At 36.8% G+C, this 265,081-nt stretch overlaps 15 protein-coding genes and 1 long non-coding RNA gene across 43 annotated transcripts in view; 6 read left to right on the plus strand and 10 right to left on the minus strand.

Moving 5' to 3' along the window:
* Window positions 1-5,538: 5,538 nt before the first annotated feature.
* slc44a5b (solute carrier family 44 member 5b) lies at window positions 5,539-46,346 on the plus strand. 6 transcript variants are annotated; one of them, XM_048208761.1, is made up of 22 exons: window positions 5,539-5,803; window positions 28,244-28,317; window positions 29,568-29,652; window positions 29,960-30,044; window positions 30,163-30,291; window positions 30,979-31,039; window positions 31,969-32,092; window positions 33,176-33,199; window positions 36,467-36,550; window positions 36,637-36,749; window positions 37,570-37,701; window positions 37,861-37,960; window positions 38,083-38,175; window positions 38,404-38,491; window positions 38,663-38,925; window positions 39,039-39,133; window positions 41,055-41,158; window positions 41,407-41,480; window positions 41,915-41,985; window positions 42,191-42,279; window positions 42,374-42,458; window positions 42,781-43,736. In XM_048208761.1, the coding sequence occupies exons 1-22, from the start codon at window positions 5,673-5,675 to the stop codon at window positions 42,894-42,896; spliced, it is 2,220 nt and encodes a 739-aa protein (XP_048064718.1). In that variant the 5' UTR covers window positions 5,539-5,672; the 3' UTR covers window positions 42,897-43,736. The 6 variants fall into 6 exon arrangements, with proteins under 6 accessions (XP_048064718.1, XP_048064719.1, XP_048064717.1 ...); XM_048208760.1 differs by lacking the exon at window positions 42,781-43,736 and adding an exon at window positions 45,000-46,346 and having other exon boundaries at window positions 5,545-5,803; XM_048208764.1 differs by lacking the exons at window positions 5,539-5,803; window positions 33,176-33,199 and adding exons at window positions 22,065-22,300; window positions 22,705-22,753.
* Window positions 46,347-46,356: 10 nt separating this feature from the next.
* On the minus strand, window positions 46,357-52,570 carry LOC125279276 (LIM/homeobox protein Lhx8). 2 transcript variants are annotated; one of them, XM_048208769.1, is made up of 8 exons: window positions 51,970-52,566; window positions 51,032-51,172; window positions 50,800-50,921; window positions 50,484-50,704; window positions 49,442-49,542; window positions 49,211-49,306; window positions 48,887-49,052; window positions 46,357-46,574 (listed from the first exon to the last, which is right to left on the minus strand). In XM_048208769.1, the coding sequence occupies exons 1-8, from the start codon at window positions 52,132-52,134 to the stop codon at window positions 46,501-46,503; spliced, it is 1,086 nt and encodes a 361-aa protein (XP_048064726.1). In that variant the 5' UTR covers window positions 52,135-52,566; the 3' UTR covers window positions 46,357-46,500. The 2 variants fall into 2 exon arrangements, 1 of the variants encoding a protein (XP_048064726.1); XR_007187366.1 differs by having other exon boundaries at window positions 46,422-46,574; window positions 48,887-48,994; window positions 51,970-52,570.
* Window positions 52,571-54,376: 1,806 nt separating this feature from the next.
* On the plus strand, window positions 54,377-68,385 carry erich3 (glutamate-rich 3). Of its 4 annotated transcripts, none has more exons than XM_048208752.1 (14): window positions 54,377-54,715; window positions 55,537-55,630; window positions 55,878-56,003; window positions 56,312-56,383; window positions 56,503-56,631; window positions 57,798-57,965; window positions 59,415-59,612; window positions 59,720-59,897; window positions 60,123-60,309; window positions 61,166-61,377; window positions 62,134-62,319; window positions 62,406-62,789; window positions 64,032-64,163; window positions 64,382-68,385. In XM_048208752.1, the coding sequence occupies exons 1-14, from the start codon at window positions 54,696-54,698 to the stop codon at window positions 67,699-67,701; spliced, it is 5,406 nt and encodes a 1,801-aa protein (XP_048064709.1). In that variant the 5' UTR covers window positions 54,377-54,695; the 3' UTR covers window positions 67,702-68,385. The 4 variants fall into 4 exon arrangements, with proteins under 4 accessions (XP_048064709.1, XP_048064710.1, XP_048064711.1 ...); XM_048208753.1 differs by having other exon boundaries at window positions 62,134-62,310; XM_048208754.1 differs by lacking the exon at window positions 64,032-64,163 and having other exon boundaries at window positions 54,379-54,715.
* Window positions 68,386-69,077: 692 nt separating this feature from the next.
* Window positions 69,078-92,617, minus strand: tnni3k (TNNI3 interacting kinase). 3 transcript variants are annotated; one of them, XM_048208758.1, is made up of 29 exons: window positions 92,539-92,617; window positions 92,348-92,453; window positions 91,929-92,096; window positions 91,758-91,850; window positions 88,474-88,629; window positions 88,133-88,241; window positions 87,577-87,662; window positions 85,652-85,749; window positions 85,395-85,505; window positions 83,326-83,424; window positions 83,102-83,240; window positions 82,823-82,967; window positions 82,598-82,702; window positions 82,123-82,217; window positions 80,269-80,418; window positions 79,983-80,069; window positions 79,787-79,843; window positions 79,354-79,446; window positions 79,214-79,271; window positions 78,934-79,128; window positions 77,727-77,831; window positions 77,478-77,530; window positions 77,269-77,321; window positions 76,886-77,018; window positions 75,488-75,597; window positions 70,644-70,703; window positions 70,385-70,554; window positions 69,514-69,593; window positions 69,078-69,247 (listed from the first exon to the last, which is right to left on the minus strand). In XM_048208758.1, the coding sequence occupies exons 2-29, from the start codon at window positions 92,418-92,420 to the stop codon at window positions 69,171-69,173; spliced, it is 2,958 nt and encodes a 985-aa protein (XP_048064715.1). In that variant the 5' UTR covers window positions 92,421-92,453; window positions 92,539-92,617; the 3' UTR covers window positions 69,078-69,170. The 3 variants fall into 3 exon arrangements, with proteins under 3 accessions (XP_048064715.1, XP_048064713.1, XP_048064716.1); XM_048208756.1 differs by having other exon boundaries at window positions 92,348-92,615; XM_048208759.1 differs by lacking the exons at window positions 69,078-69,247; window positions 69,514-69,593; window positions 70,385-70,554; ... (20 more) ...; window positions 88,133-88,241; window positions 88,474-88,629 and adding an exon at window positions 89,189-91,022 and having other exon boundaries at window positions 92,348-92,601.
* A 114-nt stretch (window positions 92,618-92,731) lies between these two features.
* On the plus strand, window positions 92,732-96,075 carry lrriq3 (leucine rich repeats and IQ motif containing 3). The gene is made up of 8 exons (XM_048208768.1): window positions 92,732-92,867; window positions 93,004-93,307; window positions 93,383-93,706; window positions 93,789-93,919; window positions 94,077-94,203; window positions 94,749-94,823; window positions 94,899-95,019; window positions 95,422-96,075. The coding sequence occupies exons 2-8, from the start codon at window positions 93,041-93,043 to the stop codon at window positions 96,054-96,056; spliced, it is 1,680 nt and encodes a 559-aa protein (XP_048064725.1). The 5' UTR covers window positions 92,732-92,867; window positions 93,004-93,040; the 3' UTR covers window positions 96,057-96,075.
* Window positions 96,076-96,429: 354 nt separating this feature from the next.
* Window positions 96,430-106,135, minus strand: acot11b (acyl-CoA thioesterase 11b). The gene is made up of 16 exons (XM_048208766.1): window positions 105,967-106,135; window positions 104,320-104,519; window positions 103,617-103,686; window positions 103,475-103,535; window positions 102,688-102,789; window positions 102,413-102,548; window positions 101,962-102,118; window positions 101,744-101,863; window positions 100,846-100,984; window positions 100,570-100,625; window positions 100,339-100,405; window positions 100,167-100,250; window positions 99,903-100,036; window positions 97,794-97,925; window positions 97,578-97,704; window positions 96,430-97,351 (listed from the first exon to the last, which is right to left on the minus strand). The coding sequence occupies exons 2-16, from the start codon at window positions 104,507-104,509 to the stop codon at window positions 97,172-97,174; spliced, it is 1,755 nt and encodes a 584-aa protein (XP_048064723.1). The 5' UTR covers window positions 104,510-104,519; window positions 105,967-106,135; the 3' UTR covers window positions 96,430-97,171.
* A 685-nt stretch (window positions 106,136-106,820) lies between these two features.
* Window positions 106,821-119,687, plus strand: ssbp3b (single stranded DNA binding protein 3b). Of its 4 annotated transcripts, none has more exons than XM_048209449.1 (17): window positions 106,821-107,048; window positions 107,700-107,772; window positions 107,913-107,974; window positions 108,424-108,508; window positions 111,213-111,302; window positions 113,745-113,816; window positions 114,022-114,081; window positions 114,174-114,234; window positions 114,323-114,446; window positions 115,171-115,219; window positions 115,340-115,375; window positions 115,484-115,538; window positions 115,696-115,760; window positions 115,915-115,987; window positions 116,087-116,115; window positions 117,011-117,109; window positions 118,073-119,687. In XM_048209449.1, the coding sequence occupies exons 1-17, from the start codon at window positions 106,993-106,995 to the stop codon at window positions 118,100-118,102; spliced, it is 1,119 nt and encodes a 372-aa protein (XP_048065406.1). In that variant the 5' UTR covers window positions 106,821-106,992; the 3' UTR covers window positions 118,103-119,687. The 4 variants fall into 4 exon arrangements, with proteins under 4 accessions (XP_048065406.1, XP_048065408.1, XP_048065405.1 ...); XM_048209448.1 differs by having other exon boundaries at window positions 106,823-107,048; window positions 118,070-119,687; XM_048209451.1 differs by lacking the exon at window positions 113,745-113,816 and having other exon boundaries at window positions 106,822-107,048.
* Window positions 119,688-123,285: 3,598 nt separating this feature from the next.
* On the minus strand, window positions 123,286-126,040 carry dio1 (iodothyronine deiodinase 1). Its single transcript, XM_048208774.1, has 4 exons — window positions 125,431-126,040; window positions 124,557-124,700; window positions 124,198-124,397; window positions 123,286-123,850 (listed from the first exon to the last, which is right to left on the minus strand). The coding sequence occupies exons 1-4, from the start codon at window positions 125,783-125,785 to the stop codon at window positions 123,785-123,787; spliced, it is 765 nt and encodes a 254-aa protein (XP_048064731.1). The 5' UTR covers window positions 125,786-126,040; the 3' UTR covers window positions 123,286-123,784.
* Window positions 126,041-126,094: 54 nt separating this feature from the next.
* LOC125279277 (zinc finger protein GLIS1) lies at window positions 126,095-223,244 on the plus strand. 3 transcript variants are annotated; one of them, XM_048208770.1, is made up of 11 exons: window positions 126,095-126,885; window positions 127,073-127,370; window positions 165,495-165,684; window positions 168,434-169,649; window positions 189,321-189,482; window positions 193,806-193,916; window positions 195,280-195,448; window positions 204,866-205,022; window positions 218,406-218,566; window positions 220,538-220,696; window positions 222,350-223,244. In XM_048208770.1, exons 2-11 carry the CDS (start codon window positions 127,115-127,117, stop codon window positions 222,481-222,483), a joined length of 2,715 nt encoding a protein of 904 aa, XP_048064727.1. In that variant the 5' UTR covers window positions 126,095-126,885; window positions 127,073-127,114; the 3' UTR covers window positions 222,484-223,244. The 3 variants fall into 3 exon arrangements, with proteins under 3 accessions (XP_048064727.1, XP_048064729.1, XP_048064730.1); XM_048208772.1 differs by having other exon boundaries at window positions 193,806-193,904; XM_048208773.1 differs by having other exon boundaries at window positions 165,525-165,684.
* A 368-nt stretch (window positions 223,245-223,612) lies between these two features.
* rps8b (ribosomal protein S8b) lies at window positions 223,613-228,389 on the minus strand. Its single transcript, XM_048208775.1, has 6 exons — window positions 228,237-228,389; window positions 227,686-227,792; window positions 227,407-227,506; window positions 226,373-226,548; window positions 224,525-224,654; window positions 223,613-224,113 (listed from the first exon to the last, which is right to left on the minus strand). The coding sequence occupies exons 1-6, from the start codon at window positions 228,238-228,240 to the stop codon at window positions 224,004-224,006; spliced, it is 627 nt and encodes a 208-aa protein (XP_048064732.1). The 5' UTR covers window positions 228,241-228,389; the 3' UTR covers window positions 223,613-224,003.
* A 120-nt stretch (window positions 228,390-228,509) lies between these two features.
* LOC125279280 lies at window positions 228,510-232,993 on the plus strand. Of its 4 annotated transcripts, none has more exons than XR_007187369.1 (5): window positions 228,510-229,654; window positions 231,240-231,410; window positions 231,555-232,201; window positions 232,291-232,368; window positions 232,593-232,993. It is a non-coding gene; the product is annotated as an uncharacterized LOC125279280 (long non-coding RNA). The 4 variants fall into 4 exon arrangements; XR_007187368.1 differs by lacking the exon at window positions 228,510-229,654 and adding an exon at window positions 230,090-230,364; XR_007187370.1 differs by lacking the exon at window positions 228,510-229,654 and having other exon boundaries at window positions 230,768-231,410; window positions 231,555-231,630; window positions 231,709-232,201.
* Window positions 232,994-236,474: 3,481 nt separating this feature from the next.
* elovl8b (ELOVL fatty acid elongase 8b) lies at window positions 236,475-240,796 on the minus strand. Its single transcript, XM_048209755.1, has 8 exons — window positions 240,636-240,796; window positions 240,119-240,206; window positions 239,696-239,883; window positions 239,474-239,554; window positions 239,296-239,352; window positions 239,077-239,191; window positions 237,719-237,846; window positions 236,475-237,497 (listed from the first exon to the last, which is right to left on the minus strand). Exons 2-8 carry the CDS (start codon window positions 240,174-240,176, stop codon window positions 237,330-237,332), a joined length of 795 nt encoding a protein of 264 aa, XP_048065712.1. The 5' UTR covers window positions 240,177-240,206; window positions 240,636-240,796; the 3' UTR covers window positions 236,475-237,329.
* A 449-nt stretch (window positions 240,797-241,245) lies between these two features.
* Window positions 241,246-247,019, minus strand: mutyh (mutY DNA glycosylase). Its single transcript, XM_048209749.1, has 15 exons — window positions 246,605-247,019; window positions 246,366-246,493; window positions 245,175-245,214; window positions 245,003-245,076; window positions 244,883-244,924; window positions 244,720-244,791; window positions 244,497-244,610; window positions 244,189-244,286; window positions 243,222-243,366; window positions 243,041-243,131; window positions 242,762-242,944; window positions 242,511-242,656; window positions 242,216-242,365; window positions 241,709-241,750; window positions 241,246-241,602 (listed from the first exon to the last, which is right to left on the minus strand). Exons 1-15 carry the CDS (start codon window positions 246,711-246,713, stop codon window positions 241,483-241,485), a joined length of 1,554 nt encoding a protein of 517 aa, XP_048065706.1. The 5' UTR covers window positions 246,714-247,019; the 3' UTR covers window positions 241,246-241,482.
* Window positions 247,020-248,317: 1,298 nt separating this feature from the next.
* armh1 (armadillo like helical domain containing 1) lies at window positions 248,318-254,839 on the minus strand. Of its 5 annotated transcripts, none has more exons than XM_048209753.1 (12): window positions 254,770-254,839; window positions 254,007-254,229; window positions 253,789-253,857; window positions 252,139-252,305; window positions 251,635-251,831; window positions 250,728-250,812; window positions 250,522-250,638; window positions 250,102-250,168; window positions 249,863-249,992; window positions 249,676-249,753; window positions 248,599-248,680; window positions 248,318-248,452 (listed from the first exon to the last, which is right to left on the minus strand). In XM_048209753.1, the coding sequence occupies exons 2-12, from the start codon at window positions 254,210-254,212 to the stop codon at window positions 248,424-248,426; spliced, it is 1,227 nt and encodes a 408-aa protein (XP_048065710.1). In that variant the 5' UTR covers window positions 254,213-254,229; window positions 254,770-254,839; the 3' UTR covers window positions 248,318-248,423. The 5 variants fall into 5 exon arrangements, with proteins under 5 accessions (XP_048065710.1, XP_048065707.1, XP_048065709.1 ...); XM_048209750.1 differs by having other exon boundaries at window positions 250,102-250,174; XM_048209752.1 differs by having other exon boundaries at window positions 250,102-250,174; window positions 254,780-254,799.
* Window positions 254,840-255,023: 184 nt separating this feature from the next.
* Window positions 255,024-261,917, minus strand: guk1b (guanylate kinase 1b). Of its 2 annotated transcripts, XM_048211478.1 has the most exons (9): window positions 261,807-261,917; window positions 259,533-259,648; window positions 259,363-259,404; window positions 259,022-259,099; window positions 256,257-256,353; window positions 255,945-256,083; window positions 255,780-255,864; window positions 255,620-255,705; window positions 255,024-255,520 (listed from the first exon to the last, which is right to left on the minus strand). In XM_048211478.1, exons 2-9 carry the CDS (start codon window positions 259,642-259,644, stop codon window positions 255,488-255,490), a joined length of 672 nt encoding a protein of 223 aa, XP_048067435.1. In that variant the 5' UTR covers window positions 259,645-259,648; window positions 261,807-261,917; the 3' UTR covers window positions 255,024-255,487. The 2 variants fall into 2 exon arrangements, with proteins under 2 accessions (XP_048067435.1, XP_048067436.1); XM_048211479.1 differs by lacking the exon at window positions 259,022-259,099 and having other exon boundaries at window positions 255,025-255,520; window positions 261,807-261,916.
* A 1,104-nt stretch (window positions 261,918-263,021) lies between these two features.
* rnf220b (ring finger protein 220b) overlaps window positions 263,022-265,081 on the minus strand; it is a 46,532-nt gene continuing 44,472 nt past the window's right edge. For all 4 annotated transcript variants that reach the window (XM_048210801.1, XM_048210802.1, XM_048210800.1 and 1 more), the window contains 2 exons: window positions 264,534-264,608; window positions 263,022-264,399 (listed from right to left, as the gene is read on the minus strand). In XM_048210801.1, coding sequence (XP_048066758.1) covers window positions 264,328-264,399; window positions 264,534-264,608 — 147 coding nt within the window. In that variant the 3' untranslated portion in view covers window positions 263,022-264,327. The remainder of the gene's footprint in view (window positions 264,400-264,533; window positions 264,609-265,081) is intronic.

The raw sequence follows: 265,081 nt of genomic DNA on the forward strand, positions 1-265,081 counted from the left end.
TTTCACCCCAGTCTCCACTACATCGTATTAGTAGTTCAGTAGTTGTTTGTTGTTTACTGGATGTGGCAATATCTATGTTTTGTATTTGATTTACATTTATTTCTCTGAATTACATTTGTATTTGTAAAACAATGTTTGTTTTGCCAAAAAAGTCTAATCTTAAAACAGTGATTTAATAAATTTTTTAAAATAATGTTTGATCTGACTCATTTAAAATATATATATATTGAGAGAATTTAATTTTTTTTAGATTGTCAATTGTAAAGCATTTTATATTACTTGCAATGAATACATATTTCAGATTGAAGAAAATTAAATTTAGATCAAGTCTCTTAAAAACCTTTTTTTTTTAATTTAAGCCAATTTAAAATATTGATTTACACCAAATTCAGAAAAGAGTTTGCATGAAATGCAGAAAATTAGTTTGAACTGAATGGTTTCTGAACATTAGGTCAATGTAAAATCTTTATTGTGAATGGTTACTTCAATTTTATTAAGTTAATCCAATGTTTCACTTTTTACAGTGTACTCTAACGTTCAAATGAAACGTTAGAGTTAAATTTCTGGTAATTCTCAGTTTGAATTTATGTAGATGAATAAAGTCAATCTGGGCTGCGTTTCCCAAAAGCATTGTAAGCCTAAATTGATCATGACCATTGCCACAAAATGGAGCTATACGATCATCTTAAACTTACGATGCTTTTGGGAAACGTAGCCGTGATTAGTAATATGTGAAGTTGCAATGCTGTTTGTGGAGTTGTTTAATCCTCCTCTGTTGAGATCTGGAGAGATTTGAAGTCTTCTTTTATCTTCAGTTGATTTCATCTAAGGCTGTGGCTGAAGTCAGTTGTAGCACTTGTGTTTCTGTTTGTCTCTTTTTTCTGTTCTGTTCTCTTCTTTCCTTCAGTGATTCTGCTTGTTAACAGGCTTGTTACTGCTCTAACACTGGATAGTTTGGACAAAAAGAGTAGAGTTATTTCTAAATTAAATGAACAATTAGTGGTACAGTCTTTGTTAGCTGTGTCTTGAATGAATGGTTCATGCAGTTTTAAACAGCGGAGTATGAACAGAGCCCATAGTTTTTTATTAAATAAATAAATAAACACACGTATGTAGCTAACATAGCCTATATGGATGTGTGCATTTTCACCTCCTCGGTGATGACATTCACTGTCTATAATTCACCTTGACAACGATCCCTTACGGCATCAATGCACTTTAGCTATGTTCGTTATGTGTCAGGGGAATGTTCTTAAAACACTAATCAGAGTTATATACCTTGTGTTCTCTTCTTTTTAAAGAACGTCAAAAGATGTGCTTGAACCGTTCTCCTGATCCTTTCGAACAAGCATGAAAAATGACGAAAGCTTGCTTGAATCAGAGCTGTGGAGTGACTGTGCGCAGCTCGTTACAATACTGAGTTCTGATTGGGCAGTCGCTGTTATTTAGGCTATAGTTTGTTAATTATCATAGAGAGAATTTTAAAATTTCGTTTACATGATAAGATTTACATAACACTGTTAATCTGAAGGGGATGGCAAGAGGGGATGGTGGCTTTACAGAATGGGATGTTTTTTGTCATTTTTTTCAACAAGGGGGATGCTATCCCCGCATCCCCTTCCAAATCGAGCCCTGCTTATTAGACCAGTTACTGGAGTCTTAATAGGTTTGTGATTGTTAATAAGAATTAATCCTAATCACAGTAAGATAAAAAAAAAAAATTTGGATTCTGTTATGGATTTTATCAAACTTTTAATCATTAAGTAAATCTAAGAAATAAAAAGCAGACACCTTATTGGGTTTGTTTTCCAACATATTTCAAAAACATGAACTTTCAGGTTGCCTAAACCAGGGGTTTTCTATTCTGAGGGCTGCACTCCCCGCTAGAAATTTTATATTCCCAGAACATTCTCAGAATGTCCCCTAATTGACTAACAAAAGTGGCTGTTCAAACAAAAACAAATTTTTCTTAAGTATCTTACCAAAAAAAAAAAGCACTTTATAGTAACTCGTGAATTATTATTATGAAACCTTTTCTTTAAAATGCAAATCTCTTGCAGTAAATCATTAGCTGACAACAGCACAAGCATGAGCTAATGTAACGATTGTATCACTGCATCAGCAACTACACAGTTTCTGCAACCTTTAAATAAAGCAACATGCAGCCAGAACTTCAGTGTTTCTGGACTGAAGCACAGGCTCTACTCTTCAGCACAATGGTAACCTCACAAATCTCAGATAACAGAAACAGAACATTAAACACTTACAGATCTCTCTAGATCTCTGCATCTTCACTTATTACAAACCACTCTGACTTTATTATTTTTTTCATTCAAAACTTCTTAATGAGGTGTCAATGTTTTATTGAAAATAATAAAGTTTGAAGTCACCAGTATGGAGGTAGCTCTTGCTTTAGTTGGGCTCCTGACCCATGACATTTTAGTTTTTCTCCAATTGTTATAACTGTGTGTTTCTAAAGCACATTTATTAGAAAAAAAAATTGTGTGGATAAAATATTTGCTTAAATGAATTGTCTATTGTTGATTTCATCATACGGTGGCTTTTTTCTCTCAATATTGTATTCCTTTCATGTTACTGTAGCCCTAGAACGCTGCATAAAATCTTGTCCCGCTTTAAAATTTTGAAAAGTTTTTAAGTCATTATGCAAGACTGACAGGCACACACTCTATTCAACACACAGACATCAAGATTCAGCATATGAACCTCAACAATGGTGACAAAATTTTCAGATAAACAGATTAACTCTGAGCATCACAAAACAAGCTGCTAACGTCACAAAAAAGAGTTTTGTTTATAGTCGCCATTGTTGAGGTTCATACACTGATTCATGATGTCTGTGTGAGTCTAAAAAACACTGCTCAAAACTGAACTTAAGAATCTGAACATATGACTGTCACAAAAGAAACAATCAGAAGAAGAATGAGGCACCATTATAAACAAATTCAGATGATCAGAATTTATCTTGCTGTAACAAGCATGTTTTGTAAACACAGAGCAATCAGAGAAAACTTCTAACATTAAAATGTCAAGAATCAAGAGCCCATCTAAAGCAAACTTTATTATTTTATATAAAACATCAACATCTATCCTGTCACCTGTTAACATTTCCCAGAACGTTCGGAGATGATCACGATGTGGAGTTCTTTTAAAGCTGCAGTAGGTAACTTTTGTAAAAATTTATTTTTTACATATTTGTTAAACCTGTCATTATGTCCTGACAGTAGAATATGAGACAGATAATCTGTGAAAAAAATCAAGCTCCTCTGGCTCCTCCCAGTAGTCCTATTGCCATTTGCAGAAATACACCGCTCCCGGTAAGAAACAACCAATCAGAGCCAGGAGGAGTGTCTTAGCAGTGTAAATCAAGCTCGCGTGCGCGCTGATCACACCCCTCTCATGCACAGTGCGTACAGGCGTTCAAATTCAAGATTACCAGTGTGCCGCAGCTTTGCTTATGGCGGACAAACAATCCAAACTGCCAATTCCTCGAGTGACACCTGCTCATAAAATAAAGACGGGTAAACGGAAAAAGACAGATGACGATGATAAAAAAGCCAAAAAGAAAGAATTAGATAGAGCCCGAAATAAAACGAGGGTAAATATCGGAGCGGCTTTTCCGAGGTGGAGGGAGTTACGTGTCCTGAAAGGATTAAAAACCGATGCAGAGTTAGCCACATTTCTGCTTGACAAGTAAGTATCCCTGCTTGATTTGTTTCATTTTTTAAGAACTACACAACTAAGATCATTTCAAAACAGGCCTGCCCATCCCCTGCCTGATGCTCCCCGCCCGTTGACTCCTCGAAGTCGCTGTGGGTGTGAATTCCTCGTCGGAGCCCATTGACTCAGTGTCAAAACTCTAGCCGCATAACATAGAGATAAAATGTCACGCACTGTACAAACTAGCAACTATTGAAACCTACTAATTCACTGGCTTGTCATGTTGCTGAAATAATGTACTAGAAAACCTTATTTAGCATTACATATCGATAGAATAATTACTTGCATACTGTAACGTTAGTTACCGTTATATTATCTTACTAGCTATTTATTACTTATAGAAATAGTGCAACGTCATATAGTTACATTACGTGTATTGCAAAATACGAAATGTTTTGAGGACCAAGTTTGTAGTCAAAGTATGGGCAGGCCATAGTCAATGTAAATCACATTGTTGATGTTTCGTCCGTACCAGTGAATGTGCCATAACTGTTTATCCGCCATCATCGGTGGCCCTGCTTGCTTACTAGCCTGCGCGTTCACTGCAGGCTCCGTTGTGATGGGGGAGGAGCTGTGGAGGGAGGGCTGTAGCGCAGCATAGAGCAAGGGGGAGTGACCTGTGAGTTGTGCTTGTTCAAATTTTCAGGCTAAGTCAACGTTTTCTAAAAACTCCCTACTGCAGCTTTAAGGGTTGGGGGACGTTATTTGGTGGACCTTCAGGGAACATTCAGGACGTTCTGGGAATGTTTAGGGGACTATTACTATTCTGTTAACTTCCCAAATGTCCTCTTTGTAACGTTCTCGCACGACCATAAAAAACCCCAAAAAGAACGTCCCCCTAATGTCATTTCGGGAAAGTTATTAAATGACCAACAGAGGACCATGTAGGAACGTTCTGTTAATGTCCCAATTATCCTCTTTGTAACGTTCTTATGTGACCATAAAATAACCAAAATGGAACGTTCCCCTAAAGTCATATAAGGAACCTTGAACTGCAGCACTTTCATTACCAAAAGAGAACGTTTTAGGAACATCCCTAATGTTCTGTAAAGGTTCGGAATTTTCGTCACCTTTAGAGAACTTTTAGGGAACGCTGCACAGGGTGAGAAGAATGTTGGCTTCTATGTGGGACTGCATATTTTGTATGTTTTCTTTATTAAACGCTTGATTCAGATCAGGCATTAAAGGGTTAGTTCACCCAAAAATGAAAATTCTGTCATCATTTACTCACCCCATAAGGCATGTTCATCAATTTACATTGCCATCGATCACAACACATTACTGCCATCAGGTGGTGAAATGCAAACGTTGGCACTTGGCAGACTTAATAACATGCATTCCCACAGCTTGTGGTTGACATTCATATTTTTTTCAGTTTTATTTCATCTCATTTTTGAAAGATTTGATATGTTAAAATTATGTAATACAATCAAATCAAAGTTAGTCGTTTGTTTACATATATTTTGAATCTTAAATAGGCTAAATATAGTCTTTTAAGATGAAACAATGCAACCAACCCAAAAACATTTGAGACGTCTAACCTTTGTTAATATCTAGTTACATGGCCGCCAATCACAGTTCATACTGTACATAAATACTTACAGAACAATTTCTTATTGTGTCGAGCAGCACAAGAGAATGTCAAAACACTGGCACATTGTTTTCTGCTGATTTACTTCGTTCTCATGGATTCACTTAAGTGTTTTTCTGTGCCTGCACAATGTCTCCTATTTTCCCACCAGTATTATGATATGTCCCACCTCCTGAGGTTGGATTGGCTTTTGGCAGACGATGGCGCTCAGCGATTGGGCAATTGAGGCGTCACTCATACAATGGCCCGCCTCTGCGTGCGCAGTGTCCCACTGCTGATGGCGCTGTAAACACAGTGACGCGGCCGTTGCGTGGCCCATGCAAATCACAGATTAACGTTGTATATGTGGACGAGTGCTAGAGACGCTATTCACGTCCACAGCTTCATATGCAATCACATAAACAAAAGACACGCGAGGACTGCTCGTCGGAGGTGCAATGGCAAGGAAAAGTGCAATTCCTCCTTCATACTATGGTAAGAGAGCAGCAGTTTGTGCATCGCTTTAAATCAAGTTTTTGCAGTGAGACCAGTGACAAAGAGAACTGACCTAGCGGTGCTGGTGTCAACCCGACTCTTTATTTTAAGTGTTTGGTTATTTTCTCTCGCAGCTCATATTTTAAGAACCTCTATCCAAGGTCCACTGATATGTTTTCATCCTGATCTAGTTACTTTGTTGTTGCAAAACTGGATGATGTGCAGACAAAACACAGGTTCGGAATTCGGAAAGGATTTAATTGTTACGTCATAGAAGTTAACTGGAAAGCGTCCAATAAGAGCAAGAATTTGAATAATAGAAAACATATATGATGATTGCTGAGATTTTGTGTGTGTGTTTTTGTGCTGTGCAAGTCCCCATATTACGTACGGTAGCCTACTCTCATATCTTAGTACACAACCAGTCGATGTGGAGTAAAATAACGTTATATATGGGTCAAAACACAAACAAGCTGAGACTGTATTGCAAATAATGGGAGTTGAACACATAAATAAATGATTGGCACTTTTAAGAAATATGATCAAATTATCCTACGCTCATATGAAATGAAGATAAAGGTGACTATTTTAGCATCCACACCAACAGACCATAACGTTCTGTTTATTATAAGCGCATATGTCATCTGCCGCTTTAAAGTAGGTTGGATTCTAATTAGCTGTCAATGTTTTTATCTTAAAAAATCGTTCTGAAAGTGATTCCAACGATATTGTTCCGTGTCGTTATTGTTATAGGTGTGTTTGAACTTCCCTGTTCTCATAGAATTAGAACGATCATTAAAACTTTATTGTCCTTGGTGTGAACAACGCTTTATACATCTGTTTTATCCTACATGGAGTGGGTCGCCCCCTAATGACCGCCGCCATGTTGCCATCACATGACCAGTTGTTCTACTGCTTTAAATACTCGAGCTCTTTAAAGTCGGCTGGATTCTGATTGTCTTCATAAGCTAAAAAAACGTTCTGAAAGTGATTCTAATGATATTTTTCCTCAGGGTCATTAACGTTTTATGATCGTGCTGGAGTTGCTGTTTGTAGTTTGCACATAATGTTGCTAATATTTTTTTTAGTCTGAATCCAAGAGTGTGTTATACACACATATATGAATGTGTTTATTATGAGACTTTATTAACTATATTATGAGATTAATAAAACTTCTGAAGTGGCAGCAGTTGGTAAACAAATGTTATGCTCCATGATTGGTGTCATTTATGCAGTCCAAAACCACTGATATAAAAGCCAGCTAAATGTAAACCAGAACTCTTTGAGAATGTAGTCGGTCTGGAGTCTGATTTACTTCACATTCCTCCATTGTCATCAGAGACCTTTCACATTGTTCTAAAAACAATCGTTCAAAATCCCCCATGAGCTTGAGCAGAGCACTTATAGGCCCCCCTAGCCATTTAACACTACTGCACTAAATATTTTTCAGAGGCAATCTGTCTAATTATAACGCATAATCATGCCAAAGGGATGCATCTGGTACGCCTACACACCCACAGCCATTCAGCATAACCATCCAAATAGAGTTGTAATTATTATCATGTGATATACTGCATCTGAAACTCTATTTTTAAAGCCTAGAAGGCTCACCATGGCAGTGCTGTTGAAGTGTCAAAGAACGAAGTTTTCTTTGTCACGTAAATTGTGCAGGGAGCAGCTGTTTCTTTGACTCGCTTGGGCAGGGTCAAGCTCTTTGGCCTTTGCCTCATGTATTGTTAAGTTCCCACGAGTCACCTATCAATCACAACTATTGTCAGATAGAATTGGGAAATGGTCTGAGAGAAATCCAAATCAAGGAAAAAAGCCATCAGATATGATGTAGAGGCATATGGTTATTTCGAGGTAGCTTGTGTTTTTTGTTCTGTTTTTTTTTCCAAAATTGAAAGCAATTCTGGTATGAATGTTTTTGTTTTTTTGTTCTTGTGTGGTTGTTATCACGGCAGTGGGAATACTGTACTGAGATGATTTACAAAGGCAGTTCATTTGAAGCTGAACTGTGTGGTTTAAAATGTCTATGGCAGTGGAGCATTTGAATGGGGCGGAGCTTTGGCTGACCTTTGGTTGGGTCAGCTGTTCTGTTCTGTTCTGTTCTGTTTCCTTTAACTCTAAATACACAACTCAGTGCAAATGTACTTCCTGTGAAAACAGACATTTCTTATATTGTACAATGAATTAAAAAGATTAGGATCTATCTACAACAATGTGACAATATTATCTTAAAGGTGCCCTAGAATCAAAAATTGAATTTACCTTGGCATATTTGAATAACAAGAGTTCAGTACATGGAAAAGACATACATTGAGTTTCAAACTCCATTGCTTCCTCCTTCTTATGTAAATCTCATTTGTTTAAAAGACCTCAGAAAAACAGGCGAATCTCAAAATAACACAGACTGTTACGTAACAGTTGGGATCATTAATATGTACGCCCCCAATATTTGCATATGCCAGCTTATGTTCAAGGCATTAGACAAGGGCAGACAGTATTAACGTCTGGATCTGTGCACAGCTGAATCATCAGACTAGGTAAGCAAGCAAGGACAACAGCGAAAAATGGCAGATGGAGCAATAATAACTGACATGATCCATGATAACATGATATTTTTAGTGATATTTGTGAATTGTCTTTCTAAATGTTTCGTTAGCATGTTGCTAATGTACTGTTAAATGTGGTTAAAGTTACCATCATTTCTTACTGTATTCACGGAGACAAGAGCCGTCGCTATTTTCATTTTTAAACACTTGCAGTCTGTATAATGCATAAACACAACTTCATTCTTTATAAATCTCTCCAACAGTGTAGCATTAGCCCGTTAGCCACGGAGCACTATCAAACCAAATACTATACTCACATGATCCGACGCATGCATGCAGTATGAATGACGAACATCTTGTAAAGATCCATTTGAGGGTTATATTAGCTGTGTGAACTTTGTAAATGCACTGTATTATAGTCGAGAGCTCGGGGGCAGGGAGCGTGTGATTTAAAGGGGCCGCAGCCTGAATCGGTGCATATTTAATGATGCCCCAAAATAGGCAGTTAAAAAAATGAATTTAAAAAAATCTATCAGGTATTTTGAGCTGAAACTTCACAGACACATTCAGGGGACACCTTAGACTTATATTACATCTTGTAAAAACTGGCACCTTTAAAGGAATAGTTCCCATATGACTTTTTCGTCTCTGAAATACAGTTGTTTAGAAAAAATGTAGTATATGAAGCAGTACCCATTGACAAAACATTCACCATAAAGGTATCATAATAGTTGTCCATCCATATAACTTATGCATAATTTTCCAAGTCTTCTGAAGTCATACAATAGGTTTGTGTGAGGAACAGGCTGGTCATAATTCTCCTTCGCCATAACAGGATATAGTACTGTTGTTCAGATGCCCTTTTGCGGGAAAACCCTTTAATATTTTGCTGTCATCAGATAATTCTGGTTAAGAAAGATTGAGCCAATTTGTCTTTCAGGCTCTGAGCAAGAAGTAGAGAAGCCTCCCCTGGATGTGGAAGGATCTTATTAACAGTTCCTCAACAATTCCTCATCTTCCCTTAAGGACTGAAACCAAATTATATTCCTGCTTCAGAGGTTGCTACAAGAAGTACATTAAAGATGTCTGGAATTATGTAGCTAATAGAGAGGACAGTCGGTGCATTCATGTGGGACCAGATAGTCTCTTGTTATCTCTTAATAGTTTAACACAGAAGATTCTCTTTCATATCCACTGCCTGTGGTACAAAGCAGCTCTCAGTGGCGCATGCCATAGTCCACCATAGTTCAGAATGAGCTCTCTACTGTGTGCCTGGGACATTAACAATGACAGATTCTACTGAAGCGCCACGCTAAGGGATGAATGGCTCATAATGGGTGTCATCTCCCTTTGCAGTGCCTTTATAAATGACTAGGAAGTTGTATAGGTTCTGCTAATGGAGCCTGCATGAAAGACTTGGACCTATATGAAAGACTAGTTACAAAAAGCATATTTTGTGGGTCTTGATCCAAACTGATTTTGAATGCAACTTTCAAAAAAAAAAAACACACATTTTGTGTTAATAGGTATAACGTTTTGTCAATGCTTTGGCGGAAATCATTCATTAATGTCAGTCCGGTCTTTTTCTCAATGCAAGGCTTCAAAACACTAGAAATAATAAAGTGCAAAAAGTATAAAGACCACATTTATGATATATTTATGGTGATTTTGTGCCCTTTAATCCCCATTTATTGTTATTGCATGTAAAGAATGACCACCCAGATTGCAACTTTGTGTCGGCCACATGTGGCGGGAATGATGGCACTTGGGCGGACCGCTCCTGTTTGCCAGATCTGGGCCACAAGCAGTCCACAGCAATGCCACATGTCAGCCAAGAGCAAAGAAATAAACCAGAACTGGACCTTATCTGAACCTCATAAATATTTATATATTATTATATTTATATTTATATACTCATATCAAGCAGAATCACTAAAGGAAGAAAGAAAAAAAGAGATGAGCAGAAACATAAGTACAACTCACTTCAGCCACATCCTTAGTGGAAATCAACTGAAGATAAAAGATATTAAACCTCTGAATATCTGATCAAACAACTCCACAAACAGCATTACCAGCTTCACTTATTACTAACCAGACTGACTTTATTTCTGTCATTCATCTACAGAAGTTGTTATTGAGAATTAACAGAAGTTTAACACGCATGTTTGTTTCATTTGAGGTTAACATGATGGTGATTGGTGTTTCCATTAGTTGGGCTCTTAACTTTTTTTTTTATTATTAGATATATTTGTTTTTTCTGGCTGTTGTGTTAGTGTTACTGTCAAACACATTAGCAGTAGCAAAGAACACTTGTGTGATCAAGTGATGATAGTTAGAAGTTGATGATTTTATTATCATCATGAAATCGTCTGCGTCACCAACGTCGCTTGAACATAATAATTGAATATAAAAATTGTTACCGCAACATGAGATCAGAATGTATTGCAGAAATCAGTTAGATTGAAGATGAAAAAAAAAGAACACAAAAAGGCAAATACAGTGACAAACACAGATATCAATAATCAGCATATGAATCTCAACAACGGTGACAATAAACAAAAACATTCAGACAATCAGATCAGCTGCATAATTTATCCATGCTCTGATGCATTCTGGGAGTTTTCTACTATGGTACCCAGCATGCATGGCGGCTACATGACCCTTTTGATTGTCACCATAGTTGAGATTCATGTGCTGATTCTTGATGTCTTTGTGTGTCATCTCATATTACTTTTTTTTTCAATTTCTGCAGTACAGCTGAATCTCATGTCACAGAAACACAGGGTTTGTAATGTCAATGTAGTAATGGCGCAAAACAATTTTTACATTTAAACAACATCAGTGATTCAAGCCACATCACAATGATTATAAAATCATCAATAGCTAACGGCCAACACCAAATCTCATTGTTACTGCAAATGTGTTTGAAAAACACACGATCATCACAACAGCCAAAGAAGCCAACTATATATATATACATGTGAAAAAGTTAAGAGGCCAACTAATGGAAACATCAATCACCATCATGGTAACCTTAAATGAAACAAACATGAGAGTTAAAGGTGCTACAGAGGATCTTTTCGTCGACTGAGAAACCAAAGACTGTTACTGAGTTTTTGAAATGAGCGCATGCGTAAGAACAACCCCCCTCCTTCACAGCTCATTTCAAAGGAACGTCTCCCAAAACTCGTGCACGAATATTGGAACACGAGTGTTTACCACCGGCATTCGCTGTGTCGTGTTAGTGGATTCATTATGTCGGACTCACCGCAGGTAACTCATAATCTGCAGTTGTTACTCCTGTCTCCTGACAAAAACATTGCATGCGGCGCCTGTGGAGTGTGGAAAGTTACTGGAGCGTGCAGCCGCACTCGTCACTCACAAGGAACGTAATGGCAGTGATTGACAAGCCAGAGGGCCAATCGTTTACACGATGATCGCGTAAACGATTGGCTGATGTTTTTAAGGCCCTACCTCGTGCACAGATGATGTATATTAATATTATTCCTTTCAGTGCACCTAATAAATAGTCTTTTATCAGTTAGTAAAGACAGTTTCAAGTAATATTGCAAAAATGTATAAAACAAAACATCCTCTGTAGCACCTTTAAACTAGTGATCGACCGATATTGATTTTTTATAACCGATACCGATACCGATTATTTGCATGTTTATGTACCCGATAACCGATATGCAGAACCGGTATTTATTTACTGTTATACTTCTGTTTTTGACAATTATTACAACACAAATGAGCTGAACAAACCATTTTATTTAGAACAATCACTCCCTCCTTGCATACAAAAAAAAAAAATTGCATGCAGTGGCCATGCTTGAGGCTTCCTGATCAACAACCCATTCAGGTGCTGAGCAATATGAACGAACTTTTTTTTCCGAGACTATATAAAGTTAAACAGCACTTGCAAGTTGGCATTTTATGATCTAAATTTAATCTAACGTTAAATCATGAAATGCCAACTGACAAAGTGCTGTTTGACTATAACTTAATCAACCGCGATCACGCATGGATATAAAAAATAATTAATTTCCATAAAGCGGTAGGCTATATTTATGTGTATTAGCGAAATAATTGTTATGTAGTAAATGATAATATAATCTAGGGTGTTTAAACAAGATAATCTTGTCAAAAGTTTCATTCAGTGGCCGTGCTTAAGCCTCCTGATCATCCGTCAGTTGCTAAGCAATATGAACGAACTTTTTCTTCTAGACTAATGGTGAGCAAATACAACAGATAGAGAATTAAATTCAGCGCTTTTATTTTCAACATGCACTCATTCATGTCTGTTTTATTTAAATCATGTAAAGTTACGTCTTTATTGGGGCAGCACATGACGAATTACACTACGTGACTCAATGAGTTCGTCTCAATTGTTTAGAAACAAGCTGCATAAATTAACTATATCAGGAATTTATGTCTCAGTTCTCATTTGTGCATGTCTGTTATGTTAAATAAAGTTGATTAATTAAAGCAAACCAAGTAGAACATATACTTTACCTGTGCACTGAGTTGTTGTTGACTGATCTCCTCAGACGCCCGGGCTGCAATGGCGGAAATCTCAAAACGGCTGCAAGATGGCGCCGTAAATCGGCGAATCCGATATTACAAAACCGATACCCGATTATGGAAAAATGCTTAAATATCGGGAAAAATATCGGTAAACCGATACATCGGTCGATCACTACTTTAAACATCTGGTAATTCTCAATAAGAACTGTTGTAGATGAATGACGGAAATAAAGTCAGTCTGGTTAGTAATAATTGAAGCTGGTAATGCTGTTTGTGGAGTTGTTTGATCAGATCTTCAGAGGTTTAATGTATTTTATCTTCAGTTGATTTCCTCTAAGGCTGTGGCTGAAGTCAGTTGTAGTTCTTGTGTTTCTGCTTGTCTCTTTTTTCTGTTTCCTTCTTTCCTTCAGTGATTCTGCTTGTTAGCAGGCTTGTTAATGCTGAAATGACCCTATAAATGATATATAAATATTTTGTGGATCAGATAAGGTCCAGTTCTGGTTTAATTATCTCTTGGCTGACATGTGGCATTTCTGTGGCCTGCTTGTGGCCCAGATATGGCAAACAGGAACGGCCCGCCCAAGTGCCATCATTCCCGCCACATGTGGACCAGATCAACATTCCACATGTGCCAGATGTGGGCCGACACAAAGTTGCTATCTGGGATTGTAGATTTGTCCTATTGCTTGTGATTTTGTTTCTTTGTTCTTATTTTATCACTGACTGTTTACTTGTTTTCAGTAAGCTTGAAGCTTGAAGCTTAAGCTAGTATTAGGTTTTTTATGATACTGAAATTGGTGAGGAAATTTATGAAATTTCAATAGTATCAATCATTTTGATTTCATAACCTTATTTAAAGCAAAAATAACTACATCACAATATACATACATATATATATATATGTATATATATATATATATATATATATATATATATATATATATATATATATATATATATATATATATATATATATATATATATATATATATATATATACATATAGCTAATTAAAATGACTCGTATAGTGATATAAGAGTTCATATCGCCTCATGAGCTCATAGAAGGTCATATCACCCACCATTAGCACGATGCCTTTGGTTGTAAAGATCCGAATCACATTTCAGACAGTATCCAGGAGTCATATTCACACTCACACTGTCAATGTCTGTGCTGTCCGTCTGGTGCTCAAGGCTAAAGATGGTGTCCTTGAGAGATATGCAAGCAGTTTTACTCATTTGAACATGCACTGCATTACATTTACTTTGTGATAAGGACTGAGCAACAGAACAACATCCACATACATGTGACAGATTTTGATGTACTTTTGAGGCATTTTGCCTAATAAACAAACAGCCAATCTGACTTTCACCTTCTCTTCAGTAATTGTCATTTTACATAAAGGTGCCAGAATTACATCCAAGTAACTTAAGTTGAAATGTGACTAAGTGTTGGTATTATCACACAATAAATTATCAGAGTAGAAACAGCTGAACTGTTGTCTCTGTTGTCATTAAGTAACAGCTCTCATTTGAATAACCAGTTTGGTGATAAATTAAGAACAGCTCTTTGATTAGACAGTAATGAAGCAGCCACTTGAAAAGTAAAGCGTTTAAACCCCAATCCTCTTATTTGAGTATAGGCCAGTGATAACCAGCATATATCAGCAAAACACGACTCTAAAGGGAGGGGAGTTTCTTGCATCACCAATCTGCTCTGTCTGTCACTCTCTTCACTTCACCCGTCCATCTGTCCCTGACGGTTTGCGTGTCTGTGTCGCTGTCTGTCACTCAGTGTCTGTGATGACATCCAAGTAAAGCTTGAGTCAGAGAAAGTATTATTATGTATTTTATAGTGCATTTAATGTATTATGCATGATAATGTATTATTGATTTATTAGTACTAGTAGTATTTTTATTGTTGTGTGTATAGTACAATAACAATTAAAGGGTTAGTTCACCCAAAAATGAAAATTCTGTCATTATTACTCACCCTCATGTTACACCCGTAAGACCTTCGTTCATCTTCGGAACACAAATTAAGATATTTTTGATGAAATCCAATGGCTCAGTGAGGCCTGCATTGACAGCAAGATAATTAACACTTTAAAATGCCCAGAAAGCTACTAAAGACATATTTAAAACAGTTCATGTAGCCCGACGTGGTCATACTCAATTCTAGTCAGAATATGAGTCTGATACTGCTCCATTGGGCTTTGATTATGGGGGCGTATTTCAACCGATCCAGGAAAGACCTCAATTGGATAGACCTACAACCAATCAGAGCTACAGAGTAAGTGACGTATGTTGAGCGGCGCATAGTTGTCAACAGAACTCTTCTTAGCGACCATCGGGGCCAGCTGATAAATCAAACTTTTGCCGAATCCTGTAGGAAGGACGGCAAAGACATCTTTCCCCATCGACAAATGCCTTGATCGCGGTCCTCTGTTCCTCTTTTAAAATTAATGCGCTGTTGATATCTTCTATAACGGACGCGATGGCGTGGAAAATACATCGCGGAGCGCAAAGAAGAAACTGACAACACATCGACAGACGAGACAGAGCAGGTTACTTATGATATTAAACAAAGTCCCAGCTTTCAAACTGTGTAGTTATTAAAAAAAATTCAAACAATAAAAACCGTTTTGTGGCTCTTTAATGTGTTGTGACCATGATCGTGACAGATTGCTGTAGCGCCTCAGCTCAAGAGGCTCGTTAACCGATCATCTCTTCCTACTAGTCCATTTATAGCATCAAATAAACATGAATGAACATGAGAATGAATGTTGTTTCAAACGCGGAAAGACGTCAATATGCACAATTTTTCAAGTTTAACTCCACCGATGTTAATCTTCTAACTCCTGACTGCTTTGTTGGACAAAATGGCGGATGCGGCGTTCTGATTGGTTAGATCGCTTGTCAATCAAACTCCCCAAGCGCTCTTTGATGACGTGGGTGGTTACGTAACCGCAGATAGCCTGTCCATCATCGATTAAAGCCCGCCCTGGCAATTTGATTGGCTCGGCCTTCTGGGAGCCGAGCATAATTACTCCACAATGGATCGAGTCCAGACCGAACTTCCCGTCCAAAAAATGTTGTGGGCGGGGTTCGGGCTGGCACCCAGGCTAGTGACTACAGTGGTTCAACCTTAATGCTATGAAGCGACGAGAATACTTTTTGTGCGCCAAAAAAACAAAATAACGAGCTTCGAAACTTTATGAATCTTTTGTTTCGAATCAGTGGTTCGGAGCGTGTATCAAACTGCCAGTGTCACGTGATTTCAGTAAATCTTCGTTAAGTAAAGGCTTCGTTACGTCATAAGTGTTCCAAAACATTAAGAAATTTCAATGGTTCACATGACTTTGGCAGTTTGATACATGCTTTGTACCACTGATTTGAAACAAAAGATTCGTTAAGCATTGAAGCTTCATGAAGCAGTGTTTTGAAATCGCCCATCACTAGATATTGTTGAATAAAGTCTCTTTTTTTTTTTTTTTTTGTCTCACAAAAAATATTCTTGTTGCTTCATAACATTAAAGATGAACCACTGTAGTCACATGAACCGTTTTAAATACGTCTTTAGTTAGCTTTCTGGGCATTTGAAATTGTTAATTATCTTGCTGTCAATGCAGGCCTCACTGAGCCATCGGATTTTATCAAAAATATCTTAATTTGTTCCGAAGATGAACGAAGGTCTTTCGGGTGTGGAACGACATGAGGGTGAGTAATTAATGACAGTATTTTCATTTTTGGGTGAACTAAAGGCCCCGGTATACTTCAAACGAAATTGAAGAACGAAATGATGTGACGTCATTTCGAACAAAATCAGGCCAAAACAAAGTTCGTTTTGTGTTCTTTTTGGAAGTTTGAAATGGCTTGCCAAAGTGAACTTTCAGGAAAAGTTTGCTCCAGCTGCAAAACTCCTTCGTACTACCATTGGTCAGTGACGATAACGTAATAGGAGGTGTGCGCAGAGGCTCCGCCTTCTCTCGTGTGGAGCGCGTCTCTGAATCATTTCGTGTGTTTGAGTTTGTTGAGGTAAGAGCTCCGTGGGTGAAAACATGAACACATTGGATAGCCGCTTTATAGTACAAAATGAGGCACTAACACTGTTTTTCATGTTTGATGCTGTAAAGCTGCTTGATTTTAAGCAATCTTTTGAATAAAGTGCTATATGAAGACATGACATGACTGGAGTGCTAATTTGCAGAGCTCGTGCTAACATACCCATCTTGTTATGATCAGACGCTTTTCTTATGCTTTCTATAATAAATGCTTGCTGTTTTCTCATTTTTGTTGTTTATTTTGTTACTGAGAAGAAAATGCATGACACATATTTACATATTCATATAACCGTCGCTCTCAGCAGTGTGGGCGGTGTCAGATGTTCGTTTACAGTATATCACTGGTCACGCATTTCGAACTTCGTTTTACTCCTAAATGAAGAACGAAAAAGAACTTCGTTTGAAGTATATCAGGGCCTTAACCCTTTAAATAGAACATCAATGTAGTTAAAATGTATTACTGATTTGTTAGTGGTATTTTTTTTTATTTAAACAGCAATGCTGAAATTAAACAATTATATAATTTTACATATTTAATGAAATTTGCTTAAAACCCATATATCGATCAACTGCTCATATTTTTCCTCTAGCTTTGTTGTAACATTTGCACAAAATATTTATTTAATTATTTATCCATTTGTGTATTTAATTTATAGCAGTTAATTTAAAACTGACAATTTTCAACCAATTAATTTGAGGTCATGATTGAGATGCAGCATATGTCAGGGACTTGTTTCTGACTTAATGCCATGGGGTGGGAACTCCATGTTCTGCTAGGAAGAAGAAAAAGTAACCACACAGAGTTTCCATTCGACTAAACTCACACTGTCTGCACCTGCACGCCTTCCCAGGCTGTTCCTTATGGAGAAACACTGAAAGAGGCTTGTGTTATGCAGCAAGTCCTGCAAGACACTGCTCTCAGTGTGTGAACTCATGTGTGCATGGAAAAAAAGCTTAGTGGAAGTAGAGGATGAGAGGAAGAGGTATAGAGAGGGAGATGAGACTTCACTGAGCAGTTCAAGGAATTACTGTACCCCGCTATATATATGAAGCCAAAAACTATTTGGATTGTGCTCTCTAAAGAGTAACATTTGCTTTCTGTCCCAGTGCATTCTCATCTTCTCGTCTCAGCAATAAAGAAGTGGATGAGAGGGATAAACCGAATACAAATGTACTAGGTATACAAATGAAATTACACCATTTAAATATGTCAATCTTCATTTTTAAAAATACAAAATCAGGTTGGAAGGATGTTTGTGACTGAAGGAGTCGTCACTGTTGAAATTAGTGTCACTGTCTGTGCCTGTCTCGCTTGGTGGTAAATGTAATTTAGTTTACCTGGGAAGGACTGACACCAGCTGTTCCTTAGTCACAGTTCAGCTGATGCAATTATGCCATTCAAACTGACTAAACACTCAGTTTGTTAAATGTCGGACAGATTATAAATGAGACGGAGAAGTAGAGATAAGCTGTTGATCTGCTTTCTGAGGCTGCTGTGATATGAGATGTGTCTCAGGGGACGGCCTGTTAGCTGAGTCAAGTTTATTGCCACTCTTCTCGTTACAGTCAATTTGAGAATTTGTTCTTAAATTATTTGAGCTGACATTTTGTAGAAAGCTTTCATTTATTCTCTAAGTTCTGAGGATAATTACAAGACAGCTCTTTTTTCCTAAAATTAGCTGCATCCATCCGTTCTTGAGATATTTTTGTGTCTTGTATGTGAGGGGCATACATTTCAAGAGCGTTCATGAGCACCCTTCTGAAACCTAAAGTCAGATGGTACGCCCTACAAACAAGCTTGCGACAGGGCAAGCAATGCTGACATTGTTTTTCCCATAATACCTCAGGGGCATTTTCGTGATGTCCTGACCTGTTTGTCCACTGCTGCATGGCCACAGTGTCTTATCAGTTCTTCATTCCTCTCTCTCTCTCTCTCTCTCTCTCTCACTCTCTGTTCCTCTTTCTTCCTTCTCATTGTCTCTTTTTGTCTCTTTTGTCCATCACTCTCTCCTTTTCACAATCATGTTTACTTCTTTGAGTTCCTCACAGACTCATCATTCCTCTGGCTGTAAATGTAACTGTAGTAAGTAAAGGGTGGTCGCTAAGCATGATAAATTGGTATAAATTTGACAACCAGTAGAAATGTTGGATCATCATCTCTGTGATGTTGCAATGTAGCATCTTCATGCATGTTTATCCTTTGCATGCGTTTTTCAGATTTGTCATTTTAAACTATCAAGAAATTTAAACCATTCAAGTGCAGTGAATATGAAAGAGAACTCAATTTGGTACTCACACTGTTCTGAGCACAAAAAGCAATTTTTGCAATTTATTGTGCTTAAAGGTGATAAAGAGGATCTTTTCGTTGACTGAGAAACCAAAGACTGTTAGTGAGTTTTTGAAATGAGCGCATGCATAAGAACAACCCCCCTCCTTCACGGCTCATTTCGAGGGAACGCCTCCCAAAACTCGTGCACGAGTATTGGAACACGAGTGTTTACCACCGGCATTCGCTGTATCGTGTTAGTGGATTCATTATGTCGGACTCACCGCAGGTAACTCATAATCTGCAGATGTTACTCCTGTCTCCTGACAAAAACATTGCATGCGGCGCCTGTGGAGTGTGGAAAGTTACTGGAGCGCGCAGCCGCGCACGTCTCGCACAAGGAACGTCATGGCAGTGATTGACAAGCCAGAGGGCCAATCGTTTACGCGATCATCGATTGGCTGATGTTTTTAAGGCCCTACCTCGTGCACAGATGATGTATATTAATATTATTCCTTTCAGTGCACCTAATAAATAGTCTTTTATCTGTTAGTAAAGACAGTTTTAAATAATATTGCAAAAATGTATAAAACAAAACATCCTCTTTAGCACCTTTAAATAAAGGAAAAAAGTTGGGATAAAATCGGATGTGTGTCAGTATCATTTTTAAGCCTTGTCATTTTAGACATTTTTTTTTCCAAGCAGTAAAACATGAAAGAGAATTCAATTTGGTACTCGCGCAAGGTTCTGACAGATGGTTTTCTCTGTGCGCTCACAAAGGTGCTCGTCAAACAGTTTGTAAACACTCAGTTTAATTCATTTTCATGGTTTATTGCTCTTAAAAGGTCAATTACACACTGCAATTTGATTACTTTCATTTTGTGTGTTTTTTAACTTATCTTTTACTTAAACTGAAAAACTGAAAAAGCAGCCTTTTTCTTTTTTTCTATTGTATTTATTTGTTTTATTGCTTTGTAGTTTCATTATCTGTTCTTATTTTATTATGGACTGTTTACTTGCATTTAAATTTACTTTTTACTGTACATTTAGGTAGGCTAGTATTAGTTTTTGTAACAAACTAATTTCCTTCAAAAATTACTACATCATGATAATGTTGTCATGAAATAAAATTACTCCTATTGTGATTGTGATAAGAGTTTGGTCATATAGTCATATGGTCAATTTGGTCATATCACCTCATCCCTAAGTCAGTAGTTTAGAAGGAGTGGACATTCCTTAAATTCACATTGTTAACAGCCCAGGATGTAGTTCAGCCCTCATGATAATAGAGAGAAAGCGAAGTGGAGCTGACTACTGCTTATTGGAGCTCATCCAAAATCCTGTGTGTTGTACTTCTTTCTTCTTCTTTGCCAAGGTCAAGAGGCCCAGAATGTTTTTGCAAATGGTGGTTGTTGTATGAACGTGAAAGATCTTCTGTAGTTTCTAAGAGATGTGTTAACAGAGCTATTATTTTGCCATCTAAATGGCCACAAACTGAACCAATCAGAAGCTCCTCTGAAATGTTTGTTTAGTGGTAATGAGTGGGCATGAAAGCCCCACCCACTTGTGGGCAGAACAAATCTTGGTTGCCATAGTTGCCCATTCATGTCTATAAGGAAAATTAAGATAAATGTTCCATATTTTTAATGCTGAATAAGTCAATATGGCTATTTTTAGAAAGAAAAAAGTTTTGCTGTTGTTTTTTTGCACAGAAATTACATATCGAGTGTGAAAAACTTTATGCAATTTATTAATAAACCTTTTGGTGGTGTCAATGTTTTGGGAAATGTGAATATCACATGCTTTTGACTGGAACTCAGCAGGACTTATATTCTTAATAAATATGATGGAACTATTCATGAGGAGAAATATTCAATATTTGAATACTGAATTAGTCAAATTGGCTATTTTTAGAAAGAAATACAATTTTTTTTTTAGCACAAAAATACATATTGATAGCGTGAAAAGCTATGTAATTTATAGTGCATTTAACATTTCGTTATAAATCATTTTCCACACAATATATAGCATACTATCATAAACAGCCAATCTTTTGCACATTGATGGAATTAAAAAAAAGAAAGAAATACTAAGATATACATTTTTTTATCCAATTAACTGAATGAATAATTGTCAGAGTAATCAATTATAAAAATGATTGCAAGTATATGTCTTTCCCTCTACTCTTGGCCTACTGATGCCTTCATAAACATCCTAAAATTTTAACCAACCAAGCGGTTTAAACCAAGCTGGTTTTCTGGTCTTAGCTGGTTTCCCCAGCCTGGTCTTTTGGCTGGTTTTAGAGGGGTTTGGGGGACTTTTCAGATCAGCTGAAGACCAGTTTAAACCAGCTAAGGCTGTTTTTTTTTTTTGTTTTGTTTTTTTTGTTTTTTTGTCTTCCAGAATGGCATCACTGTCTGATCCCCAATTCGAGCCACCTAGGCATGCATCATCATATGTGACGCCTGACGTCTGTACACTCAGCTTACTGTCACTGATACTAGCAGACTTACATGTTTGTTATGTGCTGTCAAAACCTGCTTTAGACAGTCAGTCTATCCATTTAAATGTAAGGATTTTATCTATTAATTGTGTTAGTAGAACATCGGGATGTTAATTAAACTGAGATCAGAAGTAATGGCATGTTTGGCGATGTACAAACAGCACTTTCTGAGTCTGTGTGTGCGCAAAGCTTTGAGCAGGTGGCTGCCATGCTGTTGTCTCATTGTGTTTGGTGTGTCAGTGGATGCTACCAATCTGAGCCGCGAGACACCAGTGCTGTTTCCTTTGTGAGCGAGAGAGAGAGAGGATAAGGAATGAGTGAAGGAGTAGAGAGTGGATAGTGTGAGAGAGAGGCAGATGGAAGCGACGCAAACGCCCACCAGCCTGATTTCTCCTCCACCTCCTCTCGCAAACACGGCTTTGTGTGTAATGATTAACCGATCGCAGAAAGGCAAGAAGATATCGCCTCAGCCCTCATAGGAAGTGACACACACACAGTAACATTATATAAACATACAGTGTCTTTGCTCAGAGAACAGTGAACATGACTGGACCGAAAGGAGGATACTACAAAGCAGAATTGGGTAGGAACTTATTGCAAATACTTTGACAAAGGAAAATGCTTTGTCTCAAAATTATTTGATGTGTTTTTTTAAACTGTGGCAGGTACATGCTTTTGTTTGCCTGTGCTTTGTTATGGCTCGGGCGCACTCCTGAGGAATTGTGGGGCTGTTCAGGCTACTTGATCGAATGCTTTGTTTTCATGAACGGCGGTGATGATCATTGTTTTGCACTGTTTCAATGTAGGCTTGTTCTGATATCAGTTGATTTGTTTGCTCTTTGACCTGGTCATAGCATGCCTATACATGGTTCGAGATTCCTGATGAGAATAGCAAAAATATTAAATGCTTTTGAGGGCGCTTGAGGTTTTGCAATTTTTATGTTCACAATTTAAATGTGATTTTGACACTTTGTTCTTGTGTTACAGGGGAGCCACACAAATTTGACCCCACATTCAGAGGACCCGTTCACAATAGGTAGAGTAAATCGTACTTTCTTTTGATGCTTTTTGGATTTTCGATTTAAGGCCGCATATATCACTTCATATGTCACTTCATGTACACGTATCCTTATTATTATTATTATTTTTAGTAGTAGTAGTATTGTTATATTGGTATTTTATTTTATATATATAAAAAGTGTGTATATATATATATATATATATATATATATATATATATATATATATATATATATATATATATATATATATATATATGTATGTGTGTGTGTGTGTGTATATATATATATATGTGTGTGTGTGTATGTATATATATGTATATATATGTATATATATATATATATATATATATAATGTGTGTATGTGTGTGTATGTATATAATGTTTGTATTTATGTATACAGTCAAACCAAAATTTATTCTGACACCTTGAACATTTCATTCATTAATAGTTTATTCACTATAGTTTAAAAAAAATGTTAATAAAATATGACAAGATCTCAGAGATCTCACAAACTGTGTCAGAAAAAATTACTCTTATTATGTCAGATAACAGTTTAGCAAAACGTGGTCAGGTCAAAGTGTCTGAATAATTTTTGGTTCCAAATTTTTATCAGTTTTACAGGTAGTCCACTGTATGAAGAAGTTTTGGGTATAATATGTCAGTTTATTTTAGTTTGCTATCCTCACTTACATAAATTAACAATAGTGTTGTTATATATATATATAAAAATATAATTTCAATTTATATATTTATTTATTTAATTTCTTTCCAAAGGACAAAATAAGAACAACTACAACAACAGTTTTATACATAAAACAAATGCTTACATACCTAAATGGTGACTTCGTATTGACTTCCTATTGTTTTAAAATAGGCCAATTCTAACTACTGTAAGCGTACAACCCATCATCAAAAGTAACCTTAAAATACAACTTTTGGTATTTATAGAAGTGAATAAAGCCATTATTTAGTCTTTTATGAATCATTTTTACTTTTAAGACATCTACAAAGGAAGGTTATTTTCATATTTAGCTAACTTCTGGCAATATTTAGTAGCAATAATGCCCCCAAAACACACACACACACTCTCAATACGTTGTCCTTTTGTCTGTCCCTGATTTGCATGTGTCTGTTATTGATAAAAATATTGACTTCATTCATGGACCTGTCGCTCCGCTGGCCTGTTTTTCACTCTTATCCAGAGCTGCTGGTGGATCAATGGTTAGTTCAGCAGTGATAGCGGACAGCACAGCTTTCACTCCACCGATGCAGAGAAATCAATGACTGTTGCTCATATGTCTTGTGTTGTTGTGTCTCATTAGCATGTGTGCTAAATAAGATTCAGAAGACTGTGAGGTAATTCTGCTATTATTGGACAACAAGTCATGGGTTTCAGTTTATTTTTGTTGCTCTCAATACAAAGTGACCATCACAGTGTGCAGCTCAGCGTGTTTCTAATGGGGTTTTCCTGTTCTTAGTTCGTATTTGTAAGGCCTGGCTACTGCTAATTAGGGTTGACTGATGTAAAACGCTTAAGCTCTGTTGGGTTAGCACAGCATGTGGAGCTTTGCTACTGTACGTTTGCTGTGATCAGGTGTGGTACATTCAAATGTCACAACTGACCTGGTTGTTTATCCTATAGTGGCTCAGTAATAACATGATAAAATGTATTCTTTTTAGTTGTTTATGGTTTGATAACCATGAGACTTAATAGACTTATTTTTTGACTGTTTTTTTTTTTTTTTTTTCAAGCACAAAAGGAGAATTTGTGACCTTTTTATTTTACACAAATATTTCTATACAACAGCAGTTTATAGTGATCAGATCTGTCTAGCTACAAAAGCACCATAAAAGTCCATATGATCCTTGCACTATATTGAAAGTATGGGTGCAACAGATCACAAAACACACAGTTTGGTTTATATTATGGCTTTTTGAGTCACAGATAGGATGTTTTTTTTTTTTTTCAGCAAAAAAAAAAAAAAATGGACAGGGAAGGACAGATGTAACTTTGCTTTCCATTTATTACACAAAGAACAGCCTACTTCGATACCACAGCAAAAACTACTTTATTAAAGACAAGTGCACAGTCAGTAATACTAATAAAATAAGAACAAATACACAAATTACAAGCATAGATATATACAAAAGTTACAAATAAAGTATGGTCTAACTGTAGTATTCAGGTACAGAATTGTAATAAGTGTAAAATAACACTGCATAGTGTTCACTGTATAAACTAAATATAGATTGATCTTTGTTAAAATTGGGTTTTGTTGTTTGATTTACACTAATGACACAGACAGCAGCAGGTATTTATAGGTTGCTGTCACTTTAAGACCTAATGCATGGATCCAATATAATGATACACATCCGATTTCTTTCTCAACTGTTTACGTTCACTTAAGACGTAACCGACTGCGTGTACTAAAATACTTGCCGAGATGGGTATTTTGAGAATTTTGTGTCTATGACCCCCGATATGATTGTAAAGCACTTTGGGTGTACAGTAGTACATAAGAAAACCCCTATATAAATGCCTCATTCATATGTCTGTTAAAGCACAAGGAGAAGCGAAAGAAGAATCGATTCAGTGTTCGCACGCTGTCTGAAACGCAGCTCTGTGTGCTTTGTGTGCGCACAGAAAACAGAGCATGAGTACTAAATCGAGTTCTCTTCTTCTTGCGCTTGAATGTTTCAAGTGGCAAGACTTGATAAACTATTCCGTGAATCACATGCGTGCTGAACCGTGTGTCCTGGTTCGTATGGATCACGGATCAACTACGATCTGTTATACCCCTAATTCAAAGTTTTCTGAAGTTTTAAAGTGCCCCTATTATGCTATTTTAAAGTTCCACATTTTGCTTTGGAAGTCTCCTACAGAAAGCTGAAACTTCTACAGTGTCTGAAACGGTTCGATAATAATTCAGTTTTTCTAAAACCCTTCTTTCTGAGAGACTACTCTTATTGGTCAGATGGCAAAGGTCTATTGTGATTGTTCTTCTGCTTACAGTTCGTGTTGGAATCTAAACGACAATTTCCATATCTGAATTTTAGCTCTGGAGGCTTCCTCAGCACTTGCATACAGTGATATGAACAGGAACAATGGCGTCAGTTTTACCATATCAATTTGAGCCCGAGTCCTCATCCTTTGTAAATTTAAGTATTTTCTTTTGCAGCGCAGAAAACAGTCTGATTTATATTTTTAATTGGCCAGCTTTCCATCAGTCCATTAACAAAATCTCACCAAAAATGGCACCGAAGCTGTATTGCATTAAATGTCACTGACTCCCAGTAATGTGTCAGATCCACACCTTTGTGTGAAAGAGGCCCGACGGAACCGCCCACTCCCCGTCTGTGTTGAGCGGAATATAAATATAGCTCAGGAAACGCTTTTACAGGCGATACCGACGGAACTGTGGGTTTGTAGTTTACACATCAGACACATCACTCATTTCCACTGTCCTCCACATTAGCTGTCCACTCAAAGTGTACTGTGAGTTAGTGAGATTTGGTTTAGTGGAATCAGTACTAAAAGACTGAAGATGTATGTATTTTACTGGTAATCCATGCTTTTGAGTGTGTGGTATTAGGACACATTACCACAACATAAAGTTTTGTCTAAGTTCTACAGACTTCCTTGTAGCATATTGTTTATATTAGCTTCTAGATATCTCATTAGCTTAAAATTCACTAAATACACTTAAAGTAGGCATAAAACGGAAGTTGTGATAGTATTTTCTTCCCTATTGTGACATATAACCGAGTGAAATATCTTATTGAACAAGAAAAAATGTAGGGTGGGAATTGATTGAATAGTTGTGGTTTGCTATTGCTGTGATCTCATGTGAGTGACAGGTTGTCCCGCCCTCACGTGAAAAACGTCATCAGAATGTGCACGGATAAATCATTTGTAATAAACAGTTTTGGGGTAACGCATTACAAGTAACTTGAGTTACGTAATCAGATTACTTTTTTCAAGTAACTAGTAAAGCAACTGAGTTACTTTTTCAAATAAGTAACGCAAGTTACTTTGTTTTCCCATTCATTGGCTGACACCTCTCCAGTCCCCATGTTGAGAGAAATCAGGAGTGCAGAGGCGTTGTGTGCGCTGTGTGAACATGATGGTTATTCTAGACTAGTTCTAGACTAAATGTGAGCAAGCATATATTTATTTATTTACTTCTTCTCCTGCGTCCTGTTCTTCTGCACTCCAGAATGGCAGCATCTACTCTGAGGCCTATTCATGTCACTTTTGGTGTGAAAGGGCCTTTACATTTGCCTAAAATAGAACAAAAACAAACAAACAAACAGCCCAGCCGAGATGAGAAAAAGTAACGCAAAAGTAACGTAACGCATTACTTTCCATAAAAAGTAACTAAGTAACACAATTAGTTACTTTTTAGGGAGTAATACGATATTGTAATGCATTACTTTTAAAAGTTACTTTCCCCAACACTGGTATTAAATACTGCAATATTCAGTATATCTTCTGGGCATTCTTACCTTAGTATGTTTAGTGTACAATGATTTAGGATGCACTATCATTATTATTTTAGTATTATTTATATACTATTATAGTATTTATTAATAATTGATTATTTTTTTATTTCAGTTTTATATTTAATAATATATATATATATATATATATATATATATATATATATATATATATATATATATATATATATTATATATATATATATATATTATATATATAATTTTTTTTTATATGATATATTTAATAATATGTAAAAGCCTATGTCTTTTTTAATATTTTCTTTTCTTTCTTTTTTTGCTATTTCAATTTGGCTTCAATTTATTTTTATATTTTATTTTATATTATTGTAGTCATTTTAGTACTTCAACTTAAACTTTTTTTATTTCAGGTAGTTTCCAAGGCATCATTTCTAATTTTTATTTATTTTTATTTTCTTTTAAGTTGAAGTTTTTCATCTAATTATATTTTATTTCAGCTTTATGTTAGTTAACAATACAATTTTAATTAGTTTTAGTTAACATTAGCAGCCCTGTGCACTACTTCATTACTTGCATACTTTTTAGGATGGATAATATGCGGATGCAGCACATCTGTTAATCTCTTAGTTGCCCTGCTGTGACCTCAGCCTCATTTTCTCTGTCTGCAAATCTGCTATATAGACCAGTTCTTTTCAACTAGTTGGTTGGCACTCAAAAATGGGCCACAAGTCTGTTCTGTCGGGGTTACAGTCAGCATGGAAAAACAATGGCAAATACAGTATACGTGTACTGTGTATATAGTTGTATTTTTTAACACTGTTGTAGAGAAAATTTTTATTTTGTTCATAGATTGAGGGTTCACAATAGTTATACGTTTTATTTGACAACATTTAATTAATTAAGAGATTATAATTCATTAAAATATTTATTGAAATACTATTATGAATGTAAATATACTGTGATTTATTCACTCAGTGCTCTCATTCTCTCCCTTACATTCTGTCTTTCTCACATTCCCACTGCAGGGGCTGCACAGACGTGCTTTGCTGTGTGATCTTTGTCATCGTCATCCTCGGATACGTCGTTCTGGGAACAGTGGGTGAGTTACACTCATTAACGTGTGCTTCAGCAGAGAGGGTTGCGTAATGCGGCTCATGAATCCAGCGCTATTAAGCAGCCAAATAGAAGCGACGGGGGAGCGTCAGTCGTAAACAGCAGCCTAATGCGGTGTCATTATGTTCAGTTACACTGCCCTCACCGTATGTGGCTGTTTTTATAAGGACAGTCATTTAATCCATTCTCAAAAAAAGCAAGAGGACTCACACGAACCCATTCATTCACTGTGACATTTGATTGCTTACATCATTCATGGTTTAAATGTGGAGTCTGTGGTTAAAACTGTCAGAGGCTCTTTTCTGGAAGACTCACAGCTTGCTGACTGTTGGATCTGTCTGTTTTGGAAACATGCCGCCAGTGTTATATATATACAGTGGCGCCCAAATATTTTGCATTGAAAATCTGGGATCCAACATCTAATTTTAAAACAAAGTTTTTAAAATAGGATCATGTGACACTGAAGACTGGAGTAATGGCTGCTGAAACTTTAGCTTTGCCATCACAAGAATAAAAAGCATTTAAAAATATAAAAAAATAATAAAAACAGTTTTTTTAAATAGTAATTATATAAAGTTTTTTTTTTCTAATTTTTCAGTTAGGCTTATTCATTCAAATTATGATACATATTCTTTAGTCGTCTCAGACTTTTGGACTTTTGGAGTATAAGTCTTGCTGTTTCTCCCAGTGCATTTTCTTTCTCACACTGATCTCATTCCACTTCTCTCTGATGCCTTATTGGTTTAATCCTGACTAGGCTACATTAATGCGACTGTCTTTTCTGTTGCCCTTTGAAGTGCACTGACATCTCATGTGACCCTTTTAGACTTGAGGTGACATTCCATGACCTCTTAAGCTCAAATTCACTTTTCCATGCAGACTTAAGTGGAGACAATTAAATCATCAGGCAGAATCATTCTCCACAGAGCTGCAGTGTGTTCGATTCACTGTGCATTTGAATCGCATGTTAAATTACATAAAGAGCCTCTTGTGCTCTAAATTAAATAAGGGGTTTCACTTTATTTTTAGTTTGTTTTTCAGGCATCTTTTCTTGTTTGTCCTCTTTGCTTGTGCCTGTTCCTTCTCAACAGGAACAGTGGGTGTAGTTTCAGTGCTATAAAATACTGAGGTTGCTGGTACAAAAAATAAAAGACTGTTTTAAATGTGTTTTTTAATTATAGAAATTATTTGAGATGCATGATTTAGATGACATGGCTTGTGTTATATTTTTTTAAGCTTGGATGCATGGGGATCCCCGGAAAGTGGTCTACCCGACAGACAGCTATGGGCAGTTCTGTGGACAGCGGGACACTCCTAATGCGTGAGTATGAGTCCGGGAGGAGTGTTAAAGCCATTATATTTTAATTAAAAAAATTAATAAAAACATTTAATAGTAGTCTCACACTTTACATATTATATATATATTATATTATATTATATTATATTATATTATATTATATTATATTATATTATATTATATTATATTATATTATATTATATTATATTATATTATATTATATTATATTATATTATATTATATTATATTATATTATATTATATTATATTATATTATATTATATTAAATAATATTATACTGGATTGAGACACCTTCTGTTTCTCCCCCACAGAAATAAAGCCATATTATTTTACTTCAATATTTTACAATGTGCCAATCCTACAGTCCTCATTAACCTCCAGTGCCCTACAACTCAGGTAATACAGACACTCTTGCAAACTCTCTGTCATTCTTTCTAAGCTATATTGCTCTGTATTTTAGCACGGCTTGTTTTATTTGTAGCTGATGTTTCTCTTCCTCTCTTGTTCACCTCAGCTGTGTGTATCCAAGTGCCCAGATAGATTTGCCACATACATTGACATGCAATACAACTATAGACGCAATAAGACCTACTGGGAATACTACAAGCAATTCTGCAAGCCGGGATTCAACAATCCTGATAAGGTACCATGTGGATATCTTTAAGAGCCAGAACTTTGTTTAAATTCAGAGATGACAGAACAAAAATGCACACTGGCTTTTGATAAAAGTTTGAATATTCTTGAAAAAGACATGGAATTTTAATATGTATTTTTCCCCCAGGCCATTGAAATTAAATCTTATTCATTCAAAGTCAGACATTTATATAGTGAATATATAAGCTATATATTTATATATTTTTCATGTTACTCTCTACTCTAAAATATTTCTTTGTCTAAAAATTGCTAAAGTCTAAATGATTTATTAGCAAGTTGATAATTGATTGAATAATACTTATCCAGTAATCACAAATGACTGGAAAAATCATGGAAATTTATTAGTTAAAAAGAGGGTGAGAACGATGTTATTTCTGGAGGAATTTGTACGCCTATTATTGTCAGATACATTAGCACTTGTGATGACGATGGTTCATCTTAGCAAGCCGATACGTCAGATGTATCCTCCAGCAGGCGCCACATTTCTTTTGCGTGTTAGTGCGTAAATGCCAACGCAAACCATCAATGGTCTAATTCTGCTGAGTCACTGGATTTTCACACATGCACATTTAGCCAGGCTTGACAGACTGGAGAGATATTGTAGAGGGCAGAATGCTGTATAAGGATTGTTTTAGTAAAATATCTTCTTTTTTTCCTTTTCTATCCCATTTGGCAGCCGGTTTCTCAGGTGCTACGGGATGAAGATTGTCCCTCAATGATTGTGCCAAGCAGACCATGTGAGTTTTTATTTAAAAAAAAAAAAAAAATGGGGAAGAATGCATTTTAAAAACAATGCTTTCTGTCCTAAAATGTTTTGTCTTGATGCAAAATTTCAGTTCAGTAAATTTAAATGCACATCAGCACTAATTGTGTTTCAAAAGAATCTCAAAAGTTTGAGGAGTGAACTAGTGCCAGAACAAAGAAAACCCAACGTATATGTGTATAAGTGAGCTAAATTAATTCATGTTTTATGTATATATGTATGTGTGTGTATATGTATGTGTATGTATACGTATATATATGTATGTATGTATGTATATATATATATATATATATATATATATATATATATATATATATATATATATATATATATATATATATATATATATATATATATATATATATATATATATATATGTATGTATGTATGTATATGTATATATATGCATATACACATATATACACACACACACATATATATATATATATGTGTGTGTGTATACATAGACATTTAATATATATAAATGTAATCAACTTTTATGTTAGATGCGATTAATCGTTGACAGTTCTGATGTGAATATGAATAGAATCTTGTGCAGCAGGAGATCAAGAGTTTCAGTTTAGGGTACTGGACCTCTTTGAAGCCATCATGCATGCTTCAGTGTAAACATTGTGAGTAATATATGAGATAGAAAAAGAGACAATGTCTCTGGCAAGGCTGAGAAGGTCACTGTGTCCTCTCCATATCACCAGAGGAGACACAGAATGATACAAAACCCTGGGATAGCTGCTGCTTATCACCTCTCAGGAATTCAGGCCTTGAAGTCAGGGTGAAAAAACACAAGTTCAGACAGACACAAAGCATGTCCTTAAAACATCTTTTGAATACTGTATATAAATACTTAAAGGGTTTTAATTTTGCATTATTCTTAATGTCTTTCAGTTCTCCAGAGGTGCTTTCCTGATTTCATCACCAGAAACGGGATGTTAACTGTTGCCAACCAAACAAGCTTCAAAGATGGACATGGTAAAACCAGAAGTGTCATCGATCTGAGAGATGCGGCAAAGTAAGATTCACTTATTAGTAGTGCTTAGGATCACTCATTTAAGGCTATAGCCTTCTACCAGCCTATTTAATAGATATTGGACTGCTGCTGCACTGTCTGTCTGGCTACAAAATAGCTCTTATTCAGTGTAGGAAGACAAGTTAGGCATGTCAAAACAGCCATGCTGTGACATATGAGCTTAGTTTAGTTGCGACAGTGCTTCTCAAATATCAACATTAATTGCACACACCATTCTGTTATCAAATATTGTTATATAATGACTGCTAAACTGTATAATTTACCTACATTGTTATATTACATATAATTTAAAAACTGTGCTAGTTTCATGTCTCTCGTATCACTCCGTGGTCTCCTTCTCACATACTCAACATTTCATGTCTATTTACATATTTATTTGGTTAAGTAGCTGAGCTACAGGTGGAATAATATACAGCTAGCTGGTCATTAACACAAAATAAACCTTCACTTTACATCAGGGTCCTAATCAACCTGCCAGAGTTTATATGAGTCCGATTTGAGTGTACACTACTGTTCAAAAGTTTGGGGTCAGTGAGATTTTCTTCATATTTTTGAAAGATGCTTCTTATGTGCTAAAGTCTGCATTTATTTGGTCAAAAATAGGTATCTCGTTAAAAATATTAGTACAATTTAAAATAACGGTTTTCTATTTAAATATATTTTAAAATGTAATTTCCTGTGATGCAAAGCTGAATTTTCAGTACCATTACTGCAGTCTTCAGTGTCACATGATCCTTGAGAAATCATTCTAATATGCTGATTTGTTGACATTTATTATTATTATTAATGTTGAAAACAATTGTGCTGCTTAATATTTTGTACATACAATTATACATTTTTTTCCAGGATTTTTTCAGGATTCTATTTTAAATAAATGCTGTTTGAAAGAGTATTAATTTCTCTCTCAAAAAAAAAAAATAAATAAATAAAAAAAAGACTGACCCCAAACAAATGTAATATCTTGATATTAAAAACATCTGCTTTTGACTTGGTAGATACAGCAGGTAAACAAATAATACAGTTATTTCTAACCTTTGTTCCTAAATATACTGTCTTTCCATCCAGGCAAGAGAGGAAAGTTTTATCTGGGTATGACATTAGGCCTTACAAAGGTCAGAGAGAATCTGGCCTTTTAAGCCATGCAAGTCAAGCTGTGCATGTCTGCATGAGTTTGCTGCTGCCATAATAGCACTGATGTAAACGCCTGGTGTGAAATGTCCCATGGGGTACATTCTTATTTTGGCAGGCAGGTTTCTTGTAACTAATAGACCACAGGACGTGTTCTTACATCTTTAGCTGTTGCTTTGCATCTTGCTGCAAGGTAAAATTTGTTAAAAGATTTCTATGTAGCTGTTTTTGAATGCAAGAATGTGTCCTGTGTGAACAGGCTTTAACCAGTTATACTTTTGGATTGAGTTTCACTCACAAAAACGAGCACTTTTATGCTATAATCTGCTGATGCTTAACAGCTCTTTACCTGATTGCAGAAAGCCACGGTTTTTGCTTCCTGTGTGTCTTTTGTAACATGCTCAATGCTTCTTTTTTGTAGCAAAGTTACAGCCATGCAGCAAGGAACAGAAAGGTCTTCATTTCTTGTCATCTTTGAAACTTGACCTTGTCCTTCGCTTATCTTCAAACTAACCTCCCTCACCACATATTCTGCACCTGCAGCATCTCAAAGAATCTGTAGAACAGAAAAAAACACATCTCTCTGTTTTTTCCCCTCATCAGAACTGAGGTCACTGACAAAATCGCACTGCCTTTCAGATGGCTGTCTGCTGAAAGAGCTTTTAAGAATATACAGTAGTTGCAAATAGAAGGAAGGAAGGTCGTTTTGCACTGAAACTTGATCATGTTTTCGGCCATGCAATATTGAGCGTAGGAGTTTGAAATGTAGATGACACTGTTAATATTGAAACAGAGATCTCTTCATTCACCAACAGCTTCTTTGCTGTTGAAAAAGAAACACACTTTTCATTAGCATTACTTGGAGAACTTAAAGGTGCCGTAGAACGTGTTTTCAAAAGATGGAATATAAGTCTAAGGTGTCCCCTGAATGTGTCTGTGAAGTTTCAGCTCAAAATACCTCATAGATTTTTTTTTTATTCATTTTTTTAATCGCCTATTTTGTGGCATCATTATAAATGCACTGATTCAGGCTGCGACCCCTTTAAATTCTCATGCTCCCCGCCCCCGGGCTCACGACTGCCTTAAACAGCATAAACAAAGTTCACACAGCTAATATAACCCTCAAAATGGATCTTACAAAGTGTTTGTCATGCAGCATGTATAATCGCGTAAGTACAGTATTTATTTGGATGTTTACATTTGATTCTGAATGAGTTTGATGGTGCTCCGTAGCTAAAGCTAACATTACACACTGTTGGAGAGATTTATAAAGAATCAAGTTGTGTTTATGAATTATACAGACTGCAAGTGTTTAAAAATGAAAATAGCGACGGCTCTTGTCTCCGTGAATACAGTAAGAAACGATGGTAACTTTAACCACATTTAACAGTACATTAGCAACATGCTAACGAAACATTTAGAAAGACAATTTACAAATATCATTAAAAATATCATGATATCATGGATCATGTCAGTTATTATTGCTCCATCTGCCATTTTTCGCTATTGTCCTTGCTTGCTTACCTAGTCTGTTGATTCAGCTGTGCACAGATCCAGACGTTAATACTGTCTGCCCTTGTCTAATGCCTTGAACATGAGCTGGCATATGCAAATATTGGGGGCGTACATATTAATGATCCCGACTGTTACGTAACAGTCGGTGTTATGTTGAGATTCGCCTGTTCTTCGAAGGTCTTTTAAACAAATGAGATTTACATAAGGAGGAAGCAATGGTGTTTGAGACTCACTGTATGTCATTTCCATGTATTGAACTCTTATTCAACTATGCCAAGGTAAATTCAATTTTCCATTCTACGGCACCTTTAATATCTGTTATCCAGTGTTTGGAAGTAACTAACTAAACCTAACTATATTTTTTAGTATCATGACAATAGCAAGCAGCAAGCTACTTTTTCCAGCAAGTAGTGGTATAGCATGACAAAATGCTGTTTTTTTTTTTTTGTTGTTGTTTTTTTTCTCACTCAGGAGCCGAATGAACTTCCACACTCTCTCATATGAACCTTTCACATGATTCTTTGAGTCCATGTGCAGATGTCTGCAGCAATATACAGATATTCTAAGATTTTTTTTTACAACAATTATACAACATATTTAGCTAGCTAGCTAAGTTTAGACTACTGCATTTATAGTAGCTTCGCTGTAGTTTAACTAAACTACTTTAAATTTAGTAGCTTGTAGCTTGACAAGCTAATTAGCCTCCACAACATTGCTGCTATCCTTTTCAAAACTACTTCACTTCTGTACAAATCAATGAGCATCACATAACTGTATAAAATATTCATGTAACTAGCTTACAAGTAATAAAAATCAAATCCATTGAATACACTACCATTCGAAAGTTTGGGTTGAATTTTTTTTTTTTTTGGTGGTAATGATGAATTTTCAGCATCATTACTCTAGTCTTCAGTGTCACATGATCCTTCGGAAATCATTAGAATATGCTGATCTGGTGCTCAAGAAACATTTCTTTATATTATCAATGTTAAAAACAGATGTGCTGCTTAATATTTTTGTGGAAAATGTGATATTTTTTAGGATTCTTTGATGAATAGTAAGTTCACAAGAACAGTATTTATTTGAAATAGAAATGTAACATTATTAACGCATTTACACATTTGATCAATTTAATGCATCCTCGCTGAGGGGGGAAAAAAACAAAAACTTTTGAACGGTAGTGTATTTACAAACACTTCTATCACCATAGATTTACATAAAGTGTGATATATTAATTTTTATTTTGACCTGAACGAAAACGAGACTGTGATGGTTAGAAATAAAGAAAAAAAAAAAAAAATGGAGAAAATTACATGTGATCAATGACCTTTTAGACAGAACGGCTTATTGTACAGACTGTACTTCTGCCTCTCACAGCATCTTTTTCAGTTGTCAGATAAAATAAACAAAGTATTAACCCTTGTCCTCCACTGTGCATGAAAAAAATGCCTTTTTTCATGAATGGAGGGCAATAGAACAAAACTGATGTCTTCTTAAACCATTAACACTTGTGTGAAACATCTGGTAACACCTGTGTGAAACATCTAGCTGAACTGTAGTGTGTCTTTGCTTCTTAGTTTTATGAAAAATGGACAGTATGTGGCACGTTTATGAGAGAGAGACACAAACCTCCTCATACACTGCTCTGTACAGTCAATAAAGTTGAATGTGGAGTTTGTATTGTTTTTTGATGTTTTTTTTGCTCTTTTACAGTGGCATCACCAGCTTGTTGGATGCAAAGGAGATCGGCATCAAGATCTTTGAGGATTATGCCAGCTCTTGGTTTTGGATCCTAATGTACGTATTATGTTAGTGTCTGACCATTAAACTAAATACAACAGATTAATATGTTGTAGCTGATCTGTTTTTATGGGTGTTTTCAGTGGTCTGGTGATTAGCATGCTGGTCAGTCTGATCTTTATTCTGCTGCTGAGGTTCACCGCTGGGGTTCTCTTCTATATGGTCATCTTCGGGGTCATCGCAGCTGTTGGCTACGGTTGGTATTGACTACAGAACCTTACAGACCAAAACTCAATACTAAACTTTGTCATATACTAGACTTCAATATCTAACAGTAACCTTTTAAAAGAATAGTCACTCTCATGACTGTTGTTCTTCAGAAAATCACTCTTTTAAAACTTCAAAAAGTCCTTTTTTTGTCGTCTTTTGAGTCAAATCTTTTCAGTGAATTAATTTATCCAGCTCAAATCGTTCACCCGACTTTCTCATAAATTGTTTGTTTGGATTGCAAATAAACTCTTCTGATCTTGTAACTGAACATAAAGGGTTAGTTTACCCAAAATTGAAAAATCTGTCATCATTTACTTACCCTAATGTCGTTCCAAACCCATAAGACTTTTGTTTGTCTTCAGAAATCTGAGATATTTCTGTCCCTCCAAACTCTGATGCTTCGTAATGTTCATTAAGAGAGATTGTAAACCTAATTCATATGAATCAAGCAGATTTTTCCAAGTCTTCTGAAGAGACACGATCACTTTATATAATCAACAGATTTAATTAAAGGATTTATTCACATAAATAATATTGAGTAAATATACATAGTGCATTCATATATGGTAAAGGAAAGCTCATGCATCCTTCCTTGACGTGCAAGAACCACTGAGGTTATTATTGCACGTCATTGAAGCGTCAGAGTTTTGGGTGGACAGACTTTCAACAGACGGACAGAAATCTCTCAGATTTCATTAAAAATATCTTTATTTGTCTTCTAAAGTTAAGCAAAAGTGTTATGGGTTTATAAATATATAAGGCTGAGAAACTGATGACACCCACTGTGTCCTGACTGTCACTTACAGGAATATGGCATTGTTATTGGGAGTACAGTTCTCTCAAGGGGAAGCCGGACTCTGATATCACCATCTCAGACATTGGATTCCAGACTGACTTTCGAGTGTACCTGCAGCTGAGTCAGACCTGGTTCATATTCAGTGAGACTTCTTCAGTTATTCCAGTATATATGTATTTATAGTGCGGTTTAAATCAAATAATAAATCTCAAACCAAGCAATGCATCTGCACTGTCAGGTTGATGAAGGTTATGAAAAGTTCAGTTTGATGGAAGAATGACAGCTTGATATTTTTCCGCAGTGATCTCCTTGGCTGTCATTGAAGCTTTCATCATCTTAGTGCTGATATTCCTGCGGAACAGAGTTCGTATTGCCATCGCTCTTCTGAAGGAGGGCAGCAAGTTAGTTTCTTTCTCTTCCTTTCGTTTAATGACAGTGCATGTAAATGAATAGAATAGATAAACATCTGAAACAAAGCTGTGAAATGTTGTTTTGTTTGTTCACATCTCTTTCTTTCCTACAGGGCGATTGGCTGCATCATGTCAACACTGTTCTATCCCATCATCACCTTTCTGCTGCTGTCTCTGTGTATCGCATACTGGGCCGTTACAGCTGTGTATCCAAATCTGAGTTTAATTGAATGCTGGATTAAGATTAGTATTAAATATCTTATATGTATATAGATAGATAGATAGATAGATAGATAGATAGATAGATAGATAGATAGATAGATAGATAGATAGATAGATAGATAGATAGATAGATAGATAGATATAGATATATTAAATGACACCCTTCAGCTTTAACTTGTTTGTATTTTAGTCTCCTTAACCAAAACTTTCAGGTTCCTGGCATCATCTGGCGATGCAGTCTATAAAGTAATGTCAACACTACCTGACTGCAAGTATACCAATCTCACCTGTGACCCAGAGGTAAGCACTAACCCCACTGTAAACTGATCATCTGAGATACAAGAACAGTCTGCTTAATCGATGTACAGCTTTTCATTGTACTAAATTTGAGTATTGAGTCCATGTCTATTGATTCAGATATGGTAACCGTGTCATATTGGTGATTGTTTGTGTCTCTTTGATGTGTTTCAGACCTTCAGTCAATCAAACGTGACTAAACTGTGTCCAGGCTCCCAGTGCACGTTTGCTTTTTACGGTGGGGAGAGTTTGTACCACCGTTATATCTTTGTACTTCAGCTCTGCAATTTACTGGTCTTCCTATGGCTGGTGAATTTCACCATCGCTCTGGGCCAGTGCACCCTCGCTGGGGCTTTTGCCTCATATTACTGGGCCTTGAGGAAGCCAGAAGACATCCCACCTTGCCCCTTGGCTTCATCATTTGGCAGGGCTTTAAGGTATGTTGCTATCGATGCTTTTAGAAGCTTGTATGTGATTATGTCTGTGAGTGTGTAGGGCTGTTGAACTGAAATGAAATGTTCACTTTAATCACATTACAATGTTTTTCCAGGTATCACACAGGCTCTCTTGCATTTGGAGCTTTGATTCTTTCCATCGTGCAGTTCATCCGGATTATTCTGGAGTATCTCGACCACAAACTGAAAGGTATAAAATTGCATTCAAATTTTCATTTGTAACAGGTTTGGTGAAACTGTTCTTTTGAAATTAGTATTCTCTATCTATCTATCTATCTATCTATCTATCTATCTATCTATCTATCTATCTATCTATCTATCTATCTATCTATCTATCTATCTATCTATCTATCTATCTATCTATCTATCTATCTATCTATCTATCTATCTATCTATCTATCTATCTATCTATCTATCTATCTATCTATCTATCTATCTATCTATCTATCTATCTATCTATCTATCTATCTATCTATCTATCTATCTATCTATCTATCTATCTATCTATTTATCTATCTATCTGTCTATCTATCTATATATATATATATATATATATATATATATATATATATATATAATATATAATATATATTAGGGCTGTCAAAATAACGCGTTAATTTCGATTAATTAATCGGAGAAAAAAATAACGCAGATTAATCCATTCCGTATTGACCTTTGAACCTGGAGCCGTTCTAGCCACCATTTGACTGTAAAATGAAGGAGGGAGACGACTGCTGCGCTGACGGACAGAACGAGCAGAGCTCCTCCCTCGTGCACGCGAGCTCTCTCTGTCTTTAAAGTAAGCACCATCTGTGCACTCTCTACCGCACACATAATAATCTAAATCAACTGACACAATGCTAAAAGTTCATAAGACCGAATCCATGTGTCACGAGGCGCATTCGGAGAATGTTTTTCCTGAATAACCGCTGGGTGTGAATAGTGCTCAAAAGAACATCACCTCATCTTCTCTGACAGGCGCCCTGCACGTGCAGCTGACATAAACCACACTTTCAGTAAACAAAAAGAAAATCCTATCCAGTGGTGAAGTGTTTTCTGTGTTGACAAATCTTTTGCGATGTCCTAATAACAGTCGCGATTCGCACACAACGCGTCAACGTCCGCTAATGTCCAATTCGCGACCTAATGACTCATTTGAACAGATTCATGTTAATGAATCATGACAACAACTGATCTGTCCACACGGTCTATAATGAATCATTTACTCGAACAACTCTGAAATGAGAACATAAGTGTGCTTACCCCATTTAGCAAGAGTGGTTAGTAAAATTTGCCTTAATAATCCACAATATTTTCAGGTTATTTAAATGACAATGTGTCGTAAATTAGGCCTACCTATAAAATCAGTTAATTTAGACTGGAGTGAGGTGAAACCAGAACAAAGCAAGTTGTTGTTAAATAGGTGCATTCAATTGTATATGGTAGAAAATTATATTATTAGTGAATATAACTTCTAAATGCTACTTTTTAATACTTTTCAGGTTTAGCAAAAAAGCATCTTCTCTTACAAAGCTATAAAATCACTTTTTTTTTTTTTTTTTTTTTTTTTTTTTTGCAAAGAGGGCAAGAAAGAATTACAGTGAGAGTGACGGGTACTTTATTGTCAGTATCGGGCTTGCAGATCACGTGGGAAGGGCACTTTTTACTGTTTGTGTGGATGACCATGTCTGTCACCACCAAAGACCATTTTTGACCCAGGAAAAACCCTGCATTGATTAATTTGAATTGAAATATTTAATACTTTCACAGCAAAAGTTATGTATGCGATTAATTTAGATTAATTAATCACAGAGTATGTAATTAATTAGATTAACATTTTTAATCGATTGACAGCCCTAATAAAAATATATATATATATATATATATATATATATATATATATATATATATATATATATATATATATATATATATATATATATATATATATATATATATATATATATATATATATATATATATATATATATACAGCCTTGGTAAGCAGTAGAGATATTTCTTTCATAAACATAAAAAAAATGGCCCCAACAGTATCAGTATAGAATACATTGTGAATAATGATGCTGCTCTTCCTTCTGTCTTTGTCGCAGGTGCTCACAATGCATTTACACGCTTCCTGCTGTGCTGCCTCAAATGCTGTTTCTGGTGCCTTGAGCACTTCATCAAGTTCATGAACAGGAATGCTTACATTATGGTGAGTCACCCCACTTTTTCAAGGTACAGGCATTTCATAACTTTATTCTATATATATATATATATATATATATATATATATATATATATATATATATATATATATGTGTAACTATATGCCTTTTGAGTGCAGATACTTTTAAATAGTTTAATTTAAGTAAAAGTGAAAGACAATGTCAAACCCGAGTTGTGGAGACAGACCGACTGATAGGTCTGTCATTTATTGCTCCTTCTCCTTTTATTCTTCAGATTTCAATATATGGGAAGAATTTCTGTGCCTCAGCGCGAGACGCTTTCTTCCTGTTAATGAGGAACGTTATGAGGTGAGACTCTGCACAGCTGAGACATTCCTAATGTCATTGTCAAGGTGTGAATCTGCAAGGACTGTCTTTTACACACACCTGTGCAATACTTTGTTCCAGTTATTATATTATTTTTAGGATGTTATTGTTGATATGATTTATTTTTTTCTCGATACAGTATTATCGAAGAACTATCAGTCAAATTTCACTAAATGTTGCCTTCATACCTAATTTCAAAAATATTCAATTAATATAAGTCAGACATGGAATTTTTTATTTATTTATTTATTTTTTTTGTCACACACAACTTGTATTCGGATAAATATTATCAATTAAACTGTCAATTGTTTAAATATTCCATATAATTAAGTATCTAATTTATGTAACAGTTCTAAGATTAAATATGACTATATACAGCATCTGTTTATTATTCTGTTCTCTCGCTCTCTCTCTAGAGTTGCTGTTCTGGACAAGGTGACTGACTTCCTGCTGTTCTTGGGCAAACTGCTGATCTCAGGGAGTGTGGGTGAGTGACCATTTTATGTGTCATACAGACAGGGAAACATTAAGACTAACAGAGTCTGAGGACTTTAAACCAACGCACACAGACATTGCATAGACTTACTGCCTACATATGCACATAAATGAAACTATAAACACAAATTATTGATGATGTCACATTGTTTGCAGGCTCTTTTTGTTTGCTGATGTTGTGAATGTTTATTTTGCAGGTGTCCTTGCATTCTTTTTCTTCACCCGCCAAATACCAGTAATCCAGGAAGAGGTGCCATCATTAAATTACCATTGGGTCCCCCTACTGGTGAGTAAAAGCATTACAGCTTGCCTATGTTGTGAAGAATTTTTAATTTTGATTTCATCATGAATTTCATTTGTAATCTTTTCTTTCTATGCAGACTGTGATATTTGGATCCTATATGATTGCACACGGATTCTTTAACGTCTATGCCATGTGTGTAGATACATTGTTCCTCTGCTTCTGTAAGTACACCTTATTAAATCTGCAATATTCACACACTGGTATGTGTTTGGTAATAAATGCTTAAATACATACTTAAATACATACGCACTGGTCTTCCTTTACCTTTCCTCTTCTTTTCTGTGCATGATTTTTACTTTTCTCTATTTATAATCCTATTGTGATCTTTATGTATTCATTCTTTTCATATCTTCTTCTCAAACTGCAAGACTGCTCACTAACTCTTTCTTCTTTCTTTTATCTCTTTTTTTCCTTGCAACACTGTGTCTTTCCTCCTTCACTCTTCCATTCTTCCGTCGTCTGATTTGCCGGGACACCCTTCAGGTGAAGATCTTGAAAGGAACGATGGTAGTCCTTCCAAACCGTATTACATGCCTCCAGGCCTGCACAGGATACTTAACAAAAATGACCAAGCAGGCAAAAAGTATGCTGTGTCCTGAAACCGTTACCTCAGTGGGACGTGAAAAACAGTGGTAGTACTGTAGCACGCTGCATCTCTCCCGCTTCTGGGATATGGAATCAGGAGCCGATAGCATTTATAGAAGCGATCTCCTCTCTGCACTCTCTGCTGACACTGACTGGCTCTTGCTGTACTTTTTTCCTATACTTTTCCCTTGTGTTTCTTTTTGCTGATATTCTGTCCATCATTGCCTTACACGTTGTTTGTCTTCTGGAGCAAAGTAACTGATATAAAGTCTGATAATATTCTAGGTAACCAATTATGAAAGCGAGTTATTCTATATATTTATTCTCTAATGAGAAAAGATCTTGTATCTTGCTGTATCATTCTCTTTCTATACAGCCGTTTGTTTTCATGTCATTTCTGGTTTATAAGCTCATGCAGTACATAGTATGTGCATGTGGATGGATTGACTCTCAGTCCATGTGCCACATGATTTTAATATTAACTTTGTGATAATCTAATGGCAAATGCTATTGTATTGAAGGAATCATAATAGATACAGTGTATATTCTCTTATAACCATGTTTTGATAGAATCTATGAATTTCCAGGTGTTCTAATGGCAGTATTTAGTAAATGTGCCTAGTTTAAGAGGAAGAGTACTGCTCTCCTTTGGTTTTTTTGCAATCAATCTGAAAGTTTTTCAAGTTCAATTTATAAAAGAAACATAAAAGCCATTTTTGTAATTTTGTAATGTATAGACAGTTTTGATGCTGCATCTACTCTGTGAAGTACAGTACAAGTTGTCTTTTAATGGGGGAAAGTTTTGTAAAAAATAATGTTTTTTTCCAATTAGAATAAAGCTGAAATAAATATTATTATTGGTTTGAGTATTTATTTTTTTTGTTCATTCTCAGTTTAAAAAAAAAAAAAATATATATATATATATATATATATACAGTACAGTCCAAAAGTTTGGAACCACTAAGATTTTTAATGTTTTTAAAAGAAGTTTCGTCTGCTCACCAAGGCTACATTTATTTAATTAAAAATACAATAAAAAACAGTAATATTGTGAAATATTATTACAATTTAAAATAACTGTGTACTATTTAAATATATTTGACAAAGTAATTTATTCCTGTGATGCAAAGCTGAATTTTCAGCATCGTTACTCCAGTCTTCAGTGTCACATGATCCTTCAGAAATCATTCTAATATGCTGATTTGCTGCTCAATAAACATTTATGATTATTTTCAATGTTGAAAACAGTTGTGTACTTTTTTTTTCAGGATTCCTTGATGAATAGAAAGTTCCAAAGACCAGCATTTATCTGAAATACAAAGCTTCTGTAGCATTATACACTACCGTTCAAAAGTTTGGGGTCAGTAAGAATTTTTATTTTTATGAAAAGAAATGAAAGAAATGAATACTTTTATTCAGCAAGGATGCATTAAATCAATCAAAAGTGGCAGTAAAGACATTTATAATGTTACAAAAGATTAGATTTCAGATAAACGCTGTTCTTTTGAACTTTCTATTCATCAAATAATCCCGAAAAAAAATATTGTATACAAATATTTTGTACAATTGTACACATTAAATGTTTCTTGAGCAGCAGATCAGCATATTAGAATGATTTCTGAAAAATCATGTGACACTGAAGACTGGAGTAATGATGCTGAAAATTCAGCTTTGCCATCACAGGAATAAATTACTTTGTGAAATATATTCAAATAGAAAACAGTTATTTTAAATTGTAATAATATTTCACAATATTACTGTTTTTACTGTATTTTTAATTAAATAAATGTAGCCTTGGTGAGCAGACAAAACTTCTTTTAAAAACATTAAAAATCTTAGTGGTTCCAAACTTTTGGACTGTACTGTATATATATATATAATATAATTGTGTGTGTGATGTCCGGAGGGAATATTTGTTTTTAATGAGCCAACTTTGATTAAACCATCAAAATATGAGGAAAATATTTTGTAATTTTTTATGCCTTTTTCAGATATATATTATAACTTTCTCTAATTAAGTTTTCCTTCTATCAAAATACCCAGCATTGCCTCTGATTGCCTCCAAAATTACATTAACGTTTGGTTGGCATTAACGTTGCTTGTGCTTCTGTTCTCAGTGCTTGATCTGGAGAAGAACAACGGCTCGGCAACCCGGCCGTATTACATGGGCAGCAGCCTGCGAGCCATCCTCAACAAGAAGAACCACAAGAGGCCAAAGGAGAAAAAGAAAGGCAGAAAATAAAAGGAGCAAGCAACAAAAAGGCACTGACTTGAAAAAACAGACACTGCCGATTGTTATTCTGTTTACTGACCATCAGCGTCCTAAATGGACTGCTTTAAGCAGTATTTAGTCATGTCCGTAGGCAGCCTTTGTGTTATAAATCTTATTAGAAGCCCAAAAATATAAATACAAGAGTTTTCAAACTGATCAGCATCTTTTTGTTACGTTTTCAATATAATTATAACATAAGTTAAATATAATTGACAATAAGCAACTAAATCAGTTGCGATTATTTCCTGTTTATAGGGGTGTGGAAGTGTCTTACTTTCTATGCATTTTTATAGATTTAGTCATTTTTTTAACTGATTCTTGTCTTTTATATGATCATTGCCTTCTGTTAGCACCCATTTGGGGTGAAACTGCCACTTTTCTCATATTGAGAAAATGACCAGTAACACATTTAATTGCTCTTTCACTAGATGAATTTTCCTCAACTTTTATAAGTTGCTGTTTGTAATTGCAGTTCAGCTGAAGTGCCTTACTCCAGCACGCTGTTAACAGCTCTTTTAACCTCAACCACATGTTGATTTGAGCCCTTTTCTGCTGTGCAGAACTTTAAACTCTATTTATTCCTTCATTACTGCTATTATTCATCCATCCAAACTGCATTTCTCATCAGATCGATTGCTCTCTAGCAGTAGGTTACAACCCTCCTCCTCCAGAGTGATTTCATTGTGTCCGTTCACACTTCATTATAGCCAAGGAAGGACTTGAATTTATGTTAATAACACCTTGATGTAATTATGTGTGCAGAATGTTAGTAGTTATTTTAGGTTGACTAATTTCTCCTCATATTTTGATGTTTTTTTATTATTACAATGTACACATTTTTTTTCTCCTTATCATTTAAAAGGGATATTTCTTCAAATATTTGAATCAAAATGTATTTTTTACCAGTTTTATGTTAAGAACACTTGAATGTGAACACTAATACAGCGAGTGTATGTGCTGAAATGTTATTCAGCTTTCATAATTCATTTACATTATATTATTTTTGATTTTAACACTTGTCTTATCATCATATTAGTATGTAACTATTTAATTCTCTTCTTTTACAGTGTGGTAAACGTTTTTATTATTTTTAAGACCATATATTGTGCTAATTTGTAATGCATAATAACACTGTATGATGTAATTCAAGTGCATGCAAGGTTACATTTGGAAATAAAGTATTTCATATAGACACATGACAAGAAGTTATTTTTACTTAGACCGCATTGGTTAGGAACAAAACACATTAATAAATTAAAACATACAAATGAATACATTTAATACAAAGGTATTAGTGACATAAATATAATAATTGGCACAACATTTACAACTGAATTGTAAAATGTTTAGCTGCTGCTGACTGGTAGGTGTGTTGATTGGTGGGACAATAATGGCTGATAGAGTAGACATGGAGTGTGAACTGGAGATAAAAGAGAAACAAAGCCATTAACAAAAGTACAAACACACAGGAACAAATTTATGTCATCTTGACACTAGATACCTTTTCCCAGACATGTTCACAAGACCCTTAGGTCATGTCACGTCTCAAGTCTTTTCTTCCAAGTCAAGTCTCTTGTGTCTTTTGTGTCAAGTCTTTGAGGTCAAATTCAAGTTTCAAGTCAAGTCTCAAGTCTTTGAGGTCAAATTCAAGTTTCAAGTCAAGTCTCAAGTCTTCGAGGTCAAAGTCAAGTTTCAAGTCTTTGGGTCCAAGTCAAGTCTCAAGTCTCTGAGGTCCAAGTCAAGTCTCAAGATTTTGAGGTTCAAGTCTTTGAGATCCAAGTCAAGTCTCAAGTCTTTGGGGTCAAAGTCAAGACTCAAGTTTTAGAGGTCAATGTCGTCTCAAGTCTTTGAGATCAAAGTCAAGTTTCAACTCTTTGTGTCCAAGTCAAGTCTCAAGTCTTTGAGGTCCAAGTCAAGTCTCAAGTCTTTGAGGTCCAAGTCAAGTCTCAAGTCTTTGAGGTCCAAGTCAAGACTCAAGTCTTTGAGGTCCAAGTCAAGTCTCAAGTCTTTGAAGTCCAAGTCAAGTCTCAAGTCTTTGAGATCAAAGTCAAGACTCAACTCTTTGTGTCCAAGTCAAGTCTTTGAAGTCCAAGTCAAGTCTCAAGTCTTTGAGATCAAAGTCAAGACTAAACTCTTTGTGTCCAAGTCAAGTCTCAAGTCTTCCGAGGTCAAAGTCAAGACTCAAGTCTTTGAGGTCAAAGTTAAGTTTCAAGTCTTCGAGGTCAAGTCAAGTTTCAAGTCTTTGAGGTCCAAGTCAAGTCTCAAGTCTTTGGGGTCAAAGTCAAGACTCAAGTTTTAGAGGTCAATGTCGTCTCAAGTCTTTGAGATCAAAGTCAAGTTTCAACTCTTTGTGTCCAAGTCAAGTCTCAAGTCTTTGAGGTCCAAGTCAAGTCTCAAGTCTTTGAGGTCCAAGTCAAGTCTCAAGTCTTTGAGGTCCAAGTCAAGACTCAAGTCTTTGAGGTCCAAGTCAAGTCTCAAGTCTTTGAAGTCCAAGTCAAGTCTCAAGTCTTTGAGATCAAAGTCAAGACTCAACTCTTTGTGTCCAAGTCAAGTCTTTGAAGTCCAAGTCAAGTCTCAAGTCTTTGAGATCAAAGTCAAGACTAAACTCTTTGTGTCCAAGTCAAGTCTCAAGTCTTCCGAGGTCAAAGTCAAGACTCAAGTCTTTGAGGTCAAAGTTAAGTTTCAAGTCTTCGAGGTCAAGTCAAGTTTCAAGTCTTTGAGGTCCAAGTCAAGTCTCAAGTCTTTGGGGTCAAAGTCAAGACTCAAGTTTTAGAGGTCAATGTCGTCTCAAGTCTTTGAGATCAAAGTCAAGTTTCAACTCTTTGTGTCCAAGTCAAGTCTCAAGTCTTTGAGGTCCAAGTCAAGTTTCAAGTCTTTGAAGTCCAAGTCAAGTTTCAAGTCTTTGAGGTCCAAGTCAAGTTTCAAGTCTTTGAGGTCCAAGTCAAGTCTCAAGTCTTTGAGGTCCAAGTCAAGTTTCAAGTCTTTGAGGTCCAAGTCAAGTTTCAAGTCTTTGAGGTCCAAGTCAAGTCTCAACTCTTTGTGTCCAAGTCAAGTCTCAAGTCTTTGAGGTCCAAGTCAAGTCTCAAGTCTTTGAGATCAAAGTCAAGACTCAACTCTTTGTGTCCAAGTCAAGTCTCAAGTCTTTGAGATCAAAGTCAAGACTCAAGTCTTTGTTCTATTTTTTAACAATAGTTTGTTCAGCTAGTTATCGTAATTAACTGTGTATGAGGCAAAACCATCAGTTTTGAAATATTTGGATTAGTTGATTGCTTTTCAAATTAAATGACACAAAGATTATCACAAGGTAAGACTTAACTATATTGTTAATGTTTTCAAGCCATTCAATCTACAACAGTATCCCGGTTCATTTTGCCTCAATCATTGAATCAGTGAGTTGTTGACTCAAGAACAGCTGCAGTTGGATCAGTCCGATTTTTCGAATGAATTGTTCAATGCGATTTGAGAACTAATTCAACAGGTTAATGCGAAATCTGCTCATTCATCAATCTGACATCGCTATGTCTCGGACTGGGTATTGGGTGGCGATTTCTTCACTTCCATTCTATTTCCATGCTATTTCTATTTCCATTTGCAGTTTTCATTAATATTCATCAAAAACAGCAAATTCTTATAGTATTTCTGCTGTATCAGAACAGTTGTCCACACTAAAAACTGATAATGTACTATTTAAAGAGAATCTGGCTTATTGTACTACATTGCCTTAAATCTCACCATCGATGCAGATGTTGTGTAACGCTGTAAGCATGGATGTGTCTGTATAATGCAGTTCATTTAGGTTGGAAACCGGCCGTGGTGAAGACAGACCTCCTGTCGATATTCCTGAATGAGGGGGAGAGATGTGCTTCTTATGACGGGCACGACAGTTTTGAAACCACACCTGACCAGAAAGAAATTTGAAGAAATTACTTAGACAACATAAGCATTCTCTTCTGTTGCCATATACGGTAGCAAATAGTAAACAATTGAAACATTTTTAAGTTACAAATTTATAATAGCTCAATTTAGGTACTTTAGAAATTGCTAAAGAAATGTAACCTGAATGACGCGTCGGCTAAGCCCAGTCTGTTCAGCAAGCCTCTGAAGTGTCTGTGCATCTGGGTTATTGTCCTGAGCAAACTGAGCCTGCATGACCTGCAAGCCACAAACAAAGAAATAGTGCCAGCAGGATCAGAGTCAGTAAGGGAGTGCGAAACCTGTACATTTTAATACGTGTCTCAATTCATTATGTGGGACATGTTGAACAGCGAGAGTGGTGGTTTTGTTTACCTGTAGCTGGTCTGAAGTGAAACTGGTACGTGCTCTTTTTGATGGCTTTTGGTTTATCTCACAACCTGTAGGCAACGCACCATCAAGACAAATGGTTTTCCCTGGAATAATAAAAGGTAAGGCACAGGCGCAATTATTTTTTCTGATCGAGCATGCTACAAACTAGAAGACAAAACCAAAAGCCCATTTATCAACTGCTTTTTTTCCCTAAGATTTCTTGGGCTGTATTATTTTTTTACGCAAACTATGCAAATCATGTCTAATCCTGACATAGTAATAGTCTGATGAATCTAATTTTTTAAAAGGAACAGTTTTAGAGAATCTTTAGACAAAATCTTAAAAAAAAAAAAAAGGTTTGCATATTTTATGTGTTTTTTTTTTGTCAAGTGTCTTATTTGATATATCCAGCCTTTATGGCTCATATAGTATAATATAGGAGAATATGGAGCTCATACTGAAAAAAATGCCTAATTTTTATTCAGAGGCCCAAACTGAGCAAAAATATGGGATTTGGTGCAGTTGCTCATATTATATGACTAAATAATATGAAATTCTGATAACTTGTAATGTAAATAAATTGTATATTTATAACAGTATAGCAGACTACTTGCATAAAATGCATATAAATATCAGTTGCTACTCTGTATCTCCTAATATTTCTTAGCAAAATTATATTGTTTTATAATCAAAACTCAACAACTATTATGTGGGGGGCAAAGCATATAATGCAATGTAATACAATGATGACTCCTCAAAAGCCTGATGTACAACATCATATTTGATACATTTTAACAGGATTTGTCTAGCAAGTATATATAACATGTATTCTTATAGAAATGTAACCTGAATGACGCGTTTTTTAAATGCTAAAAAGTATAAACTATCAATCATACGACAGAAGGCATGTAGAAGATTGTGTACAACAGTTTTTTTCAGCAACGTTTTGTTCATGTTGGTCATTTAGAGGCCTTATAAGTTTATCAAATATGACAGTAGGCTTTAGGATTTTAAAGTATGTCACCTGTATGCATGCAGGACTCACCTTTTTCAGAAGCCCCTTTGAGTTTGTCCAGCATGCTGTCATAATGGACTCGACACAACAATTTTTGCCCAACCAAAGCAAACTCCTCGCCTGTGGACAGCTGCCTCTTACAGGAGAAGCACAAGAAGCATGCCAGGTGGTAAACATTTCCCTTCGCCCTGCGTACCCAATCTGTGGAGTGAACCATTTCCCCACAGCACGAGCACCATGTCCGATACCTCCTGTCAAACAACCATAATTATGTTTGGATTAGGTTAAATACATACTGAAACGTCTTGTATGCATATAGCCTACTGTACATCTTCAGAGTAAGTACCTGAAGTAATCTAGTTTGCAGAAGACCTCTCGCCCTCTAACATAGCAGGTTGTGTGTCCGCTCAGAGTGGTTTGGCAAACGCAGCATGAAAGGCATCGCACATGCCAGCACAAGTCATTTACCTGCATTCAACATACCATGGTGTAAGAAATTACATTACATTAGAATCATGCAGCATTTAAAATGGTCAACGCAATGAATAAACATTATTAAAGGAAATAATCCTTCTCACCTTCAGCAGATACCTGTCTAGGATGTCATCTCTACACCCTGTGCAAGCTACTTTGCCTTGGAAAGCATCAGATGCCATTTTTTGGGGTAAAGCAGATGGAGAAGCTGGATCTAATAGGCCACTCACAAGCTCTGATGAACTCTGCAGAAACAGACATTATATTTTCAAACATACAGCAAATGTTATTGGTTCAACACAATTGAAAATTATATTTAAACTTTGCACTTCTGTGATGCAGTTTAGCACATTGGGTAAGAGAAATACATCTTTAAAAGTATAGCCTATTAAATGTCTAAAACGTTTAATTAATTTGGCTGTAATAAAATGTATACAATTAAAATTTTAACGCCCATATCAAATGTAGCGCCTACATCTATGGTTTAATAGCATTTTCGATCAATATTTCAGTAAGGCAATTAATTTGGCTGTAATAAAATTGCATTAAAATTTACCCCATATCAAATGTAGCGCCTACATCTATGGTTTAATAGCATTATCGATCAATATTTCAGTAAGTTTAATTAATTTGGCTTTCGCTTGAGGAGGTAACCATAGCAACCGAAAAAAATCATAGCTTTCGCTTGAGGAGGTAACCATTGCAACCGAGCTCGTGCCTGTATTAAGACCGGCAAAGCTAGGTAGGTTATTGACATTATTTAACGGGTTATTATATATTTATTATATCACACGTATATCACAAAACCTTTAAAAAAAAAAGAACAAGTATTTTAAGTATTTAAGGCCGCCAAAAAAAACTAAAAAAACAAACAAACAACAACAAAAAACGGTTTGCGAGAGCCGAGAGACAAACCTCAATGGATCAAGCCCCAAAAAAATATATGACCCTCTACATCCCCTATATGACACTGACTGAAAAAGGTTCATGGTTTATCGGTGGCTTCAGGTTATGGTCAAGAAAAATATATATAAATATTTACCATACAAATGTCGCTTGTAACTTCTCTGCACTTGTTGGTAAAATCCTCACTGCGACCCGTAGACATGACTGGTGAATGCGCTCCGGATTTCCAAACCCTCACCGAAACAGCCTTTAAATGTACGCGCTCCATCCCATAAACATCATCCACTCTTCTCTTCACCATGACAACCGCAACAATTAGCCTACCAAAACTACATTTAGACTTTAAGAATTTCAGTCATTATTAAAACACGTCCGACTCTTGGAGAAGGCTAATGGTTATCTGTGCAGTAGATATTATGTACTTGAAATCAGCATTAGGGATTCGGAAACGGTTTACACACAATGCCTTAACCCCAAATGTATCAATTACGCATGCCAATCAAAACCTCTGAAGAATCAGAGGAAGAAGAGAATTGATTTATTTAATAACAGCAATTAAAACCACACATTTGGCACAAACGCGCAACCAGAGCGACCCAAAGGTGAAGAGGTCTCATTAAACTCTTGACACTTAATTGCCGCGATTTCAAAGCGGGTTCTTCTCTTTTTCTGGTATAATTTAGGGGAAATGGTGGAAATATTTCTTCCGAACTGCATTGAACACATCACTACGGGACAAAAAAAAAAAAAAAAAAAAAAAAAAAACAATTTATCATTATGACGTGTTTAAAGCGCTTTCTAATTATTTATTTGTAGGTATTCCAGAATTAAACAATAGGTGTTGGCCTAAAGCAATTTCCGTTTTAATTTTAATTGTAGGCCTGCCATTTAAGCTGCCATGTAATTTTAAAGTCTTTATGCATCAGATGACAGACAGTTATTCCGCAAAACAGGCTTTTTTTTTAATGTTTTTAAAAAAGTTTTAAAATAACATTAGAATGTTCTTAGTTTATGTTAACAGGTTTCTTAATGACTTAAAATACAATAATGTAAAATAATAATTATACTTAGTATTATATTATATTATATTATATTATATTATATTATATTATATTAAGCTACATTTTTTATATTATAATTCCTATTTATTATTATGATTATTGTACTAAATAATAATAAGGGCTAATAAGGATGATCTGTTCTTTAGTCAAATACTTGGTCTAGCTACTTTTAAGTTTATGGGGTCTCTTTTTATTAATTTTAACCAAATTTCAGCAATTGTGCTTAATGACTGATATCTATTTACTTAGGCATTTAAATAGAGGATGAAAACTGTAATAATAAAAAGGATTTAAAAATATATTTGTAACTAAAAATATATTTGTAAATATAATTGTAAACTAAATCAGTAAGTTTTACTTTTTTTGAGAGAAAGAGAGAGAGAGGCACTCAGCCTGTAATGTTTTGGGTGCTGGGTGTTTTCGGTGACAATTTTTTACATATTTAATTGTTTAAGTTTTATTATTTATATAATTTTAACAAAGTGTGCCAATAGAAATTCTCATCGGTGTGCTCCGATGAGGCCTTCAGCCTGCGTGTTTTGAGTCAAGGGGTGTTGTGATTTCTTCAGGACTGCAGTGTCTGTCTGTCCAATCAGAGAGTCGTGGAAAAATGCCCTAATCAGGGAGTGATTGCCTTCTCCACAATCACAGCATAAATGTCCAATCTAACACTGATTGCACTTGCTGCAGTGCCACCCACTACACACCCAAACGCTACGACAATCCCACAGATGCCATCCGACACACACACACACACACACAGATTCCATGTTTTATGGGGATTTTCCACAGACATAATGATTTTTATATTGTACAAACTGTATATTCTATCCCCTACCCCTAAACCTACCCATCCCAGACAACTGTCTGCCTTTTGCATCTCTGCCTTGTACATTTTTCAAAAAGCATAATTCTGAATGATTTATAAGCTGTTTTTCTCATGGAGACAAAAAAAGAAAGTCCCAACAAGTTCAAAAAATGACATTACTATCTCTGTGGGGACATTTGGTCCCCACCAGGGCCATCGCTAGTGGGGCGAAAGGTGGTGACGATTCTAGGGGCCCTCGGCCTTGGGGGGCCAGCGATTTTAACCCCCCCACACCCCCGAAACGCGATTTCAGCTGAGGGTGAGGGGGACCCCACCCCCAAAACCTCATATTTTAGACAAAATTTTTGTCAAAATGTTGGAAATTATGTCACTGCATTGAAATATTCTGAATCTCTCTCTCTCTCTCTTTTTGGTTGATTCCTTCAGAAACTTGGACAGACAATCTCCAGTGAAAACACTAGAGGGCATCAATGTACAGCCTTAAGGCTCATTGTAACCTGACCTACATTAAATATCCCCACGTTTAGGTCTAATAAAAAATGTACAAAACCATAACATCTAACAAAAGCAGTATGTTACATTTATAGCTACACAATACATGACATAATGATTTTTCACCATTCAACTTTTCCATTTCAATGTAATAAGCCCTGTATTTTTTTTTTTTAATTGACATTACAGATATATTTTCACGTCAATTTGACTTTAAGACGTATCAATATAAACGTATTTATGTATTAGAATATCGCATATAAACAAAGCACAAAAGAATGCGTAGAGTTATTGGCATCGTCACGTGATTCACCATGGCAACGCTGGCTGTCATCAGTTCCGCGCGAGGAAAGGTGTTGAGTATTCAGAGCCGGGCAGGCGGGATGCACACATAGTTTTAATGCCCTCTGGATTAAAGAAAGCTCTAATATTATCGCTTGATTGCTTGATTCTTATCAAAGATCACTACGCGCCGACAAAATGAGTCATCTGAACCCAGGGTGAGTAACTAAGCTAGACAAACTTGCAGTGTTGACTGAAATGTAAAATGCTCCATCTAGCTGTCCTGTCTTAGACTGCTATTTGCATTACCAAGCAGTATGCATAATAATGATGAATGATATTTTTTTGGCAAGACACTATATGACTAAACGCTCTTGTTACTGTGGAGATGAAACAACAGCAATAGATCAACCACTCCAGGCAATATTGTTCATGCATGACTTAAGTGAATGTTGTTTATTTGTTGAACACATCTAACTGTCATACTAAACATATGTCTGAAATGATAATTAAGACACAATTAATTAGATTGAATCTAATTAGATTTATTCCATATGTTTAGCCTGTCTTGCACAGACATCATGTTTTATTTCTGAACAATTTTAGAGAGGGATATGAATTCAGTGGGGGGCCATGGGTTAAGTGTGCTATCCATCCACACTCAATTCCAATAGAAACCAGACACCGGTAATGGTATCTACTTGGCCTGAGGATTGGTGTACAGGTTGTGTTGTCTTCTTTACAAACGCTCAGGGAAATCAAATCTGTATCGGAAAAAGCCAGGCAGACAAAAAGTCGAGCATTTCCAAGACTACACTTGACACAGTTGTAGAGTGTTCACCTCAAGCTGAAATCCTTGGCACTGCTGGCCTTGAGGATCACTGAATCATTCCATCAGCCTGGTCAGGCCCATCCTTGCATTACAACTCCATGATGCCTGGGATGTGCTATTATATAAATGTATTAATGTGCCAGGTTAGGCTGGTTTCTATCTAAGAGACTTTTTTATGCATTGTTGATGATGACTTTGTCTATGTAGTCTTCTTTCAGCTTACAATAGCTTAACTGACAAACATCTGACTGGATACTTCAACAATGTGAGAATACGAAGACATCTTCAGAAAGTTGGGCTGGTAAGATAGTCAAGCTAGAATATAATGATGTTATGTATATTCATTGGGATTAACTCTAGAGATTTGATAGTTACAATATTTACAAACTAACATCTCTCGTATGACTCAATCTCTGTTATATAAGTTATTTAAAGTAATTAGCATTCTCATAATGATCTCTTTACCTGTTAAAAGATGAAAGGAAAGCACTTTTATGTTATACAAGATCAGATGCTTCAGTCATTAAATGCAGGTGCATGTGCTTCAGATCACCCGGAGCGGACGGATTGTTCCCGATAAGGAGTACAGGCACAAGCTGATCCAGCGAGCGCATCAGAGACATGTGAGAGAGTGTCTGGCTCAGGCCATCTTTCACAAGGTGCTAGACATGGAGGTGAGAGCATTATGCAGTCCACAGGTGCATTATAAGAAGCTCTATTAGCCTAGACCGTTGTGTTGTGTCATAAAGTAAGGGTACTGCTGAAGTAAGATATCGCATTCACATAGAAGTCTACATACTGTATTTTTATCTCATTGTATAAAGGTTCATAAAACAAAAAACATTGGGATGTACGCTGTTCTAGACCTTTGTACTACTCACATAATTAAATGTATGAAGTAATATATAAAAATGGATACAAAATATGTAAATAGATCCTGTACTAAAGCAGAAAAAAATTCACCCTTCCACTGTTTATTCAGCGTCTTCATCAAACCGAGATCAAGAGAAAACTCGAAGAATTTGCACGGAGGGAACGAATCCACAAAATGAAGGTTTTTACCAATTTTTTCATTTTTACCAATTTTATCATTTTTAAACTCAAACTGGCCTTGGTGATGTGGTAATAAAGTACATTTTGTGATTCAACTTTTTGCGCTTTATATATATATAGGCTGAGCGCTCCAAAAGATATGAAGATGAACCAGTGCTAATGCTGTCACCTCGGCCACCCACGGGGCCAAAGATCTCACACGCACGGCATTCTGGGCCGGAGGGAGAGCATTCTGAGTCAACAGAATCTGTAAGTGGCCCATATCAGTTAATAATGGGTGAAATAGCTTTACAAACTAACCATTTCCTTTCAGTTTACATACCATACAATTAACAGGTAACACCCACAATAAAGTGCGCTTTAAATGACTCTTCTCCTAGTGATGTGCTGTTAATACATATTCTGATACTTCTGCAAAAAGATATTATGGATTTTATATCTGCTTTATGTTTATTCTAGATAGTTACCTACCTAGCTAGTCCTAATGGTCGCTGAATCGTAGATTCAGATCATTTGTTTGCTCATCAGGCTCTGACATGTTCAACAGAAGGTGAAATGAAGTGGTGTGGTTTGTTCCCATCATGGATGCTTGCCTGTTGATGTTTTAGGTGCCTGGAGAGTTACTGCTCCAGCAGATTGATGACACATGAGCTTAATTGTTTGCTCTGGTTTCTCTAGATACCTTTTTTCAAACCCATGTGTTAAGATCTAAGTTTAACTAGTTCAAGTTCTACTTAAATTTGAATATTTTTATAATTAAAGAGGCAATATTATGTCCTTTTACAAAGTCTTGATTTTGTTTCTGGGATCTATAGAATAGTTTTTCATGCTAGAATGTTCAAAAACACATTATATATCACATATTTTACATTATTGCAGCACCTCTTTTCCCAGTCTGTCAGTAACACTCTGTTTAGTTCCTATCTCTATGAAGCCCCTCCTTTCAAAATGTGAAGTGTGCTCTGATTGGTCGGCTGTGATTGGTTAACCACTTCGAGAGTGTTTTGGAAATGTCCCTTACCATAACCACGAGATTCAACACATTCAACTCAACCATGCCCCATTCCTTTTCTTTCTTTCTTTCTTTCTTTCTTTCTTTTTTTTAAAAGTCTTGGGCAGGAATTATTTATATGAGGAATATTGTGACGTGTACATTCCCGGAAGAAAACTCAAGACTACAATCAAGATTCAAGTTCAGAAACAGTGCCTACTGATATAGAGAATAACTCCCTTTGGAACTTTTTAGAACATTTTTCATGCCTAAACAGCAACATTACACACTAAAGAAAGCTGAAAATGGAAAAAGCATAATAGGTCCTCTTTGATATATATAATGCATAACAAGGGTTACATTAGTAGGACATGTCTATTCAGCATATTTAAAATTTGGTAAGTGGGTTGTCTTACTCCTATAGCCGAGTTCCTCAAGGCCCAACACGGCTCCAGGGAAAATGCAGAGGCCTGTTCGACTCAAGCCCCTGAACAGTAACAGTGCCACGGCCTCTCTGAAGAGAACCTCCCCTCGACACAGACCCCCGGAGCGGGACTCCTCTAACGACACCGATCAGCCCCTCAGTTATGCGGTGAGACCATCCTGAGGTCCTAGTACTAACATGCTTGCTTACAAAAGCCCTCATCATGCGATACTTACAAATACAGTGCAAATCACGTTCAGATAACTAATATTACTAATTTGCATACAGCTCCCCTAAAGTATCGAAGACCGACATTGTGAGTGTGTTCCTGTAGGAAAGAAAAATCACAAATTAGATGTATTTAATATCTCTATTGTTACTTCTAGAGAGAAATAAGAATAAACAGTGAGCAAAAGTTTTTATCTTTAGAGGAAAATAATCTCATGTATCTCGCCAAAAGATCTCAACAGTGTCTGAAATTGTTCTCAGATTTGCAGATACTAAAGTCTGTGAAATCAAAAGTCAGATATTATGAATATATATTATTTATTAATTATTAATTTTAAATATTTCTCATGAAATTATCCAAATGATCAAAGCTATGATATTAACATTAGTTTTAAAACATTAAATCAATACTCAATTAATACTTTAAATCATTAAATTAATACTTTTATTCAGAAAGCACACATTAAATTGATCAAAAGTGACAGTAAAGACATGTTTTATAATGTATAATTTATTTTTTTAAAAATCCACAAAACTATTAATCAGCACAACTGTATTTTCGACCAAATAAATGCAGCCTTGTTGAGGATAGGAGTCTTTAAAGGTGCTAAAGAGGATTTGTTTTATACATTTTTGCAATATTACTTGAAACTGTCTTTACTAACTGATAAAAGACCATTTATTAGGTGCACTGAAAGGAATAATATTAATATCATCTGTGCACGAGGTAGGGCCTTAAAAACATCAGCCAATCGTTTACGCGATGATTGGCCCTCTGGCTTGTCAATCACTGCCATGACGTTCCTTGTGAGAGATGTGCGCGCCTGCGCGCTCCAGTAACTTTCCACACTTCACAGGCGCCGCATGCAATGTTTTTGTCAGGAGACAGGAGTAACAACTGCAGATTATGAGTTACCTGCAGTGAGTCCGACATAATGAATCCACTAACACGACACAGCGAATGCCGGTGGTAAACAAACACTCGTGTTCCACTCGTGCACAAGTTTTGGGAGGCGTTCCCTCGGGGGAAAAAAAAAATAATAATAATAAATAAATAAATAAATATATATATATATATATATATATATATATATATATATATATATATATATACTAAAGTCTATGAAATCAAAATTTAATCTAATATTGAATATTAATATTAAATATCAATATTTCTCATACATTTCCAAGACCAAATTATCGAAGGAATCTATGATATTCACATTATTTTTTAAAACAATTTCACTTGAAATCAACACTTGTCTCATTTGTTTGTTCATTTCTCCTATGTAACTCCTAAAAAACTGTATAAGAACTCCACTAGGTCTCCAGGGCAATAAACAAGCAACCTCAGCAATAACATTTTTGTCTCTCTGGGTTGTTTTATAGCTGGACAGAGACGCCATGAGACATTTGACCATGACAGACTGCTCTAGCACTGTCTCGCCCTACCGTCTTCCTGTCATTAACAACTATGTGACCCCTGTGCCGCCCCTCACAAAGAAAAAAGAGAGAGGGCCGAGAGCAAACGGCACACTCAGGGGTCGAAAGTTAAGACCCACTACAGCACCAACAGCTGCTACAGAGGTTAGTATGTTGTAGATATTTACTGAGTATTCAGGGACATGAAGTTTTGACATAGCCATTAAAATAAATCTTCGCTCACATATATTCTGCTATTACTCTGTCTATAGCCGTCTTCTCTCCAGAGGACATCAGCCCAGAGTAAAGTGACAGTAAGCATGGTGTACTTTGGGAAGAGTGTTCACCTGTCCCATGATTTGATGGACCTCAGAGATGAGGTCAAGGTCTTCCAGCAGCACTGTGGAGGAGAGAACCTGTGTGTCTATAAAGGGAAGCTGAGCGAGGGAGGTAGGTCTCTGTACACCTGTGCTTTGTAATTCATATCTTAAGGACACCATGCATTGAGTTACACTACTGATCCAGGGGCTTTTGATAACGAGTGGCTCTTACCTGGCAGTGTTGCATATATTAGAATATATTATGCATTTATTATGTGATTCTCTTCTTTGATTTTAAGATCCATTCATCAAAAGCAAATCAAAATGAACTTTCTTTGATTACCCTTACTTGTAGAAGTGTTCCAGTTTGTGTCAAGACGTCACCAAGGATTTCCATTTAGTCTTACATTCTTCCTGAATGGCTTGCAAGTGGATAGGCTCAGCTCCTGCTGTGAGTTCAAACACAGGAAAGGCTCTCGGCTCGGGGGCAGACATGGACACTTTGGATTTTGTGGTGTGGAAGGAGCCTCTCCTTGCTACAAGTAATGATAATACATTTCTATAATGATATTTTTGTGTTTAATGTTAAAATGAAGAAAATACTTTCAATTTTTATACAGTTTTGAAGAGGAAGAAACAGCTAAAAGTATTTAACATATTTAACATAGTATTTACATATTTAGATTTTTATGAAGAATCCAACTTTAAACCTAAACCACATTTATATCACACACACACACACACACACACACACATATATATGTGTATATATATATATATATATATATATATATATATATATATATATATATATATATATATATATATTTACTCTACACCAATCAAAAGTTTGAGGTCAGTACGATTTTTTTTAAAGAAATTAATATATTTATTCAGCAAGGACGTGACAATAAAGACATTTATAATAATACAATTATAATTTACAATTTATTAAACATGTATCCACAAAAATATTAAGCAGCACAATCGTTTTCAACATGGATAATAAGAAATAATTCTTGAGCACCAAATAAGCATATCAGAATGATTTCTGAAGGGTCATGTGACACTGAAGACTGGAGTAATGAGTGATGCTGATCATTCAGATTTGTAATCACAGGAATAAATTAGATTTTAAAATATATTAAAATAGAAAAGTTATTTTAAACTGTAATGATATTTCACAATATTACTGTTTTTGCTGAGCTGCAGCCTTGTTGAGGATAAGAGTCTTCTTTAAAAAACATTTTAAAAATCTTACTGACCACAAACTTTTGAAAAGTAGCATCTTGTCGACCACCACACTCCTTATTTATCATTATTGGTTTTGGTCATTTAAAAACCCATATTGATCACTAATCAAGATGCATTATGGTTGTGTTTGATGTAATTCATCAGGTGTATTATTGCCATGGGCTTGGATAAAAAACCCACACCACCTCAAAAAAGAGTGAAAGAGGAGCTGCCCACCTCTAAATCCCCTGATGCTAAGGAGGCCACATATGTAGATGAAGATATAGACACACGTTCTAACGTAGAGCCTGACACACCTCAGGAAATGGAGACAGAGCCTGATGGAGAAACAACAGGGAAGAAAAAGACCAAAGATGGTACAAACTCCAAAAAAACACATTTAACAACAAATATATTTGTGAAAACAACTTGTAGTGATGTATGTACTGTTTGATATATCTTTCTGTCCTCAAGACTCAACTAATTTCTGCAATTCTCCAGCAGTGATCCTCAGATAGTCTTTGGACACTCAAACTATCCTCGTCACCATGCATAAAGACAATATAGCCACAGATTTGTTACATCACCAGTTGATTGGAACAGCATAATTATTGCCTTGGTGGAAATGGGAATTTTCAATGCTTTAGCTATTTTGTGAAGCTCAACAATCTTTTGCTGCACATCAGAACTATATTCTTTGATTTTACTCATTGTGATGGATGATTAAGGGAATTTGGCCTTTGCTTTAACTCATATTTATTCCTGTGAAACAGGAAGTCATGGCTGGATAATTTCATGTTCCTAGTCACCCTTCACAGATATTTTACTCTTACTTTTATTTTACCCTAGAATTTCTAGGGGTATCAATAATTGTGGCCAATGTGTATTAGAGAAAATATTTATTTCATAATGATGTTTTCCCCCCACTTTTTTTTTTACTTCAAAGAAAGGATAGATTTTTGTGAATTTTTTTTTATCATATTTACCCAGGGTGTCAATAATTCTGACCACGACTGTATGCTGTTAAAGTATATGTGTAATACATATGAAGTAATTTTGCATGAAGGTTTTTATTTTATATTGCATCTTTAAATGAATTGCTTAGACCATATTTTTGCTATATTTTCATATAGACTATGAGGAAGACTTTGAGGCAGATGATGAAGGGCCAGTTGAAGATGGTGATGAAGTAGAGGAAAAGCCATCTTCTGCTGCCAATGGTGGAGAAAAAGAACCTGAGACCAGGGATGAAAATGACATCAATGAAGACATAAATAAAGTGAAAAGCAACTCTGACAGTGATGACGCCAGTATGTCTAGTTAGTATTACTTTACGGTCACTTTTTCCAACAATATTTGTCAACATCTAACACGGACTCAGAGATTATTTGTCTTCTTCCTTCAGAGGTCAAAAGGTCATCATCTGTCTCATCTGGACGAACGTCCAGCTTGTCCAGCAGTGACAATGACAACAGTGAAAGAGAAATTGTGGAGGACACCAAAGAAGTCACCACTGCTAATGTTCCAGAGGAGAGCTTACATGCAGAGGAAGACCTCACCACAGCTGAGACCAAACCGGAGGAGACAGAGGTCACAGAGTCCAGCGACATTACATTACCTCAAGCTGCAGCGGAAGACTCTGGGACACAGGATAGTCCAGTGGATGGCATGGAGAAGAGCGACCTGGAAATGTCAGAAGACACAGACAAGAAAGAGGGAACTGAAGGTGAGCAATCTGGGGAGGATGCCAAACCTGAAGATAAGCCTCAAGAGAATGAGCCGGAGAGAGGTGAGTGTCTGCATGAAAACTAGTGCTGTGTGCCTGTCATCATCAGACATTTTGTGTTTATGCATGTTGGCTTTTTCAACATCGGAACTGGAGGGCCTGTTTTTTTTATTCACAAATAAACTGATTGCTGCAAGATATACAAAGTGTTTAGTTACTTCACACAGCATTTTTAATTAAAGCTGAAGTGTAATTTGTTGGATGTTAAAATACTTTGCACTATCCCAACTTAATAAGCAGAGTCATCTATTTTACATTTTTGTTTAGTGTTGCTAGTAGCACAGAAATTACACACTTGAGCTTTAACCAATTAGTAACTTTGGAAAACATGACATTGCCTAAAATAGTTTACTTACCATTACTTGAGGTGAGGATAGTTTAGATGATGGCATGTTTTATTGCAAGTACATGACCCCACTAATGACTTTAGTTCTGATTGTGTTAAAAGCAGAACATGTGTTACATACTTCTGTGTGATTGTCAAGGCCCCTGAGAGCCCAGTTTGTTTAACTCTAGGGTCTTGCAAACATTGCATTGATTGGTTTTGTGTTTGCTCTGTGGCATCAAATGTGTTTTTGATTGCATGTTATTTGTGTTGCCGTAAGCATACTGCTCAGTATAAACCTCTGTCTTGACTTTAACTATCCATCAAGAAGGTTTAGACTTTTTTCTTTTTTCTTCTTATATTTCAAAATTGGCCAAGTCACTGCAAAACAACCACGTCTATAAACAGTAGTATGCATTATGTGTTGGCTCTTGAGGATTTGCCAGTTTAATGACTGAGAATACAGAGCAGTGTTTTTTATTTGTGATTTTGTGTTAAGTTTCTGATTTCAACAAGTTTGAACCATTTAAAACGTGCATATAACCATTTTTGATGTGTTTTCTATTATACATGATTAAATACACTGTTTGGCCTAATTGGTACACTTTGAGATAATGTTGTGTAAAATCCATGTGTATTCCCATCAGAAATGGTTATGGATCCTTTTTTGGACACCTGTTCTGTGTGAAAGCATTTAAGTGATTTTCCCCTGCATGCTGTGTTCCCAATAAATGTGCTTGCTGTGCTTTTAATAATAAACCTTTGAGCAATTGTTTTTGTGTTTCATTGCTTCTGTGTTTCATTTCTAAATACATATAAAATTAAATTCATCCTACTGAGTATGTGACTGTTATTCATTTAGTTAATTTATTTTGCCATGGATGTCATATGTCTGTATCATTCCCTGTGACTATAAACAGCCAAGTCAATGCAAGAGAAGTTGGCTGAGGCCATTTTCAAGGAATCTCAATGTAGTTCAGAGCCAGAGTTTAGTGATACAAGCACAGAGGAAGATGAAGGGGCCTCTGTGAAGACCCAACAGGATGGCCAAGGTAAAAAAAGTTGATGCCTTCTTTAATTGGGCAGTCTACAGATCATATAAAGCAAATTACTTTTCTTTCATTTATTTATTTCCAAAATATCACTAGTAGAGATACATTTTTCACATAACAGAGTAGTTCCTGCAGTGCTCAGACAAAAACACAAAGTTTTGTGTTTGTAAGTATGTATAAATCTGAAATGGTTTAATTGTAAATGCTCACTTTTACAGGAACAGAAATGGAGAGTGCGGTGGGTTTCACTTCACCACAACCATCAAACACACAGGATGATGTTCCAGAGAAAAGTGAAGCCAAGACACAGAAGTCTGTATGTGAGGAAAGAGTACAGGAGGCTCATGTCCACACAGAAGAAGAAATAGGAGAGACTCAGGAGGCAACTTTAGACATAGAAGAAATGCAGAAGGAAGAACAAAGTGAGAGGACAAATGAAGTTGAACAACCAGATGAAAGAGAGGAAGTAAAAACTGAGACTGAGGACATGCAGGAGAAAGATAAGGATGGGGAAAATACAAATGTAGAGGTTAATACAGAGTCTAATGAGGAAGAGAAAGACTCATTAGTACAGGAACCAGAGACACATACTGAAATGCTGGACACTGGAAATACAGACACTGAGGTTCCAGAGATGGAGGAGATGGATTTGGTATCTCATACAGAGAATGATACAGAAACAGGTGCAGGTGACACTCAGAGGGAGCGAGACACTGATGACGCAGATCAGAACATAGAGAGGAGGAGCGATGGACAGCCAGACAGAGATGAAAGAGAAGACCTATCAGATGAGCCTGGGGATGATAGGTCAACTGGGGAAATGGTACAGAAGACAGATGGCAAGGTGGATGGTGAGGGCTCTGTTGGTAAGGAGGAAGTTGGTGAAAAATCTAGTGAAGAGAAAGATGAGACAAAGGTTGAGGATACAAGTGAAGATTTGGGAGTAGAGGAGGCAGAGAAACCTGGGAATGAAGAGATCCAAGTTGGCGAGAAAGAAAATGAGTTAGAGGGTAAAGAGGAAGATGGTGAAAAATCTATTGAAGCGAAAGATGAGACAAAGGTTGAGGATACAAGTGAAGACTTGGAAATAGAGGAGGCAGAGAAACCTGAGAATGAAGAAATCCAAGTTGGCGAGAAAGAAAATGAGTTTGAGATTGAGGAAGATGGTGAAAAATCTAGTGAAGAGAAATATGACACAAAGGTTGAGGATTCAAGTGAAGATTTGGGAGTAGTGGAGGCAGAGAAACCTGCAAATGAAGAGATCCAAGTTGGCGAGAAAGAATATGAGTTAGAGGGTGACCAAGAATCAAAGGCAGAAGATAAACAAAATAAGGACAGTACAGAAAAAGACAAGGATGGTGTGAATGACGACCATAAAGAAAGTGAAGATGGAGAACTATCTAGTGAGGCTGTAAATAGACTAAATGAGTCACAGGAAAGTCAAGATGTGAGGGCAGAGGGTAATGAAAAAGAGGATGATGGTGTGAATGATGAACAAAAAGAAACAGAAGATGGAGAACAGGTTAGAAACATACTTAGTGATGGAGCCGAGGAAGAAGGGCCTGAGAAACTGAACAGTGAGGTTGAGATTGAAGGAGAAATCAATAAAGGGAAAGATGAAAAGATGGAAGATAGGTCTCAGGAAGAGGAAGAAGAAGAGGACAAGATGGATGAGATGGCAGAGGGAACAGATGGAAATTATGTAGATAATGAGGCAAAAGACAAAAAGCATGAGAATAAGTTAGAAACAGGTGAAAAGTTGATAGAAGAGCCAGAGAAGGAGATGGCAGATATAAACGAGATTAGTGAGAATTCATTAGAGGCAGGAGATGGAAAAGAGAATACAGCCCAAAAATTAGAAGACATCTTTGAGGACCAAAATGAGGAATCAGTTTCACAGGAAGAACATAATGAAATGGGTTCCAGCAGGGCGCCCAAGGATGACACAGAGGCCAGTACCAAGGAAGAACTAGGTGAACCTGCCGAGGTGAATAATGACCTGCTAGATAGTAACATAGATGCTGAAAATGGAGAGGGACAAGACGTTGGTCGTGAGGAGGCTGAGAAGGTGGAAGATTATCTCCAAGAGGAAATGCAAGATAAATCAGAGGGTGAGACAGGTGATAGTGCTCAAGAAGTTATGGATGACAATGAAAAGCCAGAGACTGATAAAGATGTGAAAGAAGAAGAAAACGATAATGGCAAAGAGCATGAGATGGAAAACAAGTTGAATGCTGAAGTTATTCCCTCAGAAATAGAGTCTCAGTTGGGCAGTGAACATGAGGACCAGGGCAGTGACAACCAAAAAGCTGACAAAGAGGATGACAAAGAAGAGGCTGACAAAGAATCAGAAACCTCTGCAACAACATTCATAGAAAACATAACTCCTCAAATAACACAGATGATAGTCAATAAGGATACAGAAAGTGAGATTGTCTCAGCAGAAGCTAAAGTTACAGCAGAGGAACCAGAACTGAAGGGTACTGACGATGAACTGAGAAGTAGAGATGCTCCTGAAGGGATGGACAGTGATACAGCGCAACCTTTGGATCTTGTGAGTAACTGGATTAACATACACCAAGAGTCAAAGTATTTTCAGACGTTCATCGAACCCCTCGATGAAGAGGGTTTAATCTCGGAAGAAACCGAGGAGAGACTAAATGGTGAAGTGTTACATGCTACAGATACACCACCAAGTACTGATATTGGGGGCCTTGATGAAACACTCAAGAGTAGAGATGAAACTGCAACTCCCATAAGGAACAACCAGAATGAGTACACAGAGTCTGTAGTCGAAAGCTTGAAAACAGAGACTAAAGTTGAGGCTGTAGAAGCAGATGCTTACAGTAATCACTCTAAAGACAGCATACAATCTTCAACCAAAGATGAAAGAGTCCAGAAGGCTGGAGATACTAGAGGTTCTTTGGTCACTTCCTGGTCAAGAGAGAGTAATAATGAAGACACCAATCAAAAAGACACTGCTAGACAGGAAACTTTGACATCAGATGACGTCATAAACATGGGGACAACAGCAACATCTGAAGACATTCAAGACAGAGCCCCATCTGAAACTGAACAACAGAATGTACCTAGAAATGTCGACCTGAATGTAAAAGAGTCTGAACAATGTAATCAGCAAAATATGACTGATAAAACCAAACATTTAGCCCAAACAGAGGAAGCAAGTAACAAAGAGACCTTGGAGAGTTTGGAAGACAATTTGAAAACTGAGCATGAACCTCAGTCAGAGTATATCGAGCCACAGAGTCCGACAATCACAGTAATTACAGACCTCAAAATTGTCAATAAATCGGAAAATGGGAGCCAAGATGACACAGCAAGTGTAGACTTCCATTCCAGACAGTCAGATGGAAGCAGGAACGTGAATGGAAACAGGAGAACAAAAGTAATTGATGGCCAATTCAAACAGACTCTAAGCACAGAGACCTTAAGCACTTTCTCATTGGATGACTCAAGATTTTTTGGGCCCGCAGGTTATCCGAGATTAACGACTGCTCACACGGAGAACAGTTATTAGTACAATAGTAAATCCTTCACCTAACCCAGGGGTGTCCAGTCCTACTCCTGGAGGGCTACTGTCCTGCAGAATTTAGGTCTAACCCCAATTAAACACATTTGAACCAGTTAATCAAGGCCTTCAGGATTACTAGAAAATTCCAGACTAGTGTATTGGGGCAGGTTTGAGCAAAACTCTGCAGGGCATCTGCCCTCCGAGAGCAGGATTGGACACCCCTGCTTCAACCCATATTGATGGGTTTAAAATAATGGCACTTCCTTTTCCTTATCAGAGACCTATAGTGAATCCTGTGTGCTTGGTAGGGAAGCTATCAACATCCCACTGAAAATAGACACCGTAGAAAGCACACAGCACAAATAATTTAATTATTCATGATGTGGAGCCCTCCAGTTGGTTAGGCTGCTCTAGCAGTATACCGACACACTTCAGACATGCATACCTTAACTAAAAGAATTTAACTAAAACCCCAATGCCTGCACTTTCCTCCGTGTTCCTAATTAATATCTGGAACACTTTAATTTGCGGTTGCACAGTGTGATGTGAATGACATGAACACCTTGCTGATTTCTGGCACTAGTTTAATGGTGTTCTCATGATTTTACACTGGATTAATCATCCATCATCAGTTCACATACATTGCTATGATACCTTCTTTCTTCCTAGTTTTTTTCCTTGTTTATTATTGCTCGTAATCATGCAGACCATGAGAGTTAGAATCAAAACTTGAGATGTTTCAAACCCAGAATCAAGGCCAAATTGCTCTAATAGTGCCTGTGTTGTTAAGTGACATGAGTTGTGATCTGTTTAAATAACCTGTCAAGCTCCTGTTTCACTCATTGGCTTATTTGTCAGAAAAATGGTTATTTATTGCTTTTGAAATTAGAATAAAATGCTGAAATACACAAACGTGTGTCCTGATTTACCAGACATTACTTTAAACACATTACAAATTAAAACACTAAACACAATATAAAAAAAAAATTGTACAAAAGTTTTTGACTCTTTAAAATCCAAACTTTGAGATAATAGTATGTATACTGAATGTAACACCACATTATGCATTATTATTATACAAAAAAATGAAGAAAAAAAACACGAACGTTGTGTGTCCTTATACTATATGGATGTTCTTTTATGGTGTGGTCACATCGGAATTACCGTAATTACAAGTTGACAATTCCGAGATTCTACTCAGAGCTGTTCACGCACTCTGACTCGGAATTATCTGTTTCTATGACAACACTTATTGCCTAAATGACTCATTGTGAGGTTTTGATATTGATTAACATTTGTCGTGCCACTTTGGTTGTTTACATAGATAATGCCACAATGGTTGAGTGGTAAAAGTCAGAGCTGACAACGGCATGAATAGTGTATTTTCAAGTCAAAACTCATGATTATGGTAATTTAGACATGTCATGAATCCAAGTATTTGTTTGCGTGTGATGTTCTTCAGAGAGTTGCTGCTTCTAGTTGCTGTCCTCAAAACTTCCATTGCTGCTGCATGAATGGAAACGCATGGTGCTCATGGGATCTGACACATACCCTGCGGGAATAGCACAGAACACAGTGACTGACACACACTCAAATGCAACCACCCACTTGTTGCACCATATGCTAAAAAACAAGCACAGAGTGCTCTCATCTTTGTGAAAATGTAATTTTAACCTCAGAATGAATTTACATGGATTATATCAAAATGATTGTTGCCATATTCCATGTAAATTAAAATGAAAAACAAAGTTGCCCCCCATTAAGCTGTTACATAAACAGATGAATCACACATTTGATAACTTCCAGTTGGACACAAACCGTTTCTGTCGATGGGTGGGAACTGCATGTTCCTCCTCAGTTCATCCAGAGACAAACCCTGTGAAGACCTCCGCCCAGAGCTGTCAAAAAAAGAGAGGCTTGATTCAACAATGAGATTAGTATTGGTTTACACTAAAGACCACAGAACAATCACGATTCTTCTGCGATATGAAATTTTAATGAATCTAAATAGGATACACTTCTGTTTCTTTGTTGTTGTTGTCATATCAGCTCAATGAGGCCTTTCAGGGTTTGTCCTGCTCAGATGATCCTCTATTGAATTTGTTTTCTCTTTATTCATTTACAGTGTCACTTTAGCCTGATTTATTGCTCATACCACCAAACTGCTTACATTGCTAGATCTAGTTACATAAAACATCATATTGCAAAGATTGTGTCTAATTTAGGCTCCAAAGTCAGAGTCCCTTGTTGTAATTTTCTTTGTTCGTGGGTTTGTTGACAGTTGCCAGGTTCCCCCACAACACACACACATTCATCACCACCCATAAAGAATTAAGAGGTGACCACCAGCAAAGGTTCTCAGTGTGAATGTCATGCAAGTTTCATTGCAGTTGCTTTCTTTTGTTTTCATGCCTCAGTTTCCAAGCAACAGCACTTCTGACTGTACAGAAGTGTTGTGGTTGGACTGCATGACACTGACCAAACAAAAGTGCAAGGTGACCTGACTCCTCCATTAATGCATAGAAATGATGTAATGGCCTCTATTTGTTTTTTTTTCAGTAATGTCTCTATGTAGTTTGGCAGTAGGTTGGTGGGTGGGCTCTTCTTTTTGCAATATCATGGTGTCATTCTTGAATAGTGTGTATGTTTGTGGTTTAGATTTAGAGTGCCTGTGTGTTTGTATGTGTACTTCTGGGTCCAAAATGCATAGGCACGGGCATTGAGGGCGTATTCCAATTCGAAGCGTGAACGGAGGGCAGCCACGTGACTTCGTCCAGGACTGCCACGTGCTACAAGGCTGTCCATGGAGGATGAGGGTGAAAGAGAACCACTGCTGTTACTGGAGGCTGGAGACATAAGCTGGACACACATAGAAATGCATACGAATATGTATTGGACAAAGAGAATAGTGTTGTATAGTGGATGTATGTTATGTGTATGCAACCTACCTCCACGTTACACAGACATTCCTCTAGTTTGGCAACCACCTCAGAAAACTCAGGTCTTTCCTGTCACAGAGAGTCAAAAATAGAGGATTTTCATCAGAGAGGTTTGTTTAAAGTACAGAAACTGTATCTCTGGCTATTCAATCAGCTGCTCTGCTAAACAGCATATATAAACTGATGTTAAAAAGTTTGGGGTTAGTATTTTTTTCCCCTCTAAATTATGATTTAGAAAGGATTCATTAAATTGATCAAAAGTTACACTGAGAGTGAGGATTTTTGCATTGTTACAAAAATCTATTTCAAATATAATATAAATACTTTCTATTTATCAAAGAATAATAAGAAAAAGCTTATTAGTTTCTGCACAGATAAAGCAGTAAAACTGTTTTCAACATTGATGTTAATAAAACTTTTCTCAAGCAGCAAATCAGCATATTAGAAAGATTTCTGAAGGATCATGTGACACTAAAGACTGCAGTAATGAGGCTGAAAATCCAGTCATCACATGAATAAATTACATTTTAATAAAAAATATTTCACAATTTTACTGTATTTTACTGTGTGGAATGTTGGACATTTCATGCACACCACTATTGCAGCTTTAATTGCATAGTGGAGGTGGAGGGGCTGCAATGATGAACAACAAAATCTTATAAAATTTATACACTACACGTTGAGTGTATAGCATAGTGTGTAGTGCATCATACGGGGCGGAACTTGTGTATTTATAGCCCTCAGTTTGAGTTGTTCTTGGGGTCCATTTTAGTCTGTGTTTAGATGGTTCTAACTTCTAATTCACCTGCGTTCCTGTTCTCCTGTGAGTTTTTTTGTTTTCGTTTATTGTTAAATAAAGTGACAGCTGCATATAGATCCTGCCTCACTACTATCGTTGCTGCAACCAACTGTGTCAATTCAGGGGAACCACAAAAAAAAAAAAAAAAAAAAAAATTATATATATATATATATATATATATATATATATATATATATATATATATATATATATATATATATATATACAGTGCCGCTTGAAAGTTTGTGAACCACTTGCAGAATCTGAGAAAATTTGAATAATTTTAACACAATAAGAGAGATCATACAAAATGCATGTTATTTTTTATTTAGTACTGTCCTGAATAAGAAATTTTACATAAACAATGTTTACATAAAGTCCACAAAACAAAAAAAATAGCTGAATTTATAAATATGACCCCATTCAAAAGTTTATGAACCCTTGATTCTTTTTGAATTTGAAAATCAAGGAATATTGTACTTAATTTGTCTTCTGTTAAACATTTAAGTGTCTTCTGTTGCTCCCGAAGGGCAGTACTAAATGAAAAAAAAAAAAAAAAAAAATTTCAAAAGTTTTCACCCCTGACTCTTAATGCATCGTGTTTCCTTCTGGAGCATCAGTGAATGTTTGAACCTTTTTTAATAGTTGTGTTTGAGTCCCTCAGTCATCCTCAGTGTGAAATGATGGATCTGAGAATCATACAGTCACTGCTGGAAAGGGTTCAAATATGCAAAAGATGCTGGAAATCTGAAAAAAATTCGGGACCTGGAGGATTTTTCTGAAGAATATTGGGCAGTTTAACTGCTCAGGACAAACAAGGGACTCATGAACAACCATCACAAAACAAACAGTCATGGATCATCCAGGTAACCACACACAGTATTAAGAAGCATTTTTTATAAATTCAGCTATTTTCTTTGTCTTGTGGACCATATGTAAACATTTTTATGTAAAATATCTTACTCAGGACAGTACTACAGGTGCTGGTCATATAATTAGAATATCGTGAAAAAGTTCATATTTTTATTGTAAATTATTTTTAAAAATGAAACTTTCATATATTCTAGATTCCCTACATGTAAAGTAAAACATTTCAAAAGTTTTTTTTTTTTTTTTTTTATTTTGATTAGAGCGTATAGCTCATGAAAGTCCAAAATCCAGTATCTCAAAAAATGGATTTTCAAAACAGAAAAGTTCAAGTTCTTTAAAGTATGTTAATTTGTACACTCAATACTTGGTCGGCAGCACATATTACAGCAAATGACTTGCTCCTAGCACAAATGACAGCATCAGTGAAGTGTGGCATGGAAGTGATCAGCCTGTGGCACTGCTGAGGCACTATTGAGCCTTCAGATCATCTGTATATTGTTGGATCGACTGTTTCTCATCTTTCTCTTGAAAATATCCCATAGATTCAGGTCAGGCATGTTGACTGGCCAATAAAGCACAGTATTATCATGGTAAGCAAACCACTTGGAAGTGGTTTTTGCACTGTGGGCAGGTGCTAAAGTCCTGCTGGAAAAGGAAATCAGCATCTATATAAAGTTTGTCAGCAGATGGAAGCATAAAGTGCTCCAAAATCTCCTGGAAGATGGCTGCATTGACTTTGCACTTGATAAAACACAATGGACCAACACCAGCAGACGTCACGGCCCCCCAAATCATTACTGACTTCAGAAACGTCCCACTAGACTTCAAGCAGCTTGGATTCTGCGCCTCTCCAGTCTTCCTTCAGACTCTGGGACCATGATTTCAACATGAAATGCAAAATTTACTTTTATCTGAAAGAGGACTTTCGACCACTGTTCACTGTCCAGTTCTTTTTCTCCTTAGCCCAGGTAAGATGCTTCTGACGTTGTTTCTGTTTCAGAAGTGGCTTGGTAGTCCTTTTCCTGAAGATGTCTGAGTGTGGTGACTCTTGATGCGCTGACTCCGGCTTCATTTGACTCATAGTGAAGCTCTCCCAAGTGTTTGAATCCGCTTTACTTGACAGTATTCTCAAGCTTGTGGTCATCCCTGTTGCTTGTGCACCTTTGCCTACCCAATTTCTTCCTTCTAGTCAACTTTGCATTTAATATGCTTTGATACATCACTCGTAAACAGCCACCACATTCAGTAATGACCTTCTGTGACTTACTCTCTTTGTGGAGGGTGTCAATGATTCTCTCCTGGACCATTGCCAAGTCAGCAGTCTTCCCCATTAGTGTGGTTTCAAAGAACAAGAGATACCCGGAATTTATACTGTAGGAATGGTCAATTAATGAAACTCAAATGTAAATATTCTAATATTTTGAGATACTGGATTTTGGACTTTCATTAGCTGTACGCTCTAATCAACAAATTAAAAAAAAAAAAAAAAAAAAACTTTTGAAATGTTTTACTTTACATGTAGGGAATCTAGTATAAATGAAAGTTTCATTTTTTAAAATAATTTACAATAAAAAAAATGAACTTTTTCACGATATTCTAATTATATGACCAGCACCTGTAAATCAAAAATAACATGCATATCATATGATCCCTCTTATTTTGTCAAAATTATTCACATTTTCACAGATTCTACAAGGGGTTCACAAACTTTCAAGCAGCACTGTAATACTGTAGACACACACAAGCTCTTTCAAGCTCTTTAATCAACACTAAATGAATGCACCGTACAAGCTGTAAAAATCCCGGCTCTTTTAATGTGTTGCTCAGCAAAAGCTCTGTGCTCCACAGAGAATAGTGTCAAGCTGCACTTTGGACCAGGGCACATTCTTAACTAGCACGCTTGACACAGTTTCTGCAACGCACCTGAGGGACCAGCGCTGAGAACATTGCAAAGACGCTGTACATGAGAAAACACCTGGCACAGGTTTGTTGTAGAGAGACATGGTAGGCTAGCAACTGGATGCTTATCAACGGGAATAGAAATACAACTTGTCCTGAGCTAAATAGATAAGACATTCTGGGTATTCTGACTGATTATAAACAAACTCAGAGGCAGAGAGGTAGTTCATGAATGGATTTAATAGGGCCATAAAATGCAACAGAAAAGAATGTGTTAAAGGGTTAGTTCACCCAAAAATGAAAATTCTGTCATTTATTACTCACGCTCATGTCGTTCCACACCCATAAGACCTTCGTTAATCTTTGGAACACAACTTAAGATATTTTAGTTGAAATCCGATAGCTCCGTGAGGCCTCCATAGGGAGAAATGACACTCAAGATCCATAAAGGTACTAAAAACATATTTAAATCAGTTCATGTGAGTACAGTGGTTCAATATTAATATTATAAAGCGACGAGAATATTTTTGGAGTGCCAAAAAAAAAAAAGACTTATTTAGTGATGGCCGATTCCAAAACACTGCTTCAGGAAGCATCGTAGCACAATGAATCAGTGTGTCGAATCTGCTGTTCGGAGTGCCAAAGTCACGTGATTTCAGCCGTTGGCAGTTTGACACGCGATCTGAATCATGATTCTATACACTGATTCTTTTGTGCTCCGAATCTTCCTGAAGCAGTGTTTTGAAATCGGCCATCACTAAATAAGTCGTTATTTTGTTTTTTTTGGCGTACCAAAAATATTCTCGTCACTTTATAATATTAATATTGAACCACTGTACTCACATGAACTGATTTTTAGTACATTAATGGATCTTAAGAGAGGAAATGTCATTGCTCCTTATGGAGGCCTCACGGTGCCATCGGATTTGAACTAAAATATTTTAATTTGTGTTCCGAAGATTAACGAAGGTTTTACGGGTGTGGAACGGCATGGGGGTAAGTAATAAATGACAGAATTTTCATTTTTGGGTGAACTAACCCTTTAAATTTGAATAAATTGAATATTCCTAAATTAGGTTAAGCTCATTATTTCAGCTTTGATTCTTTTTTGAATAATTTTGTATATAATTTTGTGCTTCTCACCACTCTCACCTCTTTACCTAAGAAGCTACTAAATTTGATAAAATACCAAATCACAGCTCATTAAAGTTCATAGTGAATCTGCATATCTTTTGATATGCGACTTCTTTTCTGTGCATGTTTAAGCTAGATGTGGGTCCCTCACCTCTGGACAGACATTCCAGCCCCTCATCAAGAGTGTTGAGATGGGTTTGGGGATTGAGTATCCAATCGGAGGACGGACATGATGATATGCCATATCTGCAGCAGCTGCAGCTGTAAAGATGGGGGTGAGACATTTTTAATTAAAATGTAATCACAATTATATTAATATAATGCTAATAACATTTTGTTTCGTAATTTCACTAGATTTTGAAATCATGACAATTCAGGTGAAAACTCATTTGCAATCCCAAGTTAAAGAAAGTTAAACCTTGTATACCAGCTTTGGCTAATGTTCTCAACAAGGTTCTCTCAAAGTTATAAACAAACGTTCTTCCAGTAACATTAATAGAATGTTCGTTTAAAAGTTATCAGGTCTTTAATAATGTTCTCAAAACGTTAGCACAAAACATGGAGCATTGTTTTAGTTGGACGTTCGTCTAACATTTTTTAAATGTTGCTTTTTGTTTCAGAATGTTCAGAGAATTGTCAAAAGTAACAAACTCTGAAGAATGATAAAATTATTTGCATAACCAAGAAAAAACATTTTTAAATCATTTTAAAAAACGACGTTTTTAAAGGTCCCGTTTTTCGTGGTTTTTTGAAGCTTTGATTGTGTTTATAGTGTGCAATATAACATGTGTTCATGTTTCGCATGTAAAAAAACACAGTATTTTTCACATAATTTACTTATCTGTATACCGCTGTTTCCACTGTCATAAAAACGGGCTGATGAATTCCTTGTTCTATGAAGTCCCTCCTTCAGAAATACGTAACGAGTTCTGATTGTGCCAGCGGTTCCTGTGTTGTGATTCGACAGCAGCTTAGCGAACCTTGCCCGGAAAGGTCACGCCTCTTACCATAACGTGGAGATGCACGCGCTCAGTGTTATTGTAAACGTGTCTTTAATTTTACCCTATCAATCTGAGCCGGAATCAGACCCGGTGATTGGACTGCGGGATAAAAATAACAGTGTTTCGACGACATGGCGACAAACACACTCTACAAACGCAACTCTTGTGTATTCCTGTGGGCGGAGGTTAGTCAAAAAACTGTTTTAGTGACGTCATTAAAGAAGGAAGTAGAGGGATGTAGTCCAAACTGGCCGTTCGATGTAGGCGACTTCTGTTAAATAAAATATCTCGCTTGGCATTGAACTTTGAGCTTTAAAATTTTACAGATTTTATTTATACTCTAACAACAACATTACACACTAACTAAAGTTTGAAACATGGGATCACGAAGAACGGGACCTTTAAATGTTCATTCAGAAATAACGTTTTCATAACTCATTGGGAACGTTAGCAAAACGTTCTTAGAACATGTTAGCTGGAAAACTGGTCTTAAAGGGCATTGTGGGTCAATATTAGCTATTACAGTAGTGAATAGAGAGGTGCAGTGCCTGGTTTGAGATGTGCAAATGGAATCTCGCCCGTGAGCAGCTCCCATAAGCAGAGGGCATAGCTGAACATGTCTGCTTTCACCGTGTAGCGTGTACATTGGGTAAACACCTCTGGGGCCATCCATCGCAGGTTCTGCACAGCATCAGGGAGCAAAGTGACGAACACAAAACAAAATGCCTGCTAACCCCAAAGGACAGGCACACATACCTCCCCAAAGACACACTGACGTACTTAACGTGACGTACAAGAGAGCCAAAACCGCAGTGTAAGCACTAAGTAGTTAAAATTGCTTACAGAGGATTTGTAGGTGGCCATTAGTGCATTACCTTTTTGAGGTGTTAATTAATAAACAGAATTAACCAAGAACACAGAATGCCTGTACCCCGGGTTGTTTAGTCATATTGTCCTCATCCACAGACAAAAGGAAGCGAGACTCTGCAGAACAATACAGAAACATTTTCATTACATAAAAGTACATTTCATTCAAAAGTAGTTTTTTTTTTTTTTAAATCAACTGTTTTTATTGTAACTAAATAAACTGAGGTAAGACTTGGTTCAGGTGTCATGTTAACTGTGTGTGGCTTTCTTTACCTCCAAAATCAGCCACCACAGCATGTCCATCCTCATAGAGCAGAATATTATGACTGAAAAGATAAGAGTAGGTGAAGGGAGGTTTAAAACAAAGAGCTCAGAATACTGTTTCATCAGCGCTGCCAGTATTAACAGTCTAAAAATATACTGATTATCATGTAATTGGATGGTTTTAACAAATGGACCGAGAAATGCCAAGGTTATTGAACGAAGCATGTGATGATGATGATGATGATGATGGTGACTAACCTGTTGAGATCTCTGTGAATGATTGGTTGGGTTAGATTGTGCAGATACTCCATGCCCTTGGCCACATCAATGGCAATGATGAGCTTGGACTGCAGATCAATGATTCTAGATGTAAAGACATCATTAAGTGAACACCTCCTCCCCGCCACTGATCAATGCACACTCCCATCATTCCAACTCAAACAGATCAATGAGATGATGATCACCTTAAACTGCATATGGAGCACTAAGAAGAAATCAGACACTTATTGGCTTTGATGCAGGTCTTAATGTATAAACAGATCCTGGATTGCTTCAAATTTCTCTTCTGGACACATTTTATGGAAGCTTGTTTCCGCCACGAAATAAAACAATTTAAAATCCTAATAATTTTTTCTTGCAACTGTGAGTTTACAACTTTTTTTCTCAGAATTGCAAGATATAAACTCGGAATTGCGAGTTATAATGTCAGAATTGCAAGTTTATATCATGCAATTCTGATTTTTTTTTTTTTTTTTTTTTTTGCAATTCAGACTTTTTTCTCACAATTGCAAATTTATATCTCGCATTTCTGACTTCTTTTCTCAGAATTGTGACATAACTCGAGTTATAAAATCCAATTCTGAGGGTAAAAAAAGACTTCTCAGAATGCCCAATTCTGACTTTATAACTCGCAATTGCATGTTATAAAGTCCAAATTGCAAGATATAAACTTGAAATTACAGAAAAAGTTTATATCTCCCAATTCGGACTTTATAACTCGCAATTGCGAGTTTATATCTCACAATTCTGACTTTTTTTTGCAATTCTGACTTTTTTCTCACAATTGCGAATTTATATCTGGCATTTCTGACTTTTCTCAGAATTGTGAGATATAAAGTCCAATTCTGAGGGTAAAAAAAATTATGTCAGAATTGCAAGATATATATTGTAAAAAGACTTTTCTCAGAATCCCCAATTCTGACTTTGATTTGACTTTTAATTGTTTAATTCTGACTCAATTTTGACTATAACTCGCAATTGCGAGTTTATATCTCCCAATTCAGATTTTGCAACTCACAATTGCGAGTTTATATCTCCTAATTCGGACTTTATAACTCGCAATTGCAAGTTTTTATCTCGCAATTCTGACTTTATAACTCAAAATTGCGAGTTTATATCACGCAATTCTAAGAAAAATCTGAATTGCGAGAAAAAAAAGTCAGAATATACATATTCTTTAAATTACCTCTTCTGCTCGTGCAACAGCGAGAACAGTGATCCTCCAGACACATATTGCGTTACAATGGCAAACTGACTAGGGTCGTCTAGACACGCCCCCACAAACTGGATCACACAGGGGTGGTTGAGGCGACACAGGATGGAAACCTCCCGACAGAACATATCGGTGTCTGACTTTGAGCAGTACGTGTTTGCACGGTACCTGTGGAAAGTTACAAAGGTCGTGCAGTTTGCTTTGTATACGTGATGTGGACAATTAAAAAACCAAACATGTAAAATGCTCCTACCGTTTAATTGCAACTATCTTATTGCGGCACCTTCCTTTGTAGACCTTTCCAAAGGAGCCTATGGTTGCAGTGTTTTAGTCGATTAGAGTTCAATGGGGACTCGACATGGAGAGCTAATATTTATGATTAAATTGACATACCTGATCCAATAATCTCGTTAAACTCCAGTTCAGAGAGTTGAAGGTGGAAGTTTGATGGAAGACTTGCTCTCAGGAGAAGCACATCTGCCTTCTCTGAGGGGAAAAGAGGGTAAACGGGAGTTTGTTTTATATCCTCACATCAATCATTTTATGGAACTCTAATCATGTTTCATTTAGCTTATGTTGTTGACATATGCCGATGAGTAATGAAAGATGGGTTATGTTATTTGTAACATCTGTGGCAGATACAAACTAAAGGCTTAAACTGTAGCAATCACGCAGTGGGAGGATGTTTGGAGGCAATTTCTGACTCACTGACTCTCGGAAGATTTTGGTGACTGTGGGTAGCAGTATTTCAGGACATAAAAATAGTATCATAGCAACAGTGATTCTGTGCGTCAGCTCTAAGTGTGTGTATGTGTGTTTATTTTACCTTTAGTCATACTTTTGATCTTTCCCAAGGGAGAGGGGACAGAAACATAAGACCCATCTGCAACAGACACAACTAACAAAAATGAGCTTTTCTTTCTCATACTTTCCCTAAAATTCACAACAACAACAACAGAATTTTCCTTATAGCTAATTCACAATACAGATCTGTCAGGCCAAATGTGGAGAGTGTCTCATACCCCCTCCTGGTTGAGAATACTCATTACAGGGGGAATCGTCCTGAGGCCGTTTGTAGTGTTTTAGCAGAGTAACAATGGCATCGTGGCCTAAAAATAACATGCAGACAAGGATCACAACATGTATAAAGTAAAACGTATATTTGTCAGTTACATACATGAAAATGAAGGCTTTTTTTTTTCAGTTAATTTTAGCCTTAAGAATTAGAAAATGTGATAGATCAAAAGCATAAATTAAATTATGACAGAAAGATGGATGGATGGATGGGTAAGTATGTACCGAACTAACCTTTCTCATAGGCCCACATTAAGCATGTCTGTTCATCCTTTTCTCCACTGGAACGGCTGGGGTCACAAGCCACCAGATTCATATCTGCCCCATTGTCCAAAAGAAACTGGACCAATCGGATGTGTCCATGGAAACAGGCACTATGCAGACCTGTTGTTTCAAAGGTCAACCAGAATATCAACATAATTCACAACATTCAACCCGAATTCTGAAAAAGTTGGGCCGTTTTTTCAATTTGAATAAAATGAAAACTAAAAGACTTTCAAATCACATGAGCCAATATTTTATTCACAATAAAACATAGATAACATAACAAATGTTTAAACTGAGAAATTTTACACTTTTATCAACTAAATGAGCTCATTTCAAATTTGATGCCTGCTACAGGTCTCAAAAAAGTTAGCACGGGGGCAACAAATGGCTGAAAAAGCAAGAAACTTTGAAAAGATTCAGCTGGGAGAACATCTAGCAACTAATTAAGTTAATTGATATCAGGTCTGTGACATGATTAGCTATAAAAAGGATGTCTTAGAGAGGCAGAGTCTCTCCAATCTGTGAAAGAGTGTGTAAAAAGATTGTGGAATACTTGAAAACAATGTTCCTCATTGTCAAACTGCAGAGGCTTTGCAAATCTCATCATCTACAGTGCATAACATCATCAAAAGATTCAGAGAAACTGGAGAAATCTCTGTGCATAGGGGACAAAGCCGAAGACCTTTATTGGATGCCCGTGGTCTTTGGGCCCTCAGACGACACTGCCTCACTCATCAGCATGATTGTGTCAATGACATTACTAAATGGACCCAGGAATACTTCCAGAAACCACTGTCGGTAAACACAATCTGCCGTGCCATCTGCAGATGCCAACTAAAGCTCTATCATGCAAAAAGGAAACCATATCTGAACATGGTCCAGAAGCCCCGTCGTGTCCTGTGGGCCAAAGCTAATTTAAAATGGACTGTTTCAAAGTGGAAAAGTGTTCTATGGTCAGACGAGTTCAAATTTGACATTCTTGTTGGAAATCACGGACGCCGTGTCCTCCGGGCTAAAGAGGATGGAGACCATCCAGTGTGTTATCAGCTTTCAGTTCAAAAGCCAGCATCTCTGATGGTATGGGGGTGCATAAGTGCATACAGTATTGGCAGCTTGCATGTTTTGGAAGGCACTATGAATGCTGAAAGTATATAAAAGGTTTTAGAGCAACATATGCTTCCCTCTAGACAACGTCTATTTCAGGGAAGGCCTTGTTTATTTTAGCAAGACAATGCAAAACCACATACTGCAGCTATTACAACAGCATGGCTTTGTCGTAGAAGAGTCCGGGTGCTGAATTGGCCTGCCTGCAGTCCAGATCTTTCACCTATAGAGAACATTTGGCGCATCATTAAATGAAAAATACGCCAAGACAACCACAAACTCTTCAGCAGCTGGAAACCTACATCAGGCAAGAATGTGACCAAATTCCAACTCCAAAACACCAGAAACTCATAACCTTGATGCCCAGACGTCTACAAACTGTTTTGAAAAGAAGAGGAGATGCTACACCATGGTAATCATGCACCCGTCCCAACTATTTTGAGACCTGTAGCAGGCATCAAATTTGAAATGGGCTCATTTTGTGCATAAAATTGTAAAAATTTCCCTATTTAAACATTTGTTATGCTATCTATGTTCTATTATGAATAAAATATTGGCTCGTGTGATGTCAAAGTCTTTTAGTTTTCATTTTATTCAAATTTAAAAAACGTCCCAACATTTCCGGAATTCGGGTTGCATAACACCGGTCTACAAACATGAAGATGTCAAGACATAGATGATGAAAGCAGAAATATTTTCCAATTGCTCTCATCCTACCTGTGTGTCCATCTCGCCCCTGATGGTTGATGCTCATGGCATTCTGACTGAGTAGGTACTTGACCATTTCCAAGTTCTTTCCGTAGGTGCACGCACTACAGAGTACAATTAGGCCTTGATTTAGCATGTGACAATGGGATCAACATGGATCTAAACCTTATTACACGTGTAATAACAGCAAAATAAACAAATAGAGCAAATAAACAGCAACATCTCTTCTCTGATAATGTGTTTACTGGCACGAGGGCGGGACAACCTCACATGAGATCGACCAAAAGAAAACCACAACCATCCAATCAATTCCCCAAGGACAAAATCAAGCCCCGTCCTACATTTTTTCTTGTTCAAGAAGCCGTTTCCCTCAGATATACGTCACAAATAAGGAAGAAGGAATAATGCACTTCATGCAGACTTAAGTGGTAAATTAAAATGTTGAGGACATTGAACAAATTGAGGTGTTCGGGAGAAATGTTACCTGTGAAAAGCTGTTTCGCTGAAGATGTTCTCCTTAGACAGACTCTCAGTGCCAGACAACTGAATAATCTCTTTTACGGCTTCAAACTTTCCATTGTAGCAGGCTCTGACAGGGAATATAACACTCAAATCAGAATCACTATTACTGCTGTCTGAATCACAGATGAATTGTTGAGTTTAACTGCCACCTTGTGTTGTGTGTGATTCACTTCTCAGGTGAACTCACAGGTGGAGAGGTGTGTCCCCGTAGATGTTGACAGAGTGCGGGTGTACGTCAAAGCTGCCCTGCAGTAAGAAACGGACGACCTCTTGGTGTCCAAATCGAGCACAGAAATGAAGGGGAACGTGGTCCTCGTTGTCTTGAGCATTGGCTGTATAGAGTCAAGATGTAAAATTGATCAATTATGAAAACAAGTTCTAAAGAAGGCAAAAGTGTCATTATTCAGCTCAAGTTAGTTCAATGTTGATTCAATTCAGTTTTAGAGTGCAAGCAACAAGCTCTCACCATCAGTTTTGCTGCCGTCATCCATCAACAGTTTGACAATGCCCAGAAAGCCTTTAGCTGAGGCCAGGTGGAGCGGCCTGTCCCCTACCTCTCCACTAGCATTGACATCGGCCCCAAACTTTATAAGAAGCTTGCACACCTGTCCCACAAGTGAAAAAAAAAAAAGATCATGAGCAAGCAATCAAGTAGACCATGGACATTTATGGTACAAAGAACATCCTGACCTGCTCATGGCCAAAGTATGCTCCAATATGCAGAGGGGTGAAGAACACCGCATCTTGGACGTTGACGTACGCTCCATGTTGCAAGAGAATATCAACGGCCTTGAAAAAAGTAGAGAACCTTTTCACTTCATCTTTTCAATAAAAGGCTTTAGCAAAAAATAGATCAGTAACATACACAGTACAAATGATCACCATGAAATCAAAATTGACAATTCTTGTTTTTCATGGAATATTGCAGAATTTATTATAAATATCACATCATTACACTTTTTTTTTTTTTTTTTTTTTAAATCATGTGCCCTCCTAATCTTTAGCCCTCTGCTGCTGTTTGGTAATTTTTGACCAAAAAATTTTACGTTTTTTTTTTTTTTTTTTTTTCATTGGAACGGTGTGAAACTTGGTAAAGGTTTTGGCACTTGCTGTGTGAACACACACACACACACACACACACACACACACAAAATCATGTACATGACTCGAAAAGGTTAAATGGTCCTGATTGTGCATGTATTGTTCGCAATCAAAAATGACCGCATTGGAAATGAATGGGAAATGAATTTCATCTATTGGAAACGTTAGGTACTGCGCATAAACATTCTTACAGAAAGCTAATTTTTTGAGATATCAACCTCAAATTTGGAACACAGCTTGTTTAGATTTATGGCTTTGATTTTCTCACAGTTTTAGAGTAAAATGTGTTTTGGAAAATATAAATTTCATATAAAAATTGAAAATGGTATTTTTGTGAATTTTTTATAACAATAAATTTACATTTTATAACTATTTTCAAGTTCACTTTTTTCATTTCAGCAATATTCTGCCAAGTGTCGTCTTTAAAAAGAGACCAAACTTAAGTCTGTGCTCCAAAGCATTCAAGATTTATGACAGTTTAAATTGGAAATTTAGTTTCAGGCCCATGCTCAAAAAGTGAATAAATGGATTATAAATACTTCATAAATATAATTTAGTACCATAAAATCCCCTAAAAAACCCCAAAATGTTAATTAAAAAGCATTAGTGAACTAAAATATAGTACAAAGATTTCATCGAAATAAAAAAATTGGTAATATTTGACCAACACGTGAACAGTACCAGCGAGTTAATCAAAATAACTTCCCCTCCTCTCGGCTCTCGCACTTGACATCTCTTCTCCGATGACGTGTTTACTGACGCAAGGGCGGGACAACCTGTCACTCACATGAGATCACAGCAATAGCAAACCACAATGAACCAATCCATTCTGGATGGACAAAACCAAGTCCCACCCTACATGTTTTCTTGTTCAAGAAGCTGTTTCACTTGGATATACATCACAATAGGGAAGAAAGGACTATTGCACCCTCCGTTTCATACCAAGTTTAAACAGTTTGATCATCTGAGGCAGCTTTTTGGACATTTTAGTCTAAATGATAACTTTATTGTTCTCCCTTAAGTCTACTTAAAGAGACAGTCCACACAAAAATGAAAAATCTGTCATCATTTACTCCCCCTCATGATGTTCCAAACACATAAGACTTTGTTTATTATTCAAAAATACAAATTAAAATGTAAATAAAAGCATAAATTAATTCCGTTCATCATATAAACGATCATATCTCTTCACATGATTTGGATTAAACTGCTCCATTTTGGGTTGCCTTTATGACCTTTTTAGATCTTCTAAGTTTTGATTTGCCTGGGCTTTCAATAGAGAGACAGAAACCTCTTAGGTTTTATAAAAAATATATTATTTTGTGTCTCTCTGATTAACCAAAGTCTTATACAGTAGGTTTGGAACAACATGAGGGGGAGTAAATTCATTTTTGGGTCAACCATCCCTTTAATCTTAACAATAGGCATAATTTCATTTCATATGACCATCGCCCACAGTCTCTGACCTTAAGAATTAAACAAGCTGTTTCTGTTACTGTGCTTTTAATACTTTATTGCATGCATTATTCAGCATACTGAATGACTGTTGATGTGTAAACATGGGCGGTCAAATGAAGTCATCATAACATCAACATTTCTGAATGACCCTGTTTAAAACCCTATAATTAATATGATTTAATTTTAGGTCCAGCACGCACCTCAAGATGGGCGGCCACAGTAGCTATATGTAGGGCCGTGAGAGCTCCGTACCCCACCTGCTGGATATCTGCTCCACCATGAAGCAGTGCGGTGACCAGTTCAGCATTATCCTACATCACAGAAAGAAATACCAAGTTATCACATCTTAAATCTTTATTATAAACATTTTTACCATAATTAATTCCTAGCACACAGTATTTGGGATTATTTACAAGAGGAAAAACATCCCAGAATCCCAAATTAACCCTTGAATGACCTTGAATGCAGCCAGGTGCAGAGCAGTGAATCCATTCCGAGTGAGTCTAGATGGACGCAAACCTTTCAGCATGAGGGTCCTGATGTGAGCTTTATTCCCTGGTAGCAGAAAAAGAAAACAAATAAGAAAAGCAATGAAATGTATGACAAGTGAATATAACACATAAAGCAATTAAACAGTGGGAAATTAAGTAAAAAGTACAGGTGCTGGTCATATAATTAGAATATCATCAAAAAGTTGATTTATTTCACTAATTCCATTCAAAAAGTGAAACTTGTATATTATATTCATTCATTACACACAGACTGATATATTTCAAATGTTTATTTATTTTAATTTTGATGATTATAACTGACAACTATGGAAAATCCCAAATTCAGTATCTCAGAAAATTAGAATATTGTGAAAAGGTTCAATATTGAAGACACCTGGTGCCACACTCTAATCAGCTAATTAACTCAAAACACCTGCAAAGGCCTTTAATTGGTCTCTCAGTCTAGTTCTGTAGGCTACACAATCATGGGGAAGACTGCTGACTTGACCGTTGTCCAAAAGATGACCATTGACACCTTGCACAAGGAGGGCAAGACACAAAAGGTCATTGCAAAAGAGGCTGGCTGTTCAAAGAGCTCTGTGTCCAAGCACATTAATAGAGAGGAGAAGGGAAGGAAAAGATGTGGTAGAAAAAAGTGTACAAGCAATAGGGATAACCGCACTCTGGAGAAGATTGTGAAACAAAACCCATTCAAAATTGTGGGGGAGATTCACAAAGAGTGGACTGCAGCTGGAGTCAGTGCTTCAAGAACCACTACACAAAGACGTATGCAAGACATGGGTTTCAGCTGTCGCATTCCTTGTGTCAAGCCACTCTTGAACAACAGACAGCGTCAGAAGCGTCTAAAGACAAAAAGGACTGGACTGCTGCTTAGTGATCCAAAGTTATGTTCTCTGATGAAAGCAAATTTTGCATTTCCTTTGGAAATCAGGGTCCCAGAGTCTGGAGGAAGAGAGGAGAGACACACAATCCACATTGCTTGAGGTCCAGTGTAAAGTTTCCACAGTCAGTGATGGTTTGGGGTGCCATGTCATCTGCTGGTGTTGGTCCACTGTGTTTTCTGAGGTCCAAGGTCAACGCAGTCGTATACCAGGAAGTTTTAGAGCACTTCATGCTTCCTGCTGCTGACCAACTTTATGGAGATGCAGATTTCATTTTCCAACAGGACTTGGCACCTGCACACAGTGCCAAAGCTACCAGTACCTGGTTTAAGGACCATGGTATCCCTTATCTTAATTGGCCAGCAAACTCGCCTGACCTTAACCCCACAGAAAATCTATGGGGTATTGTGAAGAGGAAGATGCGATATGCCAGACCCAACAATGCAGAAGAGCTGAAGGCCACTATCAGAGCAACCTGGGCTCTCATAACACCTGAGCAGTGCCACAGACTGATCGATTCCATGCCACGCCGCATTGCTGCAGTAATTCAGGCAAAAGGAGCTCCAACTAAGTATTAAGTGCTGTACATGCTCATACTTTTCATTTTCATACTTTTCAGTTGGCCAAGATTTCTAAAAATCCTTTCTTTGTATTGGTAATATTCTAATTTTCTGAGATACTGAATTCGTGATTTTCCTTAGTTGTCAGTTATAATCATCAAAATTAAAAGAAATAAACATTTGAAATATATCAGTCTGTGTGTAATGAATGAATATAATATACAAGTTTCACTTTTTGAATGGAATTAGTGAAATAAATCAACTTTTTGATGATATTCTAATTATATGACCAGCACCTGTAAGTAAAATATCATTAGTCAACACTAATATGTTAATGAAAATGAAATGTCAGGTAGAATGAGTCATGTAAAATGTTTTCAATATCATTGCATAAGAGAAGATGTAACTTTTTAACTTGTTTTGCTCTACCTCCACATATGCAGCAGAGATGCAGCAGCGACAGTCCACCCTCAGTGCGATAATTCAGGTTTACTTTATTGAATGCTTCATCGGAGCTGTATACGTTTGTTAAAAACAGAGAAACCAGTAACTCTACATGTTCAAAACAAGCTTAAACAGTTCTCCACATTTACTCTCTCCTTGTGGTAGTGTTATTATAAAAGTTCTGTCATGACAACTCTCAGTGTTTGGCATGGTAATGGATATACAATGTTATTATGTCTGGCCTTGGCGGAATAGATCTGCTACGCTGCTACTGCCAATACATACATGACACGCTGCTGTATAATATAGCATACATGAATTACCCATAGCAGATCTATACAGGTGGAGCTGGGGAAGGTGGAGGGTTTCTGAAAGCATGCTACAACTGCTACAGCAAACGCTGACCAAGTATTTGAAAGTTGATTAGCAAGCTCATTTTCTACTACTGATACAGCAGGAACCAATCAGCTGTGCCCTATAGAGAACGATGTGATTGCAAGCAGATTCAGTTAACACAACTCTTAGATTTAATCAGTCTCACCTGAAAACATGCTTGAGTTCCTTGAACTCCTCCTCTTTAATTTTCAAATCCTCCTCCAGTCTCTCAATTATAACAGCGTATGACTCACTCACTTTCTTTTTCCACTCATCTAAAGCAAAACATTGAATCAAGACCACAACAGTACATGAACACAATAAACACCCACTGCATATTCCAATGTTCCATACAGAACAATAATTACTTACCATCAATGGAGATTGTAAATGTCAACAAGGATTTAAAGACTGAAAATGTTAGTCTTAATCTATTCATATTAACTTTGACATGAATAGCATGAACAGAACTAATCAAACAGTCAATTAAAGAAGCTTAATGTTTACCTGTACAGGTTTGAGTGGGTCTTGATTTATAATTCCCCATTGGACGGGTTGGTTTGGATTTTTTATATGCAGTTAGCAGGAGGGAAAGTCTCATGCAGTGGTAACACAATGCTTTGGCACAATAGAGGAGAGTCCGATAAGGGATCACAGCCCCTGCTAAAAATACATCAGCTTCAGTGTGGAATGTGTGACAACAATGACAGCTGACCTCTCTGAGGATCTGTACCTATTACAGGGTGAAGGCATGGTCGATTACTCGCTTCAGACAACAGCTGCATCAAGACTCATCTATATATCTTTCCATCTCTGAACTTAGATCTGATAAAACTACATGATGTTATGTTTTGTAAAGGAAATACACTACACATTTAAAAGTTTGTAAGATCAGTCAGTAAGAATTTTTATGATCTCAAACTTTTAATCAGCTTGTATGCATTAAATTGCTAAATAGTGACAGTAAAGATATTTATGTTTTCCATTTCAAATAAATAAAAAGATTTCTATCTCAAATAAATGCTATTCTTTTGAACTTTCTATTCATCAGAGAAGCCTGTATCAATGTTTCCAAACATATTAAGCAGCACAACTGTTTTCAACATTCATAAAAATGTTTCTTGAGCACTAAATTTAACAAATTGGAATGATTTCTGAAGGATCATGTGACAATAAAGCCTGGCTGCTATTCTCACAGGAATAAAAGACATTTTAAAATATATTCAAATAGAAAACATTTATTTAAATTGTAACAATATTTCACAATATTACTGTTTTTACTGTATTGACCCCAAACATTTGAATAGTAGTATACATTCCAGATGCATAGATTTCCATTCGAAATATGGCCTAACACACATTTAAAAAGAGCAGCTTTAATGATGATTAAAGACCTTTTTTTGAGATTTCGTACCTGATAAACTTTGGCCTTCATAATGGTGTTTGGTGAAAACACTTCAAGTAAGATGAAAATGTAAAACATAGTAGAAGCAATAACTCTGAACACACAATGTTAACATTGTTCATATTTAGAGAAAACAGTGTGAAAACTGACATTGAATCAATTAAAAATTCAATAAAACAAATCTGAAACCATACTGCAATTTGCCTTTTTGGCAGTTTATGTAATGAATTTAGTGATAATTCACGAACATACGCTCAGACAGAATTACTTAAATTTACCCTGAGAATGTCTTCATAAAGTTCTTTCCTAAATTTCAGCATTTCCTCCAGGTTCTTGTTCTGTAGAGTTTCCTGTAAAGATGTAAGTATGGTATTATTGGGAAGAGTGAATTTGGTTCCACTATCCAATGCCTTCACCATCCCCAGTGACATCACAAATGAATCCTTTAGATCAGGACAAACTGGGAAAATGCAGGCGTTCCACAAACTGCACATGGATGCGTCTCCTGAGAACCTGATCTTTTCGAGACACAAGCCCCAGAGCCCAACACAGTCCTTCAGATTAACCTTAAACAAACTCAGTGCTTTCATATCAGCAGGGCTGGATACATTTCTCTTTAGATCATCTTGTATACCAAAAACCACAGTCACAAAACCTGTTTTACCATCCAGATTTACAGATAAAGAGTGCACGAAAGTGTCACTCGGCACGGTTAGATCTGTGCCAATCCAGCATCCGCTGATGATAGATCTAGTACCGACTTTAACCTTAGCATCCAGTCTAGAGTATTCCACAACACTGCCTTGGGATATGGTCACAGTGGGATGCAGGATGCTATGCATCACGCAAGCTCTAGTTTTCTTCGATGGCTCCAAGTCGCACACGCTGAAAGCGGCAGAGAGTAGGCCGAGCTCTGCTCTGAGACAGGGGTCAGCGGTGAAGTGGAACAAGTATTCCTCTGTGGTGCCGACATGATAGAACTTGGAGTTGTTGAGCAGGATGACGTTAAGTGCAGTGCCTTTGAGACGACGGAAAATCTTTCTGCGAATCTCAATGAGACCTTTTTCCTTCTTTGTGACGTTGGCTGTGTTTTCTGTGTAATCCACAGTAGCTCTTTGTCCCAGGGCTTGAAGAAAGTCCCCATAAGCATCGATTTCACATGTCAGAGGCTCGATTTCACTTAACAAGGTCAGCAGTGTCATAGCGGTCCCATAATCAACATAATAAGTGCTGTCAGTGTAAACAAACTCCTCTCCTTCCCGCTCGCATACTGCTTTGCATTTGCGCATCTTTTCGATGTTTGGCTTATGCAAAAATTGAAAGCAATTTCTGTATTCCATGTCACAGATTCTGGACATCTCTGCTGGTTCTAGAACAAAAACTCCATGTGTGGTACCAACAGAAAGAGGGGAGGGATGTGCTAAGGCAGTAAAACCTGACTTATCAAACACAACGTTCTCTTGGTCAGGAACACTATAGAGCTCTATATCATCAGCACAGGTAACCAGAATTCCCGGCTTCATGCGTGAAGGGAAATCCACATACATTGCAAGTTTAAGCTCCAGCATCTGATACAAAGGTTTTCCCAGGGGCAAAGCTGTGAATATTTTACCCAGGGCACTGGCATTGGGCAAACGTTGGCTGAATCCTCCTGCATACGTAACAAAATTAATAAGATAAATAAGTGCATATCATATAATAATTCAAAGTGATTGTCCATTTATTTATTAAGTAAGTAGATGTGTATATATAAAGCAAGATAATGTACAGTCAGCCAGTCATTATCACAGAGTTAACCCCTTTTTAGGTTAATATACAAGACCCCTGTTTCATTTTGGGATTTATTTTGCCCTAACACCTACTGTACATTATCCTTTACAAACACAACCATTCAAAAGTTTGGGGTCAGTAAAATATTTTTAATTAATGCATTTATTCAGCAAGGATGTATTAAATTGATTAAAGTATGACAGTATAGACATTTATAATGTTACAGAAGTTTTCTATTTTAAATAAATTCTGTTCTTTCTGAACTTTATATTCAACAAAGAATCCTGAAAAAGGATTATTATTAGATAATAATAATAAGAAGAAATATGCCTTGAGTAATGATGCTGAAAATTCCATCACACAAATAAAATACATTTTAAAATATATTGATATAGAAAACAGTTATTTTAAATTGTATTAATATTTCACGATATTACAGTTTTTACTGTATTTTAGATCAAATAAATGCAGCTTTGGTGAGCATAAGAGACTTTCAAAAACATTAAAAAATCTTACTGATCTTAAACTTGTGAATGGAAGACCCATTAATGCTCATTAACAATCAACAAAACGCCAGAATGTGGGATGATAAATATTAAATAGATTAATATAGTACCTGCATGAATAAGGATGACTTTAAATCCAGACAGAGACTTTCCATATTTATCATGAAGACACTGCAGTGAATGTAATGTGGACCCGCCATTACCTGTATGGACAGATGAATAAACAATTCTTAAAAATGTGCATGAAATACATCAAAAACATGTTTTTATATATATCGCACCAATCTTGCATCCTGGAGGATCTGCAAACACATGATAACTGATGCCAAGAGGCAGTTCTTTCCTCTCCAGTTTCTCAGTGATCTGAATTTCATAAGCAGACCTCTGGTCCTCGTCCGCTGAAGTAATAACCACAAGATCCCAGAATTCATCAGTCTGAACTTCTTTGCCTGTGGACAGAAACCCTCATGAGCAGCAGACAAGTGTCAATATAGTCAGCAACACTAATACATCAAAAAATACTGAAAAAGGGATTGCAAAGAATACCATGTAATAGTATATGAATAAGGCAACCATTCAGTAGCCATATCTAATACCATGGTACATATCTTTACCATGGTACCATCACCGTACAATAAAATTCAAACAGCTTTAAATTCTATATAGAAAAAGTAATTTGAAGATATAATACAAACTTTACCTCTCAATTGGTTGAATTTTTCAATTTTCTCTTTGGTGGATTTTTGCAGATGCACGTTTACGAACTCTGCCATTATGAGACCAATCCAATACAATAAAATCTGAAACTTTAATAAACGACGAATATGAATCAACTGACGATCACTGATAACACATATATGGAAACATCTGCGAAAATATCGAGTTAATTGCCGTGTTCAAAAGTCAGAGAATCTCACTTAACTTGTGTTTACACGGGAACTTCCGGGTTCCAGTCATGTGACAAACGAACTCTGACGTCTATGTTTTTTTATTTTTTCTCGCTCTCTTCATCAAAATCATTTACATTAAACTGAATTAATTATTCAAAATATTCAGCTCTCCCCACTTAAAATTAATATTTGTAATGTAGTGTGAGTGGTTTACAAGAAAATGTTTGGAGAAGATTCTTGTATTTCCAACCATTGTTGTCATAGCAACTTTTATCTTACATTCATTCAGCCAACAAAAGAGTACAATTGAGAGCCAGGCACACAACCATGGTAAGAACAAACTCAACAGCAGATTGAGATTTAAACAGTTTCATTTCAGTTAAACATGCAAATATGTATTTGGAATAGTACTATCGTCATGCAGTGTTGACAATAGGCATAATCCAGGATGTTTTGTTTCCTTCAGAAAATGGAAAAGATATGAATTTCACAAAGATGTAAAAATGGATTCACTGAAAGCACACTGGGCCTATTTGTTAAACTGCTCCCAGTCCCTGATACTGGATCATGGCTACTGGACATCAGAGGGTGAGAAAGACCCAAAGGACATTGTGATGGTCAGATTGAGCAGTTTGCTTTTAAAAAGTCTGGATCAGATTGGATCTTGCAGAGCACTGAGGATTTGCATCTTGGCTGACAACTTTCTGACCAGGATCGAAGCTCTGATGGCATGCACTCACTTGGTGAAGTTAGATTTGAAAGGCAATCAGGTATTTACTTAATTTAACTGAACCCTGAATATTTGATTCACTTTATAAATCACTAATAATCATCTTTGTGCTCAGATCGTTCACCTCCCTGATGCTTCATATTGGAGTCATCTGAAAGAATTACAGCTTCTATATCTACACGACAACAACATGTCAGCCTGGAACAATATTAAAGGTCTGTCGGGCTGTTTAAACCTGACTGCTTTAACTGTCTATGACACCCCGCTCAGTTTAAAGAAGAACTACAGGCACTGTCTGGTCAATAACATATGGTCACTGAAAGCCTTGGACAACTTTGTTATATCTGACGAGGAAATCATCCAAAACTGGTCCCTTCCCTTTCAATTCAAAGCAATGAAGCAACACTTTTGTGTCAATTTGTACCCATCTACAAAGCCGGTTAGTGCTCATTATTGTCTTCTTAGTTTGCTGTGTTTACTGTTGTGTCCAAATCATATTTTGATGTTTTCTTTTTCTTCAGAATTCATTTGAGACAGAGATGAAAGCGGTATACAAGATAATCACTGAAATAAACAGGATCCAGGCCGTTTATTCTCCTACACTTATTATACAGCGCTGGATCCGAGGCCATTTAATCAGAAAAAGTCTTGGGTAAATATGTTATGTTGATATCTTGACATTTGCTATGCAACATTTTATGCTTCACTGTAAAGTACAGAGAAATTACTTAGGTAGAGATATTATTTGGCAAATTTGTTCAGTGGGTCGGTCTAGAAGTTGGTTTTTAAGAGGAATTCTGCATTGTCAGACTTTGTAGTACAAAGAAACGTATAGCATCTGGGACACCATTCATCAACCATTCATCAGAAAATGAGCAGGAACCATCTCAGTCTCAGAAAACCATGACGGAGGACACAGATGACAACCATGAGCTAGTATGTACTATATTTCACAAAAGATTTAATGTTATATTTAATTATATATTTGATTAAAAAACAGTAATATTGTGAAAGCTGAATTTTCTGCATCATTACTCCAGTCTTCAGTCACATGATCCTTCAGATATCATTCTAATATGCTGATTTGCTGCTCAAGAAATATTTCTTAATATTATCAATGCTGAAAACAGTTGTGCTGCTAAACATTTTTGTGGAAACCATGATACATTTTTTTCAATATTTTTTGATGGATTAATTTGAAACTGAAATCTTTTGTAATATTCTAAATGTCCTTAGAATTCCTTAAAAAAAAATCTTACTGACCCTAAACTTTTTAATGGTTTCATTAAAAGTGAGTTGAAAGTGTGCTTTGTAACCAGAAAAAAAATTCAAATTTCATTTGAGTTATATTAAAATGAACCAAAACTATGAAATAATTCTAAAATGTTGATAAAGTCATAAAAAGGTATAGGTCTATATGTAAGATTTAGTGGTACTTTAAATGCTTAGGTGCTGTATTAACATGTAGTTATGTTTCTCAGCCAAAGGAAAAGAATACAGAGATCAAAAGACTTCATGTAAACCTCAATACGCTGATGGAAACTATCTACCCAGAGGTAATGTGACAACATAAGTATTAACACTGAACACATAAACCATTTAGTAATCATGCATTGTTCACTTTTACACAGGTTTTTCAGGAAGCTACAAATGCTGAAACATTTGATGGTCAACAAGACATACAAGTACCGTACAACACCCCTGACTGCAGAAGTCTGAAATCTGAAGTCCAAATAAGCACATTTGACCAAGGTACAACAGAGTATTGGCTTTAATTAGCTCTCTTAAAGGGATAGTTCACCCAAAAAATGAAAATTCTATCATCATTTACTCACACAAATTGTTCCCAACCTGTATGAATTTCTTCTTCTGCCGAACACAAAAGAAAGTAAGTAAAAAAGCTTATATTTTGAAGAATGTCTGTAACCAAACAGTTGATGGGCCACACTGACTTCAATAGTATGAAAAAAAATACTATGGAAGTCAGTGGGGTCCATCAATTGTTTGTTTACTGACATTCTTCAAAATATCTTCTCTTGTGTTCAGCAGAATAAATAAATTCATACAGGTTTGGAACAACTTGAGGGTGAGTAAATGATGATGAAATTTTAATTTCTAATTTAGATTCACCATATGCCTCTTTTTTATCTTCAGATACTAATGTGACTGGTGATCTCTGTAATGAAGAAATTGAGGAAGGAACCTTTCATGTTTTGGGACTGAAGGCTTTGGTCCACCAGAGTGAGCCATTGATTGACATGTTGTGGTCCCGTAAAACTGCGGGACAGGACATCCGTGAAGCCATCAGCCATTTTCACACTCAGAGACCTGGTCTACAGCCTCACTCACCTGCCATTACTTCAGGGAAGCATCTGATTGGTCATTGCCATGACAACATCAGTCTCACCCCCTTTAAAGTCATTGAAAGAGCCCATCAAACATTTGACAAGGCCAGAATGCAGAGAAACCTCGCAGAGAAGGTAACTGAGCACCACATTGACCGTGAAGTAGCCAAAGGCCGCAGATACGACTTCATGGAGGCTCGAAGAACAGAAGTACGTCTGCGTGAGGAGCGTGAAAGAGCGGATATGGAGAAAACTCTCACACTACAGAGAGCCAAGGTGGAACAGGACATCCATCATGCACGTCAGAAACATACCCAGTTTCTGGAAGAGAAGAAAAGGAGGTTCCAGGAGCAAGAGATGGTTTGCAGTTTCAGCCAACAGCACAACTCTCTAGCGAGAGCTGTACTTAGATACAACACGTGGAAACGTGGTAACCAGCAATAGATGCATGAATGTTTTAGATTAAACTCAGTTTAACATGGAACATGACATTTGAATGTGTGTTTGTGTAGATTCAAAAGCAGACTTACTGTATAGAATAGTATAATATATTATAGTAGTACTCACCAGAAGATGTCTGCAAAGATTATATATATTATAGATATTGGGATCTGCTCCTTTTTTCAATATCCAAAACATTACATAACAGCGATCCAAAAATACTCTCCTAATACACAACCACCCCCATCCGTCAGGCACAAGTCAAGAGCAACTAGTATTAAAGCCACAGTCTAACTTTACATAACAAATAATTCCACATTAACTGAGTCTTCAATTACACTCATTAAAATAGCACTTAAGAAAGAAGAACGTCGAATAACATGTATCATTTTTGCTGTATTTCTCAACATTCACAGTATAACAGGAAGATCTTTAAGTCATCATTTAATGCCAAAGCCAGTTTTGCTTGAGAATAAACAAAGATGTACCACACTAAATTGCTACATATGTATTAGTATTTATGAAAAAAAGAAGTCCAACAAATCAGCAATGTGAAATTCAATGTATTGTTCTGGCCTGACATAAAAAGACAGAATCTAACATTTGTAAATGACTAGACTGAAAATCTATGCAAACTTGATTTTGCATGTCACAGGAAGTACCACATATCGACCTTGCCACCTATTTGAAGTTTATTTGTTTTATTCTGAGTACTAAAGTCATTGTGAACGACAATAGTGCACTATACTAGCTTAGTCCTCTGGTACAGGCATCTATAGAGATTTTTTTACAATTGCACATGACCCTGAATTCTAGCTTATAGTCTAGATTCTACAAGGTGAAATATCTAAAAAAAAAAAAAAAGATCTATTTTTTAAATAATATAAATACTCATCATGTCTACATCACAAAATAATTTCTAATATATTTACGATCTAACAATGCTAATGCCTTTTTCTGAATTCATGAGTTTTATGTACCTACCAATTCATGATCTTTTATACTGAACTCAAATGTAAACGTCTATGTCATCCCATTTCTACAGTGAAACCTTGACCCTAACCATTTTTTTTTTTTCAGAAATGAAATCAATTTCTGAATAGCACATAATGTCGACTTCAACTTCTTCCCGAGTTTTCTCGCGGGGTGGAGGTGGGCAGAGAAGCCAGGCTGTCTTTATTCCCCTCCAGGAAAGCGCTACATGAGGCAAAGGTGCGGTAGAAGCTGGAGGAAAGCCCAGCGATGTCAGTGGAGATATAGGGCAGCACGCCAGGAGTGGCCTGGTTGTAGTAAGAAATCTGAGAGAAATGCATACATAAGCATGTAAGCCAGACACACTTAACCTTTAGTACTTAATACACCTACGTGGCAGAACCAGGAACCACTCTAAACATGAGTTATAATGTACATGTATATTATTTCAGTTAAAGAGATTGTTATGTTTAAAGCTGTGTTAATTCTTGAACTTTGACTCATTCAGTCATTCATTCTAAGTGTCCATTAGGCTTTCTGTGTATTTATTACCTTAGTGAAAGAGCTTTCCTCTTCCCAGATACTGAACCCAGCACAGAGCACCTCTCCTCTGTTGTAGTCTTCAGTAGGAGGGTGCGCAGGCAGGGTAACAGAGCGCAAGGCAATCAAGTAAGGGTCTCTGAAAAGGACAAAGATATAATAACTTATATTATATTGTAATTGGAAAGACAAAAGACAAAATACAGTCTTTAGGATTTAGAGGTTTACCCAGAATCACAAGGGCGCCTCCTAGAGGCCAGGAGGATGAATTCCTGGACTTTGCCTCCTTTAGTCACAGAGGGGGTGACAACACGGTAGATGGTGTCGTCTTCATGTGAGTCGGTTATCACTTCACACTCTCTGTATTAGAGCATATGTATTATGTAAGTAATAGAGGCTGTGCTGTATCGTGACTTATTCACAATATACCACTAGCCTCAAGTACCTTATTGCTTTTATAAAACGGTTACCACACAATACAAATATTGAAGCTAAAAATATGTATAAATGCAACTTTCATGAAGTAAACTTCCTTCCGCTGGAAAAAAATAGTCCCTGACCGTGAACAGCAACAGAAGTTACATTATAACGCCATTAGATGGCAGCAAAGATTGTCTTTATGAGTGTGTCAGTCAGTAGCGAAGACTTTTACATTTAAAAGACTGAATTGTTGTGAACACAAAATAAGACACAACTGACAAATGTTTTGACTAGCGCTGTCAGTCACGGGAAAACCCCTGAACTGTTAAAAGGACAAGATAATACATCGGACATTTAAACAGATTTTTTATTATGAACATAGGACTGACCTGAAGGAAAATGCTAAATCTGAATGCCGGAAATAAACTCGCTCACTCGATCTCTTACTCACAATACTCTTCTACATAATGCAGTAAGCTTCAATGAACAATATCAATTGAGAACAAACAGTTTACATTGTTAAGAGTGGTTGCTAAGGGTGTTGTGTAGTGATACACAGAACCATTGGGATAATCAGGTGTGTTGTCATTAGTGCAGACTTGTTGAAGAATCTCTAATGTATCAAATGTAATGTATTTGGACTGTGTGGATTTGATCTGGGGATGGGGCTTTGTTAATGTTGGATGTGTTGGTTGTCTGTTTTTATTTTTTTTATTTTTTTTATTTTGTATATAGGTGATTATGTGATAGGCTGTTTAAATGCACTGTTAACCTGCTGTTACTTTGCTTGCCCAGGGACAACAGATGAAAATTAGCTTGTAGCTATCTCTGGTCTGTACAATATATGTATTGTGCAATGTCCCTGTTAAATAAATAAATAAATAAATAAAATAAGTGTTCATAGCCATGTTTTATTATGAATAAAACACAGCTATTGACCAATCAGAATGGACAGAACTGGAACTAACCATTTTATAAGTTCAGTTATAATACTAGTGTTCTATGTTAAGTAATTTGAAACTGGCTGATAATTTAGCCACTGAAGCAGACAAACTTTAAGATATCTCAGATTGCCCTTTGACATAAAATACAGTTCTTTTGCATAAAAACAAAAAGATGACTGTAAAAGTGACATTTGATTTAAATTTGTTGCAGCAAAAAGTGGACCAAACAGATCCAAGCTTACAATTAAGTTTATTTTTTATATTTTGTTTTATTTCTATTTTTAAAGGTTTAAAATGTCTGAAATTGCTTATTTTAAAGAGAACTCAGATGCAACTGAGATTAACTGAGATTATAATATAGCTAATTAATCATATTCGTGTGTTTGTTCAATTTCATATGTGTGTGTGTGTGTGTGTGTGTGTGTGTGTGTGTGTGTGTGTGTGTGTGTGTATAATACTGTATACATAGAGAGAAAAAGAGAGAGTTTATTTATAGTTTTTAATTGAAAGTATATTTTGGCCGCCCGCGTTCCGCAATGATCCAAGCACTGTGATGCGTGACATAATTTTCATCATCAGGAGGGTTTGCAAACATCCGCACACACTGTCTGTGCAGCCCAGTTTTTGTGTCCATGTGTGAGTGATTTGAACACTTGAACACAAAAGTCTACTAGATCTTTCCACGCTCACGCCCAAAAAAGTATACTCTGAAAGGCTTGTGTGCAAGTGGAGCGGAACATGAAAAATTAAGTATATACTTTATATATACTTTATATATTTCAATATTTTCTGTACCAGTCACCCTGGTCATATTGGTTGTTTGGGAAGATGAATAATAGAGAAATATGAGACGTAGTAATTGTAAATAATTCAAATGTTATATTAGTAAGCCATTCTCTTGAGATTCCTCACAGTCATGTTCATATAAGTTACATTGTTGTTCTCCAAATTGCAGAAAATGCATTTGACATACTGGTAGTGGTGATCCCATGCCTTCCTTCGCCTTAGATCAGACAGTAACAGAAACACCTGCTCAGCTGCCACGGCCACATGGGTCTCCACCTTAAAGCACAACGTCTGGTTCTCCTCCAGTGTGTATAAACTCACCTGGGCACAAAGTTTCAGCTCATAAATTTCTCTCAATCTTCTATAGCATTTTTGACTGCTCCAGCCACCCATGTAATCTCAAAAGGACCAAATGAAATCTTTAAAAATAGGATTTACAAAGTGTATCCACCTTGTTTTTCTCTGAGGTTAAGACCCAGTTGGTCCGGGCAACTAGCATCTTTAGTGCCGAAACGTTATTGTAACTGAGGTACATCTGCCAAGATATGGAATAGTCATATGATTCAGTAAAGTATTTTGATTATATTCATGACATTTATAGATCTTAGAACAGGTTAATATACCTGGTTACTTGGGTCCCAGGGAACCGAGAGAGGAACCTCACTTTGCTTGCAGGATATTATGTACTTCCTGTAAGAGGAGAGCATACTCATGTGATCTAGTGTCCCATGCAGGAATTTTTAAAGCTGTAAAGTAAACTTTGAATATGACATACAGCCAGAGCTTATAAATAGCACTTGATATCATAAGAATATGACCACCTGTTATAATAGAGACAATCTACAGGATCCTACCTGTCAAGGCGAATTTTCTTTCTGGCTATGGCTTCCTGAAAGCGCCTCTTACCATCCTAAAAAGACAGGATGAGGAGATTATGATTTCTAATCTAAAATATAAATCTAATCTAAATAAGATACAGTTTTAAAAACTCCATGTTTTTATGTCAAACAAGCACTTCAGTTCCAGCATTCATTCTGTTTCACCCTCTTGAACACATCCAACAATCTCCTCTGTCAAAACGTTTAACTCTTCCAACATGTGGGGGATTATAAGAATGTTACAGTGCTCACCACAGGCTCGGGCCGTATCCTTGGCAAAGTGCATGGCTTCCTGTCATTGTCCAAGACCTCAAAGGTCATGAAGGCGGTGTTGATGTGTCGCAGGGGCTCTCCACCCTGATAGGCCTCTGCACACACTCCCACCTCCATACTGGAATAGCACACACAACATAACAGTTGTACAAGTATAAATCAGGCTTCTTGATTCATGAATGTAAGTGATATTGAGCCATAGCTTTTATTGTATGATATTATAAAATATAATAAAATAAAATATAATATATATTATAATAATATAATACAATATAGTATAATATTAAAAACAGTATATATATATATGTACTGTTTTTAAATCCTTAGTCTGGTACTGAGACAATAAAATAAATATAATACTAAATGTATAATAAATTATATATATATATATATATATATATGGTAATGTGAAATATTACAATTTCAAATATCTTTTTTATTTGAATGTATTTTAAAATGTAATTTATACTTGTGATGGCAAAGCTGAATTTTCTGCATCATTACTCCAGTCTTCAGTGTCACATGATCCATCAGAAATCAGAAATAAATCTGATATGTTTATTTGGTGCTTAAGAAACAATTCTTATTATTATCAATGTATAGTTGCTGCTTAATATTTTTTTGTGGAGACTGTAATAGATTTTTCAGGATTCTTTTATAAATAGAAAGTTTAAAATAACAGCATTTGTTTAAAACAGGACTTTTTGTGACAATGAAAAAGACATTCGTCAATCAATTTAATGCATCCTTGCTGAATAAAAGTATTCATTTCTTTCCAAACAAAGCCTATTAATGTGAAACTTTTGAATGTTTGGGGTTAATATATATAGCCATAGCCATCCCAGTGGTTTACTAATTTTTCTACATATAGTGGTACCTTTTCTTGAAAGCGTTGTTTACGATTGCCTTCAACACCAGTCTGTCTCCAATGTGGGAGGGGCCACGAAAGTGGAACATGTCTATGCTCCGCAGAGTTGGGTGAGCATTACACAAACGGCTAGAGGAAAAAGCATACAGAGTATAATAGTACAAAACACCAATGATTTCTTTACCAATGTTTTTCTCTTTGACTGTAGTAGAATAGTGACTGTACACCTGGCAGAGATGGTGGCTACATTCTCCATCCAGGCCATGATTTGTCCACCAAAGGTGCTGACCTGGTGATTGGCATGAGGCGGGAGCACCAGCTCGACGCTTTCTACCCGAGTTCGCTCTGCAGGCACCGCATCCTGGTAATCAAGATCCTCGCTCACTGACAAACAAATAGAGCACCACTTATCAGAGCTAGTGCATCTTACAGTCTATTTATTCTACACACTTCAAACCACGTGACCTTTTGTAAGCGAACGGTGAAGGTTTACTGCACACATATATGCTTAAATGAATGTTGGCGGAATACTCATGAAGAGACACCAAACAAACCGAATGACACCTTTAATCAGAACACAACTTCTGATTCATGACTCATTTCCTGTGGCCTCTCTTCAAAGTCTTGGAAGTAAACAAACACACCTGGAGAAAGTGAGTGAGCAGTGTTTCTGCTCACCTGTCTGAGAGGAGCAGCTGCTGAGGAGATCGATAATAGTCTCTGCATGGATTAGTCTCATCCTCCTGCGCTCAGCTGCGAGGCTGTACTCCATCTGCTCTGCCTGCGTGTGTGGAATCGCCTGCTTGAGCTGTACCTGTGCAAACCCAAACATTGCACTGATGAATTACAACTCTAATAAGACAAGGACCAAATCAAAGATCTTCTTCATGGATCTGATTCAAAGGCGTGCCTAAAAAGTCTGCTCTGAATCGGTTTGACCTGACGTTTCTTACCTTTCCTGCTTCGGTACGACGGGCCACAAAGGTGGCGAAAGCGTGGCAGACCTTCCACTGTCTGTCACTAAAGAGATCTTCACAGCTCACCGAAATCCCAACCTGTGACAAAGACAGACATCATCAGTCATGCATTTAGTTTTATTCACTTAGCAGAAGCTTTTGTCCAAAGTGAATTACAAATCAGGAACATTGCAAGCAGTTTATCATAAGGGGCAACAATATTCGCAAGTTTCCAGTATAAACTGGATTAGCGCACAAGCTAGAGAAGAAGTGAAATGCAGTGTTTTGGTTGTTCAATAGTTCAAAATTCTACATGTTAATAATATCAATAGATGTTTGATGTCACATAATAAAAGCTTTAGGGGCCGTGCAATTACTTTTCAATTATTTTTCTATGTAAACACGTGCTAGACAGACATGTTTGACCGTTGCGCTCGCGTCTTGCATCTTTTGCAGCGTCTCGTGCATGGCATGGCATTCTAAAAACGCAGCGCTCAACTTAAAATCAGTTCAACTTTTAACAAACGTGTCTCGAGACCTTGCATTTTTCCACATTCCACTGCCTGCGTCTTGCGTTTTTCAAAGCAAAAACATTCTGTGTGAACTGGCTGACAGTCTAAACTGTGATAAACAGGAAAATAATGATTCAATGATGCAAACAGAATTAAATTCTACTGTAAAGCAGCTCTAAAAGACAATAGTGTCATTGTTTAGCTGAAATCAGTTCAGTGTTGCTTCAGTTTGGTTCAAAAGTGAATATTAAATAGTAGTTGATCCCACAAACCTCCATGCTGGATGTGAAGGCTCTGTTGACTTTGGCTGTAATGTTTACAACTTGTCCAACCCTGAAGAAACAGCAAAACATATAATTAAGCAAAAACTTGTTATTTCAATTTGAAGTAATTAGTTCCTGTAAATGTTTTTACCCTATGGTTGTTTCAAAGTGAATGTCATCCACGGAAGCTGTGATACAGGAGCAGCCAGCATGTCTCTCAGCTGGAAACAAGAGAGCAAATATTGATGCTTAATAAACACCCAAAGCAAGTATTTAAACAGGTTCATCTGAAAAGCAAACATGCAAATAGGTAATTCTAAAGGAAGAAAAAAGGGTTCTGCGCTGAATGAAGAGAAAACAAACAGGGCAGCACAGCTCATTTTGAGAAATATTAAGGGAAGCATGTAAAGCTGTTACCAACCACCATCTGTGCTTTTCACAGTGCTACAAAGGTTTAGCCACATTCTCAGAAGAAATGCTTTTGCCTTTTATCAGTTAAATATGATTAAAAATCATTCCAACTGCTATTAAACTTTCTCACCAGCGCGTTACCCTGTTTATTCACAGTAAGAGGATGGAAATCACAGTCTAAACTGTACAGACTCCTCCATCTGCGATGTCTAATGACACTTAGTACAAGCATATGGTGTGGGGGTGTTTACATGAATACTGGAGGTGACGGCAATGATTCAGAGTGAAATTAAAGCACCTTCAAAAATGTACTTGAAATAGTTTTACTGGATCATTGGCAGGGATTAGTTGTGGAAATAAAATAAAATAAAATAGTCATGGTTTCATTCAAACCGTGACAGCGACTCAGTTTGTCTCTATCATTAAGAACGCCTCTAACGAACCAGACAGGCAGGCGGTGGAGTCCATCCACTTGAGCAGCTGCCCAGCGCTGAGTTCTCCACAGTGGTTTGCATGGCAGGGAAGGACTATCTGGCTCATCTTTACTTCAGTTGGGTTCCTGTACATCTCCCCATTCTCCAGAATACACATGGGCTCTTCCAGCAGCATAGGATCCCTGGTCTCACTCGCCATGACTAGGGCTCTGTTGGAGCAATATATCTACATGTTAAGATGTTTGTTTGTGTCCATATTTGGTGGTGATCAAAATTATAGGCAAGAATATCACTGTTTTAAAGGATATCAGGAAGGTGGAATGTCAAAAGTAGCTTTAAGACCATATATTCTCTTATATAAAGTGGTCTTATATAAACATTTGAATATCAGGACAGGTAACTGTTGTCATTTTCACAGGATTCATGGTGAGGTGATAGCACATTAAGTCATTACACTAGCTCATGCTTCTTCTTTTTAAACCTTTCATGTTATTATGTGATTCCAAATGCATGTTACACAATTCAGTGACTGAATGTGGCCTGTCCATTTTGTTTGTTATTTTCGTGAACCACAGCACTGAGGAATTTTGAGTCAGTTCAAAAGGGATTAGTCATACCAATTTAGTAAAAAAAAACACTTGCAACAAGTTTATAATCAGAGAAAATTCCTTTTGGAATTACTGCAAACCCTATGAGAACAGATTATGCTGCATGAATAAAAAATTATATTGTAAATTATAGGAGATTTTTAAAAAACATCAAGAAAAATGATTCTATCACCCAGGCTGTGTGAACAACACACTGAATTCCAGTTTATTTTCAGGTGAAATAACCTGCACACCAGTTAGCCAAACACTATCTTAAAGGCTTTTTCCAACCTGTAATTCAATTTTTGTGTTCCATGAAACATTGGAAAAATAAACGTCTATACATATGTAAAATAAAATGAAACACAAATTATTTAAAATGATTGGGGAAACAGTTGTGAACGTAAAAATGGCTCGCGCCATGTGCAATCATATCATCAAAACAACATGAAGTAGAAGAACCGGAGCCAGATCAGAAACAGGACAAAGCCGTTTTTGTCTGTAAAAAAACTCCGTGCCATAGCGATTAATACGCTTAACTCGTTTCTGTTTGTAGCCTGTTCACAGTCAAATAGTTCATTTATTAAGAGACATCTAACTACAGAACGTTACAGATGATATTCAGGTGAAATTCACAACTGAAAGCATAAAAACCTAACCAGTCATATCAGTGTGCCGTTATTCAGTTCTCATACGGGAGCACTTGTCATGTGTCAGAAAAAGTGAGTCATGACCTCTAACAAAAACTGACTGGCATAACCTGTTGTTAACTGACATCATTTTGCTCATTCATAAATGGTTTTTCATATTTATTGAGGTTGAGACAAGTTATGGGAGACTACATAAAGTTTTTAATTGTTAGACTGTTAGGCATCTTAATCTAGCCTACATTTTCTAAAAACTTTTACAAAACATTAAGATACGTGCATTTATCTGCTGATTTTTATGCAAAGCGTTTTGTAAAGTTTGCACAGGTTATTCTGTGACATTTCAAATGCCAACTGCGTCTGAACTAAAACACCTCTTGAGCAATAGGCTGGTAATGAAAAAAAGAAATGAGCAAACTTACATGAATTGATGTTAAACCACTCTCATTTGTACGAAGGTGTCTGTGTGGTGTCTGAATCTTTGTAAGATATATGAAAATAAATAAAAAGTCATTCCTTTTCCCAGTCAAAGTGTTCACACTGCGCTCGACTGTTCCCATAAGCCCTATGAAGTTCCAGCGACCACTGTGACGCCCAGAAACTTTTTAAGGTAGACTGATTCATTACTCAAGATCAAATCTCTGACCTTATGGAATTAGGGTGAAACAATAGGCTAACAATATATATATATATATATATATATATATATATATATATATATATATATATATATATAATAAGCTTACAGGGTTTTAATAAATTAGTTAATTTAAGAATTTGTAAACAGACGCGAAGCCAATACACATTTTTTAGCCTATGTAATTACTTATAAAAGCATTTCTCAGTCTAAATTTATTGCAAAGACTGCAAATATGATTAGTCTCGCTAATGTAAAATAGGCTATATAAATATGCTAACTGAAGTTATGTTAGAAAATATGTTTAATAATGAATATTACAATACATTTTAAGGCTATTTAAAAAAAATATATATTTACGTTATCTATTTCAATTATTTCCAAGCCATACAAGTACTTATAAGTGAATGATTCAGCTTAATTTCATTGTTCGTATTGCGATTTCTCACAGTTTTACTATCATAGCATGCAACCCATTAACTCAACAGAGTAAACAAATACAGGGCTAATTAATGTGGAGCGCCTAATGCAACCCATCTTTAAAGAATCACAGGAAATTGGAGGAAGGAACTATTTGGTCACCGAGCATACGTCACTGCGGGGGCATCACGCAAGAGAAATAGCGCCCTGCCATTGGCCACTTGCCCTTGTCAATCAAACCACACAATTCCCCCCCGCCCCAGTGGTCAAGGTTGGTTGAGAAGGCGTCAGTGTGTTTAGTTTGTGCAGTCGAACCTGGAGCAGTGACAGATGAATTGTCGAAAATAGGGGAAAAGCGAACGCGGGCGACTCTCCCGTGCACAAAAAAATCATGTTTCCTAAAGGCAAAAGCTCCGTCGTGCCATCGGATGGTCAAGCTCGGGAAAAGTAAGGTCTTTTGAACATCGCCCGTCGTGCGTGTGTTATTGTGTTGGATGTAGCCTATTGTTAGGGCAGTATAGGCACGACTGCATATGGAGCGTATGCTGCTGCTATAGGCTTGTCGTGAGAGCGTTGAATCGAAAGTGCCCGGCCGTGCGCCATTCTGGGGTCCCCCTGTGGCACAGAGCTTTCGCCTCTGGTCATTGTGATGTGATCCAGAATAAAAACCGAGTCTTTTTAAATCACCTATTTGAAATAGTTTCTGCATGCGGGACGGGCGCTTCAGTGTTCCTCGTTTCATTTTGCCACAGACGCCAGTCTTGGAGGGGAGTGGGTCCCGTCTTTTGTTTAGTTTTTATGCATTTTACATGTTCCTTGAGGTGCAGCCTTGCTCAATGGTGGTTTATAAATAATAAAATTAACTTCAATAAATTAGTAATGTATATTGTGAATATTTCTTATTTTTTGTTAATATAATTATTATTTTTTTCAGTAATATATTCATTTTTTTTTTTTTTTTTACTATAAACACGGAAACCAGAGAGGAGTGTGAGACAATATTGCTTTCTTGGTTTTATCCTCACTGACCATATTATTATTTATTTGTTAATTGTTGCTTTAATAACTTAATATTGTATTCTCTCTTTTTTATTGCAGGCTAGCTTTGTATGTTTATGAGTATTTGTTACACATTGGTGCTCAGAAGTCTGCGCAGACTTTCCTGTCAGAAGTAAGAACCAGAATCACAGCAGAGGACCATACTTTAGATGCTTTTACCTCCACACATTTGCAAACATTACATTTGGAATATCTTGTACACTCTTAGACTGAACCTTTTAAAAGATGTAATTATTTTCGGATCCATTCTAGATCCGATGGGAAAAGAACATCACGCTGGGAGACCCTCCTGGGTTCCTGCATTCCTGGTGGTGGTGAGTATTTTGAGTGTAATATGTATCTATACAAAAAAAAAAGGAATATTTGACCCAAAAATAAAAAGGAAATTATTTACTCACCCTCATCTCATTCCAAACCATGACTTTCCTAATTCCAAGGGACACAATGAGAGAAATTCTGAAGACTAAAGCTTCAAAAAAGATGCAGAAGTATCATAAAAGTGCACCATGCAACTGTTTTATTTTGATTTTTTTTAACCATATGATTAGATTACCACAAATCTTTTGGTCTTTTTCTTACACAAAGCTAATGTATTGTATGGTTCATTGTTATTGCACAGAAAACAATCTTTAATTTTCCCTGTGGAAGCAAAAGTCATACAGGTTTGGAATGACATGAGGCTAAGTACCGTAAATAATGTGAAAAATTGAATGAACTGTTCCTTTAAGCTGACTTATATGGCTTTTTTTCCTCTTTACCCCAGTGTCTTTTGGGACCTCTACTGTGCAGCTCCTGAGAGGAGAGACACATGTGAACATTCAAGCGAGGCCAAGGCTTTCCATGACTATGTGAGTATACGAAAAGGCATGCAGATTCGAGGACAAAATTGCATTTCTTGTGCCTGTGACTTTGGAGGAGTCTTTGTGTTGTATAATAAGAAAATGTGTACAGTGTCATGTGTGAAGGATGTAGTAATCATCCCTACGATAGCAATGATGTCAGCAGGCTTTTCCATGGAATCATCACTGTTTCTAGACGAAGATGCTGTGTGCCTTGGACGATCAGCTTTGTCATGTACATGATGTTTGGCTGATTGGAAATCAAGGTCTGCGTGACCAAAGATTGAAGCCAGGAAAGGTCTTATTATTAATATTACAAAATTGCACTTTTTAAAAATGGATTTGTAGAAAATGGCCTTTACAACGGCATGAAGTTACTAAGAAATCTAATAAAAGCATTTTTAGGGAAGTTGCACTGAGACCGATCAGTCCTAGTTTTAGATGACATAAATGAGACCGTAATAAAAACCCTTTGTCATAGTTTAGTTACAATTAAAAAATGTAAAACTTGTATTGTGGCATCTCTAATTGTCATTTCTCTGTGTTCCCAACAGCTAATCTAGGAAAATCTATAAAAATAGTCTGACTCTTAGGCCAAAATCTCCAGTTTTAGCTTCTTATAATTTATATATATTTTGAAATTGCACTTTTTAAAATGGATTTGTAGACCAATGGCATGAAATCACTATCAAATCTAACTAAATCGTTTTAATGCAAGTTGCTCTGAGACTTATCAGTCCTAGTTTTGGATAACAAATGAGACTGTAATAATGGGGAAAAGTCTTTGGTATTGTTTAGTTACAGTTAATATGTAAAACTTGTATTGCGGCATTTCTAATTGTCATTTCTCCATGTTCCCAGCAGTTTGTGTGGGAATGATGCGACTCTTATGCGAAAACCTCCAGCTTTAGCCGTCTACCAATAATATATGGATGCTGTTGTCTAGCAGCAAGCTTTAGTGAGGGGCCACAGGTCAGAGTTCATATGCATAGAGTGTAAAAATCAAACCCTTGCTCTTCTGTCTAGACACCCTAATCTGAAAAGATGCTGCCGTACGGGACATATGAAACATGAGCCGTCATTCGAAAATTAGCTGCATGTTCAGCATAGTTGGATCTGCAGGAGTGTTACAGGGCATTATGTTTTGAAGTCATCGTGTGATTGGCGCTGTCTCCTGCCTTTTGTGCCCAGCTATGGTTGGGACCGTGGCGTCAGGTCTGTCCTCTCTTATTCTCCAGAGGGTGGGGGAGGAGGCTGCGCCCTCTTTAAACAGTGGCCATGTTGTCTTCATGCTGTGTCAAGGGAAACACTCCCCCTCGGGCTGCGGTGGGGATGGAGAGTGATTGATGGCTGTCATGGAGCCTGTCGGTAGGCAGATTGAAAGGGAGGGAAGAGACAGATGGAACGAGGAGCATGGAAGCGAACTTGGAGCGGAAGGGAGGGATGAGCTGTAGAAAACAGGACTGTGTTGCATTATTTTAGGGCATTTTAGTGATATAATGTTGTCAGGTTGCTGATGGAGGGCTTTAGTCAGGGTGGGACAACCAGGAATGTTTGTTTCCCTGGCTTAACTCATCCTTTGGTGATGAGAAATTTTGCTAATCCTAAAGCAGCATAAAATTCCCACCCATTTCACTTTTGTAATATGATTTTTCTGAGTGGAACAAAACATTCAGCTTGGGGGGGGAAAAGGAAAAAATTGATAATTTTTTTTCTTTCTTTCCCCCCCCCCATTGGGAATTGATTGGATCGTGAAAAGTAGGCATTCTATTCCAGAGTTTCCTTTCATTTTGTTGGATTGCTTACCTTCCGAAACAGGAAATGGCAGCCTTGGTGACATCAGCCAAAATAGAAAAGTCATTTCGGGGGCGGAGCAAGTGATTGTGAAGTCAAACATTAGTTTTCTTTGGAATAACATACACTGCAGTGTTATTTTAGTAATATTTGTATATTATTATAGTATGTATTAATATTTAGCATTAATGTTTATTGTTAGATTTTCAGTTTTTTATTGTAATTCTAGTAATTTTGTGCTTTTTTACTTAATAGGTTTAGGTAACTATAACCGCACTGATGCACTAATGAGCTGTGAATGATGTGTCCAGAAATATGTATTAGGAGTGTGATTTTTGATTTCATGTGGATTTTAAAAATAAAAAGTCTTCTTGGCCCTTGAGCTGTGGACTTTAATAATGGAAAGCGTAGCTGCTCCATTGTTACGGATCAGTCTCGGTCTGACTCTTCCCATTGGCCTGTTCTGATCTGTGTTGCTCCATTAGGGTCAGCTGCTCTTTTTTTCTTTCTATCTCCTTCCTGTGGTATTTCACAGCGCACTCTGAAAAGCCTTGCTCGGTTAACTCGGGCTGAAGTGTGACAGGCAGCAGACCACACTGCTTTTTCCACTGCCATTATATGCATGATCAAATCCCTGTTGTGCTCTAAAACTTAGTTCTTTCCTCTTGGTTTTGTGGATTTTACACCAGTCAGTTGTGGCTGTGCCGTTGGCTTTATTGCTTGCTGGTAGAACACAGATTTATGAGTGTTAGAATGCATTAAGCTTAAGATTTATTCTGTTTTTCCTAGGAAAAAATCAGTGCTTAAGATGTACAGGTGTTTTTTTTCTCATCTAATGTATCCTAATCTGTTTTTTTTTGTGTGTGTGTGTGTGTGTGTGTGTGTGTGTGTGTGTGTGTGTGTGTGTGTGTGTCCACAGAGTGCCGCAGCAGCCCCCAGTCCTGTTCTTGGAAACATGCCACCAGGAGATGGCATGCCAGGTGGACCCATGCCCCCTGGATTCTTCCAGGTTAGATCATCTCCTAAGCCACTGATTATAACCTTACATTGACTACCAGTCAAAGGTTTGGACACAGTGAATTAATTGTTTCTCATGATTTTAAAAAGTGTTGTATTTATGCCTATGTGCACACATATACACAATCCTGGGCAAAAAAATGGGCTAAAATGGCCAAACACTAAGCTTTTAATTGTCTTAACCACAAATTATTGGTCAGGAAATTAGAAAAATATAAGCAAATGCACTACTTAAAAAGCCATCGCCGTCTCAGAAATACATCAAAGACAGAATGAAGTTTTTGGCAGAATGTGAGAAGTTGAGTAGAGTGATGAATCGCAATGAAACACAAGTTGCATGGTGATGCTCCAGAGTGGTGCCTTTGAAAATCTGGTGAGAAATATAATAAAAAATGCATCTCTACCACAGTGAAGCATTTAGGAAGAGGTGTCATTGTGTGGGGAGCCTTTTTAGCTGCTGATATTGGTGAGCTACTTCACTGTGAAAAGTCATTTAATGCTTTGTAGTACAGGAGAATATTGGAGAATGGCTTGATTCCCACAATTGAAAAGAAGTTATCTAAAGAGGAATGATCATGATGTTATTTTTCAATTTTCAATTCTCCTGCCAAATTGCAAAGACAACCAAAAAGTAGCTTAAGAACAAGTCCATCAGGCTCATGATTGGGCCTTCTTCAGAGTCCAGATTTGAACCCTATAGTAAATATTTGTCTCACATTAATGAATATTGGTCTCACGTTAAACTCAAACGAACTGGGAGACATTTTTCAACTACTCATGAACTGTTTGAAGCCATTAATATTGAGTGGAAAAACACTGAATGTTCTTCCTGTAAAAAGCTGTCTGCAAGTTTACCCACATGGCTAAAAGTAAACAAAGGGAAAAGCTATTCTGTGCTTAAGTTACTTTATCTACAGTATTTGTGCCATTCTTGCTAATTTCCTAAGCAGTGATTTGATTATAATGGTTAAGACCATTAAAAGACCCTTTGTGTGTGTGTGTGTGTGTGTGTGTGTGTGTATATGTTTTTTTTTTTCTAAAATAATATAATATTACTATTATTTGACATAAAATTAAAAAATATAAATATATAAAATATACAATACATTATTTTATAATAATTTAGGGATGCAGCGAAATGACAATTCTGGGCCTAAACCGAAAATTCTAGATGCACTTGGCCGAAAACTGCAACCAAAAATGATTAATTAAAAATTATTTCTTATTTTAAATTGGCTTTTTTTGTATAATTGTATTAATATTAGACATTTTAATGACATTCAATAATTTTAATGATACTGAGTAAAAAAAAAACCAAGCCAATAAAATAAAATAACCACACCTTTATTGAAAGTAACTCTAAAATTGGTCAGAAAATATATTAAAATTAAATATCAATATATTGTACTTTGTTTAGTTCTAAGCAACAGAATCTGATTTTAAAAGTTTTTATTTTTATTTTTTAATTTTATTTACCAATTATCCAAATAATGTGTAGTCCTACAAAGCTATTATTATCAGAGCATGTGAGAAGAGCGTAGAGGGGAGCGGATCAGTGAACGAGAGGTTAGCGTCATTTTACCAGCGTTGCCCAGCATGGCTATACCACACCATGTTACAGCAGCACAGTAGGGCAAACAGAAACACGTATACCACTACATAGAAATTTTATGTCGGTGTATTATTTGAGCGGACTAAACATGTCTTTGCTTTTCCGATGAGCATGAGGGGTACATGAGTGGAGTATTGGCATGGGCCTTGAGCAACTGAGCGGATCGCACGTGCATAGAGCTGAATGTCAGTTAGCGGCATATATTTTCGGGCGCTTTTCTCTTTCAGCCAACAACCGAAAGTGCCATTTTCGGCCGATAATTTTTGGCGGTCAAAATTTCGGTGCATCCCGATAATAATTATAAAAATAGGACACTGAGGGAAAAGCAGCCAACAAGTTTCCAGTATTTTTGGGAACACCTTCAAAATATCCAAAGTTAGTAGTGAATACAAGTGCTTTAAATTGAGTAGCTTTGCACAAAAAAAAGAAAATGATGACACAGCTCTGACTAGTCACTGTTGAGTCCAGTGTTGGCTTTTCCTGGTATATTCTTCATAAATGTTAACTTGTGCTCTTACTTGTTCACCCGTTTCATTTGTTTGAACTTGTCTGTAATGCTTTGCTCTTTGTGTGAGTTTAGCTGTTCAGCCACCAGTCACTTGATGAGAATCCAGAACACAGGATTCTCAGTGTGTTCTGTGGTGTTCTCTTTCCAGCCCTTCAAATAGCCTAATGAATCTTTTTTTTTTTTTCCTTCTTTCTCTTCTGTCTGTCTCTCTCATTATCCCCGTTTCTCCAATGGCCTTTTTATCACTTGCTACATATCCCTTGCTTCGTCTCTCGCTCCTGCTCTCCTCTCGTGTGGTCTCTTCACTTTCTTAGGGCCCTCCCGGCTCCCAGGCCTCCCCTCACGCTCCTCCTCCCCCTAACAGCATGATGGGACCCCACGGCCAGGTAGCGGCTCCTGTCTATTCACGGACTCTTTCATTTGACCGGTTCTGCCCTCTGTGTTGTTTCTCTCTCGCTGTTTTGCTGTTAACTTGCTCTGCTGAGCTGTGGATATCCCATGTTCTCGCAGGCATCCTTTTTGTCGCAACTTCATTGGATTCAGATAATATGTCAGTGTTACAGTTTTCTGACAAGTTGATTTGTTTTTCAGCCTTTCATGTCACCTCGTTTTGGTGGGGGTCCAAGACCCCCCATCAGAATGGGCAACCAGGTGAGTTCATCAACATGTCAGTTATTGTAGCTTAAATTAAAGAGTTAAATTAAATAAATGTTAAAATTAAATTTGTATCTAAACTTTTCCAGCCCCCCGGTGGAGTTCCAACTGCCCAGCCAATGCTCCCAAACATGGATCCCAGACTACAGGGTGAGCCTTCATCGTTTATGACATCTGAGGTATTTGAAAGCGGCAAGACGGCATTAACTTATTTGACTTCTCCTTCCCCCACCTAAAGGGCCGATGCAGAGGATGAATGTTCCTAGAGGAATGGGTCCCATGGGCCCCGGCCCCCAGAGTTTTGGAGGAGGGATGAGACCACCACACAACTCAATGGGCCCTGGCATGCCAGGAGTGAATATGTAAGAGCGTTTGTGACAACATATTCTACCATTCAAAAATTTGGGCTCAGTAAGATTAAAAAAATTATATTAGCAAGGACACCTTAAAAGTGACAGTAAAGACATTTATAATATTACAAAAGATTTCTATTTCAAATAAATGTTGTTCTTTTAAACCTTCTATTCATCAAATAATCCCCAAAGAATCACATTTTCCACAAAAAATATTAAGCAGCACAACTGTTTTCAACATTGCTAATAATAAGAAATGTTTCTTGAGCTTCAAATCAGCACATTAAAATGATTTCTGAAGGATCATGTGACACTGAAGACTGGAGTAATGATGCTGAAAATTCAGCTTTGCCATCACAGGAATGAATTACTTTTTAAAATTTATTAAAAGAGATAGTTCACAGAAAAATTAAAGTTTTGTCATTACTTACCCTCGAGTTGTTCCAAACCTGTATGAGTTTTTCTTTTTTTGAACACAAAAGAAGATATTTTAAATAATGTTGGTAACCAAAACAGGTGATGGCATCCATTGACTTCCATAGTAGGAAAAAAAATACTATGGAAGTGCCATCAACTGTATGGTTACCAACTTTATTTAAAATATAATTTTTGGGTGAACTATCCCTTTAACATTAAAATCTTACCAATCCCAGACTTTTGAATGGTAGTATATCATGTAAATTATTGATTAAATTAAAACTGAATTCTAATACATTATTTTATTTTATTCCAGGGGCCCTGGAAATGGCAGACCACCATGGCCAAATCCAAATGCCAACAATGTGAGTCAGCTTTGTTTCTGTATTAGTCTAATTTTAAGTATTTTTTTTTCACAATTATTATATTTACTACTATAATGGAATGCTGCAAGCCTAAACATATGTCTGTCTGTTTTGTTTTAGATGCCATATTCATCACCATCTCCTGGTGCATATGGGGTACGGGAAGAGTTCCCCATCTACTGTACATTTTGTTATAATTACCATAATAATACATGAAGACTTTTGAAGTGTGAATCTAAAACTGTAATCATTTTGTTTCTCAAGGGTCCACAAGGAGGGGGGCCTCCAGGAACACCTGGAATTGTTCCTAGTCCAGCAGGTCTGTTTGCAGCTGAGAGCCTTTCATAACCTTCTTTATTGGATTTAGTTTATCTCTGATTTCCACAGATGTCAGATTTACCACAGGGTTTGCTTAAAGCAGAGTATCGATCACGCAGAGATCTCCATCCTATTAATGAAAGATTTCTCACCCTCAGACTCCAACAATTCCAGTGAAAACCTGTACACCATGATAAACTCAGGAGGTGGAGGGCGCAACAGTGTAAGAGACAGACCTGCTGACTCATTTCTCAGAGGCACACTGCTCAGTAATTGCTTAGTGTAGTACATTAATGCAGCAGAAGTGCCTTTGGCTCATCTTTACTGTCTGATGACAGAACATGTCTGTTTTTTTAATTTCCACTGGTTTTGTCCAGTTTCCCATAGGCCCAGGCTCTGAGGGGCCCCTAGGGGCCATGGCAGGAATGGACCCGATGCATATGAATGGAGGTAAAGCTACTATAAATACACATCAATATTTGGAAAAAAAAAAAAAAAAAAAAAGTTATCCATTTGCAAACAAATTTATGCTTGTTTCTGTCTTTGTAGGTTCAGGAGACCTGGATGGACTTCCAAAGGTGATTATAATCTTTCTAACTGTATTATTTTTCCATCATTGTATTTGGGTCACAATGAGATATATTTAAAATCTTGCTGTAAAAGACTGTTTAATAGAGTGCTGCAAGAATGGGTCCTAAAACCTGGAAACAAGCATTTTTGAACTTTCATCGCAGTTTCATCGTCTCAAAGTCAGTGGGATTTTTAAATAGGTTTTTGGTTAAATGCCTGAAATAAGCTCTGTAGTTAACACAAGCTTAGAATATTTTCAAGTTTTATTCTACAGCATATCAGTAATACCTCATTAGTTATTTATTCATTTATTTTAAGCTAATTAGGACTACATAGGTTATCGGGACATTTTACACTGATTTTACAGCTCATTGTGTTTATAATAGGGCTGTCAAGCGATTAAAAATGTTAAAATTACACGTGGCGATTAATTAATCTAATTAATTATCATTATTTTTTCCCGTACCTAATTAATTAACATGTTAAATCGACAGCCCTAGTTTATACACATGCTCTTGCAAACTATTCTAACTCAAACTAAAAGAGTTTTTGAAGGCCTGGTGGTGGTGGTGATGTTGAACTTTAAGTCCTGCTACTGTGGTATAGTTCGTTTGTAGCCTAACTTTAGGGTTTTCCTTCTGCCGATTGTATTTAGGCTTCAGAATACATAAATTGTGTTAATTTGTGCAGATTATCTTGATGAACAAACAGAATCTTGAACTTTGGTTGGTCAAAGAGCTTATTGTTTTTACAAGAATCAAAAGCCAAAGGAAAAGCCTGATTGGCTTTTTGTCAAGGGAACCAGGGTAATGCTGTCTTCCAGATTGGCCTACAAAAATGCATCATCCCTGCAGCACTTCACTGCTTATTTAACTTGCCAACTACTTTACATCTCTTCATCAGAATTCTCCTAACAATATGAGTGGTATGAGCAATCCACCCGGGACCCCTAGAGATGAAGATGTAGGAGGCAGCTACCTTCACTCCTTCCAGAATGAGAATGTAAGGTTCATTTAACTTTTACATTCCTTTACATTTATATACTATATTATGATTTGTAAAATACTAGCAATACATTTCCTCTTCTTATGTCATCAAATAAAAGTGGTATGCTGGCGCAATGCAATACAAATTTCAAATCAAAATATGAGTTAAGCTAGCAGGATTTTAGACCAATGAGATCACTGGGCGGGGCTTCCCAGGATGGCACAAAGGACAAATTGTTGCACAAAAACCAGTGTTGTTGTCGCTAGATTTAGCGACTTTTCAGACCCCTTTAGCCAGTAAAAATCGTGTTCTGGGGGGTAAAATCCCTGTTTTTGGTGGGGTTCTCCTGGTAAAGTTCACATTCCAGGAGCTAAATATCATGTTATTTGGGGTCGCTTCAACCCACAGACATGAAAAACAACCTGCGGCCACAGAGTTAAAGTAGCTATACTGAGTCACACCTATATCTGTGCTCTGTTTAGTGAGTGGCTGAAGAGAGCAGCACTGACTGATCTCATTGTTGTGACTTATGCGCTGCACAACTGCACAATTTTCATTCTGAGTTATCATTTTACATGTAAATATAGCTGAAATCACAGCATAGCCACTGTCTTTGGCCGAGGACATCGCAGTTATAAATCAGGAATTTTAGCAATGCAGTGGAAGTGACTGCTGATTAACGAATCACTACAATGATACTTTCCATTGTCTGACAGAAAATGTAAATGAAAACAGGATGTTAGGAGAGAAAACAGATGTGAAGTGCCGACATAAGGCTAGACATTTTGCGACTTTTAGAGCAGGCTTTAGCTACTTTCCATTTCCTTTGAAAATAGTTGGCAACACTGACAAAAACTCACTTTATCATTTTGCACCTAGTTAGGACACAGTGTGAAGTGTGTACATGGAGTGATTGTTTTTCTGTAATGTTTTGCTTCAGTTTTTGACCTTTTGGGGGTTATTTTGTATTTACAGCAGTACTCTCCTTCCATGACCATGAGCGTCTGATGCCAGTCTGTCTGCTCCGTTCTGGAAACTCACAGTTGGCCACCGATGACATAGACAGAGTACATGTACAGGAAATGGAATTGGGTGGGACTGCCCTGCATCCTCACAAGTGGTCTCATGCAATATCAAAATGATTTTTGTTGTTCCTCTTTTTTTTTTTTTTTTTTTTTTTTTTTTAAATGGCTAGCAAATCTTTACTCCTCTCTAAGATCAGAACATCTAAATGTGACTCAATGCTCCTGGATTTTTTTTTTTTTTTTTTTTTGTTCTCATTCCCCTCTGAGGCCATCTCTCATTAAGAAGCAAAGTATGGTTACTGCTGACATATTCGCTGGATGTGTATACGTTTTGTGCCGAAGAGGAATAATCTCAGTTCACTCTCTCTCGAAATCCGACATCCAACTTCAGCATGGTTTACACGTACGAAACTTCCTCCAACTTTTTTGACACTGAACTCTCATACGTGGCCTTGAATTCTGTGAATATTTTATTGCCTTTCGATGACCTGTTTTTTATTTTTCTCCAGTGAAACGCATCAAGTGGTGAGAAAATTCTGTCTTTTCTGAACGAGGAAAGACTCGAAGTTGTATTTTACTCGTACACTGTCATTTTTGTCTTCAAGCATTATAAGCAGCTGCTTTTATGGAATAACTGCATTGATGGGTCCCATCCTGAAGATAACTTTTGTTTTGTTTTCTGCACTGATTTCATGTTCTTATTTTTCTGAAATTTAACTGCTGTCTCAATCTTTGGTCAAAGACTGAATGATACGATGATCCTCTCAGATGCTGACCCTGACAAACATACTACCTATGAGACCTTCTCAGAGCTTCTCAGGCTGGGTGACTGGAATTCGCGCCTGGATGCGTCTCCCTGCAAAAATGTTCGGCCGTCATTGCGCTTGATTGTCATGATGAATTTGTGATGGTTAAAGATACCCATATTGTGTTTTTCTTTATTTTATTATTATTTTTTTTTTATATATATATGTAATTCCCTGCCATGTGCCTCTTGTTTTAGCTCTGAATGGGTTTCATCCCGAAAGGATGTGGCTTTTGTAAGCCAGACTCTAGTGTGTTTGGATTTGTTTTGTATTAGGTTTCATTTGAGCGACATCAGACAAAGTCATAATACAGTTAGAATGGTAACTTATTCTATTTATACAGGCATTTGGTCATTGTTTTACATTTTAGTAGTTGTATTGCACGGCTTTTGTTAGCTTGTGCATCATACTTTTAACTGTGGGCTGAATAGGCTTGTTTGTATATTGACTACTAAATTATTTGGCTCCTTTCTGGGGATTTTTGTCTTATGTTTTTCAGTCATTCATACTAATGCAAAACGGAAAGCGGCGTTTTTCCCCTACCTTCAGTTTCCAGCTAATCGCTTTTTAAGAGAAAAGGGAAAGCTCAATGTGAAATGATTTTATCTTTGGAAAATGATGTAAAGCTGTTGATGTTCCCCGACTTCTTTAGGGTAGCATCTCTTCGGAGGGCCAAGATCCAGCCATTTGATTTCCATGTAAATCATTCTCTTTGAATCAGTGAACCAGTTTCAATGTAAGATAAAGTTGTTCCCAAATTGTCTTAAGCCTCTGTTTTCACTCATTGTACAGTGTATGTAATGTTTTTAACAGGCAGGGCATGGCATAAGTACCCACTTCCGAAGCTCTTTACTCGCTTCTTCTGCAAAATGTCAAGCAGGATCATAGTGGACATGCACTACCTCTAAGAGTGACGTTTGTGTAAAAGAACAGACTCAGCAAGCCAATGATCATCCTTAAGAGTCTTCAGTTTTTCATTCTCAGCAACTCTCAAATGGCATTAGGAACTGTTCCCACAGAACATGTTTTTGTGCTGCTTTTCCCTTGTTTTTCAATGTAAACATGCACTAGATCAGTGGTTCTCAACCTTTTTGTCTCAAAGGTCCCCAACAATATTTGAAGGTCATACCCCCATGTAGGCTAATAAGTTTCCTCAGGTACACCTTCTGTAATGACAGTTTTATTTTCAAGACTATTTTTAATTTAAAGAAATTAGAAGTGTTCAAAGATTTACAAAAATAATTAAAATTAAAATAAAGTTTCAGAATTCCAGAAGTTTTAAGAGCTGAATGTTTTTCAGGGATCCCACTCTTTTTAACCAATAATGAATTAACAACTTTTCCAGTCATTCTTAATTGTTTAAAAACTCAAATTCTAACTGATAAAAATATTTTAGAGCTTGGCATATGCAGAAAAAAAATAATAATAGCAATGGTGTTTTAAGAATTTATTAATTTATGACTTTTCCAGGTCTAAATCTAATAATCAAGCATTTTTCAAATTAAGGTTTCCCAGACTGTAGGAGCTCTGGTTCTTCAAAGGGTGAATACAATTAAAAAATGTCTTGAGTTTTTATTTTATTTTATTTTTTTTAAGTTGTTTTAGCTTATTTTGCTGCTTGTTTTGTCTTTTTTTTTTAATTGTAAGTCATCTCGAGGCCTCCTTGTAAATTTGCTGAGGCCATTCTAGTGGGCCCTGGCACCCCTGATTGAGAACCCCTTCATTAGATGGATGTCTTTGACTGATCTTTTGTAGTGCCTCACGTTTATTTATTTTTTTCATTCCACTGCCCTGCATCTTGTTTTACACACACACACACATATATATATAATGTATGTATGTGTGTGTGTATATACAGGTGCTGGTCATATAATTAGAATATCGTGAAAAAGTTCATTTTTTTATTGTAAATTATTTTTAAAAATGAAACTTTCATATATTCTAGATTCCCTACATGTAAAGCAAAACATTTCAAACGTTTTTTTATTTTTTATTTGTTGATTAGAGCGTACAGCTAATGAAAGTCCAAAATCCAGTATCTCAAAATATTAGAATATTTCCTAAGATCAATCAAAAAATGGATTTTCAAAACAGTTCAAGTTCTTTAAAGTATGTTCATTTGTACACTCAATACTTGGTCGGCAGCACATATTACAGCAAATGACTTGCTCCTAGCACAAATGACAGCATCAGTGAAGTGTGGCATGGAAGTGATCAGCCTGTGGCACTGCTGAGGCACTATTGAGCCTTCAGATCATCTGTATATTGTTGGATCGACTGTTTCTCATCTTTCTCTTGAAAAAATCCCATAGATTCAGAGGTCAGGCATGTTGGCTGGCCAATAAAACACAGTAATATCATGGTCAGCAAACCACTTGGAAGTGGTTTTTGCACTGTGGGCAGGTGCTAAAGTCCTGTTGGAAAAGGAAATCAGCATCTCCATAAAGCTTGTCAGCAGATGGAAGCATAAAGTGCTCCAAAATCTCCTGGAAGATGGCTGCATTGACTTTGCACTTGATAAAACACAATGGACCAACACCAGCAGATGTCACGGCCCCCCAAATCATTACTAACTTCAGAAACTTCCCACTAGACTTCAAGCAGCTTGGATTCTGTGCCTCTCCAGTCTTCCTTCAGACTCTGGGACCATGATTTCAACATGAAATGCAAAATTTACTTTTATCTGAAAAGAGGACTTTTGACCACTGTTCACAGTCCAGTTCTTTTTCTCCTTAGCCAAAGTAAGATGCTTCTGACGTTGTTTCCGTTTCAGAAGTGGCTTGGTAGTCCTTTTCCTGAAGATGTCTGAGTGTGGTGACTCTTGATGCGCTGACTCCGGCTTCATTTGACTCATTGTGAAGCTCTCCCAAGTGTTTGAATCGGCTTTACTTGACAGTATTCTCAAGCTTGTGGTCATCCCTGTTGCTTGTGCACCTTTGCCTACCCAATTTCTTCCTTCTAGTCAACTTTGCATTTAATATGCTTTGATACATCACTCTGTAAACAGCCACCCCATTCAGTAATGACCTGTCGCTTACTCTCTTTGTGGAGGGTGTCAATGATTGTCTCCTGGACCATTGCCAAGTCAGCAGTCTTCCCTATTAGTGTGGTTTCAAAGAAAAGAGATACCCGGAATTTATACTGTAGGGATGGTCATTTAATGAAACTCAAATGTAAATATTCTAATATTTTGAGATACTGGAATTTGGACTTTCATTAGCTGTACGCTCTAATCAACAAATTAAAAAAAAAAAAAAACTTTTGAAATGTTTTACTTTACATGTAGGGAATCTAGTATAAATGAAAGTTTCATTTTTTAAAATAATTTACAATAAAAAAATGGACTTTTTCACGATATTCTAATTATATGACCAGCACCTGTATATATAAAAATCATACTGGAGTCAGTGAGGAACCACAACAGGATCCTGACTGCCAAATACATCATGTGACATGAGTCCAAAGTACAAGTGCAATCATAAGGTTCAGGTCATTGGGGCTAAAGAATGGTGTTTGTCATTCATGAATATCTAGTTCAATTGCTGAAGCCTGTATTACAGTTTATAGTCCATAGATTAGAATTAAAGTCACACTTCCAATAACTTAGGACACTAAAGAGACCTTTCTTCTGACTGAAAAAAAGGGGAAAGCTGCCCAGGGTCCCTGCTCTCCAGCATGAACATGCCATAGTCCTGCTGCAGAGACGCATGAGGACTGCAGATGTGAACAGAGCAATAAACTGCAGTGTCTGTAATGTAAGACGCCAAAGACAGTGCTACAGGCAGAGAGAAAAGACAGCTGATCTTACTTGCAGTGCCAAGCCATGTGTAACATGTCCCCTCAGATGTGTTTGCGAACTTGGTGTAAGAATGGAGTAACATCTCACGCAAGAACTGGCAAATCTGGTGCAGTCCATGAGGATGAGATGCACTGTACAACTTAAAGCAGCTGGTGGACATACCACCACATACTGACTGCTACTTGTAATCATAGTCAGTAGTAGATGGCATCAGATTTCATATTTACATGTACTGTAGAATAGCAGTGTCCAAATGTAGACTAGGATTATTATTACTAGCAGTCATTTGAATAGCAGGTCAATAATAGATTTATCTGCAATCAGTTTGATGAGATCTACTGGATGAAAAGTTACGATTAAGTGTATACCTTCAGCTACCTTTTTTGTGAAGCTGTTCTGTCTTTAATAGGTTCAGTGACTGCAGTGTGCAACATGTTCATACCTGCTTCAAAATGCAAACTATCCTTCCATGACTTGTTACAGTTCAAGATATGCTTTTCACTGAAGGACAAGCACACAACACTGATATGAAATGAAGCAGTCATGCATTATATAATGATATATGATATATATGACTTTTTATTTGAATAGTTGTTGAAAAGTCTGTGCTCCTTAATCATATTTAGAACAAGCGACTGAATCATCATTTTACAGTTCACACTGTTTTACCCTGTAAGCATCATTTACAGTCACAAGTTCAGAAAAACAATTAGAAAAGCACAGATGCCCTTTACAATCTCTGCTGACGGACATTTATATGGTCTTTGAATTACAATGCTGGTATGATATTCAAGTATTTGCAATAAAGCAGAAAAAAAATCAAATGTTTAACAAAATATTTTGGTATACAGACAGGTTATATATTCCATAAAAAAAAAATATATTAATGATACGGTCTCTTACATTTTACATCCCCCTGTGTTTGAAACATCAAGTTACAGAGACCAGCTGGTTTATTCTGTATCTGTCACAAGCAAACACAGGGACTCAGAAAATGAGTTGAGGTACTAGAATTTCAAATATATAAATGCAGTCACAGATATGAACTCTTTTCCCTCCTTTATTTAATTTTCTCCAGAACTTTTCGAACCTCTTCAGGGTTGTACCCCCAAGGTCCGATGCCACCCTGTTAGGAAGAATGAAAATGCGTGTGAAATACTGTGGACTTCCTGATGAATATATTTAGACACTGGCACTCAAAAATGCAACAAAAGCAAAATAGCAGACCAAAGCGACTATAAAACCCTTTGCCCCATGCCGTTCAACTCATTCCAAACCTTTCACCTCTATAAACTCGTGAAATCTCTTACTGCAAGAGGAAGAGTGTGTGTAAAAGTCTCTGGCCAAGGTTAAAATGTTCTAAAGGTTTCACTCACAACTCTCTACTGCTCTCACGAGAGCTGTTATGAAGTTTTGGAGGTATTTCCTGTACTGTGTGCAGTTTGAAGCTTCTCCGCATTGCAAAACGCTCACCTGATAGAGAACTTTCCCACTCTGAATGACATAGAGTCGCTCAGGCAGGGCTCCGTATTTGCTGGCAGTGACGTTGGTCATCTCGTCCACGACCACAGGGCAGAGAGGGTCTTCTTTGACCAGGGTTCGGGCCGCAGCCAGTCTCTCCTCCAAGTTTTTGTGCACACTGATATCGACATTGTTTACAAAGGCCCAACCATCTAAAAAAAAAAAAACAGAAGCATTTTGCTTATTGCATAACATTTATCTCTCAATCAATTCTCTGCATGTGAATGCCTCTACAGTGCATCCGGGCAGAGGTTACAACAAAACATATTGTTATTGTCACATCAAATTTATTGAAATATTATTGTCTTTACCAGTTGCATGAGCCTCAGCAAGGTAAACAACGAGGAAATCTGTCACATCACTAAAGTCCTTGACAAGCTGTTTAAACTCATCAAGTTTGTAGAGAAACGGGGGTCATGTGCAACTTCCAAAACTCAGAACCAGTGGACGGCTACCTGTGAAGAACCCAACAGAACAGACTGCATCAATAATAAGGCTCTATAATAACAATTCATAAATAAAAAATATTGGAACATAACCTTAGGACTAAGCAGTCAGATTAATTTTTAGATAATAATAATAATTATTATACATTAATTAATTACTATATTTGTGTAATAGATCCTTAGAAACGGTGCAGACAGTTTAATTATTCCAATTTATTTATTTTATTTTATTAGTTTATTTATCAGGGACAAAGCAGTATAACATTGCTACAATTTCAAGCAGCCGATGATCCACATACAGGCTAATTTGCAGCCCCAGTCCCTGGTTAGGCTTTTTTTTAACAACAGTTAAACAATAATCACAAAAAAAACAAACAAACAAAAAAATTATATATTATATATATATATATATATATATATATATATATATATATATATATATATATATATATCTCAATAATAAAAAAGCTGAGACTGTGCATGACCATCAGTGTTCACAAACCTGCTGTTGTTTTTTTTAACCACTTTTTAAAATTTCTTTGAAAAATGTTTAACTCTGTTTGCATTTTCAGTTCAGCTGGCAGGCTGACCTTGTGTACCTTGAACCTTGTACCTTGCAAATTTTGTTTTCCTTTTTGGTACTGTGCAATTTTTATTAGTTGCACCTCTTGTAGAAATAATATTTTTTATTAATAATAATAAAAATATATATATTTTTAAAAAAATGTATTTACTGTACCTTTAAGAAAACGATGAATGCTCGTTTTCTGTCCGTCCAGAGTGAATAAGGCTGTGTCTGGAGCTGCGTACCCCTCAAACGCTTCCAGGCCCAGCGAGCACCAGTTCACTGAGATCACGGTTTTAATGAACACCGGAGAAAAGAAGGATGGACCCCAGTCTTCATATTTGAATTTGGGATTTTGAGTCATCGTAGACTTCTCTCCCATTTTTAGATGGATTTTCTTCATCAGCCCCGGGGAAAAGATTGACAGGAGTTTCAACAGCGATATTTGCACGATCGCAAACAATATCATGGCCACAGCTGAAACATAAACAGAAACTTTTCTCAGCGCGTATCCCACTGTGGTCCCCATCGTGAGAACGACGTATTAGTCCACACGTCGTGGTGTCAACACGAAGTTACATAAACGACAACCACATCAAACTTTGCTAGCGTAGCAAAAGCGTACCACCCTCTAAAACAAAACGCCAGAATTCAGGATCGAATCCCACTAGACTAAAGGCTTCGCTCATGATTATTAATTAGGACAAGCTGGCGTTGCTTAGTAACCTTCCTCTAACTTATTATTCATTCATATTTTTCATAAGCCTTTCTCATATTCGTTGATTCGCCAGCCGACTAATTAATTACCTACGAACACTTCAGCAAAACAGTTGGTTCTACCGGACAAACGTCGCGTTACGTAATTAATATTCATGAGCCACCTTCGCCATAGTAGGATTCTTAACTTCACTTAGCTCTTGTTGATCACGTACATGTAAACAAAAACCTTCTATTGTAGTAGTAGGATCATATTGATCTATTTTCAATAAAAATAAAACACCATAAATACCACAGTTATACATTAATATATAAAAAGCTCCAATGTTAGTTTCTAAAAACGTCCATAAGATGTCACTGTTGACATGTTTGATTATTTTTGTCTTTTTGTCTTATCCTTTAAACAGAAAATCATAAAAATAAAAGCTATATATATTTTTTCGTCACTGCCACATCGTCCTCCCTGTAATTCGCCAATGAAATATTGATCTGCCTATTCTTGATCTTGTTTTGTCTATAACATAATCCTGTGTGGTGATGGATCTAATCTATGTCATAGCATCTTATAAATTATAAAGATTTGTTTTAGTTGTGTAAATGCAAATTATTATTCCCAGCTTGGTGGCTCGAGATCAATTTCACCATTCACATCGCATCCATCCAGTTTGTTTCTGATTGGTCCCTCCCCTTTCAGCGGTGTATATTCATTGGCCCTCCGAACTGTCAATCAAAGCATAGACGCATGTTTTGGTTTTCAGAATTGATGCTATAGAAAACTCATAAAATTGCAGCTGAAACTGGAGAGAGGATGCGGTCGGTAAGAACACATTTAACAGCCTGTTGGACGCAGAAGTTGACAGTCAACATTCAATCAAAATATCCTCTCTTTCTTGCTTTGGACGGTTTAAATAGGTATGTTTTACAATCTACTACAACATATAAAAACATTAAATTATTCATTGTGTTTTAGGCTACTGTGTCATAGCTAAAGGTTTATTGGCTATTTGTTTATCATGTTGCTTCAAAGTCATTTGAGAGCTATAAGAGTTTGTTCCTTCAATTCAAGCTCAAGTTCATGGTGTGATCCTTCATCCCACAGGTAAAAGAAACGATAAAGGACTATTATTGTACGTGGACTGACATGCACACTTGGAAGTCAGAGGTCCAGATGCAGAAACCTGCAGCGCTCTTTGGGATGGTCAGTCATCAAACAGATTTCACCGAGCTGACTTTCTCCATGTTCAGCAGTAAAACAGACATCTGCCCGAAACGCGTCTCTTCTGACGGCGGTATCCCGAATCCCGCCTCGATACAGATGCGCTGCGGGTCTGAAGATCTCAAACTCCACGCGCATCACACGTCCAAACTTCACTGTTTCACCATGTCACCTGGAGATGGTATGTGAGCGTATTTTATCGACTTTTACGCATAGGCTATTTTATTATTATTATTATTATTATTTTATTGGGATTGCAGTCTTAATCTACATGGATTAAAATCAAATCAGCCGTTGTTGAGCATAATTAAGAATGCAAATATAAAATAGCAATAAAGCAATGAAATAAATTTAGTTTATATCGACTTTAACGTCTAGGCTAATTGAACACAGATGTCAAATGTCAATCTGCACAACAAAGCCAAAAGCTTTTAGTTTTTGAAAACCTTTGACGGCTATATTTAAAAAAAAAAAAAAAAAAAAAAAAAAGCATTTATAATAGGCTTAAATATTTAATAAAAACATAAATAGATTACAGCCTACTAAATAGATTAGACATTAGGCTAATTATATGTTATATACAATTTGTATGGATGTATTCATTTAATTTTTTTTGCATAACAACCATATAGTAATTGAAAATCAGACACTTTTTTCTTTACATTACCTTGACGTTCTCTGTTTCAAACTGACATTGATATATGGTCATATATTAGAGTGCGTAATAATATGTGGGCGTAATTTACAATAGGCTATAGGCTAAGCGCAACCGTAAAACTGCATAGAACATCGTCTTGTAGACACATTTTGGGACAATTCCTCATAGCTAGAGATTATCGTGTCTTGAAGTGTGTTAAATGTATCGCGGATAGCAATGCGACCTTTAAAAAAAACTATTAAATAACAAAAAATATCATTTTCAGACTGTCGAAGCAATAATAAACTCACGCGCAATCTTTTTTTTTTCACGTGATAAAATACTCGATCGCGAAATAGCCTACATTAATTTATTATTACCTACTTAAAGAGAGAGTTCACCCACAAAGTAAAATCATGTCATAATTCTCATCCTCATATTGTTCCAAACGTAACTTTCCTACTTCTGTGGAACACAAACGCGTTAGGGATTTACAGTTTCAGTCACCATTCACTGTCATTGAATCTTTTTTACATAAAATAAAAGTGAATGGTGACTGAGACTGTCATTCTCCCTAACATCTCTTTCTGTGTTCTATGATGAAAGAAAGTCTTACAAGTTTACATATACCACATGAGGGTGAGGAAATGACAACAGAATTTACATTTTTGGGTGCATTACGTAAATACCATCATGCATGGTATTGCATTGGGAGATCAGTGTGTTCAAAACATACAGAAACCTTGTTCATTTAGTCCTAAAATCATCTTAATACTTGCTAGTTTTCTTTGTAGAAGGAACACACATTCTATTGATTATGCTCTTCAGAATATGCATGCATATGTGTGTTTTAGTGCAAATGTGTTTAGATTTGTGTGACACTCTTAATGCAAGCAATGTTGAGCCATGCATCCCTCAGAAACAGGGCTCTCTGGTATTGGACTAGGGTGGTCACCCTGTTTAGATGATGCTACAATGGCGTGGGATTGCGGGGGCTGACACAGTTAACCGCTTACTTCAGCTTATGATTATACAAATTTGACTTATATTAGTAATCATACCTTGTCACAAAAGAGACTCAGAGGGTTTGATTATGATGTTTGCCTGACAAATTCGAACCAAATGTTTCTTGAATGTGTCTCAGCATTTATGAGACTTGGTTCCACTGTTCTCCCCCATCCAAAGTGAATCATTTCAATGTCTATCAGATGCATTTGACAGATGGGAACACTGATGTTTTAGATGTGCCTATTTAAGCATCATACTTTATGGAATGGAATGAGACTTTTGTGAAATGTTTTGAAGTAAGCATGTATAGTGTGTTGCGTGATCTTGTTGACATGTTTCAGAGAACGTGTTTGAGATATTACTCGTTTCACGTGTGAAATGATTTTTTAAAAATGTTTGACGATTATTATTTTTTTTAAATTTAGAATTGATTATATGATTCTGCATTCATGTGTGACAGTCTGTTGTGAGCATAGGCTGTAACTTGACAAGATTTAATCCGTTAAAAATAATCTTTGATCAGGTTCTCATTTCATTTCAGCTGCAGTGGCAGAACATGCTTGATTGTACAGAAAATGAAGTGATGTGGCAGAAAATGTAAAAATATTTAACCCTACCTTATAAAGTCTTTTTTTATATATATATTTTTGAGAATGGTGGGGGGTTTTTTCTTTCTGAAGAAGCATTTTCTTTTCCCCTAATTATTCTTGCACAGTTTTTTTTTTTTTTTTTTAGAAGGAAAGTAGTGCTGTAGTTAATTTTCTGGGCATTTTTTTCCTGCAGGCCAGTCAGATTTATAATTACCCTATATATAATTCTCTTTACAGATTTATCAGGATTCTAATTTACAGTATACAAATATGCCATTTTTGCACCATATGTATTCACTTTCTAGTAAAAGTCGTAAACCTTACAAATTTGTAATCAAGCACATAACAAAAGTTGATTGCATGTTGATTTTTGCTGAAACCCGTATATGGTTTATAACTCATTTATGCTTCCAAGACACTTATTTTAATTATTTAACTCTTTTGTAGCAGCTTGCCATTTCTACAAAAATTTGTGTTGATATTCTATCAAGCAAGATAAAGTTACCTGCCTTTATTACAGAAGCATTCATGTTATACAATTAGTTATAGTTATTAAAAAGTTGTGGCCATGGAACCAGTGAGTTGGCAAGGTTTCACACATGTACATGATGAACATCCTAAGAACGCAGCGCTAGTCCGATGGGACAAAATCTCTCTAACATGGCTAATTAACTTGTTCTTTGGCTTTTTGTCTCCTGGATAACTCAGTTACTGATTTGCGGTGCATTGGTAAATATAATCGGATAATTTTTTCACATTTCTATTTTCTGAGCTGGAGTGCTCTTAGTCATCACAATGGTAACACTTTGGTTTGGGGAACACATATTCACTATTAACTACAACTTTTGCCTCAATAAACTCTTAATTTACTGCTTGTTAATAGTTAGTAAGGTAGTTGTTGTAGTGGTTGTTTAGGTGTGGGGTAGGATTTAGGGATGTAGAATATGGTCATGAGTAAGGCATTAATTACTATTATACTATGGGGCTGTTGAATGCTCGAATCTGATGGGTTGACCAACGTTTTAAAGGTGTGCAATTATTTTCAAGGAAATGCACACTAAAGTAGTTCTAGGCAGGTCTTGACCGCATTACAGTTCCATATTAATTCGCCAAATGATTTCAGTTATTTCAATAGGTCCTTACAGCCTACAACTGCCAAAGAACCCACAACGACACTGACCAAGCAAATAAATATAGTAAATAATAGGATGAAAATGACAAATTATTGTCATGGGTTTTGCCACAAAATACGTTTTGTGTCCTGAAAACGCATACTTTCTCGCACGCTCTCTCTCTCTCTTTCAAACGTACACACGTACAGTATCGTACAGACACGCATTCGCACAGAAACGGTTTGTTAGCGCTGCTCTGACGAATTAATTATTAAAATAGTTTAGCATCTTAAAATGACAGTAATTTTAACAGTAAAAGACTGTAAAAATGCTGCGGTGAAAAACTGTCAATTGGTTTACAGAAAGTTTCCGTACTATATACGGTGAAGAACTGTAATAGATCTAACGGTACATTTAATGTAATTTTACGGTAAAATACCGTTAAATTCACAGTTTTTGGAAGTGAAAAATAACAATTCATTGTAAAATTTACAGTGAAAAAACGTAAATTGACATTCCCACAATTCCCTGCGTGACACTTCACATTTGATATATTTTCGTTGAAATAACTCTGTTTCTTCTTAGTTTTTCTAATTTTTTTCTAATCAGTTATGTACATTAGGGTTTTATGTTACATCTAATGTTGTTAAATTAATGTTTATTGCATTTTTTAAATGTCATGCATGTTACCATGATGGTGTTTAGTGTGTGTGTGAATGACACTGTGTGCACCTTCTATATGTTAGTGTTGTCCTTCTCAGCTTGTGGAAAATCTGCTTGTGATGAACTTTGATTCATCATGTGACTCTTATCACCACTGTGTTTGGTGACTGTCAGTGTATTATAAAGGTATAAAACAGATATTAGTACTTCATTAGGTTGGTAAATTAACATTATATCAGTTAATGAAATACGTTATTTTACCGTAAATTTAACAGATTTTTTTTACGTTGCTACTGTATTTTTTACGGTAAAGTTCTGGCAACCACAGCTGCCGTTTTTTTACCGTAAATTTTACTGGGATTTTTTTTTACAGTGTACATGACATTTCACACCAGTGAGGTAATAACTGTGCAGTTCTTGAGGTAGATAAACTTATAGTTTTGCTATTATTAGAGACATTGCTGCCGTGAGAAACGCACAGACTTGGGTAAGCTATTTCACATATGCTTATTCTCTCTCTCTCTCTCTCTCTCTCTCTCTCTCTCTCTCTCTCTCTCTCTCTCTCTCTCTCTCAACTGTGTTAATAACTGTATCAACTGTATTATTCTGCTATCAAGGCTCAAGCCTCCATTACTAGTTCTGAAATGATGTTTTGGAATTAGCAACGGAGGCTTGGGATGAGATGCGTAAGAAATTAGTCCCACACACAAGAGTGTTTTAAGGACAAAAACCTGGCAAATGTCTTGAAATATAACATCGGAAGAGTGGCTTGAAGTGTGGTAACCATAGTATAAGCGGAATAATTGACTCCGGGCCGTTGAATTCTTAGAGAATAATGCACACCTGCTTCATGTCGTGGCTACATTACCACCTCGGGTGTGAATTATTTTTTAAGAATTCAACAGCCTGTCGTCAATTATTCCTTGCATAAACAGCCAATATGCAAGCTAATAAGCAACTAGTAAAAAGTGAGAATTGTTCCCCATACTAAAGTGTTACCATCGCAATGAGTCATAATAATCTTCAAACAAATCTTCAAGGTCATTTTTCAGCTTACTGTAAAAGATGATCATTATACTGTAAGTGTTGCTGTGATTGTCTATTCTTGTGTTTTTGAACACAAGGTAATACTTAGTATTCACAGACAAACTCCCACGTCGAAGTGTTGATTCAGCTCATGAAAAAATGAGTAATTGACTCTAAAGGGAGTCATTGCTATAGTGTTTCGGGTTTCTATGGTAATGGGTCTACTCCCACACACATATACAAACTCAGCACCGTTTGGTCACTCTAAAATGTGGCATTTGTACTCATAAGTTGAATTCCTTTAGCTTGATGAAGTTTCCTGTGCTTGCTAGGCTGATATTCTGTATGTCTCAGGATGTGTGGTGCTGCCATTATTAATTATTAGAAATGATTATAAACCCCCACATTGATCAGATTCAGATAATCAGTTCTCATTTAGGGGATTTATATACAACATCTAGCTTTATTGGATTCTGTAAACATGTGTTGTCCACAAGAATGCTTTGTTTTAGTTGCTGTGGCTGACTGCACTCGAGTTTAAAAAAATGTTGACGTCGGTGGTTGCATCACTGCTAAACTGCTGTGGACTTTTTGTACTGCACAATTACCTGCTCTCCCCTCAGCGTTTTCCATTCGTTTCTCTTGTCTTTTGGCTTTCTCTTTTACACTTACACACTTGATCTCTGTGCCGTTGTGCTCTCACTCCCGCACATCCTACTCGACTGCGACCCACGTCTTTTGGGGGAACTCCTATGACATCAGAATGAGGCATGGATAAATTGAATGTGTGGGGAAACTGTAATGTTTGCAGCTTGTTCCATTGATTCACAAAGTCCTCATGATCAATGTGCAGTGCTATTTCATCCTGGTCGGTGACATCACCGAGCAAACGTTTTTAACAAGTGAACATTTTTCAGCATCAGTCACCAAGAGTTTAAGAGCCAGCTAGCTGTAATGGAAGTCATTGAATCATTTCTCACAAACAGGTCTCTGGAGGACTTTCTCACGTGTTGATTCAGCTTAATTTGCCTGGGAGTTTACAAACGTATTTTTGAGAGAAAGATGCGGTCGATGAGGCATAATCTGAGGAAAGTTATGAAAAACATTTTAGAATCTAATCGAGTAGCGTTTGATGAAAGATGCTCTTGTGGTTTTAGAAGATTACAGCATCTGACACTCAATCATTATGGTTTGGGATCATTCCATTGTACTTTTTCAAATAATCTGTAAAACCTCAACGTACTTAATCAATCCTGAGGTAAAACATTCAGACGTCGGCGACCTTTATTACTGGTTGGGTTATGACTACAATTTAGGCTTTTTATGGCACCTGTGATGTCATACCTCATGTCCAGTTTTGTTTTATTTATGCTTGTGGGACGCGTAATGCTAAGCCAAGGAAACGGCCTGAATCATCCTTCATTTCAAGGGCACCCTCGCCCTGCCAATACAACCCTCAAACCAATAATTCTGTTAAAAAAATATTATCTGGTTTGAATAAGTGTCGAAATATCGCTGGAATACCAGAGGAAATGTGTTCTGGACCTGGGCTTAAACGGAGGAAAAACAAAATTGGCTCCGATGTGTCATCATAAAGTGTATTTTTAGCTTGGACCATGTCTTGAGAATCACTCATAAAAATGCACCCACACTCTCCAACCTTTTTTCCCTCTTGCTTTTTGATATAGGGGTCGAATTCCTGCCTCATGTGAAATGGATCTGATTGTTTTGCCTACTCGCTCTGTCTCCCTGACTCCGTACTGAGATGAAGGGGCTACTCGCTCTTGGTCTGTGCCAGGGGGACATGCCACAGCTAACCGCACATCTACATGGGCCGAATTACTCATGCATTTTTAGACGGCAGCAACTGCGTCTCCAGACTTCTCAGCGCGTGTGACCGAGCACGGGGGTGGTTTTTTGATTTACATTTCGACAGTGGCACTTGCTGTTCTTGGCCCCGTGCTTGTTTGCTTCATCAAAGAAAAATCCGCTCCGTGGCGGCGCTGATCGCAGTGCTTAAAGCGGACGTGCGGGCCCCTGCTTCCCGTAGCGGGACGCTGCAAGACGGCTAGGTGGCCGTGACCCTTTGGATCCACTGTTGATTTAGTGTTAAAGGTGATGGATGGCAATCGACACCCTGCTGGTTTTTGTACCAATACAGCTGTTTTTCTGCTCCGCCCAGTTCACTTGCCTGTTTAATAGAACATAAATATGGATACCGAACCCAGTGCCAAGTTCCCTGGTGGGTCTTTTATTAGAAGAAGTATTATTCTTTTATATCGAGAAATACCACAAAGATTACAGCAGATTCTCGGTACAAACTAACTCTCTAATTTACACAGAGGACGTAGTGAATGTAGACAGATTCATAAGACGTTTTCTGCCAGTCGTTAGACCTTCGTTTTTACAAGTCTGGGCGTCCAATCGAGCGCTGGCTTCGTCCGAATGGTCGAAAACAAACGCACAAACATTTATTCCTTCATTAGCAGAGAGCAGAAATCATTCCAGTAGGCACGGTTATATCCTCTCTGTTGTTTAGCAGTTTCACCGTGCCAGGAAGCTGCCATGGGGCAGTGCCCATTCAGTCTGTGATGTGATTGGTTGGAATGACCCTTGAGGACTATGAAATACATTATAAAGTCTAATAGTGCAGTTTATATACTTTATTGCTGGTTGTTAATAAAGCGCAGGGTTCTGGAAGAATTAGTTATTCTCTCGTCCTCTAGTGATCCAGAACCAACTGAGTGTAATATTACATTACGCTCAGGGATTTCTGAAGGCTAATAACCTGACGTGGGCCCTGAATGCAGATTGTTTAGAATGAAAACACTTCACTTTTACGAACAGATCTGGATTATGTGATGGGAGCCATTCATCTTTAGTATCGTTGATGGCTGTAAATTTGATATATTTGTGCCGTTTGTGTGTAATGATAGTTGAGAAGGGAATGTTAGTAAGATGAAAAACCTTTGTGTATTTATTATTTTTCAATGCCTTTTTGTCTAGTGAAGCCACTTGCAGAAATAACATTTCCCAACTGAGCATGTGTCAAGTAAACTTGACCTTTTTCAGTTCAAAGGCCAAAAAAAGGAACTGACAGACATTAATAAATATTCTGAAACCGACAGTTCGCTGTGAGCACAAAAAATACCACTAAAACATCATTTATGTCCTCATTTTCTTCAACAAAGCTAATATTTTTGTGAATACCAGACATAATAGACTTCATGGAGTTGACCTAATAATTTTGTCCTGCTACGTATCGTATTTTTGTCTGTCCATTGACAGTCCAATCAGATTCTTCTGACCTTGAGGGCTGAACTTTTTTTTCCAGGCATTTCAGAACAGTCTGCAGTCATGAATCGGTAAGCTTTGAGCATTCCTACTTCCTGTTTCCATCAAGCTGCTGTTGGATTACTCGGATGGGAGACATGCTCAGAGCAAGGTTAAAAGAACACCGAACATTATTAAACTTTTCTCTGTCAGACAATTTTGTCGTCTCATCTCCACACAGTGCTCTGGGGTGTTTACTCAGATTTAAAGCATAAATTGAAATCAGCAGTTTGGCAGGTTAATATTTGGAGAAAAAGATGCCGGCGAACGATAAGAGGACACAATTTCCCACGACACAGACCGTCCCATCTGTTTTTTTCCTGATCCTTCACTTCATTTTAATGTTATGGGAAAAATTTTATGCGAAAAACAAGAACTTTTGACCAATAATTGCTATACGTGCCTTGTAAAAAATTTAGGCCAGACTGTGTCTGCAGGGCACGAGTCGAGTGTCACAGCAATGGCAGACCTGCATAGTGCTTTCACACTGACAGTGTATGTGTTGCATCACTATACAGAAAATAAAGTGAATTTTATGTTACAAAATTGAGTATTTATTTTATTAATGGCCATAAAAGAAAGCTGTTATTTGGAATTATTATAAACTTTACTTGTCACCAAGTCAAATTTAGTTCTCATTCAGAACAGAGTTTATTTTGCGCTAGCACTATTTATTCATATTTGCTACAACAGAATGTAGCCCACGACAAATTAATTGCACAACGATTAATGTGCTGTGCCTTAAGGTGGCATCATTGTGTTCTGCGCATAGAGAGAAAATGCTTGAAGAAGAAGTTTAAAAATAAAAATAGAACATAACTACAGTGACTGGGTTCTGTCTGAATTTCTTTACGGCAGATGTTGGGAAGATTATGCAGTGTAATCTTGTTCCCGAGCAAATTACTCATATGTTCCAGTTCTTTTTAGTGAATCAAAAACATACAGCGCAACCAATATAGTCTGATTTGCAAACAAATTACACAAATGACTCAAATGACACAGACAGCTTACAGCTAACTGTGTAAATCAATGTAGTTGTTGACTGGTCATTCATATTATTATTTGTGGTTAAGGATACACAATGCATTTTGTCAGTAGTATTTTATATATAAAAATAATTAAATGAATGTTATCACATTTTTGTTTGTTTTTAGCTTTGATGTTTAGAATATTAATCAATTATTGGACTTGCATTAAAAAATCTGTGTAACATGTAAACAAACCTTTTGAAAGAACTGATTTAAATGAATTTATTTATTAGTGAAATTCTCTCCTCAGTTGGAAATGGAATTGCATGGTTAGAATTCATAATGGATCAATAAATTCTTTACGATTCCCATCTCTCCCTGTCACTGCATGCAGAACTTGCATCATCCTTTTTTTTTTTTTTTCCCTTTTCAGATAATGCTGATTAGTTCACTCCATTATTTTTTTGTGTTGCTTCATAGAAGCCTTTATTGCAAAAGATTGTGATTGATAGGTTTACAGTACATTTTTAATGTGAGTTCCACATAGTCTCAGCATTAAAACTATACTCTCAGTGCTGGAGCACCGTGCTGTTCACGTGGGCAGTGTGAGTGCAGTTAATATGAATGCCTATGAAATACTATAAATACGCAATTCAGACATGGGATGTGTGACAGGCTTTACAGTTTAACGTATAAAGAGAACCAAAATCCCTAATAAAGCATTTGAGATATGGTTGCAATAGCTCATGAGAAAGCAGAGCATGAGAGGAGAGAGACTAATGCGTCCCGGCCCTTTAACAGGATAAGAGGAATTTGAGGAATGAATGTTGACTTCAGCTTTTTACAATTTGCACTGAGTTTGCTGACTTATCACCTACCACAAATATTTCCCCCACTATTTCACCCTTTAAGCCCTGACCACAATCTCAGATGAGTTTTCCAGGGCCCGGCCTGTGCCAAACTTTCCATTGGAGTCACCCCTTTATGTGCATGTGTGTGTATGTGTATGAGAACATACTCATCATGCTGTAGCAAATGTACCATAAAAGTTAAGATACTTCTCTAGTGTTGACATAGCATTAATTCCACTGTCAAACGTTCCATTAATATGAGAAATAAGACATCCCATTATGGCAGACTGCTCAATTTTTCTTTCAACCAGTCGTGCACTTCTAGAAATCCTTTCATAGTGCATTTGGGTGCAAATCAGTTTGACTGTACATCACGTTAGACACTTAAAGTCGGCATGAAAGGGAAGTTGCGATAGCCTGTTCTTCACTATTGTGATGTATATCCCTGTGAAACGGCTTCTCGAACAAGAACAAATGTAGGACGGGACTTGATTGGGAATCGGGAGTTGATTGGATTTTTGTGATTTGCTATTGGTCGAACTCATGTGGGTTGTCCTGCCCTTGCACCAGTAAATATGTCATCAGAGAAGAGTCATTGCAAGTGGGAAGGGAAGTTCATTTTATTAAAGTAATTAATTCAAATTACCCCGTGGGGAAAATCAAGTTTTTAATGTTGTTTATTTGTCTATGTGGTGCTTTTAATATGCTTTAAGACAAACCATGTGCAAAGTCATCACCATTGCTGAGTATACTCCCTTTAAAACTGCAATTTACCAAAGACAGTCTCCAAAACGTGATTTGAAATTGCCATTGTTCTCTACATCACAAAAATTTTGTAACCGATCCCGTCAATGTGCGGGCGAGCTTTAGCATATCATTAAAGGTTGAATAAAATTAAATATTGAATTTATATTGGCATAGTTGAATAACAAGAGTTCAGTACATGGAAAAGACATACACTGAGTTTCAAACTCCATTGTTCCCTCCTTCTTATATAAATCTCATTTGTTTAAAAGACCTCCGAAGAACAGGTGAATCTCAACATAACACAGACTGTTACGTAACAGTCGGGATCATTAATATGTACGCCCCCAATATTTGCATATGCCAGCCCATGATCAAGCCATTATACAAGGGCAGCCAGTATTAACGTCTGGATCTGCACAGGTGAATCAACAGACTAGGTAAGAAAGCAAGGACAATAGCGAAAAATGGCAGATGGAGCAATAATAACTGACATGATCCATGATATCATGATATTTTTAGTGATATTTGTAAATTGTCTTTCTAAATGTTTCGTTAGCATGTTGCTAATGTACTGTTAAATGTGGTTAAAGTTACCATTGTTTCTTACTGTATTCACGGAGACAAGAGCCGTCGTTATTTTCATTTTTTTTAAACACTTGCAGTCTGTATAATGCATAAACACATCTTCATTCTTTATAAATCTCTCCAACAGTGTGTAATGTTAGCTTTAGCCACGGAGGACAGCCTCAAACTCATTCAGAATCAAATGTAATACATCCAAATAAATACTATACTTACATGATCCGATGTATGCAAGCAGCATGCATGACGAACATCTTGTAAAGATCCATTTTGAGGGTTATATTAGCTGTGTAAACTGTGTTTATGCTGTTCAAGGCAAGCGCTAGCTCCGGGGGAGGGGGAGCACGAGAATTAAAGGGGCCGCAACCTATAATGATGCCCCAAAATAGGCAGTTAAAAAAATGAATTAAAAAAAAACTATGGGGTATTTTCTATTGAGCTGAAACTTCACAGACACATTCAGGGGACACCTTAGACTTATATTACATCTTTTAAAAAGAAGTTCTAGGGCACCTTTAACTATGCTGCGAGTTCTCAAGAGAAGCCAGGTTATCCCAGTATATTTTTCAGTTGATATGAAAAATCAGGTACATTTATAGCGGGTGAATTATGTATATGATGTATATTATATTGTATGTTATGATGAACAAGTTGTTCAAAGCATTTCTAAGGATACTGATTTTCAGAAGGCTGACTGAGATGGCGAACGGGAACATGGTTTGTGTAACATTAGCAACACATTATTAGCTGTTTGATAACATAGTCAAGCAAAAGTCTAATCATATTAATTACCATTATGTGTCTGACATTGTAGAGGGCGATACATAAAATGCATTACCATTCTAATACATAGACTTGTAGTCGACCCTGAATAATTCACTCTTCCACTTCTACTTCTGAATCAGTTTCTGATTAGATTTGTTACCTGAATTCAAACTGAATGAATAAAATAAGCTTAAAATCTTTAAGTTGAGTTTACTCTAATGATTGACTAAACCAACACTAAAATATAAGTGAATTTAACTCAATGTATATGAGTACTCAGTACTCATACCTATTGGTTTTAAAACTTAAATGGTTTACGGCAATCGGTTTCCTCAAATGGTTTGAGTTACCATAACTTATCGGGTTTTACAGTGTACATGGCTGAATTAAACTAGTATTTCCACTTGCCATTGAGCAGCGTTTACTGCAGTAAAGTTGTCAGAATGGATCAGGTATTCTGAGCTTGTGTGATTGAGTGAAGGCGGGGCTTTCACAGGAAAAAATGTTTAAATATGACATTTTGGTGATCTAAGATGAGTTTTAAGGGATAAAATTATTGACTACAGAGGGACTTTAAGGATTACGAGGGCACATGAATAAAAAAATAAGGATGTGCACGGATAAATCATTTATAATACACACTGCATGTTTTATAAAAAAATAAGAATTGTCAGTTTTTATTTCATGGTGACTATAAAGATATCTAAGGTACGCTACTGTTGGCAGTCAGAGGTAGGAACGTAACCAGTACTCTTGGTGAGCTTCAGGTCACATTTGTAAGTGACGGAGCGAGGAATACTTGTTGAGCGCATCTGTCACACGTAACCTTCATGTCTCCTGCACGTGTGTTTCTTATTGAACTAACACATGTGAGGGAGGTTATACATTGTTGGATCTTATGGAAATGTAAGCGATGAGTGTGTGTGCTCAATATCTCTGTGGAGAAAGTGGAAACGAAAACAATCTCAGACTAATCAGAACCAGGTCACTCTGTTGTCCAGGCCATGCTTGACATTTATGGCCTTCCCTTGGCTCCACGTTCGCGCTTTATAGCAGGGCCGGTCCACGAAGCTATGCTTCACCATATAACTGATTTGCTAGTGTTCCTAAATCTACACATAAAGCAACGCCCGACTTCACAAGGTTCCTATTTAAAGAAAAAAGATGACACAGGCAACAGGAAACAGTTGTTATATATCACTTGCAGTTTCTGACAAGAATATTCAGAGGAGAAAAAGAGAGAAATTCTGGCTGGAGCCACGGTATGTGTTCCGAGACTCTCTCGCTCTCTCTCGTTTTGTCCGGTTTTTTTGCTGTTTACTTGATTCTTGCCCTAAAAAAGTAAAATGTTGACTAACACTGGAAAAAAAAGTGAATTAGGTGCTTGTGTTGTGAATGACCTAACAGCTTTGCTTTTTAAAAACTGAAATGAAGTAAGGCCGTATGAAAGCTCTGACAGCCAGGTGCTGTGGACTTGGCCAGCGATTTTAGTTCTCAGGCCAGCTGGAAAATGAGTCCCAGAATTTATCTGCACCCTTTTCCCTTGACAAATTATTTTATTGTTCTCGCACAGTTGGTTTGCATTTATTCTTTTGGCTAATGATAGGTTAAGGCAGAGTGATCTGCTTTCGCTGTGTTACACGGCGAACGCACCCCAACTGGGCCTGTTCCCGCTATGACAAAGCATATTTGCTCTCCACGCTGACAGAAAGATCGATTGGGAGTTTAATGCTCAGGAACTTGCGGCAGAAAGATTCATCAAAAGGGATTTTCTGATCTGCGACACAAAGAAATTGCATTACGATGCAAAAATCTTGCCTTGGGATACCTGAAAACCTAACATTCATGCCTAAAGGTCACATCTTTTGCAGGGCTTAATTGGATTACAGGGCCGTTCATGTTGTAAGAATGTTCCTGCCCGCTGCAGATGGAGAGATATCAGCATTATAACTGTCTGCTTACTGCACTCTACCTGACCCGAGCACAGTAGACGAGAGCTTGCCCGCTAATCTTTTACAAATGCTGCTAGTCTCCAAGACCAGGCTTTCTCAAAGATGACCGAGTCAAAACAGACCCTGTTTCTCAATGAGCCTCCATTGAAAATATGTCTGAATCAAACAGTGACTAACACATACCTTCTGTCTGCAGGGTTACTTTGCGAATGAGAGCGGGCCTTACCGGAGACGTTCGCGCTCATCTGGAGGCTCTGGTTTCCCTTTAGTATCGGCACACTTATTTTCAAGGATGTTACAGAGTGGAGACAGTGGACTGCCTAAAGGATTGTATTGTCATAACAAGTCTGCGAGCCTTTACAATGATTGACGTTTCAGCCAAGTTAATACATGACGTCAAGAGAATTAGCTGGAGAAAGTTAACATTCCCGTTCATCGTGGTTAATGGATGGGAATTTGAATTTTGTACCTCTGAATTCTTGTTGTGAGACATTTAACAGCATTTAAATTTTTGTGGCTTATTTTATAGTTTAAAAAAAAATATATAAATTTGAATTGTAAAAATGTGGCATTTAACAAAATTTTATGATATTTTATAGATTTGTATTTTTTGTTCTGAATTTTTTTGAGGTGAAATTAGCTGTAAATACTCAGATTATAGTTTTGCATAAAGAAGAAATAAAAACTTAAAATTCAAAATTATAAAATTCATAACAAAAGTTGAGACTAAGCATTTTAGCCAATCACAGAGCTAGTAAAATTCTCTGGCTCTGTGAAACAACCTCAAAAAAAAAAAAAAAAAAATGTAATTCAAAATTATAAAATATGCCACAAAAATTCAGTTTTGTAAGTGTCACATCTAAAATTCAGTTTTGTAAAATTAAATTATTTTGTCATTTTTGTAGCTCTATAAATGGCATGTTGAAGGATTTAAAAATATATACATTTTGTTACAATACTGAGCTACTTTTCTGCCACTAAAAAAATAAAATAAATAAAACACAAAAGGTAATTGCGACTTTTTATCTCAAATTCTGACTTTTTTTTCAGAATTCTGAGAAATAAACAAGAAATTGCGAGAAAAAAGTCAGAATTGTGAGTTTATATCTTGCATTTGTGACTTTTTTTATCACAGTTGTTAATATCATACAATTCTGATTTTATTTCTCAGAATTGGGAGATATAGGCTTATAATAGTAGTCTAACTCTTGACAAAAAAAAAAATCAGCTCACAATTCTAAAATTTTCTCTTGAAATTGCTATTTATATCTTGCAATTCTGGGAAAAAAGTCAGAATTGTTGAAAAGTTTATATCTCAAAATCCTGACTTTATTTCTCAGAATTACGACTTTATTTAGCAGAATTGTGAGTTTATATCTCACAGTTCTGACTTTTTAACTTGTTATTGCAAGTTCATATCTCACAATTCTGAGAAAAAAGTATTATGTGACGTAAACTCGCAATTTCGAAAGAAAAGTCAAAATTTTGAGATGAAAAGTCACGATTACCTTTTTTATTTTTTGGCAGAAACAAGCTTCCATAACCTTTGAATGAAGAAAGGTGCTTTTTTTAGAACCAGATGGTGTAGTTACAGCCTCTACCAGCAGGGGCTGACATACTAACCAACCAGATCTTGACTACTTGTATCCATATGGCTCTCGACATTTACTTCAGTATTTATGCCAGATCAGTCATTAAACGAGCAATCCTGTCTTTTTACAACATGTTTTGACAAACATCTTATCAGTGAAACATATGGGGAGAAATGACGTTAGACACGCAGCTTAATTTCGAAGGACTTTTGGTTCTCCCACGCCCTCCTCCTCTGTTTTGTGAATGCTTCTTCGATTGGAAGCACGGAGCTTTCTAAACATGTTTCTCATTCCAATTCACCAGATCGCTGCCAACCACACATCTTGAAAAAGACTTTGAGTTGTATTTTCATATGTTCTCTTTGTTTACATGGGGTTAGCCACATCTTCAGATCACTTTGTGCTTTAATTGACTCCATATAGTTTGGATATAGTGACAAATAGAAGGATTGTCTTTGAGGATTACTTGATGGCAGAGAAATGTAGGGAAGCCAGCAAAAAAAAAAAAAAAGACTTGCGTAATAGCTTTCGATATACATGTTTTCGATGTTGTATAATGCTTTCTCATCATTATCTCAGTGATTTGTTTTGCTTGCTTGTACTTTTTGATAAAACTTACATTACGCCAGAACGCTTAATGTTAAAAGCTGTTAAAATGATAAATGAGTGAGTCTTTGAGAGATGGATTTGAAATGTGTGAGTGCTTGCAGGGTACAAGCTGTTAAGTGTGCCAAGTTAATATTTTTAACTAGATGTTCCATTGTGAAATAAGTGCTTTCCTTCTTTTACTCTTGAAAAGTTAGTTTTAAAATCAAATTATGCACACAACCCTGACTGAACAAACAGCAGTCTACACAAAGTAAATACATTACATACTTTTAGACCAAATATAATCACCCCCAAGGCAAAATGTGGTCAGCTATAGGATGAACAACACTAGAAACTGTAAAATATCTAGGTTTGAAGTATGTCATCAAGGCTTATTAGACTTGCTGAAAGACTGGCGATGCCCAATTGACCACCAGCTGCACCTCACGTTTGTATGGCTTGTAGATGCCAGCTTTCTACAAGTCTCAAGAGTTCGGAAAGCAGGAATCAAGTCCAATAATTGGCTAGCAAATCATTAGGATATGTAGCCTACACTACTGCTGGCCAAAACTCACTCGTTTAAGAGCACAAAAAAAAGGGCTGTAGGAACCCACCATGGACCCATTTTTAACATGTTTGTGTTAGCGATGATGTAAAATGGCAAGAATTCATATTTCGCCTCAAATTTTGCTTCAGAAAAAACACTTGAGTTTTTTTTTTTTTCTCGCAAAGGAAACAAATATTTACATTTCAAAGCTCTTTCAGAGTGAAATGAAAAACAAACTCTTTATGGGTTTGGAGTGTTTTTTGGAAAAGTCTATGGATGAAATGAATATGATTTATAGTTCATAAACGCATAGCTAATGCCAGGTTGTGTGAAAATGCCGGTGTTAAGTCATGCTTACAGCCCCGAGAGGGAATAAAGATCCGCAAAACACTAGCTAACTGACTTTCAGCGATGTTTATGATATATTAGCAAAGCTCTGGATCAGGAATCGAACCATGAACTTGTTAGTTGAGCCATAACTCAAGGCGTTTTGTTGTAATGACGTTGTTTACCACATAGTAGTTAAGAAAAGATGGCTATCAAGCAAGCAGAGAAAACACCAGGGCCTGTGACCCGAAGATTAGGTTTGCTCTTAAACCACGCTGACGGTGGGCCAGTCTTCTCAGCTGGATATGACTCGCTGTCTGCATAAATACCCTTTTATTTACCACCTTCCCCTAAACCCTATCGCTGGACTAAGATTGAAAGAATTTCCATTAAAATCACCCCATGATGCCCTGCTTTTTTATGCATGCCGCCCCTGCTCTCCCTTTGCCTTTTTTAGGTTCTTGCAGCCCTCATTTCTCAAACCAGCAGCCGGCGTGTTATTCCTGACCAGGGGCTCCTGTGCTGACGGATGCCCTACTCTCTCTTCTCCTCTCTGGGGACGTCTGCATTGTGAGGGCCCCGTTTGATGTGTGATGATGTATATTGTCTGCTGATCTGTCCCCTCTCGGGTTACCAGGGGCCTGAGTGGGACAGCAGTTGTGGGGAAGCTATAAAAGGGGGTCAGTTTAGAATGATCCTGTGGTTTGTGAGGACGATACCCCACAAAACAAAAAGAGTCACATTGTTTTGCCCACTTCCGTTCAGGGATATGTGTGGTTTGAAACTCTATGCTGTTTGAGGGTGGTGGAAAATAGGCATCCTTGTGAATATTCTGAGAATATGAAATGTGTGTGTTGGGGCCCCCTGTGCTTATTTCTAAACTGCATGTCAGTTCTTATACATATTGAACAGTCAGTTGTTTAATTAAACAAGAATATTTCCATATTAATATGCCTGTGTCATGTAAACACCTTATTCCGAATATAGACTGTAAAGAATCTCGTTCAAAAGAAGGGGTTGGTAAGATTTTTTTGATGTTATTAAAAGAAGTCTCTTATGCTCCCCAAACATACGCTTTTTATTTTAAAATTTTTTTTTTTAAATTTAATTTATTCCAGTGGTGACAAAGCTTAATTTTCAGCAGTCATTAATCCAGTCTTCAGTGTCACATGATCCTTCAGAAATCATTCTAATATGCTGTATACTGAATATACGATAGCTTAGAATAAACCCCGACAGGTCTTGCATCAGCCTGAAGAGGTTTATTCTGTGATAACAACTGGCTGGATGTACATTATCTCGCTTATTACACAGCCACATAAGTAAATAATTAGACATGAAATATTGATACTAGCTCTTTAGACGCAAAGCCGTCGCGGAGAGAGCAGTTGCTAGCAAGCGGCAAGTTTAAACTAGACAGACTTTTAAGAGATACGGTAACATTACAGTCATACCACATATTACACGGAATTTCGCCACATAAATATATATGGGGATAAGAGATATTGATCTGAGATGAAACCGATTTAAAATCGTACGTTTACTTACCTGTTTGTAATCCATTACAGTGAACAAAACAATAGTCACAAAATGGCAGCAGCTGCGTTTGTGTGAAACGAGAGAACGAGTCTGTGGTACCTGATGACATAATTAAATAACTACACAAAAAATTGATTTGACTGCATTTTAATATTTTATTAGCTCACCAAATGCAAAACTTCCACGAGGAAAAAACATTCCTATAGCGCTACAGACTTAGCCTATCTGTTTTTAGCGGTTGTTATCGGGGAATAAAGGTGCGTTCACACCACTTCGTAATTCCTGTAGTTACGAGATTCTAGCTTGTAAAAAGCATTCACGTCCTCGTAGAGCTCGTGATTACAGCTTGTAAGCTGGGAGTTTTCTGAAAGCTCCCAGGTGTACCACGTGGCCCCTATACCACCTGACCGCTGTAGATTCATTTAGGCGTTGATAGTGGTGCCATAAAGGCAGGAACACACCAAGCCGACGCCGCCGAACTAGTGGCGATGAAAGCAGACTGCAGGGTTGGCTCACGTTGGCAGCGTCTGTGTCCAAAGTTGCCCTGGCGGTAGGTGTCCACTGGCGTGGAGTGCGTGGGGCAGAGCGAGCAATTTCAATTAATTCCTATGGAAGTCGAGCTTCACAATCCCACAATGCATCTCGCGAGTGTGAAGCTCGACTTCCATAGGAATTAATTGAAAACGCTCGCTCTGCTCTGCCCGCTCCGCACCAGTGGACTCCTACCGAGACACACCAAACCAACTCTCGACAGCCAAAAGACAAGTAGCATGTCCGTTCTGCGCCCGCGGAAGATGAAATGCCTTTCCGAACCAGCAGGTGGCCCGACGAGCTCTGACGCCGATTCAACATGTCGAATCGACCGAAAAAAGCAGACGAGGACCAACTTCAGCCGACGGTGCAAAACACACTGAGAACTTAGTCGGCCGACGAACAAAAACTGCCCAACGGCCGACCGTTGGCTTGGTGTGTTCCTGCCTTAAGGTGTGTTCGACATCGGCAAGAGTGGCCGCGTGCAGGCGGGGAGGAGCTGAAAATGGAAACGTGAAGTCGGACACTTTCTGCTTCTTGTAGTGATGTTTGCATACTTTATCACAGCTGAAGTGAAATAAATGCAATATTTGACAAATACACAGATGTTTCAGAGACATTTTCATTCAGTACTTTATCTACTGCTAACAGTGTCTGTTTTTACAAGAATAAAGTTCAACATAAGCATATATTATTTAAATACCAATGTAGTGGGGTCTACGTTTTTTATCGTTTTATTTTGATAAACATGACACAATATAGCATAGCGACTACATGAATAGAGCTTTAACTGTTATAAAAATACAGATTTGTGAGCATTAGTGGAACTGAAGGCGTGACAATAAACAGGAAACACATGTGATCGTTGTCATGCGGTGAATCCGGCCAATCGTGAAACAGCTGTGTTGTCATCAGACTAGTGATGGCCGATTTTGAAACACTGCTTCATGAAGCTCCGAAGCTTTATGAATCTTTTGTTTCGAATCAGTGATTCGAGCGTGTATCAAACTGCCAAAGTCACGTGATTTCAGTAAACGAGGCTTCGTTACGTCATAACTGTTTTGAAACGTTTCGAAACAGTTCGAAATTCCAATGGTTCACCAGTAGAGGGCGATGATAAAGTGAACCCATGAATCATGCAGATTCACTGAGAACAATTGATCAAGTGTCTATGGGCTTTACCCTAAGGTTTTACCAGATCTCTGATCAGTTTTATACATTTGTAGATGTTTTAATTAGACATTAGAATAATTAAAATGAATAAAGTTATGAATCTCTTATTGGCCTGTTTAGCTTGAGCCATGGAACAAAAAAAAAACAATCCCTGAAAATTGATAAAAGAACACATATTATACAGACACTCTACATTTAATCTTATTAGATGATTCGTTAATTGCATTTAATAGATTTTAATTTCAATAAAACATTTGCAATAGATTTTTAAAAGGTGTTTTTATGAATGTTTGGCCTGAGTTTTGTTGCATTTACACTGTTCTGACCACTAGGGGTCACCGTGGAGACAGGTGTCAGATTGTTTTGAAGCCTCGACACATTACTACACTTTGCTTCAACTGCTTCAGTGTTTCGCGAAGCCTCGATCTGCCCATCACTACATCAGACCTCGTGCAGCTCCTCTTGAGAAACTGCACTGGCTGACTCAGGCGGCTGATCTCTAATCGCTCTCACGGTACCAGTGTTGCCAAGTCTGCGGTTTTCCCGCGGAATTAGGCTACTTTTGCACTGTTGCCGCGGGTTGTTTTTCATGTCCACGGGTTGAATCAACCACAAATAATATGATAATTAGCCCTTGGAATGTGAATTTTACCAGGAGAGCCCCGCCAAAAACGTGCATTTTACCCCCTGGAACGCGATTTTTACCTTGGGAGACCCCTGAAATTCCATTGGGCTAGTTTTGGGCTAGTTTTGTGGAGCAATTGGGTGGGTTTTGTTGTGAAAACCTGGCAACCCTGCGCTGTACTTTGAAGCCATACGTCACATGGCGTCGGCGCTGTCTCAAGTCGGACAAAATATTTTACCGATATGGACTGCTTCAAATCGGTCTGTGCAGCGCTGCATCAAGTCGAACAAGCCTACTGAAATGCATAATTCCCAGTCCAAGGATGTGAACAGCTCAGAATATAACGTCACGTGTTATCATCTCAAGAGTAAATACGAAGTGGCGTGAACGCAGCATTATGCTGCCTTCATGTGCTATCGGAAATTTGATAATTCCCACCTCTGAAGTCATGATTACAAGCTCATTGCGTTCAAATTTCGAAATGGGAGGGTGTTCATGTGAATTTTTTACCTAGGAAACTCATATTTCCGATAATTCAGAGAGCACGTGAAGGCTGCATAACATACCGCTGGATGTTGCGATTGACCAATCAGAATCAAGTATTCCACAGAGCCGTGTAATAATCACTGATTATCTGTGACTGGATCCATAGGCGCCGATTTATGTTTCTGCCGGTGCCCCCCCCCCATTACATTCATTATATTACAGATAAATTCACGCTGAGCTTTCGCGTTCCTGTTCCCGAATAGTCTAGTGGTAGAATTTTGGTTAAAGATGCTCTAAGTGATGTCACGTGTTTTTAGGACAAAACATTTTTTGTCACATACACCAAACATCTCCTCACTATCCGCTAGCTGCCTGTCCCCTGAACACACTGTAAAAAAAACGCGGTCTCTGTAGTCGCCACAAGCTCCGAAAACGGCAATAAAAACAAACTGGTGCAGCCTGGACCACAAAACATAATAAACATGCTCCAGCCAATAACCGACAAGAATTATTTAAATGCGCGTTCATGACTGTTTCAGGAAGCACGGAGGGGAGAGGGAGGAGGAGGAGGAGGGAGGGTCTAGCTAGCCTCTGTTTTGTTTGACAACACTTCGAACGTCAACAGGAAGTTACTCCACCCAGGATTACTTAGAGCACCTTTAATAGAATCCGAGGTTCATAGTTCAAAGAAGTTAATTAATATTTGTATATCAAGAGCAGGGACATGTCTGTGTACATTTTGTTAGTGATTTCCCTGGAAAGAAGAGTCAAGCGATAGATTGACGCATATGTCAGAAGACTAACTTAAACAAGCCACAACGCATGATTTCAAAAAGAACACGTTTCAGCGCTAGTTCGCTTCTTATTTAACTCAAATCAACGTCAACTTGATGTTTTATTTGCATTATATCTGTGCAGCAATATGACAATTTCGACCCAAAAGCACATTCTTTTCACGAGTGTTGTCGCGAGTCATGCTCTCGCTGATATCTGGTGCAAGGAAAGTTTGAGTTGGAACGCGCACATGTATCTGATCGAGAGCAGAGCCATTTGTGCTCGCGCGCATCACTTGGATGCTCTCTCGACGTTTGCCATTAAAATATCGCCATAGAAACGGCCTTAAATAAACTATAAAAAGGGTGAAGATCGTGTCTGAAAGCTACAATTGATTTTCTATTGGTTAAAATCAATGGAGAATATCTTGTATTTTTCCGTGGGTGCTCGACCATTTCCGTGGGTGCTCCAGCCCCCGAACACCCACGGGATCGGCGCCTATGACTGGATCATTGAATGATTGGATCAACTGATTCATTGAAAATGTCCAACGTACAAGAGTGATTCATTCACCAATCAGACAGCGCTACTTCACCCATTAATGTACTGTATGGCTTCAGAAGGAGGTGTTTTAAGATGCCTTTGTGGCGCTTTTTCCTTTTTTAAGCTTGTAAGCTTCATTGTAAATTGCATAGAGAAGAGGATGGAAAATTGCCATGAAATTTTCTCCTTGTGTGATCCGTGAGAAAAATTTTCATTTCTTAGTGAATTATTCCTTTGACCAAAGTGTGGACCTTAACTGGAAAATTATGCTTTTGTAAACATGGTTATTGATTTTGAGCTCTCTATGATGCAATTAAGAATCAGCATGGACTCAATTTTGACAGTTCTATTTATTTGTGAAGTCGCCTTGGGTTGAATTGCTCTATTGTGTTCTTGAAAGCCGCAAAACAGTCTTAACCGTGGCTATGATGCTTGACTGAGAGAGAGCTTTGATAGCGACTAAGTTAGTTTACCATTGCGGAGTGCAGCCAGCTCAGTCATCTGCTGTGAATTTGCAGATAACATTTGTTTGAGGATATCAGCAGGGATTATGTTCTTGTTTCGGCTTGGACTGGTCATCTCCACACACTGTAATAGGAAAGCATGGGGCTTGAAGCGGGAAACATGAAACAAGATGAATAATCAAATAAAAATAAAATCTTTTCCTTTCTCTGCCCCTGTTGTCAAAGCAAATCATGACTCTTAAAAAAAGTCATGGAGCCAAGTCATTTCTTAATCACCAAGACTACTCGGTGTGTGAGTCTGGTAGTAAGATTTTATCCCGATCCCTGCCAGAGACTTCAAAGCCAAACCAATTACACCAAACGCTTTGAACATCTTATTCTGAAAGAAAGCTTCCATTATTTCTTTTTTTTTTTTCCTCTACTAAAACAACCATAACAAAAAATAGGAAATGAAATATGATTCTCTGTTGTGTTCCTCATGTAACCATCTGGTTTTTCTATCTAATAACAAAGGATCCCTTAGAGAATTGCAGGCTGGGCTATGCTGCATATATAATGATATAATCATTCTCAAACGTTCTATTTATTTATGACACATTTACAAACTTCTCTCATTATACTGTTGTCAAGGGGGTTATACAGTATATTAAAAGTTTGATCAGTCTCTTAAGCTCATCAAGGCTTTATTTAAGTGATTAAAAATACAGTAAAATCAGAAATATTGTGAAATTATTATTACAATTTAAAATATCTATTTTCTGTTTTTATATATTTTAAAATGTCATTAATTCCTGTGATGGCAATGCTAAATTTTCAGCATCATTACTCCAGTCTTTAGTGTCACATGATACATAATGTCATATGTATGCCTTAAACGCATACCTCGGGTCTTTAACGACCCGGGATGTCATTCACTGCAGAACCTGATTTCACCAATCGCAACATTTTCCTGGATCAACATCTTTGTTGTCAATCAGATTTGATGGACAAGTTTACTGTTTATGTCAAGTTTAGACATACAATCAGGGTTTGGTGCTTCTACATCAGTGTTATTAACTTATCATTTTTAGGGATAACTTATGGGTTGGGATATGGTTAGGATTATATTTTTGGACAGGAATGTTGTTCCAGGATCAACAAAATATGCTGACCCAGGAATGTCTAACTCTGCAAAATCAGGATGTGCTCATTCACTACCCTCCCCCTCATTCATTTTTTTAAAGTTAGACATTAACCTTTTATTCCTCAATCTAGTCATTATAAACAACATACAAGAAAAAATGTCTGTTTTCTAATAAATTTTTTTGTAAAAAGTGTATAGGGCCGCTAGCAATCCAAGGTATGTAATGGTGTAAGTATGTTTATTTCTGTGCAACAATAATTGAATCTATGATGACTCAATAAGTGCAATACACCTTTATTCCTCAAGGTGGCAATGTCTGATACACAATGATGATGTGATGTTTCACTTATAATTACTGAAAAGAATACACAAGAATTCTCAGCAAAACTTGAAATGACTAAGCAATTTGCTGCAGAGCAAGCGATGTACGCAATCTAATATTAGTCAGTTGATGGTAGATCTGGTGAGGAAGCTGTCAGCGGTGGTAAAATAAAACATCTGCTCAAATTGAACTCTTCCAAATTCCAAAAGCTAACAAAATATGCTTTATTTTATTCTTTTTTAATTGTTATTAAAATATCAAGAGAGTTTTATATTATTGCGGCAGATAGAGATCCATCCATGTTAGATACGGGTCGCTAAAGACCCGAATATGTAATAACGATTGGCGAATCATTCATGCATGTAAGAATTAAGAAACATTTCTTATTATTATCACTATAAAAAAAAAGGCTGTGCTGCTTAATATTTTTGTGGAAACAAAGATGATACAAGTTCAAAAGAACATAATTTATTTGAAATTTGAATCTTCTGTAACATTATAAATGTCTTTATTGTCACCTTTGATCAATTTAATGTGTCTTTGTCTAATAGAAGTATTACTTTCTTTGAATTTTTTTTTTTTTTTTTTTTGCTGAACCCAAACTTTTGAATGGTACATAATGATGTATATTTATAGTCTTCTTTAGCTTCAGACAAGTGTACTAGCATTTGGAAAGAGGATATGTGATGTGTGCTTGTGAGGTTCCTCTCATGTTTTGCGGTTGAATTTGGCCACTGTCATTTGAGTGGAACTTCCTGCCATCTGCATTCAATCGAATTCTCTCACAGTTTCAGGCTTGCTTGTAAATATTGGAAGCAGCCTAAAGTGAACGCCATACTCGGTAATGTGGGCCAATACAGTTGTGTACAGAGCGTGTTTTTGGCAGCAGGCAGCGACAGGATAGCCATCAACTCGGCATTGGTGGATTTGTGTGAAGAGCAGAGTGGATAATCTGCCTTTTATTTCTAGTCAACTAAAATTAACTAGGCTGAAAGTGTACAGTAAAAACTTCCTTCGTCATGTATTTATTGGAAATGGCATGCTGACCATTAGCTGTCATACCTTAGGAATGCTTCAAATTAAAACATTGGCCTTGACTCATTCAATACAGGAATTTGTGCTTAGAATGTTGGATACCGTACAAGACTGAATTTCACTTTTAATTACAAGAGCCAGTATTCATAATAAGGATTATGCGAGAACTGTATTATTAAGTCACAACCCTGACAGCCTGATTTAGTGTGAAAAGATATTTTGCAAATGGAATTAATTTCACATAATCTTTGCAAGGAACACAAGAGAATTAAAATATGACATCAGAGGGCAAACAGAGAAACCGAAGCATTTTGCTCCAGAAGAAAAGCTCTATTTCTGTTCAAACATATCCTGATTGTTTTGTCTCAACGCTTAGAATAACTACTAAGACATATAGAAACAAAATAGTTGCATGTGCACATATTTCTACATCAGTTGTACATATACACACGAACACACAAAACAGAAACGGCATAATGCAATCCGTACATTTTAACTGCGGCAGTATCACAGGGGCTCAGAGGTCCTGAAGTTCTTGTGTTTTTACAGAGCCCCAAAGAGCCGTCAAGATCCCATAAAAGCCAGAACAGCAGCCTGTGATGAGGAACCTTGAGTCTTAATGTTAAAGCTGTACGTTTTTACAGCACAAGACACAGGAATGTACCGCAGCCCCGTGCTACCGATGCATTTACATTGTAATCACTCCCAGTATTTCACACTCTATAGATTTCAGCGGGCCTGATATAAAATTGTTTCCAGTCACCTCATCCTGTATGTACACTGCAAAACGAGAGCTCTATTTATGAACCCGTTTCTTACTACTGTTCATTGTAAAACAGCTTTCTTGTTCTATTTTTACAGTGCCTTATTTTTTAAAGGGACATGACATGATTTAGTTTTAAATGGAAATATTGTGAAATAACATTACAATTTAAAATAACCACTTTCTATTTCAATATATTTTAAAATTAATTTATTCCTGTGATGCAAAGCTGAATGTTCACCATCATTACTCCAGTCTTTAGTTACATGATCCTTCAGAAATCATTCTAATATGCATATTTGGTGCTTAAAGGCACAATATGTAAGATTTTTGGATTAAAATATCCAAAAACCACTAGAACAATGTTTTATATTTTTTTTTGTTGACTTGTGTACTTACATTATTATAATAATAATACATGTATTTTGTAAAAGTTGCTTTCTCTACATTATCCCAAATGTTTCCAAGAATGTTTAAATTTAGAGAAATAAGCAATTTTAACCAGGACACAGACCGTATCCATGCGTCACCCATCAATGACATCATACCTGCGTTACCGTCGATTTCCGGTTTTATTTTGTAGAAACCATGGAAACACCAAAGACGCTTTAATATATTATATGTTTTATTTGACAAGTGAGCAACTGCTTGTATGGATTCATTCATTGACAGAAAACTAATCATGTTATATAGCTCAACACAGTAAGTCATATTGTTTAAATCTTGTTTTCTTGATTTACAGCGAGTACCATGTTTTACCATGCCTAATATCGTGCAACAAATGTCTCATAGCAGCTGCCGAGTGAATGCAGAGTAGCACTATAACAACTTTCAACACACAAATGTATCTAATATGATAAAACAGTGCTGCTTTACCCCATATACGTTTGACCGGAAGAAGCGGAAGTGGCGACTGCAGCATAATAAAAGTTCCACTTCTCTCGAGGCACGTGTTGCGCTCGTCTCTCATTAGCAATCGCTCCAGCGGCCTCGTTTCTACTCACACATCACTCAGCCCTGCTCTGCTTCATACTACAGTAACGTTAATAATCTCATCCATGAACATGATTTCTGCCCGAGTCCCGTCCTGATTCTTTTCCACTAGCTGTAGACGTGAAGACAACACCTCCCCATGATTCCGCGAAATCAAGGCGTTATCAAGCTACGCCTTTGTTTTGAACAAGCGACCTCTAGCGGTGAAAATTTACATAGTGTAAAATTTCTTTTTATCAGTGTTGAAAACAGTTGTGCTGCTTCAAAACAACATAATTTATTTGAAATAGAAATATTTTGTAACATTATACATGTCTTTATTTTAAGTATTTCACACTCTTGATTTAAGTGGGCCTGATGTAAAATCGTTTCCAGTAACTTTATCCTGTACTTATTTATGTTATGATTTACTTGTAAGACAATAGAATAGAAGACAGTGCAATGAAGCCAAGTCTCATTGGTCTCTAAAACTGTTTGACATGGCCATAGCTCTAAAAACAACCCCACATTTAAAAGTTAACCATCCTTGCTACTTCAGTGAAATGGCATTTTGATGATGACGAACATTTTTTGATGATGATCATGCTCACAATGGCTGAAGATAATGATTATTATGGCAGCATTGAAGATGACTGTTGATTTTCAGGATCATTGAACATTGATTTTGAAGGATGACCTGAATGCTTGTGGCTTTGGAAAGTTTTAAAAACCAGTTAGATGGCAGGAGTTGCATTGTACCTTATTTGAACTGATGAGAGAATACCCATTACGAACTGAAAAGCTGGAGCCATGAACCCCATCCCTGGCACAATGGGCTCTGCCAGGTTCTCCAGCACCACCCTGACCCAGCCTCACCCGCTGCTTACTGGAAATCGAAGCGATGGTGGTCCAGATCCACCCACGTCAGTCCACAGAGGACAGACTCGCAGGCTCCTCCAGTGACAGCCAGTCACCAGCAGGTGGTGACATGCCCAAGTGGAACCCAGTAATTACAATAAAGGTATGGAAGAACATCAACAATGATCATGATGTCTGGAAGCATGTCAAGAAGTTTGTCACTGGCCTGATCACAGACAGGACCGATCATCTTTTTTTTTGTGCTAGGTGTGTGTGTGGGTTTGTGTATGGCTGATACAGTTTTAAAATGGCCATGTAATGCTTTAATCACTGTGCGCCTTGATTTATATGGTTCTCTTGTCCAAGCGTGCGGTTTAGTCATTGGACCGTAGGAGTAGTGCAGGCAGTGTTTTGTGTTTGTTTGTGTTCAGTAGTCTGCGGTCAGTTCGGACTGTTTTAGGAGCCGAGGCGATTACGAAATCAGTGGGCAGCTGCGTCTGTCCCTCTCACGAGCAAACGATTCTTCATCTTTTGTTTGATGAACTCTTGTGTAAAGTTACAGCAGATCTTTAAGCACATTATTCATGTTAATATATCTTAATTTTGTCTGTGCAACTGAAAGTAAAACCTTTCATGTGGTTGCAAAAGAGAAAATCCTGCACAATGTGCTGTAAATAGTTTCTTAAAGGAACAGCTCACCCACAAATTAAAATTCTGTTATTATTTACTCAACATCCATATTGTTCCAAACCCATAAGCAATTTTTGTCCATGGAATCTACTGTGCAGTTCTTATGTATATGACAAATAATGACAAAAAATGACGAATACCTGTAAACTACAAATAACTGCTTTTAATGTATTTTTTCCACTTGGAACTTGATAGACATTGTCATTATAAATGTATGAAATTTCTCCTTTTGTTTATCACAAAAAAAAAGACATGAGACTGAGTAAATAATGACAGTATATTAATTACCTTAGGTTTTTAGATGACATTTTTCTTCTAAATGTGGACTAAGTACTTTTTGCCACTGTTTTTTTTTAAATAGTTTTACTCCAAAAAAATAAATAAAATAAATAAGGGTGGTTTCTTCATAAGACGGCCATTTTATTCTTTGCTTTTGCTATACCTTGTTTTCTTTTGAGATTAAATATTTATTGAAGAATGTATTTTTTGCTAAATATGACATTTTGGTCCTTACTAGTGAAACGCAAACCAGGATTTGTCTTCATACAGAAACTACCATAACAAACCAATTTCATCCTCATGAAAATCCTGGTCTGGTGGTACCAATAATCTAGCAAGAAAAACAGTCATTTCAGTCCCACATAATTTAATCAAGTTTTTTTTTTTTTTTTTTTCACTGCCATGCACCTGTTTAAGGGAACCTTTCTCCAGACTTTATTTTTCATTTTCTTGTGCCCTCAGGTTTTCAATCAAACCTTCATTACTAAGCAAACAAATAAGTTCCGGGTCTGTGTGGAGACACAAATATAGACATGAGTTATGAGATTTAAAGATGGAAAAGGCTCTTGTCGATAATATACAACATCTGCAGTCGTGTTGAGGAGCGCAAGAAAATTCAGTAAATCCCACTGCTCAGGTGTCTGTTGACCTTGTCCTCTAAAGAAAAGAAGAGAGGAGAGGACCATGAAAGGAAAACATAACAGTGAGAGAAGCTTTGAAATAAAATGTGAAAAGACACTAGATTTATATATATATAATGGTCCTTGCACATGCAAAACTCACTGGCACTATAATAGATTGTTGTAGGTGGCTGCCAGGGTGTTGCTATGCAGTTGTTAGGCTGTTCTGGGTAAGACTGCAGCAAATAATTGATTAAAGTGATTAACGAATTTTATTTGAATGACAGACTTCTCTCTGGTGATGTATGCAGGATTTCTCCAATCATTTGATCTGCTTAAAGGGGACCTATTATGCAAAATTCACTTTTACATGGTGTTTGAAGAAATGTGTGCCGGCAGAGTGTGGACACAACCACCTTATAATGATACAAATCCACCCACTTCTCTTTTTTTAATCCCCATAAATCATAAGCAGTGACTCAAAATAAGCCGTTTGCAGTTTCTATGCAATGTGATGTCACATTGCACAGGCCCCGCCCACGACTGCTGATGGACTCTGCCCTATTAGCATAGACCCCGCCCTGAGTGAGCTGTACACAGTCCGCCATGTTTATCTCCTTGTCAGAAGTAAAAAACATATTCTTATTAAAACTACTAAAGTTATTTAATCAAGAGCAGTGAGTGATTTTCTGTTTTTCTTTTGTTGTTTGGTTCATATTAACAGCATATAGCAGTAGGTACTGTATATATTACGCTGCTTTCACTTTAATACACAGATCTAATATACACATGCGATTTCTTTACTTGCTGTTACGTTCACAGACATAACAAACTGTGTTTAATGTGAGCTTTGTCAAATACACACAAGGTTATGTCAAAAGCATACAGTTTAAATGCAATAAAACATGAAACAGAACTTAGTTTATTACTCATGGGATGTGTCGCCTGATATCCCGCTTTCTGTGTGCGAAGTTTAGACTGATATGGCTTTAAAACGCATGCAAATAATAAACTTTCATGATGATAAATAACTGCAATGTCATGACCGCAATAGAGATTTTGACAGAGTATCAGAGGCACGAGCTGTAAAGACTCCGCCCTCTTCTGGAAAGTGGGGTGGGGAGCAGTAGCTCATTTGCATTTAAAGATACATGCACAAAATTAATCCATTATCTAATTAATTGTTAGTTGCAGTCCTAGTACGTTTCTAAGTGGATTCCTTGCCAAGTCTTTATGATATAATATGATGTAAGTCTGTAGGATTTGGGTTTTTTTTTTAGGTCCACCAGGTTAAACTGTAGAAAAATTGTCCTCTTTGAAAAATGATAGAGCTTCTCTTCTCAACAAGCCGCATGATATCAGGTATCACAGATGTCAATGTTTAATCCCTAACCCAAAGTATGATGCCCATCTTAGCTAGCCCCACTAATGAGTTAACAAGGCAGAAAAAAACAAACAAATATAGGAAAAAGAGTGCATCAGAGAGTTCTGATCATTATTAACTATTTAAGTGTAGATGCTATGATTTATGGCGCTAAAGTGGCCTGAGTAGAAATGTCACAGTGCATTTCCAGACGCATCTATCTTGTGGTTTGGCAGCTTGTTGTTCTGTAGACTCACATGTTTGACGTGCATTAGAGTTGATACACACATACGTGTGCCAGCACACACATGCATACGCGCACCCCTCTCTGAAGCCCCCGTCTTGTTCTGCAGTATTACTGCATCTTCACACATCTGCTTTCCATTGCTAGCATCTCTGAAGACTTGAAAACATTAAATGCTGGCACAAGCTCGGTCTCACTCCAGCACTTAATGCTGCACTTAGGTGACTTGAAAGGCAGGAGGCGAGAATTGTAGAAAATGAAGTGTCACCGAAATAAAAAATCGCCTGAGATTACCACCAATTACATTTAATAATGGCCGACCCATCTGCTGATCAGATGCAGGCAGTCCCCGTGGTCCAGTGGTGGGGTTATGGGGTGGGGGGTTGCATTGTGTCTTATACTACTGTATAGTAAAGCAGTGATTCGCAACTGGTTTTACTTTCATGATTCCAATATTATTTTGGACATCAAGTGGGGCTCAAACTAGTAAAAATAAAATTGTTTATCATACAAAATATCACCAAAAAAAATCAAACAATGTGTCTACATGCACAACATGTTATTCCCTGATAACTATGACATTCAAGAAAAACATGTTTACATGAGATTTTAAATTATCAGGTTTTTTTTCCCAGTTTCCCAGTTTAAACTACCATTCAAAAGTTTGAGGTCAGTGCAATTTTTTAATGTTTTTAAAAGAAGTGTCTTATGCTCACCATTTATTTGATCAGAAATACAATAAAAAAAGTAATTTTGAAATTTAATTATAAAAATATTATTACAATTTAAAATTACTGTTCTATTTTATTATGTTTTAAAATGTAATTTTATAAAAAGCTGAATTTTCAGCATCATTACTCCAGTCTTCAGTGTCACATGATCCTTCAGAAATCATTCTAATATGCTGATTTGCTGCTCAAGAAACATTTCTTATTTTATCGATGTTGAAATGGTTGGGATGCTAATGCTGGGATGCTTAATATTTGTAATATTTTTCATACTTAATATTTTGGAAACCATGATAATTTTTTGAGGATTCTTTGATGAATAGAAAGTTCAAAAGAACAGAATTTATTTGAAATTGAAATCTTTTGTAACATTATAAATACAAAATTCTGTTATGAAACTCTAGATGGTGTAGGCTAATAGGTCCTTTAACTCAACCTGCTTGTAATCACATCATTATCTATAGAACACTGATTTGTTCCTGCTATATCAGTAGCCAATGAGCTTGTGTGCTCAAACTTCAAATACATGAGATAGAACTAAAATATGCAAAATAATTAACACGACAAATTGACAGTTTCGTAAATTTTATTAAAAAAAAAAAAGAAGTGTGATTTGCCCGTCCAGTAAGTTATTAATTTCCAATTGATAGAGGAAGGTGCACCAAATAATGTAGAACTTAATTGGAAGCTGAGAGTTCCAAATCCATGTCTACAACAAAAGATATTTTGTTGATTTTTCTCCGACTTTTAAAAAGTTGACAAGTCTGGATAAGATTGATATTTAGCATGAGAGCATTTGCCATATAAAACTGTTTTGTTACTTGTTTAGAGTCCAAAAGCCTTGTTTTTTTATATGTGTGAAACAAGATTGACAATGGAAGTGTTTTTCTCTCCTCCGTTGGGTTCTGCTCTGTGATTGTGTTCTTGTGTTTTTGTGAATGAGGCCAGCACCTCAGTCTGGTCTTCATCAAGGAGCTCTGCTTTACCCTTAGGTGTTACTGGCACAGCACGGCAGTGATCTCACACCCAAGATTGTCATTCCTTAATAGCTTCTGAATGCTTGCAAACCCGCTCCCTCCTTTACCCTCTCTTACATTTGGTCAAGGATCAGAGGTCTTCTGAGAGCGCTGGAGAAACATCCTTCTCTGTGTTCTGTCTGTCCTCCAGGTATAGACGAGAGCCAATGTGTTGGAACCATCCTTTTCAGTTTGATTTTTTTCATGACAAGGAAAGAAGCTCTTTGAAGGTTTATATATATATATATATTATATATATATCAGGTCATTTTAATTTTAAGTACAATGAATAGCATTGACTTGACATAGCATTGTTGTGAAATGCTGTGTTTCATCTAAAACTGATTATATTATATTATATTATACAGTTACGTCAGGTCCTCAAATTTGATTGGCTGAGAGGTCTTTCCAGACATGCGATATCAGTATCACCACAAGGAACCGTTTCACAGTTTGTATCACTCTGTTTGCAGCATTTCTCACAGTGAGTGTCATGATGGCGGATGAGCAAACCCACCATAATTTTACAAATGCTACTGTTGTTGAGTTTTGGGGAGAGAATGTAGTTGTTTAAACTTAAAATATACAGTTTATTTATAAAGATAGCACCTATTTGAAAATTTGCATTTACCTTTTCGGAGATGAGAGCTTCTGGGTGTCAGCGGCCGTTCAACGCTCATGTACCCTGCCGAGAACAGCCTTACCTCGGCCAGTTCTTCTGGAATTTGCCACTTGATCTGATCCCTCTATAGTGGTTAAACATGAGATATAATTCGTTTTGGGTATATCTAACGGGCAAGCTTCTCATTAATCTATTATTTGTTCCAGAGCAAATAGTTTAGGCTGAGGGCAAAGTTTTATATTTTTATATAACTTTAATGCTGTATCAGAGCGCTGACTTGGTACTTTTTACTGAATTGCTAAAAGGTGCCCTAGAATTAAAAATTGAATTTATATTGGCATAGTTAAATAACAATAATTCAGTACATGGAAATGACATACAGTGAGTCTCAAACTCCATAGTTTCCTCTTATATAAATCTCATTTGTTTAAAAGACCTCCGAAGAACAGGCGAATCTCAACATAACACAGACTGTTACGTAACAGTTGGGATCATTAATATGTACGCCCCCAATATTTGCATATGCCAGCTCATGATCGAGGCATTACACAAGGGCAGCCAGTATTAACGTCTGGATCTGTGCACAGCTGAATCATCAGACTAGGTAAGCAAGCAAGGACAACAGCGAAAAATGGCAGATGGAGCAATAATAACTTACATGATCCATGATAACATGATATTTTTAGTGATATTTGTAAATTGTCTTTCTAAATGTTTCGTTAGCATGTTGCTAATGTACTGTTAAATGTGGTTAAAGTTACCATCGTTTCTTACTGTATTCACAGAGACAAGAGCCGTCGCTATTTTCATTATTAAAGACTTGCAGTCTGTATAATGCACAAACACAATGTCATTCTTTATAAATCTCTCCAACAGTGTGTAATGTTAGCTTTAGCCACGGAGCACCATCAAACTCATTCAGAATCAAATGTAAACATCCAAATAAATACAATACTCACATAATCCGATGCATGCATGCAGTATGCATGACGAACACTTTGTAAAGATCCATTTTGAGGGTTATATTAGCTGTGTAAACTTTGTTTATGCACTGTTTAATGACATCGCGAGCTCCGGGGGCGGGGAGCGTGAGCATTTAAAGGGGCCGCAGCATGAATCGGCGCATTTCTAATGATGCCCCAAAATAGGCAGTTAAAAAATTAATTTAAAAAAATCTATGGGGTATTTTGAGCTGAAACTTCACAGACACATTCAGGGGACACCTTAGACTTATATTACATCTTGTAAAAAAACGTTCGATGGCACCTTTAAAAACTTTGTCTATCATTATTTATTAAATAATATTCTTCAATAAATAATATTTTGTATAAATAATAGTAATATTTAATAGATTTGTTATTGATAAATGGTCAATGTGTTAGTGATGGTGATTTTGACTTCATGGCAGGTTACATTTACTTGTCTTTATGGGTGAGTCAGTAGCAAAGGCTTTTATATTGAAAGGGACTGAAACAAGGTTGTAAACAAGGACATTATTTTTACTTTCAACAACACCACGTAAGACAGAACCAAACTTAACAGGGTTGTCATGGGAAATGCCCATAACTGTTGAAAGTATACTATGACAAAGATATCGCTTTCCTCAGAGTATTATGAATATAAGATTGAGCTGAAGAATGAATGCTATCAGATGCAGGTAATCACACTTGCTCATTCGATCTCTCTCTCATGCTACTCTACATAATTATTTTGGCATATAGCTTATAGTACAGTAGTCAACATTTGAAGTGGATCAAAAAAGTTAATCAGAGTTGTCCTAAGACCTAAGTTGTCCTAAGAAGAAGGTTTTAGGTTTTTGCTTCGTTACTAGTTCTAAATTGACGTTTTAGAACAACGGAGGCTTTGGCTTATCTGTTAAAACTGTCAACTTGAGATTTGAATCCATGGCGGAAAGAAGTAGCTGCACACACAAGTGTTTTAAAAACACACCGTTGTTTCTTATTTATTTAAACACGTGTGCCGTCGAACTGTTCTATAAACATACGGCTTGGCCAGTGGCCTCAAGCCTATTGCTGAATCACAGCCATGCTAAAATAGAGCCATATCGCACTCCTACTCGTGTATTATATTATCTACGTTTACCTCGAACGTAATAGATTTTATTTTAATGGCACTTGAATAGAAAGTAGTTTTTTATTATTATTTTTGAGGAAGCAAATGTCAGAGCCTTGGCCTGCAGTGCTCATGTTGCAGATGTAGGTTTGAATCTGGCCTCCCCAATAATTTCCTTTCCACTGTCTCCATCAATGAAAAGTGGAATAAAACCCTAAAATAATACTTTAGAATACAAGAAAACATAAATTCAGTCACGTATCTGATCATACATGATGTTTTTACTGCAAGTAGGCTGTGGATTCCATTGCTCTCTGAGAATTAAAATCTCTCTCTTTCTTTTTTCCCCCCTCTCTTTTTCTCTTTGTCCCAGCTTTCACAACGGGAGCTTTCACAGACTTCCACCTTCTGACCAAAACCCAGAGCAATACCCAACAGTGAATTACCATTGCAAATTCAATATAAATCCAATCTAACATTCTGTCCAAGTTTCCAAATGTGGAGAAGCTTCTCTTATGCAGCCTTGCCATGACTAATTCTGTTAATGTAACAAAGCATCATATCTTTAAAGCTCTCCCATAGTTCTGTCCATATAGAGCAAGGCTTTTAGTGTGAACTTGGATCTGACTTGATGTAACTTGGCAGCACATTTTTGGAGTTGGACAATAATACATTAAAAGAAGCATATGGAGTGTGAAGTATTCTGATGCTGAGCCATTTGCCTCATCTTCTGCAGGTTGGATGTGCAATTTCTGTGTTGCACAAGAGTCTCGATTGGGGAGAATCATCTAAACTCCAATCATCACCTTCAGCAAAGGCATTTCATCTGCTATTCATGACCGTTGTTATGCATTTAATCAACAATGCCTCAAAAGTTCACCTGCTTTTTCAAAAAAAAACCCAAACATATTTGTGTCTTCAGTTCTTTGTGGTTGCTTAAATAGCTATTGTGGGGGGTTAAAGGGTCTCAGCTAAAGGGCTAACAGCAAAATTGTTTTCACAAGCTGCCTCTTGTGGCTAGAATTGCATCCCAGATATGATATTGAGCAATTTTGAAAATCTGTAAAACAGATTTGTGTTGAAAATTCCTGTGGCTTCTGGATATATTCTCTCTGCACCTCACATCAGCAATATAGTTTACCTCTACTTGACTTTGTGGCATTTGAAGGCTTTTTGTGAAACCGATTATCAGTGTCACATAGAGGAATCGAGTCTAAATTATGTTTAAAATATAGAATTTCTATTGAAAATGACGGAACAGCATAGTAGCTTACAAAGGGTTGCAAGAATAGGAGGACGTAATTAAAAGAACGTTAGTTTTTGTGTGAAACAAACTATCTCAACGTCATTGACAGACCTCTCAATCCTCTCCAGATGAAGCAAGAAAGCCCATGGCTTTAGCTCAGCGAGCATTGATGTTATACACAAACACAGTTTGACATTCCAACTGTGGGATTTTTAAGCCAAGAAAAAATGATCCAAGATTTAATAAACAACCATTATTATTCTTTGAATGGATGTGAAAAGTGTGTTTCTTCTGTTTATTGAGTTGAGTGGATCCAGCATGTGCTTTACTGGACCTGCGTGTCTTGTGACCTTCTGCTCCATCGTTTCTCTTTCTCTCATTCCTTCTCGCCTCTCAACACTCATTTCTTTGTTTGCCTCACTTTTTTTCCTTTGCTTTAAAGCAATTACTTGTCACCTTCTCATTTTGTGTACTTGGAAACAATATCTTACCGAACCTCCTTTGTCTTTGGTTTGGCTTTATCCTCATGTTTAGATGCTGGTTTTGATCAGTCTCCAATGGGTGATGCATTATTAATATCATCATTGTGAGCAAATGAAATTTCTGAAATTGAGTTAATAAAAAACTTGAAAGATGCGGTCACCCACACTGGAGTCAAAAAGCGTGTTGGCTTTCCTTCTGTGAATTTTCCAAACACTATGAAACCATATTTTATTTTGATTACATTTGCTATACGCTCAGTTTTTCCTTGTGCAATGACACTGACTGTATCTCACTTACCATATAAATAAATGAACATTACATTGATTTGAGTTGAAAATATTGGCCAATCAGAATCAATTATCCATGCAATGGATTTAAAAATTTGATAGATGGTTTAAAGAACTGTAATTGTTAATATACCTATTGTATTTCCCACCTGTTTCAGTGAATGGAGGATGTATCTCATTCTGTTCAGAGAAGGAGAGTGCTCCTGAATTGACAGCAGAAGAAGGAACCTTGCTGCGCTGTGGGCAGAACCTGCCAGTTCAGTCTGGAGCCCAGTACCACCACAGCAACCACTGTGAGCAGCCCGCACAGAACCTTCACCTGCAGGAGAGCCCCCACCGAGACGCCAGGTGAGACATCCCAGCACATTTGAGCACTTGGATTGGTCAACAAGAACAGTCGCTACAGTAAAACTTACTTTAATGACAAAACTTTGACTTAGAAATTTGTAAATAATCCACTACAGATCTGATTTCCATTACACTGGCTGTTTATTTGTTTAAACAGTGAAAGATCATAGTAATTTTTTGTATAACCTAATTAATATTCACGAGTGAAGCATTGCCAATTTTGTGACATCACATCCAGTGAATGTGAATGCACCACCTCCCACCTACACTACAATTTAAATGTTAAATTGATCAAAAGTGACAGTAAATAAAAAGATTTATATTTAAAAATAAATTCTGTTCTTTTGAGCTTTCCATTCATCAAAAACATCCAGAAAAAAATCACAGTTTTATTTCCACATAAAATATTATGCAGCACCAACATTTTTTACATTTATAATACTAGGAAGTTTTTCTTGAGCATGATTTATTAGAATGATTTCTGAAGGATTATGTGACACTGAAATTCAGACTGTTATTTCATTCTTTTAACAGTATTAAAGGGTTAGTTCACCCAAAAATGAAAATTATGTCATTAATTACTCACCCTCATGTTGTTCCACACCTGTAGGACCTTTGTTCATCTTCGGAACACAAATTAAGATATTTTTGATGAAATCTGATGGCTCAGTGAGCCCTCTGTTGCCAGCAAGATAATTAACACTTTCAGATTCCCAGAAAGGTAATAAAAACATACAGTATTTAGTACAGCTCATGTGAGTAGAGTAGTTCAACCTTAATATTATAAAGCGACGAGAATACTTTTTGTGCATGAAAAAAAATAAAATAACGACTTTTCAACAGTGGTGGGTGATTTCAAAACACTGCTACGAAGCTTTACAAATCTTTTGTTTCAAAGTCATGTGATTTCAGTAAACGAGGCTTTGTTATGTCATAAGTGTTTCGAAATTTCAGTGGTTCTCCACTGGGGGGCGTGACTTTGGCAGTCTGATACGCGATCCGAACCAATGATACGAAACAAAAGATTCACAAAGCTTCGAAGCAGTGTTTTGAAAACGGCCATCACAAGATATTGTTGAAAAGTCATTATTTTGTTTTTTTTTGGCACACAAAAAGTATTCTCTTTGCTTCATAACATTAAGGTTGAACCACTGTAGTCACATGGACTGTTTTAAATCTGTCTTTAGAAGCTTTCTGGGCATTGAAAGTGTTCATTATCTTGCTGGCAATGGAGGCCACACTGAGCCATTGGATTTTATCAAAAATATCTTAATTTGTGTTCTGAAGATGAACGAAGGTCTTACGGGTGTGGAACAACATGAGGGTGAGTAATTAATGACAATTATTTTTGGGTGAATTAACCCTTTAAAATAGTCTTACCAACCCTGAACTTTTGAGCAGTAGTGTATTAGCACTCTTTTTGTTTTAAATAAACTAAGCCAATACGCTGATCTAAAAAAAAAAAAAAAAGAAAAAGTATTTGCTTTCAACTTTTAAAGATAGTCTCTGCAATTTTACAGTGACATTATTTGGTATCGGCAAATCAAAAAATGTAGGTTGTTTTATTAAAGCTTAATGCAGTGTGGAACAAGTCAAACAAGCCCGTCAAACACTACAGTACTGATGACGCTTCTTGGCTGCGTTTGTTTTTTAAACGGCTAGGAAAAGAGACTGCCGTCGGTTTCTGTTGGCTTCTGTGTAGCCGCAGTACAGTTGAAACCCATCTTTTCAGTGAGGGATGCTTTCCAAAGTGCTTTCACTCAAACACGCCGTCCAACTCTCCCAATATTGTCGCTGAATGTCACTGCTCCAGCCAAACAGGAAGTGGTGAGCCTGAATGGACCGACTCATGACAAACTTGAGGCTTCAGTTCAGCCAGTGCGCTAGCATTAGCGGTTTCCCGAACCAAGTGAAAAGGGGACGTAGACAAAATCCTTCATAGGCTGCTGGGACAGAGGGCCCTTCTCACATCATTCCAGAGCTTTGCACACAAATCCATAATGAGCAAACTGACAGGAATTATTATGTGGAAGATCACAGCGACGCACTGGGAAATTTGACCCCCATTCAAGGGGGGCAAAGATTCCCACTATAATGGGGAGTATTGTAAACACAGAGCATTTAGAGGCCCACTATTATACCTCCAAAACCAGGTGACTTCTGTTTAGCCCACATGTAGGCTTCAGTTAACCCCTATTGTGTCATCAAAGCCTGTCATACGCTGAGCATGACAGCATGCCTGTATTCATCTCTGTCTTTTCTTATTTTTAAATACCCATTCATAACTATAGTTCAGGCCAAATTTCCTGCTTCATTTATTCATGGAATTGCTCGGGAGCATTTGTGGTGGATCTAACCGGTGTTTAAAGTACACCGCAGTGGAAACCCATCAAATGGCTGTTTCCTGTGACAGAGGGGAACATAAAAAGTAGCTTCTGATCAGCACAAACCAAACATTATAAGCTAATAAGAATCTGTGAGAGTTTGCAAAATGAATCTCCAATCGCACCGCTTCTGGTCAAACATTGTCAGTGTTAACAGAGATGTTTGAGAGTGCAGGCTTGCCAGGACCGGAGCACAGAGCTTGTCTGTTTCCGTGGTGTCTGACAGTGCAGAGTTGGCAGCACTTTGAGAAACCCTGGCCTTTATCTTTCAACAGGCCGGGCCGCTAATAGTGTGCATATTCTTCCTGCTCCGTTCTGCCTAAATGCTCCTCATATTCCTCTGGGTGTGTTTCATTCTCCCGCAGGTCTGCCGGCTTTCAGACGGATCTCAGCTCGTCGTCTCTGTCCGGTGGCGTCAATGGGTGTCATGCTTTGCCGTCGTACCCCATCAAACAGGAGGGCTACAAACTGGGATCGGCCCTGAGCAACTTTTCAGGAGGGATGGGAGCAGGTCGCAGGGAATTGGACCGTCCGAACAGCAGTGGTGGCGGCGATGACAGTAACTTAGCAACTGTTCTGTCGTTGTCAGCAATGGCGGTGACTGTGTATCCATTTAATAATGAAGATGGCTCCTCCCCACTGGCTTTGTCCCCGAGCTCGCGTCACTCAGCAAGGCCGAACGCGAGCGGACTGAAGAGACGCTGCCTCTTGGTGGCCTCCCAGTCAGCCTCAGAGGGAATCGATATTGCCGCCAACATCTGCTCCTCCCAGATGTCCTGTGTTAACGGCCTGCGCACCGATTCGTCGTCGCCTACCGCCGCCACGTTCTCCCACAAGCCTCTCCCCGCACCCAGCCCTCAGCTGCCGTCACCTTCCACCTCGTCCTGCCTCCTACCCCTGTCCTCCTCGTCGTCATCCTCCTCAGTGTCGTCAGTGGAGCATTGTGAGGACGTAGCCTCCATGCAGCCGGGGCCCGGCGTGGTTAACGGCAACGGGCTTGGACTTCTCATACAGCCCGGTGCTCTGCTGGACAGCTGTACGGCGACGCTGAAACAGGAACCGGTGGATGATTTCTCTCCAAGTGAGGAGGAGCTCTTTCAGCATCACTATCACCATCTGACGAGCCGTGGAAGCCACTGCATTGGGCATTCCCACCATCACCACCACCACCACCACCAAACAGGCCCCCCACGGCCACCCATGCCCCCTCCCTACCACCTTCACCAGTACATGGGCTCCGGCCCAGGAGCTCTACTGCATCTTCAGAGCCAGCAACAGTCTCCACCCTCAGGCCTGCTGGCACAGCCCAAACCCACAGGCCTGGTCGAACAGCAGGTGAGCGACAGGGAGGACGTATATAGCGATAAGCAGGTATGCCGCTGGATTGACTGCAGCGCGGCGTACGAGCAGCAGGAGGAACTGGTTAGGCATATCGAGAAGGTCCACATCGACCAGCGAAAGGGCGAGGACTTCACCTGCTTTTGGGCCGGATGTGTCCGTCGCTACAAACCCTTCAACGCCCGATACAAGTTGCTCATCCACATGAGAGTTCACTCTGGAGAGAAACCTAACAAATGCATGGTGAGTGTCCACAGTTTGCACAATTTTCAGCAGTTCCTCATAATGAAATTCATAGAGGTGATTATAACTGGCAGCTAAAATGGCCTTGAAAAGGCATAAGCAGTATTTTGGACTGAATTGTTTTAGTTGGAATCCTCGTTGACTTTAATTTGAGTGGAAAATTCGTGAAACCAAATGCCGGTATAATTATTTTTAATTAAGAAGGTCAGTTTTAAAATCAGTTTTTAAGTATGTATTATCAACAGAGGACAAATAATTCTTTCATTAAGCTTTATTAAATCAAATCTCTTTCTAAAGGCCCCACAAAAGTGTTTTCACAAATCCATTTTTATGTCAGTTTTATGCGAGAAATAGATTTGGAAGTTCTCTCCAAGCTTCATTTTTTGTAACAGCTTTCAATGGACCACCTATGCCTATTTTCCTCAGCATTTTTTTTTTTTCACAACCATATCACATGGCATGAGAAATTATGATTTCAACTGAAAGCGCAGCTAACTTTTCCACTGACGGGTTTGGGTATTTAATTGGACCTGTAGTCTAGCTGTATAAATAGTGTTGTGGTGAAACCCAAGACATCCAGGTAAAACTCTCAAATTCCACAAGTCAACACACTAATCAATGTCAAAGTGCCTTTTCTAACATTCTCAGCTCAAGTGGAAAAATGGCTCCAGCTCCACCAATGCGCAAGTCCAAATACACAATTAGTCCACAATTTGTGTAGCGTGAAACTCTGTTTGTTTTCTTAAGATCTCTCTCTCTTTCTCTCTCTCTCTGTCTTTTCTTTTTTTTTTATGATTGAGATCTTTAAAAAAAAACCCTACACATCTGTTTAACATAACCAAATAATGCATGCACTTGATCCCTTTAAATAGGAGGTTTAAACATTTAGCCATCCCACAAGTATTAAGCGAATTGGCTCTTTATCCAAACTAAACACTTGGAAAAATGTAGTAGTCTGTAAGAACGGAGCCGCAGAGGAGATGACCAGCGAAATTCCCCTCTATTGCTCAATCGGAGAATCTTGGATTTCTTGTCAGATATATTCTGTTTCATATACAAGACTCTGTCCAAAATGGCTTTTATTTTACAGATACTTTAAAGCCGGCCTCTAAATCCCAGGATACCTTTTTGTATCCAAATTTTCTGTTTAGCCGTGTCAATAGGAGACAGCTGTACACTAATATGTGGAGTATGTTACAAGGGTAACATTTATATTAGCTAGCATTAAGTAGTTCCGTTGAGGTTATTAATGACAAGTTTTGTTTATTCTCCAGAGGATGTTGGTTTACTCTGAGCTCACAGCAGCTGGACTGACAGATGTAATTAGATCATGTAAATTCCTTCTAAAACGTGTGACTACATTTTCGGCATTGCTGCGCACTCTGCGGCTTAAACTTGGTAGTTCTGGAAATCATTTTTGTGACTTGTTGAATTTGCTGTTGTATATGCATTATTGTTTTGTTGTTCATAATCTAATCTCACTTTTTCGGACTTGCTCATACTTGTACAATAGTGCTGTAGGGGTTCTGTTCTTACTCTCAAAACTCTGCCCGGAGTATGTGGCAAGACCAGCCTCGGTGTCACAGCCTGTTAGCACAAACAAACACCCGTTTTATTTAGATCGATACTAAGCAGATGCTAAGATAGGAACAAACCCATGCATTGTTTTAAAACGCAGAGTCAACTCTGTCAAAGTTTAGTCTCTATTTTAAGGCAGTCCAGTGCCCTGTGCTAGAATCCTGTGCAGATAGGAAAAAAGAAAAATTTAAGTAAAACGTAAACGTTTATTGAGTGATTCCCAACCCGCAGTACATATAACCTGGGACCTATGATGGTAATTAAGAGGATTTCAGGTACTTGGAAATATTTTGATTTTGTTTTGTTAAAACAGTGTTGGGAGTAATTAATTACTTTTCGCTTAGAGAAAGTAAAGTAAGGGATTACTTTTTCTATAATAATTTTTTTACAGATACTTCTGATGTAATTGCATTAAATCCTGTATAGATTATAGAACAATTCCATGTAAAACAATAGTGGATGTAACATCAAAATTTAACGTCTAATGTTAAAATGTATGTTTTTAATGTAACCTTCTCCCTTTAAATGTTTTGGTCGGTTCAAGAATAATTTATGCAATTTTAAATTATTTATTTAAAAGAATTAAAATAGCAGTTTCATGTCTATCCTTTTCTATATTGTTCAATTGGCCGAGGTTGATATGGGACTTAGAAAGTAATTAGCAATAAGTAATACAATACTTTTAAGAGGGAGTAATTAGTACAGTAGTACAGTAATTACACGGTAATTACACTGTAATTACACGGTTGAAGTTGTAATTAGTAGCTAGTAAGTATTTTTTTATTACTTACCCAACACTGCCTATAAAACAGAAATTGCAACTGTCGGGCTGTCAAATATGAATTACTGACCTATTTAAATTAATGTTTTAACATGTTAACATGTTATGTGTTTAAGTTTGTGAGGATGTAACTTGTAACCGAATTATTATACTAGGTGAGTCTATTTTGCACTCAAAATTCACTAAAAGTGAATTTAATGATATTTCTACTAATGCTAAATTATATAATGTAATTTTGCCGTTTTATGAGAAGCTTTTAAATTACAGACTTACACAAACAAAGTGGTTTTGAATGAAAACTCATCTTGATTCATTCAGTACCTTGTAAACATTGGAGAAATAAAAATGTATTTATTTATTTACACATATTGCCTAGTTGACCCTGCTCAGATTCTGATACATTCTCCTTTTTTCCTCCGCATCGATGCCTTCCTGTGACCTCCGCAGGAAGCAGCTTTTGTCTGAAACATGTTGCATTTGTGGCCCTCGTGCAATATACAAAGACATTTTGGTATTCTAACTATTTGTGCAGAGGAAACCGATGAGACATTTTGATTTAGAGGCAAATGCTTCAGAAAACCCAGCTAATCCCTTTATTATCTTTCCAACTGCAGATTCCTCAGAGAGCGCACGAGGCACGATTTCCCTGCATCCAAACACAACACTCCCTCATTCCTCTCTCTCTTTCTCTCTCTCTCTCTCCTTCTCCTTTTCTCCCTTGCTTTGTCTTCTCTCCCAGCTGTGCTGCATTTGATTTGTATCATGCAGCGCCTTGGCAGGAAAAAGTCATTATCACAAACATAGGACGGGGTTCTGACTCTCTGCTTTGTCACCGTCCATACCTGGACGCGGTTTTATGCCCCGGCACGTAAAAACGCAGCTACATCTGCAAGCACTGAGCACGGCAGACCTCTTAAAACCGCTCTGCGGAGTTTGAGAGGCTCATTTCGGTTCACCCTCTCCAATTAAAAAGCACCGCGGGCTGTTTTGTGGTAGTCGGACAGCAGAGGAGAAGGCATCTAAAAGGAAACAACATAATCTCACTGCAATATCCTGTTGTGTTTCATGCCTAATTCAAGTGTTGTTTTAGTTTATTGGTTTTTTGCCCTCCTTGTCTGCATTAATATTAAAAATTTATCCAGCGACTACTGCCCCGACACTGTCCCAGGGCTCTTATACGTCAGTGCTGTACCGGATTCAACTTTGTATTACAGATCACCTATCCCAGGTCATGAAATTCATGTAAATGTTCATCAAAGCATATCTGTTGATAATACTCATGTTGCTTATCCAGTTGATCATATTTGATGCGCAGATCCATGCTACATCGTTGGACATTGAGGATTGTTTCTTTATCGAATTTCCTCTTGAATGTATTGGATTAATCCTATTACGTTAACATCTTGGCTTTGGTTTAGCGTGCTTGCAGTCGACATGAGGTTTTCTTGCCATTTTCTGCAGTTTGTGCCTGCTGTGACAGTTTTAGTATATATGCTGTGCTCTGTTCTGTATTTTATGTGGTTAATGTTTGTTTACTACTGTACTAAACGGTCACTGAGTTCTCATAGTCATAATAACACAGTATTAATTCCTGTGACCTTTTAGATTTTACTACTTTGGCTTTTCCTGCGTCATCTATGCTGACATTCATTCAGACATACTGTATGTCTGATGCAAATATGTCAGTGTATTTTGGAACTGGATTGTTTGTTCAGTCATTTCTTTCTTTTTTTTGTCATCTGTTTTCTTCAAGTGGTCTTCTCATGTCTTTTCATGTAGAGTTTAAAATATTAAATCAAACAATTTTTTTTGTTTAATCAGGAGTTGGAAAACTGTTTGCCCTATTCAGAAAATATGTGTTTTTTAATTATATTTGTAATAATAATAATAAATTATTCATAATTATTTAAAAATATAATTCAATTATTACTTTACTCTTGTTGATAGTTTGCCCATTATTACGTCTGAGGTTGCCAACCCCTGTTTTAATGTTTTTCAGTTGTGAAATATTCAGGTCACATAGGTAGGGCTGCAGGTTTTTGCAATTAATTTTGTATTTGTAACTATGTTTCTGAGAAATACACACCCATTTGCTTGCATTTCTCATCTCTGTCGTTGTCACCATCACCAGACAGCTGGCTCACAAAAATCTGTTTTTATTTTTAAATGACATTTGGTAATGTTAACAGATATTAGGATTTACTTCCTAAACCACACCTTTTTGTTACCTCATCAAAGTAATTTCGGAGCCACCCTTTCGACGCATTGGTTTCAAAGTTTGACCATACAGGCCTTTGCTTGAAGGAAAATTGGCTCAAACAACCTGCTGGAAAAAAAAAAAAAACATAGATCATGGAATTTCCTTTTCCCCCCTCTTTGCTAGTGTGAAACCAGCAAACGTATATATAAAGATTTATTAGACTGATTTTTGGATGGGTGCTCAAAATTCTCCAGCAGCAGACAGCCCAGACCTTTGCCAAAATGGCGTGTTTTGGAGTAAATGGAGGCTTTTGTGAGCAATCAACACAGATGCTGGAGATGAAACGGCTCGCGCCATTAGCTAATTAAAACGCGCGGCCTGTGCATGAGCTGACTTTTTCCTCTGAATGCACGGCGAAACCCGAGCCGTCTGGATTCTGCCCCAGCAAAGGCAGCAAGTGGCGTTGATACTAATGTGGATGTACTAGAATGAGCTGCTGACATTTCTGTCCTGTCTATTTAACTTAGCAACTGCCAACTCTCTAAGCTCCATTATGCTAGCAGGTCGCGACAGTTACCTGCACTGGAGCAGCAGGACTCGAGGACTGTTTCCTATCCGTTTCCACTCCATTTGCCAAAGCTTTGCATTCTAGGCGAATTGGTTTGAAACAGTGGCTCAGGGAGGATATGCTGTTTGGGATATTTAATGGGAAGGTGGATTGAATGATTCCAGTACAATCATTGTTCATATGAGTTTTCAGAAATGTCATAAATTTCACTCGAATCCAAGTTTCCAGATGGTACGGCAGAAGAATGCACGTGGTCAGAATCGCTTTTGCAATTACGGCTCACAATTTGCAACCTTCAACTCGCTAATGTTTCATCACATGAAAGTTACGGTTGAATTGTATCTTTAATTTCAAGATCAACAAATCCGGCTCTTTTTTTTTTTTTTGCTTGCTGTCAGATCCAATCTGAGACTCGATTGTCTTTTTGTCATGCTAACAGCTAAGCAACAGAGACCATATGTGATACATATATTAGCATGATGAAACTGCTGGCATAAAATGTCTGAGATTTGTCAGGAGACTGATGTTTTGGCAATGGAATGAAAGGCCTGGGAATTGATGGATCGTGCTTGTTTTCCTTGTCAAATACGCCAGGCCAAGTTCTTGTCAAGCCGTAAAAGGTTTCCAGTCATTCTGTATAGTAATGCAATCCAGTCGCTACTCCTCTTCTCTCTCTTCCTGTCTTACATTCTGCCACTTAAGCATTCTTAATAGCTACTTAACCCGTAATCGTTGTCAAATATCTGGTAGCTCTTTTTTCCTGCTAAATTAACTTTTTTAAGCTGGCATTATGGGATGCATTCACCTCATGGCTGTAGGGCTTTAAATGTGCATAACCAGGTATCAAAGACTGAAATATCCATACATGTTTTGTGCTAATTACATTTGTCTGGAATGCTATATATTGAGTAAGTAATTTCCCGACATTTAATTATATACCTGAAATGTGAGACAGAGACTGGTGGCCACATTATTTTAGCATTGTGTCATATCTGTCCCGAATCCAAGTGCTTAATCAGTTTAACCCTGCAAGTGGGGCGTATCGTCTACTAATACACTGAGGGGACCAAATACAGCTAATGGCCAAAATTTCCTCAGGCTTTTTGAGCGCTAGACCCTGCTAGCCACAGTCCCTATGCTACATACATATGGCTTTCTACACAGGTGAATAGGCTTAATTTAGTCCCATCATCCTAACTATGGAGTAAAAGACTTGTCTTTCTTTAGTCATCTTATAATGGACTTTCCAGTAGAGTTGTGAAAGGTAATTTGAAACGATCTCTATTAAGTTAATATTTGGAGGTACTCCTTGTCAGAATTACTCCCGGGAATATCTCCATAAAATGGTGGATTGTTGACTGAACTTTAATTTACTATTCCCTGATTCTAGCTTTGTAAGATATGAGAACATTTATTGCCCTTTTTTGGTTTATTTACTGCACAAAGTTGTGGAAACACTCAAGTTTTTTTATTACTATTGTCCTATTTTCCCTATAGTACTTTTAACTTATATTAACGCCATATTGCTTTTATTATTCGATTTCAGTATTTTTATTAGCCCCATATAACCTCTGTCTGTATTTTCTGTAATTGTTTATTAGCATTGCAGCACAAACGTGCGTAAAATCAGTTGATTTAACATGATCCAGCCAGGTGACATTAAAAAAATCTGGTGGACAGTGTGCCAAGAAAATATCAAGCTGTTGTAAAGTGAAGTGTTGCTAGTTAAAGACAGATATTTGGCACTCAGTAGTAATGTTCCTGCACATTTGAGCTTATTTTATCTATTAACTTGTTCCCCGCCAGCGTTTTTTTTTTTTTTTTTTTTTTAAAGATTATTAACGTTCATGGCCCCCAGAATATTTTGTTGGATGAATGTCTGAACTTGCAATATATCAAAAGAAAGATATCAAAAACAAACATTTTTTTAAACAAGCGTTCTTTTTTATCTACACTTGAAGGTGGGTACGTTTTATTAAAAAAAAGCAACATTTGGATCAAAAAAGCTGAGAAAATATTGTTTTTGTTAAAGACTACATCCGGATCAGATGCAGAATGATGATCAACACATAAATGGAATAGATCGCATCCATCAACACCCCCAAAGCTTGCACAGTCCTATACCTCTTCCTGGGTTCAACATTTCATTTTGTAACATTATGCTGTTTAATGTTTGATGTTTGTTTATTTTACATGCGCATAAGCAATGCTTCTATCGCTTGTTTCGGCTTCTTCTTCATCTGTGTTTTGATACAAAGATCCTGTACTCTTCCAGAACCATAAATTTTTCTTTAACGTTGATATGCATTTACTGTTTCACATTTTACAAGCTGAGCTCAATCGACTGCATTTGTGGCATATAATGTTTTTTACAACAAATAATAATTTCAATGTATCCTTCATTTTATTTTACATTTTCTTTCTCTACAGAGAGGCACTTAATTTAAGTAAATGGGTCCAATTTTCAGATGATTTAAAAGGACAAATGTGACCCTGGACCACAAAACCAGCCATAAGGGTCCGTTTTTTTAAATTGAGATTTATGCATCATGAATAAATTACCTTTCCATTGATGTATGGATATTTGTTAGGATAGGACAATATTTGGCTGCGATATAACTATTTGAAAATCTGCAATCTGAGGATGCAAAAAAAAAAAAAAATCAAAATATTGAAAAAATCACCTTTAAAGTTGTCCAAATGAAGTCCTTAGCAATGCATATCCACTCAAAAAAATACATTTTATATATATATACGGTAGAAAATTTACAAAATATCTTCATGGTATGATCTTTACTTGATATTCTAATGATTTTTGGCATAAAAGAAAAATCGATCATTTTGACCCATACAATGTATTGTTGGCTATTGCTACAAATATACCCGTGCGACTTATGACTGGTTTTGTGGTTCAGGGTCACAAATGTGAAGCTTATAATTTAACATTATTTCTTTTAGTGCTTTTTTTGAGCTGTAAAATGGTTCTCATGATTTTTACAGTTGTTGTAGGCATAATGTTACCATGGTGAAACCAAAGTTGAAAATTGTATTTTTCCACACTAAAAATAATGTTAACAGTTAGTATTTTAACATTTTTGAAAAGGAGAGACTAATCTAAATTAATTTTGTGTTAATCAACGTTAAGTCACAGCCGATTGAGCTTAACTTTATTATACCTAGAATATTCCTTTAATAAAAAAGGCTATTTTTCTCTAACATTTTGGTCACAAGTAGGGTAATACATAGGTTTTATTAATTTTTCATGAAATGTAAGTGCTAAAAATGTTTTATAGTGCTTTTATTACATTACTTACACATTAGAAATGTGGTAATAAATTTGAATAATGGTGATTTAATGTCTCAGTGTGGGCCCTTTATGGCCTAAATGTACACGGGGCCAGTCATAAATGTGTTTAATTTAGAGTACCTTCCTCATTGTCACTATAGAGAGCATGTTGACATGGAGCTGATGCCAGGTGCCATCTGCCAAACACTCCTTAGAATAAATAACAGTAGTCAGGGCGCTATTTACATCGCACCCAGCCTTTCCGCAAACATTCGCCATAAACCCCATCATGTAAACAGAGCATGGACGGTTTTGAGTTTTGAGACTGAATATCCCAGTGTTCTTAGAATGGGTTGGTTGAGATACAGATGGGCCATGGGACTTAGCAGAACCGAGAGACATGTTAGGATCCCAAGTATCTCTCAAAACCAAACCAACCCAGTTAATAAACAGCCACATAACTGGAGGCTTTATGGTGCCCCTCTAGTCCGAAACCACGTCCCATCTGCGGTCTGAACAGAGCCCAAAACTAAGTGTGGGAGGCTTATGACAGCTTCTCTCTTACAAACTTATGGGCTGTGACAGCGTTCTGTCTCATTTGTCATCTGCTGTCACTCACATAGATGTAACCAGAGCAACATCTTCAGCAAAAGCCCTTTCCATAAAACCCCTCGCCACAGCGACAGTTATGGGTGTGGGTGTGCAGTAAGAATGTGGTGCGCTGGAAAGACGCTGTTTCGTTTCCACATTTCAAGCGGGGTGTTATATAGAGATCTGGCAGGACGTGGTGCGCTTTACTGCTGACTCACAGCTGGATTCAACAGTCCAATTAGAGCTCTTCCCATGAAACTATTCATACTCCGCCAGAAGAGCTGTCCATGCTTTCTCAAAGCGCTTGTCTGTTTATATTGTCAAGTTCCTATTCATTTCAACTTTTGGTATGGAGGTATGGCTCAGAAAACTTTTCAACAATTATTGATAATAACAGTAACTTCTACACTTCCTACAAACATGAACTTTAACCCTATTCTTTCAGCCAATATTACTTAAATTACACTTTGACATGTTAACATAGTTCTTCATTATAGCAAAGTGCATTCCCCAAATGTTTCTACTTCAATGACTCTTTATCTTTTTCACATTTTCCCAAGATCATTTATTTTCACCTTTTAATAATGTTAATACTTTTTCCTGCATGTGCCCAGGAAAGTGTGGAAGAATGTTTCCACTTCAGAGGTAATTGTCATATAAAGTTTAAAATAAGAAATAGTCACATTGTGAAGTATTTTGTTTGCTCTGAAGCAACATAATTAAATTTCACATCTACTCTGTCGTTCAAAAGTTTAAGGTCAGTATAATTTTTTGAAAGAAACTAAGCAAGGATTCTGCTCTTTTGAACTTTCTATTCAATAAAGAATCCTGAAATAATATCATGGTTTCATTTCATCGTTCCAAGCAGCACAACTGTTTTCAACATTGATAACAGTTTGAAATATTTCTGGAGCACCAAATCAGCATATTAGAATGATTTCTGAAGGATCATGTGACACTGAAGACTGTAGTAATGATGTTGAAAATACAGCTTTGCCATCACAGGAATAAATGACATTTTAAAATATATTAAAAAAGAAAAGTTATTATAAATTGTAATAATATTTCACAATCTTATTGTTTGTACTCTGTTTTTGATTAAATGAGGCTTTGGTGAGCACAAAAGACATAAAAAATTTTTTTTACAGACCCCAAACTTTTGATCAATAGTGTACAATTTGCCAGACGGTATTATCCAAAGCAACTTGCATAGCACTTTTTAAATCAGTTCATGCACTCTTTGGGAATCAATCTCATGACCTTGGTGTCGCTGTTCCAACAGAAATGTTTCCATATTAAAGCTCCCGCTCCATTTGTGCTTGTGAGTTTTCATCTAGATAACATGCGCTCTGTTATTGTGTGCGGCTCATTGATGTGGCTTCCCAAAGATCAGTAGCACAGACATACAACTCTTGTTTTGTTCATTTCGGTGTCAAACCGCCATAGACTTTTTTTCCAAACAATGATTTCATTCCCTTCACTAAAGGTCTCATGGTGCATTCTGACAAATTCTACATGACCTCAAAGCCCATGGCTCATCAATTCACCTCTTAAATTTGATTTAAAATGACAGGTTTGTGAAGCTATAAAAGATTCAGTTTCTTAACGGACTTGAATGTGACCATAAAGAAACGCTTCAAATCTCTGTATAATATCCAGCCATTGTTTCCACAGTAGTGAAAAATTAAGAAAATAGCACGTTCTATGGCTCTTTGAAGGCTCAATATTATCCTCTTCAAAGCTTAAATACAACCAGAACAAGTGACACGGATGAGCCAAATTCATATTTCAGCATAGAAAAGCCAAGACTTAGATTAGGTCATGCACAATTTAATGCAAAGATGGAAAATGGATATTAGCATTGAAAAAACACTGCTTTGTAATACCGTCAGCGTCTCACTTGCAAATACCAAGAGGGGAACGAGAGCCAGACCTGGACTCATATTACTGCTAAGGTAAACAAGTACGTGATGAGAAATTTCAAGTTAAATACTCCATAAATATGAAAACGTTTACTGTGGAATATCACAGGACACTGAGACCTTGTTATTTGGGTCTTTTTTCTCTCTCTCTCTCTCTCTCTCTCAATTGAGTAATTGATTTTCTGTGTTCTTAATTTCTTTTCTTTTTTACTTTTTTCACAAATTTCGAATAGTTTTTCTTTCTGTTGCTCTGTTAAATTTCCAATATTTAATAATGACTTGGTCTTCATAAGTATTACATATTATTTATTTTCAGTGCAAAACATTGTGCCTCATATTCCACTGTGATTCCACATGATTTAATGTGCAGTCATACTGTATGACGTATCGTTATTAATAATGTGTTCTGAAATATGACCTGATAAATTGCCCTTGCACTGCACTTTTGAACAGAAAATAACAAAACAAGAAAATACTGAAGGGGAAACGCAACATTCAGGCTCCCAAAAGACAACAATGCAAGCTCTCTCTATTGTAGTTAAATTTCATCACATTTATGGAGGGCGTAAATGTTCTGCTTCTCAATCCAACTGTGCTAGAAGTCACTTGACCTTTCTACATAGTCAACCAAACCTTAACAAATTTAACATGCCATCTTGACCTATTGTCCATTTGAATAGTTTTGTTTTGTTCATGAATCTGACAGAGCCTTTGACGCAGAGAGGTTTGACTTGGCAGGCGCAAGGCACTCTGGGATGTGTATTTGTTGTCATGTCGGAGATATAGAGAAGCTTAGAGAGTGGGCATGAGACACAGCCAGCTGTGTCAACTCTGAACATTATGCCAACAGGGTGGAGGGCGGAAAGAAAAGGCGAGAGAAAGACCGTCGGTCAGGAGAGTTTATAGTTTACATGTTCCTCACAATGTCATATAACGAGAGATGTTGTGAAATGTGGCCTTTTTTGGTATTTAGCCTAGAGTTTGGACGCCGTTTGAACTTTAAGAAGTATGGTATGACCCTGACAGCCAGCTTTTTCAAATAAAGAGCTCATATGTGAGAATTATGAGTTTGTGTGATGTCACTTAGAAAGTTCAGCAAGTGTAATCCCCATAAATCGAATGTAAAAGGGGAAACTCACACTCTAGCATATTAAAAGCTACGTGTTTTACTAGTTAAAGAGGAAGTTTCAGAGCGACTGAAGTCAAAGTATCTGTCATGTTACCCCATGTGTTGTGCCAGCGCCGCTGGGAACCGAACGCTAGCAGGTGTCAGTGAGTAGATGGGGACTGACGGTTAATGGACGCTGAGATCCTTCTGTGTGTCAAATGCTGGATTTGCCCCTTCACAGGCATGAACACACTGCACATATCATGTTGAGGAGTTTCATTGCATCTCACTGGTTCATGTTGCACGAAACGGGGAGATAATTGATGGCTCGGTTGTATTGTAAAGGCACCGGGGCGAGTGTAATACTCTCTAATTAGCTATTAGAGATATTTAGAACGGAGGGAGTGAGAGGCCGGTTACTGGAGTGACAGATTGTGCCTAGTGTCCATCAGCGCTTTGAGAGCTTTCACAGTGCGGCCAGAGAAACCGAGAATGCTTTTTTGTTTCTTTGGTGTTTGGTTTAACAAAGAAAACATGGATTAAATAAATTTGACACTAATTTAATGGTGCCAGGTCTTTAGGCCTGTAATATTTAGGGTAAAATGAGGGAAGGTGGTCCACTTAAGAACAGTGTGCATAGTGATGTCATTAGTATGTGCAGGATGCATCATCCAATATGTTATTAAGCAAAATATTGTTTTATATATATATATAAAATGTTTTGATGGTACAAATTAAAAATCAGTAATTGGGGTAAATGACCCTCTTTCTGTGACAGCAACTATTTTTGCTGAATATGTATTGAAATATATAAATATATAATATAATTAAATATAAAATGTGTGTCTGCATCTGTGTGCATATAAATTATATTTTTGCTAATGTACAAGACTAAATTAAAATTATTCTGTGTAAAATATTCTGATAGTTTAGTTAAATTTACATCAAATAACATAATCCAGTAGATAAGTCACTGTTCAAAAGTTTGGGGTCAGTAGGATTTTTTTATGTTTTTGAAATAAGATTCTTATGCTTATCCAAGCCGCATTTATTTGATCAAATACAGTAAAACAGTAATATTGTAAAATATTATTACTACTTTTTTCTATTTTAATATATTTAAAATATGATTTATTCCTGTGATGGCAAAGCTGCATTTTCAGCAACTATTAATCCAGTCTTCAGTGTCACATGATTCTTCAGAAATCATTCTAATATGTTACCTTTCTTATTATCATCACATTTGAAAATCACAGATGTGCTGCTTAATGAAGTATTGAAACCACAAGACTCTTAAAGGGGACCTATTATACCCTTTTCACAAGGTGTATTATAAGTCTCTGGTGTCCCCAGAATGTGTCTGTGAAGTTTCAGTTCAAAATACCACACAGATCATTTATTATAGCTTGTCAAATTTGCTCTTATTTGGGTGTGAGCAAAAACACAGTTTTGGTGTGTGTCCCTTTAAATGCAAATGAGTTGCTGTACCCGGCCCCCTTTGGAGGTTTAACAGCTCGTGCTTTGGTTGCTCAACAACAACAAAGCTGGAGAATCTCACACAGCCAAAATGTCAGAAATTGTCAATAACGGTGTTACTTTGTTCAAATCGGAGTCGGACACTGATGGAGAGAAGTTACAACTTTCAGAATGCAACTGGACATTTCTGAATAGTTAGTTGATAAATTTATGTAGTTGCTGTGGAGTTGATTCAACTCATCGACTAGCAAGTGCTGTCATGTTAATCTTTTGTGTGAATCCAGTGTTGAATTGACCCTCGTTTGTGAAGCAGTCCGGCATAAAACGACAGCATGGCAACAACACTCAACTACAACAACTCTTCCTTTTCTCTAAAGCAGCTCAACATGGCCTCACCCCATTTGTTGCATGTTCTCGGGGGCAGGGTTTATGTAAATGTTGGGGTTTGTGATGTCACCAACCCGGGGTAAAGCTCATTGTAGTCTAAGGATTTTAATTTGAGATAAGATGTAGTGACATCTATTGTGACAAGGAAAAGTAAAGGTAGGAGAGACGTCTTACCTTGTGTTTGGGATTCAGGTTCATTGTTTCAATAGAATCTGGCATTTTAAAAGAAAAAAAATCCATTCAATACAATGCCAACCACTATTTTAAAATCAGAATGTATTGGTATGTAGCCTGAAACATGGCTATGCATTTCAGAAGAGTGCTTACAGGTGTATTAAATTACTTTTACTACACTAATCTGTTTTCAGGATGTATCAATGAGCAAGCCACCCAGTCATAAATAAAAATGAATGCAGCAGGTGAGGGACGCCAGAGAAAGTTCGTGCTGGAGTTAAAGGTTAAAGGCTTTTAGGAAGGAAGAGAACGTGTAGAAGCAACACTTGACCTGGAAGAGGACCTTCACTCGTTTTTCCCTCTGTAAATCTGAATCTATTCCTAGGTCAAAAGAAGATAACAGCTAGTTTTGGTAGACACTATGTCTTCTGGCTGGTAACACTTTGACGGTGCGCCCCAGAACGATTCTGGGTTAAGTGCTCCCATAAAGACCCATATGTTTCCTGCATGTTCTCGTTCAGGATTCCCACATGTAGCATAAGTTGCTAATGTCTGACATCCATAGCGGCGAGGTCAGAATCCATAATACACCTTCAATTCAATTTCCTTCAAAAATGTTGCTCAGAGTGGGGTGGGGTGGGGGGGTGTAATGACTATGCGAGAGGCCCAATTTAGTCATCATAGGTTGCTTCCTGTGAAGGTCCCATCTACAATCTACATGGGTTTCAATCTGGTTTAACCAGTGTTGCATGAGAACAAAAAAGGCTGTTCGGAGCAATTTTGCTAGTCATTTACATGACTACTTCCTCCACCGGTTTATCAGCCAAGCCTTCGATCCCATCTGGACAACATTTGTCAGCTGAGGATTTGTGTATGCATCACATTAGGTATGAATCAAATGTTTTGAAATTGGAAAGTAATGGACGAAAGAGCAACAAAGAAAAATCAAAGATTCCTGAGAATAATCGAATGTGAATTCGCTTCAGCGCCGTTCCAAAAGAGAGTGAGAGAAAGAGAAATTAACCAGATCTTTGATTCATATTAGGCCTCCTATTAGCAACAGATGAAGTTGGCTGCTAAAACGAGTGGCGTTTGGATGTGGAAATGATATGTGTAAACTATGTAATGTGAATGTTTTAGCTAAGCTGTGTTTAATTTTGTACCCTGATGAAGTGCATGAGAAACCTGTCTCCCCTTAGCTGTCTCATTGAATCATATGGATATAATTTCATCCATTTACGTTTTTCTGCTCTTTGCTGTGGTTGCCAGGGGGCATTTGGAAACAGGCAGATTAAAGGCACATGTTCGCTTTCGCCTGTAGTTTTTAGCCACTTCGTCTGAGCTCCGCTGTTCTCCGTGCCGAAAGACGTGTCGGCGGTTTCTCTTTTACAGGTCACAGTTACTCCAGGCGCTCAGCGGTAAACCTCGTAACACCTCTCGCTCTCCAACAGGAACCAGAATCGATTTCGCACAAGTGCTGATCACAGAACATCACCGTAACCCGCAGACAGACCCTGTACTGCATATCTGAGAGCTCTGAGGCAATTTCAGTGTCACAATGAATTACAGAAAATGTGTCAGGCTGTTAGAAAAGAAGTCATGGTGCTCATTAAAATTTGCCTTTTAGCCCACTAATTACGAGTAATAATGTATTTAATGCTTGTTAGTTGCTAAAGGTTTTAATGTCTGAATAAACGCATGCCTGAGGGAAGGTGAGATTGGTAGTTACAGTATAATGGGGAAATATGTTTTATGTTTCAGAGCACCTCTGAATGTTAACGGGAACAGCAGTGGACCTTTGACTCCATGGGAAAGAATGCGGCCTGAATGTAATTCCCATAATAAGCACATTTTCTTTTCCTCTCAATCCAGGTCACTCCATCAGAGCTCCGTGTGACGTCATTAAGCGACACGACACTGCCTTATTTTTGCACAGAAAATGTGCCATAATGGCTGGCTTGTGTTCTGCAGGTATTTAAGGGTATTAATGAACTGCTTTTTCTTCCGAGTGCTTGTGTACACTACGGGCTTTTAGTTGCCCGATGCCTCGTTGGACGTTTTCTGCCGCAATCACGTTTCATTTCCCATATAGTCATCAGGTTGGGGTTGAACGACCTCCGCCAGCCTCTGCGGCCCGCAATCATCCGTGATTGGCTCTGCGCCCCTGACACAAATGTCAGCCCGAACTGTCACTCTGTGTGTGCACAGCGGGTCCTGAGGCCCACTTCGGAAAGATGGCGTCAGATGACTTACCACAATCCACTTTCGACGGTTATCACTCTGTTTACCCTCACACAGGCCTTCAGAGGGGAAAGCTAAACACGTTTATGCCAATTAATGTGATTAGCCTGCTAAACTGTTTTTGCAAAAAAAAATCAAAGAGTAGCTGAGACTTAGGAGCTGTCATGTTTGGTTATATAAAATGCAACGTATATTTAGTGCTTTTGGAGTCTCCCTTTTCTCTCTGATTTTTATGATAAACGTCTGTTTGTATCTCAGAAACTTCACATTCCTCGGTTTGCGTTTGGGGATGTTTTGATAGATGTTGACGTCAGTTGTAAAACTGGTTGCATTAGAATTATTTGGAAAATAATGTTCTGCACTTGGCAAATACAGGTGCATTTTTGTGCTATTATATAAAAGAGAATGTTATGTTCTTATAAAGTTGAAAAATAAAATCCCAGACACCAAAAAAAAAAAAAAAAAAAGTGGAGAGACAATGAGAGACATTAAGAGAGAAAAAGAAATTCCTCCCAGTCAAATGGATTAAACTCTGGCAGATTGCTGTGTTTGCATGGCATCCCAGAATGCTTTGCTGTGTTTGTAAGGTATCCCAGCATGCTCCGTACCTCGCTCCATTGGCAGCCGATCCTCACGCTAATGGCGGGCTTTACACGATTAGCAGGCTTCTCTCTACGGACCTATAAATTCAATTTAGCCTGAAATTTGTATTACGTTAAAGAAAGCAGTGAAAGAATGATTATTTCCCCTATACATAAATACACACATTTTGGGACATACATAATCGCAGTGTTTGTTTTGAAAACTCAAGTTTTCGAGACATATTTTAGGAGCCTGCACGGGGCATATATCTCTGGTGTGATATGTGAGTATGGCTTGCTTGGTTTTCGGCGACTCGAAGTCCTGTGTTGTGGGTATATTCAGATGTTTTCATGCTGTTGAGTAATGCAGGCACAAATTGATATTGTGGGGTCTGAATGTTTAAAAGCCCCAAGCGATTGTGTCTCAACCACTGCGCCGTTCCATTGTGTGCGCTGATTATTTGAATGTGTAAAAGTTTGTGGCCAGTTACAGTTTGAATTGATATTCCTCAGATATTCTGGTTAGAGTTTGTTCTAAACCCCAAACCCTAAATATTAAACCTCTGCAATTAATTCTGCTTGAACTAAAATAACTGAACTGAAGACTAAAGAAATGGCTGCTGAAAATTGGTGAGCATGTTTAAAGGTGCCCTAGATTCAAAAATTGAATTTACTTCGGCATAGTTGAATAACAAGAGTTCAGTACATGGAAAAGACATACAGTGAGTCTCAAACTCCATTGTTTCCTCCTTCTTATATAAATCTCATTTGTTTAAAAGACCTCCGAAGTACAGGCGAATCTCAACATAACACCGACTGTTACGTAACAGTCGGGGTGTACGCCACCAATATTTGCATATGCCAGCCCATGTTCCCAACATTATGAAAGGCATTAGACAAGGGCAGAATGTCTGGATGTGCACAGCTGAATCAACAGACTAGGTAAGAAAGCAAGGACAATAGCAAAAAATGGCAGATGGAGCAATAATAACTGACATGATTCATGATAACATGATATTTTTAGTGATATTTGTAAATTGTCTTTCTAAATGTTTCGTTAGCATGTTGTTAATGTACTGTTAAATGTGGTTAAAGTTACCATCGTTTCTTACTGTATAAATGCTATTTTCATTTTTAAACACTTGCAGTCTGTATAATGCATAAACACATCTTCATTCTTTATAAATCTCTCCAACAGTGTAGCATTAGCCGTTAGCCACGGAGCATAGCCTCAAACTCATTCAGAATCAATGTAAACATCAAAATAAACACAGTACTTACGTGATTAGACATGCTGCATGACGAACACTTTGTAAAGATCCATTTTGAGGGTTATATTAACCGTGTGAACTTTGTTTATGTTGTTTAAGGCAAGCGCAAGCTCTTGGGGTGTGGAGCACGAGATTTAAAGGGCCACACACCCTGAATCGGCTCATTTCTAATTATGCCCCAAAATAGGCAGTTAAAAAAATGAATTAAAAAAAATCTATGGGGTATTTTGAGCTGAAACTTCACAGACACATTCAGACACAAAAAAGTTCTAGGGCACCTTTAATGTTCAAAATCATTTCAAAATCTTATCGACCCCAACATTTTGAATGATAGAGAATGTTTTTTTCTTTTTTTTAAAGTCATAAATTTCCAACACAATCTCATTTCCACCACATCCTAAATTATTTCTTAGCTAACAATTATGTTTGTCCTAGATACACCAAATTAATTTCCATACTTTCTGCATAATTAGACAGAATTAGACCTTTGAAAAAAACCTTTTAGGGCAAAAAAGTCATAATTGATCAAATTGATAGAAATCATTTTCACACAATAAATATTTTATTTGTTTTATCATTTTAAGATTGAAAGTCTGAGCCTGGCCTCACCGCAAAATGTCTCTGATGCGGCAGTTTGTTTATGAAGAGCAAGTTTACCTTGGATGCACTAGATTTTATTATTTCCAGTATGTGTAAATGTGTGTGTGAAAGTGAATCTGTAATGTACCTGACTGGAGTTTTTGCTCATTTCCACATTCTTTTAATGTGCCATGTAAGAATTCTGCGCTCACAGATACACACACTGTATAATCCAGGTCACTCAATATATCCTGACCGTGGCAGTCTAAGGTTTCGCCCCGTATTAAATGGCCTGGACTCAATAGCAAGCCTTTTGCGAGTGATTGAAGGAGGCCAGAGCCCGAATGATGTTCTGAGGGCCCATTAGAAGAATGGAAGGCTCTTTCCTTCAGTGAAACTGGAGCTGCGATAGAAGCGGGGGCCTCAGTTAGAGGTCAGTGGAAAATAGAGAGCAAAGCTGCCATGTCAGGTTTCACTCTCTCTGACACCTCCATAAGCCGCCACTCTGTCCCATCCGAGGCTCCTTATTGGTGGGCTGTTGACGTTTTGGGGTGGAGCTAAGAGATAGGTTTGTATAGGATGTATGAGACAGCATGTGTCCAATGCCTCATTACACAGATGCCTTACAGACAGATTGCAGAGGACCATCCTGTGATGACTGTAGAAGTAGGTGTAATTGGAAGGGGCGTGGCTTAGTTGTCATCTGTGTGTGATCCGTAATTTTGAGGAATTCTAATTGGCTAGACCATGAAAATGAGCCTAACAAATCTGAATTTCTTATTCTGATTCAAATGTTTATCTGAATGCATTGTTCACACTCATGCACATATTAAAGACAAGGCCTTATAAACCATCGTCCTCTGAGAAAGATGGCATTTCTGAAAAGCACATGAAGTTTACTGTTGTTGTTGTTGTCTCTCTCTCTCAGTTTGAAGGGTGTAACAAAGCCTTCTCGCGGCTGGAGAATCTGAAGATTCACCTGCGGAGTCACACGGGAGAGAAGCCGTACCTGTGTCAGCACCCAGGTTGTCAGAAAGCATTCAGCAACTCCAGCGACAGGGCGAAGCATCAGCGCACACACCTGGACACTGTGAGTACACCTGACCCTACGCTGTATGAAGCTGAAACCAGAAAGACAAAACACAAAAAAACAAACACTGCTCTTTACTGACACCATTCTGAATATAGAAATTAGTAGTGTTGGGCAAATACAAACTAGTGATGCCACTGACTTTATTTAAATAAATTAATTAGTTACAAGAAGTGTAGTTTTTAGTGAATTGGTTCATCTTAAAAGGTCCTCACCCTGTAGCTTTGAAAAGTCCAGTTCATTCTAAACACTCCTCCCTCTTGTATGTAGTGTTGGAAGTCTGATTTATTCTAATGAATCAGTTGGGTATAAATGATTCTCTCTCTATAGCACTGAAGAGTTGACTCATATTAAATCGGTTCATCCTAAAAAGTCCTCACTTTTCATATGCAGAGTTGGAAAGTTATTCTAAGTTTATTCTAGTTATTAGATTAATTCTAAATGGTTCTTTTTCATATATAGCATTGGAAACTCTGATTGATTCTAGTAAATCGGTTCGTCCTAAACAGTCCTCACTTACATATGTAGAGTTGGAAAGTTAAATTTATTCTAGTGATTCGGTTCATCCTAAATAGTTCTCTCATGTATAGCATTGGACACTCTGATTCATTCTAGTGAATTGGTTCATTTGGACAAATTGATGTTAATGAACATATTCATAAAACAATTTGACTCTGTGCAATTTGAGTTTTTAGCTACATACTGTATTTTGTTAAATGCTGCTGTTCTTCACATTTTTTTATTATAGTTTTTGTTGTTGTTTAAAACCCTTCATTGTTTTTTGCCAGAGAAATACAGCATAATTGGACATTTATATTTATAGTATTTAAAAAGATATTGCTCTCTTACGTAGATGATGTGATAATCCCAATGTGTATAGCTGCTTTTGTTCGTAGCTTGTAGTATTGCTAACTATTTTTCAAAAGATTTTATTTTAATTTATTTAGCTTCTCCTAAACTAAATAAAAGGGAGATCCGTGGGTGAAGGACCTTTAAGTTCAGAGCAAAAGTCCCAACAACTTAAGTTCCCAACCAAATGGACCTTACAAACATACCCGTAAATGTGCTGTTTGCTGCCTTTCTTTGACCCAAATGTTAATTTTGCATGCACAAAACGTACATACGGTTATGTCTCTATGGGTTGATGAGGGGAAACACGTTATATCATACGCCGTTTAACACCATGCTCCGTTTGTGATAGCAACGACACATGGCAGAGAGAAGCACGTACGTCTCTCGCATCCCACTCCAACGATGTGAGGAAAAATAAAAGTCAGGGAAAGCTTGAGTTAGTAATTTCTCACTAACTGGCAGAACCCTGTGTTGTATCACATCGCAGTACAGCTCCTGCGCTGCACTACCGCCACACTGCCATGGCCGATTAGACCCTCGACCCCAGATCCCCAGTGCTGCACATTAACTTGCCTATGCGCCCTGTCACAGCCTTCCCACACGCCTCATATACAGTGAAAAAATCACTTTGACTGTAATGATATTTATTCTTGACGGCCTTTTTTCTTTTTTCCATTCCTAAGCTTTCTCGTTTTCTGTTTTTGGTGCATTTAGACGGCAGGGGGATTATATGGCATTGCACAGTGAAAACAAATAAATGCGCAGAGACGAGCTGCCCTGCGAGCGGCTTGTAAAAACAGTGTTATTTAGAGAACGAGGGAAGGTAGGAAAGGAGAGCTAATAAAGGAAGCCTATCCACTTTCACTTTAATGACTGCCTATTTTTTAGAAAAAAAAGAGCAGTGTAAAATGCATGAGAGAAAATCACCTCTGCATGTTTTGGACCGTGAGAGTGTGTTTCAGTAAAGTTTACCAGTGAGAATTATGTGTACACTGATATATATCTTAAAACATACTTTAAAACACTTAAAACTGGCTCAGTAGTGTGTTAACTGTAAACCAGTTAATGAGTGTTTGTACAGTACCTGTATTACCTGCACATTTACCGATCAATCTGTATTCTTCTTTCCTCTTCCTGTGTCCTCTCAGCTAAAAGGTAGGATACTGTCTTTCCTCTTGAACTTTCACTATTTATAAACTCTCAAAATAAACTTGTTATTGCACTTGTGTTTGTCCATTTACACTCAATTTGAAAGTGTAAATATTAAGGCTGAGTACAGAAAATATGCAGTGGGTTTCAAAGTCCACTCGTAAAAATGCTTTTTTTTTTTTTTTTTTTTTTTTTAATTTAATGAAAAACTTTTAAATAAAGAGCAATATATGTAACCTAGAAATAGTTCAGAATATTAAATATTTTTGTTCATTTTGCATAATAATATTTCTTTGTTTTCGTGTTTCCAAAAACCTTCAATTTATTTCCAAGTTTAAATACAAATTTTAAATGTGGATATTGAATCACAAATTTGTTTTATATTTAGAAATTTAATACAGAATTAGTATGGAAGCTTGTTTCCACCCTGAGAAAAAAAAAAAAAAAAAGGTAGTTCCGACTTTCACAATTGCTTTATATCTCACAATTGCTAGATATAAAGTCAGAATTGCATAATATATAGTCAGAATTGCAAGTTATAGTCGAATTGCAGGATATAAAGTCAGAATAGCATAAAAAATAATGTCAGAATTGCATATTATAAAGTCAGAATTGCATATTAGAAAGACAGAATTGCATAATATAAAGTCAGAATTGTGCGATATAAACTCGCAATTGCATGTTATAATGTGCAATTGTGAGGGGAAAAAGACTATTCTCAGAATTACAAAAAACTTTTTTCCCTTAGAATTGCGAGTTTATATATCACAGTTCTGACTTTATAACTCGCAATTGCGTGTTATAAAGTCAGAATTGAGAGAATTGAGAAAAAAAAAGTTTATATCTCACAATTTTGGCTCTATATGATTCAGTTGTGTTTATATCAATCAATTCTGACTATATAAGACATAATTGTGAGTTTATATCATGCAATTCTGACTTTATAACTCGCAATTGTGAGTTTATATTTGTATACTAAAGTCAGAATTGCATAATATATAGTCAGAATTACGAGTTATAGTCGAATTGCAGGATATAAAGACAGAATTGTGAGTTATAAAGTCAGAATTGTAAGTTATAAAGTCAGAATTGCATAATATAAAGTCAGAATTGTGTGATATAAACTCGCAGTTGCATGTTATAATGTGCAGTTGTTAGGGGAAAAAGACTTTTCTCAGAATTACGAAAAACTTTTTTTTCCCTTAGAATTGCTAGTTTATATCTCACAATTCTGACTTTATAACTCGCAATTGCATGTTCTAAAGTCAGAATTGAGAGATGTAAACTCACAGTTCTGAGAAAAAAAAAGTTTATATCTCACAATTTTGACTCTATATGATTCAATTGTGTTTATATCAATCAATTCTGACTATATAAGACATAATTGTGAGTTTATATCATGCAATTCTGACTTTATAACTCGCAATTGTGAGTTTATATTTATATACTAAAGTCAGAATTGCATAATATATAGTCAGAATTACGAGTTATAGTCGAATTGCAGGATATAAAGACAGAATTGTGAGTTATAAAGTCAGAATTGTAAGTTATAAAGTCAGAATTGCATAATATAAAGTCAGAATTGTGTGATATAAACTCGCAGTTGCATGTTATAATGTGCAGTTGTTAGGGGAAAAAGACTTTTCTCAGAATTACGAAAAACTTTTTTTTCCCTTAGAATTGCTAGTTTATATCTCACAATTCTGACTTTATAACTCGCAATTGCATGTTCTAAAGTCAGAATTGAGAGATGTAAACTCACAGTTCTGAGAAAAAAAAGTTTATATCTCACAATTTTGACTCTATATGATTCAATTGTGTTTATATCAATCAATTCTGACTATATAAGACATAATTGCGAGTTTACATCATGCATTTCTGACTTTATATCATGCAATTCTGACTTTATAACTCGCAATTGTGAGTTTATATTTATATACTAAAGTCAGAATTGCATGACAAAAACAATCGCGAGGAAAAATGTCAAAATTGCGAGATAAAAACAAGCTTCGGAAACAAGCTTCCAGAAATTAGTGACTAAATAGACTTTAAATTTTAAACCTGAACATTTATTTTGGGAGTTCAAAATAGTTGCTTGTCTACATTGTCATATATTTTTAGTTTCCATGTCTGTTCATAAATGTTCTGCACTGTATTTAATGACTCTTATAAACTATTATTATAGCTACTCAATTATGAATGCTGACATAATGTAATGATTAATGTCTTTGTGTCCATAGCAGTGTGTTTCCATGTCCTCTTTGTGGCTGAACTGCATATAATTATGACTCTCAGACTCTCATTGTGCATTTCCTGTTTCAGAAACCATATGCGTGTCAGATCCCAGGCTGCACTAAACGCTACACAGACCCCAGTTCCCTCCGCAAGCATGTGAAGATCCACTCTGCCAAAGAGCAGCAGGTGCGTAGGAAGGTAAGGATAAAAACAATCTCTTTTTTTTTTTTTTTTTAAACTTCCTCTGTACAAATCATCTCATTAGCACATCAGAGTACAATTAGCTCTAAGGCTCTTGCCATCGGCCTTGAGAAACATTTCTAGTAGATATTTTTCATGGTCAATTGTGTCTTTTTCACGGCTTGGTGCAGTTGGTTCTACTTAGGATTGTCTTTTGAAAATCATTTCCCCAACAATAGATCAACTCTGACCACATTTCAGCATCTACATGGTGAAGAGTGCATTCCTCATTAAAGTGGGTAATTATAAGCAGAATGGCCTCATTGTTGCACTGGTCTAAACGACAGCTGACTGATGCGTTCTTCTTGCTTGCCGTTGTAAGCGGAAACACATGTGAGCGTGTACCATTGTTAATAAGCTCTGCAGCGCTATACCCCAGTGGCCAGATGTTGTGGGCTGATGTCAAACAAACACTCCCACTCCATCTATCGCGAGCGACGCCTATTATAGCAAGCTGCGGCAAAGCAACGGAGCTCCATTACGTTTGACGAATGGCTGGGAGTTTTACACAAAGATCTAAGCTGGAAAACGTGTGGTTTGCGCTCTTTTGTAATATTCGAGAACTGCAGCCCATTTGCGTGTAATTAAAAAGTGTTTGTTTTATTTCTAATTTGCAAGTTTGTGAGCTTTTATTTTGAAAATCTTAATTGCAGTGGAATTAAAATGACATAACACTTTCAAGTTGCATGTCACGGCTCATTTCGGGCTATTGTTTATTGCGATGTATCGTCTCCAGATTCAGTCCACTCATCATGAATTCATGTGACCGTAGATAATTTTCCAGTTAAACATAATTCCATGCTACAATCCTAGCTTTCAAAGTCAGTCCAATCGTCCTAAACACATATGACTTCCCAAACTCTAAACAAATGTCGCATATAACGCATGATTACTCCCAGAACTTTGATTTTGTTGCTTTATGAAGAGAAAAATCAGTCTTGCATGCTAGTCTCACCACCAAAAAAAGACCTCTCCACCACTCTGCAGCCGATAACGTAGCGTCCCAACCTGTACTTTGGACGATGGATGTGAATGTGGGGTATGTCCTTCCCCCTTATCCGCTCATGTTTCCAATCAAAGGTTCCTGTTTGCGGTGAAAAATTGTTTCTCTCTAAGCTTTTCATTTCCTACGCTGGCCGATGGGGCATGTCACTATAGAGTGATGTGTGTGTTTGTTTGTTTGTTTGTTTAAATTGAAGACTTTTGTTTCAGACGGGTTTTTAATGTGATTCTCTCTTTTCAACATGAAGAGCATCGTGCTTTGATATTTATATTCTAAATATCGCTAATCTTGCACTCTTTATATCTTTTTGATTGACAGCTAAGGGCCTGCCCCCATTTAGAATCAGATGCTCTGAGTGAATGTCTGTCAATCCAGCATCTGCATGGCCCTGCCCCTTCCCAGCATTCCCACTGCCCTGCCACCTCTCAGCATTCTCTTAATGGGAAAGAAGGCCGTTCCCCAGCACTCGGGCAGGAAATATACACAGGTACGGCTTACTTTATCTCTATAACAGTGGTTATCAACCAGGTGGCCAGGGCCCACTATAGGGCCTCAACAAACTTCCAAGGGGGCCTCAAGATGATTTAAATTTAAGACAAAACACGCTTTAAAATGAGCTAAAACAGCTAAAAATCAAGATATTTCTTTATATTTGTTGTATTTGGATATATACAGTACATCTTTCTAGTTATGCCAAGCTCTAAAATATTTGATAACACTTTAGTAAAAAGGTCCATCATTAATAGGTAGCTATGCAGAAAGTAATGCAGGACAAATGAGTAGTACTACATTAACACTTCAGCTACTACTATTAACTTGTATAGAAACAAACTTAAAGGGTTAATTCTCCCAAAAATGAAAATTCTGTCATTAATTACTCACCCACATGTCATTCCAAACCTGTAAGAACACAAATTAAGATATTTTTGATGAAAATATTTCTGATATTTCTGACCTCCGATAGAATGCAACGTTATTACCACTTTCAAGGCCCAGAAAGGTAGTAAAGACATCATTAAAATAATCCATGTGACTACAGTGGTTCAACCTTAAAGGGATAGTTCACCCAAAAATGAAAATTTGATGTTTATCTGCTTACCTCCAGCGCATCCAAGATGAAAGGTGACTTTGTTTCTTCAGTAGAACACAAATGATGATTTTTAACTCCAACTGTTGCCGTCTGTCAGCCATATAATGTGTGTCGATGGGAACACAATCTATAAGAGTAAAAAAACATGCACAGACAAATCCAAATTAAACCCTGCGGCTCGTGATGACACATTGATGTCCTAAGACACGAAACGAGACACGAAAATTTTTATTTACTCTTATAAAAGAAGTTCTCGTTGACCCACATTATACGGCTGACAGACGGCAACGGTTGGAGTTAAAAATCATCATTTGTGTTCTACTGAAGAAACAAAGTCACCTACATCTTGGATGCCCTGGGGGTAAGCAGATAAACATCAAATTTTCATTTTTGGGTGAACTATCCCTTTAATGTTATGAAGTGATGAGAATACTTTTTGTGTGCAAAAAGTAAACAAAAATAACAACTTTATACAACAATTTCTTGTCTTCCCTGTCTCCTACGCTGTTGATGTAGCAAACACAGTGTAGCACTTCCGGGTTCTACGTCAGAATGTTATTGGCCGGCTCCTGCATCAGCATCACACGCATGCATCGTGGTGTTCACATGAACAGCGTCGGCCAATACTGAGCTGGCGTTCTGACGTAGAACCTGGAATCGCTGCATTGTGTTTTGCGCACAAAAAGTATTCTCATCACTTCATAACATTAACTTTGAACCACTGCAGTCACATGGACAATTTTAACTATGTCTTTACTACCTTTCTGGGCCTTGAAAGTGGTAATAACATTGCAGTCTATTGGAGGCCAGAAAGCTCATGGATTTCATCAAAAATATCTTAATTTGTGTTCCAAAGATGAATGAAGGTCTTACAGGTTAATTAATGACAGAAATAAAATTTTTGGGTAAACTAACCCTTTAACTAATCAATAAGTAATAGCAAATTTAGGACTGAGATAGTCCTTATTTGGTCATCAATAATTACTGAATGAGATTAGCCTCATTAAGAGCTATTAACTAACTATTAACAGATTATAAAGAATCACCAATTGATTACTAATCACAGCATTAACATATGTCTGAGACATAATCAATTGTCACTAGTAGTTTTTGAAGATTATCTTTTTTACTCTGAACATGGTCATAAAATGCATCATAATTACTCAAGTGTTTCCTACAGTAGTCACTCTGCATGACCTACTAGTGATCTGGAGCATTATTTTAAAGTGAAAAAAAGGGGGGAGGGGGTCAAAAAGGTTGAGATCCACTGCTCTGTATGCACTTGCGCACTTTCTTTTGATAACGATGTGAAGTGGGTGTGACACAAAGAAGAAATTGGGTGGAACGGAGGAATGGATATTTTGTTTCAATCATGGATTATAATTGTAATTTGTGGTGCTTGATTAAACAATCATCACTATTATTTTTGCTCATACCATGAGTATTAAACTTGGGTGCAGGCTCTGCTTATACTACAAACCACAATGATAGCTCAAGTGGCTTGTTACTATTCCAGGTGATCAATTTTCGTCTGCTGAAAATCAGGCAAAAAAAAAAATCTCACAGATATGGGTCTCAGACTGCTCTGTTGAGTGTGGCCTACACTTGCAAACCACCCAGAACACCCTAGAAACCGCATAGCATACCCTAGCATTGTGATAGTGAGTTTTAGACAGTCACCACTCATATTTTCTTCAGAATCTAGTTCTAGTTCCAAATATGTTTAAATAATCCTAATAATAATATTTTTTAAAGTAATCTGAAATGTGTTTAAATAATTATACAAATGATTTTAAAGATTATTTTGACTGTAATTTTAGACTTTATCTTGGGAGATTAACTGGTGCTTTCCAAACCTTGAGAGAAATGATTGTATATCTTGGTCTATAGCATCCATTACTGCTTGTTTTTGTAGGAGCATATGTGCTGTCTAATTTATGTATCCTGGGATGTTTTGTAGAGATGGGTAGAGGACTGTTCCCTCCACCCTAGAATGTACCAAAACCCAGATGTGTTTAAGTGTACGTTCACTTGCAGAACCATTTATGTGATCCAAAACCAATAAGCTACGATTTAACAGCTCAAATGGACATGACAGAATAAAGGGGATTGTAATGTTATGAAGACCATATGCTATGATAATATTGCAAACAGCTGCAATGCACGATCTATGTTAGATGTGAATTTTCCCATGCTACTTCCAGTGTTATGCAATTCATGCTAAATCAGAGCTTGAGGACACTTACCTTAAAATACCCAGCTATAACTCATGACTCTTTGATTTAGAGAGGGAGGTCAGAGGTGAAGGTTTTGCATGTTTTGTTTTGTGTTTGTTTTGCATTAGTTAAACCACAGTAGTTATAGTCCTCCCTGTAAGTAATTTTTCTTGTTCTTTGGCTTGTTCTTGTTCTTGCTGAACATACTGTGGTGCAATAGTTAGCAGAGGAGATTTCATGAAAAGCCAAAACCTGGAAATCTAAAGGGATAGTTCACCCAAAAATGAAAATTCTGTTATCGTTTACAAACCTTTGTCATCCCAAACCGTTTTTTTCTTTCATGGAACACAAAAGAAAACTTTGAAGTCTGGATGAATGAATGGGGACTGAAGATTTCAGTAATACCTACCTACAAACAAGCACAGCATACTTAGAGTTTTTTTTTCTCCTTCAAATATCACGTTTTAAATGGGCATTTTTATTAGAATTTTTTTTCCCCTGAATAACAAATGATTCGAACTTCATTCGAATACTGTCAATGGCACGAGGGGCTACATTTGTAAATGAAAACAGACGCTCATTTATCGTCTCAGACAGCTATAGCCTAAGCCTACAGAAATGCAGTCATAAAGTCAAAACTTTATTGGCATTAGCGGGGCATTTACAGTATTTACAAAACATACAGTCATAGTCTACTTTAGTAGGCCAGAACATTAATTAGGTAAAGAGATGTACATGAAATGAAGGGGGAAATAAAGCAAATGCATAACAATGAATAAAAAATATAACCAATAATAATAATAAATACAGCTGCAAGCAGCAATTAAGGGGCCAAGCACAAAAGCATCACAAGAAGCCAGCCAACACGGCTGTGAGCATCAGACCAACTGCAACAGTGAGCAATTAAAGACCTATTAAGATCATTTTAGGCAAAAGAGCTGAAAAATCACAAATACATTCAATAATAAAGATTTACTGGTTTATCACTTTTGACCAATAGGTGGCACTGTGATTAAATTAATGAGGTATGGTCAGAGTGAGGTAACTATGACACTCGCAAAGTTTGGTGTCAATATGTGAAAGTATTGCAGAGATAAAGACTCAACAGTCATTTTGGCATTAAGCCTCTAATTCGTTGCTGCGGTATACGAAAATGGTTTGGTCTATCAACACAAAATCCATAACATTTTACCGACATGGTCTGAAGATGATACGATTCGATTTCGGTGAAAATTGGACAAACCTTCGAAGTAGTTTGAAAAAGTTTTTTTTTTTTTTAAAGAAAATCAAATTGGCAGACAGGAAGTTTTGCTGACTATAGCAAACTTGGCATCAATGTTCTCAGCATGACCCACAGAATCTAATAAGACCAGTCTCATTACAATAGGCCAAATTTATATAAAGCTATTAGCATTTTTTTTTAAATTTCATTATGAAATTTGACCACAAGGAGGCGCTATCTCAAAGCCTATTGTGTACCTTCAGAGCATGGTGCCGATGGCACATCCTGAGTTTCGTAATGGTACATCAATGCATTCATATAATATAGTATTGTATACCATAATACTGTATTGTAGTTGATGGAAATTTTATGTTTTGTTCAATTATATGGCCACCAAGAGTCACAGTCCCCCCAATTTTTTTATGTGTCCTTAGGGTGACCCCATACATGTGTGTGTCAAATTTGGTGCAAATATCTCATTTAGTTTTGGAGTTATAGACATTTATGTGTATGAGATCATAAAAAATGACCCATGGATGACTTTGTTTTGATTTTTTTGCCACTTCCTATCAAAATTTTGACATTTGGGCTGTGACATTTAGTTAACCAGCTTAGGTTTCATGTTTCCTACGCTGGTTTCGTCTCAATCGGAATAACGGTTTCAAAGATACTCCCATGAAAATAAGCCAACCAGATCAAAAGTTATAAGCATATGAAATACTATGTCCGAAACTTCTCAGGCTTCTTCAGGGCATTGTGCTGATGACACATACCGAGTTTCATAAAGATACGCTAATGCGTTCATAAAATACAGCATTTTAGCACAAAATTCAAAATGGCCGATATGGGAAAATTGGATATTGTTCGACTCGCCATGATGCCCCGAATCTAACAAGACCAAATTTATGATTTTTGAACCCTTAAGAAGTTATAAGCAAAAATAGCCATTTTTTGTATCTCCGGACCAGTAGGTGGCACTGAGCCGAAATGCTGCATGTTGCCTCAGGTCATGCTTGTGATGACATGTACCAAGTTTGGTCTGAGTACGATAAAGTGTTGCTATGGATACAGTTCAGACTGTCCTCTAACTGTGTGCCAAATTTCACAACTTTTTACCATACGGTTCTATGGGCTGCCATAGACTTTCAGAGCGGAAGAAGAAGAAGAAGAATTGAAAATAAAAAGAATGCCAACAGATACAATAGGTGCCTACGCACCTTTGGTTCTTGGCCCCTAATAATAATAATATAAAAATATTAAATAAAAAGAAACGATCAGTGAATGGATTTAAAAGACTGTTGGATGGGATGGATAAAAATGTTTTCTCAGGCATAGTATTTTATGTTCTTACACATTCTTTTAACTTTTATTCATAATAACAAACTTCATTAGAATGCTGACTATAGGTAACATTGCATGCAATATAATGCTAACATAATAGTGGGCCTGTAATATAGGTTAATATAGCAAATATTTTCTTAATTCTGCTCTTTTGTCATTCTTAATTCATTTTTAAACTTTTGTCTGATCATTTCTGGTTGCTATGGTCATGCAGGGTAGTTTACGCATTATAATAGTGGCCATGAGAAATAGATGTTGTTCCCTCAACGTCGGATCTCGAGGCCACGACTTCACATCATATGGCCACAACATAAGGATGTTGTTACCTCGACAAAATGATCTTGTGGCCACGACATATTATCACATTCCAACAAGTTAATATGTCGTAGCCACGACAAAGCTAAATGAAGTGAACATGTCCCCTCCTGGTTACTGTAAATGGTGACAGAATTTTTTTGTGTCAACTATTCCTATTAGAACAGTGATTCAGGTAAGAGAAATGTAGAACAGACCCTAAATGTCTGTGTGAGAGTAATTTGAAGGACAATTGCAGAACTCGCCATCATTAAAGCATCCTTGTACAAAACACACTTTGCACAGCAACAGCTTAAATCGCCCCCAACGTGTGCCAGGGAAAAATAGACGTCCTGGCTTACACCATCTCTCATTCACTTAGTTCAAAGGGGATAAGTTGCTGCTTCAATGTGCAAATGTCTTTAGCCTGAAGGACCTGTTATGTTACTGTGGCTGTTTGTTCTTGTTTAGAGGAGAAGTTGTGGTTGGGTCTGGCCAAGATGCCTGCATTTAATGTTCCTGATGTTTCTGCCTTTCTTTATGCTTTGTTCCGTGGCCAGTAGAAAAAGCAAAGCAAAGTGGAGAGCGGGTACCTCTGTCATTTTGTAATTTGCACGTATAAAGTGTGCTCTAGTCCTGTGTTGCGTCTTTGTGTAATTTTGCATCTGGTGGTTCCATACAATTTTGTGCATTCTCTGTGGCTGTTTGAACATATGCTAATCATTTCTTAGTTATATATTGTGATATGGTTGATTATGGATTCTTCGAGGCTAACATTGCCATTTTATATTAATATAATTTTCATATATATTTGATATATTTTTGTTTCATTATATATTTATATTCTCACTACAAATGATCACAAATACACATATTCTTGAAATATAATATATATATATATATAATATACAGTGGGTACGGAAAGTATTAAGACCCCCTTAAATTTTTCACTCTTTGTTATATTGCAGCCATTTGCTAAAATCATTTAAGTTAATTTTGTTTTCCTCATTAATGTACACACAGCACCCCATATTGACAGAAAAACACAGAATTGTTGACATTTTTGCAGATTTATTAAAAGAAAAACTGAAATATCACATGGTCCTAAGTATTCAGACCCGTTGCTCGGTATTTAGTAGAAGCACCCTTTTGATCTAATACAGCCATGAGTCTTTTTGGGAAGGTCTTGTTAGAAGGTAAACCTTCGGCCCAGTCTGAGGTCCTGAGCACTCTGGAGAAGGTTTTCGTCCAGGATATCCCTGTACTTGGCCACATTCATCTTTCCCTCGAGTGCAACCAGTCGTCCTGCCCCTGGGGCTGAAATACACCCCCACAGCATGATGCTGCCACCACCATGCTTCACTGTTGGGACTGTATTGGGCAGGTGATGAGCAGTGCCTGGTTTTCTCCACACATACCGCTTAGAATTAAGTCCAAAAAGTTCTATCTTGGTCTCATCAGACCAGAGAATCTTATTTCTCACCATCTTGGCAAACTCCATGCGGGCTTTCATGTGTCTTGCACTGAGGAGAGGCTTCCATTGGGCCACTCTGCCATAAAGCCCCGACTGGTGGAGGGCTGCAGTGATGGTTGACTTTCTACAGATTTCTCCCATCTCCCGACTGCATCTCTGGAGCTCAGCCACAGTGATCTTTGGGTTCTTCTTTACCTTTCTCACCAAGGCTCTTCTCCCCCGATAGCTCAGTTTGGCCAGACGGCCAGCTCTAAGAAGGGTTCTGGTCGTCCCAAGCATCTTCCATTTAAGGATTATGGAGGCCACTGTGCTCTTAGGAACCTTAAGTGCAGCAGAAATTTTTTTGTAACCTTGGCCAGATCTGTGCCTTGCCACAATTCTGTCTCTGAGCTCTTCAGGCAGTTCCTTTGACCTCATGATTCTCATTTGCTCTGACATGCACTGTGAGCTGTAAGGTCTTATATAGACAGGTGTGTGGCTTTCCTAATCAAGTCCAATCAGTATAATCAAACACAGTTGGACTCAAATGAAGGTGTAGAACCATCTCAAGGATGATCAGAAGAAATGGACAGCACCCGAGTTAAATATATGAGTGTCACAGCAAAGGGTCTGAATACTTAGGACCATGTGATATTTCAGTTTTTCTTTTTTAACAAATCTGCAAAAATGTCAACAATTCTGTGTTTTTCTGTCAATATGGGGTGCTGTGTGTACATTAATGAGGAAAAAAAATGAACTTAAATGATTTTAGCAAATGGCTGCAATATAACAAAGAGTGAAAAATTTAAGGGGGTCTGAATACTTTCCGTACCCACTGTATATTAGTGCTGTCAATCGATTAAAAAATGAACTAATTAATCACACATTTCTCTGTAATTAATCGCGATTAATCGAACCTAACATTATAGTTTTTAATATTTCATATTTAATCTCCAAATTAATGTAGAAACAATATAAAGACAGTATATTTTAAATATTTGATCTAACAGGTAGGAAATCTGAAAGTGGCCTTCTTGAATGAAGTGGCTTTCTGTGCGCACCAGTAATGTGTATGTCACACAGACAGGAGATTCACAGACAGCGTGTCGGTACAGATTTAAGTTCTTTTTTCCGTCTAATAGCACTTGAATGAATGAAACCGTGATCATATAATGTAACGCTAGCGAAAGGATGAAGGGAAATAAACGGATGCAACATTAAATATTTTTAACTAAACTGAAAAAAATTATTCGGATATGTCAACTTGTTAATTATGACAGCACTAAAATATATCTAGAAATCCGTGATTATTCTCAGCCATTAGAGTCTGATTCTGCCTCCTGGTGGACTCCCCCTCCCATCTCTCCAGCAGATAACAACTAAAGCAATCATGGCCATTACTTGTTGAATGCTTCCCAGTCTGGTAGCAGATGTTAGGGCTAAAGGGGAAAGCATTTAAGGACTTTGATTGATGATTTTGGGTAATGAATCAAGTTTGTAACCAGTTCAGAAAACTGTCAGATAGGCCCCGCTTCCACTGTAAAGCAGTTGGAGAGGATCACAAAGAGAAGGGGTGCTGGGACGAGCCGCTGAGGACTGTCAGTGCATAGCTGTCCCCCCAGAGGGCTTCTGGGAAAACAATTACTGGGCAAATTCAGAGGAACACATTAACAGCCGGAGCAACCGGGATTAGTGTCCGCCTGTCAGTCTCTTAGGCTGCACAAGAAGCCCGGGGACGGAAGAAGCCCCTTTACGGAACGAGCAACTATCATTTTCATCTGGCCTGGTTTGCATACAGTAGTATAATCTATGGTGGGATGACATTTGGACCAGTTGGATATCTGATCTATGTCTGTTATTTCCATTATAAACTGTGGATGGAGTTGATGTATCTTCTGTTTTTTTGCTTCAAGGTTTTGTGTCCTTGGCTAAAGATCTAGCCCACCTGTTCCATTCATTTCAATGCAAGTAGCTTATAGTAGATCTGTCTCAACTTGTTATTTCTACCGTTCCATTCATTTATCCGATCTGTCAAAGATATGTTCAAAATAGCAACAGTCAATCAAATCCATTCCGCATGACAACATACATCATGTACGGTAAATTGCTAACAGCACAGAACATTTCATTTCATCCAAAGGGCCTTGGTGAGTTTTTGTTGTCATAACAAGTGCTTGTTGCCATTAAGGGCTGTTTTGTGGAGATTTAATTTGGTCAATGTGCCGTTCTTGAGGGCTCCTTGAGGTTTATCAGACATGTTTTGCGCATTAGTTTTGTTTGTCTTCCAGGCCTGTACTCCGGCTCCAGCACAACACACAATGGTGCCCCACTTGAGTTGCTCTCTTCTGGACCTGACCTGCCCCCCAGGCAGCCCCGCATGGACCGCGACATTGGCAGCCCCCACCATCTCTCCCCGCTGACTGGCCTCGAGAACACCCGGGAAGGGTGAGTACCTATCCCACCGAGCCTCACGTTTACTCCCAATGCTCTGACATACACGTAGGTTGGATGAGATCAATGGAGATGATGTCAGAATGGATAAAGTTTGTCATCACAGTTACAGATATCATTGTAGTCATAGTTACACAAAGTGGCTCTATTCCAGTTAGTAAGCAGTGACAAAAAGGCTGTTCTGAACTCCTTTGACCAAGTCCTTTGAGGAAAAGGCAATCCCACAATGCATTGCTATATGCTTGGTTAGCAATCTATCCAAGATGTTTGACAAGTGAGAAAAATGTTGATTATACTTTAATCTAATTAAAAATGACTATATAATGATTCACTCAGTAATCACTTGCTTCGTTCTCGAATGAATCAGTGTTTTTGAATGAATCAGTTGAGGGAATGATTCATTGACTTGCTCAGAAAGACAGTTACTTGTTTCTTTTCTCTAATTAATCATTGGCTGAATACATAATAATAATAATAGCATACTGCTCTTACTGTCTTTGCCATAAAAAGATATAGTACAGATACTAAGTAGTCTGGTATGTTGAATCCAGCCTCTGTTTTTGGTTGAGTGAATGATTCATTGATTCACTTTTCAAGATAGTTACTTGTTTTGATCTGAAATGAATCAGTGCTTTTAAACATATCATTGAGTAAATGGTTAGTTGACTAAATCATAAAGATTGTCCCTTTTTTAATTCCTGAATTAATCAGTTTTTTGAATGAATCATTTGAGTTGTTTCACTCAAAAAGGAGGGTCACTTGTTTCTTTTTCGGGAATGAATCAGTGGCCGAATTCAGAATAACATACTAGCTTACTACTCTTTCTATTCTTGCCATCTAAAGATATGGCACAAAGAGTAAGTTGTATGCTAGCATGTTATTGCGAATTCAGCCACTGCTTTTGATTCATTTCTGAATGAATCAGTGTTTTTAAATGAATCATTGAGTAAGTGATTGACAGACTCACTTGTGTTGTTCCGGAATAAATCATGCTGTGTCCCAATCCGCCTAATTTATACTACCCCCTAAAAGTATGTACTCTTTTCCTGAAGAAAAAGTAAGTATTGCGCTAGCAACACCAAGGTAGTGGGTTCAATACCCAGGCAAAACAAAACCATGTATACTTTGATTCAGTTTTTGAAAAAATCTGTTTAGTTGATTCATTGACTCACTCAAAGATAGTCATTTGTTGCCACCTACTGGTGTAAGAATGTAAATGACTGAAAAATCTTTACCAATAATGCACAGACTTGACTATATGTCTGGAACACTGACAATAATTAGCAAATGAATGATGATGAGTTTTTATTTTTAAGACCATCTTATTCCTTTGGAATAGCTAGTTAAGTCTGGGATCGTGTTAATATTGCAATGCCGTGAGGTTTTCCTCACAACAGGAGATTATCTTTGGTAATGTGTTCCGTCTAATGTGTTTAGAACCATATTGATTTAGGGGCCTGGATTTATTTACTATCCAAAGCACCACCGCAGATTTTTCCCTTGTCCATACGGAGTGCTTGTTTTCATTGTAACACTCTCCCAAAGCACACACCCTACGACGCATTTAATGCTCTTCGCTTGCTCTGACTTCAGTGTGTATTTATCCAGCAAATCTAGGTTGAACCAATGTCACCTTAACACAACATAAACCAGTTTTGAGGTGTCGGTGTAATTAAAGCAGGACTGTGTTTCCAAAAAGATTTTCCCCCTGCTCCTCTCTGTCCTCAAGCTGTGTTTAGTGTTCTGGAATGCTCAGAAAAGGAATACAAAGCCTAATATGTCCCCAAAAGGACTGAGGCCTGTTTCCCATTAAAAAACCCTGATTTCCCTCTGGACCAGTCAAGTAGAGCTGCAAATCCAATGTGTCATCAAGATGCACTATGTGTATAGTGACAAACAGAGATGCTGGAAATGAGAGAAAATACATCTGTTCTTTTTAAGCACCAGATTTAAATGAGATTTTTCTGTTCTTTATCATAGTTAAATGAAAGCAAAAGTGCAGTGTTAAGTAAATTAACTAATTTCACCCACATCTGAGAATAGAAACTTATTCAAGAGCTTGTAAACAACATGACTCTATTGAAACAACAATGAGCTGTTCTCCTTCTCCTGTTATTTTTCTCTTCCTGTTTGTTCAACTGGTAGAGTGTTGCACTAACAACGCCAAGGTTGTGGGTTCGATACCCAGGCAAAACAAAAACATGTATACATTGGTTCAATTTTCTGGCCAAAAAAAAAAAAAAAAGATTTACACACATTAACAGTGCATTCATTCAAAGTGACATTTTTGCTAGCATAAGCCCATTGGATACATCAGTTTCTAGCAAAAAATACCCATGATATGTGCCCAGGCAGCATTGAGTTGTCATGTTCTTTAAAATCCCTCTGGAAGGTGATCTGTTTTTCCAGGTCGCAGAAAGAGCGCAGAAAAAAGCTCAAGAAAATTAGCGAGCCATTTTAAAGCTCCACAAACAATTACTGCTACTTGGAGAGGAATGAGAGCTGAACGAAACCGGCTCAGGGGATACTCATGTAACACTATACGCTATTGCATTGTAGATCACAATGACATATTCAAGGCTTTGCCTTTCACTGATGCTGAAGGTCAAAGTCTGTGAAAACGTAAGATTATACACGCCCTTCACACAAAGCATGAGATGAAGGTGGACGTGAACTTTGTTTTGGAAGTAGTGAGAGTATATGTGGAATTTGAAATGTAATAGTATTTTATTCACCTAGTAAGTCAAGTGTCAGCTGTAATATAAGAGCTTCCTCATACAGGCGCGCTGACAATGCAGCATTAAGAAAATGGCCGCCGTCTTGTTTGCGGAAGTCATTAGAGTCGGGGTTCCTGATCAAAAATGTGTACGCACAAATAGCACGCTTTATGCCGTCCATCTAACGCAGCATCTCTGCCAGGACCTACAACTAACCAGGTATGAAACGTCTACTTACATTTGAAGATGGAGCATTTTGATTTACATGTTTAAAGCCTAGAGTATACACTCGGCTGCCAAAGTCAACAGCAGCTGCCGCTCTTGTTTTTCCCAAATGGTTTAGCAGGACGTTAAACATTTTGACAAAATTATCTAACTTGCTTGACTCCACTGCTGCAGCCTCTGACCTCATTGCTAAATGTGTTTACCCTGGCTGAAATGGCCCATTTAGACTTCTTTTACTTCGCAAATACTAGTGTCATTTTCTGAAGTTAATATTAAAAAATATGCCAGTGAAAATACATCTAGCGGTCTCCGTTGTGTGGCGTTTGAGATGGAGGGAGGAAGAAGTGTTCGTAGCTGTGGAACGTGCTCACCAGCCTGGAGGGCCGAGGGGCTTAATGGGTGGCATCGGTAATCTCAACGGCTTCATTTACATGTTTTGTAGGTGACAGTTTTACAGTAAAATTACAAAGAGCTGATCCTGGTGTTCTTAATGGTAATGAGAAACAGGTTTGTATTAATGAGAGGATATAAAAAATCCATATTTTTTATGAGAGTATGTCTCACATACACTATCGTTAAAAACTTTGGGGCTGGTAAGATTTTTAATGTTTTTAAAAGAAGTCTTTTATGCTGACCAGTGCCGCATTTATTTCTGTCAAAAATACAGTACAAACAAACAGTAATACTGTAAAATAGTATTACGATTTAAATGAACTTTCTTTTTAAATATATTTTAAATTACTCCAGTCTTTAGTGTCATATGATCCTTCAGAAATCATTCTAATATGCTGATTTGCTGCTCAAAAAAAATATTTCTTCTCATTTTCAATGTTCAGTGCTGCTTAATATTTTTTGGAAACCATGATACACTAACATCGAAAAGTTTGGAGTAAGTAAGATATATAAAAAATGAAGAAATTAGCAATTTTATTCAGCAAGGAGGCATTCAATTGACAAAGTGACAGTATAGGCATTTATATGACAATAAAATAAATACATAAATTGTGGTCTTTTGAACTTTATATTCAAAGAATCCTAAAAAATGTATTAAAGTTTTTACAAAAATATCAAGCAGCAAAAAGATCCATTACTAATAATTGAGCACCAGATCAGCATATTAGAATGACTTTGCCATCACATGAATAAATTACATTTAAAAAAAAAAATTAAAACATTATTTTTAACTGTATTTTTGATCAAAAAATATTAATCCATAATGTGGATCCCTAGGGCTGTTGAGCGATTACAATTTGTAATCTAATTAATTACAGCAGCAAATCAGCATATTAGAATGATTTCTGAAGGATCATGACACTGAAGACTGGAGTAATGATGCTGAAAATTCAGCTTTGCATCACAGGAATAAATTACTTTGTCAAATATATTTAAATAGTACACAGTTATTTTAAATTGTAATAAGATTTCACAATATTACTGTTTTTTACTGTATTTTTAATTAAATAAATGTAGCCTTGGTGAGCAGACGAAACTTCTTTTAAAAACATTAAAAATCATAGTGGTTCCAAACTTTTGAACTGTACTGTATATATATATATATATATATATATATATATATATATATAGTCAACCCATAAAATATAGTCATAAAAAATCTAATTCCTTGAAGTTGAGTCCATTTCAGTAGTTTTCAGTATCACCCCATGATCTAAACAGTAGCTACACTGACACATTGTATCTTAAGCTAATTTCCCCGCCTGACTGCACATTGAGCATTTGAGCACTTTAGCTTTTGAGTGTTTAGAAACAAGCTGGAGGCTCGGATCAGTAAGAGCCTGATCTCTCACGAGTGACTTTAGTTTGCTAACCAGAACCAGAAAGGTTCCCACCGACCCGTGCCAAGCCAGCGGCCAGTTCGTTCTTCAATCAGAAGAGCTTACCGTGAGGCAACAGGGATATCCATGCTCACTCATACACACCGTCTCCCAGCGGAGCACAACCTGACAGGTGAGACAAGACAAACTGGGAACAGAGCGCTCATCTTCATGAATCTTCATTCAAAAAGGATGTGAGGGGAAAAAACTCCCATCTTGATCTCTTTTGTCTCCAGCCGACTCCAGAAGGATTTGTGTCTGAATGAGCATAAGGATTGCCTCACCTCTGAAACCAGCACCCCTGTTGCACGATTTGTAAGGTCTTTGACCCCTCTAACAGGGATTAAACTGGAACGTGACACTACGGGGTTTGCAAACGAGTCAACGACAGAGCTTTTCATGAAAATCGCAGCCAGTATTATTCCATCATACGAAATGTAACTTATCAGTTTGTGTAGGCAGTGTAAAATTAACTTCAAACCCCCAATGCTGGTTTGTTCACATCAATCTGTGTTTTTTTCTGTGTGTGCGTGTGGTCAAGTTGCTATGTCCCACTCGGACTGCTTTTCTTTGATCCTTTTGGTGGTTACTTTCTGAGCCAGACGTAAAGTAACTGTTTTCTTTAACTTGGAGCACGTCCAGTGAATCATATTCATGAAGAGTCACGTTCACTGAATCGTGTCTGCTGAGTAAGGACTTACTCATGTCAATTGAGTGAAGCTCTGGGATATTCACAGAAGTTCCCATGGAGTCACATTCACTGAATCACAGTCAGCATTAAACACTTTGCTGTTATTACTCAATCTTCTGCTTTGAAGAAATACCATTTGTGAACACTTTGTTCACAAGCAAACTATTAAGGGTTTGGTCATTGTGCTTTGAAGTCCCTGTGAAGTTGACTCATTGCTTTTTCTAGATAGTGGACCAAAGTTTCCTATATCCAATCACTCTTAACTCAAAACACCCCATTTAAAAAGTCCCAAAATCTTAATTAATCTGTGCTAAATACAATTTTACATTACACAATTGCCCATCTTGTATCTCGCTGGTTCTGAGTGGTGTTGTTGTTGCTGTGATCAATAGAAAATGTCAACATATAATTTACATTTATTTTTTTAAAATTTTATTTTAAACGTCAATTGCATGAAAAGTTGTATGTTTGTCCTGAAAATAACGATAATTATTTAAGTATGCCTATTGTATACACTAAACCAGTGCTTAAAAACCTGATTGAATTTTATTGCAAAGGGTTGGTAATAAAATCAAAGTCCCTTTCAAGGACAGTCTGTTCACTCGGCGGCCATATTTGCAATGCCTCTGGGCAGCTATTTCAGGCATCCAAGACCAAAGTCCTATCTATTTGAATGGGAAACTCCTGAAATTTGAAAATCTCACAATTAAATAATGTATTTCAAATCAGCAAAAAAATTTGACATGAACTCATGAACTGTCCCATAAATGTTGTTTCTTATGCTCAAATAGCGTTTTTCAAAAAAGCTTATTTTTCAGACAATACGAGCCAATGCGCTTGTGCCGTCCTATGTGCTAGTCTCAGGTTTTGTTCAGTTACGAGATCTCAATGATGGTCGGTTTTGCTGGGTTATGAGATTTCAGTGACGGTCGGTTTTGTTTGGTTACGAGATGTCGATGACGGTCAGTTTTCAGTGTCAGTCTGTTTTGTTCTGTTATGAGATTTTAGTGATGGTCGGTTTTGTTCAGTTACGAAATCTCAAAGATGGTCGGTTTTGTTTCATTCTAAGACTTCAATGACAGTCGGTTTTGTTCGGTGACAAGATTTCAATGACGGTCGGTTTTGTTTGGTTACGAGATCTCAACAATGGTCAGTTTTCAGTGTCAGTCGGTTTTGTTCTGTTATGGCATTTCAAAGGCAGTCGGTTTTGTTCCTTTGTTACTTTACGAGATTTCAAAGAAAGTCAGCTTTGTTCGGTTATGGCATCTAAATGACAGTCAGTTTTCAGTGACAGTCGGTTTTGTTTTGTCATGAGATTTCAAAGACAGTCGGTTTTATTCGGTTGTTCTTTTATGAGCTTTCAAAGACGGTCGGTTTTCTTCGGTTACGAGATCTCGATGGCGTTCGGTTTTCAGTGATGGTCGGTTTTATTCTGTCATGAGATTTCAAAGACAGTCGGTTTTGTTTGGTTGTTCTTTTACGAGATTTCAAAGGCTGTCAATTTTTTTTTTTTTTTTTTTTTTCGTTACAAGATTTCAATGTCAGGCGGTTTTGTTCAGTTACAAGATTTCAATGACGGTCGGTTTTGCTGGGTTATGAAATTTCAATGGCGGATGGTTTTATTCCTTCACAAGATTTCAATGACGGTCGGTGTGACAAGAGGGCGGGCGAGAGCCGTGAGGGAACGGCGCGAGGCTGGTGGCACAAGTGATAATGAGCATCACCTGCGAGGCACACTGGCCTTGAGTCTCTCATGGAGGAGCTCCGGAGGCGTAAAAGGAGGAGCGATGACAGTGAAGGACGTGAGAGACTTGAGGCCGGCGCGCCTCGCAGGTGATGCTCATTATCACTCGCGTCACCGGCCTCGCGCCTTTCCCTCACGGCTCTCGCCCACCCTGCTCGTCACAGTCGGTTTTGTTCGGTTACGAGATCTCAACAATGGTCAGTTTTCAGTGTCAGTCAGTTTTGTTCTGTTATGACATTTTAAAGGCAGTCGGTTTTGTTCCTTTATGAAATTTCAAAGAAAGTCAGCTTTGTTCGGTTACGAGATCTCAATGACAGTTTTGTTCAGTTACGACATCTTAATGACGGTCTTTTTTCAGTGACAGTCGGTTTTGTTCTGTCATGAGATTTCAAAGACGGTCGGTTTTGTGCCTTTGTTCTCTTATGAGATTTCAAAGACAGTTGGCTTTGTTTCGTTATGAGATTTCAGTGACAGTCGGTTTTGTTCTGTCCATGAGATTTCAATGACATTTGGTTTTGTTCCTTTGTTCTTTTACAAGATTTTAATGACGATCGATTTTGTTCGGTTACGATTAATTATGGTCAGTTACGGTCGGTTTTCATTGTCAGTTGGTTTTGTTCTGTCATGAGATTTCAATAATCGTCAGTTTTCAGTGACAGTTGGTTTTGTTCTGTCATGAGATTTCAAAGACGGTCGGTTTTGTTCCTTTGTTATTTTACGAGATTTCAAAGACAGTCGGTTTTGTTTCATTAGAAGATTTTGATGGCGATCGGTTTTGTTCGTTTACGAGATCTCAGTGACGGTCAGTTTTCAGTGTCAGACGGTTTTGTTCTGTTATGACATTTCAAAGACAGTCAGTTTTGTTCCTTTGCTCCCTTATGAGATTTCAAAGAAAGTCAGTTTTGTTCGGTTACGACATCTCAATGGCGGTCGGTTTTCAGTGACAGTGGCTGCGTCCGAAATCTGTACTGTTGAGTAGGTACTACATTTGAATTTAAATTTACTTCACTACCATTGAAAAAGTACATTCTATATAGTACGAATGCGTGTAGTATGAATGAATTCAGAAGTACTACATCCATCATCAGTTACTCAGTTATGTCCCTTCAACTCCATTCACAAATCCTCTCCCGTGGCCTCATGGGATAGTAAAGTGTCCATCGTATGCACACTTCAAAATCTCGCCGGAAGTAGTAAGTCATCGGGGTACTTTTCGCCTACTGTTTTTCGAATACTATGAATTCGGACATACTACTCTGTTTGCATAGAGTTTTTCACATACTATATAGTAGAGAAGTATTCGATTTTGGATGCAGCATCAGCTTTCTATTTATTTTTTTTATTGCATAACAAGAACAATAACAACATACATTTACAGAGGATCACAGTGTATTCAACTATCTATTACATTCATAATAGCATCAAAGGAAACAAGTGTCAGCTTTCTATGGGAACCTAACAGGAGCTGCGGTGACGCAATGATTTATCAATCAGTGATTGGCTCTTTTACTTAGAAGGCGGGACGTATTCTGCCTTTTTGCGCGTTGCAGTTTTTCCCATTCATAACTAATAGGAGTGAACCAGGTTTTTGCAATACAAACACTGTGCTAAGGAGCTAGAAGTAATATTAGGAAATAATATTACAATAAAAAAAAAAAAGTTTTTTATATTAATATAAATGTAATTTATTCCTGTGATGGCAAATGTGAATTTTCAGCAGTCATTACTCCAATCTTCAGTGTCACATGATCCTTCAGAAATCATTGTAATATGCTGATTTTTTTTTTCAGGATTCTTTGATAAATTAAAAGTTCAATAGAACAGCATTTATTTGAAATAGTAATTTTTTATGTAAAAGTCCATAATCAGCATCCAGCATCAGTCCTCCACCTCAGTTGGACTTTTCTTTTCTTATTTAGATCAGGAGAGGCACTATGAGGTTGACTTAAGAGCCAAATGCTTTTCTATCACTTTTGAAGATTAGGTGAACATGATCTTTTGGATGATCCATAGGTCAGCGGCCATATAAAGCTCTTGTGACGTGAGAGACAGGCAGTATAGTCACAAAACGAGCCTGCAAAGGTGAAAGCAGATGATCAGTGAAGGTAAATACCGAAGGGAGAGATTAATCCTACATATGAAAGATTCCCCTCATTCCTGGAGCCTTAGCGAGCTGCAGCTGGCAGTGATTATAGCATGATTCACTTTAGCTGCACATAGAGGCTGCTTGTAAAAATATGAACAGTATAACTGTTTCCTGAGCTTGTGCTGACAGCAGCTCCCAGGGGAACGCTGCCGCCGTGCTCTCGCAGAAACACATGGCCACACGTCAGATCACAGCCAGCGACTAGATCGGAACAGCTTTCCTGCACAAGCTAGCCCGCTAACGCTAATTCCTAAACGTACATTTGCTGCATGCCTTGTGAAATATGTTAGTGCAGACTTTCAGGCTGTATGAGGAGAGCCCCGTGACTCATGGGGTTACATTCGAGCACAGATAAAACTTTAAAAAGTTGTGGATTATTAATTTTTTTAATGCACTTGTGATGAAACTGAGTCCTTGGAATGTGAATTTGGCTAACAGTGAAAAACGACATAATGGTCTCACAGATGTAACAGCCAAGGAAGTCCTTATCAGATTCTGGGCAAATGAACAATGGGAAATATCACTTCCACATGAGGCCTGGAGCATAAATAAAAACGAATTATCATGTCATTGGAGTCCAAATTCTGCATTAGCGTTTTGCTAGGTCTTAAATCTGTGGATGATAGTACAAAAGACAATTTAAATGCTATTTATTATGTGTCTGTTTAAATGCTTTACATGCATCAAACGTGCACTCAATAAATTTCCTTTCTTTTACTTGTTTTATAATAGTAGTTTTAAAAAATGCTTAAAATCACTTACATGAGTTTGAAGACTCTCATCATATCATTGGCCTAATAAACATAGATTTATTTATATAGTTATTTTTAGTGTGGATGAAGCATACTGAAAAGCCTGTGCCTTTTCTTTAAAACTTGCCACTAGTTAACGTCAAAGCAATGAACATAATTTGCTGCTTGCTAGTCAGTTGCACATGGTATTGGGGAAGGACATTCTCATTATAGAGTACATTTTATTGAAAAAAAATTGGTGTAGTGCAGGATGAGTCATCAGGTTCATTTTCCTAGATGAGAAAGACTAAATGTTAATGTGTACAATACTGTTCTAAAGTTTTTTTTCTATTCTTAATGAATCTCTTGTGCTCACCAAGGCAGCATTTATTTAATCAAAAATGCAGTAGAACAGTAATATTGTGAAATATTATTTCAATTTCAAGTAACTGTTTTCTTTTTAAATACATTTTTAAAATGTAATTTAGTCCTTTGATGCAAAGCTGAATTTTCGCTGATTTGGTGCTCAAGAAACATTTATTATTACTATCAATGTTGAAAACAGTGCTGCCTAAAATTTTTGTGGTAGCTTTTTTAAAATCAATTTTTCACCATGTAGATGTACACAAATTTATTGTGTAATTGCTGAAATGAAAGTATTAATTCTTTTTTTTTTTTTTTTTTTTTAGAATCTTACTGAGCTTTTAAACAGTAAGTTATCTTCTTAAAGTGAATTTTTATCAGTGTTTAGGAGTAGACTAGCATAGATGTGTTTTAGCTTTAAAGGAATAGTTCCCCCAGAAATGAAAATTATCCCATAATTTATCCCATAATCAGAAAGCATTTATTATCCCAATGGAGTCGTATTAATTACTTTTATTATGGATGGATGTGCTTTTTGGAACTTCAAAAACCCAGACACTATTCAATGTCATTACAAAGCTGGGAAGAGCCAGGATATTTTTTAATATAACTAAGAAGGAAGTCATATACTGTACACCTAGGATGGCTTGAGGGTGAGTAAATTATGTAAATTAAATTATAATTAAGAATCTGTGATTTATTAATTCTCTTTAACCTTTATTTAACAGACAAAAGTACAAAGAAAATAGTTTTCACTGGCCAAATTATTTGCATTTAAACAAATTTTGATTTTGATGGTTGCAACACACTCCAAAAAAAAGTTGTGACAGAGGCATGTTTACCACTGTGTCACATCACCTTTCCTTTTCCTTTTCCATCATTTGGGTATTGAGGATAGTAATTGTTGCAGTTTTGCAAGTGGAATTTTTGCCCAATCTCGTCAAGAGAAGACAGCTGCTCAACAGTCTGTGGTCGTCTTTGTCTGATTCCCTTTTTCATGTTGGGCCATACATTTTCAATAAGAGACGGATCTGGACTGCAGACAGGCCAAGCACATCCACTGTAGTGTGTCTATGAAACCACTCTGATGAAGCATGTGCAGAATGAGGTCTGGCCTTGTATTGCTTCCCAGGAAAGATGTCATCTTGATGGCAGCATACGTCTCTGTACTATCCCAATATATGCCTTCACGTCAATAGTACCTTCACACATGTGCAAGTCACCCATGCCGTTTACACTGATGCACCCCCATACCATGACAGATGTTTGCTTTGGCACCTATCGCTGATGAACGTCTGGAGAGTCCCTTTTTTCTTTGGGACTGAGAACTCGATGTCCTTATTTCCCAAAAACATGCTGAAACATGGACTTGTCTTACCACAGCACACATTTCCACTGTCTTTTGGACCATCTGAGATGAGCTCGGGCCCAGAGAACTCGGAGGCATCTCTGCATAGAAATTATGCATAGCTTTCTCCTTGCGTAACAGAGATTCAAGTTGCATTTCTTGATGCAGCAGCAGACTATGTTAAGTGACAACGGTTTTCCAAAGTGCTCCCAAGCCCATGTGACTATATTTAACACAGCAGCATGATGGTTTCTCATGCAGTGCCATCGGAGAGCTTGAAGGGTCACGCATATTCAACAGAAGTTTCCTGCCTTGCCCTACACGGACTGAGATTTCTCTTGATTCCCTGAATCTTATGTATGATAGATGGTGAAAGACCTAAATAATGTGATTTATCAATAGTTTGACAATTCTCTGACGAAATTTGGCACAAAGTAGTGAGCCATGACCCATCTTTGCATGCAAAGACTGTGCCTTTGGTGGATATGATTCAAAACCAGAACCAGAACCAAATTTTTTCACTTTCATTTTGCCTCGGTCCCAACTTTTTTGGAGTGTGATGCAACCATCAAAATGAAAATTTGTTTATATTTTCAAAATACAATTAATATGGCCATTGAAAACATTTCTTTTTTTTTTTCTTAGTACTTTTGTCAGTAAAATAAAGGTTCATAAGAATTAAGAAATCACAGATTCCTGATTATATTGCATTTTACTTTTCTGGAATTGAGGTTGTATTTCTAAATACTGATCTCATATATCGTTAGCAAGAACGAACAGGCAGTAAAGTGCATTAATATTTTTATTTCCTCTGTTCCTCCATGTCTCTCATTACAGCTGTGTATGTCCTCATAATATCTCTCCATAACTGTATCATGATGGGCATCTGTTTGTCATACTTCTGTTTAAAAAGGCAATTATGTGAGTTTGTTTTTGTTCTCTGTTCATTTCTGAAATTCAGAATATGACTCTTTGATGTGTGCACTAAAGGCAGAGGGCCTTGACTTAGGGGGACAGGAACAGCTTCACAGGGCCGTTGGTTGGCAGTCCGTGTTTCGCTGCAACTCGGTTTTGCATATTTGAAGACTTGCTTGTGACAGCTGCATCTAATGGCACTAACAAAGCCTTTATTTGTTCCATTGTGTGCAAGCATGAACAAGCTATCATAACTTCCCCAGAGCCATCACAGTGTACAGTAAGTCAGGGGCATGTTATGGAGAAGTGGCATCTGGAGTGAAGAACAGGCTTGTACACAATCAAAACCAGGCTCACGACTTTCCATTATAACAAGAATTGGAATAGGATGAAGCATGTTAGAGTAAATAAAAAATAAATGAATAAAATAAATAAATAATCTTTCACTTGAGGCTATGTGACTCTTTTTCTGAGGTAATCCTTTCAGATCTTTCTCAGGGTTAAAGGTAAGATGGGGTGAGGCTCTAAAGTTACTTTTAATAACATTCAGAAGACTCTTGTAATAAAAAGTTGTATACTCCATATTAAATTTAATGGTATATTTTTTGGCCTGCTTATCTTCCACCATTAATCTTAATAGTTAGCGTTCACTCTCTGTCTTCCAGGTTATCTGGAGCTTTGCTGTCTCCAGGGATCAGTCTGCTGAAGGCTGCTACATCTCCTCCACCAACACTAGAGAAGCAACAGAACTCCTCTTCCAACCAGCAACACCTCCACACTCATCATAAACCCTATGCCACCTTCCACAACCTGCCTTCAAGTGAGGGTACGAGACCTTCTGTGTCATTTTCAGAGATTGTTTGATCTGATGGTTTGATCCAAAAAAAAAAAAGTGCTGGACTTTTAATGTGATTAAAAGTCCAGCACTTTATTTAACCTTGATACATCAGGCTTTTATGGCTCATATAATATGATATACTGTAGAGAATATAGAGCTCATATTAGAGGAGGAAAAACACCTCGGTTTTATTCAGAGGCCCAAATTGAGCCAAAAATATGCAATTTGGTGCAGTTTTTAATATGGCCAATTTAGGCCAAATGTAAATCAATGAGTTATTAATAACAGTATTGCAGGCAACTTACATAAAATGCATATGAATGTTGGTTGTCGCTCTATATCACCCAATAATGTGTCTTTGTAAGATGATATTTAAATGCTACTTTTATGATCAAAGCTCTGTAGTTTTTATTGTGGGTGCAAAACATATTGCAATGCAATACAATGATGATTGAGAGATGTTCAAATAAAAGTTCCTCAAAAGCCTGATGGATCATATTTAGCCGTGTTTCCACCAAAATTACCTGGAACAATTTGTCCAAGGAACTTTTTTCCCCCTAGACCTGTTGCTGTCTGCATTTCCATCGCGGTCTAAAGTACCATGAAGATTAGTCCAGTGACGTAGGACTGCGCGTGACTTTCCAGTTCCTGCTGGATTTCGTCTTCCGCATATAAGCTTAATAAAGCCTGAACCTCGTCGTCAGTCCATTGAATAGCAAACCACTCTTACTGCACGCATCGCAACAGAGTTTTAAAAATGGTGTTTGAAATAAACTACTGCATGGAGTCAACCAATCAAAATGTTGCATGAAGTCAACCAATCAGCATGTTCAGCATCCAAGTCCCACCCCCAAAAGTTCCTGAACTTTGAAAAAGTACTACCTTGCGAGCAGGGACTTTCTGAGGGGGAAACTTTTACCCGGAACTTCATTTAGACCCTGGTCCCTGTGGTCGAAACACACACCGAGTACCACCCCAAAGTCCCTAGACCCTGGGGAAAGTTCCTGCGGTGGAAACGTGGCTTTTGATGCACTTTAACATGATTTTTTTTTTTTTTTTTAAATCATTCATGGATAATCACGTCTGCTTAATATCTGCTAACACTTTATTTTGATGGTCCCCAATAGACATTCTATTGAATATAAGTAATTTTGCATCTACATGTCAACTTATTCTACTAACACCTAACCTTAACCTGACAGTTTACTAATACTCTAATGAGAGTTAGTGAACCACTGAAATAAAGTGCAACTGAAGAATGTGTACAAAAGGTTTTGGTCATGTTGATAATTTAGAAGATTTAGAAATGTGCATATCAAATGATATAGTAGACTTTAAATGTTTAAAATGATGTGCACAGATAAATTATTTATAATAAACATTGCAATATTCCATAAAAAAATAACCGTTTTCATGAAATCAATATGAAATCATGGTGACTCTAAGCAAGTAGCACTCACGCCGCCAATCTCCTGCCTTTACTCCTGATCTATTGAAATATACCTGTTTAAAATATCAGAACATGAGTATTTCATGTCAGAGAGAGCCATATCAGTATGAGAACTGGCATAGTCTCTGCAGTGCTCTGTGTGTTGCCCAGAACATGTGGGCTGAAAGAAACGCCTGGAACCATAAGAGGAAGCTTTTTGCTCTAAAACCACCCAGTCCAAAACAGCTAAGCTGTCTGTCAAAAGAACTGCTCTGAAGAAGAAACGCTCGACTTCCCTGTCAGGACGCAGATGTACATGTGTGTACCACCTCAAATCCAAGACCCCCATCTAAGCAAGACTACTTGTTGAACACTTCTGGAAGCAAAAATAGAAATACAAACAGGAATACAGGCTGTCTGTGGCTTTAGCTGTACTGTTAAAGAGCTATTTTAAGTTTTAAATCTAAAGCCACAATTGAATGACATTTCATTCAGATGCTTATGTATTGTTTTTGGGTGTTTGTGCACAGATTACCGTGGCAACTTCCAGAGCTGTTTCCATTTTGGTGACAGCTACAGAATGGACCAGTCCATCAGCGGCGGTCATCAACCTGCAGAGTCTCACAGCTTCAACACAAACCCACACAATGGCTTCCACATGAGCTGTTCCACCAGCACCTCTTCCACAGGTATTTTGGCGAAATATCTTGGGCAAAAAAGGCCCATTTTCTATTGTCAACAGTGCAGTAATGTATAAAGCACAGATCACAAAGAAGTCACTATTGAAATGACAAGATTTCACCTTTGAAAATTTGCAGAACAACGCTAAATGTGACTGCACTTTTACCTCCACAAATCCTTTTATTATTATGCCTTATCACAATAAAATGTGACACTGCTGGAAAAATGAGTCGCAATGAGCAAAATTTCAAAAATGATTGCTAAATGTTATTCTCTTATTGTTATTCTTTATTAAAAAAAAACTTTAAAATAATGTATGATTTGTTGGGATCTGACAAAAAATGACTGAGCTACACCTTTTTGAAGTTGATAGAGTCAACAAAGTCAGTTTTAAGAAAAATCGAGTTAAAGTTTTCTGAAGGTTCTGAAACAAAATCCTACCTAGCAACCATACCTTAAAATCCCTGGTAATGCCACCAAATATGGAACAAACCAAGCCAAAACCCATATCTATAGGGAAAAAAATATATATTCAACTTTTTTTCCATGATTCCACAATTATTTGATTAACATTAATGAAACAGACAGCCTATATATTAAGACCTACTGTACCAAACGGATCTAATACAATGTTACACATCAGATGTTTTTCCCCAACAGTTAACCAAACGTTCACTTAAGGCATAACAGATAATGTTTGAGTGAATACTCACCAAGTCTTTGTGTGCGTGCTCCGGATATGTTAGTCATTGCGAGTAAAATCGTTTTGGTCACATCAGCAGTTTAAAAATCACATTTCATTGGTTCAGACTCATGCCATCGAGAATTCGCTATGAATATTCACAAAGTTGGAATGCTGTGCTTTACAACGATACCAAACTTATGCTGAGGGGAAACCAAAAACTGCATTTTTCATGGTCAAAGTAAAGGTAGTCTTCTCAGAAAACGAGATACTTTTAGGTGTTTAATTGCTATTTGGAGCATTGGGATTGCTAGATGATGGCTTAATGAACTCATTTTCGTGAAAACCTCAATTTCAACCAAAATTGACATTTTTCACTTGTTTTGCCTGTAGTTCGAAATTAGCCTGTGCACATTCTGACTCATTTTGCCAGCACGGGTCAAAAATGAAGCACAACTGATATTGTCAACTATCATTATCCATTAGCACACCAGAGTTTCATTTCAGGACTAGTAATAGGCAACATGAAACAGGTCAAGTGATCTGGGCTGCGTTTCTCAAAAGAATTGTGAACTGGTGGTAATGGTTCAGTCTACTTAAGCTTACGACGCTTCTTTATTGCCATTGATGGCTCCATGAAGACCTTTTATGATCCATGGAACCATTGCATTCCACAAAACATTCTTTATAGTGGAAAAAGGTTCTTTAGATTATTAAAGGTTCTTTGGAAACCCAAAATTGTTCTATGGCATCACTGCAAAAAACCCTTTTAGAACCTTTATTTTTAATAGTATAGCCTTCAAGGGTCTATATTAGTAGTATAATTAATAGGTACTTACTATGCATAAAGTACTAATATGCAAGTTTTAGGGGTAGTTTTAGTGATTATATAATAGGACAATTTGTGCACATTTTTCTTAAGTGTTTAATGAAAGTATAACTCATTTTTTCCATATGTTCCCTTTTTCTTAATGCAAAGGTTTCAGCTTGGTCCCAGACATCATAGGGTCAGGTTGCCAGTTCTCTCCGGGCACAGAGGAAAATGTTTTCTTTCAGGTGGGCGGCTTCGATCGTGGTTTGAGCCAAATGTCTTCAGTGTACACCGAGACGTAGAATCAGGTCATTCTGTTGGCCATCAACACAAATGTCTTCTTTCAGACCAAACTGTCTTTTTTTATTCTTTTTTTTCCATCAACACAGTTTCAACCTGTCAAAGGTTCTGTTCTTCTCCAAAATCAGCTCTTTTTTTTTTTTTCTTTAAATGTCCTTAAAATGCATTGTTGAATCACCTCATTGGACTGAAATATTATCTGCTTCCTCGACGACCCAAAAAGCTGCTATTCCATTACAATGAAGGTTAAATAATGAGGTCTCTGTGTTGTTGAGCGTGTTTATTTGTGGGATGTTATGAAATTGTGCTTTTTTCCCCAGTGTTTTGAAAGATATGTTCAAAGTCTCATGAGATACTCCCTTGTCGTCATCACGGCATCACTAGTCTTAATAAATCCAGCTGGTCAGCTCTGATCCAATTGTGACTTTGGAACGGTTTGATAGAAACTTCAGAACCACCACAGCTCATCAATGATGAGTTCCACATTTCCCTCTCAGAGCTCTTTTTCTGATTTGTTGGCTGTTGTGTTGGAAACAATTATTTAGTGTTGCTGTGTTTTGTCAGTGAATGTTTGCAAATGTTTGTATTACTTTGTCATTTGGTTGTCATCATCCCAGATAAACAGAGTTCTTTATTTTGTAATGGTTGATGGCTTTAATATCTACCAAACTTTAAACGTATGTATAAAATGTACAGTTTGTTTAATATTAATAATGATGTCAATCTCTCACTCTCAGAAAATAAATGACTCTTGAATATTGCAGTCTAACGCTCATCATTGTGCTTTCGGTGTGGTAATTATGTTGAGAGCTTGACTAATCAAACATGGTGTTATAGTGAATATCATTAAATTCTGTTTAAATACTGTAAAATATACTGGGGACTCAAATAGCAAGACATTTTGCAAATGATGTGCATATGTTCCCTAAACTTCTTAAGTTTATTAGAAACTAGTCTCAAACATATGATGGACTGAGCAGGGAAAAAAAAAAGACTATTGCAGACTATTGTTAGGGGAAGTCTGCCCCCTTTTGGAGAGGATGAGGATCATTCATCACAGAAAATGTCACAACGTATACTTGTTGCAAATATTTACTAAATATCAAAAGTAAATGAGGCAATACAGCAACCTAAAAGCCTGAGATGGTATAATTTTATTGTTTCATGTAATCAGGACTCTACTCTTGTACTCCTAAGATACACATTCAAGAGTGAATCACTTTATTGTACATGTACAAAATTTATTTTAGATAAATTTAAATTGGAGATGAGCTAAAGTGACAGTTCAAATATATACTGAAAATAAATGAACAAAGAAATAGATAAATAAATAGTAGTTAGTAATAGTGAATAGTAACATGAAGGGATACAGTGACCGTACTTGGGTGCGTGTAAGTGCAATACATTTTATTTTGCACTTACAGTATGCAGTATTTCAGTGAAGTAAAGTATTTTCAGTTTATTAGGAAATAATCATTCACACTGGTGACCCGAATAATAGCCCTGGTTATATTGCTTGAGTCTATTTGCCTTTCTTGGCTTTGATCTTCCGGAGGTAGAACTCCAGCTCTTTCCCTTCCAAGATGTATCCGTCTGCTCTGCCGCACTGGCCGGGCCTGGACGCAATACAGGCTGAGGAAGCAGGCCATTAAAAAGCAAACTTAGACAGAAGCACAGTGACTCTTTTACTAATTAAACAAAGATTTGGCTTTGACCGAGACCACTGGTTTTGTACGACATGAAAAATAAACAGAGCACGGGAGGGCATAAACTGCTGATAGCTTGAGTTTCTTGGTCTAGTTTCTTGTTCTAATGGGACATGCCTCAAATGATCATAAAAATGAGAACATCCTGTGACATTACTAAATCATTTGGTGAGGACACGTACTGTTATGTTTATTTGCTTTGGACTATGGATTGAACGGATTGTTGCGGATGTGTGCTGTTGAAAAAATAACTGTTTGCCATTGATCAGTTTAAGAAAATGGAGATGATTGTGAATGTCTCAAAGGATTCATGATGGAAAAAGTGTGGTAAACTCACCGAGAAGCTTTCCCTGCAGGAACTGATCCTCCAGCAAACTGCTAATCTTGCTCTTCTTCCTGCGGCCATTAATCTTCTTCTGAACCTTCTTTGACCGTTTCTTGTTCAACATCTCCTCCTCTTCTGGAGTCTGAGGGATGAAGATGCATATGTACATTTACAAAAGCAAATCATCCAGATACTTAGTTATCTCCCATTTCTGTTTATGAGGTTAAAAGCTTCAAGAAGGTTTATCCGGGAAAGATTCTGATGTTGCACATGATGTGGATTGTTGGATTAAGGCCCTGGTCTTTAATTGTATATTTGAATATCAGAGCAAAATTTGAAAACAATATTTATTTATTCTAGCTTAAGATCCCATATTAACCCACCTCTAATGTTGACAATTTTTAGTCTAATAGTGCGTTTACATTGACATTGATTAAAACGCTGCCGGTCTGTTAAAGGGTTAGTTCACCTAAAAATGAAAATTCTGTCATTAATTTCTCACCCCTCATGACCTTCGTTCATCTTCGGAACACAAATTAAGATATTTTTGATAAAATCCGATGGCTCAGTGAGGTCTTTATTGCCAGCAAGATAATTAACACTTACAATGCCCAGAAAGCTACTAAAGACATATTTATGTTACTACAGTGGTTCAACATTAATGTTATGAAGCGACAAGAATACTTTTTGTGCAGCAAAAAAATAAATAAAGACTTTATTCAACAATATTTAGTGATGGGCGATTTCAAAACACTGCTTCATGAAGCTTCGATCGAAGCTTTATGAATCTTTTGCAAACGAGGCTTTGTTACATCATAAGTGTTTCGAAATGGTTCACCACTGGGGGGCGTGACTTTGGCAGTTTGATACACGCACGCTCTGATTTAAAACAAAAGATTTGTAAAGCTTCATGAAGCAGTGTTTTGAAATTGCCCATCACTAGATATTGTTGAAGTCGTTATTTTGTTTTTTTGGCGCTTCATAACATTAAGGTTGAACCACTGTAGTCACATGAACTGCTTTAAATACGTCTTTAGTAGCTTTCTGGGCATTTGAAAGTGTTCATTATCTTGCCTCACTGAGCCATCAGATTTTACCCAAAAATATCTTTATTTGTGTTCTGAAGATGAACGAAGGTCTTACGGGTGTGGAACGACATGAGGGTGAGTGATTAATAACAGAATTTTCATTTTTGGGTGAACTAGCCCTTTAAGGCTGTGACACACCAAGCCAGCATAAAAGAACCAGCAGCAACGAAAGTCAACTGTGTTGTCGCCTCGCGTCGGCTGCATCTCAGACAAAAAGCTGCACTTGAATGCACCAAAAAGATTACAGGCAACTTTCTACCAGTACCTGCAGAACGCTCCTGCATGTAAGGAAATAACTGTCTATATCAATAGTCTATATTCATCATCAAAGGACTGCAGATACAAAAAACATAAAAAAGCAGCGCTTATTTACCATTTTGAATATCAATCACGCTGATCACTTTCTTAATTCCAGGCATTTCTTCCATTCCATTCATGTCGTTATGAAAATATTTGTGCATTTGGAATGTTCAGGTAAAATGGATGCTAGTAGGCGTCTGCAGTATTTTGATTTGGTATGCCCATATGCATAATGTTGAACTCTGCTCAGCTCTGTTGCATTGCTCAATCTCTGTTGCTTATATCGACATAAAACACCAATGCAGTTTGCATTGTAGCAACAGGGTAAATATAAAATAGGAGCTGGTGGTTTTGGAAAAGCTCTTGTCATTTTTGCAGACAGTCCATGAACATTCTGAGGCTGAGATGCCTGAATCTCTAATAATAGATACACTCATCTATTTATAATGTGAGCTATGAAATGAAAGCCTACCAGCTTCGCCCCTTTCTTGCGGCCCAGAGGAAGGATGTAGTGAGCTTCATACCACTGCCTGAACGGTGTGCTGTCCACCAGAACAACGCAGTTCTTCACCAGGGTTTTGGTTCTCACAAGCTCATTGTTGGAGGCATTGTACACAACGTCAATGATTCTGGTTTTGCGAGTACAACCTGTGAGTTTTTGAGTGACAAAATTAGATGTACTTTGAGGCAAAAAAGAAGAAAAAAGCCAGAGAACCTCCAGAGTAGGATTTTACCAATGTCATGTTTAGATTTGGCCACAGAGAATAAATAATTCACATGGCATGATGAATGCCATGTGTAAAAACTGAAAATTGTCCATACAACCCAAGAGTCAGACATTTAAGAACAGGTCAACTCAACAGTTTTCCCTGCTCAAGCAAATTGTTTTGTTAAACAGTAATGTGTTACATCAGAGACTTCACACAAAATTTATGAGAAAATTTCCAGGCACCACTTCCATGATCTCAGTCTAAAGGCACCTCATGGTTTTAATGCTTCTAAATGCACTGACACACCAACCCAGACTCCTGACAACAAATAAAAATATTAGTTACCAAGACATTTGTAAAGCTACCCAAACCTGCCACTAACTTTACCCGTATCCCACCTCAATAGCAGCAAATGTGTTTTGCAATACAATATGAAGACTTAAGATGCAAAAGCCTCAAAGTGCTGTCTGAAATTTTCTTCTAAAATGAGCTTTTTTTTTTATCAAGCTCGTATGTTTAGGTTCAGTAATTTCACTTTAATGGCAATTAATAGGTCCTTTTCATTGCATTAAAGTGAAATAACTGAACATAAACATACAAGCTTGATAAAAAATGCTCATTTTATAAGAAATTTTCAGATAGCACTTTGAGGCTTTTGCATTTTATGTCTTCATATGAACACAATAAGTAGCCTACACTGTAAGGACACCTAATAGAGAAAGAAAGAAAGAAAGAAAGAAAGAAAGAAAGAAAGAAAGAAAGAAAGGTTTTCTGATGAACAGAGATGTGCACTCACACTCAGAGCCCCAGGAATAGTTCCCGCTGTCCAGTCTCAGCGCGCGGTATTTCTTATTGCCTCCCCGCACGCGCACTGTGTGAATACGGCGGGAACCGATCTAAAAAGTTTCCAAATAATTATTACAATTATTTATTTTTATACTGTTGTTAACAACATACTTTGTAATGAAGGCTGCATATCTACAGTCCGCAAAACAAATCCATATGAAATGACGCATATATCATATGAAGCTAAAATGATGATAGTCTTTGATGCGCGTCAACTGAAGTCTCGCACCTTCGTGTTTGCAGGAGGGCGACCCAGTTCATACTTTCGTTTCTTATGGTAGGGCTTTCTTTTTCCTCCGGTTTTACGGCGCTTGTGCCAGTGATCCCTGGAGATACCTGAAGAGAAAATATATGAAAAACACAAACAAATGAATTTACAAAATTATACATATCATTACTTCTAAGGCCTAAAATTGCTGTAATTGCTGTAAATAACAAACTGCGCACGAACAGTAACTGCGAATCACCTGTCGCGGATATTGCGCGGCTTCATTTGAGTATATTTTTGCGCGTTCAATAACTTGCTATAGTGATTTTGACCACTGTGTTTGTGGCGCAAAAGCAATACTGAACGAGCTACGGGATAATACAGCTGACTTAGGCGATTATTAGTCATGAGCAGGAAGTTCCGCCGCCATCATGCCAGTCCTGAGCTGTTTATTCACGTTCACTTAATATATTCATGTTCATAATGTGATTGTAAATCTTATAGACTATATAGTGCTGACGAGGCTGAAGGACCTAAGTAATTGAGGTGATTCACACCTTATAAAAACTTACCCATTCCTGAGCCTTTGACGATAGGCTTGTTTGAGTTGCGCCTAGCCTCGCCTGAAATGGTATGGAATTACATTTCTGCCACAATTCTGTGCGTGCGAGCGAAAGAAAATCAATTTTGCATTTAAAAGAAGTTTATTTGGATGTGCGCGGACGTTCTCTTTCGCATATGCAACGTTTCAGTTGCTTGCTCACTAAGCGCAGACGGCTCGCTTGCGCAAGTGATGGGGAGTCGACTCCAAAAGAGTCGATTCCTCGACTCTGAATAGCCCCAGAGTCGGGGTCGACTCTAGCACAGGAATCGACTCTCGGTGTCGACTCTGTTGCTGTGTCCGGAATCGCTCACTTGTTTACTGATTGTCGAATCCATAGCCTACATAATGCATGGCAGTGAAGTGCATAATGTCTATGGTTAAGTGCACTAAACAAGGAGTGAACGAAATGAAGCGAGGAATTCAGACACTGACGAATCGCGTCAGAAAGCTGTCGCAGAAACTTTGTCACATACATTTATGTAGCTTACTTTAGAAATAGATAACAGTCATAGTGAGTTTGTAATTATACATATCTCCGTGTCAGCTTTAGTAGGCTTATTGATGGTAGCTTATATTATTACAATAAATATAGATTTGATTTTCCATAGTTAACCGTGTTAACCATACATAAAAATAATTTTAAAAAAAACTCACATCAATAATAAACACATTAATAAGTGTACATTATTGTAATAATTTTTTATGTATAGTATTAATTTTAGCATCTTTAACTCTAATGTCCAAGCACTTTAAAGACAATGAATCATTTGCGTTTAGCGCCATCCCCCGACCATTATAATGAGATTAATTCATTAAAGAATCCCTGCTTTCTCGTTTATTTAATTCTGACATAATATTCGACCACAGATGTTTTTCGTGACTCTTCTCTCGGTAAAATTAGGTATCGGCAATTAGCAATGTTGATATGCTACTCATCAAGTCATCTCTAAATTGGACTAATTTAAACAGTCTCGCTAAACGTGTGTTGTTTTAATGAGGGGATTTTAAGGCTTCGCGTCGGGGAAAAATAAATTAAGTGTGTATGGACTGCCATCTCGGCTTATTTATGACCGTTTTGATGTATAGTAAATGGAGTTGATTCCATCAACTCCAACAGTGGGAGTCGGGAGTCGGAGTTGACTCCAAAAAACCTGGAATCGAACATCCCTAATTAACCAGCATTACAATATGCCATAATTCCAGCCAATCAGAGATGGCTTGACAACCAATCACAAGACTCCCTGCATTACCGACAGCAGGAGAACTTGCTGAAAAGGGTAATAAAATGGCTGATCAGGAGAATACATTGCAGCGCCAAGTATGTTTTTGTTGTTTTTTTGTTGGAAGAGTGTTTATTGGCTATGAACAAGTCAGCTTATTACTTAGGTAAGTAGCTAACCGTTTAATTAGCAGACGAGTACTATAATTTATTGATTCTCATGAATTGGCCGGTTTCACAGACCAGATTTAAACTTGTTTAAACTTATGTAAACTTATGTTAAACTTTTATGTAGGCTTAAAATGCATGTTTGAGCTGTTTAAACTGAAATAAACTTGCTCTGATATATCTTAAAATATGTTACTGCCTTTTGTCTCAAGATTCACACCAGTAATGATTTTTTTTCTTTTTTCTAATTAAGGCAGTTTATAAAAGCTACTTAAATATCATAATTGAAATAAGGCCTAATCCTGGTTTAAAGTGGAACTCAGTAAGATTTGCGAAGCTCCCCCTACAGGTTCCTTCAGTGAATCACACTGTCGTAAATACTCCAAGCGCAGCTCTGGACTACAACGACTACAACACTCACCAGCGCAGTAGTTTTGCAAATACAGTACAAGAAATCTCGATGGAGGTGGGTAATTTTCGAAATTGTCTTATAAAGTCATAATATATACATTGTTTTTGAATTACCGTAAAGCATTTTGTCACTCTCGCGTGAACGTGAGCATGAGGTGAGATTGTGTCAGGTCGGCGCAGCTCAACTTGCAAGTGCTGTTTTCTGGCGTAGACGTGCCAGAGGGGGTTAGTGCTCGCCTCAAACACACCACTACAAGTCAATTAACCATCGTAAGGACTTAGAAAACTATTTATGAAGGTAAAAAAGTTACTTAGTTCTGCTTTAATCTAACCCTTGTCTGTGAAACCGGGTCTATATCTCTTAACTTTTAATCTTTTCTAGTCAGTTATGGAACATGTTGTTGCATCACTTTTCATATAACTGTCTATCTAAGATTAATAACTTTGTTTATAGTCGCTCTGATCTGAATAAAAAAAGACTTGAAAATGCAAAAAAAATTCAATTTTTTTCAATTTATTTAAAATGATTTAGGGTCATGGAAAAATAGAGTCAGCAGCAAGGAACCTGTCTTTGCTGCTCAACTCAGTGAGCAGCATTGAACCCGAGACACCAGGCCCAAGTTTGACAGTGCAGGAGGAGATGGCTAGGTTCATGCTCACACTTTGTTCTGAAGGAAACATTATGAGCTCAGTCAACATTGTTTAGTTTCAGCAGAGAGAATAGACTTCAGAAGTCTCACTGAAGCTTAAGCTTTACTTGAACACGTTTCATAACATAATTTAGTAAACAGTGGTTTAATGTATAGAAACATGGCTATGCTATTACATTTCCCCAAGTTTCACAGACAAGGCTTAAGCTAGTCTCACAATAAAATGCATGTTTGAACTGTTTTAAATGAGAATAACTTGCACTGAAATATCTTAAAATATGTCAGTTCCATTGTTTTCTGTCTCAAGATATACACCAGTAATGTCCTTTTCTAAGGCTTGTTTATAAAAGCTACATAATGCCTTAATTCAAATAAGGCCTAATCCTGGCTTAATCTAAACCATGTCTGTGAAACCGTGCCCTAGATATTAAATCGATCAGACTATACTGTAAGAAAAGGCACACTATGTTCTTGTCTTCTAGCTGTGCTGACTAATCAATTCATATTTGCACTTTATCCACAGGTCTTTTCCAGGATATTTTAGGCGTGGCAAAAAGAGAACATTAAATGTCCCTAAACAGAATAAATACCTGCTACCCAAAAATACTGCCATAACTCTTTTTCCAAATGAGGAACTTGAACTCCTCCAAGCAGGGATGGGAAGACAGTACCAGAAGACAGTGACCACACAGAGGTACAGTTTACTGAAATGGTTTGGGACATTGTGTTGTGGGAAATTAATGTAATGCCCCATAAACTATAGCTACCATTAATGCTGTTCTATATCCTTTAGCTCTTTTATGCTGATTGTTTGCTTTGCTTTGTGCTGTTATTCAAGATCTCAAGAATCCTGACTGAAACTTTTCCAAAGATGAAGGGCCTTTCTGGAGGGTGGCTCTTGTACAAAGCAACAGGTGTGCAGGACTTTAGATGTGCTAACATGGTAATCCTCCAGGCCAACATGTAATTCTGTTTCTTAATTTCCCCAAAAGGTGGTAGTGGTAGACACAAGCTTGTCATAACTCCTCTAGAAGCAGAGGGATATTCTGCAAAAACGTTAAGATCTGTGTCATAAGGTGGGAAAGCCATGTTCTATATTGTGCCACTCCAAGAGTCATTAGACACCTCCCCTCTGGCTAAGCCTTGTCCCAGACTAAAATGTGTGTTTGAGCTGTTTTAACTGAAAGCAACTTGCACTGATATATCTTAATATGTCCGTGCCATTATTTTGTCTCACGATTTACACAGTAATGTTTTTTTTTCTAGGGCACGTTTATAAAAACTACTTAAATGTCTTGCTTGAACTAAGGCTTAATCCTGGCTTAATCGAAATCTGTGAAACCAGGCCCAAAAGTTTTTCAAAGTCTGTCAAGTCATGTAATACACTGCCTTTTTTTGGGAAACCACTCAGGTGGCTTGTCCAATTTGCTACAGAGAATTCCTGAAAGATGATATTACAATCCATGCAAGTCTCTGTGGAGAGAGGTGATGTGCATTGCAGTGTTTTATATAACCTGTCTGTCTGTGTGTCTAAATGTATTTACCAATGTATTCTTTCATTTGGTTTATTGTAGTTTTTGTACAGTGGCTTCTGCAGAAACTTGCTCTGATGAAGATTTTTCAGTGCACACACCTGCATGTACACCAAAAAGGTAAGAGGTTTTGTAAATTGCCGTCTTCCTTTCATTGAAAAAAAAAAAAAAGTTAGTCTGCTAATCAAAATGCATCATACACTAATATTACATAAGCAACCATATTTAACAAATCCAGATACACAACTTGATTCTTTGAAAACATTCTATAATTATCAGCATAATAGGAAAAGTGGACTCTTTAAAGAAACAAGATGTTAATGTTGTTTTTTGTTGGATACCAGGCCATATGGATTCATTATGTTGGACTCACCGCAGGTAACTCATAATCTGCAGTTGTTACTCCTGTCTCCTAAGAATTATGAGTGATGCTGTTAAATATGGAGGAGGATTCTTCAGAGTTTAAAGCATGGCAGTCAGACACATAACATTGTTCACAGCAATTTATTTTTGTTTAATGGCCGCACTTTAGGAAATGCTGCACTTTAGCATGTATCTTTGGTTAATAATACAATAACAGGTATTTACATGTGCCTTAAAGTACCCATTCAGAATGGTCTGTAAATTTTATTTATTTTTTTTTACAGCTGTTTTTAAATGACAGCTACTGAGAAGTGTTCGGTTTCAATTTGACCATGTGTTTGAACTTTGAACAAAGTAAACAAATAAAATGTTCTAAAATGTTTGTGTAAATGTGTATTGTTTTCCTTATTGAGCTATGGTATTGAGAAACTGGACGTACAAGTCACCGCCATGTAAAGGAGAGTAAGAAATCTGCATTAACAATGCAGATTTATTTTCACAGCCTTCTTTGGTCCTATTTACTAAGGGTATGAATAATTTTGAGTACAACTGTAAATCTGTGACTTCAGAATCCTTCAATATTTTATAATTATGTTTTTAAACTGAGCAAAATACCTTGATGGCAAGCCATGGAGGTGTACAGATTTCAGGAAAAATGAAAGTGCTGTTGAAGCTTTATTATTAGAAGCAGCATCCAAGTACATAATCTGAAATTATATAACAAACAAAAAGTGCCAAAGTTACTCAGCCTTTTGTTTCAAATTTATATGACTTCCTTTCCTTTTCCTTCCTGGATTTTGAAGGCCCTTAAAATGAAATAATCTCTAAACAGTAATGAACTGTAAAATTTAACAATCAAATCATTTACCTTCCTTGAGTAGCCATCCACTCCACCAAATACAATATTGTACCTACATGGGATGAAAAGAAAGAATAAAATAATGGCAGAATTTAAAAAAAAAAAAGAGACAAAAAAAGTCCGTGGCTTTTTAACTTTTTTTTTTTTTTTTGCCCTCAACATCTACTTTATACCCTTGACAGCAACATAGTGTCAGCCCAGATCTGGCCCACATCTGGTCCGCGTGTAATCCACTTGTACCAGATGTGGGCTGGATCTGGGCCACACTATGTTGCTGTCTGGGACATTAATTCCAATGTAAACATTAAACATTAAACCTTATCAGTTTATGACTAGTATCAATATGGACCAAGGAAAGGGGGCCTCGTACAGAATAGCTTCTCCGTACTACACATCCTAGTTGTGTGAGCCGTGAAAAGATACCCACTGCACCGACTCTATGCATGGATGCCATCATTCTCCACCATTGATTCCCATTGAAACCAGATGTCCCTGAACCATGCGGTAACCAGCATTTGCCATCTGAGACTTGATATCTGAAATTACATTATCCAGCTCAGGGTCTGTGATGGTGCTGTATGTTCCTCTGACAGAAAGATTATATTCTTTCATTCTTCTTTGAACTGTTCTTGTAGAAACACCAAGGCATTTTGCAATGCAAGAAACAGGTAGATGTGTATCCAGCAAATCTTTTAATCTTTCTCTCTCAATTACAATTTTCGGGCATCCAGCACCTGGACCAACGACTCTGTCCACTTCCACATTTGGCACACATGTGGCTTCAGTCTCAGAACTTACCAGGTGATAAAGGTTTTGCAGTCCATGTAAAATCTCTGGAGGAACATCTATCTGTCCAGAAAAGGATTCAAGTATAACAAGTTTATGGTGGCTCATAAATTTCAAATAATCAAGGTTAAGTGGTTGCTGACTTATTGCAGTTTGCCATTTGTTCAAAAGTCTCTCCAAAAACTGCTCTCTCAGAATATCCTGTGGAATAGAGGTAAAATTAACATTTGCCTTAAAAAGTATGCATGTGTATGCTTGTCATATATGTATACACATGTATCAGAATGACAAACATGACAATATAAAGTGGATGGTTTTGCATATATTATGCATTGCCACAAGACTTCTACTGAAAAATATAGACTGGATTACTAACCTTACACTCTATTTAGGATGGATGTGCATACTCAATGTGCATACTATTTAGTATGCACATTGAGATGCAGGCTTGTTGCAAAAAAATGCAGGCTTTTTGCAGTCACTGCAAAAAAAAAAAAAAAAATAATAATAATAATTATGTGGGTAACAATGACAAATAAGCAAATATAACAGTAAGTGAAAATCTTGGGTCAAAATCTTAGTCATCTTGGGTCACACCCAAGATCTTCACTTACTGTTATATTTATTACCCACATAATTATTATTATTATTTTTTTTTTTACAGTGAGAACAAGCCTGCATCCCAATGTGCATACTATCCTAAATAGTGTGTAAGATTAGTTATCCACTATCCAGTCTTTATTTTTTAACAGCTTTATTTTAATTTTTTTATTTTTACAGAACATCTCTGTTGTGAATGTTTTTGTTTAAAGGTGCCCTAGAACGTTCTTTCACAAGATATAATATAAGTCTAAAGTGTCCCCTGAATGTGTCTGTGAGGTTTCAGCTCAAAATACCCCATAGATTTTTTTTTATTAATTTTTTTAACTGCCTATATTTTGGGGCATCATTAACTATACACCGATTCAGGCTGCTGCCCCTTTAAATCCTCGCGCTCCCTAATGGATCTTTACGAAATGTTCGTCATGCATACTGCATGCATGCATCAGATCATGTGTGTATATTATTTATTTGGATGTTTACATTTGATTCTGAATGAGTTTGAGGCTATGCTCTGTGGCTAAAGCTAACATTACACACTGTTGGAGAGATTTATAAAGAATGAAGATGTGTTTATACATTATACAGACTGCAAGTGTTTAAAAATGAAAATAACGATGGCTCTCGTCTCCGTGAATACAGTAATAAACGATGGTAACTTTAACCACATTTAACAGTACATTAGCAACATGCTAACGAAACATTTAGAAAGACAATTCACAAATATCACTAAAAATATCATGTAATCATGGATCATGTCAGTTATTATTGCTCCAACTGCCATTTTTCGCTATTGTCCTTGCTTGCTTTCCTAGACTGATGATTCAGCTATGCACAGATCCAGACGTTAATACTGGCTGCCCTTGTGTAATGCCTTGAACATGAGCTGGCATATGCAAATATTGGGGGAGTACATATTAATGATCCCGACTGTTATGTAACAGTCGGTGTTATGTTGAGATTGGCCTGTTCTTCGGAGGTCTTTTAAACAAATGAGATTTATATAAGAAGGAGAAAACAATAGTGTTTGAGACTCACTCTATGTCATTTCCATATACTGAACTCTTGTTATTCAACTATGCCAAGATAAATTCAATTTTCCATTCTACGGCACCTTTAAATAATTTCAAGGATATGAAGTATAATTTGCCAGTTAATTGAGGTGTAAGAAACACTGGGACATGCCATTATGTAATAATACGATTTGATTTTGATTAAAAATAAGCTACTTACATGTGGTCGTCGAGTGGTAGATATTTAAACTTTAAAATAAATGGTGTCAAAAAACAAACGTCTCTTCCAGCTTGTATTTTTCCTCTAGCGCTGTCGGTAATGCAGGGAGTCTTGTGATTGGTTGTAAAGCCATCTCTGATCCAAACAAACTGCACATCCAAATAAACTTCTTTTAAATGCAAAATTGATTTTCGTTCGCTCGAAACACTTTTTTATTTGCGAGACGAACATTTCTCCGCAAAACAGTTCACGCGCAAAATATTATCTTGCACACGCAGAATTGTGGCAGAAATGTAATTCCATAGTAGGCGGCTGCAGTGAGGGGAGGAGTGAACAAATGCAGGCATACTTTTATATGAAAATAAACATAATGAACAAGACACCCAAAGTACTTGTTATTTATTTCCATTCAAAAGATGTGTGTATCACTCATTTTTTCTATAATTATAGACATGTTTTTATATATTTTTATAAATATGACAACAATCACATAACCCATGGAGAGATCGCAGTGTCAAGAGAGTTTGGGAATATTTGCACATTATTTTTACACATAAAAACATGCTATTGGAGTTTTAAAATCAAACATTTTAAAAGAGATGGCTGTTTACACCAATAAGCATTAAGCTGTGTCGTTTCATCAAGTCGTTTCCCATCGTGCTTTTGGTCAGCGCAGTCGGTGGAGAGCAACTGTGCTCGACTGCAGAATCCGATGAGGCCGCCTCGCCGTCGGGACACTTTTTGACACACGTCGGCATGACAGAACAAGGCGGCCCCCTCGGAGACATTTCTAACCGGCATGCATCTCGCGGTGATCACCGGTTCTGCGCAGAATTTGCTTATCTCAAACAAGCCTACTTTCTGCGCGTATCGCGAGAATTCACGCGAGAAGAGAACATCTACGCAGTCAAGTTACGTAACGTTACTTACTGTAGTGCCATCTAGTGCACACTTCACTATTGTTAATAGAGATGTGATAATACAAAGCTGTTTATAGCGTCTGATGCATTCAAGTTATATTTTATTTGATGACATAGCAGGAGATTTCACCGCCCCAAAATACATACATACAAAAAAAAAAAAAAAAAAAAAAAATGCCACATCTCTATTAGACAAGTTATATTTATAACCCACAATAGATATAAGGTCAGTGGTTTGATATATGACTCAATATAGCTGAGGCACATTTTAATGTGAACATCGATGGAAAAATAGTCTTCCTTAACATGTGGACCAGCTGTTAAGACTTCTTGCTCTTCCTGGTTATGTAGCTCTGGTAGTAAAAGTTGCTGAAAAGTATAATGAGGCTGATGCAGTATGCAAACACAACTGCATTCATGGAATCAGGGAAGTCACACTCGGTGAAGAGGTTGTATCCAGTGTGAAGAGTCAACAAGACAAACTGGACCTGTAATGAGAGGTTGTTCAACAGTCCTGCTGATGTGTTATGAATGTTTATTTACTCTTTGGATCCTTAAGGAAGAAGTATCAAGTGGTCATTCACTAACAGGACAAATCTATTGAAGCAATTTATTTTTTAGAAAAAAACAAAACAAAACTTGGGTTTAAAAAATAGACTTTTTCAAATGACCAGATTAGCAATGTGTGTGTGTGTTTATGTGTATTTACCAGCTGCAGTGAGGTGAGGTAGCGCTTCCACCACAGATACTTCTGCATGTGAGGCCCCAGGGCAGCCAGGCCATAGTAGGAATACATCACAATATGAACAAAAGTGTTCAGCAGCCCAATGAAAAATGCTGAAAGAAAAGGCGAAAAGGCACACAGTCAAATTTATAAAATACAAGGTATTCAGTTAAAACAAATTACATGCATAAAGTAATTGTTACATTTAATTGGTCTAAAATATTAAAATCCAAGAGGCTAGGAAATGCATATATATTCACACACTACCGTTCAAAAGTTTGGGATCGGTAAGATTTTTAATGTTTTTAAAAGAAGTTTCATCTGCACAACCAAGGCTGCATTTATTTAATTAAAAATATTATAAAATTATAAATATTGTGAAATATTATTACATTTCAAAATAACTGTTTTCTATTTGAATGTATTTTAAAAAGTAATTTATTCCTGTGATGCAAAGCTGAATTTTCAGCATCGTTACTCCAGTCTTCAGTGTCACATGATCCTTCAGAAATCATTCTAATATGATGATTTGCTGCTCAACAAACATTTCCTATTATTATCAATGTTGAAAACAGGATTTTCAGGATTCCTTGATGAATAGAAAGTTCAAAAGAACAGCATTTATCTAAAATACAAAGCTTTTGTAACATTATAAGCTACCGTTCAAAAGTTTGGGGTCAGTAAGAATTTTAATTTTTTTGAAAAGAAATTAAAGAAATTAATACTTTTATTCAGCAAGGATGCATTAAATCGATCAAAAGTGACAGTAAAGACATTTATAAAATGTTACAAAACATTATATTTCAAATAAACACTGTTCTTTTGAACTTTCTGTTCATCAAAGAAAAAATATTGTACACAAATATTTTGTACAATTATACACAATAAATGTTTCTTGAGCAGCAGATCAGCATATTAGAATGATTTCTGAAGGATCATGTGACACTGAAGACTGGAGTAATGATGCTGAAAATTCAGCTTTGCCATCACAGGAATAAATGACATTTTACAATATGTTCAAATAGAAAACTATATTCACAATATTTCTGATTTTATTGTATTTTTAATTAAATAAATGCAGGCTTGGTGAGCAGATGAAACTTCTTTTAAAAACATTAAAAATCTTACCAATCCCAAACTTTTGAACGGTAGTGTGTATATATAAAAAATAATAGTGCATATTAACTGTAATATTGATAAAACACTGTTTTTTTTTCTAGCTTAGTAACTGATTGTAAAGTTAACATAACATTAACCATTTATGAGGTCAATGTTTTTGAATGTGTTTGTATTACTATCATTTATTTACTTGAAAAAAGTTCAGGCACATATTTTTGACTTACATTGACCTCCTGCCAGAAATTTAACTCCTGCCCACCAGTTGAAGATCATAGTACCATGATGATACACATGTAGAAATGTGAGTTGGCTATTCTTTTTTCTTAGGATGAAAAAGACCTGAATGTGTAAATTGAGAGAGAAAGCATTTTTTTTTTAACTGCATGTCTACACTGGATGTAAATATCTGCAATAATCATTTTTGTTAAATTAGTAAAACTTACTGTATCACTAAGCTCAATGACTTTAGAGAAGAAGAACCACCAGCATACACTGGCCATCTAAAAAGGTACATTAAAATAAAGTAATGCTTATAGGAAACAAATGCAATACAGGAATTATTGATTATTAGCCAGAGAACAGGGTGTCCTGAACACCAGGCAGCTAAACAGATGTAATCACCCTCATTCCCAGTGGACTGGGACTGTAGTCCACAGGTTGACACAGATAACTGTAGTTTGCCAGCCAAGAGGTGACCAAGAACTGTGGAAAGAAAAGAAATACACTGGTGATAACTGCAGGTCGTGAGCAGATGGATCTTGATGACTATGTTTATTTTAACGCAAGTCTGTGAAATAACTTTTTTATAAAAATGCAACTACATTGGATTGAACTATAATGTACCTCATGGAACATGTAAACAGACAAAACAACCATAGAAAAGTTGTACACAATAAGCACTGCTTTTAGGTTCACTGGCTCCTTGTGTGTCATAAGTTTGGGTCCAATCCAAAGAACACCAAGATAGCACAAAAATATACATATGATCGGTACAGGAGAGTAAACTAGAAGCCACGGGTCCGTCCGCTTATCTGAAATAAAATGACAACAAACACAAGAAGCTTTGCATATCAGTGCATTCTACAAATTGTTATATTTTTATTTTATGATGTAAAGTTTTTATGTATTGTTATTATACAAATACTACTGCATAGAAATGGCAGCACACTAAAAGAAATTATAATAAATCATAAATAAAAACTAAATTATAAATAAATATAATAAAGTACAATAAATCACGCTTATAAAATATGAAATAAATCATACCCCCATTTTCTAGAATCCAGCGGTGCATGGATTCCACTCTCTGCCACGTTGTTTCCATAGATGACGCTAATATAGGAATGCTCTATTACTAAAATGAAATTTCCAAGATTAGCATTAGGGGAAACACGTAAAAAGAAGAGCTGTTTTTATTATTACCACTCTATATATAGTACCTTTCAATGTTTTTGCATCTTTCTTTAATATATCAAATTAGCGTAACATATCTTGTGTTTGTACGTTGTTAATAAGATCTGATATAATGAAAATGCAAAGATTGTATAACTTCCTTGTTGACGAAGACTGTTTGAACAGTCGTTTGAGTGATACCTGCAACTTAATTTTATTGAAAAAAGCCGATTTTTTTTTTTTTTTTTTTTAATGAAATGTAAAGTGCATGGTGCGTTTTTATTATCTGCAATTATCCTTTTTTTTTTTTTTTTTTTTTTTTTGCTGTATATGGATTATTTTATATTTTGACAACAGTTTGCAATCAACATAAATTTACCGGTAAACTTACCCGAGGACAAATATAAATGTATCGCAGTGTGTGGAAGAGTTGAGATCAAGCGCACGGTCAGATGGGAACTTTAAACTTTCACAAAATTATTTGAGTAATATGGGAAATAGTGTGTTATCAGCTGTTATCCAAAAGTGCACTGAACTATTGAAAGAAAAACTTTGGACTGCACCCAGTTTTAACAGGTCACATTTCACAGTTAAAAGCCCCACCGTTGCCGAGCAAAACAGACATATTAATATGAATTTCAAACAAATAGACCAAAGGAGAAAACCTTAAACGCTCTGAAGCTGTAAAGCCTTTTTCACATATGTATTATATTATAAACAATAACATGTTCGTTTTAAAAATATGTTTTAACTCTTATTTTGACAATCCAGTATTAGACAGTGAAGGGCATTCAGGGCGCAGATAATGAAATGAACATGACTGAACATGACCATGTTATTTAATTTACCTATCTGAGTCTGGCTAAAGGCTGGTAAATATATATATATATATATATATATATATATATATATATATATATATATATATAAAAAGTATGCTGCAAAATTAGTCAATGTAGTGAAAAATATAGTACATAAATATATCATGAAATAAGGGCAGGTTTATTTAAAAACAGCTGTCTTTTATTCTGGATACCAATAAAAAAAAGAGACACATTTTATTTTAAAAACATACCGCATAACAATGAATTTTCTTGTTAAAAATAAAAAAACTTAGCTACAGGTAATATGTGACTCTCTTGACATGATGGCAAATTTACATGATAACCACAGATTATACAATAATGAAAAATCCTATAACTTAATATACAGAGTATCTTCTGTCAGCAGGTTTGGCTTTAAGCTGTTGCCTTTGAGGTAGAAAAGAATTTACTGAGGCAGAGTTGTGTGGGTCCTCCAGTAGTGGGCTTTTTTAATTTGTTTGACCGTTTCTCAGGGCCGGGTTTTCTCTTCTTTTCCTTAAAGAGTGTGAAATACCAGGACAGGAAAGGACAAGAACACATTTTTGAAATTAATACCAAACAGTGCAAAATATAAAGCGCATGCAAACTCAGGAAAACATACCTTGATGTCCATCTTGCTTGAAGATTCATAGAGCTTCATAATCTGTGTAATTAAATATACAAGATTTACATACATATGAATGACAGCAATAACAACACATATATAAATATACACATTTCTTGTACACACAAGTTAATGTAACACTACACACACACACACACACATATATATTGAAATGGCCTCCTCTGGGTTAGTTTCAGTGTTATTTTAGTATTATTTATATACTATAGTATTTATTAATATTTTGAATTAGCCTTTATTTTTATATTTATATTTAACTTTAATTTATTTGTATCCCAGTTTATTTTTGATAATTTTAGAACTTCAACAAACTAATTTTAAAAAGTTAGTTACCAAGGCAGCATTTCCATTTTTTCAATCTAATATTTATGTTATTTCATTTTATATTTATTTCAAATAAAGAAAGCTATCGCTACAGTTTTAGTTTACTATAACATCTCTGGCTAGTTTGGCTTTGCTGTGACAACCAAAACAAAAAGCACAAACCTTTTTAACCCCAGTGGATACAGCCGCCTCATGCAGAGCAGATTTACTGAGCCAGCAGGTCTTCTGCTCTCGCTCACCATCTGACCAGTCAGACACACGCACGGAAAAGACAATGTAGGTTTGATGGATGTGGGAGAAAATATGAACCACCTGACAGAGAACATGGAAGACATGGTAAATATCAAATAGGTGCATTGTAACAAGAACTGCACAACATGACCAAAGATGTAAATCATCTCAATTCAATTTTGATCAGTTTGAAACTAAGCATATACGATGGTGGGAAAACACCCACCTCTCCCACAAACTGCACTGAGTGAGTGTCCAGGGATGTTTCCAGAAGTTTTTGCAGCATGTCACATATCAATCCTTTATATTTACTCTTAGGGACATCAGCTTCTAAGAGCATGCTGGGTAGCTCCCACATCCCTGCCAAGAGTCCTGCAAGAGTCCAACAACATGCCGGTGAATCCAAAATTGTGCATTTTTATTACATTTTCTGGAAGAAATTAATCTCTTTCTAATTCATCCAGCTGAAACTTTCACCTTTGCTTGGTCTTTGAGTGAGCAGATATTCCATCTCTTCTCCGTTCCGCTTACGTTCCACTATACAGGTTAGGGTTTGCTCCGCACGTGGAGCCTTTTTAGCAGGCTTTCTTGGATAATTCTGCACCCCCAGCTGAGGGTCCCAGTCCTCTGATAGACACAAGTTACAGCTGCCAGCAGCCACTGTCAGAGAACATGAACAGACATTAGACAGACATTTTAATTTGATGCTGATGTATGAATAATTTCAGAGAATATTTTCTTCAACAGAAGACTTACAACAATTCTCTATGTCAGGAACAGAGGTACTGAGATTTGAGGAAAGTTTATTTAGAAGTCTTTTGGAGTCAATCTCTTGTTTAATGCTCACCTACAATATAAAAGACAGAAAATTTGATAAATGATAGGTTATTTGACAGTTTTACAAGGAAGTATATTGGTGATAGCTGTTCAGCAGTACCGTCCTAAAGGCACGACAGTGGGTCTGAATGGGACACTGGCTGCAGAGAGGCGATTTCGGGGTGCAGACTCTGGCCCCTAACTCCATCATAGCCTGATTAAAATCTCCAGGTCTCTCTCGGTCAACAAGTGTATCAGCAATTTTCCTGAAATAGGCCAATAATCATCACAATTAAATCGAACATTTTAGAACTTCAGGGCTCCAAAGTAACATTTGAGAGCAGTGGCACCGGTGCCACTAAGATCTAAAGAAGGTGGCGCTAGGTGGGGGGTTTAATCATAAAGGTAATTTAATCATATTACAATTGTTTTGCATTAATAAGTGTAGTTACTAATAAAATTACACGTTTATTTATTGGAAACGTGACAGTAAAAGCACTGGGCTTGAATTAAGATGTAGATAAAATTAACTTTTATTGACAAAAGTAACATGCAAAAACCTACTTTTTTTTTTTTTATGGGAAAAACTTAAATATTCTACTATTATTAAATGTACCATACTGAACTGACCGACAGCTTCGGTGATTATAAAATGAGCGCTCTTTACTTGCTTTCTGTGTAATTCAATCACAAATTTGAAAAAAGTTTTTGTTTTTCATGAGACTTTGTGAGTTTTCTAACTTTTCTCCATATATTATTAGGGAGTGGAAATGGCTAATAAGACAATAAGTGCTTCTCTGCCGCCATCTACTGGTTATACTAGTAATTTCATGTCTTTTAAATAAAAGTTTGTTTGCCACAAAGTGTTCCTTCATCTTTAAAAACTTTTAGTTTTACAAATAATCACATTAAAAATAACATAAAAATCGGATCATATTTAGAGATTTGAAGTGTTTGACGGTGCAATCTCTAACAAAATTTAGTTGCACCGGCAGGAAAAAAAGGTCGCATTTTAGTCGCAGTCTGGAGCCCTGAACTTGGATCTAGATTTGCTTAACAGTAAATCAACTTGATGGATCTTTCAGTACCATAAAGCATCGGTTACAATGGGACTGCTGCTGTCTGCTCCTATGGCTCGAACGCGACAAAGAACTCGAATGACATTTCCATCAACTGCACCCGTCACCTGGAGAACAACAAACACCATTGCAAACAAAGGAACAAACATCACTTACAGCAAAATATCCACAGTGTTTAATACCCCGACAATTCAGTGCTGCCCCAATAGATTTTAGTGGATCACACAAGTAAATAATTCAGAACCAGAATTCAGAATTTAAGAACCACATTTGAAAGTGGTCCAAATCAGATGCATCAATAAAAAAAAAAAAGTTACCTGTCCAAGTGCTATAGAACCGATCGCCCCTGCTGTGTAACGTCCGACCCCAGGCAGCTGTTTCAGTAGTCCCGGTGTGGTCTTTGGCATCTGTCCATTCAGTTCTGATACCACCTATTTTAATGAATCAAGAATAAACTGTCTTTATAATATGTGCAGATTACAATATAAAAAGTCAAAAATGTAAATCTTATCTAGATTCTGCATTACTGTTTAAACCTACTTTCTGAGCACCTTCATGCAGCCTGCGTCCTCGAGAGTAGTATCCAAGACCCGCCCACATTTGGTTCACTTCCTGCAGAGAGACAATAATGAATGCACCACTGTCAGATGCTCACTATATCTCTGTCTGTTTATTTTGTGTATGTCTATAGATTAGCCATCACCTCCAGTGTAGCTGCAGCAAGTTTTTCCACAGTTGGCCATCTCTAAAAATAAAAACATAGAAACAGCATAAATATGTGGCAGCTGTGAGAGGAGAAATCACACCAAAGGAGCTTGCCTACCTTCATCCATCTGTTATAGTAGTCTATCACTGTGGCAACTTGAGTCTGTTGTAACATGATCTCTGAGACCCACACTGAGAACGGCATGAGAAATAAATAATTAACAAATTAAAAAATAATAATAAGGATTTAGGTTATGATCATCATGGCATTAAAACCCTTAGTTTCATACCTGCATATGTCCTGATATTAACATCTGGTTCTGTCATGGCCTGTATGGATTACAGCATAAGAATAAAAATGTGTGGAAAAAAAAAAAAATCCTAATCAAATCAAAGTTTTGCAACTACCCGTCAAGAAACTGTTTAATATTTAGAATAGCTGTACAGTACAGTCCAAAAGTTTGGAACCACTAAGATTTTTAATGTTTTTAAAAGAAGTTTCGTCTGCTCACCAAGGCTACATTTATTTAATTAAAAATACAGTAAAAACAGTAATATTGTGAAATATTATTACAATTTAAAATAACTGTTTTCTATTTGAATATATTTCACAAAGTAATTTATTCCTGTGATGGCAAAGCTGAATTTTCAGCATCATTACTCCAGTCTTCAGTGTCACATGATCCTTCAGAAATCATTCTAATATGCTGATCTGCTGCTCAAGAAACATTTAATGTGTACAATTGTACAAAATATTTGTGTACAATATTTTTTTTCAGGATTATTTGATGAATAGAAAGTTCAAAAGAACAGTGTTTATCTGAAATCTAATCTTTTGTAACATTATAAATGTCTTTACTGCCACTTTTGATTGATTTAATGCATCCTTGCTGAATAAAAGTATTCATTTCGTTAATTTCTTTTCAAAAAAATAAAAATAAAAATTCTTACTGACCCCAAACTTTTGAACAGTAGTGTATAATGCTACAGAAGCTTTGTATTTCAGATAAATGCTGTTCTTTTGAACTTTCTTTTCATCAAGGAATCCTGAAAAAAAAGTACACAACTGTTTTCAACATTGAAAATAATCATAAATGTTTATTGAGCAGCAAATCAGCATATTAGAATGATTTCTGAAGGATCATGTGACACTGAAGACTGGAGTAACGATGCTGAAAATTCAGCTTTGCATCACAGGAATAAATTACTTTGTCAAATATATTTAAATAGTACACAGTTATTTTAAATTGTAATAATATTTCACAATATTACTGTATTTTACTGTATTTTAAATTAAATAAATGTAGCCTTGGTGAGCAGACGAAACTTCTTTTAAAAACATTAAAAATCTTAGTGGTTCCAAACTTTTGGACTGTACTGTATATGATGGGCCCTTATAAATATATATAGTCACGTGACAAAACTATTTACATTGTGTTAGATTATGTTATTTAATAATTAACAATATCAGATGCCTTTACCAATGTTCTCCATGGAAGCTCTCTCTTATTTTGATCATACCACTGCAGAAGGTGAGAGCGGAAAAGAGAGATTTCAGATGGATCATGGAAAAAGTGGTATGATGAAGATTCAGATTCAGATGGTTCCTCTGATGGGAATAAGAAATCAAGACAAATTCAAACATTACAAAATTTTAAAGGCAAACATGGCGTTGCCTTTAAGTCTAATGTCTCACAGTGGCACACAGATCACCACTCACCTTCTTTAATAGCAGGCTTAGATTTCTTCTTATTGCTGGATTTGACCACCTCTGTATTTTCTAGAGCCGCTCTCTTCCCCTTCTGCACTGCTGATCTTAACCTGCTCATAGCGCTGAACGAATCTTTCACTAATGTTACTTAAAAACAACCGGTGGGACACTTAAAACTTCCTTAAAAAATTCAAATTAAGATCAAGCACAAATTGATCAGCACATGGGTGCTATTACAGAAAAGAGTACATCGGTGTGTTTAAAAAAAAAATCACAAAACGACATGTATAGTACCGCTTGACTGTAAGTCTTTAGATAAGATATACAGTAACGCAATCTCCCACAACATGCAACAGTACCGTTCCCGCCTTCTATTTCACTTCCTGAAGGGCGGGGCATATCTGAACCAATAGCTGACTCTGGAACGCCTCGTCACTGCATATTTAAAAAATGTGGGCGTAGTCAAAAGCCTGTGTGTGCTGAATGAAAAATGAATCTTCAACCTTTTTTCAGGTCTTGAAAGAACCCAGAACGACAGAACAGGGTCCCCGTTACATACTGTATAAAAATGAGTGTTGCATTTCAACCCTAACTAATAACATGGATTCAGTATCATATTAATTTGAATAATATCATTTGCATATTTTATGATGCTTACATCACATAGCCATTAAAATTGTATAATATATATATATATATATATATATATATATATATATATATATATATATATATATATATATATATACAGTACAGTCCAAAAGTTTGGAACCACTAAGATTTTTAATGTTTTTAAAAGAAGTTTCGTCTGCTCACCAAGGCTACATTTATTTAATTAAAAATACAGTAAAAACAGTAATATTGTGAAATATTATTACAATTTAAAATAACTGTTTTCTATTTGAATATATTTCACAAAGTAATTTATTCCTGTGATGGCAAAGCTGAATTTTCAGCATCATTACTCCAGTCTTCAGTGTCACATGATCCTTCAGAAATCATTCTAATATGCTGATCTGCTGCTCAAGAAACATTTAATGTGTACAATTGTACAAAATATTTGTGTACAATATTTTTTTCAGGATTATTTGATGAATAGAAAGTTCAAAAGAACAGTGTTTATCTGAAATCTAATCTTTTGTAACATTATAAATGTCTTTACTGCCACTTTTGATTGATTTAATGCATCCTTGCTGAATACAAGTATTAATTTCTTTAATTTCTTTTCAAAAAAATAAAAATAAAAATTCTTACTGACCCCAAACTTTTGAACGGTAGTGTATAATGCTACAGAAGCTTTGTATTTCAGATAAATGCTGTTCTTTTGAACTTTCTATTCATCAAGGAATCCTGAAAAAAAAAGTACACAACTGTTTTCAACATTGAAAATAATCATAAATGTTTATTGAGCAGCAAATCAGCATATTAGAATGATTTCTGAAGGATCATGTGACACTGAAGACTGGAGTAACGATGCTGAAAATTCAGCTTTGCATCACAGGAATAAATTACTTTGTCAAATATATTTAAATAGTACACAGTTATTTTAAATTGTAATAATATTTCACAATATTACTGTTTTTTACTGTATTTTTAATTAAATAAATGTAGCCTTGGTGAGCAGACGAAACTTCTTTTAAAAACATTAAAAATCTTAGTGGTTCCAAACTTTTGGACTGTACTGTATATAGCATAAGTTTTGTAAAGAAATACTGAAGACTGTTTACTATTTTTGTGATCACTTTTATTATTTTATGTATAAAAACACTATTATCAATAACAAAATACCACTTATTGTTCTTATTTTGAAGCTTGTTTCATGCAGTGTTCAAGAATCTGAAATCTGTTCCTCAAGCACTGCAGAAAAATAAAGGGAAAATTAAAGGACATTGTGATATACAAACATTTTCAATGGCCAAACTTAAGCAAATGAGTTTTCTTCATTCAAATAATGATAAAAACAATCAACCTAGCTTTCTCTCTCTCGTGATTTATCAACTCACCAAATGAAATGTTTACTTTATTTGATTGTAAAATGTCAGCTTGAATGTCATCCATGTTTAAATGCAGTTCACCAGCATTGCGCTGTAAACAATATGAAGAAAAACACACACTTTAAAGTAAATTTTATACTGACTCATTGTTAAAGTGAAAATGGCAAATTATATATATGGAAAACAGCTTATAAATCATACTAAATGATGTTTTTTTGTAAAAATACAGAAAGCTTTCTGTGAGGGTTGTGTTTAGCGTCAGGGTATAGAGAATATACAGATTGTACAGTATAAAAATCATGTCTATGGAAAGTGTGTTTGTGGTTCAGGTAAACCCTACATTGAGGAAAACAGCTTATAAAACATACTAAGTGAAAAAATGCAGAAAGTTTTCTATCATAGGTAAGTAAGGGGTAGGGTTAGGGTTAGGGGATAGAATATACAGTTTGTACAGTATAAAAATCATTATACCATGGTCTGTCTGAATACTCTATTCTGATTGGCTGGAAGGTGTGCAATAAAACCATTTAATGCACAAGTAGTTCCACTTCCAAGTCAGTTTAATCACCAATGTATTAATTTTATTGAAGGATATGTCACTCGCAAACACAGAGCACACATGCAGAAACATTCAGGAACACTGAAACTTATCAACGCTACCCCTCGACTTTTATTAATAAAATAGCTTAGCTACTAAATCGCTACATTATATATCTAATATATAACAACAAGGGGGAACATCACTGTTTTTAAAGGAATTAAACTGATTCAAGGAATTCATATGATTCAAAGTGGGCAGAATGCTAAAGAGCCATAACTTGTTTTTGATTTTTACCCTTCTGGTCAAATACTGTGCTGCAAATATCAATAACCGCTTCAACTTGTCATTGTTGGCAAATGACCATGGTATAAGTGGGATAATCCACAGCTAGCTTTGCGTCAAGTGGTTCTTTAGCTCCACATTGTGCATTAAAATCGTTTAATGCACAGCTAGACATGGATTATCCCTTACTTATGTTTATGGAATGTCCCCATAAAACATGAAAACCCATGTGTGTGAAACAGTAAAACAGGAAATGACCTCACCATAAAAGACTCAAACAGTGTGCTGCCCATTGCTCTGCGTACATGCTCTTCCACCACTGGATACATGCGCACAAAATGCTAAACAGACATTACACATTAATATCATATTCTTACTCAATACAGCTATTTACTTATGTCTGATGCAGAATGAACAGTGAGTGAGTGAGTGTGGATGTTTTAGTTGTACCTCCAAAGCCAGGCTGGCTTGTCTCTGGGCATCTGCATGTTCCTGGTTACCCATTGCATACAGTAAGTGATGGATCACTCTGAGAGAGAGGAGTTCTTTAGATATCTCCTCACTTCTCTGTGCCAGAATCCTGTAACAATCATGTCAATATACCGTACATAATAAACACACAGATCAGCATGCCTTATATAATATTTTGCATGCAGTGTGTCTTGAAAGTTTAAAGTCACTGATTTTACCTGATGGTTTTTGCAGAAGCTGCTTGCTGGAGGAGCACAGGGAATGAATCAGTCATTTTGGCCACCTCTGTATCTAACAAAACACTCAAACTGTTTCAGCTGAATCTCAAATACAATACAAGACTCTCAGGTTTATGACTCATGTCAGACAAATCAATAACTGAGAAAGATGTTAATTCAAGCCATGATCTATGTTTGTTTCTCATCTCGTCTGCATCTGCTCCATATAAATTTACAAAGCCCAAAAGGTAACAATTGAGAGGTTTAATTCAGGACGTCTCCATGATGCAACATGGTCATAATGCAAAGCAGTATTGTTATTGGAGAACCACTGTTTCAGTTGCAAACAACAAATACCCTGGGAGTTACACAAGTTTTATGCCTTGCTTTAATTAAGAGAAAATGAGCAACAGATCATACCCTCCAGGATCTTGTGTTTGGGGTTTCTCTCTTTAGCTGGTTTGAGAAAAGAAACCAAACCCCTGAGCAGAGCCGGTCTAACCTCTGATTGCATGAGCTCTGTTATTAGTTCTATGGCTGGAAGTAAAAATAAAAGTGAAAATGAAATTGTGAGCTTCACAGAAGGGTAGACAACAAATAATGCCAAATTTGAAATGTAAACTTACCTTCATATTGTACTTCTAAATGCAGGGACCTCAGCAGATTTAGTAAGGGTTCCACTATGCTATGATGGGCTGTTTTTATAATGGGCTGGACAAAAAAAATTATATGCTGACATTTCATGCAATTACAGCAGCATGACATCTCATATGTATTGTCTAAACCTATATTAAAAACATTTTATTTTTCTAGTTCTTATAAAATTATTATAAATGCAGTTTTCATGAGCTCATCATGAGACTATTTTAAATATTTTAAACTTTTAAAAATCAATTTGTCACACGACAGGATGTTTAAAGTGACCTGCAAAACAGCTAATTGATGATATAAAATGGTGACCAGTTAACGCACATACAATACAGGTATATACAACTTACAAACATACAGTAGTGGCCAAAAGTGATGTCCGGCTTTTATAAGCATATTGCGTAGTTGTGTTTGGAGTCATTTGTTTCATTTGTGATAACACAATGAAACGTCAAATTGTGCTGGCATCTTTTTTGGCCAGGCTGTCATACAAAGAAATTATGAACATATGCAAAAACAAGAGAGAACCAACAAAATATTAATAACTTATTATGTTGTAGTCAATGAGCTTTTGTTTTCTATGCATATTTTGCATAGTAAAATAAAACCTGCAGATGTAGTTTGCCTTTTTGACAAATAATTTTGTCAGATAAATACCCTGACCACATTTAGTGTTTTGTTCTTACCTCATATTCAAAATATTTAAATATATAAAATATTTTCTCCATATTTTGATGGTTTAATCAAACTTCTAAGGTCCCCTACAGCGGACATCACTTTTGGCTACTACTTCATATAAATATAAATTAGTACAGATTATTTTATTTTTTTAGCAATTAAAAAAATTCCTCTGGTGTTAATTGTCATCCTGCAACACTGTTATACCTGAACTATGCATAGAATCTGTAAAACAAGCTGCTGTGCTCTTGGTGAGGTGCAGGTCAGCAGGGCGATCAGGCCCTTGTACACCTGATTCTGGTATTTGGTGTTTCCATGGGCCAAAGACTCTAGCAAGGCGGCGGCCGTCCCCTGAGTCCTCTCCATCTCAGACTTGGCCAAACATTCAGCTACGGCCTTCACACCTGTCAATCAGAGAAGAACAGATGCGAGAAATGAAATCAGTTCATGAGCCAGTATGTATAATATGTGTGTGTGTGTGTGTGTGTGTGTGTGTGTGTGTGTGTGTGTGAGTGTAAAGATGTCAGAACCTGTCTGTCAAAATCCCCAACCTTCAAAACATATCCAGATTGGATCATGCAAGGTTTTAACCTCACAATATTTTATGGAAATGTTGCAAACGCTCATTCTTTACAATGTCACTGAAAAATGAGCTGGAACTGTTTCACTTTTTTATTGTCAGTTTGTTATGTGTTTGTGCAGTGTGAGTACCGTAGCTTTCACAGATAAGCTCTTTATATTTTTGGCCCGAGTTGGCGATGATCTGGAGCAGGTGAAGAGCCTCGGTCTTATCCTCTTCTCTGAGCTTGTCTTGCCTGAGAATCTCAAGCAGGGTCAGCACTCCACCCACCTCCAGAAACTCAATCATGTACTGATGACTGATCATGCGTACAAACAAAAGGATACCATGTTAGGATAGAAAGTGTTTCTGTTTTCTGGTGTTTGTGTATTTGCTTTATTTATTGAAAAGCTGTCATTTTGCATTATATTCGCCATTAATGTCCCCTTGTTTTGAAGTTTTACTGCTGAAGTGTACACATTGTGTACAGTAATGTAATGTAAAGTATATTGTAGGTACTATTACAAAAGATTACTGCAGTTTTTACATATAGAAAACTGCATTTTTTTGGACATGAAAATTGCAGTATAGTAACTGCAGTTTTACTGCTGTTGAACTTCAATGTACTACAGTCGTACTGTGATTATACTTCATTATATTGCAAATCTATGGTTGTGCTTAAAGGTGCCCTAGATTATGTTTTTAAAAGATGTAATATAAGTCTAAGGTGTCCCTCCTGAATGTGTCTGTGAAGTTTCAGCTCAAAATACCCCATAGATTTTTTTAATAATTTTTTTTAACTGCCTATTTTGGGGCATCATTATAAACGCGCCGATTTTATGCTGCGGCCCCTTTTTTATATTCCGTGCTCTCCGCCCACAGAGCTCGCGCTTGCCTTGAACAGTGCCTTAACAAAGTTTACACTGCTAATATAACCCTCAAAATGGATCTTTACAAAGTGTTCGTCATGCATGCGGCATGCATGCGTCGGATTATGTGAGTATTGTATACTGTTATATTGTTTACTTCTGATTTTGAATGAGTTTGATGGTGCTCCGTGGCTAACGGCTAATGCTACACTGTTGGAGAGATTTATAAAGAATGAAGTTGTGTTTATGCATTATGCAGACTGCAAGTGTTTAAAAATGAAAGTAGCGATGACTCTCTTGTCTCCGTGAATACAGTAATAACCGATGGTAACTTTAACCACATTTAACAGTACATTAGCAACATGCTAACGAAACATTTAGAAAGACAGTTTACAAATATCACTAAAAATATCATGTTATCATGGATCATGTCAGTTATTATTGCTCCATCTGCCATTTTTCGCTATTGTTCTTGCTTGCTTACCTAGTTTGATGATTTGGTTGTGCACATCCAGACGTTAATACTGGCTGCCCTTGTCTAATGCCTTTCATAATGTTGGGAACATGGGCTGGCATATGCAAATATTGGGGGCGTACACCCCGACTGTTACGTAACAGTCAGTGTTATGTTGAGATTCGCCTGTTCTTCTGAGGTCTTTTAAACAAATGAGATTTATATAAGAAGGAGGAAACAACGGAGTTTGAGACTCACTGTATGTCATTTCCATGTACTGAACTCTTGTTATTTAACTATGCCAAGATAAATTCAATTTTTCATTCGAGGGCACCTTTAATTATACTGCAGTTATACTACTTTGTACTGCAGTTGTACTTCAGTATACTGCAGTTCTGTCTTGTAAGGGTAAACCATTATGGTTCTTTTGACTTTGCATATTTGCACTCTATATTCACTGCATTCAGTTAGTCTTTTACCTGCTATTGGCAGAGAGGAAAACGCCCAATGCTCTCAACTGAAGGTCTAGACACGTTCCAAACATGTAGCTGGAATCAAAAACTTAAGGATGCAATGATGCATACATGGCATGACTGAAATCTCACAATTAAACCTGCTACAGTTTTAGTCTGACATTCAGGAGGTATCTACTTTTTTAGAGCACAGATAGGTTAAGCATGACCATGTGTGTGGATACGTTAGTCTTATCCAGGCAGTGAGCCGAGCAAGAAACAAGCTGGCAACTTGAGCAAACTCAAGCTCCAGTTCAGGGCATGTCTTTCCTGTGTTCTTGGCCAGAAAGTCCCTCAGCATTCGACTACGCACCGTCTTACAGCCCTGGTCCCACTCATGGAGGAAACTCATCACCTGACTGATGGATGCCTGCTCTTTACTGCTAGACATGACTCAAGCATTTCAGACTGTGGAGAGCCATGAAACAGTATGAGCGAATGTAACCTACAAACAGATACTGTACTTTTGGAAAGTGTAATTAATAGATTTAGAACATTTTTTATATATTTAATAATAAATTCAGACGTATAAAAACATATAAAGACGCGACAACTTGATAAAATAAGTCATACATTACGAGATAACTTACAGTGTTTATGAAAACTAACGTTAGTTTCCCCCAAAAAACACAGTATAAGAAGCCTGTAACGTTACACTGTTTATGTCTAAACATAAAAACGGACAATAAACCTCAAAAGTTATCGCATATTGTCAATTTCTCCATTATTAGAAAGACGAGAACGTAATTACTTAGACGGTATACATTTTGTTTACAGTAGTAAAACAGCTTTAGTCTGATTGTGGTTGTTTCCCATTTGCTGTATAACGCACACTCGAAACAGAAAATTAAATTCATTACTTTAGTATACAAATCTTAACAATTTTATATCAGTTTTGTTAACCAGGTAACAACGTATTTACAAACCACAGCATGAAACCATCCTCACCTTCACTTACGCCAATGTTTGCGGTTTCCATGGTTACTGACGTTTACGGTGTCCGCTTGGGACCATTCCAGGGCAGAGTGTGAAAATGTGATTCATTAATGTAGTTTATTTATAACAGAATCAGTGAAGAGATTATTCACTTTATTTCTTTCTCTTTCACATGAAATGGAGTGAATTAGTTCTCTTTGAGATGAATCAGAGGGGAACAGAGAATGAGAAAAAAGATAAGGGAGACATTCTTTAATACAATTTTAGTTTTATTTTATTATATTTTACTTTAGCTAAACCAAAAATTACATTATTTTATATTCAACACAAATGTATAAACATGAAGGTGCAACTCAAACTAACCATTCAGGCGAACACATTTAAAACCTGTTACCTGAGAATCAAACCTGCTGTAGTTTAGCTCTCTACAAAGATCACAAATATTGAAAAACAATCATTTCTCTAATATAGAACTAACATGCTAATGATAAACAAACTATTGTCATCAATGCGCTTACTCAACTCATTCTGGGTTACCATACAGTTTTATTCCTTTATTATTCAAGGTGCAAACATAGAGTTTAGAGGAGTCCTCGACTGAGAGTGAGATGTTTAACCCTTTAAGTGAACTTTCAGAGTCCAACATGAGAATTTACACTATAATTGCACCGTACAAGGCTGGAAAAAAGGCTTCATGTCCTGTGTTGTCGGGCAAAAAGGTAAAAAGTGCCTACTTCTTGGCATCTTGCACCTTCTGAATTTCCTGTTGGAAAAACAACAACAACTCATTGTTGTATATTTATTAAATTAATAAAATGATGCATGCCAACACAATCTTTTTACAGAGATTAAATAGTTTTACCTCAATAAGAACACTTTTGAGTTTCTCATAGGCTTCTTCCAGGTCATCATTAATGATCACAATATCAAAAACTCCAGGTTCTTTACCTGCAGAGGAGAAAATGACAAGGGGATAAAGGTCTTCTCTCAAACACAGTTAATTCACTGAGAGCGTCACTTACTGAGCTCCATGTCAATCCTCGCGGCCTCCAGACGCTTCTGTAGACTGTCCTCTGTCTCTGTTTGTCTGTCCCTCAGACGCTTTTCCTGTACAAAAAATATACTCTAAACCATCTTCCTGTGTTTTATGACCATTTAAAAGCTGTATAAACCTTTTATCAACTCACCAGGATCTCCATTGAAGGTGGCTGAATGGAGATATAAATGGGGTTTAGATCAGTCTTCTTGATGTTTTGTACTCCTTGTATGTCAACATCCAAGATGCAGATGAGGTTTTGTGCCTGAACGTCCTCTATGGATGATTTGCTGCAAGTGACGGTACATTTGATGAGCAATAACATTTCATTTTTCTGAATGTACTTCAAAATCATTACTTTTGGGCATTGGTATGAAGACAAATAAAAAGCATTGAACTATGAAGCAGATTAAGAGGAAAGTGGTATCAGATGTCAGATGACAATTTCCAAAATAATATGTACCTGGTTCCATACATATTCCCAGAAAACTCTGCATTCTCAATGAACTCGCCCTTGTCAATTCCCTCTTGCATGCTCTCTCTGGTGACAAAGTGGTAATCTGGGGTTGAGGACAGAAAAAAATGATGATTAATTATAAAAACCAACCAAATTATGACTGTTAATAAAACATGCTTTAGATCAGGGGTGTCCAGTCCTGCTCCTGGAGGGCCACTGTCCTACAGTGTTCAGCTCCAACCCCAATTAAACACACCTGAAGCAGTTAATCAAGGTTTTTAGGCATACAGGAAGCTTCCAGGCAGGTGTGTTGAGGTAATTGCAGGACAGTGGCCCTCCGGGACCGAGTTTGGACACCCCTGCTTTAGAGTGTCAGTCGGTCTGTTACTAGTTATCAAATGAACTGAAAGTGTGTTTATTTGACATATTCTAATGTAGATTATCAGGTACTGACTATTAAAAACTATTAAAATAAATCACTTTCGGAGGGAGATTAAATGATAACAGAATTTTCATTTTCAGACAAAGTATTTCTTTAAAGGTGACGTCTAAAGTCTTTTCACAGCTAAACTAAACAATAAAATTCTGTTATCCCTGTGCATTTTAAGGAATTTAATTCGGCCATTAAAGCTATTCCTCCTACTCTTGTTCATCTTGTTAAAAGTCATATTCATTATAACTCTACAATAATGACAAAACCAAAATTAATTTTAAACGGTCTTGAACTGATTGATAAAATGCAATAGCAAACATATTTGTACTATTTTCCAAAAACAAAATAAAATAACACCTAGAGGAAAATTCTTTTGGAACTCTATTATTGATTAATTGGAAGGTGATTTTTTTTTGTGATTTAATCCCCTTTAAATATTGTATCAATAACAAAACTAAAGAAATACATTTTAAAATTTTGCATACCATTTACCATGTTAAATCAATAATTTCAAGATACTCTGATATTGATGATTTATGCTCCTTTTGTAAAAATGAGAAAATTGTTTTTTGATTGTAAAATTATCCAACATTTTGAGAAATTCCAGAATTTATTTTTAATCTAGTAAAGGATAAATACTGTTTTTCTTTAAAGGATATTATTGTGTACTATGAAAACAATGTTAACAAAGGTCCTGTAGCTCAGTAGTTAGAGCATGGCACTAGGGATTGCACATACTCAAATACAAATAGTATAATGCAATGTAAGTCGCTTTGGATAAAAGCATCTGCCAAATGAATACATTGTTAATTTATTCATATTGCTGGCAAAATTTTATATACAAAAACAAAAATGCTTAAATTAATCCCCAATATTTAAGATATTTTTAGTGGAAATTTTATATCTTCTCTGAAATTGTTAAAAAACAAAAAGTCATTAACATGTTTAAAATATTAGGATATTATTTTCAGATCCCCTGTTACTAATTAATGTCACACTTTGTATTGCACTAACTTATGCTATGCTCTGTTTGTAAATCTATTTGTTCTATTTTCATAAAAAAATAAAAAAATAAAAAAAAAATTCTGTTATGGTCAGCGGGGGGCGCCAAATGTTTATTTCAGAATCTCCGTTCGTATGAAAATAGGTAGCCTATCTTACAAAATGGTGGGAGTAAAACTTCTCAAAAATAATAATAGTTAGTTTTCCTCATAAATTTATTTATAATCTCTCTCTCTCTCTCTCTCTCTCTCTCTCTCTCTCTCTCTCTCTCTCTCACACACACACACACACACACACACACACACACACGATCCTTCAAGTAAAGCCCATGAGAAAGCTCCAGTGGTGCTGGATTCATACCATTCTGATGGTTTAACTCCACTACAGCACATCAGACGGGATCTAAAGCTGGACGGGAATGGTTCTGCAGACAACACAAGACACACAATTCACAGCTACAGGAGGGAAAAACACTGACATCATCCGTGGCAGCACTGCAACACCCATTAGCATAACAAAGTCTGTGGGAAAACATCATAAGAATTACAAAATAATGAAATTAGCAATGGTTGGTTATAGTTGCATCTCTCAAGTCTCAAATAATAACATAATGTATTTTTATTTAAGCTATTTTTCATCTGTTTTTCAGTCTAGCTATCCTTTGCTAACACTCAGCTAACAAAAAATAAGTAGGGCCTACTAAGACGCCTCGCTAATGTTCATAGTTATGAAATGTCAAATTAAAAGCTTTCAGAAAAAAAAGAAAAGAAAAAAAACTTCCATGAACGATGAATAAATTATGTTTTGTTCACAACTTGAATGAAACTTGCCAGAACATTAGCCAAAACGCTCTTCCCTGATAGCTGAGGAAAATACAAGTAAATTTTAAAAAGAGTTTGCCCAAGTGACATATAACAGATTTTATATAGGCTATTGTTTATTATTTCTTTGTATATTTTTATCTTCAGGTTAATCTTTTAATATCTTAAGACTGTCCCAAAAAAATAATTTTAAGGTTGTTGTGATGCTAATGATTTGTCTCTGGGTATCTGTGCTGTGGGGAAGCGATGTCATAGTTCACATCACATGGAAAACCACTAGGGAACACAGGGGGCTATTTTCAAAGGCTTTTTACTCCAAAGTGCACACTGGCATTCATGTCAAGGATAACATGTGATGTTAACAATAGCTGTCATTTTGGCCTAAAATGTAATTGGCTTACAAAGTTTTAGATTTGAGAAAGATGAAAGTAACCCCCATTACTCTCTCATCACATTAAATATGTGAATAATCAGTGATAACCAATTATGACCAATAATGCAAACCAAATCTACACCTTCAGATGTCTCAGAGGATAGGATGTCTGCTACAGGAAGTAATGTAGCCCCCAGAAGCAATGGGAGACAATTCAGCCCTATAGAGAAAACAACAAAGGCACATTGGGGAATAAAAAGAGAAATTTACCCCTGTGAAATGTGGTGATATGTTTGGAAATTAATTTAAACAGTTCACTTGGGAGTAAGAAGCAGCAAAGAAGTGTGAGTAAGACAGTTTTGGAATAGGGTAGAGGACTGTTCTAACTGAATAGGGATGTAGGGGGAAAGCCTTTTTGTTTCACTGATAAAGCAAGCCTTTCAAGGATTATACAGTAGTTGTGAAGTGGAAATCCTGCCCTACCTTTTCCATCTTCCTCTCCTGGCCGAGGATTTCTGGTGGTGTCTAGAAAAAAGGTGGTCAAGTTATCAAATTATTCGTTCAGAATTCTTGGCATCTGGTTACTTGTTTTGTATCTCACTATCTTACTCAATTAAAATGACATCTAATTTGTCTCTAATGCTGATACATACGAGAGACACTGAATCCAAAAACCCCTTCGTATTCCTTCATGAGTCTCTTCAACAGGGTGCTTTTCCCAGCTCCTGATGGACCGCTCAGAACTACAGGCCTGGGTCCTGACATTTCTCTGCCAGAGAATCAAAACAGATGCATTTGTTTGTTAAAGTGCATGTGATGTGTTGGTTTTAAGCCACTTACTGTATGATATGCTGAACTCTCACTGACTTGATTTTTGGTCAATAAATACACAACATTTCAATGAGTCACAAGTCTGTTCTAATAGGGTTATGGGAAAAACTTTTAAATATACACTTTTTTTTAATGCTTTTGAAATAAGTCTCTCCAAGAAATAAGAAATATGCTAATCAAGGCTGCATTTATTTGAACAAATATACAGTAAAAAAAGTAATATTGCAGAATATTATTACAAAATAAAATATTTTAAAATGTAATTTATTCCAGTGATTACAAAGCTGATTTTTTAGCATCGTTACTCCAGTCTTCAGTGTCACATGGTCCATCAGAAATCATTCTAATATGCTGATTTGGTTAATAATAAGAAACATTTCTTATGGTGAAAACAGATTAATAGTTTTGTGGAAATCCTGATATTTCAAGATTCTTTGTTGAATATAAAGTTCAAAAAACAGCATTTATTTGAAATAGAAGAGTATTGTAACTTTATAAATGCCTTTACTGTTACTTTTTTGATCGCCTTGCTGAATATAACTATTAATTTCTTCAAAAATAAATAAATGAATAATAAAAAATCTTACTAACCACAACATTTTTAATCGTAGCGTAATTAAACAAATGCTAGCAATATTGCATAAAAGGACAGCAAAATAAAAAGGCATATCAACTTTTACAACTGAGAAGAAATGCTTCCCATATCTTAACGTCAAAAGCCATTTGTCCAATAAGACTCTACAGTATTTCAGTGTAAATCCATCTGTCACTACCAAGGAGCCAAATTAGATAGATGCCAACATGGACAGGTTGCATGACATGTTTTCATCGGCAAAAAACAGGTAAATGTTTACATTTTAAAAATGTAAAATAGAATACATTAAATATGGGTTCTCTTTGCAAAGAGGATTTTGTGCTGTACATTTGACTATTAAAACCATCAAAATTCAAGAAAGATATAGTTTATTATATATAGTTATACTGTAGCATGCTACATTCTTACATTAAGTGCTATAAAAGATGTATTTAAGAGTAATTTTATTATTAAATCACATTAAAAAAAAATGTAAAGCATTTTTAAATTCCGTATTGAACACGGATTAGGTCAAGCAGGAAGCTTTTGTCTTGGTGCCCAGCAGAGAGAGAGAGAGAGAGAGAGAGAGAGTGCTATAAGCTAGAGAAGCCGACATGGACAGACACTGAGCCTATTGCACGGCTGCGTTTCTCCAACAGAGAAGCTCAGGAACTAATCCACTGATCCGGGTGATTAGTGATTCTGTTTTGAGGTCTGTGGACTGGGCCTTGTAATGGAGAATAGGGCACATGAAGTAAAACAAAAGACAATTTTCTAATTTCCTGACTAAAAAACATATTTTTTTTTTCTTTATTTTTTTTGCATAGTTTTAAATGAAACTGAAACATGGAAGTCTTTAAAGTAACTCTAAAAGTGTCAAATGTGTTGATGTTCTGGGCGCCTCAAAACAGATAGTAAAAATAATATATTGAAAATAATGCGTCTTTAATGCAATTTAGCAAAGCATTTACATGATTTACATGATAGCAAAGGATTTACATGTTCGTGTAAAGTACCATGAAAATGTCTTAATGAAGTCAGGTTAGGCCAATGAAGAGGATTACCCAGCATAAGCCAAATGACAAAGGCCCAGTGACCTGATGCCCATCTTAATTTTTTTTACAATGTCTGTCTGGAATTATGTCCGGTCCATTCTGATGTCCATTCACAATCTGATATGGGAAAACACTAAAGCGACATACAGCGGTTCTCATGTTGACTGCTCTCTGTTTATTCTATCAAATATCCCAGTTACAGATCTCCTTGAGACTTGATGTCATATTTTGGCTACTGTATGTTCTAATGTTTCTGACTCAAGCACACAAGTGTGCTTATATTTTCAAGGCAATATGAAATTTTAAAACTAAAGTTTACCATGATACACACACACACACACATGATATGGTGAATTTTAGTTTAGTTTTAATTTATTTTAATAATAATGTTTTTCTTTAAATTACAATCACAATAAACCAGAAATTTTGAACAACAGAAAAAAAAAAAAAAACAAGACTGCTCTTACCTTGTCTGTGCAGGTTAGATGGTGAAGTGACTATGTAAGTGTGTTTCTAACTCACTGACTAACTGCCACAGCTTACTGCCAGCTACAATTACCACCTCCTCCGTTGACTCTCAGCCAATCAAATCGCAGGTCTCGTGTATCTGTTGTTATGAAAATAATAGTGGGTTACTAATCATACTAAACTTTGAAAAGCCTTTAATAGTTTGGTAATCCTTTGTTTTTCCTAAGCAATAATGGTGAAAATGTTCAAAAGCTTTTTGTCAAATCCTATGTCTATATTAACACCCAGCCAGAGAAATATTCTATATATAGCTAAATAAATATAGATATTTAACTAAAAAGTCTGACAACTAACCCCAATCTTCCCTATAAGGAATTACCCTAGAATTGTAATGTATTGCAAGACATAAGACAAATTTAAATGATATATAATTGTATATTATATAAATATTTGAATATGTGAACATAGAAATAAATAAATAAACAGAAATTATGCAATAAAAGTGATAAAGAATATTTAAAGTGTGCTTATATTTTTATGGAATTTTAAAACTTAAATTCAACAACCATTAAATTTATGAATTCTGATCTATCAAAAAAGTAAAGCAAAAAAAAAACAAAACAATGTTATATTATTATTATTATTATTAAAATTATATCAATATTGATATTAAATTATCTAGAATATAATAATGCATAGACAACTAAAACATTAGCTAGGTTTGCTGGGGCTCAAAGTGTAAATATTCCAAAATTGTAAAAAAAAAAAAAATGTTTTGTCACATTAGGGAGTTTTGAGGTAAAACTCACTGTGAGTACAGTGCAGCAGGTAACTTCTTTTGCATTAGACACATGGCTGGTCTAATCCAACGCTAACCTAAATCCACACAGACGAGTGTCCGTATACTGCTGCTAATTAGAGATACATCAGGACATCTGCCTCAGACATCCTTTTATGAGGTCATTCATTAAAGCCATCTTTAAGAATGTCTATAACGGACCGGCCAGGTGGTAAGATACTTGTGATGCTATAAAAAAAGACTGAAAGGCAAGAGGAAATGCTGAGGTTTTTCACCTGCTATAGCAATGCCACAATCATGGCTTTGATTTACATATGAATGCAATGTGAGTACTATAGCTTTTAATAAAAGCATCTGACAAATGCTGTCACAGTGATGGTGAAAAACATTTTAGGGCACAGCAATGACATTTGGTAGACAATAACTTTAGTTTATTTTATTTCTTGTCAAAGAAAAACAGATGAGTCTATACAAAATACATACTCATAAAACAAAGCTGGTTTTGTGTTTCATTCTATTTCAGTTCTATCAAAAAGTGCTTCACGATCTTTCAGTTACCGGTTGTAACTTGACTAGAGAGTCAGAAGTAACAAAACTATTGCTAAAATACCACAAAGGAAACTCTTTTACTGTTAGTTCTGATCTGAGTTCCTTGAGTGCTAATGTCATAGCCTATAGTGACTCTGTCAGGAGACCTTTATTCTGCTTGGCAGATGAGAGTGAGGGCTAAGCAGAGATCAACCTGAACATCCATATACTGCATTAAGAATCAACTCAACAGGGCAGCTCCTTGATGCAACTCTGCTGTACATACAGTACGATACATATCAATACAAATATCAGTGTAATTCATTACAAGAATGTAGACAATTACATCTACACAGCATCTTAGATTAAAGTTGAAGTACAAGAGCAAAAAATGTTGAAAATATACAGGGAACTACCTCAACTCAGAGTATCTGTTGCCGAACATTGTAGTAAAAATGATTTTTATTTATGCATGTGAACGGTGTGATAAAATTAGCACTTTTTGAATTTACAAACCTTGTGAGAATGGCTTTGTAATTTTGCATCATATTTAGTGTCTTTGAGATTTCATACATGCTTAGAATAAGGGCATCAAAATTGCATGAAATAATGTTTTTTTTTTTTTTTTTTTAAATGCATGAAATAAACAATTACACTATATCACATGAAATAGCTGAAATGATCATTTATCTTAAGCCATATTTACTGTAAAATATCCCATTCACTATTAAATTACAGTTACCTAATTATGTAAAATAAATGTACAAGATTCATTGCTTTTTTGCACATTCTACACAAAACAGTTTATGAATGATTCAAATGTTAACTGTTAACCATTTTGAATATATCAACACTGCTAGATTCAAATTAGAAAAGAATTCTTCAGTGTAAACATTCACAAAACTATTGGACAGGTTGCTCTATGAGAATAACTTAATATTTTATAAAACAAGGTTTTGTACATATAAACAACTTTTTGTGATCAGTTTTACTGTCCTTACAATATTGTTACAAGATTTATGAACACAGTGGTCTTCATGTAACCGGGATGCATTCCGACAGGAACTTTTTAAATGATTCTTTTGGGCAAGACGTACTTTAAGTTTTGCATGGGCCCAGAGAGGTTCTTCTTAGTAAAAGAGATCCGTTTGAGTAGAGTGCAAACAGGCAGATGACAGGACAGCTATAACTCTTCATAAATACACTCGTCTCAGGTCTCCGGGTGAGGTGATAGTGTTGCACTGTGGACACAGTTTCTTTGCTCCCTGCGAGAAAAGAGGGACCGATGAAGAATGGATCATTTAAAAACAACTGAACACACAGGGTTCACTTATTCAAGTCATGTGGTTGTGCTGAAAATCTTTTTTTAAGTACAGTATTATACTGGTATTTATCTCACCAGGGTGCGAAGCCAGCATTCCTCACAGTGGACATGCCAGCACTGGATAGAGGTCAGAGGTACTGTGTAGGAGTCCTGAAAAAATGAGGAGGAAAAATTATATTTACACAATAAAATAAATAAGACAAATCTAAACAACATCAGCTTAATCTTAAGTTAGATAAGAATTATTATATTCATCTAATTAGTGTAATAAAAGAGCTTTAATGCATACTGTCTTAATTCTGAACAGTGTATCTTTTTGATTTATTGTTTTAAACAATAAATAATGAAAAAAATTCATTTGCCCATGTAATCTTTAAGCTATTAAACGCATTTGGCTTGATGTCCACAGTGAAGGGGCTCGAGGTAGGGCTGTCGCGATAATCGCAATTTCGTAATATCGCGCTTTTGACGAGCCAACCGCAGAACACTGCAAAAACCGCAGCAACCGCGATATTTGCATGTTTTCTATTTTTTGAAAGGCTATGTCCTTCTCGTTTTACACTTCATACACGTGTACTAAATATTAAATAAGGTAATAATGATAGCATAATGTGTACCATGGT

Source organism: Megalobrama amblycephala, linkage group LG12 (genome assembly GCF_018812025.1).
Source record: "Megalobrama amblycephala isolate DHTTF-2021 linkage group LG12, ASM1881202v1, whole genome shotgun sequence".
NCBI lineage: Eukaryota > Metazoa > Chordata > Actinopteri > Cypriniformes > Xenocyprididae > Megalobrama > Megalobrama amblycephala.

Coding starts and splice junctions, on each gene's coding strand:
- guk1b (XM_048211478.1), bottom strand. CDS start 259,644: ATGTCAGGACCCAGGCCTGTAGTTCTGAGCGGTCCATCAGGAGCTGGG. Junction 259,405..259,532: donor TTTTGGATTCAGTGTCTCTC/GTATGTATCAGC, acceptor CCTTTTTTCTAG/ACACCACCAGAAATCCTCGG. Junction 256,084..256,256: donor GGGAATATGTATGGAACCAG/GTACATATTATT, acceptor CGTCACTTGCAG/CAAATCATCCATAGAGGACG.
- erich3 (XM_048208752.1), top strand. CDS start 54,696: ATGAGTCATCTGAACCCAGG. Junction 55,631..55,877: donor ATCTTCAGAAAGTTGGGCTG/GTAAGATAGTCA, acceptor CATGTGCTTCAG/ATCACCCGGAGCGGACGGAT. Junction 56,384..56,502: donor AACGAATCCACAAAATGAAG/GTTTTTACCAAT, acceptor ATATATATATAG/GCTGAGCGCTCCAAAAGATA.
- tnni3k (XM_048208758.1), bottom strand. CDS start 92,420: ATGGCAGAGTTCGTAAACGTGCATCTGCAAAAATCCACCAAAGAGAAA. Junction 82,703..82,822: donor GGGGACACACCTCTCCACCT/GTGAGTTCACCT, acceptor ATTCCCTGTCAG/AGCCTGCTACAATGGAAAGT. Junction 82,218..82,597: donor AGCGAAACAGCTTTTCACAG/GTAACATTTCTC, acceptor TGTACTCTGTAG/TGCGTGCACCTACGGAAAGA.
- armh1 (XM_048209750.1), bottom strand. CDS start 254,212: ATGTCTAGCAGTAAAGAGCAGGCATCCATCAGTCAGGTGATGAGTTTC. Junction 250,175..250,521: donor CAAACACAAGATCCTGGAGG/GTATGATCTGTT, acceptor GTGTTTTGTTAG/ATACAGAGGTGGCCAAAATG. Junction 248,453..248,598: donor TAAAGTAAACATTTCATTTG/GTGAGTTGATAA, acceptor ATTTTTCTGCAG/TGCTTGAGGAACAGATTTCA.
- LOC125279276 (XM_048208769.1), bottom strand. CDS start 52,134: ATGGTGAAGAGAAGAGTGGATGATGTTTATGGGATGGAGCGCGTACAT. Junction 50,922..51,031: donor TAGACAGGTATCTGCTGAAG/GTGAGAAGGATT, acceptor TGTTGAATGCAG/GTAAATGACTTGTGCTGGCA. Junction 50,705..50,799: donor TGCAAACTAGATTACTTCAG/GTACTTACTCTG, acceptor GTTGTTTGACAG/GAGGTATCGGACATGGTGCT.
- lrriq3 (XM_048208768.1), top strand. CDS start 93,041: ATGGATTCACTGAAAGCACACTGGGCCTATTTGTTAAACTGCTCCCAG. Junction 93,308..93,382: donor TAGATTTGAAAGGCAATCAG/GTATTTACTTAA, acceptor CTTTGTGCTCAG/ATCGTTCACCTCCCTGATGC. Junction 95,020..95,421: donor AATAAGCACATTTGACCAAG/GTACAACAGAGT, acceptor TTTTATCTTCAG/ATACTAATGTGACTGGTGAT.
- mutyh (XM_048209749.1), bottom strand. CDS start 246,713: ATGAGCAGGTTAAGATCAGCAGTGCAGAAGGGGAAGAGAGCGGCTCTA. Junction 245,077..245,174: donor TAATATCAGGACATATGCAG/GTATGAAACTAA, acceptor TGCCGTTCTCAG/TGTGGGTCTCAGAGATCATG. Junction 242,657..242,761: donor CACTCAAAGACCAAGCAAAG/GTGAAAGTTTCA, acceptor GGACTCTTGCAG/GACTCTTGGCAGGGATGTGG.
- LOC125279277 (XM_048208770.1), top strand. CDS start 127,115: ATGCACACTTGGAAGTCAGAGGTCCAGATGCAGAAACCTGCAGCGCTC. Junction 165,685..168,433: donor AGCCCCCACCGAGACGCCAG/GTGAGACATCCC, acceptor ATTCTCCCGCAG/GTCTGCCGGCTTTCAGACGG. Junction 193,917..195,279: donor AGCAGCAGGTGCGTAGGAAG/GTAAGGATAAAA, acceptor TTTGATTGACAG/CTAAGGGCCTGCCCCCATTT.
- acot11b (XM_048208766.1), bottom strand. CDS start 104,509: ATGGCGAGTGAGACCAGGGATCCTATGCTGCTGGAAGAGCCCATGTGT. Junction 102,549..102,687: donor GTCGTACCGAAGCAGGAAAG/GTAAGAAACGTC, acceptor GGGTTTGCACAG/GTACAGCTCAAGCAGGCGAT. Junction 97,705..97,793: donor AGGCGCCCTTGTGATTCTGG/GTAAACCTCTAA, acceptor TGTCCTTTTCAG/AGACCCTTACTTGATTGCCT.
- slc44a5b (XM_048208760.1), top strand. CDS start 5,673: ATGTGGACGAGTGCTAGAGACGCTATTCACGTCCACAGCTTCATATGC. Junction 5,804..28,243: donor AATTCCTCCTTCATACTATG/GTAAGAGAGCAG, acceptor TTCCCACTGCAG/GGGCTGCACAGACGTGCTTT. Junction 30,292..30,978: donor GATTCAACAATCCTGATAAG/GTACCATGTGGA, acceptor CCCATTTGGCAG/CCGGTTTCTCAGGTGCTACG.
- rps8b (XM_048208775.1), bottom strand. Junction 227,507..227,685: donor GCCCTCCTGCAAACACGAAG/GTGCGAGACTTC, acceptor GAAACTTTTTAG/ATCGGTTCCCGCCGTATTCA. Junction 224,114..224,524: donor CCTGCAGGGAAAGCTTCTCG/GTGAGTTTACCA, acceptor CTGCTTCCTCAG/CCTGTATTGCGTCCAGGCCC.
- elovl8b (XM_048209755.1), bottom strand. CDS start 240,176: ATGGAAACAACGTGGCAGAGAGTGGAATCCATGCACCGCTGGATTCTA. Junction 239,353..239,473: donor CCAGTCCACTGGGAATGAGG/GTGATTACATCT, acceptor GTACCTTTTTAG/ATGGCCAGTGTATGCTGGTG. Junction 239,192..239,295: donor TCATTGAGCTTAGTGATACA/GTAAGTTTTACT, acceptor TTACACATTCAG/GTCTTTTTCATCCTAAGAAA.
- ssbp3b (XM_048209448.1), top strand. CDS start 106,993: ATGTTTCCTAAAGGCAAAAGCTCCGTCGTGCCATCGGATGGTCAAGCT. Junction 115,539..115,695: donor AATTGTTCCTAGTCCAGCAG/GTCTGTTTGCAG, acceptor TCTCACCCTCAG/ACTCCAACAATTCCAGTGAA. Junction 115,988..116,086: donor CCCGATGCATATGAATGGAG/GTAAAGCTACTA, acceptor CTGTCTTTGTAG/GTTCAGGAGACCTGGATGGA.